This window comes from Cyprinus carpio, chromosome A18, assembly GCF_018340385.1.
Source record: "Cyprinus carpio isolate SPL01 chromosome A18, ASM1834038v1, whole genome shotgun sequence".
NCBI lineage: Eukaryota > Metazoa > Chordata > Actinopteri > Cypriniformes > Cyprinidae > Cyprinus > Cyprinus carpio.
In genome coordinates this window covers 24,151,113-24,383,212 of record NC_056589.1, presented here as the reverse complement: position 1 = coordinate 24,383,212, position 232,100 = coordinate 24,151,113, and the positions used below count along the sequence as shown (strand labels likewise).

At 36.2% G+C, this 232,100-nt stretch overlaps 3 protein-coding genes across 7 annotated transcripts; all 3 read left to right on the top strand.

Moving 5' to 3' along the window:
• The first annotated feature begins 7,906 nt into the window (after nt 1-7,906).
• Nucleotides 7,907-83,241, top strand: LOC109110441 (protein piccolo-like). 5 transcript variants are annotated; one of them, XM_042775565.1, is made up of 39 exons: nt 15,925-16,073; nt 17,991-18,739; nt 19,248-20,117; nt 23,881-24,756; nt 24,843-25,667; nt 25,760-26,659; nt 26,825-27,712; nt 29,532-30,983; nt 31,231-32,040; nt 32,208-32,984; nt 33,162-33,929; nt 34,089-34,910; nt 35,063-35,959; nt 36,144-37,157; nt 37,936-39,012; nt 50,300-50,737; nt 50,965-57,250; nt 57,623-59,352; nt 59,523-59,727; nt 60,337-61,659; nt 63,963-63,989; nt 66,157-66,245; nt 66,602-66,677; nt 66,899-67,024; nt 68,775-68,883; nt 69,226-69,293; nt 69,863-70,071; nt 70,208-70,258; nt 71,024-71,154; nt 72,070-72,096; nt 72,643-72,736; nt 73,779-73,850; nt 74,121-74,400; nt 75,130-75,324; nt 77,013-77,118; nt 78,398-78,465; nt 79,344-79,472; nt 79,600-79,745; nt 80,401-83,241. In XM_042775565.1, the coding sequence occupies exons 2-39, from the start codon at nt 18,110-18,112 to the stop codon at nt 80,542-80,544; spliced, it is 24,735 nt and encodes an 8,244-aa protein (XP_042631499.1). In that variant the 5' UTR covers nt 15,925-16,073; nt 17,991-18,109; the 3' UTR covers nt 80,545-83,241. The 5 variants fall into 5 exon arrangements, with proteins under 5 accessions (XP_042631496.1, XP_042631499.1, XP_042631495.1 ...); XM_042775562.1 differs by lacking the exon at nt 15,925-16,073 and adding an exon at nt 7,907-8,158 and having other exon boundaries at nt 59,523-61,659; XM_042775561.1 differs by having other exon boundaries at nt 59,523-61,659.
• Nucleotides 83,242-88,658: 5,417 nt separating this feature from the next.
• Nucleotides 88,659-180,003, top strand: LOC109109723 (voltage-dependent calcium channel subunit alpha-2/delta-1-like). Its single transcript, XM_042775829.1, has 43 exons — nt 88,659-89,146; nt 96,885-96,966; nt 97,174-97,290; nt 122,073-122,132; nt 124,299-124,334; nt 125,257-125,389; nt 130,139-130,187; nt 131,398-131,456; nt 131,960-132,380; nt 132,522-132,572; nt 133,050-133,149; nt 141,061-141,207; nt 141,727-141,831; nt 142,842-142,920; nt 143,063-143,112; nt 143,239-143,322; nt 143,408-143,485; nt 145,214-145,294; nt 146,858-146,932; nt 151,778-151,837; nt 156,041-156,097; nt 156,983-157,054; nt 157,157-157,218; nt 157,317-157,393; nt 158,540-158,548; nt 164,108-164,116; nt 165,279-165,339; nt 165,635-165,732; nt 166,722-166,803; nt 167,380-167,442; nt 169,945-170,048; nt 170,563-170,649; nt 172,187-172,254; nt 172,443-172,481; nt 172,583-172,654; nt 172,753-172,905; nt 173,111-173,163; nt 173,254-173,309; nt 174,243-174,369; nt 177,106-177,218; nt 178,114-178,196; nt 178,351-178,439; nt 179,880-180,003. Exons 1-42 carry the CDS (start codon nt 89,025-89,027, stop codon nt 178,435-178,437), a joined length of 3,621 nt encoding a protein of 1,206 aa, XP_042631763.1. The 5' UTR covers nt 88,659-89,024; the 3' UTR covers nt 178,438-178,439; nt 179,880-180,003.
• Nucleotides 180,004-196,886: 16,883 nt separating this feature from the next.
• On the top strand, nt 196,887-230,514 carry LOC109081813 (hepatocyte growth factor-like). The gene is made up of 18 exons (XM_042775560.1): nt 196,887-197,151; nt 203,529-203,685; nt 204,217-204,329; nt 206,672-206,786; nt 208,848-208,990; nt 210,384-210,504; nt 213,718-213,836; nt 215,701-215,866; nt 216,574-216,707; nt 219,296-219,389; nt 221,130-221,266; nt 222,877-222,909; nt 223,083-223,188; nt 224,165-224,239; nt 225,254-225,403; nt 225,508-225,614; nt 226,133-226,275; nt 226,978-230,514. Exons 1-18 carry the CDS (start codon nt 197,103-197,105, stop codon nt 227,158-227,160), a joined length of 2,145 nt encoding a protein of 714 aa, XP_042631494.1. The 5' UTR covers nt 196,887-197,102; the 3' UTR covers nt 227,161-230,514.
• The last annotated feature ends 1,586 nt before the right edge of the window (nt 230,515-232,100 follow it).

Below are 232,100 nucleotides of genomic sequence, written 5' to 3'. Positions count from 1 at the left end.
TACATGGTTACTTAAATACATTACCTTCCATTGTAGCTCTTGAGAAGCAATGACGTTTGATGTGACATGTTAAAGGTCAGTAAATGATGACTAATCTTATGTTTGGATGAACTAATCCTTTTAAGATAAAAAGGACACCATCAATGTAAAATATTATTAATGTATGCATCAATCATAAAGAAAAGCAGGCTGCAGTTTTAACTAAATCCAATTACTCTACCATTTTAATAATCCTTCAAACTCAATTTAAAGACCAATAATTATTTGTAATCCTTGCTGACATTCTCTGTCGCTCTCAGACATGCTAAATCCTTTGAAAGGTGTTCACGTGATGATGCTCCGCTGCAGATATCATCACAGAGCACGGCTTAGTCCCACCGCTCTTTATCAAAGTTCATCAGCTCTCAAATAAACACTTGTCTCTGACTTCAGAATGATGCCTGAGGAGGCCAAGCAAATCTATTACCTTCAACAACCATATCCTTTCCATTGCACAAAAGGTTCTCTATCGTTAAAAAAAAAAAGTTTCTTCAGAATATTAAAATGTTCTTTACAAAACAATGGTTCTTTTAAGAATTGTTCTTTGGCATCTGTGGCATCTCTACGAAAATTCCACCTTGGAACCTTTATTTTTAAGAGTGTGGCTGCTGTTGACATCGCTAAGAACAGAGGTCACATAGGATAGCCATCAGTCCCTGCTCTGCAGAGAACAAAACATAAAAAAAAAAAAACACACTCCATGCTCACACACTCAAAGCTTTGCTTTACTCACACTGCCTGGAGCATGGTTATGGAGGAGGACAGCGAGGGAGTGGAAGTAATACCCATAATTCATCAGCCTGTGTGACACTTCACCCACTACAACGCAGCATGAGCACGCAGACACTGACTCAGAGAGAAGAGAGCTACTGGCAGCGATTGAGACAGAAGGGATAGAAAAGAAAAGCAGAGAAGAGGAATATAAATTGATGTGTACATTATTATGGATGCAAGTCATGTACAGGACCACCAGATCTCAGCAGCAAAAAGAATGCTAATGTAATTGCACAACATTAGCAGTTCTCCATAGAGCTAAATATGTTATAAAACTTGTCTCAACTGTGAGTTTTAAAAATTGTTTAAACCTTCAGCTTTCAATTTATGTCAAAATAGGTTGTATATACATGCAAGTCTGTGTGGATAAGAACTCTTTTTTTTTTTTTCTCTCCAGATATATTTCCTTAACTTTGATTTAGATTACAGAAAGCATGTAGCTACATTGTCAAATGTGAATGGAGGAAGTGGTTGCAATTTTAGGTAATCCAACAAGTTATATGGTCATGAAATACCTCGAGCCTGACCATGGAGCTGGGACCAATTTCCTAAAGTTGTGAAGCATGAAACGGCAGGATTGTAGTGAGAGTTGTTCATGCCATGGTTTTTCTATATTCAGAGGGACCTGTGTGACTTTCAGTTGAGGTGAAGAGAGTTTAATCTGAGGAGGTTGTGACTAGGGATGACATGGATTTTTGTCATTCAGGTCAAGATGTTATGAGAGACAGACTGACATCATAGAGATGTCAGGGCAAAAAAAAAGTTAATTTGAGTAAAGAATCACGCTGTCAGCCCATAAAAGAAAAATGAAGCCATGCAGCTGAGAAAACTGAGCAATTTGGTGGAAATAGAGAATATTAAAGGGCTGAATACAGAGTCTTGGGGGACATCCATAAAGAAAGTGTAATGCAATATGATTAGTGTGTCATACAGTGCAGTGATGACAAGTCTGCGGTTTTCCCGCAGAATTGGGCTACTTTTAAATTATGCTGTGGCCTATTTTTTTCTTCTCAAAGCTTAAGCATTTGACAATGATGATGTTGGTTTTTCGAGTCTCAGTTTTTAATTGATGCTGTCTACTTTCATCATCTCTGCTATCTTTTTCTATCTATCAAATTAAATGAAATCTGCAAATGCATGATCTATGGTCTGTTGTATTTGGTTTGGAAGTGGTATATTTTGGTTTTGGGCTAGTTTTGATTTGATTTTAAGATCTTTGTCCTGGAGATCGGGAAACCTAGATGCCATTAGATATCATTGGTGAGAACATATGACATTGAGTGATGAGTCCAGAGCATTTCAGGCCTTTAATTTGAAAGGGATGAACCAGATTTATAGTTTATTTTTGACATCAGAGTGCTCAAAATTGAAATGAGGAAACGGTGGTCTAAAATATAGATCCTAAAATATGATGGGACAAAACCAGTGGTCTTCAAATAGAAGGATAAGCTCTTTTGCCCTTGCAGAATTAAGTGGTGTCCTCTAGAATATCACATTGTGTGCCTCGTTTGTCTACATGACCCTGTTCTGTTACACTCTACAATATGGAAGCTTAACCAAGCCGCTGTCCAGGATGGAATGTGTTTAATCTGAGAGTAATAACCCACCATGTGGATATTCATGTCTCCAGTTCCGCTCTGTAATCTCACATACTTGTGTACGCACATTACATAATCATGACCTTTGCTCTGTAAAAACATAACATCTGTTACTGGGACAGCAAACACATGTTAACATCTCAAAATATACAAGGAGACGCACAATGCAGGAAATATTTATTTTTAAATCAATAGCATTGACTTGTAGATTTGCATGGCTTGTACACCTCCACACATCATGTCATAAATCACAATTACGGATTATTGGATGTTTATTGGATTGGATTGAATTGGATCATTGGATCTCATTCTTTAATAATATTGACAAGTGACAATAGGTAAGCAGAAAAGGTTTCAGCAAACTTTTACAATCGTGTGTGCAGGATTTTCTGGTGTGTGTGTGTATATATATATATATATATATATATATATATATATATATAATATATATATATATATATATATATATATATAAGAAAGTCATGCACACACTTGTAAAAAATAATCTAAAATAAAAGTATATACATTATAACATTTCATTAATCCAAATTAATACATGAACACCAAGCGTGACTTGATTTTGTTCTAAAATTGGTCCTAAATTTAGAAAAAAGTATGTGATGACTCATGATTTTGGCACTGAAATATTTGCACACAGATTTTATGCATGAATATGTTTGTGCTCACAGTGAATGAGACCCACATCGTTTATACGTCATCTCTTATAAACCCACCAGTTGGTCAGCTCAAATGCTAAAGCTCTAATCTGTGAGTGTCGGATATCAAGTGATACAAGTGATGAAAAGTGTTTGGCTGAGATGTGTGCGGCCTGAGGAAAATGAGTTTGCACAGGGACGGAGTGTCTCATTACTTCTGCTTCAATCATCTAACATGAGAGGCTGTATTGTGTAAGAAAATATGCTTCATTGCTGTCTTACATCAAGTCTGCTGACAGTCGAATCATAGAAGTCGCAGTATTCTCATTGTATTCACTCTCTTTCAAACAGGCGACTGAGTTCGAGCCCTTGTCATTTCAGCCCAACAAACATCATTCATACAGACTTAGTCCCACAAAAACCTGCTGAAGTGATGAACATAATATATATATATATTATTGCTGTATTATGTGAGAGCATCAGTGTGGTGATTGACATGCAGGCTCACATTGACCACGGGCCAGTTTGTGTTTGGGCAGTATTAGCAGCAACAGCTGTGTGGCAGTGACGGCCTATAAATATTTGAGAAGAGACTCGATCTCTCAGTGTAGCACTGGAGTACAGTATCCTTCCTAACTTTACACCCCTGTGGGCATGTAGAGTCAGTGAAGGTGATATTGAAGTATAACTTCTCCCCTGGTCATGAAAGTTACACCTGAAAAGTGATGCTATTTTTCTTCTGTGCTCCCTTCCACAACAACCTGGACATGAAACTCAAGGTCATTGAGTTCAGTTGCTTTGAGATGTTACAAGAAGTCCAAAGACTTTCATTGGCAACATAACGTACCTCTACCTATATTTACACAAAACTCCAAAATTGTACACCAGAGGCAGTAAAACGGCAACAGTTTTATTTCTATTCACACACATTGGGGCAACTTATCAATTAAGAAAGACTTCTTTTCGCATGGCTCCTTGCACAATTCTATGCCCTGACCTCAAAATGCTTTAACCATAGCATATTATTTGTAAAGAAATACAATTCAATGTTTGCATCACACAAATAGCTTCATATTTATGGCTGTTCTGACGTAGTAAACTTCCTCAGTAGCTCACGTGGTACAGCATTACACGTGCGATGTGAAGTGTGGTAATGAGTCCTGCAGAGCATGAGTCACAGTAAAAGAGCTCAGGAATGGTTGCTTTAGAAAATGTGTTTTTATCTCACGTTTGTTTTTGTTAACATTATTGGGAAGGTTTGGTGGAGTTGGTACGTTATTTTCAAATGCAATAGAACATTAACCTTTTAACGCCAGTCACAAAGATTTCATTTCCGAATTGTCACGATATATAGTGTAATAAAACGTTGCCATCTTCATGTCACTCTGTTTTGGATAAAAACTAAATCATCTTTTAGTGCCACTCACTGGAAATTTCACTTTGAACTTATCGAGAACCAAAGTAACATCGTTTAGCTAGCCGAAATGTCGTCACAGGCATGTATTTCCAATGAGCCTGGGTTTCTCATCATCAAACAGTCTGATGGTATATTGTTTTAGTCAATGAAAAGAGATTTTTTGGGTTAAAACTGTAGTATTGGTTGAAAAGTTCCAACAGACATTTTATTAGTATTACAGAGAATTCTCAAATTATAGAGAATTACCATATTTGCATCGCAGCTAAAATTACTTACTGGGTTAAATCGCTATGCCATTTTATGGTTAATTAAAGAGAAAAAGCAAGTAAACACAGCAATTGTGATTAATTTTGGCAATGCTGTTCCTTAAAGAGTCACGTGTGTGTATGATTTTTGGAAGTTTAATAACTAACTCTAAATTCAGCTTTCACAAAGGCGATAAGTTCACCCCTTTGTTCTTTGTGATGGCTGCAATTGACTGCCGGCAGTCCTGTCACATAAAAGTGTTCAACAGTGCAGATGTTAACCCGGCACTCCTTATGCTGGGAATAGTGTCATTATGCACCTGCCTTTTTTATTCCAAATCATAGAGAGGGAACAATCATGAACTTCTAAGCGACGTCTCAGTACTGCACCACCAGAAAGTGCTTTGAGATTTTGTTTGAACATAATATGTGCAGTTTGAATTCCCTTAAAATGCGCTAAATAGTGCCTTCAATGTTTAATTTCCCTTTAATTCCAAAAATAGTTTACTGAAACTAAGCTGCAAAACTAATATCAAAGGAATATATACACATAATCACCCATATCTTAGCATTCGGTGCCATTTGAGTCCCCACATAATGTGGTATTTTGTGTAAAAATGGGTGTATACTTGTTTCTAAATTCTCATCTTACATAGTTATTTTCTTATTTATAATATACAGTACCTCACCAAAATATATTTTTTGTTATTTATATTTTTAATGATTAAAGTAAAGTCAATGGCAAAAATAAAGTAAAGTCAATGGCTGACTTTAGCATAAAATATCCCTTCTGTTACTGACATATTGTAACAGTGGATGTTAAAACTAGATAAAGTGTATAAATATGTTTACAGCATGTATTGTTACTTGTAATTAATTAATTTTGCATTTAGTTGTTATATACCTTCAAGAGAGAGTTACATAAATGTTATTATTGTATTTGTCAGGAAATGGCTGCATAAAAGCAGCAACGCTACAGGGCATGGTGTGATGCAGACCCTGAAAGAAGGCAGACATATCTCAATAAAGAGCAGAAGAGGTGAAGAAAGGACATTAAGGAAGGAAGGAAGGAAGAAAATGTTAGAGCTTAGCAAAAGAGAAAAGAGAGCACAGAGGAAAAAAATAGAGAGAAAAGAAAAGAAAGCATTGGGATTGTACCAGAGCCAGGACAGCATCTGACAGTCCCCCAGAGCCAAGAAATGCCCCACAGCCAGGGCCCTTGAGGTTAAATGAAATTTATGATTGAATGCTTTATTGATAGAAACTGTAATTAAATAGTCTTAGATGATTTTGCCATTATAATGTGTGTACAGTATATGTTTCTGTGGTGTTTGTGTGTCTGTGTAGGTGCTGGTATTCGCTATGTTATGGGGTACAAATGTCCCCACAAGTATAGTAAAACCAGGCCGATTTGACCTTGTGGGGACATTGTTTTGGTCCCCTTGAGGAAAACAGCTTATATATCAGACAGAATGAAGTGTTTTGAAAATCTAAAAATGCAGCGTGAGGGATAGGTTTAGAGGTAGGGTTAGGGTAAGGATATAGAAAATACAGTTTGTACAGTAGAAAAACCATTTCACCTATGGAATGAACCTATAATGATAGGAATACCAGTGTGTGTGTGTGTGTGTGTGTGTGTGTGTGTCTGAGAGGGAGAGAGAGAGAGAAATAATATATGTTCTCTAAAACTATAAACTTGTAAAATACAATGATAAACATATTTTGTAGCCCAATAAAGGCATAGTAAAACAAGTGAGATCTTATAATAAAAGGTATAAGAACACTTTAACATTATAATTGGCCTTCTATTCTATAAATTGTTATATACAGAACCATTTATCTGATTATTATTATTATTTATTTTTTTGATGTTAATAAAATAAGTTCAACAAATGTTATGCATATCTTTGTGTTTACTTGTAGGGAAAGAAATGGTAAAGTGAAATAATTTAAAATGGATCCAAAATTCCATTAAAATGTATTTTTATTCTAAAAGAAATGTTGAAATTACACTGTGCCTTATAATGTATTTTTATGAACACTTTGTTAAAATAAAGAAAATGTAAATATTGCAATAACTGTACATTCAAAACACTTATTAATTAATTATTAATAAGATGAGAATGTCCTGTGTTTATAATTTGCAGTACAAGTATCATTTTCAAGGATTCCAATGTTAGGCAAGTTTATTATTATTATATAAAGTTTATAAGTACTTGAACATTTCAGTCTGGCCTTAACAGTTTTGTGGCACATTTCAGGTGATCAGTTTTGTGAAAAAAACTCAGTTTACAAATCACTTGACTTTCATTTTAATTGCACTTCAGGCAAAACAAACAAACAAACAAACAAAAAAACAAAACAATGTAATGCAATCCCAGTAACTTCATTTGTAACAATAAGATGGATCATTCAAATGTCAAGTGCACAATGCAACAGATAGTCTCTGAATGTTTGCTTTCTGCTTGAAGACATACTGGGGTCTGTTTTGACTTTATACAGAATGATATGCCTGAGGTCTGGAGAGAGTGTGAGTCATTAAAACAACATTGACAGTCGAGAGCAAGACTTCTGAGGTAGGTTTTATGCCCATCTTGTTTTACACTTCGTCAATTATACAGTGCTTAGTGTCTAGACCTTGCTATTGCGTTACTCCATCAAGGACGGTGTGTGGCAGGAGGATGCGGCTTGGGTAAGAACCTCACCTCAAAATTCATCAACAAATCACGTCAGTTAAGTCTTCACGGTTTAAACATCCTCTCGCTCAGTGCTCAGTGATCTATCTATCTATCTATCTATCTATCTATCTATCTATCTATCTATCTATCTATCTATCTATCTATCTATCTATCTATCTATCTATCTATCTATCTATCATTTGGAGTTGCAGTTTATAGTGATTCTTGTAACATAAGCTGAACCAGTAATGGTAAAAAGCCATCCACGGCATCCTCAAAGCCATCAAATACTGGACAGGATCTTTTAAGTACATAATCTCCTGCTGATTCTTATCTACGCTTCCTCCATATCTATTATCCGCAGCTGCCTATTTCTCTCTCTCCTCCTCTCTCACTACACATCACTGCTGATTTCCTGGCTGCTTCTGATTGGTCCGTACAAGCAGGAGGAGATTAGGGCAGTCCCTAGTCAGCTGGAAGGGTGTCCAAAGAGCGCGAGGGGAGAGAGAGTGATGCTGTCTCTTTAAGAGTATTTTTAGGCTGATAGTTGATGATGGTCAGTGGTGGGGAAAATCAGAGTTAGTGGCGGCAGTGCAGTGGCAGCCTGTGAACATGGATGACAAGGAGAGACCTTGATGTACTGTGGATCTAACAGCTTTTTAAGGGAATTCACACAGCCTAACGCCATTAAGCACACTGGACTTGGGTTATTTACATGTGTTCAACCTTAATTTGTTAGGACTAGAATTAGGTAAGTGGTTACAATCATGTATTTTTACTATTATTGTTATTTTAAATAAAATATACTTTATTTTATTTACTTATTTTGCTAGAATGAAATTTGGACAGGTTATTGGCTCCAAGATGATATATTCAACAATGTAACCATACACTTTCATACATGCAAGCTTTATATCATGCTTGGCTTGCAGATATGAGATGATGTTATGGAGGATGGGATTATTTTTGACCAGTCTGAACTAGCTGTCGAGCTATTTTTTTATTTATTTTTTTTCTGGCTGGACAACCCTATCTATCTATCTATCTATCTATCTTGTTCCTCTCCAGGGCAGATATTTAAATTTAATGAAACTGGCAAACAGTGTGTGATCAAGTTACAGTATTGATTACAGCCTGACCCTCTGCTGTACTCCACATGCAGAGAAGTTTTTGTGCATGTTTGCCTTTGTGTGTGTGTGTATAAGTAGATTGCAACATCCAATTAATAACATAAGCATGTACGCTTCAAATATACTCATATTACATGAATGAATACTGCTCAGTCAAAGCAAGAATATTCAAGGCCTAATGTGATGAGTGCACGTGTGAATGTGTATTTGTCAGTGTCGGCTTCTGTTTATCTGGACTTGTCCATCTGTTCGTGTCCTCGTGTTTTGGTATGTGTATATTTTTAGCTGTGTTAACGTATGCTTGCATCCATTTCTATATCTATGTTTGTTTATGTGTGAAAAGCTGAGAGACTTAAAGAGACAGAAAAAGAGAAAGTTTGTTTCAGGACAAATGTCAAAAGGTTTAGGCTTGTTTGTTGGAATAACATTTCAGGGCCAACAGAGCTTTCCGAAAGTGAAAATGTGTTCTTACATCCCTAGACATCTCTCAAACACACATGCACACACATGCAATCAAACAAACAGCTGAGCTATACATAGACCTGTGGCAAACTAAAAAAAAAAAAAAATGAAAAAAAAAAAAAAAAAAAAAAAAACAATAAAATGACTAGATTTTGGTTTTCAAACTTTTTAGTGGCAAGGACCTCCTAATGATCATCCTAAAACATCAAGGCAGCTTTATGTGAAAAATATTAAGTGTGATATTATAAAGACATGTCTTCTAAATTAAATGATTGACTTTTATATTGTCATTTTACTGAATATAAAGTAAGCATTTTTCAGATTTTACTTAACTGCTTAAGTTGACTACATATGCGTGCATATATGTATTAGGGCTGGACGATATGGCCAAAATTTATATCACGATATATTTTTCCATTTCGGTCGATACGATATAATTCCGATATCGATATGAACACTATAAAAAGCCTCGTAAAAACTGCCAAGAACGCCCACAACAATGTCAGTGTATATACATTTATGAAAAATGAATTTGCCAAGCCTGACAACCTCATTTAAAACCATTTAATATTTTTGGAAAAAAAAAAAAAAACATTATTTTTTGTATTTAGCCTTCATACAAACAATAAATTTCATTTCAGTCTCACCTAATTAAAATTAATATCTTTAACTTCAAACTGTAGGCTAATATATACTACCAGTCAAAAGCTTTGAACAAGATTTTTAATGTTTTTTAAGAATTCTCTTCTGCTCACCAAGCCTGCATTTATTTGATCCAAAATACATCAAGAAAAGTAACATTTTGAAATATTTTTACTATTTAAAATAACTGGTTTTATATTTGGAAATATTTTAAAATGTAAAATTTATTCCTGTAATTTCAAAGCTATATTTTAGCATCATTACTCTGATTACATGATCCTTCAGAAATCATTCTTATATTCTGAACTCAAAAAAATTTGTTGAAATCAGCTGACTTGATGAATAGAAAGTTTAGAAACATTTATTTGAAATAGGAATATTCAGTTTTATCATCACTTTTGAAATTTAAAGCATCTCTGCTAAATAAAAAATTTCTATAATTTCTTTCCAAAAAAAAGAAAGAAAGAAAGAAATGATGCTGACTTCAAAGCTTTTGAATGGAATAGTGTAATCAAAATCAAATGTAATCAAAATGTAATGTTACAAAAGCTTTGTTTCAGATAAATGCTGATCTTTGGATCTTTCTATTCATCAAAAGAATCCTGAAAAAAAAGTACTCAACTCTCTTAAATATTGATAATCAGCAAATCAGCATAATAGAATGATTTCTGAAGATCATGTCAAGACTGGAGTAATGATGCTAACAATTCAGCTTTGATGACAGGAATAAACTACATTTTAAAAATAAAACAGTTATTTTTAAATAGTAAAAATATTTCAAAATTTAACAGTTTTTGCAGTACTTTGGATATAGATTGAAACAAACGTGCTTTAGTCAGTATAAAGAGTATGAAGAGTGCTCTTGAGTTGCTGCAGGAAAAAAAAAAAGGCATGTTGCTGGAGCCGGGCTTAAATGCAAACTGATTATCTGCCAGCAGGAGGCGCTGTGAGAGTGGTAGACCCAGCGGTTTCTCCAGTAACGGCTATAATCACAGGAGCTCCGCCTATGAACGCTTCTTTATCAGATAAAATGAAAATGCCATCGAAACTTTTCTGAAAACAGTCGGTTCCCTTCAGAGATACATTCATATAAAACACCCGCGACATGTTTTGATTTTGAAACGTGCAGTGCTCATATTTATTCAACGAAGTCAAACGCCACAAATAAATCAATGTATGGGGAACACTGGTATATCGAAATATCGGAAATGTGTTTAAAAAACCATATCACCGTTATTGAATTTTTTTTATCGCGATACATATCGATATTGAATTATTGTCCAGCCCTAATATGTATATACACTACCATTCATAACTTTGGAGTCGGTACAATTTATTTTATTATTATCATTTTTTTAAAGAAATTAATGTTTCATTTCAGAAAGGTGTGCATTAAATTGATCAAAAGTGACCGTAAAGACATTTAGGGTGTTACAAATGATTTCTGTTTAAAACAAATGCTACTCTTTTGAACTTTCTATTCAGTTTTCAAAAATATTAAGCAGCACAACTGTTTTCAACTGATAATAACAATAAGAAATGTTTCTTAAGCACCAAATCAGCATATTAGAATGATTTCTGAAGAATCGTGTGACAGTGAAGACTGGAGTAATGATGCTGAAAATTCAGCTTTGCATCACAGGAATAAACTAAAAAATAATAAAATAGAAAACAGTTATTTAAAATGTTAATAATATTTCACAAAATTACTGGTTTTGCTGTATTTTGATCAAATATATTCAACCTTACATTAATCTTCCTGACTCCAAACATTTGAACATTTTAACAAAATTTGAAGTTTCTTAGAATTCAGTATAAATAATAAGATATGAATATGGAATTTATTCAGAACCATGGTATTATCATCTGGTGCCATTGTGTCTTTAGAGTTTCAGGTGAGAACTCAACAATACTTATAGACAGCTGCAATCAAAAGTAGATTTCAATATAAACACAAATATAGCTCATTCACATTCTTTTTTCTTCCTTCTCTTTACTCTTGATGTGTTAACAATTACCTCATTTACATATATTTTTATTTCTCCCTGACAAATTAGATTTTGTTTTTTTTAATTTGAAATTTGTGCATTTTGAAAAATAAATGAGAAACTATTCAGTCCGCTGAGCTCTGAAAGAGTGATATCTGAGCAATCAAATGGTCTTCTGGGTGAGAATGGTGCTGTAATCGTGTCTAGAGAAATATTCAATCCAATCTGGCCATGTGTACAGACACACACCCCCCCACCCACCCACACACCGACAAATGGTGGGAGAGGAAAAATGATTCCAGCTTCCTAGTGTTTACACTTCCCCACGCATGACGCAACACATAATCAGCACCACACACGCATGCATGCAGCCCTCCCCCAACACATGACGCGCAGGCCGAGTGGGAGAGTGAAGCCATGCACGACTCTCTCACGTCCTCACCGTACACACACTCACTCACAGGAACAGGCTCTGGAGAAACGTGACTCTCTATCTGGCTGTCTTAGTCGCTGTGTGTTTTAATGGCAGAATTCAGTCTGCTCAGTGACGGAATAGAGATATGGGGTGAATTTCTTCTTTATATTAACATTACTGCGTTAGAGCCAACTTTATTTGACAACGCATATGCCACATACCTCATTCAAAACAATTTTATAACATTTTCTAGCATGTTGGTACAATTGATAAAAATACACTATTTCAACACAAACCACAAACCTTATGCTAATGTATGAATTCATATTGGATTGAAGAAATTTGTTAGATAGAAAAAAATAGATAAACATTTCTATCTATCTATCGATCAACCGAACAACCTATTGTTTTATCTATCATTTTGTCCATATAACTATTATTATATCTATCATTTTATTATCTTCATGTTGTTGTATTTCTGGTTCTATCATTATAAATATCATTCTATTGTTATGTCTACCCTTCTATCATTATATCTATCACTCTATCATCATATCTATCTATCATTCTAGCTTTCTGTCTCTCACTCTCTCTATTGTTTTGTCTATCATTATATTTCCTTATTGTTCTATTTGTTGTTTAATCATTATGTTGTTCTGTTATTCTAGCTATCTACTGTTCATACTTCAAAAACTATGAAAAAGCCTTGTTAGAAATTTGTTTAAAAAGACATATATAATATGAAATGAAATTCAAATAAATGTTATTCTACTTCCATATTTACATTTGAATTTCAAATCGGCATCCTGTTTTCTATTACAATTCAAGTTCAAACCAAATTTAATAATTGGATCGTAATTTAAAATGCATTCTCAGTTCAGTTCTGACCTCTAGTTCATAAATCTTGAATTTTGTATCTTCAAATTTGGGCAAACAGGTGAGATTCATTAATGATATAGTTTCAAGACATGCTGACTTTGCTGGAAGAGACATTTTTCCCAATAACATCTGACTCTGCCCATTACAGTGAGGTGATATATGATTATTCCATAGACCAATGCTAGACTATAACTCAGAATGATTGAGGGCTTCTTCTAAAGTGATGAAAATGAATTTGCATTGGAAGGAGTAAATGGCATTTATGGTTTTGGCCTTAATTCCCAGAGAGATGCAATCTCTGGTGTAGCTTGGCAGATTGTTTAGACTGCTCTTGTTCAGCGCATTGCAGGGTGACAGGCTTGGTCTACTGTCTTGAATCAAATGTTTCTTGTGGAAAACTTGCCTGGGCTGTAAGCCAGGTGCTCCTGATTAATGTGACCTCTTTTCAACATGGTTTTCAGTCTGATTTTTGAGTGAGCAAGGCATCACTAGACGTTTTAGAGAAAAGGGAAAATATAGAGAGAGAATATGGAGTCAAAAAAAAAAATAAGATTTGATTTGAACAGGTACAAGTTTGGCTCAGTTCAACAATAGCCCCTCACTGCAGAACACAAGATCCAGGTGGCGTGGTTGGATCCACATCTAGGGGATGGAGATTGGTAGGTTTAGGGGTGGAGATGGGTGGGTTTAGGGATTAGGGGGTGGAGACAGGTAGGTTTAGGTATATGTAAGGTGGGAGGAATTGGATCTGGATCCAACCACGCCCCCTGGATCTTGTGTTCTGCAGTTAGGACCATCTCTAGTTCAAAGCACGAATAAAGATAAAAAATTATCACTTACTGTATAAGGAACGTCTGGCCCTTGACAGTGTGCCTGTTATAAGTGGCCACTCATGCTCTGCAAACATTGAATTTAGTAAAGGCAGTTAACAGGCCTTTTTAAATGTGATGCTTTAAAAAAAACTGCTCAAATGCTGAGTGGATATCATGGGATGAATCACTGTTCAGTAAAGAAGAGATTAAAGGTCCTGTATTTTTGACTGTACCAAAGCATAAACACCATAATAAATTCATAGGTATTTAGGAAACATGCCAAGTTCACATACTTGTTTCTCAGAAAAACAATGCTACAGACAGCTATTCTACTTTGAAAATGTGCATTCCATGCTGGAATGTCTGTTGTGTTTTGGTCCATGTGATTCCACCCACTGCCAGTTTAACCAACAGTAGTTTGAAATCCCTGGGTTGCCAGTTGGTGGAAAACAGCGTATTGAAGCCATTGAAGGAGGCAAATAAACTGGGTCTGAGATCACAGATTCTACCCAACCTAAAAAGCCTCGGCATCCATCTGAAAAGCTCTATGACCATATTAAAACATGGATAAATCAATGCATAAACTTGCAGTGTAAGGTTTGTTGACTTCCATTGTCAGCTGTGTTTGTTCCTGTTGCGTGTTCTCAATCCGGCAACCCGCATGAAGTTTGAGTCGGAGGAGGAGGGGGCGGGGGAAACAATATTTTGAATTTGGACTGCAGTCCCCATTTCAGCCGCTAGCAGTTGTACTTACTGCACATTTAACACTTCATTAGATGTTTATGGTTCTTTGCTTCCTTTGTGGTTTATAAAATATTTTGGAATATTTTGCTTGCATCCCCACCAGTTAGGAACCACTGCTTTAGAGACAGTAGGAAAGTGGAGATCTTATAATGGCCAGCTATTTAAATTTTTGAAGTGTGATGGCTGTTGAGTGCTTCATTCTGGAAGAAGGCAGGGGCAGCAAGACTCAGGTAATGGTGCTGGCATGGCGGCACTGATGGTCTTTTATGGATCCACCATTAGCAGTAGAGTGGAGCACATTACATTCTCTCAGGACCATATCTGATCCTGCCAAGCAAAAAAACCTATAATGCAGACAGAGAAAAAACATGATTCTCTCGCTGCCTGAGAATTGAATGATGCTGCATGTGAGTGAGTATGCACATAATGACAGGCAGCCATAGAGAGAACGTGGAAGAAACAAGTGAGAGAGGGAATTGTTATACCCCATCAATGTTTACTGTGCATTTGAAGGTGAACTGGTTTAAGCCATTGCCACAGGCACAGTCTTTTATACTGACTGCAGTTGACCTTCTAAATTAATAAACATAAACCATATTGCATTTTATAGCATCTTGCATCCAGTGCACAAAGTTCTTAGAAGCAAAGCAATAATAATAATAATTATTTTTATTTATTTATTTATTTATTTATTTATTTATTTATTTATTTATTTTAACCCTCTTTGCACACCATTTCCTCAGAGATTTTTTTTTACATTAAAGCACATAATGCATAAAAGATATTTTGCTTAACATATTTTGCTTTGTAGAATTTCCTTTAAAAATGCACTTATCTAAGGTATTATTGAATTTTTTTAGCGATTAAACTTTATTTTAAAACATTCAAAATCATATATATTGTTTCTTTGTTATGAGGAATTCTTATTTGTTGGTTAGAAGTATATTGTGCATTGAAAGTGGGGTGGATTGCAGTTGTCATGTTTTTTGTTTGTTTTATATTCATTATAAAAGTACCCACCTTTTCCTTATATTATTTATTTTACATTTAGATTAAAGGCAGATAAAACGTTAACTAGGAGACGACAATATCAATTATTATTATCATAATATTAAACATTTTTTTTTTTTAAATAAAAAAAAATAAAAAAAGTATTTTTTTTAAATAAAAAAAAATTATAATAAAACAGTATTGCGATAACACTAATTATAGCCTATGGTGTTTTTGTTTATTTATTTATATTGATGCACCGTCAACATTCTTATTTGCTTTCAATTATAAAATGATTTTTATTTTTTATTTTATTTTTTTGCCCAAACGATATCAAACCCCTAAAAGATGCCCGAACAAACGGAAGCCGATTATTAGCGGACAGTTTGTCAAAGATGAATGATTATGTGGCTTTAAATTCAATTTTCGCGAGGTGATGTATGCTGATCACCTGTCATTGTGCGGCGCATGCGCAGAGGGGCGATTGTGAAAGCGGGTATGCATGCCCTCAGATCCTCGTATCCTCCATCCTAGACGCCGATCAGCAAACAGCACTAGAGACACAGAAATGTGAGAATAATCAGGGATGCTCGCAAGCTGTAAGGTAAGATGATGTTTGTACCACTTTAGCCAGCCGTTATGATGAAAACAATCACGTTTTTCCATGTGATCACAGTGGTAGTTTAGAGGAAGGATGATTATAGTGTATTGTAGTATAGGGCTACTTCTAGTCTGGAAATGCTTTCGGAAGGATGCGGTTTTAGTGATGAGGCTGGGAAATCCTCCGAAAGGGTTTGATCAAGGACGAATGCATCATGATCGGGACAGTGAGGAAACCTCCATTTCTCACCGTTTGCTCTTTTATTTCCCGTTTTAATGCATGTTATGTAGCGAGGTCAGTGTGATTCCTGCAGATCGTGACTATCTGAGATTGATCATCTACCATCTACAACCTCATATCAAATGTAAATTGGAGTAAAAACATATCCTTATTTTGTGACTAAGACTGCCAATCCTAACGAAACATTAAGTGTTCTTTAACATAATGTTGTAAACCCATTTGTGTTTAACACATGCAGCGGAGGTTTTACAACCCGGATATGCCGACGGAGGATTTCTGTAAACGGGCTGTAGATGTTGCTTTTGAAGGAGCAGAAGCAGGGGAAATAATAATAATAATAATAATAATAATAATAATAATAATAATAATAATAATAATAAAAACTTATTCTGTCAATATATGTTTGTAGGATGTTGGAAGAACACATCGTGACTATTTAACGTTGATATCAGGTTAATGATCGCGATGAGAATAAAATTTTGATGGCACGCGGTATACTGAAAAACATTTATACATTTGCGAATAAATACATGCAGAGTACCCACTGACCCTTTAAAGTTCCTCATCATATACGTGTCCGCATAGAATTACGCGATGCATGAGCTGAGTGTAGAGCGCTGTCCAAGGTGCTGAAAGGAAATGCCCAAACGCTCAGTCAATTACAGGGCGAATGCAGTCATGATTTACACGAGATTTCAGCGTTTCATCACTGTTGCATATTCATTCTAGATATTTATATAATCTGTATTTCACATGTTGATAAACAATATGTGTAGTAAAATTGTCTTTGCCAAATTGTCACTTTGTCTCTGTAATGGCAGAATTAAATTCACAATTTGGATTGTAGTTATCAAATAACCTAGACTTAACCTTTTTTTTTTTTAAATTAACTTTTGAGGCGATTAATTATTTTCATAGTATGGTCTATAACAGATATGTTGTCAATATTTTATGTATTCCAGCTCAATGTCATTCAGAACACCAGGTAATATAAGATCATGCAAAATAAATAATAATGAAAAAGTGATCATTAAAATAGTTTTAGATTATATAAAAGGGGAATGCATGGTACTCAGGGCAGTAAGGGAGCCTCTATCCCTCACTGTTAGCTCTTTTATTTACCATATGACTGGATGTTATGTGTCATTGTGTTTACTGCGTGACAGTGCGAGATTGATCATACAGTCCTCTACATGTCAGTGAATGATTATGAAGTTGATAACTGTTTGTTCTTAAATGTTTTTGTTTATTTTATGTACTGCTCTTGCATAAATTAGGTTTTTACCTGCTTTGAAGAAGATGACTAATAGCTAAACAGCAATACTTTTAGTCAAAGTACTATTCTCATTTATCTCATTGTGCCTTATACAGAATATAAAGCATTTCTGAGATATTTACATTGTAACATGGTATTACATCCTTTTGTTTATGGAGTCTGGAACTACTAATATTTTAATATTATCATGTATATGGTATTACTTGATGTTTAATACGTGCACACACACATATATATATATATATATATATATATATATATATATATATATATATATATATATATATATATATATATATGTGTGTGAGTGTGTGTGTGTGTGTGTGTGTGTGTGTGTGTGTGTGTGCATGCATTAAAAACACAAGTTATGTGTGAATTTCATTGTCCATTTTCTATTTCCTAAGGGACACTGGAGGTAGATGTGAGGGATAACTGCATCTGGTGAGAGAATCCCTCTACTGGGCTCCCCCCATCCCAGCCCTCTCCTACACCAGTCTTCAGAGCCCCATTCCCAACAGCCAACATGTTCTCCTCCAACTTTCTGAGTGGGGGGAATCCTCTAAGTGCAGTGTCTTCTGCTGTAAACAAGTTTGGTCGTTTTGGGGATGAGGAGGAAAAGCAACAACAGCAGCCTCCAGGACCCTCAAAGCAGAAGGATCCTCAACACCAGGGGAATGGCCAACCAGCCTCACAGGGGCCTCTGAGGCAAAGTATACAGCAGACACGGAGTGTGGGAAGGGGAGGTCAAGGAGCTGGACGGGATGGATCTCAACCGCAAGGAGCTGGTCGGGGAAGTCCTGTACAGCAAGGAGCTGGGAGAATAGATCTTTCACATCAGGGAGTGGGCAGGGGAGGATTGCAACAAGGAGCAAGTGGGGGTGGATCGCCTAAGCAAGGTGTTGGGAAGGGTGTACCTCAACAACAAGGCCCAAGTGGACCTGGGTCTCATCCAGGAGGCGCAGTTGGCTCAAGCCCTCCTTCAGCAGAGCCTCAGGTGAAAGGTGGAGCTGGAGCTGGGGTGAAATCTCTCTGTCCAGTCTGTAAAAATACAGAACTCAATCTTAAGTTCAAGGATTCGCCCAACCATAACACCTGCACACAATGTAAATCAGTGGTCTGCAACATGTGTGGGTTCAGTCCTCCAGATGCAACCGTGAGTACAAATTCCTAACTCATTTAGTTTTTATCTGTAATAAGCGTGACACATGAAACAGATTTTAAGTATTTTTTGTTCTTTTTCTTATTAAAAAGGAAAAGAAACAAGATCTTTATTTATATAAGTTCCTCAATAGATCTCTCTAGATTTACGTCACTTTTCACTATCAGGTGAAGATCCACCATTATGTATTTCAATCCATTGAAATCCAAGTCCACTATCTCTGAAGCATGTTGTATTGGACTATGATTCCTTGAAGAAGAGCCCCCCCCCCCCCCCAAAGGCTCATATTTTTCACAATTATTTATCACCATTCACTATAGTAGTATATAGGGTTTTTTACCGATTCAACCCTGAATAAGTAATGCTAAGTCCTCAGAAGACATTTTTTCACTGTATAAAATGTCTTTCTGTTGGTAAAAATGCTGAACAACTGATTCATTTGAATTTTTAAGTTAAAAACTAGCAATTGTATAACAGAAATGTATATTCTCCATGTGCACAGGTTAAGGAGTGGCTCTGCCTGAATTGCCAGATGCAGAGAGCTCTGGGAGGGGCAGAGAACAGCGGACCACCTACACTAAAACCCCAGCCACAGCCCAAGGACTCCGTACCATCACAGAACCCTGCAAAGAAAGACACTCTTCATAGTAAGCAGATGCTGCCATCTGCCAGCCAGCCAACCAAACCAACAGAGGGTCAGAAACTGTCAAGTCAGTCCAGCACAAGTGCAACTCATCTGTCGCAGCAAATGTCACAACAAAAACCTCTTCCACAGCAGACAACAAAAGGTGCTCCTTCTGCCAAAACTGAGATACCATCAAAGACTGAGCCCCCTAAAAAAGAAGAAGAGTCCAGTTTCTTTGGTTTCGGTTTCGGTGGTGCTCGATCCCGCTCCCCTTCTCCACAGCCTGGTGCCTCTTCTGTTTCTGGAAAGGTTCTAGGCTTTGGTTCTTCATTCCTTAGCTCAGCATCCAATTTGATTTCAGCTGTCCAGGATGAGCCCTCCACGACCCCACCAACAAAGGGTTCCACTTTTTCCCAAACCTCTGCCAAGAACACCACACCCCCTTCTTCAAGAAAAGGCTCGGAGGCCTCTAAGGGCTCCCCAAGTGTTCCTAAATCACTGACACAGGAGGGAAAAATGCAACAGCAACAAAATAAACCCCAAGACACTCAAAAAACAACGACAACAAAGGAATCTTCAACTGCTCAGGCTACTAAATTAGATCAAAGCCCGAAGCCTCCTCCCAAAGCCTGTCCACTCTGCAAGGCAACCCTGAGAAGAGATCCTCCCAACTATAGTTCCTGCACTGAATGCAAGGCCACTGTGTGTAATCAGTGTGGATTTAATCCTGTGCCTCATCAAACAGAGGTAAGAAACAGATGAATGCATTTTCTTGCAGTAAGTTCACATTATGATTTGTGCAATGAACTGTTGGCAGAAAATGTCAAGAGCAATTTCAAAGGACATGATCTCAGTGATTCTGTTGTAAAAGATGGATGTATTTTCTAGTCTCTTTGGTTTGTGTGGAAACAGTCTTGTGGAAGGCACACAGAAAATGGCTGTGAGAGAGACAAAATGTGCCTTGTTTCTCAATTACCTCAGACTACTCCCTGCCTAAACTTACAAAATAAAGTGCTTTTTTAAGGCAAAAAAAGGAAAGAAAACATCATTGTGCAGTTTCACAGTTTCTTCCCTTTTTAGTAAAGCATTAGAGTGATTCACATACTGTATCCATTAGGGCTTTGGTGATAAATAGATATTATGAATGAATAGACATTCTGTGCTTAGTGACCTGTGTTATGAAGTTTAATGATTGATCTGGGTTAAACATTGCAGTTAGTGGCTTGACACTTTTACCTACAAGCTTTCCACGCAGTCTGTTGCCTTTAACCACTTTCCAGACCCAGCAAAGCCATCAAGAGAGGTTCATTCATGATCTTGTGGGCTTTAGTGTTGTCTGTTTTGATACATGGATATATGATTTTCCTTTCATAACAGAAGTTGTTAGTTCTACTGTTTCATCATAACCATTTTGTTGGTCTTTGTTTTAATGCCTTAGTGTCATTTGTGTATTTTATTTTGAAGTCCTAGTGAATTCATGTCTTATATTTTTAGACTTCTCACCACTGTTGCTGGTTTCCCTTTTCATGTGACCTTATTTTGTTTGTAAGTTAGTTATCAATTATAGATGGTCCTTTTTTCATTTTCTTTCACTGTTTTGTCAAGTCAAGTTTTTATTTGGAATACCATTTTCTCTTGAGGCCATACGCATTTTTACAAAAATCATACAAGTCTATTTTTAGCATGAATTATGTTTGTGTTTGCAACTATAGATTTTCCAAAACACAGACCAACTTTTGTATCTTGGCCATGAGGTGTTACATTTAAGGACCAGTATAGTTGAGGCAAGCAAAGTGTCATGTGCTTATTCTTAGCAGTGAAGCTGCTGTAATAATGTATGTCCCCTGGAGAGCCCTTACCAACTCTATTGTCATCATCTGGAAGCCTTGAGCATGCCCCCTAAATGGCCATTTCATCTTTTAAGATGTGTTGAGCACAAAAGACACTTGACTCTGTAATTAACTATTCAAAGTTTACATGCAGCCTGGCAAGGAGACTCCAAGGCTATTGGGTCACGTGGGCCGACTGTGTGACGAAAACTCGGCAGGCAGAGGATCAGTGGGTAGTCCTCAGAGATAACATCTAAGACTTTTCCAAGAGAGTTCAAAAGCACAGAGATGAGGTGTAGATTACAGTGTCATCTGCTACTCGGTTGTGCTCAGTGTCAAGTGCAGGTTGTTGAAATGAGATAATAGTGGAAAAAATATGTCTCAGATATGAAGGTCACCTTCATTCATGGTCACAACTGTGTGGTTGGTGTTTAATCATGAAATATTCAAACCTGGGAATTGCCTTAAGACTAGAGAATTAGCAAATGTAACACATCTGTGTATATTTTTATCCCATGCTAAAATTATCTAAATGATTTAGTCTGCTTCCTCAGGTCTAAAAAGAGTGCTGATGGCTTTCTCCAGAGATTAAATGTGGATTTCAGGATGAGCTGTGAGCTTGAGAATTGCGCAGGCAGCACAAATATAAATAAAACTTTGAGATACAAAGGGGAATTAATTTAACCCTCAGAGATCAATTGTAGCAAACTTGCAAAAAGCTAACAAAAGATGTTAAAAACAGTTAATACTTATTTAACGCTAGCTCACACTCTGGATTGTATTATAAAAAATGCCAGGAAGGAACATTTGCAGATTTATTTTCCCAGCATGCCAAAGTAACACAGTGCTATAACTGCCTACTGACAACAGTGTAAGCTATTTTTGATCAAATTTTAGAAGCAATCTTTCTGGAATATTTAACTTGTGTGTGTGTGTTTTTTTTTGTTTGTTTTTTTAATGTGTGCACAGTATGGGCCTCATTCTTGAAACTTAGATATATGAGTAAATTCAGAGTAATTTGCGCGTAAAACAGACCTTCCCAAAAATGAAAAAGAAAAATTACTCAGATGCAGAAAGTGCATTCAAAATGCAGCATTTTATTTTTGAGCATGCCTAGTGGAGTATCATGTCCTAAAAAGGGAAGCTTGGCAGCACATTAGATGCTGTTAATGCACATCCATCAATCAACCAACCATCAATCACTCCAAGCAAGTAAGCATGCACTTTAAAAAAAAATCACCTCTTCAGCACACCACCCTTCAAATCAAACAAAGCAATAGTAAAAAAAGCCATAGGAAATGTTTATTGTTTTGCCTTATTCTGGCCATTTTTTTTTATATGTATGTATATATATATATAAACATTTCCGTCATAATTAAGAGACTAATTGGTACATCCATAACAAAAGTAGCTAATTAATTATATGATAAGTGTTAAATTTGCAGATTATATCACTGCTGTTCATAATAATAGTAAAAAGGAAAACACAGTATATTGTGTATAATTACTGTACATTATTTGATCAAAATGCTGCGTGATATGTGATTATGTAATGTAAATAGTTTTATAAACATGCAGCCCCATCAGTGACGTTCAGATGATTTACAACCCATTTATGTGGGGCTGGGAACAGGTGTAATTTTTTTTTTGTTAACCAACTAACATTTCTAAAAATTCTTGTGTTTCATGAATGAGGCCTTATGTGTGTGTGTGTGTGTGTGTGTGTGTGTGTGTGTGTGTGTGTGTGTGTGTGTGTGTGTATATATATATATATATATATATATATATATATATATATATATAAGCTTATGCAAATAAGACAATTTCTCTGAATGTTACACAAATACTACAGTTAGCCTTAGTAATCCACATTTTATGGTCGTACAAAAGAGACCATTGACCCATTGATAAATATTTCAAATGATTTTCAGTGTAGCCTAATGGGACTTAAGGAATCGTCAGAGGACTGCTCTGATATGAAGATATTTGTTTCAGCCTTCTAGCTTACAGGAAAGTTAGAGATACTGCACTGTTGACTCAAAAAAAAAAATGCATTTTCAGGATAATAAAACATTTAAGAGTGTCTTAGGGCTGGTGTGAGATGAACATGCTGAGGTTTCATCCTTCTAGCTTGGAATGTGTTTATAAAAGTAGTCCTGTAGGCCTCTAGCAGAATATGCATTATCAGTATACTTTATAGTTGTCTGGTACGTGTAGGAGTATCCCAGGGTCATGAAACTCTATAGTTGAGAGTTCTATAATTGTAAGGGCTGCTCTGACATGAACAAATTCAAATTTCAGCTTGCTGGGAAGAATTCTCAAGAAAGTATTTACAACATTTTTCTTAGTTGCCAAAACAAAATATAATACACATCATGGTTTTTATCTTTTTTTTGTACTTTTTAAATATTGATATTAAGAATAAATATACATTGTCAGAGTGCAGACCAATTTTCTATTTTTTATCGTAATCAGTCACTAAAAACAAGTCCAAAAAGAGAACATTTCACAAATGCTAGGATCACTGAGGGTTTTAATATATTAGTAGTAATGTAATGCAGCAGGTCCACCAGACCCACGAACACTGGCTGAATAACAAAAATATGAACACCACAGAAGGGTTAATGTTGAAAAAGAAAAATGTGCAGAAGTTACTCATGACAATTGTAATGTTTTTGCAGGCAAAAGAGTGGCTTTGCTTAAACTGCCAGACACAGAGAGCACTGAAAGGAATAGAGCCTGTGGGACAACCCACAATAACATCCCAAACACAGCCCAGCAAGTCTCAAAAGATGAAATCTACACATGGTCCTTTAGAGAAACAGCCCATGGCTCAGCCAACAAAGACTAGTCCTGCCAACCAACCTGCTGCTCAGAAAAATATGCATGAACAACAGACTGGTGCAGCAGGAGCAAAGCAAGCTTTCACCCCTATGTCTTTACAGCAACCGACAGCAAAAAATGCCCCCTCTCCTCCTGTGTCTAAAGCAGCACCACAAATTGATACTGAGCAAGAACAGTCAGGATTTTTTGGCTTTTCAGCCTTTGGTGGAGCCCGTTCACGATCACCATCCCCTCAGCCCACTGTTTCGGCCATGTCTGGTAAGGCTCTAGGATTTGGGTCGTCCTTCCTGAGCTCAGCATCTGATCTCATTTCATCAGTGGTTCAAGATGAACCTTCTACTACACCTTTGGTCTCTCAAACTTTCCTCAAGACTTCTACTCCACCAACGTCTCTCAGAGGGTCTGCAACATTACAAGGGCCTGCCTTATCAGCGTCTACAGGAAAGGCTAATCAATCAGATGGTCAGAAAGAAGAGAATAAGACAGCACTAACTGCTGACCAAAAGAACAAAGGACCAATATCTCAAATTAAAAAAGCCGAACCTTCTTCACAGATGCCAAAAGCAGACAAAGGCCCTCAAACCTTGCCCAAATCCTGCCCACTCTGCAAGGTACAAATCCAAAAGGACCTTGCCAACTACAACACTTGTACCGAGTGCAAAAACACTGTTTGCAATCTCTGTGGATTCAACCCAACACCGCATCATACTGAGGTAATGTAATGTTGGTTTTTAATGCTTTTTACAAGTTTTGAATGATATATGTTAACATGAGTTAACCAGTTTGTCTTACTTTTCAGTTGAAAGAATGGCTTTGTCTAAACTGTCAGACTCAAAGAGCTCTAAGAGGAATGGAGCCACCAGGACCTCCAAAGTTGGAGACCACAGCGCAGCCCAACAAAATCCCTACCACTCAACCACTGGCTTCACCCTCAATTGAAAAGAAAGGTGTTTCTGAATCGGACAAGTTAGGCAAGAAAATGGACCCTCCTCAGAAAGTACAAGAACAACAAATCAAGGCTCCAAATGGTACTCTGCCAATCCAAAAAGCCCAGCAGCAAGAACATGAAGCCAAATCTGAAGTTCCTGCCAAGACAGCCAAGAAAGATTCTGGATTGTTTGGTTTTGGGGGTGCTAGGTCAAGGTCTCCATCTCCTCAGCCTGCTATGTCTGCTGTATCTGGGAAGGTTCTTGGCTTTGGTTCCTCCTTTCTCAGCTCAGCATCTAATTTAATATCCTCAGCTGTGCAAGATGAGACTTCTACAACACCACCGACCTCCCGCAAAGCTTCCACAGTTTCCCAGAGCTCAACACCACCCACATCTCGGAAGAGCTCTGCTGTTCCACAGACCATAAACGCAGGGAATACTAAACAACCTACTGCACAAAAACAAGAAAAAAAGATTTCTGAGTCACCTCAGCTGGCAAGTAAATCTTCTGTGAAAACAAAAACAGACCAAACATTGTCTGCAAAAGTTGACAAAACTCCCCTGCCTCTTCCCAAAATCTGTCCACTTTGCAAGGCAGATATCAGCAGTGATCCTCCCAATTTCAACACCTGCACCGATTGCAAAAACATTGTGTGTAACCATTGTGGATTTAACCCCATGCCTCATCAAATAGAGGTAAGAGAAAGAGTTTATTTTACTCTACTGGTCATAATTGATTTATTGAAAGACAATCATGTTGATTTGTGGTTGTGATTTTGGTCATGCAGGTGAAGGAATGGCTCTGTTTGAATTGCCAGATAAAGAGAGCACCTGAACCTTCAAGTCTAAATCCCCAGCTGCAGACTAATGCTGGCTCACAACAAGACAAAACAGCTCCACATCAGCCTCCTCCAGGAGCCAGTAGAACTGAGGACCAGTCAAAAACAGCACTTGGAAAACCCACTACTAAATCTACACTACAAAATCTCCCAAATGAAAAACCTGCACAGAAAGAAACTATAAAATCTCAAGAGCCAAAAGAGAGCAGTGCACCAGCCAAAACCGAAACAAAAACACAATCAGATTCCTCTAAAAAAGATACAGGTTTGTTTGGCTTTGGTTTTGGTGGTGCTCGATCTCGGTCACCTTCTCCTCAACCTATTGTCTCGGAGAAGGTTCTAGGCTTTGGTTCCTCGTTCCTCAGCTCAGCATCTAATCTCATATCTTCGGTAGTTCAAGATGAATCCTCCACAACACCGCCAACACCTCGTAAAGGTTCAACAGTTTCCCAGACCTCAGTGAAGTCTAAAACACCGCCCACCTCTCGTAAGGGTTCATCAGTTTCACAGACATCTCTCAAAACCACATCAGCTGTAGTAGCATCAGCTACATCCCATAAGGGATCCACAGCATCCCAAGACTCAACAAATATTCATGCTGGGGAAAATAAACCTCTTTCTCAAAAACAATTGGAAGACAAGAAGTCCATGCAGTCTCAGCCTTTCAAATCACCATCTACACCGCCATCAAAGCTTCAATCAGCTAATATGTCCTCTCAGTCTCTCCCTAAAGAATGCCCACTTTGCAAAGTGGAGCTCAAGAAAGATCCTCCTAACTTCAACACCTGCACTGAATGCAAGAGCATTGTGTGTAACCTCTGTGGGTTTCTCATGCCTCATCAAATCAAGGTAAGATAATTCAGTATTTGCAAAGTGAGCTGTGGGCTCTACTTTTATTTACCTTCAGGAAATAATTATTTTGATATTATCATTATTCTGCGGCTAATTCAGCAATATTGCTATGTAGGAAACCATTTTTTCTGGAGTTTCTCAAACTCTCTCATTTGTTGGCAGGCAAAAGAGTGGCTTTGTTTAACCTGTCAAGTGCAGCGAGCATCAGTCCCTTCCCATGCAGAGCCTCAGGGTCAAGCTAAGAAAGTAGCTGCAGTGCCAAAGAAGAAGGAGCAAGATGTTCCAGAAACTGTGCAGAAAAAACAAAATGCAGAGGAAGCCACCAATACTGGTCAGAAAACAGCTGTAGTTGGGGGAAAGGAGCCAACTGATGTGACACCAAAACAGCTCAGTCAAATGAAGACCTCACAGCAGATGAAATCAGACAAGCCTCAAGAAAAACAATCCAAGCCACCAAAGGCTGAGCCTAATCAAGAGGAGTCTGGATTTTTTGGTTTTGGCTTTGGCGGGGCTCGGTCTAGGTCTCCTTCACCTCAGCCTGCAGTTTCTGCTGTGTCTGGCAAAGTTTTAGGCTTTGGTTCCTCCTTCCTTAGCACAGCTTCTAATCTGATGTCTTCAGCTGTTCAGGATGAACCTTCGACAACACCACCAACCTCCCGCAAAGGTTCGTCAGTTTCAGAAACAACACCACCTCCCGGCTCCCGTAAGGGCTCCACAGTATCTCAGTCATTGTTCAACAGCAACACAACATCACCTAGCTCACGAAAAGGTTCTGAAACCACAAAAGGTTCTCAGAAAGCTCAACCTAGTAAAGATACTAAACCACCAACTGAACAGAAACAAGAGGAGAAGACACCATTACTTCAACAGGCTACGGAGCCATCAAATAAAGTGAAACAGGATAAAGAGACAACTGTGTCCAATCCTCTTGCCAAGGTCTGCCCACTCTGCAAGGTGGAGCTCAAGAAAGATCAACACAACAGCTGCACTGAATGCAAAAATATTGTATGTAACTTGTGTGGGTTCAACCCTATGCCCCATCAAAATGAGGTAAGAAAATATCACTGTTGTGTTGAACTATTTATTTGTAATTTTTTTTAAAAGTTTGGTCTAAGTCTGTGTAAAGCAATATTAAATATGTGCTATGAGTTTGTCACACCAAAGAAAAATGTATTAACCACCCAGCCAAATTTGAAAATTTGAATTAAAAAATAAGTAAATAAAATGTTATCAAAATCTTGAAAAAATAAGCAGTATTCTCTACTCTCAAACGCTGGAGGTGTGTCCTGGTCAGCGCTGAAACCATGCCCACTCGTGGGAAAGCTGCCGTCTCTCAACTGTCAAATACTGCTACAACCTGAATGGATGCTCTCTCTTGAAGCTTATTTGGATCTACTGTATACACCCATACATGTATTTACATGATGAAGGGCATAGCTAGCTAGCAAACTGTAGGCGCTAGTAACTAACGCTAATGACTTACTCGCAATCGAGCGGGCAAACCACAGATGCTAATCAACTCTAGTTATTAGTTTTGTTTGACTTCAAGCAGTGCTGCACAGGCAGATTGGTGTATGACATCAAAGTACCGTGAGAAATATTAGAGAGCCGATGACTCTGCATACTTTCAAATCGCTCTCGCTTTACTTTGATGTCATACACCGATCTGCACAGTGCCACTTCAAGCCGAACACACCTCTTATAGTGTTAGGGAGGGGCCATGCTCAGTGGCTCCATTGCGTCATCAAGACATGATTTCAGGCCTGCGGCAAAAAAATCCTGAATACAAAAATGGTGAAAAACTGTTAAACGGTTTAACTCCACAATTTAGTACTACATAGTTCACAGTCTTTGTAACGTGTTTCAGCAGTACATTTCTAACATTAATAATGTGTTTAGAAACAATTCTCTGAATTGCCTTTACACAGACTTTAAAGTCAGCGTGAGTTCTAGACTGTTTGTTCTGCCTTTGGATATATAGTCCAATCATTGTCAGGTCACACTCTGTGGAGTACCGCCCCTTTTTGGGCGATTTCACTCTGGCCGAGAATAGCCCAGTCTGTTCTCATAGATTTCCATACAAATATTATTATTTTTTTTTTTTACGAACTGCAGGCCCTGCAATGCAATCTCTATAACTGTGTCTAAAACCTTGGTTACACTTTATTTTAAGGTATCCTTGTTTCAGTGTAATTATACTTTTAAGTACTGAGTAATATTAATTAACTACATGTACTTTATATTTAGGGTTAGGATTAGGATTTGGTTTAGGGTTACTGGCATGGAATTATGCATAATTAATTGTTATTATAATAGTAAGTACATGTAACGTGTAACAAGGACACCTTAAAATAAAGTGTTACCGAAACTGCTCTATCAAACTTCTATTAAATAAGAAAAAAACATACAAGGAGGGACACCACTGGTTGTTGATTGGATTCTAAAAAGTGAGTGTTGCATAGTAGAATGGAGACAGATCTTAAATGCTGTGTGGTCTTGCATATACTCTCTTCTCTCTGCTGGCATATCACAAGAAAAGTCTGATTTAAAGATTACAAATTCAAAGAAAAAAATCAATGAATTATTTGTTTATAGTAAGACATATGGTATGCATTAGGAGAATAAATAGTTTCAATTTTGTGCTCATGCTGACTTTAATGGAAAACTAATGGAAAAATCATGATGCAATTTGAAAACCAACTTTTTCATGTTGAAAGGAGAGCTAACAATGCTCATCTATTGTTTAATCTAAATTTGGAACATAGTTAATAAGCAGTGTGATTTAGTCCACTTAACTCTGGGATGCTGTATACACAATGTAAATTTCAGTTAAACAATTATTAATTCAATATACTTTACAAAACTACAGGTGAAGTGGCTTTGCTTGGCATGCCAGATGCAGAAAGCACCAGAACCTCTCCCTGCACAGCTTCAGCCAAACGCTAAGGAAGTTGCACCACTTAAAATGGATACTCCCAATCTAGATGTTTCACAGAAGAAGCCACATCTTCCAGCAGATTCAGTTCACACGGATAAGAAACCAGAAGTGGCAGGGAAACAAGTCAATAAGCAAACTTTAGCTGAAATTGAACAATCCACCCAAAGAGGAACAAAACAACATCATATTGCAGAATTTCCAAAGTCAGAATCTCTAAAAACTGATCTGCAAACAGACAAACCTGGATTCTTTGGGTTCGGTTTTGGAGGAGCTAGATCCCGATCACCTTCTCCTCAGCCTGCTGTCTCTGCTGTTTCAGAGAAGGTTCTAGGGTTTGGTTCTTCATTCTTAAGCTCAGCATCTAATCTAATCTCAACAGCTGTTCAAGATGAGACTTCTACAACACCATCTAGTTCTCGCAAGGCTTCAACAGCTTCTCAAATGTCTGATAAGACACCACCAACCTCTCGTAAAGGTTCTGCAGTTTCACAAATCTCCAATAAAGTTAATACCACTCCACCTTCCCCTCGTAAGGGTTCTACAGCTTTTCAGACATCTGTTAGAGCAACTCCTCCAACCTCACAGAAGGATGAAGCTACAGTAAACTCTAAAACCATTGAAAATACAGATGGGGCAAAAACTAAAGTTTCAGAGAAAGGAGAAGAAACCACTAAAGGATCTACCCCACAGCAACAAGATCAAGGAAAGACCCAAGATGGACATGTTACTGTTTCCTCTGAAATCCCCGAAGAGTCTAGAGGTAGATCTCAGTCTCCTTTACTTCCACATGCAGCATCTGCTGTCTCTGGGAAGGTTCTGGGATTTGGTTCCTCCCTCTTTAGCTCAGCAAGTAATCTGATCTCATCAGCTCTAGATGAGCCTTCTCTGCCCACTTCTCTTGAAGGTTCCACATCTTCCCAACTATCTGCTAAGACTACAACTCCACCCTCTTCTCATAAAAGCTCATTGGTTTCCCAGACATCAGACAAGATTACCACTCCACCTTCTTCACGAAAGGGCTCTGGAGTTTCTCTGACATCTTTCAAGTCCAGCACATCCCCTGCTTCCTCAAAAAGATCTGATATCTCTCCTAAAATGCTTCCTTCAGATGACAAAAAAGTGCATGCTGAAAATACACAAGAACTGATAAAAAAAGACAAGACATCCATGGTCAGTCAGGCACAGCCAACAACTGTATCATTTACAAAAGATACAGATCTACCAGAAACAACAAGGACAGAGTCCACTAAATCATTGCCCAAAGCCTGCCCTCTCTGTAAAGTTGATTTGCAGAAGGAGCCACCCAATTATGATAACTGTACGGAGTGCAAAACCACTGTGTGTAATCTATGTGGCTTTAACCCCATGCCCCATGAGACAGAGGTAAGCAGCCTTTTTTAGCTTGAACATAAAACACCTTATTCTCGTTATTATAATTATTATTTAATTAGAACCTTGGTAGTATTTGGGTATATGTCATTATAGGCACCAATATTTATGACCTTCGACTTTTTAAACATGAAAAAAGGCATTAAAATTATATAAAAAAAATTAATTCTATGTTTTATATATGCTTCTTGTAGTACTTTGTGTGCTTAATTTTAAACTGATTATTGGAATGTTGTTTCAGAAAAAGGAGTGGCTATGTCTGAACTGCCAGATGCAGAGAGCTCAAGCTGAGACTGACAAAGTACCTCCACTAGTATCACCACTAAAGAAAGCAACACCAACTTCTGTCCCTCCACAGAAGAAGCCACTCGATTCCACAGATGCTACTGAAAAAGAAAAGACTGCACTATCTGCAGGTTTAACACCAGGGTCTAGGAAGGCAAGTGCTGTTCCACCAACACAAAAGCTACCCCAGCAGCAGGACATCAAAAATCAAGTACAGCCAACACAGAAGGATGATACTGTATCCACAAAATCTAAGGCCCCACCAAAAGAAGAGAGTGGCTTGTTTGGTTTGGGACGCTCTAGATCACCTTCTCCCCTACCTGCTGCTTCCAGTGTTTCTGGAAAGGTCTTTGGATTTGGTTCTTCTATGTTGAGCTCTGCTTCTAATCTTATCTCCACTGCTGTACTAGATGAATCCTCCACCACACTACTTGCAACTCAGGAGGTTTCAGCAGCTTCTCAAATTCCTGTAATGACAAAATTAACATCAACTACTAATCATAAAGGATCAGCTGACGTGTCACCAAAACAGGGAGCAAAATCTGTTGAAGAAGAGCAGAAAGACAAGAAACCTGAAGAGAAAATGACAGAAGTTCAGGAAAAAGCAGTAATAAAAGAGTTTGACCAGAAGTTAGAGCCTCCAAAGGCTTGCCCTCTTTGTAAAGCAGAAATTATGAAGAATCCGCCAAATTACAGCACTTGTACTACTTGTAAGAGCACGGTGTGTAATCTCTGTGGATTCAACCCAATGCCACGTCAAACTGAGGTGAGAAAATTATTAAATATATAGATTGGTCACAATTATTGAAAATATATTTCAGCGAGGTAATTTATTTATTATGAATTTAGAAAAGCAGTATTATCTCAAAATAAAACAAAAGTGGTCTTTATTTCTCACAATATTATGTGGTTTCCTTTTTCAACACCCTACAGGTGAAGGAATGGCTGTGTTTGAACTGCCAGATGCAGAGAGCTCCTGAACCTCCAGTTGTGAAACCAGGAACTCAGACTACTAAATTACCTCCACCTGCATCACCAAAAAAACAAGACACTTGGGGTGTTGTAGCAGAGGATCAGAAACAAGAAGGCAAACCCAATATTGCAGATTCCAAACAAACTACATCAGATGGCCAAATCCAGAAAAATGTCTTACCTGTCAAATCTGATATTCTGCCTAAATCTGAAAATTCTAAACAGGATTCAGATTTTTTCAGCTTTGGTTTTGGTGGTTCTCATTCAAGGTCACCATCTCCTCAGCCCACTGTGTCTGCTGTCTCTGGGAAGGTTCTAAACTTTGGTTCCTCCTTCCTTAGCTCAGCATCCAATATGATCTCCTCTGCTGTCCAGGATGAACCTTCTAAAACTCCACCAACATCTCGCAAAGGGTCTACAGTTTCCCAGACTTTGAATAAGACAACACCAACACCTCCCACTTCTCGAAAAGCATCAGTAGCTCCACAAGACACTAAACTAAATCTTCCTGCAGCAGAATCAAATCCAATCTCTTTACCAACCCAAGAACAGAAAAAGCCACCAGATGCTCAATCATCCAAACCTATACAAGCTCAAGTGAAAGAGGAGCATCCAAAAATTTGCCCACTCTGTAAAGAGACCCTTAGGAAGGACCCACAAAACTATAGCTCTTGCACTTCTTGCAAAAGCATTGTTTGCAATCTCTGTGGATTCAATCCCAATCCACATCAAACTGAAGTAAGTCTGTGTTTTACACTTATTATATCCCTTAATTAAGACTCTCGTTTTGCTACCAGAAATGATTCTGTACAATTTGAAATTTAAATGATAAGATAAGGTTAAGGTTAAGATAAGGTTAAAATTATGGGTAAATAAGTTTGTATGGTCACAGGTGGTAATCTTTCTTATCTACAGGTGAAGGAGTGGCTGTGTTTGACCTGCCAGATGCAGAGAACTTCAGGTCCTCCCCCAGCTCAACCACAGTCTAATAAAGTACTTTCACCAGCATTTCCACAAAAGGAAGATACTCCAGAGAAGAAGCAAAGTGTTATAGCTGAGCAGGAAAAGAAACCTCCTATAGAGACCAAAACACCAACAACACCAAATACTCAAATATCTAAAAGTGACGCTTTTCCTTCCATGTCTGCTCCACTACCTAAAGGTGAACACATTAAAGAAGAGTCAAGTTTCTTTGGCTTTGGTGGTGCCCGATCTCGGTCTCCCTCTCCTCAAACAGCTGTCTCTGATAAGGTATTTGGTTTTGGATCCTCTATCCTCAGCTCAGCATCTAACCTGATATCTTCAGCTGTTCAGGAAGAATCCTCCACTAAAACTCCACCAACATCTCGCAAGGGATCTACAGTTTCACAGACTTTAAATAAGACCACACCAACACCACCCACTTCTCGGAAAGGATCCGTTGCTCCTTGTGATGCTAAACAAAAACCACCTGAAGGCGAGTCAAAGCCAGTTGTTACATCAATGCAAGAACCAAAGCCAGTACAGAAAACCCCAGATCCTAATCTGGCCAGACCTCCACATACTCCAGAGGAGCTTCCAAAAACCTGTCCACTTTGCAAAGAAACCCTCAAGAAGGACCCACGGAACTACAGCTGTTGTAGTTCTTGCCAGAAAATTGTTTGTAATCTCTGTGGATTCAATCCCAATCCACATCAAACCGAGGTACCATATGTCAGTCTTTAACATTTATAATTTTAAAGGCTCTATTAAAAATATAAAAAAGAATTAATTTGTGTAGATTTAGTGTTTGGGTTAGACTTTTTTAAAAGAAAATGTTTAATGATTTAATTTAACTTAATTTTTTTTTTTTATAATCAACAGGTGAGAGAGTGGCTATGCTTGACCTGCCAGGTACAGCGAACCTCAGGACCTCCCCTTGCTCAGCCGCAACCACAATCCAACAAAGTAGCACCAGCATCTCTAGAAAAGAAAGCAACTCAAATTCCACCTTCTCCAGAAAAGAGGGAGAGTGTCCCTGCTGAGCAGTACAAGAAACCTCCAGTAGAGACTAAAAAATCTACAATTACTCCAACACCATATGCTCAAAAGGCTACTGGTGAAGCTTCTACTTCCAAATCTACTCCGTCAAATAAAGTTGAACAGAGTAAGGAAGAGTCTAGTATCTTTGGATTTGGTTTTGGAGCTGCTCGTTCCCGGTCACCTTCTCCTCAATCTGCTGTTTCTGAGAAATTTATGGGTTTTGGGTCATCTTTCCTTAGTTCAGCATCTAATCTGATATCCTCAGCTGTTCAGGATGAGTCATCCACCAAAACCCCACCAAGTTCTCGTAAGGGATCCACTGTGTCCCAAAGTTCTTTTAAGATGACACCAACACCACCTACCTCTCGAAAAAGTTCAGAAGCGTCACAACCCACAGAAAAAATTAAACCACAAGAAGCCAAACTTATTACTGCAAAAAAACAGGGTGAAAAGAAAAAAGAAGGAAATAAACCACATGATGAGATGACCAAAGAACCAGTCACTGATGGGAAAATTAACAGACCAGCCCCGGAGCTTCCAAAAACCTGTCCACTCTGTAAAGTGGACATAAAGAGGGATCCACCAAATTACAACACTTGCACTGAATGCAAGGAAATGATGTGCAATATGTGTGGATTTAATCCCATGCCACATCAAACTGAGGTGAGAGTACCTAATTTTTTTAGGGACATGTATTTATTTGTGTTGTACAAAAATCAGTTATTGCATTAATTCAATCAATTCAATGTAAATTCAGTGTAATTTCAAGAGCTTCTTTTAGTATTTTTATTCTAATTCCAATTATTATCCTACAGGTTAAGGAATGGCTGTGTTTGAACTGCCAGGGAAAGAAAGCTCAAGTGTCTCCCTCTGCCCAACCACAGCCACAGGTTAGCAAAGCATCTCCACCAACAATACCAGGAAACAAGGAGGCTCTTATACATACTCCAATTCCAGTGTCTCCAAAAAATAACCCAGATGTCATTGGGAAGATAAACTCATCAGTTGTTACAGAGAATCAAGAGAACAAACCTATACAAGCTACAACACAACCAGCTGAAATACCAATACGTGATCCTTCTCCTTCAAAATCATCTGTACAACAGAAACTAGAACCATCTAAAGAGGAATCAGGTTTCTTTAGCTTTGGTTTTGGCGGTGTTCGATCTGGATCCCCTCAGCCTTCAGTGGCTGCTGTCTCAGGGAAGGTTCTAGGCTTTGGATCCTCATTTTTGAACTCTGCATCCAATCTAATCTCCTCAGCCGTTCAAGATGAGTCCTCCACAATGCCACCAACTTCTCGTAAGGCTTCCACAGCTTCTGAAACATCTGCAAAGACTACAACACCACCAACATCTCGCAAGGCATCTGTGGTTTCCCAAGCTTCAGTTAAGACTCCACCAACACCACCCTCTTCTAGGAAAGGATCTGTTACTTCTCAAAAAGTTCCACCTACTGACACAAAAGCACCTATAACAGACAAACCAAAGGAGGACAAAACAGATGAGAAGCAGGTGCAACTGGCTTCAGCAGTACCTGAAGCTTCAGTAGTAGCAGTTGCAGCTCCTAAAGCAGAAAACAACGCATGTCCTCTTTGCAAAGTCTATCTCAATGTGGGTTCAAAGGACACTCCTAACTACAATACCTGCACTGAGTGCAAGAACACCGTTTGTAACCTCTGTGGATTCAACCCAACACCCCATCAAACAGAGGTAAGAGAATGCTACTATTCTGTTATAACTGTTGCTAACTCTCTTTGAACACAAAAGATGCATTTACACTTATGTTTTGTAGCATTTTTGTAGTGGTCTCCATGCAAAATCAATATCATGTCAATGTACCATCAATATCATTGAAGAAACCATTCAAGAATTCATTTTTAATCTCTCCTTATAGGTCAATGAATGGCTTTGTTTGAACTGCCAAACACAGCGAGCATTAAATGGAATGGAACCACAAGGACCTCCCAAAAAAGAGACCCATGCACAACCTGAAAATGTCTCCATCTCAGCCCCGCCTCCAAGAACAGAATGTATAACACCAGGGGCACCATCATTAGTGTCAACCATGGTTCCTGATGTTGTTGCTGATAAAACTAAGACTCCTGTTTCAATGGATGTCCAAAAGAATGAATCAGTCTCAGCTTTACCAAAACTACCAGAGACTAACATAAAGGCACAACCTGCATCCTCTCAGATGAAAGAAACATCAGATTCAAAGAAAAATAAAAAATCTGACATACTCTTAAAGGAGTCTGACAAGTCCCCAGAAAAAGCAACTCCACCTTCACAGGCAGAGCCACCAAAACAAGAATCCAGTTTCTTTGGTTTTGGATTTGGTGGTCCTAAGGTACAACCTGCTGCTTCTAAGCCATCTGAGTCAACCACTGGGAAACTCTTTGGCTTTGGCGGCTTGACGGAAACAGCAAGATCTCGATCTCCATCACCACAGTCTGTTTCTGCTGTCTCTGGAAAAGTTCTGGGCTTTGGATCCTCTATATTTAGCTCAGCATCGAATTTAATCAGCTCAGCTGTTCAAGATGAACCTTCCACTACACCCCCAACTTCTCGAAAGGCATCCACAGTGTCCCAGACCTCTGTTAAGACTACTCCTCCCACATCTCGTAAAGGATCTGCAGTGGCAATAGACTCTAGTAAGATAGGGGACACCAAACCACATGCAGGACAAGATGGAGGGAAACCAATAGAGAAGAAACCAGAAATCAAGCAAGTCACAGCACCCAAACCACCTCAGAAACCTACTTCTGAAGAAGTCAAGACTAATTGTCCATTATGCAAAGTGCAACTCAATACTGGTTCCAAGGATGTCAAGAATTTTAACACATGCACAGAATGCAAGACAACAGTGTGCAGCCAATGTGGATTTAATCCAATGCCTCATCAAGCAGAGGTAAGACATTTGACCTCTATTTTTAACACGAATAATACGTGTACCATGTACCAGTCTTGTTGTTTTTTTTTAATCCATTATACAGTAGATATTTACATTAAGCCAAGATAACTTGCATTGTCATCATACTACAGAATAAAACAATGTCACTGGCATTCTGAATAAAAATAAAATAATAATAATTATTTGTTGCACTTTATTAGACATTCCAAAAATAGTCAATAACAGGACATTTCCCCATGCATTTTTAGTCTTCTATCATTAAGCTCTAATTTCACTTATAGTTTTATGTCTATGTTTTCTTTAAATGCTGTTAAGTACAGAACATCTTTGACTTTTTGTCTGCTAATTGCGTATTTGCTTTATTTTGTTTTTAAAAACAATATTTAAGAGTGGCCATTTGTATTCATGTTGTCAGTGTGGCAAGCAATTGCAATTCCCAAGACATATTCTGTAGTAGTGTGTCTTGAAGTTATTTTGTGTAATTATGGAGTATACAAATAAGTTCAACAGCAGTCTTTGACCCTCACCAGCTTTTCATTCATTTCATTTACAGATATGTAAAGTAAGGATAAAAAATAAAAAAATAAAATAAAAATTGTCGCACAGACAATGTTAATGATGTGAATAAGTGGTCATTTAAATTGTGTTATATTATTGTATGAGGAAGCAGTAGTTTTTAGTAGTTATTAGGTTCTCAATGTAGAAACCTACTATAAGAGATTAGAGTAGAAGATATAATATCTTAATGCCAGTAATTTTCTTATAATTATTGCAGGTTGAGGAATGGCTCTGCCTGAATTGCCAGGTACAACGGGCACAGGCAGGGATGAAAACATCTGAACGTCCCACAGTGAAACCTCAGCCAGTTCCTTTAGGGAAAGACAACCAAACTCCATCCAAAGTTGACAAGGTTTCTACAGCACCACTTGAAACGAAACTTGATGAGAAGCCTGCTGCATCTGAAAAGAAAGCTGTCCCTCCTCAAGAAATTAAGAAAGAGATCTTAGTTCCAAGCTCTCAACAAAAGGCAGGTACTGATGCCAAGGCAACTGATAAAATCACTCCAAGAAAAGAGCCTCCTAAGCAAAACGATACTCAACCAAATCCTGCGAAAGCTCCGCAAGAGCCACCCAAAGATACAACCACTCCTGTAAAATCTGCTCTACCTACCGAGCTTGGACCCCCAAAACAGGAATCACATTTTTTTGGTTTTGGATTAGGTGGTCCTAAAGCACAGTCTACATCTTCTAAACCATCTGAGCCAACCACAGGAAAGTTCTTTGGTGGATTTGGTGGCCTGACAGAAACGGCTAGATCTCGATCACCATCCCCACAGTCAGTTTCTGCTGTCTCTGGGAAAGTTCTAGGGTTTGGATCCTCATTATTTAGTTCAGCGTCTAATCTGATCTCCTCAGCTGTTCAAGATGAGCCATCTACAACACCCCCAACTTCACGAAAAGGCTCAACAGTATCTATTGAGTCTGGTAAATCTACCACAGCACCAGCTTCTCGCAAAAGCTCAGTGGCCTATGCCAAGACTACACTGCCAACATCCTGCAAAGGATCTGTTGCAACAGAACCCAACAAGGTACTTCCTGAAAAAGAGAACAAGCCACCTGTTGAAAAGAAACCAGAGCAGTTCAATGAGAGCAAAGTATCAAGGGAACATACTTTAGAAAAAGATAAACCTGAACAACATCTTGAAAGTGTACCTCAACCATTCACCTGCCCACTCTGCAATGTGGATCTTAACATGGGCACAACGGACCCTCCTAATTACAACACCTGCACTGAATGTAAAAGCATTGTATGTCATCTCTGTGGATTCAACCCTATGCCTCACCTTGCTGAGGTGAGTCATTGGCTATTTGATTGTCTTAAGTCTATGTTTCTGAAGGTCTGGTTTTTACAGGAATAGTGTTCATTTCATTATTATTTTTAATATGTGTCTTTAGTAGATAGACATTTATTATGTGTTGATTGCTAGTTTAATTTGATTTCCTCACTAAAGTACTTTAGACTCTCTTTTTTTTTGTGGAGTCACTACCCAAAAGGCTCTTCTGACTGATATCTTTCTTAGTCTTAGCTCTTACATATTGATGACTAATGAGCCAATGTTCTTGGGAGTCACTCTGTGGGTGTCACTGCCCAAAAGGCTCCTCTGACTGATATCTTTTTTAGTCTTAGCTCTTATGTATTGATGATGAATGAGCCAATGTTCTTGGGTGCATGAGTCTGACAGACAGAAAATCTGGAGTGGTGGGTTCTCTAATGTGCAGTTCGTAACCTCTGTTATGCCCACTCATTCTCCAGATGGCTCTTTCCAAATCATTGTAATTTCACTAAAACTCCACAAGGGCTGAGGATGCAGTAGAAGAGCCAATAAATGTATTAGCATTCTGCAGGGAACAATGAGTGATTGGAATTCTTTCAGGTTTGGCCAATAACAGCCAGTGTAGACTGAGTCAACAAAACCCTGCTAAGAAACTAAGTGGCTTGTGACTTCAAAGCATAGAAAATTAAAGTGAGCACTATTGTCTCTTTGGTGATTTAAAACTGCTAATAAATTAAACTGTTTGGGAATTCAAAACATAAAAATTTAAGTGGGCAGTAATGTTGTTGTGATAATTTAACTGCTGTTTGTATGCAAAACAAGACCATTTAAAATTATTTTTAAAATTATGCATGCACTCTGCATTGCAAACTTTTATTTGGTGAGCTGCCCAGGCCTTGAGTGAACACTAAGCTTAGAGAGCAGAGGTGATAATCTGCATGAGTGGTATTTATGAGAGCGTAGCTTCACGCTAATGCTGAAACATGCTGAGTGCTGACTCCGGGGGAAGAATCCCTGTGTTTGGACAAAACGTGTGGTTACATAACAGGGTGATTGAAGAGAGCCACAGCTTGCAGCACACTGTTAAAGTGACTGAAGGTTTGAATATGGAGATGGGTGGTGTGCCTCATGATATCCTAAATGGAGGTGGTGATGGGGGTGGGGGCAGGGTGAGTTGCCAGATGTCTACCTTGTGCTTGTGGACTGATGGACTAAAGCTCCCATGCCATCTGCAGCATGTGCATAGCCACTCCCACAGCATGTCAGCTGTCCATCATTTATGCTTATGTGACTTCCTGTGCTTGTGACCCCAACAAGCTGTTCATTGCTTTCATCAGAGCTGTGATTGCAGAAGTAATTTAATGAGAAAACGGTTTGATTTATGGATTGGTGGATTATTACAGCACACTGAAGGAAATAGTATGAGAATAAGACATGTTACAGTATTTAATATTCTGTAATGTCGTCTGTTCAGTATCCAGCTGCAGTTGTTCTCTCAGTGGTGCACTGCAAATCATATACGAGCAGGGCATCGCTGATGGTTTTTTCTTTTTTTTTTTCTTTTTTTGATTTCAGTTATTTAGAATGTGTAAATGTAATAGGCTACAGTGGGCTAAAGTTTGGAGATTTAAATTTAGAATTAATCAGTAAACACTTGACTGTGTCAGGAAAGCAGTTAACCTGGTAAAATATGCTCCTATGCTGCATTTAGTCTGACAAACTATAGGAGCTCTGTTTTGACAATCAACTTGCACCTCATTTTCTGCCTGCTGTGCATGCTAATGAACAATCTCATGTGATCCACTGTTTCCTGAAATTTTGAAACTGTGCAAATACATTTATGCCACATAATTGTAATCAGTATATTTGCAGCTGTGTGCAGTGTAGAAACAGCTCTAGATGGGTAAATTTAATATAATCAACATTGTTGGGGTTTTCAGTATACCCATGTCCACTGTAGATCCAGTTAAAGGATGATATAATCTGATGTCAATTTATGGAAAAAGTAAGCACCATTTGTGGACATGTTATCAGTTGGTGCATATTTGCAGTGTTTCTATATAGTTTGGAAGTTAGTGCTTTATAAACAGGCTATTTACTGTATTCATTATTCAGTCCTTCTTCCCATGGGTCACACTGTCTAGAACATTTTCTTTCTATGTATATATATAAAAAAAGTATTTGCAGAAGATGGCCCACTTAGAAACAGACAGCCTTGGATTTTTCAGTGCTGAATCATATTCGGCATTGCACTGTCATCCTGCCCTTTTGGATATGACACAGTCAGTCTCTTTTTATATGCCCTTAACATGATCCTTTAACTCTGGCCTCTACAATCCTACACCTTCACACAAGAAAACAGATTATGTGCTTCTGATGTTAATTGAAAAATACAGTGTATGCCCAAACAACCTTTTGAATGACAATTTACATTCACTTATCTGTCATGTGTAAAGCTGTAGGCATAGCTTCACATGCTGATGCGTGATGTTAAGATATTTAGTGATATGCCATGTACGCATCTGGTACACCATTGGCCAAAAATAGGTTTAGATTTAATCTACCTCAGCTAGCATTGTGACAGCAGCTCCAAGAAAGCTGTTGCTGGACCCAAGGGGACTTGTGTATTTTTGTATGCCATCTAACAGCCTATGCTGATGTCTTACTTTTTGCAATTATGAAAAACGAAAAATAAAGACATTTTATATAAGTAGTTTTTTATGAATGATAGAATAATGTTGTTATATTTAGGTCAATTATAATTAACCAAGTTTAGGGTGACAAACCATTCACTTCAATTGTTCAATGTGAATGCTGTATGCTGGAATATGAGCAGTCATTTATTCTGTCATCACCCGGGTGCTTATATCGCATGCACAGGTGAGATCTGAACAGCACACGTTGATATCTGTGTTTAAACTAAACTCATTTAAGCTTTGCCAGTTTTAACATTTAAGTGTGATAAGTATTCTATAGCAGACATAGCTGGCTAAACGTACTGTATCAGTGCACTGGATGAGTGCATTCTCTTAAAGTGACAGTCTTAATATTAATCGAACAGCAACAACAAATAAATCACTCACTGCTCTTGATTGAATAGCATTTGTAACTTTAATAAATCTTTAATGTAATACAGCATTGCATATTTGACTGAATAAATTAGATTACTTTTTTCAATTTCTGTACCTAAAAACTAATGCTAGACCTACCTAAAAAAACAAACAAAAAAGAAACCTGTTTATTTTATTTGTATCTTTACTCTTTTATATTTATTTGTGCTGTTGCTTTTAGTTAGATAGAATATTCTATTTATTTGAAAGTATAGTTTTTCCATAAACATAGTACATAACGAACCATAGCGAAACCGTGACACTAAAACCGTGATACAAACCGAACCATGAAAAAGTTGAACCGTTCCACCCCTAATATATAGTAAACTGATATATATGTGTGTGTGTTTATGTTTATATATATATATATAAATATATATATATATATATATATATATATATAGATCTATATATAATATAGTATATAATATATATATATATATATATATATACATATCAAATAAAATATGTTTTATATTTATATTTAAAATAAATCATTTTTCTTTCAGTTCCTTCCAGCTGTATACTCATTTTTTGATAGTCAAGGTTTAATTTTGATAGTCAAGGTTTCTTTCACCAAAAACATCTGTGTTCATTCATCATTTAGTTTACAGTACCATTTCCACCTTAGTGCTTAATGTCATTCAATAGCACAGCAACTGGCATTAAGATGAATGGGAATGCAAATCAGTTTTCTCCAGGTGTTATGCATCTCCCTTTTTTCTGATGTCAGAAATCCAATTTCCGATTTCTTTACTGCTGCTTCACTGCAATGGATAGTCTGTTTGAACTTGAGATTAAGCTTTCAGTTCCTTCCATTTGTTTACTTAGCTATTGTATATGAAACTCTTTAAAGAACAGAGCATTCTATTTGGTCTTATATGCAGTAATTGACAGAGCAGCAGTGGTTACTGTCTGCTGTGTTTCCTCATTGTTCCTCTGGTGGTAATACACTGGTGCCTTGCTGTGCCCGAGAGAGTTGTGTATGCTCTCGATGGGATTGAGTTTTCTATGTCATGTCATTAACACAGAACAATGCTCTGGTGGTTTACACAACATGGCCATTGTCACTATGTGCACATTTTCTTTATTTCTCTTTTTCTCCTTTTAGTCTTGTGTGTGCGCACATGTGTGGGTGTGTTTTGATGTGTCTGTGTGTTTGTGCCCTGGATGCTTTATGCACAGTAATATGATCATCCCACTGCATGGAAGAGTTCAAGGTGTGCTTGGTAATAAATGATGTTTATTATACTGAGGCTCTGAGAGGCACGTAAAACCTGCTAGACTTATTTAATGCCATTAACTAACTTGTATCATATAACCTGACCTGCATGGGGCTACAGTCAATCTTTTTATGGGGCCAAGCATCAAAGGTGTGTAGGCATATATTATATCTGCATTTTATTGTTCCTCTGCTGCTTTTTCTGCCTTTTAAATCTGTGGCAGCCCCTAGAAATGTACAATAAATCATTGGGACATTTGGCACATTGATTGAAGAGTTGCTATTCCTTATAGCAACATTCTTCCAGTTAATAAGTTTTAGATACACTGTTGGTCAAAAGTTTGGGGTTAGTATGATTTATGGATTATATGGATGGATTAAATTGATTAAAAGTGACTTTCTATTTGACAAAAAAAAAAAAAAAAAAAATCACAACAAACACAAAGTTCAAATGCAGAACAACAGTTTTTAACATGGATAATAATTAGAAATGTTTCTTGAGCACTAATTCATCATATAAGAAAGATTTCTTAAGGGCACTGTGACAATGAGGACATGAGTAATGACTGCTGAATCAAAGGAATAAATAAAATACAGAAGTATACATTTTAAATTATAACTTTTGTCAACAAGTTATGACCAAATGTCATAGTTTATTTTTTTTAATTCTTGTGATGGAATTAAATTCCATCACAAGAACTGGTGAATTCAATTTATTCCCAACCAATATATAGTTTTAATTTTTCAAGCATTTTTTAACCTCAGCTAACAGATTTCATGGGATTCCTACTTATTTGTATGTACAGTATGTATTCATTTATATTGATATACCAAACAATTTGCGTGTACAGTAGTGCAATATATTGGTGATAATAACTTGTTTCAGAAAATGCCTTTTCTGTCAAAGACCAGGGCCTACTATGACTACCAGTTTTACAGGATTAACCATATACTAACAAATTTGAACCAATTAGCATACTTTGTTTATACCACAAACAACATCTGTCCAATCTTCAACATCTTTGCTACAAAGTTAATAGTGAGGATATTGAAACAAAAGATTTCGTATTGAGAAGAAACCTTGTAATTGCAACACTTTGCTTTATGTAAAAAGCAATAATGCAATAATAAATCTGCTTCTAGCCTTTGAACCAGTTGTTTTCAAAACACTAGCTGTCAGCGGTTGTCATGGTTACACAAATCTACTCTGCATTACAATATTTCATTCCACAAGTGTGCTTGGCTCCGTAATTGCTGCTTGCAGCAATGTTTTTAATGCACAGGAACAGAAATAGATAATGAGAAATAAGTCTGTTGCTTTCATTTCTTTCTACCAAAGATATTTGAATGATTTTAGAACAATTCTGCACCAAGCACAATTTTCAGGAATTACACTGCAACAAATCTAATTTAATTCTCCTAATCTTTGACCTACGCATTCTTAATTACATTTATAGGTTGCACACACCCCAGTGCATGAGATTGGCTCTGTCGCAAATGCTGCAGGATTCACAGACAGCTGCAGGAAGAGATATTTCATATTCTCGAATGCAGACGGCAACTGTTGCCGAGTAAAAAAGGAGAGCTGCCCTGGAGGAGACGGTGGGTGTATAAATAGTCTGAGGCGAGACTAGAGAGATGCACCTTACTTTTTTTCCCTTCTCACAAGCTGCTTTATAAACCAATGAGCTCTCTAGATGCTCCTACAGCGTGTCTGTGCATGTTTGACTCTTCAAATGAGAGCAGTCAAAAGAACATCACTAGGACACAAAAAGAGAGCATTTTGAAACACTCAGCATAGTTTGGTCATTTATAAAGAAAATTAGAAATATTTAATTTTTCATCTTCTGTCTTTCAACCTGTACTCAAGATAAATTGCATGTCTTCAATCATACATTTTGCTGATGCACACAATAATAAAACGAGGATATTGTTTTTAAAAAAAAGCCTTCTCTACACCTCTCGCTCTCTGTTTATCTGCTTTCTGTCACACCGGTGGGCAGCACGGTTTGGCTCTGTGCCTTCAGTGCCGAACACTCTGCTTATTACAGATTAGTAGGTCAAGATTCTCTATTATCATGGGGCCTGATTTATTGGGACTGTACCACTGCGGGGGTGGTTGAAAGCTCACTATATTAGCCAGTTACAACCGTTGCCAAAGGCAGCTTCCAGGAATCAATACGGTGTCAGACACAGCTCTGCAATGCTGTGGTCCCGTGGAGGAATAGCACTTCTAATATATAACTTTGGCTATAAATTCATCTTACTTCTCAAATGCAAATCTGTTCCAGCTTTGGAGAACAGACAGGCTGACAAAATACAACAAACTTTATTTCACCTGGAATGTCCTGTGAGATATTTTTGAATATTATGCAAACTTGTGGCATTTTATTACAAAATGCAATTGCAGTATATTTGGGCTCTTTGAAACAGCTGCAGCTTGGAACTCTGTTAGTATGCATTCATTTACAGAACTTTAGGGAGCAAGCTTTTGCAGCAATGAATGTTGAACACAAAGTGTTATTATCCTAATGGCTTTTGGCATTGCAGATTGTGCTATACCCTTAGCAGATGAATGAAAGAGCTATATCTTAAGGAGTTCTTAAGGAAAAATGCAATTGTCTAGATGGCTGGAGAGTAACAGGTTTTAGTGAGTATAGCTTTCAGATATTGAAAAGATCCAACTTGTATAGCTATGCCATTCGCTATTACTTCAAGTCATCCTGGCTGGTTGAAGTTTAACAGATTTAACAGATTAGATTTTGGTAAAAGGTCAGATATCTCCTTCAATGGAGTGCCTTATTGTAGTGTTGTAAGGCTTGATGAGTCTTAATCATCAGAGAGCTGGTGTGTTTTTTTTTTTTTTGTTTTTTTCTGGGGTTAATCGCTGAGAACAAAGGCTCATGTGAGGTCTGTGTCCAAGCCTGCTGGTCCTTGCTGGTTGTCTGTAATTAAAAAGGACTTTGTATGGCATTCAGCCAGGCCTGGCTGGTTCAGAACCAGCTGTGGCGGGCACAGAGATGCATTTGCACAACAGGAAGGACCAACTAATAATACTACTCACTGTCATTGTGCTAGGATGGTAACAACTCAACATAAAATTAGAGTTAAGAACATTGGACATATAATGTAGCAGTAAACTTCAAGTATTTCATACTTAGAGAACCATTGATGTCAGATGTTCAAGTTCTGTTTATTTTTATATCATGTTTGTATTTGTTGTATTTTTTTACTGGATTTTTTGCTTGAACCTTTTTAGAAGCACTATTCTTTATGAAGCCTCTCTTGCACAGTGCCCTTGAGGGCAGGTTTTCCATTGTCCTAGAAAATATGAAAATATGAGAGAATTTAAAGTGTGATTTCTAGGTCTGGAAAAGCCATGCAAATTTAATTGTTTCTTAAAAGGTCAATTAAAATTCATTATTGACAAATTTCTGTAGTCAGTACATTTTTGGTTATAGTCAGTATTTCAAGAAATATTTGTGATTGAGCAATTGTGAGATAGACACACATATTATAAATATAATAAATATTATTAACTAGTCATCACAAACAACTGAAAAATACATGAAAAAATGACAGAAGTTCTGAAAAAGGTTCTTTCAAACATACAAAAGAAACTATTAGTCAGTCAAACAGTACTCAAGTACTGAATTAACTATGAATGTGATGCTGTAGGACAACTACACTTTTAATCTTTTTTTTATTTTTTTTTTTAATTGTAAGATTGAGTTTGTACCAGTGTACTAGTAGTTTTGGCATTTATATTCTATAGTAAATGGCAGGAATGGCAAAACAAGTGCAACCAGCCGTACAAACACTGTTGAAGTGGGAAGCTATGATGTTGGGTAATGTTGCATGATCTTTCACTGCTGTGTAGAATGAAAAAAAGTCATAGTAAAACATAGTGCAGAATTTATTGTTCTCATTTTTATGTTGGATGGATTTTGTTTGCTATGTGCTATAACGTTGGTCAGAATGTGTGAAAAATTAAGGTGTTAATTTTGTGCTTTTCCCCCGTGAAACATTATTTCCTTGTCTATTAGAGACAGATGGTTTCTATTTCTTACCTCTCCTTTTTGCAGTATTTCCATAGTGTCAGATGTGAAACTAACAAATATGCAGTAGAAGCACATTTATCCCAGAGAAGTGTAAATCACCCACAAATTAATAATATATGTATCACAAATGAATCATATCTTCGTTATTCAAGGACGCTGACATTGACATTTCTCCCCAAATGCTTGAGCAGACATAAATGATCTTAGAGAATGATATCTCTCCTTGACTGCTCTTTGTAGAATAAATGTAATCACCATGACATTAGTTAGATTGATCTGAAAAGCATATTTCTGCTGTTGCCCTTTTCTCTACTGCAATACAAAGCAGACAAAGTAAAGTTGAGGAAGCATTTAGATAATGTAGAGGAAGAATTTTATAAATGACTAAAGATACTCTGCAACTTTGGATTCTGAATGTTAGCATATTCATATTCTGACGATATTGGAATCACCGTATTCTGTTAATACAGGTTGCATATCTATTTATTCTGCAAAAATAAAATAAAATCTGGTGTGCTGTTTAGATTTATATGAATTCCAAACAATCCAAATTATTAATTGATTTTTCAAGGCAGATTAATGTAGTTCAGGCAACACACAGACTAATTAATTTAGAAAATATGCAGTTTTGCGCATCCTTGTTTAGCACCTTGATTAAGCACTTTTATATATCTTCCTGATTTTAGTGCCCACAATTCAGTTTTTGTGGTTTTTATTGTGTGCTGTGATCACTCTACATTGCCTGCATACACAGTACTGACAAGCAGCAGTGATGAGGATTCTTTCACAAAGTCGTACATGCTGGAAAAGATGATTGGTTCCTTTTATTGTTCTTTAATCTTCTGATTGGTCTCCCTGCTCTGATGGGCCTGGGCATTCAATTAGGCTTCTCCTGATTTGCATATGGATAAGCCAGTCACGTTTCCATTAGAGGTGATTATTGCACCTTTGACTAAAACCATTGCCAGTGTTGAAATGAGCATGTTCTCATTTCTTTTTGCAACTATGGGCGTTTCTGGTTATCTTATGGCTATGTTTGTGAGTTAATTTATCTTGCTCTAAAAGGAAAATTAGCATATCTAGTTTATGGTAAGATAGTAGTTTTCTAGTATATCATGTTCATATTTGTTGTATTATTTACAGGATTTATTAAGTCTCATGAAGCTTCTCTTGCTCAGAAGTGCCCTTAGGGCTTTTCTCAATAAATAAGCTGCTCTAGGCAATTGCCTCACCAATGTGACTCCATTACTACTAATTATTCACTAATTTGCCCAAATTCACAAGAACTACAAAACTTTTCCAATCAGTAGCTGTCTATTAAGTTTCTTTTGGAACACTTTTTACCCTTAAGATTACCCGTAAGATTTCAGTAGAATTTGTTGCTAAGAGTACAGTTTAACAGCATAAGAATACTTCCACACAATATTGAGCCAACTAGTAAATTATAATAATCATTTTGAATTTGATAGTTTTTTTAATTTATTTTTATAATTAATTCTCCTTATTTATTTATTTATTTATTTATTTATTTATTTTTATAAATTTTGCCTTATGTCTGAAGAATAGTTGCAATTCTTTCAGCCTGCCTAGGCATGCCTAAGATGCTGTCTAGGTAGGCAGCTCACTAGGTTTTGGCACAGAGCTAAAGGCTCAGGACAAACTGTGCTGTTGGGGACATAAATCTTATCTGGTTTCCCAGTCAAACCCTTGTTCTTTAGTCTGGTATTTTATTGTAATTCAGGCGTAATGAAGAGGAAGGCTGTCTTGATCTACCTCATTGACTTATCCTCTTTGTCTGTGATTACATGTGTCTACCATCATCTGGTTATGCCTCAATTTTTCTTTCTAGTACATAATGTTAAAAAGATCCAGAATACATCTTTCAGCTTTCTGTTGCAATCATTAATAATATGTCATTACAGCGAGAGAGATGAAATACAAATGATCTACAAATAAGGAGATTTAGCAGCATTTTTAATAGAATAGCTATGTTGTATAGGAGTTATGGCTTCAGTCTGGAGTTAGTATTGGGATTTGTCTTTCAATTTCTTTCCTTTAGAATGCATTTGCATAGCCCATGCTTTTTAAATTATTTGATTTACAATGCAATTTCTAAGAAAATGTAGTTTCTATAATCACAGCTTTGTGAATAAGCCTTTGAGTATGACAAAAGAGACCGAGGGGGTGTTACATGATAAAGAAGAGTGTTCAAGTCAGACCATGTGCCTACGAATTATGGCTTGTTTGCATCACTGGACATGGGAATAAACCCTAATCTCCTGTTAAGTCACATAACTCTCTCTCTCTCTCTCTCTCTCTCTCTCTCTCTCTCTCTCTCTCTCTCTCTCTCTCTCTCTCTCTCTGTCTCTATTTGAATCATAGCATGTCCTCAGACCTACAATTACAAAAAAAAAAAAAAAAAACCTGTTTCCTTTATTTTTATACCAGTTTTACAAATGAGGACCTTTATGGAGATTTTGTCAGGTTTAGCTCAATTGTGGGTACAAATTTGTCCCCAAAATATGGTTAAGTAGGCACACACACACACATGTCACCTGTAGGAACAGAGACGGGTGTTTTAGTGCTACTCTACCTTGCCAGAATAATGAAAAGAAGAGGGTCTTTGTAAAATTGCTGAGGACAGTAAATTTTTGTCCTTTTTTTTCCCCTTCTAAATGCACTGTCCTTTACCATCTTTAAATAAATTACATGCCCTAAGGTTGTTGGTAATTTATTCAAAAATATTTAATTTGGGTGGAAGGTATGGACCATCAACAATTAGGACCATCAGAGTATTTTGTGACACTAAATTAATAGGATGCCTGTATTTCTGAGATATTTAATTAACATTATTTATATAAATATTGATTTGCAATATATTTATCAAATCTCATTTTATGTCTTTTTTGCAGGCTGAGTGGTTGTGTTTGATTTGTCAAACACAGAGAGCTCTAGCTGGGCAGCTGGGAGACATGGGAAAAATACCAATATCCAGCCCAGTATCCACAAAAGACAAGCCTACAGTTACACCCAAAACACAGCTGTCTGAGACTTCTGCACAGACACCTATTCCGAAATCTGAGCCAAAACCATCACCTGTAAAGCAGGCAGAGGAGGAGAAAACCATCCCTACTACTGTTGCAAAGGCAGTGGTGACCATTCCAGTGTTCCCTGGACCTCTCCCTGTTGTTCCTACCACAGATATGCTGCAGACAGAGATGGCAGCTGCAGAGACTCAGAAAGCCACTTCAAAAGAAACAGGCAAAAACAAAGTCCCATTTGAGACACAAGTAGAGAGAGAACCGATGTCTATGCTTCCAGCAGTGACAACTGAGGCAGATGAAGTAAAGGTATATTATTATATAGACATTATTGAGCAATGCAATAAGTTTTTTTATTATTATTATTATTATTATTATTCTATTATTTAAACATATGTTTTATATTATTTTATTGTATTATTTTAAAACTAATTGTTAGGCATGAATAGGAGGCAGGCATGTTTTAAGACAATACTGGAATTACTACAATAGTAATTTCATGTATTTGCCATTTTTTCTTTCTTCATTTTCCGCAGGTTAAAGAGGATACATACACTCAACCTGCAATAGAAGGACAACAGAAAGATGTTGTGGTACAGATAGATAGTAGTCTTCCAGAAATTTCTAAAGTAGACACCTTAAAAGCCGATATTAAAGAGCAACATAGAAAGGACATCTTGCCAGTATCGGTAGAATCATACAGCTCGGCTGAGGAGGAGCTTAAGGAGATACAGAGAATCAGAGAAATGACCATAAAAGAAACTACTGCAAAACTGTTGCCTGTCAGAACATCGGACAGTGTAAAACAATACCATGAGGACAGCAGTGAGAGTGAACCCTCCCCTCAGATACAGAGAAGAAGAGTGAGGCCTGCTTCCTCCAGCAGTGAGGACTACAATTTAGACAGTTCAAATTCTGGAGATGACGAAGAGTTCATACGAAGACAACTTATGCACATGGGTGAAGAGGAGAACTTACCTTCTGATGAGAAAAAACACAGAGAAGAACAACAAACACAGCAAGAAACCAGAGAAGTTGAAAAATCTGATGATTTCATGAAGCCTAAACGTGCCCTAAAGAAACTTACTGTAGAGCCTGAGGAGATTTCTGATATCGGTCTGTCTTCTAATGACCAAGATGATCAAGTTGCCCAAGCCATCCCTGTCCCAGAAGCATTAAAAGAAATCATAGTGGAAATAGATGTATCAAATGACAATGAAAAGATCATAGCTAATGACACCACAGCCATTACACAAAAAACTCCTGTTAGACAGACCACAGAGGGACATGAGAGTCTGATTGAAGACTCATCCAAGGGTGATGGGTCGTCCAGTGTTCAGGTGTCTAGCATCACACCAGGAACAGCTTCTCCTACTTCTGTATCCTCTATTGATAAAGACAGTGATAGTAGCCCAAGTCATAAAAAGGCAGGAGCGGAAGGTAAACAGCAAAGAAAGGCAAAACATAGACCTCATGGTCAGGCCATTCCCACTATAGAGGACTCGTCTGAGGAGGATGAGTTACGTGAGGAGGGTGAACAGATGGATCAGGAAGATGAAAGAGATGATCAGCAGCAGTTAAGAAAGGCCACAAAAAAATTAAAGGCGGAAAGAGATGATCTGGGCATGCGAAGGAGACGTGATCATTTGGTTAAAACTGATAAATTAAGGAAGGCAGCAGGGATGGAGGAACAGAAGTCCTCCTCCTTCTCTGACATTTCACCTAGTTTTGAATCTGAACCAGAGAATGCAGAGTGCAGAACATTATCATCTGAAACACATGATGCTGCAGAGAAGCCGTTAAAGAGTTCTGAAGAGGTATATGAGGAAATGATGCAGAAAGCACAGGAATACAAACCATCAGAGAAATTCACACCACCCGATATTGAACCATTATATGGAGGCATGTTAATAGAGGACTATGCTTATGAAACTTTAGTTGAAGAACAAGAACAGGCTGCAGCAGCTCTTGGTAAAATCACCCATGAGGAAGATTTGAGAAAGTTGTCTGAACATGAGTCGGTGAGGATACTTATGACACCAGATGAGGCATATGAAGAGATTATGCATAAAAGGAGCAAGATCATGCAAAAAGAGAAGGAGGCTCAGCAAACACATTCAACACAGATTGACACATCCTTGCCATTTGATGTCAGTGACACTTGTTATGTGACTATTTCTGGAAATGATGTACTTACTACAGATAAAAATGCAAAGCCACTTTTGGAAACAGAGGATGCCTATGCAGAGCAATTGAAGACACAAAAAGATGTTTTAACACCAGGAACAAGTCCGACACAATCAACTCCTGTGTCTCCTGCCTCCCCTCTAACTTTGTCTGAGTCATCATATGATTCCCCTGAGGTGATTCTGATCCCTTCAAGTGGGGAAGAAGACAACCTTGCTGAACCTATAGAATGCATTTTGGAGCCTTATATTACAGAGTCTACTCAGGATGTATTTGGGAATAAAGCTTTATATCCAATTCCTGACTTAAAGATCACTCAGTGCTCCTCTGGTGAAGAGGAAGCTGAAGAGGAGTACTGTGTCACACAAGAAAAAATGTCATCTGAGCCAACTGATATCCCTCAAAGTGAAGAGGAACCACAAGCCCCAGAAGAATCATTTGAGACTGTTCCCATTTCTGTAATCTGTGAAGTTCCCTTATCAAAACATTTTGTGGAGACAACAGCAATATCACCACTGTCTCCACCAACATCTTCAGCAGTCTCATCCCCAGATTCAAATATAGAACTAACAACAGCACCATCATCCTCTCCCGTTTCTGACCAGACATCTGAATTAACCACTCCAGCTAGCCCCAGTGTTGCTGAAGTTTCTGCCCCAGTTGTAATTCACATGCCAGACTTGGTGTCTGAGCAAGCCACAACACACCCATCAGCAAGTGCTTCTGTTGCATCTTCCACACAGATTATTGGATTCCCTTCACCGGTCATTCCAGCCTCACCACATGTCTCAGAAAATGCTGGCATTCCGACTCCTTCTGAAATTCTTGTTTCAAAGCCAACACCAGGTCCAAAACCAACTCCTGCACCAAAACCAACAGTTATACCAAAACCTAAACAGGAAATAGTCCCTACTCCAGATAGCCTTTCATCCTTTACACTGGATTCAGCTCAAGATCAAGATTTAGTTCAGAAACCTTTGGCCGGTGCAATACATGCATCACTTTCAGCTGCTAAATCAGCCTCTATAGACAAACAAGCTGTTGCACAAATAATTGCTCCAAAAGTAGACTATGTAAAAACTCATACTACTACTGTTGTTACACCCATTGTTCAGTCTCAAAAAGGACCTTTAACACAAACTTCTGTTGTTGTTCAAATGCCCGATCTTGTGTCCCCTGCATTAGGCCATCCAGTTCTAGAACAAACTCCAGTTTCAGCGCCTAACCTGCCATCCACTGCACTCAGGAATCAGATTCCTACAACTACCACCATTGTTGCTCAAATGCCAGAACTGGTTACATCTCCATCTCAATCAATCTCTGTGACTTTTCCAGTACCTTCTCTATCCTATGCCCCACTTCCAGCTACAGTTTCAGCAGTGGACCAACCACCTATTTCTGTTCCAACAATGGTATCAGCCTCAATACCAGCAAAGGTTCTCTCTACAGACCAGACCAGACAAGTGGCCACACCATCATCTGCTCAATCCAGTATTCCTGCTTCAGCAAAAGAGACTCAGCCACCAAACAGTGTTTCTATTCAAATTCCTATTCAGAGGCCAGAAGAAACCATATCACACATGGCACCCCAGTTAGGCCAGCCAGCCACTATTTCTCCTCTAGCAGGTCATAGAGAGCATATTGCTGCAAAGACAGTCTCTGTTGTTTCTCCCACTGTTACTACAACTGTTGCTTTTGGAACTTCACCCTCCCAACCAGTTCAATCAATGCTGACCAATATTCAGCCAAGAATGGTGGAAATGCAGAAGGAAAATGTACCAGATGATGGAATTTCTCCACAACAGTCAGTTTCACAAATCATTTCTCCTGTTGTACAGACAGAGCAAGGTCAAGTTGTTGTCAGATTGCCAAATCTTGAAAATGTGGCATTTAAAACAACTATTGAAGATGGGAGAGGCCACCCCCTTTTTGTTAATGTTTCTCCTTTTGCTTATCCAGCCACAATGTCAAGTTTCATCACTGATTCAACAGTTCCACATTGTGTGACATCTGCAAAACCCCATGTTTCTCAAGAAAGAACAGATAAACCAGTGATTTCATTTCCACCACCTCCTCAAGCTTCACCACCAGAATTGCCATATAGTGCAGTACCCAAGGCTGATTTTAACCAGCAAAAGACTATTCCAACTCCCTCATCAGGTACACCAACTCTACCCGAACCCCCACCAAATGTGGCCAGTGTAAATATAAAACCAGCTGTGACCCCAACATACAAATCACCACCCCCTGTTCCCCCCAAACCTGTATGTATTCCACCAGGACTGGTATTTAGTCACAGATCAAGAGAGAGCGTTAAGCCACCAGTTAGTCCCGAGCCAGTAGTTGTTCAAGCAGTTCGTGCTGCAACTTTGCCAAGAACAAGGGAACCTCCAAATGCATTGTCACTAAGTTTGACTGCCCCTGTAGAGACCAAGCACAGTGCTTTATCACCAAAATCACCTTTGTCACCCAGATTTGCTAGAACTCTTGAAACATATGTGGTGATAACATTGCCCTCAGAACCAGGATCACCTGTCGAGGGCATTACAACTCAAGCACCAATGAGAAGATCATCATTGCCGACTCCCAAACAGCAGGTTCCATCTGATGCTCCAAGAGTGTTTGCTCCAGCTTCAGTGGATGCACCTGTGTCATTAATTTCAGCACAAATTGTAGCAGCCCCACCAAAGCCTACCACAGCTTTAAATACAGCTGTGCCCCTTGAAGTGATGGCACCTGACTTTGCTTCAGTCACAACAGAGACTCATCATTTCACACTAGCTGAAGTTTCAAAACAAAGTATTACGGAACCTTGTGTAACAATCCCAGATTTGCCAGTTGCTTCTGTACAAACATTTGTTTCAGAACCTCTTGTAGTGCCATCATCAGGAGTAGCACAGTATATGGCTGTTGTTCCTCATGTCACAATGGAGAATACAATGTATTCCCCATCTGCAATTATAACACCAAATGATACAGCATCAGTTGTAGTGATTTCTGCAGCACCTGTTGCAGATGCACCACCAACGCCCATTGCTATGGAACCAACAGCATATCCAGCAATGGTGTACCCCACACCTTCCTTGATTTCTCCTCTTCTCTTAGCTCCACTGTCAGGAGTTTCTGCTGATTTTGTTCCTCACAATACAGTGAGTGGTGTGCAACAAGAACTTGAAATGCTACAAATGCAAACAACATATTCTGCTCCAATAACAATAACCCAGATTCCAATCCCAGCTCAAAATGAAGACATTCCTGGTTTGGATATGGAAGAAGTACTAATAGTCTCAGCTTCCGAAGAGGTCTTAACTGAACTGGGTCCATCACCAGTACCAATAACACAGCTTCAAGACCACCAAGCAGTTTATGAGCAAAAAAAAGAAATCCCAGCAATGACCTCTGCAACAACTGTGCCACCAGTACCAGTCACATTTACACAATTTGCTAAATCTATTGAGAGTCAAGAAATTTGTGGAAAAGATAAAGTTATATCAAGCATGAGCCAAGTCTACTCTGCAATCTCAACAACTGAGCAGCATCCTGATGCATTGCCTAATCTTGTAACCCAAGTTGTCACGACTGAAGTACAAAGAACTACAACAGTGTCAGTTGTCCAGGAGAGGATTCCTGTCGAACCCATACATGAACCTGTGGGTGCTACAATCACAATACAGCCAGAAGTCCATCCAAAACCTAAACAAAATGGAATAATACACTACCCTAGTGACGTTATAGATCTTACCACATTTAAAGTTAATGTTACAATGACTGACCAAGGAATGGATCTGTCAGCCCCAGATTTAAGTAGGTCTTCCTTGTCAAGTGAATCAAGTGGGCGACAGACCACTGCTGTACAGCCTGAAATTGTGAATCTTAGTGCTGAAATAATCCCCACTACAACACTCTCTGTTGTAACTGACAGCATAACAATTGTCACTTGCACAGCTACAATTGCCTACAACAACAACACAGTTGACAAGCCTCTGGACCTAGGAAATGCTACTTCAGTGCCTCTTCCACTTACCACATATAATCCATTTGAGCCACTTGCACAGATAGTGTACAGACCTGTAAAATCGCAACCTAAGCCTATAACCAGTGCAGAGATTCCTGTTAACCTTTCATACAGAGCTGTTGCAACCACAACTCCTACTCTCATGCCTGTAACTATAGCCCCAGTGAGCTTCACAAATGGCACTAGTGGTATACCAATACATATAGAGCCATCGGCAGTTGGACCTGTAGACCTCACCACGTCTAAGCCAATGAAAACCATGGTTGCTTTGTCCTCATCCTCTGGAGTGGTCACAACTGTTTTGGAAGATGACGGTACACCAGTTGATCTAACATCTGGAAGACGGACTGCTTGCTGCGATGTAATTTACAGGATTCCTTTCACAGGGAGCTGCAGAACACAACCTCCTGTGACCACACAGCCAGACAATCAAATTGGCTATCAAATTGATATTGCCACCACACCTGTCATTGAAGATCTCAGTACCACGAAGGCTTCGATATCCGACAGTGATTTCAAAGAGGCTGGACTCTTTGGTTATGAAAGAAAGAATGGATTCACATATCAGAATGGGGCATCTGAGGGGGCTATTGATTTGACATCAGCTAAAATGTCGACAGGTCAGTATGACTGTGCACATGTACCCTTAATTTACTTGTTTTTTTATTTGTATGTTAATGTTGAGAAATGTATAATTTATTGATTATGTCTCTTATTTTTGTCATGTTCGCACTGAATGTCTTGATTTTCATTCTTGTCTTTTTCTGTTCTTTTTTTTTTAAACACAGATGCATGCATCTGCCTCCGTGTTGTCCCTCAGTGTTTTGGCTTTGCATCCTGCTAAACTGATGACACTGACAAGATCTTTGCATGCTCTTTGGCTTCCATTTCATTTTCAGTATTTAATGTTGCATGAAACAGAGCTTCTGAATTCATGAAGTGTTCATTTAGATGCTGATGATGCTGCTATTTTTGTTTTCCTAACATAACAGAAGAAGCCTTGGACTACTCAAAGAAAGGCACTTTGGCATTTCCTGGGATCACCACTACTCCATATTCTCAAGGAACGTCATTTGGCATTAATAGTTTACTAAGATCGACAAATGGCATTGTTTACTCATCTGTTGCTGCACCTGTTCCCTCCACATATGCAATTACCACCCAACCAGGTTCAATATTCAGCACAACATACAATAGTCTCACAAATTCTACAGAGCCATTTTCAGCACTTCAAAATCAGCCTGCTCCATATGGCTTTGTAGAAACCACAGCCACAGACCAATCAATATTCCCACAGCCTGATATATCAAAGGATATCCTACCTTCTGCATTAGCCAATCTCCTTCCCTCCCTGACAGCCTTCCCTGAGCTCTACTCAGATGCTACTCTTGAGGTAATAGCAGCCTCACTGGACATGCTGGTAACCCCAAATTTCCCTGATTTAGATGACAGCAAGAGCCAACAGTACAAGGCTGAACATGAGTTCTTACAATTAGAGAAATTGAAACAGCTGTGTCTAGCCGAAGAACTTGAATGGGAGAGGCAAGAGATACAGCGTTACCGTGAGCAAGAGCAGATCATTGTTCAGAAGGAGCTGGAGGAGCTTCAAAACATGAAGCAGCAACTTCTAATGCAGCAAGAAGAGGAACGCAAAACCCATCTGATTCTTCAGCAAGAAACCTTTGCACAGCAGCAACTTCAGTTAGAGCAAATCCATCGATTACAGCAGCAACTCCAGCAACAACTAGAAGAGCAAAAGATATACCCATATGGGTTCAGGCCAAGTAAGGGTATGTCCCCACCCTTGAGCTCAGACATCATACTTGACTCAAAATACTCTGGGGGAGATAATGGCCAGTACTGGCCAGTGAAGGATGACAATTCAGCGTCATCTGCAGTGTCCACCTATGACTCCACATCAGGGCAAAACTGGCTAATAACTTCTGGGGCTTTTACACAGTATAGTTCAAGCATTCCTGTATCAGTGAGTGCACTGACAAAGGATCAAATGCTGTTGTCCACAAACCTGCCAGATACAGCCAAGCAAGAGCAAAGTGGGGGGTTAAGTGGAAAGAAATTGGTTGAGAGTGGTGTTCAAACAGATGATGAAGATGGGGTTGAAAAGATTCCTTCTGGTAGAAGGAGAAGAAGTAGGAGAAGTGTAGATAGCTGTGTGCAAACTGATGATGAGGATCAGGATGAATGGGACATCCCCGTCCGGAGCAGACGCAGGTCTCGTCCCAGTAGATATGTTGATGGAGAGAAGGGAAAAAGCTCCAAGGTAGCAAGTATTGCAATTCAGACTGTAGCAGAGATTTCAGTTCAGACAGAGCATTCAGGGACAATTGGGAGATCTCCTGTGCGGGCTCAGGTGGACACAAAAGTAGATTTACACAGAGGGGGCCAAACAGAAAGTGATTCAGAAATCATGTCAGACAGAGATAAAAGATGTCCAGCTCCTTCTGAGATAAGTGTTAGCACACACCTTACAGCTGATGATGTTGGGACATTGTTAGTTACCAAAACTCCAAAAGTGTTATGCTCCCCAGTTTCACCAGTGTCCCCTGGAAAAAGCTCACAGAAGATGCTTACTGCTGATTCATCAAGGCATCTCAGTAGTCCAAGATCACTAAGGGCCTCACAACGATCTCTGTCTGACCCCAAGTCACTCAGTCCAACAACTGAGGACAGAATGATGTACCAATACTCAGACACCTACTCAGTAAGTACTGCACTTTAAAATGGACTCACACTTGTCTTGTTATCTAAAGGACAAATTTGTTCCATTTTGTCCTCTTCTAATAATTGCATTGCATATCAAGTGTCCATGCTGAATATATTGCTTGCTTGTTATTCTTTTTATTTCTGTTTTATTTATTTTTTAATCAACAGAGCAAAGGTTCTCAGAGCAGCACACCAGTTAGCACTCAGAAGAAAGTAAAACGTACACTACCTCATCCACCACCGGAAGAAGATACCCTCATTGGCCTCTCTGGGTACACCACTGCTTCTGCCAGAAGACGAATGTGCAGGAACACCACTATGGCGCGGGCCAAAATCCTCCAAGACATAGACAAAGAGCTGGATTTAGTTGAACGTGAGTCCTCAAAACTCCGTAAGATACAGGCAGAACTTGATGAAGAAGAGAAAGAGATAGATGCTAAATTGAGATATCTGGAGATGGGTATAAATCGAAGAAAAGAGGCTTTACTGAAAGAGAGAGAGAAGAGGGAGAGAGCCTATTTACAGGGAGTGGCAGAAGAGCGAGACTACATGTCAGATAGCGAGGTCAGCAACATCAGAGAGGCACGAGGTAATGGTCATGGACTAGAACGGCCACGGACTGCTCCTCAGTCAGAGTTTAACCAGTTCATTCCACCACAGACTGAGTCTGAGTCCCAGTATGCACAGCTTATGAGTCCATACTCCCATTATCAGTATGCATCCCAAACAAGTCAGTATCCTCAGCAGACATTGTACCAGCAGCAGACTCTTTACGATCAGCAGGTGTCCCCCTACCAATCCATCTACTCATCAGTGCCCTCACTCAATCAGCAGTCCCAGCAGACTGGCTATGACCATTCCTCACTCCTCCTGATGCATCAGAAACCCTGTCAGACTACTTTGTCTGACTTAGAACCAAAGATTACGACAAACTATGAGGTTGTACGCAACCAGCCCCTCCTAATTGTCCCTACATCCACAGAGAGTGCCTACGGAGTTTCTCATCTTGGTGGTAAATACAGTAGCCTTGATCTGAGGATGGGCCTGGAAGAGAGGGCCAGCATGGCCAGCAGTCCCATGTCCAGCATATCAGCTGAGTCCTTCTATGCAGACCTTGACCACCACAATGCCAGGAACTATGTCTTGATTGATGACATCGGCGAACTCACAAAGAGCTCTACAGGCCTTGGTTCAAGCTTTAGTATCGCTGATAAGGATATCAGCAAAGCTGACCGACTTCTCCGAGTGGCTGATGTTCGACGGACAGCAGATGTGGCAGACTTTCTTGGACCTCTTCAGGCTGCTTCTCGATTGCATTCATATGGTAAAGCAGACGACGATTCCATGGAAGAGCCATATGAATTGAAGATGTTGAAACAGCAAATTAAGCAGGAGTTTCGACGTGGTACGGATAGTCTCGAACAGCTTACAGGCCTGCCTCACTACCTTCACTCTGACGCTAGTTTTAGGCATTTCCCCAAAGCTGATAAATATAGCATTGGGAGACTAACTTTAGAGAAGCAAGCTGCCAAGCAACTTCCGTCCTCAGTTCTTTACCAGAAACAGCTAAAGAATAAAAAAGCATTAATTGACCCCAAAATTACAAAGTTTTCACCCATCCAAGAGAGCAGGGACCTCGAGCTAGATTACAGCTCCTATTTATCCTCTGCCAGCTCATCAGTTGGTGGACTGTCTGCCAGGGCAAGGCTCCTGCAGGATGAGATCACATTTGGTCTTAGGAAGAACTTAGCGGAGCAACATAAATATTTGGGTTCAGCTCTTGGAGCTAACCTGGCTCAGTCACTCAACTATGGCCAATCTCTCAACCTAGGGCCTACCATAAGGTCTTCCCTTCAAGATGATGGCACCTACCCCAGTGGCTCTCGGTCAAGACCTTCCTCTAGGCCTTCCTCTGTATATGGACTAGATCTGTCTATCAAAAGAGACTTGTCAAACTCCTCACTGCGCCTGAAAACAGAGGGTGAGGGCATGGATTCCCCGTTTGTATCTAGGGCTAAACCAACAAGTCTGCCAATTAGTCAGAGCAGGGGTCGAATTCCCATTGTTGCACAAAACTCTGAAGAGGAGAGTCCACTGAGCCCTGTAGGTCAGCCCATGGGCATGGCCAGGGCATCTGCAGGCCCACTCCCACCCATCTCAGCAGACTCACGGGACCAGTTTGGCTCCAGTCACTCTCTTCCAGAAGTCCAACAGCACATGAGAGAGGAGTCCAGGACAAGTGGCTATAAACGGGACATTGCCTTTATAAAGGATGACCTTCAGGGGGCCATGTCAGATAGTGAAGGTAAAATTATGAGATCTGTTATCTTCAACCCCAGCTTCTGTTGATATGCATCTTTTGAATGGCTCTAAATGCATTACTTAAATCTGTGTGTAAATTCAGCTGTTACATTTTCCTTTTCTTTTTTCATCCTTTGTCTCGGAATTTTGGTTTACACTTTGCAGTCTGTCACATTTGTATAATGTCATCCTCTTAAATTTACATTTTCATCTACACACACACACACACACACACACATATATATATATATATATATATATATATATATATATATATATATATATATATATAGTAAATAACAGATATTTATGTATAAAAGTGTTTCTCAATGAATTTGCTTGCTACTAACATGCAAAAGGAAACTGCTTGTTTCTTATACCATTATTGTTATTTCTCATAAATATAAGAAGAGAAGTGATTAAGGAGCTCTTCATAACTATTCATTCAGCTATTTTAATTCATTATACACTCCGTGCCTGTGCTATTTATCACAGCTGACGAGGAGACTGTTCTGCCTTCAATCCGTGAAGTTACAACATCCTATAATTTTGTCAGAATCATTTAGTGACTGGTTATCTTAGGAAGGCAGTAGACTGTTTATGAAATATATAAATGGAATTGTGATCATTTTGTTTTGTGCTGTATTTGGGGGAAAAACAGTTATGCAGTTGATCGGTAGAATATAAATTCACCTACAAGCTGCCAGTATCTTTCACTATCATTCCAGTAGCTATGGGACACTAAGCCATTTATTTAAATCAGAATTAAACTCTGTCTTCTTGTGAAGACATTCTCAAATGTTATATTCATGCAAGTACCTGGTTCTGTTTGTCTTGTTTTCATTAATCCAGAATATTTCATATTTAAAAAATGCAAGCATGTCATCACATTGATTGGACAAAAGTAATTTAGTGAATTTATGTTTTCATCTTTTCTGTCCTTGTGGACAATAAAATAGACAAATCTGTGCTTTTGACAAGCGATGATAAAAAGTTGTAAATCGGTTTAGATCGGTTTAGTCAAAGTTTCAGGAAGTTTATCTGATTATAACATGCATTCACTGGAAATTAAATTTCCATTACCTCCAAATCTACTACTTTTAACTCACTTGTTTAACAGTTTTCTTCATGTGATGTTAATGTCTGTAATGGATGTTTCCAAATTTCATCCTCAATAAATTCTTGCTATTTCTTTTTTTTTTTTTTTTTTTTTTTTTTTTGCATGGCTTATGAATGGGAATTTAAAAACACCTTGCATGTTACATGAAGATTTTTTTTCAGTGAATATTGTATTTATTCTCTTTCTGTACATTTTATAAATTTTGAACTATATCATATATTTTGTTCTTTTTAAAGTAGTGAACAATTCGCAAGTATTACCATTTAAAATCAGGTATTAAAGTGTTTTGAAGGCCAGTCTTATAGGTATAATGTGAGATCATTACACAAATTATTTGTCTAATGAATATAATGCTTCATTCAAATTTATTGTAAAACATATTTTTAATCTTTATGCTTTCATGGTGCTCTTAATGGCATTAAGACAACAGCATTGAGAAACATTTTAAAATCCTCTCTAGAATGTAATATTGTGTTGAACATAAATCTGTTTGAGAAGCCAGGTGTAAAGATGGTATAAACAAACAGAGTGCATAGTGTGAATATATGTTGGTTTACAACATGAAATGCTCTGCTGGGTTTGCACAGATGTGACCCCAGCCTCTGTCTTGAGAATATCAGAAACAATTTGTGTTTCTGAAGCAACATATATAGCTTTGCTTATGTTTACAGTCAAAGAAACATCCAAGGTTCAAAAAGCTCTTTCAGCAGTCTCAGTTTGTATAAACAAGCAGAAGTAATAAATCACGGCTGTTTTACATTTTACTTTAAAACATACTTTATGTGGTTTCAGCAAATATGCCTGTCAATAGAGCTTAGTTCGTTTTGAACCTTGGGAATTTATTTAAGATCACTAATGCCGGTATTGCTAAACAAATAATTGCCTGCATAGCTTTGTGTAAACTTTTTTGCACATCTTATAAATATTATTATGTAGAATTATCAATAATTTTATTGGGATACCTTACAGAATGTAGAATTTATTTAAAAGACTCTATAGAGTAAAATAATGACTACAATGTTGTGCTTTAAGTATTTTAGAAAATGCATGATTTAGATGTTTGCAAAAGTACATCATTCACTTGCACTGCAAATATAACTGTGTGTGTGTGTTTATTGGCAAAATATAGCTCTGTTTTAAGGCTAATTTTACTATGAATTTTCTGAAATACAATGTTTGCACTACAGCTGGAGGTCCTAGCTGGAATGTGAAAGGTGAGAACTGCTGTTCAACAACCTTCAAAATATCACTAAGCATAAACCTACTTTCATGCGTGCCATAGTCTTGAGTGACGGGCATTTCTCAGTGGTACACCTCAGACCCATCCTGGTGTTCATTATCACTGCACTTCCTCAAGGTCTCTCTGACATGGCCTGATCATATCAACCAGGGCACATACATGTCTACATACATGAGTGCATATGTGTGCATACTGTAGCAGAAGTTTCCTAGAACAAGCTAATGTCATTAGAAAATGTCATTCTAGCAACTTATCTTGCCCCGCCAAAATCTGACTAATGTAATGGATTACATTAGTAATCCATTACATTCGAACATTAGTAATCCAATCCGAAACTAGTTGACATTTAAAATACAGAACAAAGGTGCTGCTTTGGTGGTGCAGGATAAAAGTTATTAGAGTGAAATATCCTTCTGGTAATGTGTTGGCCAGAATGCCAGTTTTCCATAGGTCATATGTTTGCCATGGTCAGTGCATCCTCTAACTTCGGTAATAAAGTGAAAGCATTGTTGATTTAAGGTGACATTTCCTTGCAGAAGGACAGCATGTCAAGCTCTTTATTGCAAAACTCCTGCAGACAGATCATGTTGTCAGTTTTCTTCTCACTATTAGGAGTTAAATGATGATTTGTGGCATATTGTAGTGCTGCCTCATGAATAAAAAATGCTTCGCTTACACAGTATTGTGATCAAGGCATCTGCAGGTTGTGCAAACTACAGAGTAAACAAAAGAGATGATATTGCTTGCCTGACCTATTTTAGGTATGTGCTGACATGTCTGCCCTAGCTTGAGTTATGAATTATTCTAGGAATTCCCAATGTCTTTGAAGAAATTGCTAGACTACTTAAAATAGAAGCTGGAAAACGGCAGCAGGCATATGTACAGTCTTGAAGGATGCAAATCTAACATATTAGCATTGCAACTCTGTAGGCGAGAACAAGTACACAGCAAAAATCCTTGTCTTAATTGGTATTTTTGTTGTTTTTACAATTATAATATCTAAACATTCTTAAGACAAAACAAGATTAGTTTACTTGAGAGACAAAATTGGCTATTTTAGAATTATGTTTAGAAAAAAACATTATTTTTTCTTGCACTTTTAAAAATGAAGGTTCTTTACTGGCATTGAAGGTTCCATAAAGAACCTTTAACATCCATGGAACCTTTCCATTGTACAAGAGGTTCATAATATTAAAAAAATCATCACAACAATAAGAAAAAAAAAAAAAGTTTAATAAAAGAATCGCTCTCTTGAAAGGTTCTTTACGAAACCAAAAATGGGTCTTCTATGGCATCTCTACAAACCCCTCTTCTTGGAACCTTTATTTTAAGAGCATACCCATTATTTTAAGCATGAATCTAACAACATTTAATGAAATTTGTGCTTAAAATGATTTAGTTTTAGATTTGTTACACAATTTTGTGTCTCAACTAAATTTATCTTTAAGAATGTTTAAATTGTTTTCCTGAAAAACAAGGTGAAAACACTAATTAAGAAAATGTTCTGGCGTGCAGATTGCAGTTTGAAATAAGATAATTGTTTTAGCATCATGAAAGTCTGGTTTTATAGAACAAAAGCTGTGGTTTTGTTTGAGTAGTGTTTTACTTAGTGTACTAACAGAAAACGTACTAATCATTAGACATTTGGTAAGGCATCTCATCATCACACTGTTGTATGATGGTGTGTGTATGTGCGTGTTTCTGCTGTGGTTCGTTCCCACAGCAGTTCTCGATGCATGACATGTAGCCCTGTCTGGAAGAGACACAGCATGCATGTTCATGTGTGCATGTCTAGACACACGTCTCAGATTCCTGCTTTTTCTGCCCTCACCATCCTCTGTCACTGCTTCCCCTGGGGTCAGGGTACTTAGCACATTTAGCATTTATCTAAACAAACTCTCTTGGTTTGAAGCTTTGCGAAATGGAGGTTAGTGTCCAAACCCTTTTGAAACATAAATATAGTTCTTGGAAGCCCTGACCCAAATCCATCAAGCTATCAGTTCAAACACTCTAGCAAAGGAGCTTCCCCAACTGGGGGTGGTGAAGGGATGGTTGTCTGGGAGAAATGTGGTGGAGTGGGACACATGGCCCAGTTTTTTCACTTGTGATGGTACAGTGGATCCTTTCTTCCTGTCTTTTAGCATATCACCTTCAGCATGAAGAGACAGACTGGTTTGACAAACCCCGCCAGGGACGTGGTGGACCAGAAGCTGGGGCAGAGAGAAGACAGGTAAAGTGGTTTCACCAAGTAGAATGTGTTGCTGGAAATTTTTGTTGATCCTGGAATAACGTACCCACAAAAAAAAAAAAAAAAAAAACATTATTTGAAAAGTAGAGTAGTAGAGTTATAGGTCAATAGTTGATGTTTAAGCCACAACCCATACTCTGTAAGGGTAACCCTACAATCCGAATGTTATTCCAGGGACATGTTCTACTTAAACCACAGTCACTATGCAAATGCATGAATATACTGCACCTATCTTTGAAAGAACACCAAACTACATCTGCATACATGTAGATATTGCAAAAGTGCTGTTAGAACTTCAGCTACTGTTCATTCATTTGAACTGTTTTGCGTTGTTACAGATGAAAGGTGGCCATTACCCCTTCCCACACTCTCGCATCAAACTGCAACGGGACCCTAAGGACCACACCGTCTCAGGTATGTTTTCATAGCAATTACTCAACAAGATACAAATAGTGAAATGTAGCCAATTAGGCCTGCAAGTTAAATTAATGGAAGGAAAAGCAAAACAACAATTGTGATCTATCTCATGGAAGTCATATTGATGAAGAGATTGTGTTTAAAATGATATGAAATGCTCTGACTAGGATCCAATTACTCAGTCATTCATCAGCTAAACTGAACTTATCTGAATTCAGGGAATGGGCTGGGAATCAGAGTTGTGGGTGGAAAAGAGATTCCAGGGACCAACGGAGAGATCGGAGCCTACATTGCCAAGGTTTCAGCAGGGGGATGTGCTGAGCATACGGGAAAAGTTGTTGAAGGTAAGAACTTCTGTATTGGTCAATCTGATAACATTAGCAAGTTAAATTCTCTTAAAGACAGTAAGGGGTTTATGAAGCGAAAGAGATGCAATAAATAAGCAAATGTGGTTTAAAAAATCAATTCTTAAAGGTCATGTTATAAAGTGTTTTAAAAAAGCAAGCATCAGCAAAAGCATTCATTTAAAGTATTCAGTATTATTTCAAAGGGAAAAGTACCTCATTTAAAAAGCCATTTCTCATTTTACCCAGAATGCTATTGTTGTGGTATGATTGCTCTCCTTGTTGACGAATGCTGGCTCAGCATGCTCTGTCAATCTAGATTTAGATTTAGACTAGACTAGATTTAGCCCCTTTGAGAAAAGCTCAGCTTCCTGAACATGTTTTTGCTAGTTTGATTTTTATTCTTTCGTAACTCATGTTTTTAGCAAAGACTTGTGATATTAAAATGTTTCCTTTATAGTGCCAAATCTTTTGTCTACTTTTTTGTTTCATCCATGAAATATGCAAGCACCAATCTTCTGGCAAATTACACAAGCATCTGTTCTCTATCATAAGTATGCCGTTCTCTTGATACAGTATTAGTATTTACTGCTGTCACAGTGGAAAATGTGCTAGAGAGCAGATTTAATATCTGATAGCTGTAGCGATATTATTATTTGGGCCAAGAGTTGAATGAATGCACAACTGCACAAAACATACTTATATGCAAATGCTTCAACTTAGAAACACAAAGTATGCATGCATGTCTTGAATACAGCAGGGACCTTCAATATTTAGCCAGTGAATCGGTAACACATTGACTAAATAAGGGTTAATGTTTTATCATTTTGACCATAATTATCTATATGTTGGTACAGTAAATGAGGCAAACATTTCATTAATAAAAATGTAAAATATTACATCATTTCTAACATTAAAGCCTTTTGAAGTTGCTCCCTTTTATAGCACACAGTATTTTCAACAAATTAACTGAATCCAATCCCAATTATACATAAATCATTCAGATACTAATTTCAAAGCTGAAATAATGATTTTGGCCTAGTGGTAATCTTGCAGAGTAATATGAATGATATGACAGACATACGTGCTGAACATTTGAGAGGTTTTTTGAGTGGAAACTAAAGGCATTGAATGTGTAGAGATGAACAGACATTTGAATGATGTCCTGTTGTTATCAGCCGCTGAAGCACTCCGAATGCAAAAGACCAAACTGAAGACTCGCTTTCATTTGTGTAAGTGCTCGGGGTTTGGCCTGAAGTGGGCTTGAGTTTGCAGTGATGCTTTTAAATTGTTTTTTTTCTCTCTCTGTTTTCTGCACTTGTTTTCGGTCTCTGAAGCTCCAGGACCGTTTCCTTGTAGTGAGAGAAGTGCTCAGGGAAGCATGCTATTGAAAAAATGTCTGTGTTATTTATGTGTGTGGTTAATTTAGTGATTGTTTTTCACAAATTTACCCTCTGGAATCACAATAGCACATCTATCTTTCTATCTGTGTGTGAATCTATCATCATTTTTGATGTCTCCCTAATATAGAGTGCACAGAATCCAAACTTTGGCTCTAGATTTGAGGGTTTTTAAAAATAATCATACAGTTGGTGACTTTTATAAACAATACCTCTTTTTAATACTTTCCATAACAATCTGCAGACAAATAATGTTTTGGCTAAGGTGCACTGTGAGTATCTGTTTTTACTATTCTAACCTAATAAATGTTTTTCACTCACTGTTTCTGATGACGTGTTGTGTTCCTCAGGAATGCAGGTTCTGGAGTGGAATGGAATCTCTCTGCTGGGAAAGACATATGAAGAAGTGCAAAGCATTGTGGGTCAGCAGTATGGAGAGGCAGAAATATGTTTGCGCCTGTATGTTTCAATAACGTATTCAATGTTTGAGACTTAATCTAGTCCACCATGATAATATGCTGATTTGGTGCTCAAGAAACATTTGTTTTTATCAATTTATGAATATGGTATATTTAAGGACCATGGTTTACCAACAGATAGCCTCACCGTACCATGGTAGTTCAGTGCATTTTTGTAAGAACATATAATTTCACACAATTAGACTTGAAATAACTTTTCAGATTCTAGACTGTGTCTTATTTAATGCTGAATGGTGAGACATCGATTTAACTGTCAAATATGGTCAAATTGTGGTCTTTAAGCCAATATGCTAATACAGTTGTTATCTTGACTGCTGTTTAGAGACCTAAACATGCTCTCCGGCACAGAACACCCTCAGCAAATGGAGCTCCATACTCAGCTGAAAGCTGGTGAGTGTCTCCAACATTTTCTGGTCTTCCCGTCATACTATACTTACATGTCCTGATCCCTTTAATAAGTTTTACAGACACACACACACACACACACACACACACACACACACACACACATACACACACACACACATACACACAAACACACAAAAGTCAATTTAGGTAAAGCCGGTCCACTCTGCAGCCATCTTGGCCATGTGCACTCTAAAATATTTAAATTGGGAAAGACCACCCCCCACCCCCCCCAAAAAAAAAAAACCTGACTAAGCTTATGTTTCAATTAAATTTTTCATTTGGTATCATAATTTAGCTGCTTAAGAAAAAAAGACAATATCCAGGTCCAGCTAATATGACATAAGACAAGTTAATCTGTCATTTTAACTGGAAGTTGTGACTTCCTTTCCTACAGCTTTCTGATTTTAACCCCAGGTCATGATTCTGTGTGTTAGAATGGTTTTTGTTCATCAAAATTCTTGTACTCCTGACTGTGGCAAAGGTGTCTTTATTGATCAGTAGGCTGAAAAGGGTTTATTTTGTGATATAGTTGTGATGTGTGTGTGTTGTAGGTGAGCGTCAGCGTTCTCCAGGTGTTGACCCAAAGCAGCTGGCTGCAGAGCTGCAGAAGGTATCGCAGCAGCAGACTCCTGCTTCCGTCCTGTCTGCTCTGGAGAGAGCGGGACACTTGCACTCTGGCACCGGATCTGCCGCTTCAAGTGGGGTCCCCAGCCCTGGGCAACCCGGGTCACCTTCCATCAACAAGAAGCGTAGTAGCAAGGTACTGTATGTGTAAAAGTGTGCAGGAAGATGCCAAATAATGTATATAGAGCATACATCAAATGTGTCTAAATTTTGGAACTGCAAACTAGATTTAAAGCAGACAGGGATTTATTTTCAATTATTTTGTTTTTCAGTCAGCAGAGGTTCTGAAGCCACAACCGCATCCAATCACTGGTGAAATACAAGTGAGTATGTGCACCAGTTTCACAATGAATAAATTTATACAAATAAGTATATTATAAAATTAATTTGAATTATATGATTGTGTTTTGGCTGTGTTCATTATTCCCATTTCTACATATCTGAATAAGGCAGCTAAATATATTAATCACAATTATGTAAACATCATGTAAATGACTTTGGAATATCTATTGTAACAGAATAATTATTTTTTTATTTAATTAATTAATTAATTTTCTTATTTATTTTTTAATGTCCAGGCAAAAGTAATTGTGCAGGATGAAAAGTTGCAGAAGTGTGCAGTGTAAAAGTTAAAGAAAAATCTGATTCTGTTTATGAATATGAATTAATTTAAATAAATGAAAAATGCACTAAAAAAAAAAAACAATTTAAAACAAAAACAACACAGCAGTGAGTAGTGAACAAACACAAACACACCATGAAGTTGGGGGTTCGGTGCCTTGCTCAAGGGTCTCACCTCAGTCATGTTATTCAAGGTGGAAGAAAGTGCTGTACATTCACAACCCCCACCTACAATTCCTGCCCTTAACAGGATTCAAACGACCTCTTACAAAACAAAACTGCCCCCAAAACTTTTTCTATTGCATTTTAAGTAGAAAATCATGATCTATCAGCCTTACTGACTCACTCCAGTATTGACTGCTTTATTGAATTTAAATTGCAGCTTTCCAGTGCTTATTTTAGAGTGAAATTAAATTTGAATAGACTGCCTGTAGTATTATGTATCTCATAATATATCTTTTCCTCAGCTTCAAATCAACTATGACAGGAATATGGGCAATCTGATTGTTCACGTGCTACAAGCAAGAAACCTCGCTCCTAGAGAAAACAACGGATACACAGACCCTTTCGTTAAGGTCTATCTCTTGCCAGGGAGAGGGTGAGTATCCCTGTGTACACAGCTCTCTGTGTGTATGTATGTATGTGTGCAAGTGTTAAAGTGATAGTAAGAGTGAAGATTTAAAAATTTAGACAATCTCTACAGTACGTATATTTATTTATGTGTGTCCTTGTCCGCATATATAAATGTTGTAATTGTGGTAAATTTATTGTCTGATTTTATTTTTATTTTTTTTAGTGACTCAAATCTTTTTTTTTTTTTTTTTGGAATAGCTCCTGTTGTTGTTTTTGTCTTGGTCTTCCAAAAATCACTTTTTTCTTCATTATCAAGATTCTACAAAATAAAATCTAGTGTGCCTTTAGCTCCGTTGTACCCTCTACAAATTGTTCCATAATAATTACAATGGAATGAAAGTGTGAAAAAATGTTTAATAATTAACTGAATCGCTGGATGCCGGAACAAAAAAAGTTACCAGTAATAACTGGCATATCCGGTGGGCTAAAAGGTCTCCCTTCCTGGGTTGAAGTCCTCACCGCTTTAGTACAGAAATGACTTATTGGAAGACTAAAGTGGAAGAGATCTTCCGTAGAGAAGTCAATTTTTATTAGCTTAGCCTTCCTCTCTTAACATGCTACCTAGTAATCAAGCTCAGTGTCTCGGACTGCGGAGACAGCGCAATCGATATGGCTTCCACCAGTATGGGGTGTGTAATGCTATATCTGCCATCTCCTAATGGCCATATCTGCAGTGTTTATGAGATTAGTTCCTATTACCTGCACAAATGATTATTTTGTCTGGCGCTAAAAGCCTGACAGACACGACCCCCCCCCCCCCCCCCGACCTCAACTTTTTTTGAGGGGTTTCTGTCTCCCCTTTCCTTGGATTCTCTGACTGTTGTCTGTTTGTCTGTCTACTTTTACTTTGCATTCCATACAAATCTCCGGATTGGTTCAGCCAAGTCATGGTTGTCCAGAACGCAAGGTAGCGTGGTGTTTCTTTTTCTTTTCATTTTGCTTTTTCATTGGTGTGTGCGTGTGTGCGTGTGTTTGGATTTCCTTTCTTTAATTATCTAGCTGTCATTCATGTGGTGAAGCCTACTGCGTCATCTGTGAAGTGTCTCAGATCTACCTCAAAGCAACCTCTACCTCTGAAGTTTTTGATCTGAAGTCAATAAATTCTTGAAACGATTCCCTCAAAGCCAGTAAATATTAAGTACAGTTGTGCAAATCTACCATTGTGCAAATTCACGTCAGCTCATTGTAAGAGTCTAGTGCTATTGTATGCTTGCATAGATCGCCCATATACTCATGTAGAAGTTGGATTTTTTTCCACATTTTACACTGTGATCCGATAATGTCATTATCATCATTGGTGGCATGGACCGTAGCTGCATCGGTGTTGCCTCTTGTGAGGTCATCTCAACTCCACTAGCCTCAAGTGGCTAAAAATAGGCTACGTAAACATTTGAAGTGCATCATCTAACTTTTATTGCTCCTTGTATCCTGTCTCAACATGATAACCTTTCAGTGCTGAGAACAAGAGAAGGATTAAATATGTCCAGAAGACTCAGAATCCAGAGTGGAACCAGACCGTCATTTATAAAAACATCCATCTGGAGCAGGTAAGTAAGACATATTATTGTATATGTATTTTTTATTATTAGATATATTTTTAATTTGATATTTTTGTTATATCATAAACGTAATTATTTATCAAATATTTTATGAATGTAGTTATTATTATATTTATATTATTATATATGTATTATATTTATGTACATATATTTAAATACATACTACTGTTCAAAAGTTTGGGGTCAGTAAGTTTATTATTTTTTAAAGAAATTAATACTTTCTGATACATTCAAGTAAAGACATTTATAATGTTACAAAAGATTTCTATTTCCTGAAAATGTGGTTGTTTTGAATTATATTAAACTACGCTTTATATTTTTATTTATTTATAATTCTTAATTTTATGTTTAGATTTATTACTGTAAATGCTGATCTATAGCTGTTCTGTGACTTTGCATTTACTTAGAAATGTTCAGATTTTATATAGTTATTTCCTATTTGGAGACCATAAATTTCAGTTCAAACAAATTGTTTCAAAACTAGCCAGTTCTGCATATCTCTTCTAAAAGATCATATCTATATGAAAAATTGAGCTTTCCCTGTGTGTGTGCTTTTCTCTCTATTTGTCGCTCTTTTTACTCTATATTAGAATTCGTCTTTCTTCCCTCTCTACCTATATAAGGTAATAGCCTATTTAGTCCAAGGAATATGCACAGATCTTTACCATGTAATTAAAGTAGTCAAAAACACAAGGGAAGTTACATCACACTCCCATCCCCCATATGTCCCATTTTTTCCATCCAAACTTGGCATTCCATGCTTAAAAACTCTGAAAGTTGATCCAGTTTCGCTGTCATTGCTATACTGTTTACTGAGTCACAGATTTCATGTTCAAAGATGTTTATACCTTGATGAATTGTCTTTTTTTTCCTGCATCTGACTGAAAATGTGTGTGTGTGTGTGTGTGTGTGTGTGTGTGTGTGTGTGTGTGTGTGTGTGTGTGTGTGTGTGCGTGCGTCCGTCCGTGTGCGTGCGTGCGTGCGTGCGTGTGTGTGTGTGTGTGTGTGTGTGTATGTGTGTTCACCTCAGCTGAAGAAGAAGACTCTGGAGGTTACTGTGTGGGATTATGACAGATATTCCTCAAATGATTTCCTGGGAGAAGTGAGTGTTACAAGATAAAAGTGTCATACCGTGCACCAAAAAAATAACAGAGATAAACATAATTTGCATAATTCCTTAGAAGTGATGTAAAGTATGCTAGCATTTTGTCTTCTGCACCAGGGTTTCCTATGAAATTTGTTGTCATTATTCTTTCGGTATCTATTTACATTATTATCCACCAAAGAACAGTTTATAGAAAACAGAAATTTCTATGAAGTCAGATGAGTAAATAGCACATTATTAATAATTATATTTAATGATTTTTTATAGGTGCTCATTGAGCTCTCAAACACGGCTCAGCTGGATAACACGCCTCGCTGGCACCCCCTAAAGGAGCAAAGTGAGAGTATTCACCATGGAAGAACCCAACCTCCGCAGGGGCCCGGCGGCTCTGGGGGACTCGGAGGTCAGGGCGGCCCTGGCAGTCAGGGGGACCCTGGAGGGCCAGGAGGTTCTGGGGGTCAAGGAGGGCAACCGGGGAACCAGCAGTCCCCTAAAACCTCTGTCATCAAGAGCCGAAGTCACAGCATTTTCCCTGATCCTGCTAAAGGTAGGTCATGCATACTAAAAAAAAAAAAAATACACACAGGAATCACACAGGTGGGAATTAGTGCAACTTGTTTTAGAATACCATTAAAAAAGTTTGGAGCCAGTAATTTTTTTTTACTTACAGTCTCTTACAGTCACCAAGCCTGCATTTATTTGACCAAAACAGTTAGAACAGTAAAATTGTGAAATATTATTGCAATTTAAAACAACAGCTTTCTATTTTGATAGAATTTTAAATTCTATAAAAAGAAACTGAATTCTATTCACAGAATTCGAAAAGTAATTTATTCCTGTTATGCCAAAGCTGAATTTCCAGCATCATTACTCCTTCAGTGTCACATGATCCTTCAGAAATCACTCTAATATGTTGATTTGCTGCTCGAGAAAAAATTCTGACTTTATCAATGCTGAAACCAGTTGTGCTGCTTAATATCGTTGTGAAAAACCATGATAGTTTTTTTTTTCCCTTCTCAGGATTATTAGACAGATAGAAAGTCCAAAAGAACTTTGCTTATTTTAAATAGAAATCTTTTGTAATATTATGTCTTTATTGTCACTTTTGAATGTAATGCATCCTTGCTGAATTCAAAAAACAAAAAAAAACAAAAAGAAAAAAAACTACCACTGACTTGAAACCTCTAAACAGTATTGTATGACGAACAGGAGATGGACGGTTTAATATTTGGGATATGTGCTGGATTAATGGAGGGCATGTACTGTATGTTCACAGATACACAGGTCCTTACAATAGAAAAATCCCACAGTAGTCCCGGCAGCTCCAAATCTTCCTCTGAGGGTCACTTGCGCTCTCACGGCCCCTCACGCAGCCAGAGCAAAGGCAGCGTCACACAGGCCCACCTGGAAGAAGCCGGGAACGCCATCGCTGCAGCTGAGGCTGCGGTGCAGCAGGCCCGACTCCAGCCAAGTAACACTTACTACTTCACATGAGCTCACAGCCTATCTGTTCTCTGTCTTTCTTTCTGTCTGTTCTCGCACTCTTCCGCTATTTCTTTTCCATTCCCTCTCGTCCTCACCTTTCTGACACACAGTTTCGTTTTTGTTTTTGTTTTCATCATTTTGTTAATAAATTGAAGCCTTCACTTAAAATCACAAAATGAAAACATTTAATTTAATAATCCACAAAATAGAAAGTATCTTATTGACTATTAAAGCAATAGTTCACCCAAAAACTGAAAATGTACTCACCTCAGGCAATCTAAGATATAGATGAGTTTCCTTATCAGAACAGATTTGGAGAAATTACATTACATTACATCACATCACTTTTCACGCTTCACAAATTAAATGATGGCCTGGGGTTGTGTGGATTACCATGATGTTTTTATCAGGTGTTTGGACTCTCATTCTGACGGCACCCATTCACTGCTGAAGAAACTTTGATGAGCAAGTCATGTAATGCTAAATTTATCCAAATCTGTTCTGATGAAAAAACAAACTCATCTACATCTTGGATGGCTTAATTTTTTAATTTTTGGGTGAACTATTTCTTTAAGAAAAGTGAAAAATTAGATTGTCCTAAAGCACTTTTTAAACTTGCTTTTATATACTGATATTTGCATTCTGAGTGGCAAAACAGAAATGATCTCATTATAAAGATCTTATTTTTTTAATAAAGCCTATAAAACCCTAAATATTTTAAACAACCAATCTCTGTTAAACTCCCATCCGTAAATCGAATATCACAAACCTGCCTTCAGCTGTCGTAAAACTTGGGTCAGCAGTTTAAGATTTTATTTCCCAGATAAAATTTCATGCCAGACATTCAGGCTTAGTGTTTCTTTGCAATACAGCAAGTTTTGTAGTAGCAGAGGAGGCATTTGTTGCATTAAAAAAAAAAATCCCTCGAAGTACAGCACAAACCTTTCCTGCGGTCATAGGGAGGCTAAATGTAAGCTAAACCTGAGTGTATATGGAAAACACTTCACACTGACATCCAGAGCATGATGAACCCCTCTGTTACCTCATTCCCCCTCTGCAAGTAAAATCCCAGGCACTTATCCCCAATTCAAACCCATATCTATGTCCGCATGACTGTGGTGTGTAAAAATCATGAGCTGGTTTCATGTGAGGGTGGCCATGCAATCTCTGGATGAGTCCGTGTAGAGACTGCCCCATCTAAAGGCAGAACTGGCCCCATACTGATCACACAACATCTTCCAGCCAATGAGAGCAAAGTATCGAGTCAGATGACCGTCATGGAGGGATCTCTGCTAGAGGAGGTGAGAGACATGTGACTTCTCCCTCTCTCTAAATAAGAATAAAATCAGCACAAACCACGCCTCCTTTATAGCAGCAAAACACGAAAATGTTTAAATCTAAAATCAAGGCAGCCATTAACTTTGCATGAAAGTCTGTTGTGTTTTTAAACCGATGTTTAACATTATTTTAAAAAGAGTGCGTTACTTTTCATTTCACTGTGGTCTCTCTTTTTTAGTTCTCTTATCTTTTCTGTCCATATGTAACTTTGTGTGCAAAGTGCATTTCCATTCTTTTTGCATAAATTGTGTTTAAGTTAGTAGTGTAAATAACGAGTCCCTTGCTTAATATGGCTCATGTCTAATTGTCTGTTTGTGTATGTGTGTATTTCTACAGATAAAACAAACCACAAAATAATCGATGGGGATGCATACACTCTGGACAGTGAAGATACTTTGGGCACTAACGCTGTGGACAGTGCCATATTTCAGGTCCCTCAGCTGTAAGTATGCCTGTTCCCTCCTGTAATTGTAATTAATCTGTATTAGATGGATTTCAGTGTATCCAGTGGACTGATAGATTGATACGTTGGATGATACTTGGCTATTTGAGTGTTAGTGCTTCCTTATGTCAGTTCTAAACTCTAAACATTTAATAATGTATAGTGCACATTTTGTGTTTGTTTGTTTTCAGTTATTTTTGAATTAATTATGAGTATTTTGTGTGAAATACATTTTTTTTTTTATTTTTTTTATTTTATTTTACATTTTAAGTATATCTCTTTTGCTTTTAATTTAAATGAAACAGTAGGGTCCAAAATTATTGAGACAGCTAGTAAAAATGTTCTATTTTAAATAAGTAATTACATATTTTATTTAAAATTATCATTATATTTATATTAAATTAAATAAAACACTATCTTTTAAAAAATGGTCAGTAATGTTAATGTTATAGGTTAATGCATAAAATGCATAAATATATAAAAAAAAATATTTTTGTGAAATACTGTATTGCAGTTTTGTATTTTATATTCTAGTTTAAAATTGAAAAGAAAATCAGAAATTATTCTAATATGCTGATTTGGTGCTTAAAATATTTCTTATTATTATCAGTTGTATGTTAAAAGTTGTGTGTTTAATATTTTTTTCAGGATTCTTTAATCAATAGAAAGTTCAAAAGAACAGTATTTATTTGAAATAGAAATTGTAACATTACAAATTTCTTTACTGTCACTTTTGATCAGTCTTTGCTGAATAAATTAATATAAAATTAAAAAAAAAATCTTACTGATCCCAAACTTTTGAATGGTTGTGTATGCTATCAACCTATTTGGAGTGAAAATTAAATCTTTTTTTTTTTTTTTTTTTTAATCTGCAGAGATATTTCCTAGTCATTTTATGTATTTTTTATTTTATTTAAATATATATACAGTGTGTGCTGGGAAATGATTAATCGCTTTTAATACCATCCAAAAAAGTTTTTGTTTACATAATATATGTTTGTGCACTGTGTATATATATATATATATATATATATATATATTATATATATATATATACACACACACACATACACACACACACACACACACACACACCACACACACACATACAGTATATATTTTGAAAATATTTATGTTTTTCCATGTATATATTTATATTCACATAATTTATATTATATTTAATATATAAACATAATATATATTTCTTAAATATATACATGCATGTGTGTATTTATATATACACAAAAAATATACACCTTTTTATCTGATTCTCCATCAGGAAAAACATTCCAAATGGGACAGATAAAGGCAGAGGAATTGAATCTTTGAACCTTTCTGATTCAGAAGGTAACAATCTGTTTTGTATTCCAGTTTCATTTGAGGTTTCAGTTCACACACAGTCTACTTTTAGTCGTTTCCATGCTCATAGCAGTGAACCTCATGAGAACTAAATAAAATTGGCAAACTGTGAGTCATAATAAAGTTTTAAACCGTGTTCCACAGGTCAGGTTTACCCCTGAGGTTGAATTAGAACTTGTCTGAAACCTGTTGAGGAGACTAAGAACCTGTTAGACAGAGGAAAACAACAGTCATCCCCTTCTGTTCTATTCTAGACGTGCCACTGTCACTGCCATGCACTGCTGAATAATTCATCACAGCAGAGGGTGTGTGTTTTTGTTGCTGTCAAAGGAGACAGACGTCGGCACAACAAAACATGGACTCTAAGTGTGTCACGAGCATGGCAAAGTGTCAAAAGTGCATTACTGAACAGTTTTGTTCATCTTTGTACAACCTAATGAACATTACACAAAACATTGTTTTGTATTAAGTTACCACCGATGTCTTGTTCCGTAGTCTATTTCGGTATACTGCTCCATGTTTTATATATATATATATATATATATATATATATATATATATATATATATTATATATATATATTGTATTAACAGTTTAATGAAGGATTACTGGCTTTTCCATTCCGCTCAGTGCAAAATTGTAATTTCATGCGTGTACACTAGAGGTCGCCATTGCTCACCATTTATATAAGCTTTTATTGAACAAATGACAACATACAGAAACATTCCAGCCTCCCAACAGGAGAGAAATCACATTCAGAAATTGATTAGAGACAACAAATATATGAAATATATGATGTTATAATACATTTACAAATATTTAATTTATCTATCTTTATCTGTCTGTCTGTCTGTCTGTGGCTGTAGGTAAGATGATGGGTGAGATCAAGGTTGCTTTAAAGAAAGAAATGAAGACTGAAGGAGAGCAGCTGGTTCTTGAGATCCTGCAGTGCAGAAACATCACCTACAAGTTCAAATCTCCAGACCACCTACCTGGTAATGAAACATTCCTCAAACACATCCTCAGAAATGGCACTGATATACAAATATTGTAGAAAGAGAAAGATAAGAAAGATGTTGATAGAGTACTGAAGAATCTGTAATATTTCAACTGTCTTCCTAGACTTGTATGTAAAGCTTTATGTGGTGAATGTGGCAACTCAAAAGAAGATCATAAAGAAGAAGACCAGAGTGTGTCGCCACGACAGAGAGCCATCATTCAATGAGACATTTCGTCTGAACCTGAATCCTGTTGGCCACTCTATTCAGGTGAGAGAGATTATAAACTGAGACAAATTCAAAATGACAGACAGTGAATATGGCTGAACAACGAGTATCATTTTATACCCAACAGGAAAATACATAAGATGTATTTTCTGCGCATTAAGGCTGCATTTATTTGATTAAAAAAAAATAATAATAATAAATACAGTAAAAACATGAATATTGTGAAATATTATTACAATTTAAAATAACTTTATTTCCTTTTTAATACATATTTTTTAATGTACTTATTTAATTTATATATATATATATATATATATATATATATATATATATATATATATTATACATATATATATATATATATATATATATCAAAAATACAGTAAAAATAGTACAGACCAAAAGTTTGGAACCATTACTATTTTTAGTGTTTTTGAAATAAGTTTCTTCTGCTCATCAAGCCTGCATTTATTTGATCAAAAATACAGAAAAAAACAGTAATATTGTGAAATATATTTAAAATATAAATCTTTTTTGTACCAATGTGAAAATCTTTACTGTCACTACATAAAAATATTTGTAATATATATTAATATAAATAATCTTACTGACCCAATGCTTTTGTATGTATGTATGTATTATATTATTTAATTTACTTCCTCTCACTCTTTGTCTTTTATCCCCTTCCTCTTAACAGCTGTTCCTGGTGTCAAATGGAGGGAAGTTTATGAAGAAGACCCTGATTGGCGAGGCCTACATCTGGCTGGACAATGTGGACATGCGTAAGCGGGCCGTCAGCTGGCACAAGCTAGTGGCCACAACCAGTCAAACTCAGCCGTAATCACATGCCATCCATCTCCCATCGGTACTCTCCAAAAAAAAGAGAAATAAAACAGGAAAAGGTGGGTTTGTGAGTCTGGAATGACTAATAGATCATGGAAAGAGAAAACTGAGGTTGCATTAAATACTGTGACGATGAGTTTGAGTCCATTCACCAGGACAGATACATTTATTTCCACTCCCAGAGCACTGTTGTTGTCTGCTATCGCGTAAGTCATTTCTGCAACTACATTCTACATCTAAAATATCTTAGGCATGGGCCAAATTATTACTACCATCTATTACATTTCAATGTCATTTCAGTTTTTATCACACATCCGAAATCATATATATTTCTTGCAAAAACATTGTTTGTAAGAAGATAGATGTAGCATATAGTTGACACAATCATATGATATACATATAATGACCATATCAGACTCTGTTATGCACTGTATGAAGGTTATACTGTAAGGAAGAAAGACAATCGTAAATATAATGGATTCTATTTATTGAATGCAACATCCAATCACACAGTTCAATATTTCTCTGTTTATAATGTCTTGAGTGTCGTCTTTAATGTTTAGGGAACGTTGAAACTTTAGGTTGTGACTGACATCATCTACTGGACATGGATCCTTCAATGAGGTCGAGATGATCTGGGTTTCACGCATTCCTCTTGATCATTTCAAGAATGGCTGTTTGCTGGATGCTAAATGAAGGCGTGCTTTGTTTTTAGCGTCTCAAGCCCTCAAATTCAATTCTCTGAGGTTAAAAGGCATCTGTTTTCTGTCCAGAAGTATGATTGTACGTGTCCACGATGTGTGTTTGTTTTATGAACAGCATCTTGAAGTAAATGTCATGTTAGTGGTCAGATGTTGTCTCTGTTTTGTGACCAAGTTGTATGTGGAATCCAAATATGCAAAGAGTAATAATAATAATGATAATGATTAACGTACATTTGAGTCCTCCTTGGAGTTTATATAAGGATTCTGGCTCAATTGGCTTTATTGAAATCCTGATGTGGTGTCTGTTCTGCGTCACGTGTCTCTGTTCCATGGTGGTGCACTTTTGATATTGTTTTTTTGCTGTTCATTCAAGTTCATCTGTTCATGTCAGATTAGTTCTTTTTCGTTATGATCTCTGCCTCTTTAACCTGCGCCATATCAGTGTGTAACGACACTAGTATGTGCCATCAATGGATAAAGGCACACGTGTTTTGTCTGTCTAGGATCTTAACACCAGACAGTAATTTTCTAACAGTGTTTCCATTATCAATATCAGTGGACATATTTCACACATGGAAACAGACTGTTACCTAACCTGGCTAATAAAATGTACACTAACGTTTCCATATGATTTAATCTGCATCTTGCACAAGTGGTGCACAGATGTACCTGAATATAAGGTTGCTGTCATAGTAAGATGAACTATCGTGTGCCAACCTGATGTTTTAACCAAATCCACTGGTTCTGTTTGGGTAAATCTATGCAACATGGATTATGTTCGTAGAATGCATAAATCTTAACATGCGACATCAAGCGAGTGTCTGAATATATGTATATCTGTTAAAGAAAAAAAAAAGAAATTATATGAATATTGTATAGTGTTTATTTTTATTTATTTATTTTTTACTTCTACTTTATGGCACAGTACATTTTAATCATATGCACTTTACATTATTGTTTTCATAGGTTTCATAATTTCATCGTAAATAAATATGCTGACCAGAAAATTTTGATTCTTTTTGTTTGTTTTGTAAAGGGGAAAAAAATTAATCTGTGCAGATTTGAAATGTAAAAATGCATATTTCATGTTGTGCATAATTATGATGGCCAATTAAAACCTGTAAAAATGTCATCAGTTTTATTTAGATCATCACACCTTTCAAAGTGTGATTTATTTTTTTCTTTTCCCAGTTGTTCCCTTTAAACAAGCACATACATTTCAACTGTTTAACTACTAAATATAAACTTTTATTCTAATATTACCCCATTCCTTTTCAAATCATGATGCGTTTGATGAATCCAGTTGCCGTAAACCATGTGAATGTGATTTGGTTATTTTTATTTTTATTTTTTTGATTTTGTAAATACATAGGATATTTTCTACGAGAAGAGGTCTGAATATTTATTTGGCCTGACGTTGAGCATGTGATTGTGATCAAGGTCAAACTCTGTATGTACATATTGTATTTGTCTAACTGTGTAAGAAAGTAATATCTGGATCATTTAAAAATTATGTGTTCGATCAATCCATTCCAACCTGTTTGACAAAATCAACAACATCTCTCAGAATGAAAACGAGATGGTTCAAAAAACAAAAAAAGTAAAAAAAAGCAGACACAAAATTTCCTGTCAAATTGAATGGTTGTCAAAGAGTTTCTATGTTTTTACATAGATGTTGCATGTTTTGTTAGATGTCTGTTGATATATTTTGCCTCCGGATTGGTTTAAAAAGAAAGACAAATTGAACACATCATCTGAAGTTGTATGCGGACTGTAAAAATGCTTGTAAAATGAGTCTTGTTTTTCACATAGTGTAGAAAAAAAAATTGTAGAAAAAAAAATCTAATGTTATGGTTTTGTGGTTGTCCACATGATGTCATGAAATTATGCAAATTGTGCAGTAGAGAAAAAAAAAAGAAGAAAAATAAGAAATAAAAACTTTCTCCCTGCGTCTAAATAATAAATAATAGATTCTATTTCAAATGTGAAAATGCATTTTGTTTGTTTTGATTTTTTGATGCTTGTATCTTGTCAACTGTTACGTGTGAAATGTTATATTTTCCGATCTTATTCGAATGGTTGGTGGTTAAATTAATTGATATGTTGCAGAGTGCTGTCTCAGCCCTATTTTAGGGCCAAAGAACATAGTCAGGTTAAATGCCATATTTAATCTAATGCGGGTGAAAAGAGGCTATGAGGGATCAACTTAGTCTTTACAATGGCATTCACTATATACTGTAAAGGTTCTAGATCACTCAATTTGTAATTTTCAACTCACAACTTTCAGAACTGTTTTATGGAGTTTTTGTCTACTGATTTTTTTCTCTCTCCGTGTGTTTTTCGTTATGTGTGTAAGTGAATGAAATTGTTTTGCTGATCCACTGTTTTGTATTTACATTGTTTGGCCAGCAGAGGGAGATCTAAGAATTCTAATAATTGCACCGGAAGCACCTCAGAGACTAGCCATATACATGAGTATTCAAAATAGTTCAACAACTTGATTATCTCAGCTGTTCGATTCTGTTTGTTGTTTCTGTTTATGAAACGAAATAATCAGTGTTTTGAAATGGCCTACATGGATTGGGCTGACCTTCTAAATGAGCAATGTTTGAATTGCAACAAACTTGCACTTATTTGATAAGTAAGAGGAATTGAGGGAGAAAGAGGGAGTTTGACTAATACGTGCCTCATTATCCTCTCTGTCAGGGATAAATTAATTAAAGAGCACGAGGCAGCATTACCAGAACGATAAATCCTGCCACCACGCAAAGAAACCACCACTCACCAGTGTAGCCTCAGATTTGTTTCAAAGCAGGAGCAACAAGAACCATAGACTCAAAATAAGAGTGCTTGTGAGCATCCATTCTCTCTCTGGGTAACGTGAGGCAGGGCATGTTGCCATGGAGACGAGGGTACAGGGGTAGGAGGACCCAGGGGAGCGATGTAGCTTGGATAGCAGGATGTGCTAGTGAGTGTGTGATACTCATCATCCTCAGTTCAGCAGACCGTGGTAAATTCTAGGTTTCGATCTGTCTAATCAGCCAGCATTACTCGTTAATACTGAGCAAATGAGAACACTTTCCCTGAAAATTGAGCAAACGCCGCTCACGATTTTTAGCTCGATAGCCGTAGCAGGACTGCTTTGACAAACATCTAATATCTGAAGTTAATTAGCTTCCTCAAAACTCTCCCAAGAGGCAATGCTGTGTTTGTTTCAGGCCTAATCAACGCGTAGTTAGAGTTACCGAAACCAGGCTGTTATAAATAGGCTACATAAATGCACAAAATATAACTTAATGCCGCGGATCACATTATCATTCTCATGTGAAGGCCCCCCATCCTATAATTTAAAAGGCAATTATGTTTTCATGTAAAGACCCAGTTTATACTGTGAAAAAATGTAATAATACAAATGTGTAAGATATTATATATATAATTTATACAGTGCACTGTACTGTAAGATGTATTCATTTAAATTACATTTTATTTTTTATCAATTTAATTATTTAAATTTTTATTTATTTTAATTTTATCTCAAATTTTATTTTTATTTGTATTATTTATTTTATTATTATTTACATTGTGTATTTAAATCAAAATAATTTTATATTTAAATCTATTAAATCCATAATATATTTAAGTCTATTTATTTTTAAATTATTAATCTTTATTTTTTTCTTTTCTTAAAACTTCAGCGACCTAGCACCAAGGTTATTAGTTAACTGAAATTAAAACCATAAAAATGTTGTTACGTCAATGTTATAAAATAATTAAATTAAAAAAAGCTCAAACCTATTTTATTTCAGCTATTGATGGACACTGTTTTTGTTTTATCCAGCTCTATTTACTCAGTGCAACTTATATCATCCAAGTGAAAGACAACACCAACATGTCAGAAAAAAAGAAAAGAAAAAAAAAACAGAATCACTGAGTTGGAAAAGGATCACTCCCCTCCTAAAATGAATTGCAAACTCAATCAGTGGTAGCTAATCATCTCAATGGCACAAAAAATCCATGTGACTTTCAACTGTGATCTGCTGTGGTCATTTTGATTAGCTCAGCATGAAAAGAGCTTTCCTGGAGCATTTCAGTCCTTGGTCTTGCAACTGAAGCATAGAGTCAATTGTGGGTGACAAGGCACTATCAAAAGATGTCCAGGATAAAGTTGTGTGGACAGGCACAAGTCAGGAGATGGATACAAAAAAATTACAAAGGCATTATCAATTCCTAGAAGCACAGTTAAGTTTATTATTATGAAGTGGAAGGTATTTGGTACAACACAGTCCCTCAGTGAATCAGGACGTCGCTCCAAACTGGATGAAAGAGCCAGAAGGAAACTGGTCAGAGAGGCGACCAAGAGGCCTACAGCAACTCTGAAGCAGCTGCAGGAATTATGACAAAGGCTGGTCATTGTGTGCATGTGACCACAATATCACAAATTCTCCACAAATGTGGCTTGTATGGGAGGGTTGCAAGAAAAAAGCCTCATGCAGTCATGACTGAGCTTTGTCAAAATGCACCTTGAAGACTCTGAGGCAGATGAGACGAAACGAAATGATATGTCTGGCGGAAATCCAATACAGCTCACTACCAAATAACAGCATTCCTACAGTAAAGTATGGAGGCGGTGATATCCTGGGTGTTTCTCTGCAGAAGGGACTGGAGCACTTGTCAGGATAGAAGGAAAAATGGATGGGGCAAAACACGGTTGCCGTGATTTTACCCGGTAAGACATGTTCCTGGATCAACATCTTTTGATGATCCTGGATGAACATTATTGTCCAAAAATATAGACCTAACCCAATCCCTACCCCTAACCCTACCCAAAATTTATTCCTAAAATCAGTGGGAAATTATAGCTGATTAACAAGGGTTTTGAAGCACCTTACCCTCATTGTCTAAAACAGATATTTCCTGAAAGTTATATCTCAATTCTGATTGGTTGATTGGGATGTTGATCCAGGAATGTTGTACTTAGTGAAATCACACTCACTGGCAAAATACCATCAAATTATCGATGAAAATATGCTGCCCTCTGCCAGAAAGTTGTCATTCTGAAGAATGTTTGCCTTCCAACATGACAACGACCCAAAGCACACAGCAAAACTGACCAAAGAGTGGTTGATGGAGAAAAAGCATGCCTTGTATGGCATAAGCAGAGCCCAGACTTAAACACCATTGAAAATCTGTAGAATGACTTGAAAAGTGCAGTCCACAAATAGTCACCATCAAATTTAACTGAACTTGAGCAGTTCTGCAAAGAAGAGAGGGCAAGTATTGCAAAGTTAGTTGAGACATATCCCAACAGACTAAAGGCTGTAAATGAAGCAAAAGGTGGTTTAACAAAATACTGACACAAGGGGCTGATCCTTTTTCCAACTCGGTGATTCTGTTTTTAATTTGTTTTTTTGTTTTTGTTTTTTTGCCTGACATGTTGGTGTTATATATTTCACTTGGATGTTATAAGTTGCACTAAATACAGATGGATAAAACAAAAACTATGTCTGTCTTTATTTGCAAAGCAACAAAATGTGATTATTTTAAAGGGGGTGATTCTTTTCTCTACCCACTGTATAGAATCTTCTGTCAACAACAAGCTTGGTAATTAGCTTTTACTGAACAGCCCACAGTCAAGCCACAGGCGCACTCACAAACACACCAACACTCAGCCGGCATAAAAAGTTTCATCCACAAATGCACCTGGAAGATCTTCGGAAATGCTTTTAATGCACATCGATGTCTAATACACTTCACTGCCAGAGCCTATTGTGTGCAGGCCCGACCCCATAAACACAGACCTGTCTGAAGAGAGTTGGGTGAACACATTAAACTGGTTGCAAGCAAAGTGCACATGCACTCTGGTTCCCAGCATCCTTTAATCATAGACTAGGCCGTGCATAAGAGGAAAGAGGTCACAACAGTGCTGTCTGTTTAAGACCTATTGGGAATTTTAATGAGAAAGTTTGTTTTTGATAATGGGATGGCATCTTTTCATATAGCCAAGTGCAGGCCCACTGCTTTTATCCTGGTTTGTTATGTAGTTGGCTACTCTCTCTACTTGAAGCTACCGCAGGGTCACACTGTATCTCTTCTCTGCTGTGGTACATCAGTACAAAACCTCCTCTAGGCCCTATTGGATCCGCGGTTCGATGGGTGCTAATGGACCTGCATACAGACCAGGCAACAAAAGCACAAGGCCTCTCCTATTATAGAGCTCGCGCTTTCTCGCAGTCTTGCGCCCTGTTGCACGCGCCTCGCCTTGACACTCATCGTTGCCGCGGAGAGCGCGGTTGCTAGGCAACGGGTGAAAGCCGAAATCCCTGGGTAACTCGCCGCTTACTGCCCCGACCTGCCTCCTATCCCTGCTCGCTGGCTTATTAACTTTATTTCATTTGGGAGAGAAAAAAAAAGAGAGTATCTCATTTAAACGAGCATTATAGCTATATAATTCGGCTGCGATATATAGCATTGCATTACATATTAAAAAAGAGGATGTTGTGCATGCAAGATAGTGGACGCATGTGTTTATGAAGGAGATGCATCATTCAGTGACGCCCTAAATGAATAATGCACGAATGTATGTGGAAAACAAGCTACTGAGCGCCTTCGATATTGATCAGATGCAAATAATGCATAATAATGCAGTGTGTTTAAGGCAATAATTGCTTAAATAGCTCACTGCATTTGCAATTACGTTGGTTTTTAGTTTTATAATTTTATAATAACAATAATAATAATTGATGTTGTTATTACAATATAACAAATCATTTTATATTAATATATGTATAAATATAAGAAATATTTTACATATATAATAAAGATGGCGTTTTAATTTTTATAATAATGATGATGATAATTTGTATTATATAAAATGTGTATAATTTACATTTATATTAAAATATGTATAAATATAATAAATATAACATTTTTCATCTAGAATATAGAAGGCGTTGTTTTAATTTTCATAATAATTATAATAAATATAATAATACAATTATAGTTATAATAATTATATTAATATTAGTTATTTGTAGTTGTAGTAGTAGCACAGATTTTATAAATATTTATATAATTTGTATTAAAATAAATATTCTACCAAATAATTGGCTAATCGTTTTTATTTTTGTTTGCATGCAGCTGGCGGGTACATAAATTAATATAAGTATTTATCTAGCCTACGTTGTGTAACCACAAGTATTATGTAAAATAACTATAGAATATAAATATTTTGAACAAATATATGCAGTTTATTTTTATGTGCCAAACACTTTCTCGCGTAAAAATGTAAATGCAAAAACCTTTTTTGGCTTTCAGGGGGTATCACGGCACGTTTGTGCGCATTCTTAATTGATTTCAGGAGGGTGTTACTTATGTGTTGAGGAAGCATAAGAGAGTGAGGAGGAGGAGGAGGAGGAGAGGGACTGGAGAGGGTTGCATTGCATGAAGATCCGATGAAAGATAGCAGGATATTGCAATAAGAGGGCAAGAGAGAGGGGTGGGGGCTGAATGACGCTGAGTCGGGGCTATTGATCTCTCCCTCCCCTCTGTATGGGGTCAGTAGTTTGATCAGAGCGCGCGCAGGATCACACAGAAGAGCCACACACGCGCTTTTGTAAAATGAAGCGGTGCGTATAGAGCCATCCAACAGGACACTCGTCACCAATCCGATCCCGTCTGTTTCTAACCTGATGACAGGAAATAATAAGATTATCCAGCAGGACAGGAGAGCGACACGTTATATCTCGGGAGAAAAGTAACTGGTGTGGATTGAAAGATGATGGTGCGCTCGAGATCAACGGATCTGACCATGAATCCGTTCAGAATCTCCGTGCTGATGATGTTCCTCTTCGCATCTGTTCATATCTCGTGCCCATCGCAGTTCCCCAGTCCGCTCATGTAAGTACATTAACGTTGCTGTCTGTGCAGAAGAGCGTCACCGCGTTTCAACTGTTGATTAAAATGCATTTTTTTTCTTTCTTTCATTCAGCCTCTGTGTATCTGTTCGGATGTGCGTAAGTGTAATTGTAAGTTTTTGTGAGTGTGTAAATCGTGCTGGATGCACAATACACAAACTGTTTATTTACTGGTGAACAGTTTAACTTAAATTTAACCCACCGTGTGCAATATGTATACTTTATTTAGTTTAGTTTTTAATAGTATTTTTATAAACAATATTTGTCGACGCCTGCATGCCCAAATAATGGTCAATAACGTCTAAACGCTGAAACGCAAATGTAAACTTATAGAAAATACATACATTTTGTTGGTTGTTGTGTTAACAGGTAATGTTGTTTAATATACATCAGACAAATTCACAATGGATATTATGATTTATGTTGACTGACTGGGGGGAGGAGTTATCAAGTCATGGAATAATCCACTCGAAAATGGCAATTCTGCCATTATTCACTCGCCTTCAGGTTGCTCCAAGCCTGTGTGACCTGTGGAAAAAAAAATGTTCCACGTAAGTCTCTTGCATACAATGAGTGCTGATAATCACAACTGTTAATATTTAAACAAAAGAACCAAAAACACCATAAAAGTGTTCCATGTGACTCCTGAGCTATATCCCAAGTCTTCTGATTATGATATTTTCCTCTAGTGTTCTTGAGAACCTGTGTGACTGAATCAGTAAGTCGGAGTTGAACTATGATTCGTAAAAGAATCAGTACAATCTGTGAACTGGTTTAACCGCTTGAAAAGAACAGGCTCAAAACGAGTGATTCGTTCACTGCTCCAGTTCTTGAAATCGAATCACTGACTCAGTGATCTGTTCCCAGTGGTTCTCCAGCTAACCGCTCTCTTTTAGATAATTGGTGAATAATGATATGATCTGTTAATCTCGTTAATGTATTGTGTAAATGTGTTTAACTTTGTATTGGCACTAATCCTAAAGGTTAAAGCTTTTACATCATGTGGTTTCCATTTCACTTTCACCTTATGTAATCTTTTCCCATGATTTAAGATGTTTCACTTTACAAATATCATTTAGCACTTGATATTAAACTGAGTCGTTATTACCTTGCTAAAGATCTCCAGAATATTTGCCCCAGTGTTACTTGAAGCTCAGTATTGCTTCAGATAATGTAATATTCAACAGAAGTGCATTGTTACCATGCATGGCAAACAAATGATTGTGTTTGTGAGAGACAGTTGTGACCTGACAGATGGTTAAGCACTTTTCTGTTTTGAGCTGGAAAGTCTTTTGTTAACCTGATAGTCTGACTAGCAGACATGTATCTTGTGAGAAAAGTAAGTTTAAAACTGTTGTGGATCAGTAAACGTTTGTGAATTCACACAGAAGGTCCATTCTTCAGCTTAGTATGTTGATGTATTCCTGTTATTGTCTGCACTGCTGCTTAAACCTATACGTGATGGTTTCACCAGGTGGTTGTGACAGCAGAACAAGAGAATTGTCAGTATGTTCCATGCTATACAGTCTTAACATGCCACATATTTTTACATGCTTTTATAAATCTATAAACCGTCATTTCTGAATGCAGTAATAGACAGAATTTGTGTATTTTTATGTTGTGACTGTGGTCTTGCATTGTGTTTTATTGCATGGTGTGAAGAGCATTAATGCAATGCTCTAATATACCGATTTACAAGCAAAGAAGCTGGACCTGATTTGACCACCTGTTTGTTCTGCATTAGAACATACATTCAGGATAAAGAAACCTCTTGGGTGGCCTGAACTGATGTAGATCGGTACATTTGTAATGGCCGTAAAAACCAGGGTGTAATTGTTCTGCATAACAAGTGGTTTTGTTAAATGGGCTCTTCCGGTAGATTTCTGAGAATTTACGTCAATAATACATTGCTTTAAAATAATGAAAAAGAATTACACGCCTTTGTGTTATTTTCAGGTCTTGAAAAGGTTACAGCGGAATAGTACAGTGTGAATTAAAATACAGGGGAAAAACTAAAAGGAACAGTTCATCTAATAAAAAATGTAAAAAAAAAAAAAAAAACACTTAAATTTTACTCACTCTCAGGCCAACCAATATGTAGATAAGTTTGTTTCTTCATCAGAAAAGATTTGGAGAAATGTAGCATTACATCACTTGCTCACCCACGGATCCTCTGCAGTGAATGGGTGCCGTCAGAATGAGAATCCAAACAGCTGATAAAAACATCACAACAATCCAGAAGTAATCCACATGACTCCAGTCCATCAATTAACATCTTGTGAAGTCAAAAGCAATTATTGTTTCTGGCTAAAATGTGAGTCCTCTATCCATAATATTGCTTTCTCCAGTAAATAGTCATCTTGTCTGAATCAGGAGAGAAGTTTGCAGAAATCAAGCACCGCTTACAAGTAAAAATAGTCCAAAACAGCACTAAACAAATATGTCAGTGGATTTTGATGTGAGAGGACAACAGTTAAAACATCCTAATGATGGATTTGTTTACTACAAACGTGCCTTTTTACTTCACAAGATGTTAATTGATGGACTGGAGTGGTGTGGATTACTTGTTGATGATTGTGATGTTTTCATCAGCTGTTTAGACTCATTCTGATGGCACCCATTCACTGCAGAGGTGAGCAAGTGATGTAAAACTAAATTTCCCCAAATCTGTTCTGAAGAAACCAACTCATGTACATCTTGGATGGCCTGAGGGTGAAATCTATTTGTATATGCATATATTTACAAAAACGTTTTGTGTTTTTGGATTAATTCTTTAATACTTTTAGATTAATACTTTTTCATTGTTTACAGCTCAGTGCATTTTTGCATGCTACAATTATTTTTTTCTGTCTGTTCTTGAATGTACAGCAGTCCATTACTGTATGAGAGGGAAAAAAGGTACATCAAGACAAAAGAAAAAACAAACAAACAAATAAAACACTTTTGGCTTCCCTTCCCATCTGTGCTTCAGACTTGTAAAGGAAGTGAGAGTACTCAATAACTAATCCACTCAGTTTGGAGTGACATAAGCCACACTGCTCCTCTGGATTCTTTCAATTGCTAGTATTAGTGCAGAAACAGGCTTTTTCGAGAGGGAACTGAGGGAGAATTCCCACAGAGAGATGACGCAGGTGATCACTGTTACTGTGTCCTCCTGACAGCCAGAGACACCTGTCCCTCGGCCCCACACTGGTCCACTTACTGACACAGGGACGCCACTCTCCTGTGGAGAGGACAAAATATATGTTATGCTGTAATAAGCAGTATATTTAGAAGCACACAAATGCATATGTTATAAAAGACATACGGCATCTTAAGGAATAGTTTGTCCAAAAAGGAACATTCTATTATTTACTCAGCCTCATTTCATTAGTTGTGAAATGTTTTTATTTTATTTGTTTTTATTTTTAGTAGTATTTATAATAGAAGCTTTGCAGACAAGCAGGTCAAAATCGGCATATTAGAATAATTTCTGAAGTCTGTGACTTTGAATATTTGAGTATTCATCACAGGAATAAATTACATTTTAAAATATATTAAATAGAAAACAGCTTTTTAAATTTTAAATAGTCATAATATTTCACAATATTGCTGTTTTGTTGTATTTTTGATCAAATAATTGCAGCCTTAAGTGAGCATAAGATACTTCTTTCAAAATTTCTTATTGACCTGAAACTTTTGAATATGTTACATTTAAGATATATATTTTTAGTTAATATATTCCCTGAGAACTAAATAAGAAGGATAACAGGATATGTCAAAGCGTTCAAGTTTAGCGGCATTAGAGCTTTGTTTTATGTGCCCTAACTGACCCAAGTCTGACTGGTACTGGTGCCCTCTTAAAAAATAGGTGCGTGGTTCACTGGTCTAGAATCTTTCATTGTTCCTAGCAGCAACTGTATAGTGTAAGTTTAGACATAAGTTCTTTAAAAATAAAAAAGCTTAGAGTCACAGTTCTGTTCCCCTGTCAGATGAGCGCTAATCCTCAGCCTGTAAAGGGATTAAATAGCTTATTATAGAGGAGCGCAGGGAAATCTCTGAATGGACCTTAGAAATGGAAGTGAATGCAAGCACACATTCGCTAAAATAAACTCATTATGATCACAGACAAATTACCTTTTCAGCAGAATTCATATAAAGAACTGTGGCTGTTTCCTTTGACTAGACATTTTATCTAACCTACTGTTCTAGATCGATATATCGTTTAATTCAAGATAATGCTGTTAGATGTTCCTTGAAAGATACATGAACAATTAGATAACACTTTACTTGAGGCCGTTATGTGTAATACATTATAAAAGTATTCTTATTGCATTAATGCCTTAAAATGCACCACTGTGTGTTCTCACGAATAACTGCAACATCATGGCTATACCTTTAAAGAGACAAACAACCAATTTTATGCATAGCAAGAAACATGCAAGTACTCTAATATAATTGAACTGAAATTATAATTAAGCTTAAAAATACCTAAAGCATTTAGCTTTAGTATAGATACTTCTCTTAGTATAGATACTTCTATTATGCATTTTACATCAGGTTTCAAGTTAAAGGAATAGTTACTCAAAAATAAAAATTTACTCCATCCAAAATATAGCTAAGTTTGTTTCCTTGTTGAAACAGATTTGGATAAATGTAGCATTACATCACTTGCTCAACAATGGATCATCTGCAGTGAATGGGTGCCGTCAGAATGAGAGTCCAAACAGCTGATAAAAACATCACAGTAATCCACAAGTAATCCAGACCCCTCCAGACCATCAATTAACATCTTGTAAAGCAGAAAGTTGTTTGTTTGTAAAAGACAAATCCATCATTAAGATGTTTTTAACATGCATACTGATAAAATTAGAGTTCTCTTACCATAATATTGCTTTCTCCAATGAAAACTCCAATGACATCTAGTCTGAATCGGGAGAGAAATAAGCACAGATCAAGCACACTTTACAAGTGAAAACAGTCCAAAACAGTTCTAAAGAAATATGTTGTGGATTTTGAAGTGAAAGGACAACATAGGGATGGACTTTCTCACTTCAAGAAAGTGTTATTATAGATTATGGATATATTTTGACCAGAAGTGACAGTTTAAAGTTAAAGCTCTGTAATGATGGATTTGCTTTTTACAGCTTCAGAAGACATTAGCTGATGGAGATTACTTGTACATTAGCTGATGGAGATAGTCGTGTAGATTACTTGTGGATTATTGCGATGTTTTTATCAGCTGTTTGGACTCTCATACTCCCATGACGGCACCCATTCACTGCAGAGGATCCATTGGTGAGCAAATAATGCAATGCTAAATTTATCCTAAACGTTTCCGATGAACATGCAAACTTATCTACATCTTGGCTGGCCTTAGGGTGAGTACATTTTCAGCAAAATTACATTTTTGTGTGAAATATTCCCTATGTTAGACATTTAGACTTGGGTGAATTAGTGAAGCATGGCGCTTGTGAGAAATTTGCATTTCTTCTGCTATAAAAACTGGCAACATGTGGTTGTAAGTTTACTAGGTAGTGTGCAACATCCTGTGAGCCAGCCAAAGCTGTGAGTGAAGGAGGTCTGACTGGTAATGGCTTATTTACAGGGTGTTTTAAAGAGTGTGGGACTTTACATTGCTGGAGGCAACTTCTTGCAAACAGGATATTTTGACTTGGCAGACTTAGTTTAAAAAAGTGCTGCTGTAACCATATCTGTCCATAGCCGCTGCTCCTTAGAAAGCACCTCATCCAGCAGATTGTCTCATTGCAGCCTACATCTGTGCTTCTGTTTTTCCATCCCCTGAGGAAAAAGGTCCATGACAGAACAATAGAATAAGCGCTAGAGGAGAGGAATGGAGGAGCCTATATTAAATTCAGAATTCTTTGCAGCCTATCTATCTTTTTTCACTTCCCTTTTCAAATTCGGTTCTGACCCCGATACAGAGAGCACCGGAGGGTTCTATTATACTAGTACTGACGGTTTGGGTTCACGAATTAAACTTGGATGGCTGCTGTGGATATGTGTGCTTTTGTTCTTCTGGGAAAGAGAGTAAGACCTTGGCCTCCTCTGGTACCACAAAACCACTGAACATTTGCTAGTCAGCTTCTTTTATGCAGACAGCAGTCTTTTGTTCCCTCACAAAAATAATACACGAGAGGGCAGAATGCTTTACAGAATATTTCTTTGCAGCATAAGTGAGTGAGAGTGACTGAGAATGTTTAATAAGTAAAGATAAAAAATGATTTAATATACACTGCATAATGTTTTTCTGAAAAAGGCTGACTAAGGCTGCAGTTATTCTGTCAAAAATACAGAAAAAACAGTAATGCACTTGAAATATTATTACAATTTAAAATAACTGTATTCTATTTAAATATATATATATATATATATATATATATATATATATATATATATATATATATATATATATATATATATATATAATTAACTTTTAAAATGTCCTCAAAAATACAAATAAAATTTAATTAAATTAAACAAATAAATACATAAATCTTGCTCACCACATACTTTTGAATATTTTATATTACGTTAAAATATAAAATGAATATTAAATAAAAACAATTTAGTGTTTCAAATAGGATTGTAATTCATAAATACATTTCTTCAAGAGATGATACTTGTAGTTCTCTGATGGACTTCACACTTCACAAACACCTCCTGAATTTCTCATCATGGTTTGGGTAATTTTAGATCTGTGATCACAGAGGCCATGAAAGACATGTGACTTCATCCTGATGTCCATGAATTCACTCTCTATCTTGCAGTGTATATAGGCACATCATGGAACATAATAAAGAAAGAGAGTTTCCATTCAAATGTGTTTGTACAGTAGTATTAATTATTCATGTTAACTGGATGTTATATAACCATGCGGAGCAGTCACTGGAACCAGTAACTGCCCAAAAGTTTTATGTAGAGCAGATACACAACCATTTACAGTTTACAAGACTAACAGTTGTCAAGAGGAATTGTAGGTTGAAATATAAATATAAGTACTTACAGATTTAAGGGAATGCAGGTTTTGCAGTATGCATTTTTTTGTACCCTTTTTGCTTTTATTTTGAAGTTCTTGCAAAATGTTCTCATTTTGCATATGTTTTCTGATTGTTTCCATTTTCATATTTTCCTCGTGTTTTCCTGTCCTCCATCTGCTATGTTTGATATGTCCAAGTTTATTGAGCATTTCTCTGCTTTGACTTGCTTGATCAATTTTAGTATCACGTCTTGGAATCTTGATCAAATAAATGAGCGATTTGTGTAGTTTAAACAATCAGGTAAGGTCACACAATCTTCACAGTAAGCATAACACTTATAAAACCACAACAAGTGATCCCTAAAGCCATTTCTGATGGAAACTCATTTTTAAGCGTTTTGTGTTTGCTCTGAAGGACAGGTTTTTTGTACATTCACCAGGTTATTCATCTTGAGTAGGCTACTTGTTTGCAGTGTGCTAACTGACTATTTAGTTGTTTGTAACTGCTTCGTGCTATTTTTAAAACGTACATTTGAAAAGCACCTGTCATGAGATCACATTTGCTGTAACTTTTCCATACTGCAAATTGCTTTCAATGTGACTCACGTATGTAGCTCTCTTCAGTACTGTGGTTTAGTTACTTCATAAAGACTTGTATTATTTTCCCATCACATTTTCTGACTCCTCTAGGTATACACTTAGATTGCAACTGTATATTTAATATGAATGTTTGTGTTTGCAGGATAAAAGAATGGGTAGATCAGCTGCAGCAGGAGCTGGTTTCTCTAGCAGACACAGCCAGCGCTGGGAATAATCTAAGACAGGTCAGATGTCCAATAGCCTTCACACTTTACCACACACTCTCCTATACATCTTGATGTATGTGTATTTTAATGTCTATTCACCCCAACAAATCATGAGTGAGAGTAATGCCTGCTTAATTATCAAAACAGTCATTACCGGTGAACCATCATCTCGTTACTTCATTACCAGAGCCCCTAATGAGTATCTTTTTCTCTCCGTTATGGCAGATCTTTATGGATAATCAGAATTATTTCACTGTGAAAACAAATAATGCGGCACAGCTTGTGGAAACAGCGGCACGGAATATAGAAAATTTTTTGAAGAAGCGAGCCACAGCTCTAGAGGTAAAACCATCCTGCTTTATTTATTTATTGTTGCATAAGCACCAAATGATATACAGAACACATGTAAATGTGTTAACATATAGAACATTTAAAAAGTGTATCATATAATGCATACTATGATTCATAATACACAACAGAATATAAAATATTCATCTCTCTCAAACACACATACACATATATAAAATGTAATAATAATTTATGATTGAATAGGATTAATAGTTTGTGTATTTATGGGTAAAAGATGAGATGTCCCATTTTGGTGTCCATATGAAATTACATATATAAAAGTGATTTTATATCAATACAAAGCATATTGAATGCAAGTGAAGAGTCTTCTTTAATGTTTCAGATTCAGCATAATATTTACTTAAAATACTTATTGAAATAAATAAAATAAAAAGTGATCACAATAAATTATTATTGCGAATGATTGAAAATATGTTCTAAATATAAATATAATTTTTTTCTGTATTTTGTTATGTGAACTATAACTGCATTGACATTTTATTTTTTTTAATTTTTTTTTTAATGGTAAAAATGAATGATCATTATTTTATGCTCAGAAAAAATAAAATTAAACAACACATATTCTAATGTATGAAATTTTTTTTTTTTTAAAGCCGTAATAAAGTTTGTTTTGTTGCTGAATTGTTTATATATATATATATATATATATATATATATATATATATATATATATATATATATATATTATATACCCATATGTAAAATACTGAATTTTTTATATATATTCAAACAGATAGTTTGCTGTAATTTGTAAACCATGATGCAATCAAGAGCCAGTGGTCGCAGGTGTAATTTTAGGAAGCTTGTTGAGTTTCAAAATAAAATTGCATCTACCCTCATGTGTGTTCGTACTGACCTGCATCAGATCTAAGCATCATGTGTGTCTGTGCACACGCCAGCTGGCATATCCTTTGGACGCCGCAGCCACAGAAAGATGCATGCCAGCAGGTTATAATTGTTATCAGCCTTTGAAAGATTCTGGGTGTCTGCGCCGGCTGCAGATGTTGTCGGGCTTTCCCTGGTTCACTGATGCCAGTCTGCAGACCTGGAGGGGGTTTGGCATGGCTGCTGTGTTTATGTGTGTGGGGTTTGTCTATCCTTTGGTCCATTAGCATGCAGAGGAAGTCTCAGTAGTGGTCAAGGCTGTCGGGCGATGATTGTATTAGTTTGTGTGAATAATGTTGTTGTCTTTGCAGAGAGGCTGGAGAGGGAGAGGGATGTCTGGACTGGTCCTTCTCAGCCCATTACTCAGGTGTTCTCTCGTCTTTTAGTGACAGACAGACAGGCCTTTGGGAATTTCCTCACTCTTTTACTCACATCTGTCTCAATAAGACACTTGTGCTCTTGTTTTTCATCCCCCGGCTCTCGGCCTCCCCAGAACATTGACTTAAATGTTTCACTAGGATAGATTTAATCTTTTTTTACCTTACAATTTGTCACACTATTGCCTTGTGTATACGGACAGGAAGATTAGAGCAGGCGGATGGAGTGATGGTTTCATTTGAAGTTTTGCAAGACTGGATATTGATTCTTTTTCTTGGAAATGCCATAAGGAAGTCATTTACTAAGACACTAATGAGGAGATGTTTTGCTACTGTATTAAGCTGCGTATGAGGGCTGTTGGTGTAAACAGTATTGATTGCTTTTATTTATATTTTTACTTCTTTTTTGTGGTGTCATTAAGGCAAAGGGTGAGTATTAAACTTTGGCATGTAACTCACCCTGTGTTGTTCGTGTTTCGGAAATGAAAAAAAAAACCTTATAGAACAGTGTTATTTTACTATTATTTGGATTATACTTTTATTAATATTCTGAATTAGCTTTTTATTTTTCAGTTTTAATTTGAATGTCATTTATTAATTTTATGTGCTTTAAAAAATACTACTTAGGTATAATCAATTATTTTTTTTTAGTTCAGTTTTAGTTACTTATTGCCAGTTTGTAATTTTAGTGATTCAGCTTAAACCTATATTAGCTCAAAACAACTTCTAATTTGATTTAGTTTAGTTTAAAGGGGTCATATGATGCGATTTCATGTTTTCCTTTGCTGTTTATGCATACAGAAGATCCGTAAAGTTGCAAAGATTAAAGACTCAAACCCAAAGAGATATTCCTTATAAAAGTGAACGCTCATCCACAGCCTTCTAAAACGCCTCGTTCAAATGCCCCCACATATCTACACAACTGTAACTTTGATTCTCGCTGTAGTATTGTTGCCGCGGCCGCCATATCGTGGAGATGCTGTGTGTTTCTCTACGAAAGCCAAACTCATTTGTTTGGCCTTCCAAACGAGGACACAACTAGAAATCAGTGGTTAAGATTTATTTACAAAACTGTTCCAGAACAGTATAACCCAAATATTCGATTGAATATTTTATGGAGGAAAGTTTCCTGAACCTGGTAAGTGGCGTAACGTTTCCATCATACGCTTGAAGTATTCAGCCAATCACAAAGCACTAGATAGCTGGCCAATCAGCGCACACTGTGCTTTTCAGAAAAATTATGAGCTTTGTAAAAATCGACGCGTTTCAGAAAGGCGGGGCATAGAGGAGCAACAATAATGTACGGCAATTTGGAAAAGAATGTGTTTTCATGTATAAACACATTGCATTACACCAAATATACAAAATAATGTTGTTTTCTTAGCAACATCATATGACCTCTTTAATTTAGTTTTTTAATCTAATATTTTTATTTTATTTCAGATTGATTTAATTTAACAAGAAAATACTTTTTATTAGTTTTATTAGTTTTATTAGTTAACTATAATAACCATACCATAGGTTTACACTAAAAGAGGGTTCGGAGATAAGAAATCTTGTTTTTTTTTTTTTTTCTCCCCTTGACTGTAGAATGTTTTGCATTGGAAATGTAACTGACAGTGATGACTTTATTATATTTTGCGTACTGAATTGTGATAAGTCTTTTGCATTCATTTGCATAGATGCAATTTTTTTCTTTTGCATCTATTTAACCTTCTACTCGCCCTTACACTACGAAGATGGTGTTAGGCTCTGTGCTGATTCTCATGCACAGCTGACAAGATTTTGAGCTCTGATTAGGCTTTTCGTTAACAGAACTAAAGCTTAGAATCTAATCTTGGCTAAAACTTTAACACCATTCATTCTCTTCTTCCCAGCCACTGCTATTTCTTTTAAATGCAAATCAATTTTTTTCACACATTCCTTTCCCGTTTGTTTTTGTGATTGAAAATTTTAATCGCAGGCATAGCTTCCTCCCGTCAGCTGACTAAATAAAGGACTACTTTAGCATCTGTCTTTCAGTTTTTCTCAGCCCCTGCACCATTCTGAAAACACACACAAACCCTCAGCCTTCTCAGCTTCAACTTCTGTGATCTGCTTTGATAATGCAGATGAAACACTGCGCGGCTTGGTTTCAAGCTTGGGAACGGATGTTTGTGTGTCACATGTGGTCTATGGCTCTTTTCCTCATTATGGTGTGTTTTTAATCAACACAGGTCAACAGCCACTAGAGCTAGTTGTGCAGCTCGTAAATAAGCCGCAGCCTCTCACATGTGTTGTGTTGTGTTGTGTTGAGTGTATTTGTTAGGTATGTGACTGTTTACCAGGAGCGAGCTTTGGCTTTTCCTGGTGTGTGGAGAGGTGGAAATCATAGCTGTAGTTAATATCTGTGCATTTGTCTTTTTCATAACAATAATAACAACAACAACAAATTATTATTAGTAAGACGTTGTATTATTTTTGAATTTATAATAATTTAAAAAGATTTATGATTATTATTTAATTTTAAATTATTCTATATCAAAAGTAATACAATGTTGATTAATCTAATACAAAATGTATTATTCTTATTATTCTTATTATTTGTTATATTAATGCAAATTATTTTGAATGTATATTAATATTATTATTAAAAAAACACTACAAAATTACAACAATAATAATACATTCATATGATTAATATTCTTCTTCTTATTATTATTATTATCATTTTTAATTATTCAGAATTTATATTAATATTATTATTAAACATACACTATTAATTTTCATTTAGAACTATTTAAAATGCCATAATAATAATAATAATAATAATAATAATAATAATACATTATTATTATTATTATTATTATTATTATTATTATTAACAAATAATAATATACTCAGCTTTGAAATACTGTGTTAATTTTCATTTAGAATAATTTAAAATTACAATAACAATAATAATAACACTAACAACATTTTTTTTCACAAATAATTTTTCACTATAGATAAAACATAATATAATGCAAAAAAACAACAACATTGTTTTAAATTAGAAAATTGCAAAAATGAATCATTTTCACTAGTGGTGTCACATATTTGAAATCCTAAGACAGGGATCAAAGCCAGGTTACAACCATCATCATTTTCAGCTGTGACTGTATTTGTATGTGTGCGTGCAGGGGGGTAAGTTGATCGATCCCGAGGCTTGGTTGTCTGAGACATGTCCGGTCTCAGCCCTGTGTTTGATCCTGTCTGCTTTGACATGCATTATTAAACAGCCCTCTCCTCCCCTTGATCAGCACCATATCTGAGATAACCAGCCTCCAGCCGGCTACACTCATCCTGGGACATGTTGGTGCTCAGCAGGTCGCACTCTTAAGTGGCCGTACTGAGCCGCAGGGTCCTGTCGCATGCTGGGCTCAGGAAGGGTCCTCTCCACCTTCTGTACATCCCATAATTCCCATGACTTCAAATTATTTCGGATGCATTACTGAGACCAGACGCCCCATCATATGTTATTGTTTGCCACTCGCGCCCACAGTTCAACTTTTCCCAGCTACTGAAATGTTTACTGCCTAATTAAAAGGCATTTCTTCCATCTGTGGGATGACGTTTTTTTGGTTGCTTAATTATCTTCTCTAGACTGTACATATTTGTCTGTTCGGTCCAGCTAAGTAGATAGTGAAATGTTTACCGCCTAATTGACTTACATTTCCCAAATCTGTAGTGGGGGCTGTTCCGATTTTCACAGTTCTGTCCATATTTTCCTGTTAACAGATCTCAGAGGAGACAATGCTGAATATCATACTGAGACCAAGCAGAATTACTGCGGAAATTATTGCTTCTAGGCATGGCACTCCAGTAAATATGCGTTTTGTTATGCAGTGGAAGTTGTAATTTTTCACCTAATTGTTATCTACAGAAAATCATAGTGAATAATTCACCCCCCTTCATATTCCTATTAATAATAGATGTGAGCCGTTTGTTTGAGAATAGATCATTGTTATCCCTGTGCAATAGGAGAGGTTTGTGAGAGGGAGATGGATAGCTAGATCAGAGAATTATCTCATAGAATCATTCAGTGTTCAGCTGTTTTATAATGATTTGTTTGAAGTTTAATTCCACCCTTTTACTAGTAGAAGGAGCATGATGTTGTAAGAAAAAGTAACAGGCTGAAACGGGAGCTGATATGTGGATGCATCTCTTAAAAACAATTATTTCACCCTAAATTAAAAAGAAGGCTCCCCCTCCAAAAGGAAAAACGTGTAAATATGTTTATATGTATACAGTACATACATGTATAATGCACAATCAAAAGCAAAAGTTAAATATATCTATACATAATAAAAAAGATTAGTATATTCAGTATATATATATATATATATATATATATATATATATATATATGATATATATATATATATATATATATAAAATATCATATTTTGTTGTAGTGCGAAATACCAATATTTAATAATTTTTGCAAATGACAATAATAAGAATGACTTTTTGTTGTATTACGGCAATATCAATGGTGGTATGTTATTCTTTTTTTCCACAAAATATCATAGAAAATCTTGATAGATGGCATTTTCCCAGACAAAATATCTTTCTTTTTTGGTGAAATATGACCCCGGTTAATGAATCATACTCAGTTCTTGACCCGTTTAATCTTATTGAGATTATTACAGTGCCAGCGGTGACATCTAAGCTATACTGCCTTTGTCCTCCAGTTATTGTGTTGGTGTTTATTAAGTCTGGCTGTGTTATTTCTTTTTGATAATGAGTGCTGGGTGTGGATCTTCTCAAAAACTGAATTATTAATGTATTTTTGTGTGTGACTGTTTGAGCCATGTGAAAAGTAATAAAGAACTGAATTATTTATATTAAGTCAACATCATATGTGTATGTGGGAGAGAGTTGTACACGTAGGATTGAAGAGAGTAATTAGTCATGTTTGGCTTTGGGCAAAGCTATTGTCTCTTTACATTCTATCTTCCTTCCTTACGGTCTTCGTTTGACACTTGAAATGATTTCTCTGTCCCGTGTGCATACATCCCAGACTGCCTGTTCTCTGTCAGATCATTAAACACAGCTAAAGTGTGATCCTTCTGACACCATCTCAAATTGGGATCCCTCACCTCCGGGCGAAATATGTCCTTTTATATAGACAAATGGCATGAAGTCCACCCAAGAGGAGACTTTTATTGCTCAAAGGTTGCTCTTTCTGCTCGGAAGTTTTAACGTCAGCATGAAATCAAAACTGAAGTTTTTTTTTTTTTTTTGCTTTCTTGATACATGTTCCTGGTGCATAATTCAACAGGGTGCATTCTAAATGAACAAAAATATTGTTTTTTGTGATCTTTATCAAAGTAATATTTTGCTCTGCCCCTGTTCAGCTGACATAACCTACTGGATAATGTTAACGCAAGAACACTAGAAACTTTGCTATTGGAATACTCCCATATTCAGTGAGAAAAACAAAAGTAGGGAAAAACTTGCTTTTGAAGTTGATAGGATGGTGAAAATTGGAAGTGACATGGGTTGCAAATGCTATTTCATGTTGATCATTCTCGAATACACTACCGTTCAAATGTTTGGGGTCAGTAAGTTTTTTATGTGACGGCTGGTAAAAGAGGAGGAAGCAATTGCAGGCAATCAGAAGAAGTTATTGATATCAGAGTCCAGAATGTAGGCAATGGAAACGAAGGTCTACGGTGGCGTGAGAAGAGCTGGATGGTGAAGTCGCAGGTGAAGGTGAAGACGGTCAATGGATGAAACCAGGAACAGACCGGAACACTGACACGAAGACGACAACACGAATATAATCCAGCACACGAACACGGAAGACGGTAAACCAACTAAGCAGTGGAAACATGAATGAGGATCTGACAACAGACAGAGAGATGGGTGAGTATATGTAGCTGAGTGGAGATGAGGAACAGCTGGAGCGAGACAATCAACACACAGGTGACAACAATCAACCAAACGAGCACATGGAGACTACGTGAGTACAACAACAAACACAAAACATGACACGGAGGAAACAATGGATTTCCTACCGTGACAGTACCCCCTCCCCTAGGACGTCACCTGACGTTCCCAGCCTGCTTTACCTGTAGATTGTAATCATCAATAAGGCGGTGATCCAGTATGTCCCGAGCAGGAACCCACCTTCTCTCCTCCGGACCGTAACCTTCCCAATCCACCAAGTACTGAAATCCGCGTCCCCTCCGTCTAGAGTCCAGAATACGATTAACCAAATATGTGGTTTCCCCATTAACGATACGAGGCGGGGGGGGAACCGGGGCAGGCGGGTTAAGACGGGAAAAAAATCACCGGTTTAATTTTGGACACATGGAACACGGGATGAACCCTCCTGTACGCCGGAGGAAGGCTAAGACGCACTGTTACCGGATTAATGATTTTGGTAACAGAAAACGGGCCAATAAATTTGGGAGCAAGCTTATTCGAAACGGAACGCATCTGAATATTCTGGGTTGAAAGCCACACTCTTTGACCGACGACGTAACGGGGAGGCTTCGACCGGTGGCGATCGGCCTTAGCCTTGGTGCGCGACCTAGCCTGGAGCAGAGCTCTGCGAGCTCTGGTCCAGGTGCGGTGACACCTCTGGACTAGTGCGTGTGCGGAGGGGACCGAAACCTCGGATTCCGTACTGACAAAATTAGGTGGTTGGTACCCTAAACTACACTTAAATGGAGACATGCCCGTAGATGACACTGGTAAAGAATTGTGTGCGTACTCCACAATTGAGAGTTGCTGACACCAGGACGAAGGATTATTGGAAGCCAAACATCGCAAAACCCTTTCGACATCCTGATTGGCTCGCTCGCTTTGACCATTGCTCTGGGGATGGAACCCGGAAGAAAGACTAACAGTCGCTCCTAACAACTTACAAAATTCTCGCCAAAATTTGGACACAAATTGGGGACCCCTGTCAGAAACCACGTCTGTCGGAAGGCCATGTATACGGAAGACGTGGTCAATGACAGCTACCGCTGTTTCCTTGGCTGATGGTAATTTGGGCAAGGGAATAAAATGAGTCGCCTTCGAGAACCGGTCCACTACGGTTAAAATCACCGTATTGCCCTTAGAGGGCGGGATGGCGGTAATGAAATCTAGCGAAATGTGGGACCAGGGTCTCGAAGGGACAGACAGCGGTAAGAGTAACCCATCTGGAGGTCGATTGGAAGTCTTACCAATAGCGCAAAACTGAACAAGCCAAGACGAAGTCGTGGACGTCACGAGCCATACCAGGCCACCAAAATCGTTGCTTGATTAGAAACCTAGTTCTACTAACCCCTGGGTGACAAGCAACACTGGAACAATGACCCCACTGGAGAACGTCTGACCGTAACCCCTCCGGCACAAACAATCGGTTCGGTTGGGGGCAACGAGCCGGGGGCGTTACCCCTTCTAAGGCAGTCAACACCTTCGATTCGACCTCCCATCTGAGCGCGGAGATAATGATGGTCCCCGGTAAAATGGGCTCGGGAGTAGCAGTACGATCGGAACGCTCAAAAAGACGGGATAAAGCATCGGGTTTGATGTTTTTGGAACCCGGCCGGTAAGAAAGTGTAAAATCGAAATGACCGAAAAAACAATGCCCACCGAGCCTGCCTGGAGTTAAGTCTTTTGGCGGTTCTAATGTATTCGAGATTCTTATGGTCCGTCCATACAATGAAAGGTACACCCGACCCTTCAAGCCAGTGACGCCATTCTTCCAGTGCAAGTTTGACTGCCAACAACTCTCGATTGCCAATGTCATAATTAACCTCTGCAGGAGATAAACGGTGAGAATAATACGCGCACGGATGCACCTTTCCGTCTGAGGATGCGCGTTGGGACAACACTGCTCCTACCCCCACCTCTGACGCGTCGACCTCCACTATGAATTGACGTGAGCGATCCGGGGTGACGAGAATGGGAGCTGAAACAAAGCAGCTTTTCAGTTTGGCAAACGCAGCCTCGGCTGCGTTTGACCACCTGAACGTCAAACTAGGGGAGGTCAAGGCGGTCAGAGGAGCGGCTAGTTGGCTGAAATTGCGAATGAAACGCCGGTAAAAATTGGCGAACCCCAGAAATCTCGGCAGGGCCTTGCGAGACTCTGGGGATGGCCAATTTACCACAGCCAGCTAACCTTCTCAGGATCCATGCGAACACCCTCAGTCGAAATGATGTGTCCTAGAAAAGAAACAGACTGTGCATGAAAAACGCATTTCTCCGCCTTGACAAACAATCCATTCTCTAGCAACCGCAGAAGCACTCGTCGTACGTGTTGCACGTGTTCCTGGAGAGACGAAGAAAAAATCAATATGTCATCCAGGTAAACATATATGAACAGATCGACCATGTCTCGCAACACGTCATTAACGAGTGCTTGGAAGACTGCCGGCGAGTTCGTTAGCCCGAAAGGCATCACGCAGTACTCAAAATGGCCTCTAGGGGTGTTAAAGGCAGTCTTCCACTCATCCCCCTCCCTGATGCGGACCAAATGATAAGCATTACGTAAGTCCAATTTAGTGAAAACGGACGCTCCCTGCAACCTCTCAAAAGCTGAAGACATAAGCGGCAAAGGATAGGTATTCTTTACCGTTATGTTGTTCAGCCCTCGGTAGTCAATGCAAGGTCGCAAGGATCCGTCCTTCTTTCCCACAAAAAAGAACCCCGCCCCCGCTGGAGAAGAAGAAGGGCGGATGAACCCCGTTTGCTAGAGAAACTGGATATATATTTCTCCATGGCCGCCGTCTCTGGAATAGACAAAGAATATAACTTGCCCTTAGGCGGAGAAGTTCCTGGCAATAACTCTATCGCACAGTCATAGGGACGATGAGGAGGAAGAGAATCAGCCCGAGACTTACTGAACACCTCCTTCAGGTCGTGGTACTCCGCGGGCACGTTAGCCAAATCCACTGCTTCCCCCTGAAACACAGACTCAGAAACATTAACACCAGCAGACAAAAGACAAGACAAATGACACTCCTCGCTCCAGCTAACCACAGATCCGAGGCGCCAATTGATCCTGGGGTTGTGTTTCTGGAGCCAGGTGTGACCTAGAACAATGGGGGATTGAGGTGAGTCCGTGATGTAAAATGAAATCTCCTCCGTATGGTTGCCAGATGTGATGAGAGAAACCGGTACAGTGGTCTGTGTGATGACTGGCAGTCTGTGTCCGTTGAGTGCAAAAGGTGCAATGGGGTGTTTGAGGGAGGTGAGAGGAATGTTGAGTTTAGTAGCCAACTTACAGTCCATGAAACTACCCTCTGCCCAGAATCCAACAAAGCGTCATGATCGAGTGCGTGGGTGGACCACCGTAGACTCACCGGAAGGAGTGTCGATGTAGATGAGGTCTTCCTGGCAGAGATGCCCACCCGATAGTAGCCTCCGTTTTACTATCGGGCTTGGTCTTTTACCGGACAGCGCTGAATGTGATGTTCTTGGCTGCCGCAGTATAAACATAGTCCCAGGGATCTCCGCCTGATCCTCTCCTCCCGGGAGAGCCGAGCTCGCCCCACCTGCATGGGTTCAAGATCTCCCGGTGGGCTGACCGCAACCTCTGAGCGCTGACGCTGAGCCTCCGGTCTGGTCGCGAGAACTGCTCTCCCCCTCCGTCTGGCGGCTTGGTCGAGTCGGTTGTCTACTCTGATGGTGAGGTCGATCAGGCCATTGAGAGAAGTGGGGACCTCGACGGCGCGGATCTCCTGTTGGATGCGGTCAGCCAACCCATGCAGGAAGTGATCCCACTGCGCCTCTTCGTTCCACTTACACTCCGCCGCCAGGGTGCGGAACTCAATAGAATAGTCGGCTACGGACCTGTCTCCCTGACGTAGGTCCGTGAGAAGTCTAGCCGCCTCCCTCCCGGCGACGGAGCGGTCGAAGACCCGTCTCATCTCCTCCGAAAGGGCGTGGAACGAGGCACAGCAGCTGTCTTGGTTCTCCCACACCGCCGTCCCCCAGAGGGCAGCCCTCCCCGTCAGTAGTGACAAGACGAATGCCACCTTCATTTCCTCGGTGTGAAACGTGCGGGGCTGCAGGGCGAAGTGCAGAGAACAATGAGACAGAAAAGATCGACAAAACTTTGGCTCACCCCGCATATTTCTCAGGGATGGGGAGGCGTGGTTCGGACTGGGAAATCCCTCCGGAGACGATCGGCGGTGTGGGTGGTGTGGGAGGCGCAGCGGGTGGCGGTTGTTGTTGTCGTTGAGCCTGGAGAGCGAGCTCGGACACCTTCGTCACCATTGCTTGGAAAGCTCGACCCATCTCATCTATCGCCTTGTCTTGGCGATCCATGCGATCAACGGCTCTCTGCAAAAACTCCTCTAGATGAGATGGGGAGCGATCGCCTGCTGCTTCCATGATGGTCAGATCCTACTGTGACGGCTGGTAAAAGAGGAGGAAGCAATTGCAGGCAATCAGAAGAAGTTTATTGATATCAGAGTCCAGAATGTAGGCAATGGAAACGAAGGTCTACGGTGGCGTGAGAAGAGCTGGATGGTGAAGTCGCAGGTGAAGGTGAAGACGGTCAATGGATGAAACCAGGAACAGACCGGAACACTGACACGAAGACGACAACACGAATATAATCCAGCACACGAACACGGAAGACGGTAAACCAACTAAGCAGTGGAAACATGAATGAGGATCTGACAACAGACAGAGAGATGGGTGAGTATATGTAGCTGAGTGGAGATGAGGAACAGCTGGAGCGAGACAATCAACACACAGGTGACAACAATCAACCAAACGAGCACATGGAGACTACGTGAGCAAAACAACAAACACAAAACAACCTTATTATAACAAAATTATTATTAAAATATAAAAATTTTATGTTTTTTAAAACTAGAGTCTTATGTTTTCTACAACTGCAAAATACAGAAATATTATTACAATTTAAAATAACTGTTTTCTATTTTAATATATTTTAAAATGTGATTTTGTTCCTGTGATGGCAAAGCTGAATTTCCAGCATCGTTACTCCAGTCTTCAGTATCACATGATCCTTCAGAAATCATTCTATTATGCTGACTTCCTGCTCAAGAAACATTCAATTTTATTATTCTTTGAATAATAGCATTTATTTAAAATCTTTTGTAATTCTAAATGTTATAATGTTAAATTTATAATGCTTAGTTAAATGTTTACAATCAAATTTGCAATCAATTTAATGAATAAAAATATAAATGGTATTTTCTATTCCAGTAACTTTTTCTTTTAATGTTTCTTCTAAAATTTCTTTTAATAGACAGAACATGACATATTTGAGGGTATGTAAAAATAATGTTGGTATTAATAATTTCTGGATATTTGGATAATTGTTCTAGAAAAGTTCAAATTGAAATATTCAATATGACTTTTGATTGTTTACTTTTTAAATTGTGGATAAATTTGTTTGTGACATTGAAATATCCTCTCTGACATTTATTATTATTATTATTATTATTATTATTATTTTGTAGACTCAATTTGATCTAGTCTAATTGATGTTAGTCTAATTGGTTTCAAGAAGAAACAATAGAGTTATGAGATCTGATTTTTCTTGCTTAGGAGAGCTCAAGATGAGAAAATAACCATCGAACACTGCATATGTGTGCTCTCCAACATAAATCTGGATGTTTTCACACATATCTGCCAGACTGTGATATCGGTTATGTAATCTAACGTCTGTCAGACACCACTTATCTGGTGTCGTTGGCTCTATTTTCAGTGGCGTTATATACAGAAGTCGTATCGAGTCTCGTTTATTCGTGTTTCATCTTGTTATGTATGTGTGTGCGAGTGTGTGTGGGACATCAGCTTGCATCCTTGTGTGTGTGTGTTTGTGGCTTGTAATAAGTGTGCTTGATTACTGAATCTGTGTGTCTGGAGCAGATGCTGCCTTTCGTCCTCCTGTGAATATCCTCACATCAAACGGCAGCAGCCCAGAGGAACTTTCACTCGCATTACACACATGTAATCAACCGTCGGAGCCACACAACAGTTCTTTTCGAAGCACAGGCTGACATAGAACGTAGTCTTGAACAGCACAGGATGATATACTCAGCATAGTGTGACTTAAGGTGGCACAGCTCCGTGAAATGTAGAGGCAGATGGGGTTGTCTTGAAACGATCACGTTCTGATGTCTGTGCAAGAGACCAGCAGTTTCATATCAAAGCACGCTGTGTATCGAGGATTTTTAATAAGCCCAGACGGCTCAGTGACATCTGCGTTATATTTTGTTGGTTATTTTTCTTCATTCTCTAATGGAGTTGTTAATTCACAGCTCAGATTCCCATTTAATTGACATGTTATGAGGCTTGGAATGCTTATTTATGCTGTTTATGGAAGGAATGATGCCTGTATAAAGGATTTCAAACTGCTATCAATATGCAAACAGTGATTTAAAGATGGTGTGTGTGTGTGTGTGTGTGTGTGTGTGTTCCTATCCAATCTTAAAGGAACAGTTCATGCAAAAATTTATAATCATTTACTAACTCTCATGTTAAAAAAAGGAAACTGATAAGCCATGCTTTATAATGGGAGTGGATAGCTACCATAAACTCCAATTATAAGCATGGGTTATCCTGGATATTATTTCATATAACTCTGATTGTATTCGTCTGAAAGAAGAATGTCATATACAGCACACTTGGCTTGAGGGTGAGTAAATCATGGGGTAATTTTCATTTTTGGGTGAACTATAAAAACAAACTTACAAGAACTATACATTTGAAAAAATATATATAATTTTACTATATTTTTGATCAAATAAATGCAGTCTTGGTGAGACCTTAAAACATTAAACAAATCTTTGCCAACTTGATCTTTTGAACAGTTGCACATTGAGAATCAATTATGCAAATTAATGCAATTGAACTAAGACCAGTTGGAAGCTGGCAAGCACATAATGTCATTGTTGGGTAGATTCTAATTGTCTTTATGACAAAATGACTGTAAATATCCATTGTTTACTCTTTTCAGGCAGGTTAACCTATAGTATAAAATTACTTGCAGTAGTTGTCGCAGCACATAATATCAGGATGGGAGAAATTATATCGCAATTTATTTCTTAGTAAAAATCACACACTTCACTTTTAATGCTTGCTATTCAATTATTTAAATGATCCCACAGTAGCGATCATTGAATGGACTGTGTTATGCTGTATTGGGGTCACTTTGTCATGATTTGTCTGAGCTGTAATTATAGTGTTGTGTCTGAGTGAGAGTGAGAGTGTGTGTGTGTGGGTGGTCGTGTGTGTGGTGATTTGCAATCATGAGATAAATGAGTACACACTCACGTCACAGAGTAATAACCATCGGTGGTGGCTCATCTTTATTGTGCCCAGCAGTGTGTGCTGGCCTTTGTGAAAGGCCACTGGAAAGAGGGAATCTATCCCTAGAGCTCAGTTAGGCCACAGACAGCCCCATAAATCCTCTACTCTAATACTCCCAGATTCGCTTCTATTGGCCAATGCACCAAATTGGATGCTTTGCATTCTCGGCCTGCTTCACTTGAGACACATGCTGTCTGAGGTCTGAACCACCGACACTCGTTCTGTCTTTCTTTCTGTGATTCTTAGTCATTTGACATCTCAGCCCCTTCTGTTCATGTCTTGATGCATGGTTGGATGCACTCATAGATACTCAAGAAGAAATGATATCATAAAACTATAGAAAAGTTAAAAAAGAGAGAAAAAATCGACCATTGTTAATAGATAGCAAGAGTATGGTTTTATAAAATGAATGTGGCATAGCTCTATAATGATAATTGTTTATATTAAAATGTCTGACTTTTGCAGACTGACTTTTTTTTGGCAGGTGGTGTTTTTCTCAGGGGGCAAATTTTCTAGATTTAATTTCAGGAAAAAACATCAAGATATTAAAGAGATCTCATTTGTTATTTTTATTCACTATACTCATTCCTATTTTATTTGTCTGCTTCACTGATTTTTTCATCAGTATTTTAGACTTATTTTCTGGTAAAATATCTTAATATCCTTAAAGCATAATTAAATGTATTTAATAAAGTAAAGCCAAATAAGGACTTGTTTTAAATTTAAAGAGGTTTATGCTTTCAACAAAAAATAAAAACAATTTGCCAATGGGGCATGATAAAAATAAAGTATTATAAATGTAAAATAAAATTAAAGTATTATACAGTCTTGCTCCTCAAAGAAATGTCTATATTAAGGGTATATATACTTATATATAAGTGTGTGTGTGTGTGTGTATATATGTTTGTTTGATTGAGTATTTATTTGATTATTTAATTATTTGATTATTATTAATTTATTTGATAATTTTTTTATTTGATTTTTTTTTTTAATTATTTATTTATTTATTTTTTTGATGTTGTTTATGTATTTTATAGGTGTAAGTTGTTTAGACTAAAATACTGATTAAGAACAAATACATTTATTTATTGGTCAAAGTTTTACATGGCTTAATATCCCTGGTTGTAAATTGGTGTGTGGTGTCACAGGATGCAGCCTGTTGTAAATGGCTCATTGATTTTCAGGCGAGTTGGACTCGAGGGACATATCTGTCTCTTTGCTCTAGCCTATGGGCTTCTTCATTAGTGAGGGGCTGTCGATAACGGCATGTTTGTGAAGGTAGCTGGAGGCCCACTGATGAGGGCAGGGCAAGAGCGATGGATGCTCGGCACACTCTGTTTGCTACAGAGTCACAGCTGTCTGAACGCCTCTACATCCATATGCATCAAACACTTCTCACCGAACAGATACGATTACGCTGCATGGCATTGAGAGCGTGGGAAATGAACTGTGCACTGTATAGCTCCCGGGAAACTTTTCATAAAATGAAAAGTATGGAGCGTGTGTCCTCGAAACAGTGTTTTTTTTTTTTTTTTGTTTTTTTTTTTTTTGTGAACTTTTAGTGTTAATTGTGGCATGCAGCCCCAATACAGTAGAACTGGTGTTTTACCTATAATATACAATTTAACATTACTTGAACATTAAAGACAACATTTAGCAGCATTTAAAACACACTGAACATCCATAATATGGCAAGTAATGCAAGGCAGGACTGGTATCCATCACGATTTGATTGAATTGTAAAATTTGGGCTATGATGTCTTTGGTTTAAAATAATGGTGACACTTTACAATAAGGTTCAATCTGTTAATGTAAATCAACTTCTAGAAAAAACAGTTTTTTATAGCATTATAGTATTTTATATACCTTTTTAGTATAACTGTGCTTCTAAATATACCCATGTTCATTGGGAAATCATGTTTGTTCTACTTGAATTAATGGTAATTTATAAAACAATTTAAACAACATTTATACAAGTGTTAAAAAAATTATATTATTATTATTATTATTGAATGCTGTTAATAAATTATTAATTAATGCTGTAAAAGTGGAAAAGTGGAAAACGTAAATCTTGTAAACCATAATTGACAACTTCAAAGAATTAATTTTTATTTTATTTATTTTTTTGTATGTATTAACAAATTGAACCTTATTGTACATTAAACACACATTATTTTAAAGAAAAAAATATATGTATTTTAGGGTAATGTTTTGGTAATGTACCTGAAGCCAAGGAAAATAATAGGTAGATAAAATATCAACCGTAAAATTGCATGATAGTAGGATAGGACCTGTTAGCCATGCACTTTAAAAAGTGAATAAACTTGAAAATAAAGAAGGTGGTTCGGTCAAAATGTACTGAGCTTTCTGACCCAAATTGCACGTTTGCCGTGTCCATGTTATTATTGGCCAAGGGATTTCTCCAATCAGGCATCACACTAAACCATCTGCCTAATGTTGGCTGCCGTGTTTAACGATTATGCCCCTTAAATAATGGAACCAGATGTAATGTCTTGGAGGTAATTGGATCGTTCCTCTCACCTCCTCTGGGGAAAAGGAAAAGCACTGTTTCGATCCAGTCATGAATGCAACATTATTGTCAGCCTGAGTATCCCCAGGGAGAATCGGCATTATTAAAGACACCTTTCTACCGACTTCCATCACCATAATCAACCGCCATCTCTGGATTGCCAGGTTATTTGAATATCCCATTTGCAATTGTTAAAGAATCTTTTGTTGACAGTAGTGGATAATCCTATTGTAACACTTTTTCTCGTGCTGTTTTCACCCAATTCATTGTTAATCCGGCATGCACACAGAATCCTCATTAGACTTCAAAAACCTGTCTTATTAAATTAACATGATAAAATGACATGGAAAAGGTACTCAGACTGTGATGCACTGATATTGTGCTGTTTGTGTGGTTGCCAGGGTGTTGCTATGAAGTGTTCTGAGAAAGGTTTACTGTTTTTTTTTAACTGTTTTGCTTTTCACTTTCAATTTATTTTTTGTTAGTTTAAATAACAATATATATATTATTTTTAGACTAATTAAATTCAGACTTTGAAGATGAATTACTAAATCTAGCATTGATTAAAAATATACAAGCTAAATAAGTTCATGTACTATATTTATTTATTTATTGGCATAGTATTGGTTTAGTTTTTTTTATAAAAATAATTTTATTAAACAAATTTTATTAAAAATAATGCGTATTTTGTAGCAAGAATAATAATAATAATAGCATATTATTATTATTATTATTATTTTAAAATACAAATATTATATGTTGTGTTATTTATGAGTTTTTCTTTTTCCATCACCTTACTAATTTTAAAACCTTGTTTTATTTTTGCAAATAATTACAACTGAATGTCAGTCCCTAAACATCTGCCCGGGCATGGCAGCGCTCCATATTAGTGTGGGGGTTTGACGCTGCAGTCCATCCCCACAGGGCAGAGGACATCTTCATCTGTGAATAGACGTGCACATCAGATCTTGAATCATTTATGAAGCTCACCACTGCCCAGGAGAGCAGCACCAAACAGGATTTATGACCAACTGCTGTAACTCAATGAAGAGGCTCAGCCAAAGTTTCCCATTAGAAAGCAATATACCTTCGGCCTTGCTTAGTTTATAGTCACTTCGCAGTCTGTCTGGGTCTTTGTCTTGGAATAATGGAGCAACTGTACTGTAAGGTCACTGGAGTGCATTCAGGTGACAGGAAGGTGAATTTTAGATTGTTTTTCTGATCTTCTTATCGGGATGAGCTGAGGAGAAAGCAAGGTGCTTGTTGCTGGTTTTCGGGATACATGCAGAATAAATGAGGCTGTCAGTTGTGCAGAGTGTTTGTGCAGCAGGTAGCTTTGCTTTCTGGAAGCAAATGAGAGGCTTAATGCGAATCACGAAAAAGAGGAATGCACCCATGTGATCTCAGGCCTTTGAGTGTCATTTGTTCTTTTGTCATGCGTTTTCATGGCTAGAATAATCCAGGATTGATGGGAGTGATATTATAGCAGCGGTGAGTTCCCTCCCCCCCCCTCTCTCTCTCTCTCTCTCTCTCTCTCTCTCTCTCTCTCTCTCTCTCTCTCTCTCTCTCTCTCTCTCTCGGCACTCATTCAGAGATGTATTTGTTTCACCTTTATACGATGCTGTGGTTTACAGTCCCGTCAAAATCCCTTTATTCCAAATGGACAGGACCTGAGCCGTCTCTGGTTTAGCATGAGGAAAGATCAGCCTAAAACTCAAAGGGCAAACTAGTTTGAAAGGCATGTTTGACTTGTTTATTCCCTTGTTGTTCGCTTCGCGTCGGGGTCCTGATCACCCTGTCGGGGTTTATTCTGCGAGAACAACCGGCTGGATGTACATTATCCTGCTTATTACACGGCTACTTGCCACATAATTAGACACGAAATATTGATTAGAGTTGAAATATTTGAATGCAAAGCTTCCGTGAAGACAGCACTTGCGAGCAAGCAGCAAATTCAAACTAAACGGACATTTAAGGGAAACGGTGCAGTCAAACAAAGTATTACACAACATTTCACCACAAAATAATTATGGCAATAAAATAATTAAGACCTTACCAGTTTGTTAGTTCTCTTATAATCCATTACAGCTTACAAAACATTCGTAGCAAAATGACAGCAGCTGGGTTTGTATGAAATAAGAGCGAGTCTGCGATACCAGGATGACATAATTAAACAATTGTACACCATTTTGAATTGAGTTTTAATATTTTATTAGCTCAACAAATGGAAAGCTTCCACCAAGAACAAAAATAGTTCAAGCAAGAGTACAGCACCGACTGCTGTTACCCGGATGAGCCTGTGTTATTAGCTTTTACAGGTTGTTATCCAGGGACAACATACCTCGGAATGTCGCGACTGACCAATCAGAATCCAGTATTCCACAGAGCCGTGTAATAAAGTGTTTTAAAGCACCACTGTACTAAAATAACATTCTTATTTTGATTCTTTTCCTACTTTCAATTTTTTTTGCATGTAATTCACCATTTAATGTACTTGAACTCTGGTACTCTGGTCAGGATAATCTTTGTGACAACTTAAATTATTTTACTGTTTTCAGTGCTTATTTTTGTTTTAGTTTATTAGCAACTTTTTATTAATTTATTAATAAATTTATTAATTTAGCAACTTTAGTACTTCAGCTTATTTTATGTATTTGCAAAGGCAACATTTCTTTCTTTCTTTCTTTCTTTCTTTCTTTCTTTCTTTCTTTCTTTCTTTCTTTCTTTCTTTTTTTAAAGCTTAATTGTATCTGATATTTAGATTTTATTGAATTTAAGATTTATTTCAAATAATGTAAAAGATTTGTAATAGTTTTAACTTCAGTTAACATAACAACACTGTCCTATAAATTGATGTTTTTGGCAGTTTTTGAAATCATCTTCTACCCTGCTATCGAGATATTGGTATTAGCACTGGTAATAAACTGGTAACCAAAATACATTTTGGTTGAAATCTGAAAGTTTGTACATTTCTGATTGACACTTTCAGAATGTCATTTCAGGTTAATTCCTGGTGATATTTGCATACTGCAATATATATTTATAAAAGATTTTTTTTTTTTTCACCCAAGTACTGTATATTACCAACTACTACCAATCTTTCTTTCTTCCTCTTCCATCTATATTTGCATTTACTTTAAAGTTTTGAACTATGACCAAATAGTTACCTTATTGATTTTCTGCACTGTAAGCACTGATGTTTTCTTCTTGAAATGCATGTCTAGTTTTTCTATGTGACCATTTTTAAAAGACTTCAAAGACACAGGAAACCAAACAGTCCAAAAAAAAAAGGAATTTTAATTAAATTCTTCAGAAGAAAACTGTGAACAAAGCTTGCTGCTTTCAGAGGTGATTTGAGGGTGGTTGCTAAGGTGCTCTGAGTAGTTGTTAGTGTGTTGCTATGCTGTTGCTAGGGTGTTCATGGTGGTTACTTACTGGCTCCAGTTAAAAGAGTCTACCCTCAAGTCTTTGATATTCTGGTCTCTAGATATGGCTCAGGTCCCTCCTTCAATGCAAGTCAGACTGATTTACACCTCTTTTATCATCTTCCAGTTGGAAACCATAAGCAGTCTAATATCACAACTCTGCTTAAAGTGACAGTTCACCCAAAAATGAATTCTGTCATTATTTACTCACTCTCAAGTGAATTTCATTCTTCTGCTAATCATCAAATAATATATTTTGAAGAATGTGGGTAACCAAACCGTTTCCGGTCCCCATTCACTTCCATAGTATTTTCTTTCATACTATGAAAGTCAGTGGGGACCAGCAACTGTTTAATTACTCACATTCTTCAAAATAACCCCTTTTTTGAAGAAGAATGAAACTCATGCAGGTTTGAACAGGTTTGGGTGAACTATCCCTTAAATAAGCAAACATGATTTGAGGTATCATTCATATCTATAGCACAAATTTTCCGGGTTTGTTCAAATCCCTAAGAGTGAATTTTATAACAGAGTTTTACCTCATCAGGACATTATATGCATGCAGTGTTTCACATGAGATTCGCAAGATATTCCAGTGAGCACTTTTTGACACTCACTCTATAATTAAATGATTTTTTCTTTCACTCCACCCCCCACACGCTCTTTCCGGTATTGATGGACCTCCTTTGAAGGTATTGACTTGCTCCACTGTGGTTACTGTAATCAGCCTGATGAATTGGAGGGGAGTGAAGTAGCAGGGATGGCTGTAGTTTATTACTGGGACTGTCAGTTCTACACACCTACACACAAAGGTCATGATTTACTGAACGCATTAGTTCTTATAACACTTTGCCTTCATGCCACTAGAGCCATTTTCATTAACAATTTGGTCCTCCCTTTTGAATCGAGTCCACCTAGCAATCTAAAGCAGTTCCAATTAGCTGAACCACTTGTAATGGGTGCTCCATTCACTGCTTGGTTAGAAATCTAACAATTTTGTTGCATGATGTATGTCGACTGGAGATGAAAGACAAAACGAACCATTTGTGGAGAAAGTTTGGGGCCAGTACGGTTTTTGTTTTGATAGAAATTACTTTTATTCAGGAAGGGCTCAGTAACTGATCAAAAGTGAAAGTAAAGACATTTTAATGTTACAGAAGATTTATATTTTAAGTAAAGGCTGTTCAGTATCATGATTTCCACAAAAATATTAAACGGCACAAAAATATTTACAAAAATATTAATCAGGACTGTTGTTAATAATACGAAATATTTAGCAGCAAATCACCATATTAGAATGATTTGGATCAAGTGACATTGAAGACTGTTCTTTTCTTTTCTCCCCCCTTCTTTTATTGATGTTAGCTGTAAATAGCATTTGTGTGTTACCTGCAGTAATGGATGTCTCCTGTGGTTTTTTACTCATTACATTGCCTAGTTGTCATCTGAAGATGATGTCTTCTTGCTGAGTGGCTGCAGAAATTACAGTTCATATCAGTTCAACTCTCAACCTTTGCCTACCTTTACTTTTTGCCAGGAAACACCTGAATGAATGGAACTCTCACCCTCCGTCTTTCATTATCTCTATTGTACGTAATTGATTATTCTCTATAATGAGCAGCAGAAATACTTCACTGTTAGTTTCCATTATGAACCCCATGAACCTTTACTCCTTGAGGACCTGTAATGACTGCAGGCCACTAATGAGTCTCTTCTGGAAACGGTTGTTATGGCACCAGCATGCTGTCGATACCGCGTAGATATAAATCGACTTGTTGCCGCGCTGACAGTGTGTTATAATTGTAGTGCGTTTGCACGGGGACGAGTGACTTGCTGTTTTACATTTCTCTGATTTTGTTGCCGTATTTTAAGAGTAAGTTTAGACTGAATGCAGTCTTACATATCCTGCATAACAAGCGCTGGGCGCATGTGTAAATGTGTACGTGCTGGAGTGTGAAACAGTGTATTTTTAGTTTCTCCCAGACTGTGCAGAGGAGGTGCAGAGACTGCTGGATCTCAGCCCAGACTTCCAGCTCTAGAGTGTCTAATAATGTGTGTGAGTGTCCATCTGTTTATGAGAACAGAATCCATAGTGTCTGGATAGAAAGGTTGATGTGCTTTTTTTTTCCCCCTCGACGGTGGGTGTCATTGTTGTAAAAGTTTTTGACAAAACTGTGAGAGGTGTTGCAGACTGGAGCAGGCTGAATCTGAAATGCAATCGTTAGCTCCCACCTTACAAGCTCACAAAATTACACAACTTTTTGGGGTTCAAAGTGGGGCACTGCACAATTATACAAAGTTCTAGAGGAAGTGTTGGATTTCAGAGCAGTGATGGCTTTATTGAGAGAGTATCTGATGATCTCAGGTATCTGTGTAGGTTGGCAGGTTTTGAGGTTTGATGGACCTGTTTATTTAAGGCAAATGCTGGGTTGGGAAGCTCACGTTACTAAACATCAGCTTTAGCTAAGCTCTAAACCAGGAGACCTTTAAAGCTAATAAGGCTCATATGATTCCATCTTCTTGTCATATCATTTTCTTTGCTCTTTTGAAATAAGAGTTTGATGTATTATGTAGACAGGCTCTTTAAAGTTCACAAGCTGAAACTTCTTCCCTTGTCTAACCAGACCATTTATTGAATCTAAGTTGCAGAAACATCTGGTTAACAAATTGTAATATAACAACCACAAGCGTATTAGCACATGACTGTCTGTGTTTACATGTTGACACTTGCTCACTACCAGGTAAAAAATAATAATAATAATAAAAAAAATAATAATAATAATATAATAATATTTACAGTAATTTATTATTTTATTTTATTTAAATCAATGGTTTTATATAATAATAATAATATATTACAAATAAATTTTTATATTTTTGTGTTAATTGATTATTTTGCCCTGACTTGGCCTGTTTACTTCTAAGGGTGAAAGAAAGTTTTAAAAAAAAAATTATAAACTAATTTATCTATTTTGCCCTGACTTGGCCTGTTTACTTCTAAGGGTGAAAGAAGGGGTGAAAATGGTAATGTTAAACTAAATTACAGGAAGGAAAGAGTTTTCTACAAAAATGTAGGATGTGGCTGTTTTAACAGATTTTGCTGAATGGGCCGAATCTGGGTCAAAGTCAGTGAAACCGTACAAGCTGCTCATATTTAAAATGGCTAAAAACTTACTACTAAAAGCAATGAACTCAGATATGTTTACACCAAATACAACATTGATAACTGCTTATTTAAATAATTGAATAAATAATGAATGAATATGTTAATAGTTAGTAGCTAGTGGGGCTGCAGTGTAATATTAAACACTATTGTAAGTGATGATGTCACACTACATTGCAACTTAGAAAAATGTGTTTGTTGCTGCTGAAGAATGTAGTCATTTAGATCTTCTCAAAAACTCTGTATATTTTGCACAGCATTGAGAGTGATATTTTTTTCTCTTGAGTTATACATTTGCTGATTTAGGTTAACCATGTACAGTATGTAACTGACAGAAGCACCAGAATTCTTTCTGTTGTGTCCAATTTGTAAAAATCCCAGCATATATTTGGAAATATAGTATGTATGAAAGAGTGAGAACTCGTGAATCCTCGTCCTTGTTCTCGAAATGTCACATCATGTTAAAGTACCATTTCCTTCTGGGAAGACTCTCAGACTGCGTGTGTTGCGGGGGTTGGGCTGCTGAGAGCTCCGGGTGACAGAACAAAGACCTGAATGTTCGTTCTATTCTGCTCTGTTCTGCCCTTTTCTTAAACAGAGCCCACCGTCCTGTCAAAGCTCTTGCCCACATGTTTTGTTTGGTGTCACCTTTTGGGCCAGAACCAAGGCTGCTAGAACAGAATTGTCTTGTTTCTTCAGTATGAGAATGTAGAGATGATGCATGGTGAAACAATGCACACAGCTGTTCTGTATTAGTTTCTATGTTATATGATTAGTATCTGTCTCCATTTGCAGTTTATTTGTTCTTTGCAGTTGTTTGGATGATTAAGGTGTGCGTTTAGTCACATAGTTAGTCCTGTAAAATGTTATTCATTGAGTCTTTTTTTATTGTGATGGAAAAAAACTGAACTATACATATCCAGTAGGGCCAGATAATACAGCTTTACAGGAAACATTTAATTTCTCATTATCAGAGTTGCTTTGATCCTCATCACAGATATTTTGATGCAGTGCTTAACTAATTTAAATTATTTATTTTCTCTGTGTTCTCTTTATAGACTTTGGCAAAGGCAGCAGAGAATTTCCAAATGGAGCATCAATGGAAAGATGAATTTGAAGTAAGTGTTTCTATACTGAACATTTACAAGGTGCATATTCAGTTATTCTCTGTGATTTAACGTTTCAAATCAATTCAGTCCAGTTTCATTTGTATTGCCCTTTTACAAGACATAAAGCGGCTTTACAAGAAGAGATGTTAAAGGGATAATAGAATTTCTGTCATGATTTACTCACCCTCGTGTTGTTTCAAACCAACACAAAAGAAGAATTTTTGAAGAACCCACTGACTTCTATTTAGACAAAAATTACAGACATTTTTCAGATTATCATCTTATGTGCTGCATAGAAGAAAAAAGGCATACAGATTTGGAATGACTTGAGGGCCACCATGAGTAACCAAATACTATAATATACTGTACAAATAAATTAAAATCAAAATCTGCCATGCATCCCATATTTCTTGGGTACTGTTTACATAAGGCACATTCTTGCTCTCAAAAATAGATAGATCGAATAGAAAGCAAGGATTTCAAGACTATTTTTAAACTGATATGCTCAAAAACAGCACAAGATGCAATGCAAAGGCCAAAGATGTCTGTCTTAGTGCATCTAGTGGTGCTTTAAAGGCCATGAATTTAAAGACTTTTCTTGTGGAGAATTTTACAGTGCAACTGTGTAACAGCACACTGTCAGCATGCTCATTAAAACACTGCTGCCAAAAATATCGACAATAACTGCCCAACCTCCCTAATTGACTAGCTGGCTGCTGGATGACTAGTCAACCATCTCTACTCATAAGTGACTTGTTATCATGCAACTATGGTGGTCTAAGTAACACGCATAACAGCATGGTTCTGTGACCTTTCAACCAATCAGATCGCATATCCTGACTTAAAGGAATAGTTCACACAAAAAATGAAAAGTTTATATTTAAATCACCATTTCTCACCATTATTCACTTACCCTTATATTGTTCCAAACATGTATGAATGTTTTGACTTCTATAGAACATAAAAGATATTTTGAGAAATGTCTCAGGTTTTTTTTTTTTTTTTTTTTTTTTTTTTGCCTACAATATTATATATCTTCTCTATTTTTATTCTAGGAATGACATGAGGGTGAGTAAATGATGACAGATTTTACATTATTCAGGCGACTATCCCTTTAACAGTTGTATTCATTTTTTTAAAAAAGTATCAGTTTACATCCTGCACATTAATGTTTATTTTAGGCAGCAGAAGATACCTTAGATGACTTACTTGATCACACGAATAAATTCTGAAGTGTTATGCAGATTTTTATTTAGATCATTCCAAATGAAGACCTCTGGCAGGAGATGCTATTGAAATTGATAATACCTCCGCTCGGTTTCACTGCTAAATACTTTGGTGTGTTAGACCTCTTTATTTAGTTAAATGAAATCAAGGGTCTTTCAGTTAAATGCAAACAAGTGAATAAATTGATGAATAAATAATCTGATTGTACCAATGGAAAGAGTGTTTTTCCTCTGTGTGTATGTGAGTTTGTGTTTAAGTGGGGGAATGTGTTGCAGCTTAATGGATTAAATTTCACTTCCTACACTCCCTGCAGATGTCTGAAGATTTGATTTCACTGAATACACATTCTGCATTTCTCCCGCGGATTTATTTTTACTGTAGACACACACATGCACGCACAAACACCCCCACCATATGCTGTGAATGCTGAAAAATGCCTGACCCTGACAACACTGATGGCCCAGAGCGGTTTAACATCAGCTGGTCATCATGACCACTTGCTGCAAAACCTGGCATGACCAGGCTTTCTTTAGCTGGCCTTAATATATTTTCCACTTGCTACAAAGCTAATGTATGAAAGTTCAGATCTGTGGAACACATGCTGTATGCATACTTGGCTTAGTACAGTGATACTGCCACTGTATGATTTGCATGATGGGTAGGTTTTGTGAGGACACATCACAGGCATACTATACGGGTTTTAAGATCTGGGCTGGTAACCAAAAGGTTGCAGGTTTGAACGCTATAATAGAAAATAGGTTGTGTATAAACTAGAAAAAATTGTACCTCTGAGAACCCCCCCCCCACCCCCTCTCACTATCTCTCCATATATACATTTTTGCAGTGATTAAGGACCACTTATCTTAATGGTGCTTTTATATCCTGTATGAAACCTGAAAAATGGTTGTTGTTTTTTTTTAATTATCATATTTTTCTCTTTCTCTGCAGGAGGACGATATAGTTTACTATAATGCGAAGGATAATGTGAGTATACAATTCAAGACTCTTTAGCACACAGACACCCTCTGTGTTTTTCTTCTTCTTTTTTTTCAAGTGCAGATGCAATATCAAACATACCATGAGCTCTTCTGTCCAGTTATGATCATGCATTAGTGAGCTTATGTGTGAGTTATTTCAGGCAGTCAAGATATGATGAGAATATATCTTCTCGGCTGATGCAGACTTGGCTGGCAGATACACACTCGCTGTGTGCCATACATCCCAACTGCCAATTAGGATGAGTCTGTGTAAAACACATGGAGGGAGCATGTTCACTAGTGTGTAAAAATACAGGATGGAAAGTAAGGCAGGGGGAACATGAGAGAAAATGAGTTTTTATTTATTTTTTTTAATTTATTTTTTTAATCAATGTGCAAGGCTCTAGTTTGGAACAGATACAATACCAGCAGTGCAAAGCTTAATAAGATGATTATATTAATAGATGAATTGGCTAGACATTTATTTTGATATTTGATATACACTTTCAAATTTTGTTTATTCATTTGAATATACGGTATAAGATATTGTTGGGCTTTGATTAGTGACCAAGTGATCTATCAGACAGGTCAGACTGATTTTTCTGTACATATACCATTCAAAATTTGAAAAAAAGTCACTTATGCTCATCACGGTTGCATTTATTTGATCAAAAATAAATTAAAAACAGTAATTTTGTGAAACATTATTTACTACAATTTATATATACACTGTGTGCAGAATTATTATTATATATATATATCTATATATATATATATATATATATATATGAACAGAAATAAATTTTAAAATACAATTTATTCCTGTGATGATAAAGCTATTTTATATATATGAACAGAAAGTTCCAAATACATTGATTTAATTGATATGTGTACCATACCAGAGTTGATTGTTGTTGTTTCTCTTCCAGCTTGAAGCCAATGAAACAGAAGGAAGGAAAAACCGGATCAGACCTGAATTTAAAGAAGACCCATCATTCAAAAACCGTCTCACCTCTTATAACCATACAGCTGTGCATATCCCCACTGACATATATGACGGCTGTAAGTAACTCCCCACCCCCCACAGACATGCTTCCATAGCGCTCTGCCTTCTCCGCCGTAACATATTATCTACTGCTGGGAATCTGATGAGACACTCTGCTGCTGATTGCTTTGGATGTCAGTTATAAAACGGAGTATAAGTGTGTCTTTGTAAGAACTTTTGCAGGAGAATTATAGAATCTATTTGATAGCAAAGACTCTCTGGGGAAGCTTTTGTCAGAATAAGTGCAGGTGCGCTTGTTTGGATAAGCCCACAGCATGCGTGTGCATCTATTTAAACTGTATTTCACAAAGGTTTTTAAGCAGGGATAGTAGGCTGGCCAAGCCATAGAGTTAGATGGTTCTTCCCTATTGACCTTGTCATACATATACATGCACGCAAAATGGAAGACAAATAAACTCAGGTAATTACTTTGGCCATTGTGCCCTTTGGTAAACAGAGTATTTGATCAGGTCAGACAGATGTGCCCTGCGGTAAGCATAATGTTATATGGAGGATGAGTTTGCTTTATTTTGAAATAAAGAATACCAAATCAGTTCAGAGATCAAGTGATGCTTCAGTCTCTAAGCAATGAGTTAGTCTTTCCAACACATGCTGACAGAGGTGGCTGCCCCTGTAATTTAAGAAGGGAGTTTCCTTGTCACTTGTCTTGTAATTGTATACCATTTTATGCAATTATCTGTGAGTCATTTCCTAATGTTATATTGCTATTTCTAATTTAATGTGTGAGCCATTTAGGCTTTTTGGGTAGGGTTTTTTCATCTGGTTATCTGTTGGTTATTAAAGTCTGTTCATTTTGTGATTTAAAGCAAGTGTTATTGGCATATAAAGATCAAGGGATTCCCCCACTCATACTCAGTAACTAATATTGTTATACACTGGCATGGGATTCTTTCATACTTATACACTAGTATTTTCCGAACTGAGAAGTATGGCCTGCTTAACCTGTTTTATATTCATTTATTTCATGCATGGATACTGTTGATTCCGACAGCACTTCACAAATTAGCATCGCCATGTAGTGCCTGTGTGCGGGACACTCTTAGCATCTCAGACAGTCTCCAAAATGAACCAAGCATCACGTATGTAAAAATGTTGTGCCAGTTAGATGGTAACCTTTTTATGAATTCTAACAATACATGATGCATAAGTTAGAATGCGATATGGCTTATTGCAACTAACAAATTGGAAGCACTGCAATTTAATCACACAAATATATAGTCTGATGTGCTGCATGTTTCAGAGTGATGCGCAGCACTGTATTTTTTTTTTACATGCTAGCAGGTCATGATTCGGTGATTTCAGTGTCTCAGTTTAATTTACTCAGTTTAATTTACTTTAATTTAATTTAACAATATTAATAATAATTGTTATTACTAATTTAAATAAATATTATTATTTTGCTAATACATTATTATTATTATTATTATTATTATTATTATTATTATAGCAAAGATAAAAAAATGATTATTGTGTAGTCAAAAAAAAGAGATGGAAATTGAATGAAAAAAAAAGGTTTTCCTTTTTTTTGTCATTTTGTCACATACCTGTATATTAAAAATAAATCAAAATATAAAAGGAGATGTCTGTTTTGTCAGTGAGATTTTGAGGCATATTTAAATGTGCAAATGTAAATGAGATTTTTAAGCTATAGCAGATGGAACGATTTGCAGATAATAATGAATTAAGTTTGATCTGGCCCTAAAACAAAGCGATTGTATGTCAAAGCTTTGCAGATGTCATATGGACTATTTTTGCAAGTTGCTTAGATACTTTTTCATTATTTTTGGATCTTGCCAGGTCTCTTAACCATTCATGTTCATTGTATGGATGAGATGGGTATGCAGTATGCAAAATAGCTTAGGAAATTATGGCAGAATTAAATCTTTTGTGTGAGCTTTTCCTTTAAACTTATATTTTATTGCAGGCAAGGGGGAAAATAACCAAGTGACAGAAAGAGACATAGATGGAAGGCGAGAAGGGTAGAGCTATAATTGCTGTGGTCTTGGGTCTGACCCGACCTTGCGCCAGAAGGAAACATAGTACGTGTATAGAATCGAGCTGGTGACAGGCCCTCTCATACTCTGTGCTGAAACACAGTTGTGTGTGAGGAATGTCCAATATTACTGGAGTGTCTAAATGTCCATTAATTCCAGAGGTTGTTGACTCTATGTAAGGCAATGAGAATCTAGTGGCTTTTCTCTAGCGACTCTAAAAGAAGTTTGCACACATCAGCCTCTATCAAACACTCAGAGACCACAAATAGCCTGGAACCACCAGCACACACAGACACACACACATAGACACACAGAAATAACATAGATCTGCTGCTCCCGCCAGGGAGAAAATTGGATTTTCGTGGATAAAGCAGTACATCGTTTAGGGTTTCCTAGAGGAGGGTGGGTGAGCCCCCTCTGCCACAGTCAGCTTACACCAAGAACAACTTAACCATGATTAAGACAGACAACTCACAGTGGGTGCTGGCAAATTTCCCCTCCTTCACATCTAAAAGGATGGATGTAATATAAGTAGAGCTTGATGAAATAATCAATACTTTGGAGCGTTGAGATGTTACTTCACAATACTGTACTGAAAAAAAAAGAAGTTGTTGTTTTCACATTTTATGTTAGAAAAAAATAATATTGACCACCAAATCGTGCAAAGCTGTCAAAAGGCAAAATGTACTGTGGCCAGAGCATACTAGTGGTGTGAATTTGATTTCAGTTTGTATTCAGTTGAAGCAAAGTGCATTTTTTTTTTTTTTTAATGGTTGTGCTCATGTTTTATCCCTCAATTAAAAAGGGCTAATGGGCTCATTTTTGTGTATAAAAAGCTTTAAACCTGTGTAGAAGTATTATAGAGGCCAAAAGATGTCCAGCAAATTAATATCTTTGCCCCTTTATTCAAATATTAAAAACTGATTATTGTAGTCAAAGTATACTGTATTTTTTTGTGAGCTTTTTATTTTCTGTTTTCTTTTTTGCGTGATAAAACAAAGATGCATAGATAATATAGATGGGTAAATAGACTGATAGATGTATAGACAGGTGGACAAATAGACAGGCACCCTAGCATTGGCTGTCACAGTGAGTTTTGCACTGGCAAGCACAGCTCATATTTTTTTCTTCAGAAAAAGTGTAAATCTGATTATGTCAGTATTACTATTATATGTGCAATTCAGTTCAAACATAACCTGATTTAATGCGCAGGCTGCAGTTCCTCTCTAGTCATTGATCAGTCTTTTGTCTTTTTAGACAAAAGGCTGAAGAAAATGTGCCTCTCGTGCTTCATTTCCTCATTTGCTTCCTCTTTCTTTTTCTCAACCCTGCCCTCCTGCCTCTGCTGCGTGCTAACTAATAAAACTGAAGTTATGATTGTTATAACACTGAATATTTCATGCCTTATTACAATAATTGTTGACACGCAGGGAGTTTTCTCACCTGATTAGCATATCTCTACTGGCAATTCTGACTGCCTATCAGCGCACAGCCTTTTTCAGAAGCAAAAGGTTTGATAGGATGATTATAGGTTTCCATGGTTCCTTCAGTGATGATGTAATAAAGTCAATCAGCTTGTTTGCGGCTTTGGAGATGAAGAGCCCTCAGTGCATAGCACAGAATTATTCTGTTAACAGCGATTGAGATGAGAGTAAATTACGCCTCTCTTTGTCTCTCTCCTCCTCCTCTCACTTCATTTCCTCTCTCTGGACTGTGCAAGTCAATATAAGCACCAAGACCTCTATAAATAGATTAAAGTATTCAAATATTTTATGACGCTATTTGTTAGGTGATGCATAAATAAATAATAAATAATTTATAAGAATTCATTTTGCATTCAATTTGATAAATAAATATATAATTTGCTTGTTTGTACATACAGTTCTGGTCAAAAGTTGGAATTAGCAAGGATTATGTATGTGACACTGAAGACTGGAGTAATGGCTGCTGAATATTCAGCTTTACTATAACAGAAATAAATAACGTTTAAATTATAATATATAATATAATAGAAAACAGTTAATTTAAATTGTAATAATATTTAACGATATTACTGTTTTACTGTTTTTCATTGCGATATTGTTAGGTTTTATCATTGTTTTGAATCAGTTTTTATTGTATGTCTATATAGTTTTTATTCATTTTCAGTTTTAGTTATTTAAGTATTTCAAGTTAAACTTTATTAAAATGAGACATTGCCTTGGCAACTGGCTGAATTAATAATAAAAGTTAGTTTAGTTTAGTTTAGTTAAAATTTGTTTTATTTCAGTTAACATTTATTTTATTCAGAGTAATGATTTTTTTTTTTTTATGGTTTTCATTTTAGTTAACTACAGTAACCGTGATTGTTCATCTAATAAATGTAGCCTTGATGAGCATACAAGACAGACAGAAAAAAAAGAAGAAGAAGAAAAAGAAAACTATTTATTGCGAACTTTTGACTGGTAGTGCATATACCACTATTACAAATGAATTTACCTAATTATCTGTTCAGATATATGTAAGCTAGATAAGCTATGATGTGCTATGGTGCATTTAAGAATAAGAATTGACCATAGAAAAAAACATTTGTTGACCACTAATCAAAGTATTGGAATTAAAATCTTTTGTTACATCTATAGACTCCAGATTTATAACAAACAATCAATGAAATACTACACTTCAATGAACACAACTATTGCCTGTATTCCAACCATACTTATGAGTTGAACTGTACTGAAGCGTTGGATTGCCTTTAAGAAATTCGAGAAGCTACCATCGTGTTAAATGAGCTGAACTGGATTGAGCAGCGTTTACCCAGGTATGTCTTTAAGAAAACATCAAAACTTTATTAAGAACACAGGATCCAACAAAAGACACAACAATAGCTACTACACACACAAGGACCAAAATCCACAATATCACATGTTCGGCAGTGTACTAAAATGGATGATCACACACACACACACACACACCCACACACACACACACACACACACACACAGTATTATTCTGAACTCACACATTTCAGTGCACGTTACAATCAGAATCACACACACACACACACACACACACACACACACACACACACACACACACACACACACACACACACACACACACACACACACAAACACAAACACAGAGAGATACTCATCCTCCCCCTCCCTTTGCAAGACTCTGCTGTCTCTAATTGGTAAACATAGCATGCAGTCCCAGCTCAGATTACTCCAAATTTTCATAACAAATTATAATATAAAATATCTCAGCTGCTCAGCAGAGAGCTTATTGTATTCTTCTGATATTTAATGATGACAGAGGAGAAAAGTAATTAGGTGCTCAATTCATTTTCATTACTTTCAGATTTGTAATTGGTAAGGCTTTACTAAAAAACGTTGCATATAAATAGTGTATTAGCCACCGCTGAACCTCTGTCCCCTAAGAGTTTGCATTTCTGAAATGAATATGTGTTGTTTGTAAAGGAATAATTCTCCAGTAATTCTGTCACCCTCATGTTTTTGCTAAACCTGTATGACTTTTGTTTCTTCTGCAGGATGCAAAAGCTAAATTTTGGGAGAATATAGTTATTCTTAACAATATAATTAAAGAGACTAAAAAAACAATCAGCTAAAAAAAATTAAAAAAAACCGAACCACATACAAACACTAAGCCATACAAACACATCAAAATAAGAACACTAACAAAATTATTCACTGATAGTCTCCCACTCCACTGGGCTATAAACAGTTAAAGCTGGATCATTGAATAATTAGACTGGAGAAAACCAGATCATTGAACGAATCATTCAGACTGGATGTATGAACCAGACTGACTCAAAAGAATGATTCATTCACAAATGTTTTTTTCTCATAATGTTTTTGAATGCAGCATGAAGAGCAAAAGGCAATATTTTCAGTGAATGTTACAAAAAAACCCTACTTAAACTTGCATCATCACAATTTTTTTTTCTTTTAATTATTATTTATTTATTTTTAATGTATGCAACATTTCTGTTAATGGACCTTCCTTAGGATGATGGTAGAGCAGAGTGCTGGGTTTATATTGGACTTTTATTTGACATGTGATTCAGGTATGTAATGCACTATATTTTCTATTTCAATACTTTCATTGAAAAAAATACTTGCATATTTGTCTGTTCCTCTATTTCAGACTCTGAATATAGTGTACAAGTTATATGGACCTTTTTCATTATTTTTTTATGATTAATTTTATTTATAATTTATTAATTTATTTTTTTCATTATGGTGCTTAAAGGCCTCAGTCCTCATTCACTTCTATTATATTGAGAGGAAAGTCTGGTTTAGTCTTCAGAAATTCATCATTTGTATTCCATGGAAGAAAAAAGTCATATGGGTTTGTAACGATGTTTGATTTCTCATTTTTGGGTGAACTATTCCTTTAAGACTGTAATATAATAAGATGTGGGCTCCCAACTATTGATTGTCTCCTTATAGATACATATGCGCCTATAAAATATTGATGTTCTTGTAAACTTCAATTAATTATAGCTGGCAGAACACTGGTCGATTACTTTGATAAGGCCAAATCGCAGTGTCTCAGACTATCTGTAAGCATTTACAGCTGCAATCCACTCACTAAATGTCAGAACGTGGGATGCCATTTATGAAGAAACACGTCTTGTTAGATGTTCAGCTGCGATAGTCACCAATGAACATCCTCATTTGCACCAGGTTATTTTCTCCATTAAAGAGAAAAATCAAAGCGAAATTCTACTGGGGCCACCAAAGCCCTTTTTCCCCCACATGTCGGCTCACTGCAGTCAATATGAACCACAAACCACCCCCCCACTGGACACAGAAACAGGTTTCTCGCTGATGTGCTCACGACAGAGATGTGACAAATCAAATGGATTTTGGGATCAGGGGTCACTCATATTTCCATATCCTGTCTCTGTCCATTCAGCTTCCCCTTGGATGGATGCCAGGAAAACACCCAGTAAAATCGACCTGTATGATGTGCGCCGGCGACCTTGGTACTAATATGTGTTTCTGTGTGTGTGCGCTCTGAATTCTTTTCATTTGTTCCCTTCTATCCTTGAACCTTCTATTCTTTGTTCTCTCAGTTTAAAATTCTTCTTGAAAGAGATCCAGAATATTTCTTTCTTTGTATCCAGGTATGTTCAAGGTGCCGCTTCGCCCAAGGACATGCTGATTCTTGTTGATGCGTGAGTATTATGTGTATGTGCTTTTTAAATTATATTATAAATCTTTTTTTTTTTTTTGCATCAATTTGCATTTAGTCTTACATGCTTTATCTATCTATCTATCTATCTATCTATCTATCTATCTATCTATCTATCTGATAGATATCTATCTATCTATCTATCTATCTATCTGATAGATATCTATCTATCTATCTATCTATCTATCTATCTATCTATCTATCTATCATCCATCCATCCATCCATCCATCCATCCATCCATCCAGCCCATCCATCCATCCAGCCATCCATCCATCCATCCATCCCTCCATCCATCCATCTATCTATCTATCCATCCATTCATCCGTCCATCCACAGATGATTTAAAAAAAAAAAAAAATTCTGTCATCATTTTACTCACCCTCATGTTGTTAAATGATGACAAGAGTTTTCATTTTTGTGTGAACTTTCTTTTTAACTGTTTGTATTGTTGTGTTGCAGGAGTGGAAGTGTGTCTGGACTGACCCTTAAATTGATCCGAACCTCTGTCAGTGAAATGCTGGAGACACTTTCTGATGATGATTATGTCAATGTTGTCCATGTAAGTAAAATCACATGGCATGTGTGCACACTGTTTACAAAGTAACATTGTAACTAGTAACATTGCATTTTCTCATTCTGTTTTTCACATTTCCATATTTTTCCAAGCAATTCTGGAACACTGTTTTGCAGGAGTACGTTTTTTCTAAAATTTGTCGGTTTTGTTGTAACATTCCTAATTTGTAATTCACTTAGGATAGCGCCCAATTAGCATCTGCTAACTGAGTAGCCTACATGTGAATAGCGATAATGGTAGCAACATTTTGGAGTCTCGTTGAACAAGCAGAGTTCTGTTGACAAAGGTGTTGTTTTCTTTATAGTTGTTAAAGGAATAGTTCACTCAAAAATAAAATGTACTCAGTCTTAGGTCATCCAAGATGTAGATGAGTTTGTTTCTTTATCAGAACAGATTTGGAGAAATTTAACATTACATCACTTGATCAGCAATGGATCCTCTGCAGTGAATGGGTGCCGTCAGAATGTCCAAAAAAGCTGATAAAAACATCACAATAATCCACAAGCAATCCACAAACTCCAGTCCATCAATTAACATCTTGTGAAGTGAAAAGCTGTGTGTTTGTATTAAATAAATCTGTCATTATGATGTTTTTATTTTTAAACTGTTGCTTTCGGTTAAAATTTGAGTTCACTGTCCATAATAATGCTTTCTCCAGTGAAAAGTTGACTCATCTGAATCAGGAGAGAAATATGCACAAATCAACCATACACACGACATTAACTGATGGACTGGAGACGTGGTTTACTTGTGGATTATTGTGATGTTTTTATCAGCTGTTTGTACTCTAATTTTGACGGCATCCCTTCAGTGCAAGTGATATAATGCAAATTTTACCCAAATCTGTTCCAATGAAGTAACAAACTCATCTACATCATGGATAGTCTGAGGGTAAGTACATTTGCAGAAAATTTCATTTTTTGGTGCACTATCATTTGCTCACCCTCATGTCATTCAAAACCTATGTGAAGTTTGTTCTTCCAAGAAATATGCATTTCAGTTGATCTGTTAGTATCCAAAAAGTGTAGCTTCACTGCATTAGCCACTTTGTGAATCTAATAAAAGTTGTTTTTCATTACTTGAAGTTTGGATAACTAAATTCGGTTGCCGAAAGTGCTTGTCACTTTCATTAAAAAGAAAAAAATGTGTGTGTAAATAACAAACTGTGTGTGAACAGAATGGGATTAATCGCTCAGAAGAGTGTGACAAGTGTATTTAACTGCAGCTGTACAGTAAAAATGGAACAAGACATTGTTACTCGGAATTCAATTTAAAGTGAGGAGTTTCTAGAGTTTGTGGGTTGCAGGTTGCTGTGTGATGCAACAAGAGTATGTGTGTGTAAGACAGAGAAAGAGAGAGAGAGAGAGAGACAGAGGAGTTGTAATGAAATATGGATCTGGCTGCAGCTTGCCACTTGAAAACAGGCGCTTAATGAAAAGGCTGCTTCTTGGCTCTGTGTGCTGAATTGAAAATGGCTGGACAAAGTGAGAGGAAGAGATCAGGCTGAGTGAGAAAGAGAAGGCCAGAGAAAGAGGGAGGAAATTGCTGTATATCATTCGTCTTGGAAGGAGCCTCCAATCCATCTTGGCTAGCTGATCTTTTACTTGGGTGCTGCCAGCTTTGTTCTCAACTTTTCCTCAGGCCAATGGAGCTCACAGTATGCTCGTGTCTGAACCTGTCATGAGTGTAGTAGGGTGCATTATTTCATTATTCATTTTATTACAGCCAAAAATGAAGATTGTATCATTATTTATTTACACCCATGATGTTCCAAACCTTAATTACTTTTTTCCTTCATGCCCATTCGAATTAAAATAAACATGTAGCTTTCAAGCTTGAAAAATAAAGCAAAACAAACCATACATTGTTATAAAAATGGTACATATGCTGTGTTCCAAGTGTTCTTGAAATATGAGAAATGTAAGTTGTAAATCTTTACATCAAGCCTAGCTGATGAATGATTCATTTGAGTCAGATCAGAGTCAGTCAAATGACTCTGATTCTTTCACATAATCAGATTTATTTATTAAGTTTCTCTGACAGCTCACTTGAGGAGAAAATTATTGTGAATAATGACTTAAAATATGCTTGTTGCTCACACTTTGTATGAATTCAAAGGACTTGGAATATAGTGCACAAGCCGTATGGACCACTTTTAAGATGCTTTTATGTTGCTTTTGTGGCCTTAAGCTGGAAAGCTTTAGTCCCTGTTATTGTAACTGCATGGAAAAGAGCATAAAAAGAAAGTGAAACAGGTTTGAAATGAAAAATCTTCAGGGTTATATTACCCCAAAAATCATGCTTGGTATCCCACATGTTTTAATCTTCAGTGAATAAAGTTTGATTTATTTATTGTTTTCACTTCTCAGGGGATTTTGAGGCTTTCTTGCATTGGGGAATCACTGTTCCGATAAAGGATTAGCTCTGTGAGATCTGTCAACAGGATTCGCTTCAGGGAGCGTATGCCAATCAGAGTGTAGCATTTGGTTATGTGTGTGAATGGTTTGTGTGTATTTGAGCGAGAATGCATCAGTTGGATACCCGAAGATCAAATCTGGAGTGTGTGTTTTTACAGATCAGCAGTTTGAGAGCATCTGTGGTAGTTTTAAATAAAAGGGCTTTGTGGGCATTGTGTTTGGTTGAATTTATAAATCTATAATATGGTAGTGATTTTATAGACTATTGATCACCACCAGTGTAAACAACAAGTGCAATAAATATGGTAGCTGTTTAGTTTTTATTATGATTGATATACAGTTTTATGACTTTAGCAATGCAAGAGAAATAAAATATCTAATAATTTAAATTAACAATTTTAATTAAGCTTCCCTCATGAACATTTATATGTTTTGCTTGATAAACAAAGCCAAGCCCTTCTTTTGCAGTGATGAACAAGACTTAGAATAAAAATATATTGCAATACAGGCTGCGTTTGGAATTTAATACTAGTGTGCTGCTTACTGCATACAGCAGAGTACATATGTATACATAATATATGCCTGTTATTGGTGTGTGTGTGTGTGTGTGTGTGTGTGTGTGTGTGTGTGTGTGTGTGTGTGTGTGTGTGTGTGTGTGTGTGTGTGTGTGTGAGAGAGAGAGTGCAGCACGGGGGCTCTTGACTGTCTCCTACAAACTAATGTTGCTCATTTTAACAAGGGTTTGTAATATGATGCCACATACACAGTTACCAAGGCTCTCATAACAATAGCCTAAGGATTTCATAAATCTTCATACATTTTTGAAAAGCCAACTGAAGGAAATGTTGAGATTTGGTCATTTGATCGTACAGTTTTTGTGTGCAAATGATGCAGGTGGTTACACATAAGATCATAAAAATGGGTTTGGGTTATGCTTTTGAGTGTAAAATACATCATGTATAAATGAAAACAATTCATGTGAACAATGTGTTGATTATACAATTTAATAATCATTTTACAATAATATTCAAGCATTATGCATAGTTTTTATTTTTTTTTTTTCATATCCAAAACAGAATTTCTCATCTATTTTCAGTTAACTATGGAGGTACCAAAAAAATAAAATAAAATGTGATTAAAATGGACTAAATTTCACACATTTCATTGCATATTTAATCAAACCATTTTAACCAAACCATGATCAAAGCAAAAATTGACACTGTTAATTATGCTGCATAAGCCATAATTAATTAAATTTATAATATAATTTAAATATTTTTAAGGCTGAGTCAAAGCAGTTGAAACAAATGCATGCTTGCTTCTTTCATAGATAACACTCCATTCAGCCTTGTCTTAACATAAGAGCTTTAATCATTATAGATGCATATCCATGCAAATGTGACATTTATAGGAAGGCGAGACAAAAGAAAATTTGCCATATTATGATAAACCATTCTTCCTCTATGCTGGTCAGCTAAAGTGTCTCAAATTTTAGTTATTGTCCGAGTTAATATTTGATTAGTTATTTATGAAGACAAATATTGAATCAAGGTTATTGATGCTCATTAGGGCTCTACTGTGGCAACCACCACTGTATTGTTTAAGGACATTACCTGATTCATCATTTATATTGACTCATCAGTGGGGCGGAATTTTTGTAGGAAATGATTGACTAGTGCAATTGACCTGCAGCATGACAAATAATTTGAATGGTGAACATAAGATTACAGCTTTAAATTGGTCCCTTCTGGTTACTATGGTTTTAAGAGGTGGATTTATTGCAGGAAACATGTCCCTTTCTCTGGTTGGAGATGAAGAATTGAATAAGATTCTCAGTTTATGAACCCCCCCCCACACTCTAGTTTTCACCCTCTTTAAAAAGAAAAAATTGCAAATGTGACCTTAATATCTACCATCAAATTTATGCTTTCAGAATCTCTTTAATATCTTAATTGTTTCTTCTATATAGCAGTGAGACTAAATAGTGAGACTTTTTCTTCTTCTTCTCAGAGTTTTCTTTTTAGAAAAAGGACTCACATTTGTCTCTTCTAACATTTCAAAAGTGATTTTAACCATGTATCAAACTGTCTTTACATTTTCCAGCATATCAAGTCAGTTCATTTAATAGCTGTTATTTGCACTGTGGTCTACACTACTTGATTCTGGTTTATTAAAAAAAGTGGTTGCCTGTTTATTTTTGCATTTATTTTTGTATAATAATTTGTATCACTCCATGCTCTCTTTCTTCTCACATATTATACTAATTTAAACTTAAATACAAAATAAAAGCAATATTTTATTTTCACTTACCATTTAATTGTCAATTATTCTAATACGTGAGAAGAAAGAGAGTGTGGAATGTATCACCTGCCATGATTGTGGCCTTTTCTACAATAAATAAAAAAAAAAAAAAATAATAAATAATAATAATAATAAAAAAAATAATATAAATATAAATGTCAAATATTTTAACTCTGGATTATGCAGCTTAATTAAAGGCATAAATATTTGCTCTGAAAATAATTTGATTAAATTCCAGTTATATAATAAACAATGCAATGCATCATGAAATGTGAAATTTTGTGAATTTATTATGCTTATTAAATGGCTACTCAATAAATTAAAATAAATTATTGATTTAAATATTTAAATATCCAAGTAACAATTAAATATTCAACAAAACCCAAAAACAAAAAATTAAAATAATCTAATAAAATAATAAAATAGTATCTAAAATATCAAATATCTATAAGTCATAAAACAAAAACCATATAATAAAACAACAAATATGAAAAAGTATTTTAACACAAAACAACAAAAAACCAAATTCAATAAACAAACTCCATCACAGCACAAAGGTTAAGGCAGGTGACACACTCCATACTCTCTTTCTTCTCACATATTACAATTTAAATGAAAAAAAATAAAAATAAAAAATAAAATGAAAACTAAAAACTGGATTAAGTAACCACGCTGTAAGTGGGACAATACAGTCATCTGGTCATTATGACCCCTTTGAGAAGATACAAGAACCTTCTGCTCCATATTGGGGTCCTGATTCTTTTTTTTTTTTTCTCCATAGGACTTTTCAAAGAATCAACTGAGGAAATTTTAATACTTAACTTAAAGCATAATTGAAAACTCCTTTAATTCCCCTGAGCTGTGAACGAGCAACGCGCGAGAAATAAAACGTTCCTCTGGGGAGAGACGTGACACAACGGAACTAGAGCGTTCTTGTTATATTCCACGAAGCTGTCTACACCGCGAGTGTGCACAGTCTGGTGTGTGTAGGGGTCTGTGTATCATCAGTGTATCCTATTCCTCTATTTATAACCCACCGTATGCTGAGAGCAGTGAGTCATGGGCCTCTGTGGCGATAATTCCGAGCGTTAATTAAATATTCAGGCAACGCTAGAGCGACTAATCGAACTGTGACTCTTTGGTTCATTCAGCAGACACTGTGACATCAAGCTCATTCAACAGAGCAAAGACACCTGATCCCACAGTTACATCAATGGCTGGTGCATGTGTCCTAATGAAGCAAACGTCTCTCTCTGTCCGGCCAGAAATTCAAAGTCGGGAAGCCTTTTGAGTTGACATCAATGAAAAATAAGCACTGGATCATTAAAAATAGATGAAAAACTGCACTACGGTAAACATGGGGGGTTTTGGAGGTGTATGCTGCTTGCATTTGCTAAAGAAAGGGCATCATGTGCCTTTTCATATCCTCGGGGAGAGCTGGAGATATAGTAATCATTTAAATTTTTGCATGAGCTTGCACATACCTCCTCATTAGCTGTAATGGTGTCATAATTGACTTGCACCTGTTAATCATTCTGACTTTTCCCATTGTTGGGGTTATAGGAGGCGCCATCCCTTGATAAGGTACAAATTGGTGTCCAATTAAGCATCAGGATCTTTTTATTTATTTATTTATTTATTGTAGTGAAAACTATTTGATAAATTAAATTAACTATTAACTTAAAATTAACATAGAATTAAATGTAGCTAGTTTTAAACACAGGCAGTGTCTTTTTCTCCCCTTTAAAATGGTGATTTTTCCCTAACTCTCTTCTAGTTTTAATTGCCAAAAAATTACCTTTTAATATTTTAGGTTTTTTTTTTTTTTATTATTTTACTCTCACTAACCACCTTTTATTTCCTTTATTAGAAAATAAATACTAGCTGACTGACTAAATCTCTCCACAGAGGTCTTCAGATTCTTGAATATATCCGTAAACTTAAAATAGTGTCATAATTTTGACATAACATTTAGATTTAATATTGAATTATATTTTAGTAAAAACTTTTAAAATTATTTTTAAAATCTTTTATTTGACAAAAACATTCACTCTCAATAATTTATTAGAAATATGTTTATCAATAACTATGCTAAATAAAAATGGTGATTTTGGCCTACCTCTTCTCAGAGATTTTGAGCTTCTTGAATATATTCATCAGTATATTCAATATATTCATATTAAAGTGGGTTCTTGATTTCAATTCAATTTCAAGTAAAAAAAAAAGAAAAAGAATATATATATATGTGTGTGTGTGTGTGTGTGTGTGTGTGTGTGTGTGTGGTGTGTGTGTGTGTGTGTGGTGTGTGTGTGTGTGTGTGTGTATGGATATATATATATATATATATATATATATATATATATATAATATATATATAGTCTGAATGTGTTAATTGCCAAATAATTTTTTTATTATTACTTTATTGTTTTATTAATTCGCTCTCAAATTTTATTTATTTATTTATTTACTTATTTATTTATATTTTTATAGGACATATGTTTATTAATAACTAAAATACATAACCTTTGATCCTTAAATACCTCAAACATTTTATTTTATTTTATTTTACTTATTTTATTAATCACTTTAGGGTACATCTATTACATCTATAGCTATTTAAATTTGATTCTTTTCATGCTCATTATAATAAATATAAAATAAAACTGTTCATTTAATATTGATTTTAACATCATGAGGTTGAAACCATAAAAAGTGACTTTTTAGGATATTTTTTTTTTTTTTACATTATTTGAGGACTATTAGAGCCTACAGTAAACCATGTACCGTTTTCCCTTCTTTTTTCCTCCCGCATTCATTCTTCCTCTTTTTTTCCTCTGCTTCCTTCCTCTACCCAAGTTTATTTTCTTGTTCTCAATCTCTCAAGCTTTGAAGTAGCAGGTTCACAGGGGTCAGCCGCAATAAGTGACAGAACACAGAGAGCCCTATCTGAACAGAAAATTAGAAACTTGTAAGGGTATCCAGCTTGTCAGCTCAAATTATTTTCATCACTGTACCCAGCGCATGCGCATACTCACAAACACCTGCAGAGATTCTGACCACAGTATATAGATCTTTTAAATCACACAAACTTTTGTTGTGATTCTCTTGCTGTGAATAAACAATGAGAAGACCAATGATTTTCCACTTACTGTATGCCTCTCTCTCTCTTCTTTTTCAGTTTAACACAAAAGTGAATAACACAGCATGTTTCGACCACCTGGTTCAAGCTAACGTTCGCAATAAGAAGATCTTAAAAGATGCAACACACAACATCACAACCAACTATACCAAAGGCTTCGAATTTGCCTTCAATCAGCTGTCAAATGTATGAGATTTTGCATTATATTTTGATTTTTTTTATAATTTAAAAATTTAAAAAATATAAAAAAAAATATAAAAACTGAACATGTATTCAGTCTTTCTTCTCAATCCCTCTAAAAGTTCTCAACTCAGTGGTCAGCAGTCTTAAAATCTGCACTTTGTGTGATTTCCTTTCAGGTTGGCTGAAAAGAATGTCTATAATAATATAAAAGTTTAAAAAAAATGCACTCTGCCTACTCTTTTTTTTACCTGATGTTAAAATACTGTACAGTTTGAGTATAGTTTAAATATTATTTTTCCCCCCAGTCACTGATGGATTCAATCATAAGCTGACTTAAGGCAATAAATATTATACTAAGCCACAAGGCGAAGGCTGAAATCCTGGAATCACCTCTGCATAGTAATAGTTGTTAACTCAAAGGGTTCTGATTAACCCTTGTGAAGTTTTAGTAGAAGTATTGTTGTGTTCTGCTGACTTCTGCTGGTCGTTCTGTGTAACTGCATATGATTGTGCTTATTTCAGCAAAACATCACCAGAGCAAACTGCAACAAGATCATAATGTTGTTTACTGATGGAGGCGAGGAGAGGGCAGAGGAGATCTTTAGCAGATACAACATTGACAAAAAGGTGTGTGTGAAGCTGGAGATTACACGGTTTGTAATGAAACATTTCTAACTAACGTGTAAAATGTTGAAATAATAAACTTAATTTCAAACTAAATTTTTTGAACAATTTAGTTTGAAATGAAGTTTATTTCTGTTGTGAAGATTGATTTATTGTTTGACTGACGGACATATTCTTTGGGGAAATTAAGCTCACATTCCCCTTAAATTCTCATAATCTTTATAAACCTTTCCAAAGTCTTGTTTTCTTTCTTTACATTATTCTCAATGATTGTTCTCATTAATTTATTACAGATTTTTCCACTGCACAAAACAAATGATGAACATATAACTATAGTGCACTGATTTGCTTTGAATTATAAAGTCGGTACATTAAAAACTACAATGATGTGCCAATACTTATTTTACACAAACACATGCATATATATATTTTACAAATGTTATATAGTAGGTCCTAAAACAGGTTTCATCCATAATAAAACATGCTTTATGTATTATATATGCAGCAAAATCCAAAATCATTGGCACCCTACATGAAAATCTTGATGAATGTCAAAATGATTTTAAACATGAAGCTTTAAATGTCACTCCTCCTTCCAAGATGCACTTTTCTTGATGTCAATTTATTCTTTAGGGGTACCAATAATTTTGGCCCAAATGTTTTTTAAAAGAATATACTATTCTTATAATGAAACAACACTTTTGTTGGAATGATTGGTTCTAAATAAATAAGCAATTTGAATTATTATATGTAGTGTTTATTTTATATAATATAATATAATATAATATAATATAATATAATATAATATAATATAATATAATATATTTACACACATTATTTTCTAATTATTTACACACATTTTATAACACATTATAGTACATCTTTTGAGGTGTGCCAATAATTTTGGAGTAATATTTATTTATTTTTCAGCTAAATATGACCCAGACGTGATCTTTTTTGGCATAATACAATAACGGTGCTCTGAATTAATATACTAAGCTTTTTGATTGCAGGTACGTGTGTTCACATTCTCTGTGGGTCAACACAACTATGACACTGGGCCAATAAAGTGGATGGCCTGCGCTAATAAAGGTAAGTATTGCTCAGTCTGTGTTCGCCCCCTAGTGGCAGAAGCACAAAAATCATTCTAACGTCTCACAGTCTCCTTAGCAGGTTCAGCACTGGATTGCTAAAAACAAATATATTAATTGACTCCATATGATATGTTTTCTAGGATATTTCTACGAAATCCCTTCCATTGGAGCCATTCGCATAAACACACAGGTCTGTGTATTGCCAAAGCATTTCAAATGTGACTCATTTGTTTTGATAGATGCTCTTGTTTAGATGTATGTGAAGGTCCAAGGATGACCGGCCATTGATTGCTTTGTGTTGTTCACTGTTGCTTAGGAGTATCTAGATGTTATGGGCAGGCCGATGGTCCTTGCAGATGCCAAAGAGGTGCAGTGGACCAACGTGTACCTGGATGCTCTGGTACAGCCTTTTTTTAATGAACATAATAGAAACTGCATGAATGTATTGTGTTTGACTGTTTTTTGTGTTCTCTTCATGGCTTCAGGAGTTGGGCCTCGTCGTCACTGGCACCCTACCTGTGTTCAACAAGACCAAATCCAGGGAGGGCGGATCTCGAAACCAGGTCAGTCCATTGTTGATCTTGATTTTCCAGTTTATTTCAAAAGTATGGAAGTACTCACTAATTCTTTATTAGTATTACTTTGTATAATTTTGGATGAAAGTGACATAATTAAGACTGTGGAATGAAACAAATAGAACTATGGGAGTTATGTAATAACAAAAAAATCAAAACGAATCTATTTGAGCTTCTTCAGGGTAAATCGGGTGACCAAACAAGACAAAATTGTAAAAAATCTGGAATATCAGTTATACATAAATGATAGATTTATTAAATCCACATATACAGTACCATTTAAGTATTTAAGGTTGGTGAAATTTGTTTTTATGTTTTTGAAAGAAGTCTATTATGCTGCCCAAGGCTGCATTTATTTGATTACAAATAAAATAAAAACATTAATATTGTGAAATATTATTACAGTTTAAAATAACTGTCTTCTATTGTGGTATATTTTAAAATGTAATATGTTACTGTGATTGCAAAGCTGAATTTTCAGCATCATTAGTCCAGTCTTGTGTGTCACATGATCCTTCTGCAATCATTAAAATATGATGATTTGGTGCTCAATAAATATTATCATCGCGCACACACACACACACACACACAAACACACACACACGCGCGCACACGCACACACACACACACACACACACACACACACACACACACACATATTTATATATATATATATATATATATATATATATATATATATATATATATATATATATATATATATATATATGTGTGTGTGTGTGTGTGTGTATGTATATATAATTTATTATTTTTTATTAATTCCGATTCCTTTTTGCTGAATAAGAATTAATTTCTTACAAAAAAAAAATCTTACTGACCCCAGATTTATCAGTGGTAGTGTATATAGTCCTTGTTATATGGCCAATTTTGTATATAACAATGAAAACCTGAAAAAGTATTTGTCAATTGATTCTATATATGTATTGTGAAAGGTTTACATTCTCTGTACATTAACAGCAGCCTATATAGAAAATGCAAAGATTACTTCTGATATATTAATGTGTGTTGTTACATTAAAAAAATAAACAGTGTATATATAGATTTAAATGCACACAGTTCCTTAACTGCACAAACAAGAACAACGTTTCAAACTGAGCCCCAAAAGCGGGAATAAAACTTTTGAATGAACACAGACCAGAACACCAGATGTGTCATTAACACGCACAATGCTCTAATAATAGCCCAATTCTTGGAATAAACTGCTATTTTTGTCACATTTAAAGGGGATAAAGCCATTGACGCAAACATGTAAACCTCATTATCTCCTGAATGTATTAACCATGTGGACAGTGACCTTCTCAGGAACACTACGAAAGTAACAGATATGGAAAAGTAACAGTATCTTATCCTAAACTTTCCCAGTTGGGGGTCAAAGGATCCGCACGTTGTTTGTCTAGTAAACCGCTTGACCCTTTGAAAGTTGCCGTTATTTTCCACTCGCCAACTGCGTCACTGGCTTCTTTGATAAGGTTAATATTCATTTCCAGTATGGATGACGAGCATTGAGGCCGTTTAGAAGTGATGCTCTGCACCTTCACATAATTTCATGGCGGTTATTTTTAAACAGTTTGTGTTGTTGTGAAATCTGTGAAAGGTTTTATGCTTTTCAGGCATAGTTTTGTCTCATATGTGTTTATAAATGTCACTCCACTGCATGTCAGAATGGAAATTTTGTGTTTCTGATCTCTCTTTTAGCATCAGAACCAGTTGATTTTAGGAGTGATGGGGGTGGATGTGTCTCTCGATGATATCAAAAGACTGACGCCCCGCTTCACAGTGAGTACCACAAACACATGCTGTTTCAACTCAAATACATTGAGCATTTGTCTTCCAGTCTAATAAAATATACAAAATAAATGAAAGTGAAAAGGATAGTTGACCTAAAATGTATATTACATCATTATTTAATCAAACACAAAATGTCCAAATCCACTTTTCTTCTGTGAAACAACAAAGATGATGTTATGATGAATGTTTTTGTAATACTAATGTGAATTAGGCCTTGAAGACAAGCTCCAAACCAACAAAAAAGCACCATAAAATAATCATACAAAACTGAATGGAAATTTCAGTCTTCATTTACATATAATCTTCATGTATACTATTTGTTCAAAAGTTTGAGCTCTGATTTTTTTTTTTTATTCAAGAAGAATGCATTAAGTTGATCAAATGTAACAAAGACATTTATAATGTTACAAAATATGTCTATTTTAAATAAATGTTGTTCGGCTGAATATTCTATTCATTAAAGAATCCTGAAGAAAAAAAAACAAAATAATTTTTATCATTTTCACAGTAAGAAATGTTTCTTGAGCACCAAATCAGCATATAAGAATGATTTCTGAAGGATCATGTGACACTGAAGACTGTAGTAATGATACTGAAAATTCAGCTTTACCATCACAGGAATAAATTACTTTTTTGAGATGTATTAAATTTAAAACAGTCATTTTAAATTGTAATAATATTTCACAGTATTTACTATGTTTTTGATCAAATAAATGCAGCCTTGGTGAACATAAGAGACTTTGAAAAACATTTAAAAAAAATCGTACCAACCACAAACCTTTGAACAGTAGTGTAGAATAAAATATGAAGTGTCAGTGGTGTCACACCAGTTTGATGTCAAAGACGAGAATTAAATGGCTTCAAAAGACATAGTATATAGCGCTTGAATCAAATGTACTAATTTAATGGTGCTTCAATGGTACTTTCTTCTTAGATTTGGTGCTTGACAGCCCTATTCACTTTCATTGCACTGAAAAAAAAAAACCCTTTAGAAGAAAGCAAATCTGGTTTTGGGACGATGTGAGGGCACGTAAACGGCAACAAGTTTTCATTTAGGGTGAACTATTCCTTGAATGCTACATAATTCAATTTATAAGAGAACAAAGCTAAGCTCATGTGTTAGATGTTTTCTTTGCGGACTCTTTGAGTCCCTTTAATAAGAATAACACGGCATGCATAAGATAAATGCGCTATTGTTCTGCGGTCTTCCTCCTTACAGTAAGATCGCTCTTAAGAGGACGTAAGCCCTTGTACATTACATCTGTTTGTACTTACATTTGATTTGTAAATGGTTGTGATTTTCTGTTAAGCTCAGAGGAATGTTTCCAGATGAACCGACACATTTGATTAACGCTAAGTGCTCAGGGGTGATTGACAGCTCGGGCCGGCGTTCTCCGGGGATATTAGACAGTACCCCGCTAGTGAGGTATTAACCACCGCATCTCTGAGGAACCAGGCCCATTTGGTCCAAGCAGGGACTTGGGTTTGATGGTGGTCTTCTTTTATGAGGTGTCCTCACTGTTCTCCTCTTTCCATTTTGTTGCATTTCAGATTGGTCCTAATGGATATTATTTCGCAATTGATCCTAACGGTTACGTGCTGCTCCATCCAAACCTGCAACCAAAGGTACCGAAGCATTTTCTCCACCCAAATACCTCAAATATGACATCACAGCACATTTATGACACAGGAAGATGTTTTAAAGCTGCTTGTGTTGTGGAAAATATGTTTGTTTCTTGTTTGACATTGGTGTTATTTAACATCTATAGTCCTTGTATCTCTCTCTCTTTATCTCTATATCCTCTTCCCTTTTTTGTCTGTGTATATGTGCTGCATAATTATGTACATTCTCACCTACACACACTTATGTGTGTGCTTTTGAATGGCATGTAAAAATAAGTCTGTGTGTTTATCTGCACATTTATATCAAGCATATGCTCAAGTTTACAGAGGACCAAATTTAAGTTACAAATCTAGGGTTGAAGTCCCAAATTGATGAACACTATTCTGAACAATTTCCCTTTCAATATAGATGCTATATTAGCTTTGGCATCGATGAACAGGTTTTGAACAATGGTCACATGACAATACAACATAGCGGGCCTTAAATATTTTTTGGGAGAAATTACACTATGTTTTTTTTAGTAAGATTTTTTTTTTTTATAAAAAAATACTAATATTAAAAGAATAAACTTTCTATTCAAAAAGGATCCATTAAACAGATGAAAAGTTACTGGGGAAAAAAGGCTAACATTTTACTTTTAAACAATTTATATTCATCCTGAAAGAAGTATCACAGTTTCCACAAAAATATAAAGCAGCAAAACAATTTTCAACATAATAATAATATTAATAATAATAAATATTTTTTTAGCACCAAATCAGCATATTAGAATGGTTTCTGAGGGATGATGTGACACTGAAGACTGGAGTAATGATGCTGAAATTCAGTTTTGCCATCACAGGAATAAATTGAAATATATTATAATAGAAAATCTTTTGTAATAATATTGTACTAATATTTCACAATATTACTGTTTCATTGTAATTTTGATCAAATAAATGCAGCACTGGTGAGCACAAGCGACCAAAAACTTACCGACCTCAAACTATAAACATATATTAATGTATAAACATATATTAATGTAATACAATTAATTTTCTCTCAGTATTGCATTCACACTTCAAGTCATTGTGTTAGTATTCATTTCATCTCCCACAGGTTAATTAAAAAAAAAAAACATTTTTTTGTAATCCCATTTCCACCACAAAAAAAAAAAAATAAAAAATAAAAAATAAATAATTATATCAAAATAATGATCAATAATTATATGATAATAAATACACATAAATAATAAAAAATAAAAAATAATATATACAAAATCATAATTATGAGATATAAAGCCTTAATTATAAGATAAATGTCATAATTATGATTTGTGGCATTTTTTTTATGTGATTGTATTACTTTTTATGCCAGAAAAATTACCATATTATGTCATTAAGTTTTGTATGTCATAATTATGATTTGTGGCATTTTTTTTTATGTGCCATTTCGTGCAGTTTCAATTTTCTGATTGCAATACATTGAACTTTGACATATTGCAATACCCAGCCCTAATATCATCCTTTTTCATATATTTCATATCCATTCATGTATTTTTATTAGTGCTGTCAAACGATTAATTGCGATTAATTGCATCCAAAATAAAAGTTTGTGTTTACATAATATATGTGTGTGTACAGTGTATATTTATTATGTATACATAAATGCACAAACATACATGTATTATTTAAAAAAATTTACATGTGTGTGTGTGTGTATATATATATATATATATATATATATATATATATATATATATATATATATATATATATATATATATATATATTCATATATTCATATATCATTTATAATATATATAAATATAATATAATTTATATATAAACAAAGCATATTTTTCTTAAATATATACATGCATGTGTGTGTATTTATATATACATAATACATTACACACACATATATTATGTAAACAAAATTTTTTATTTTAAATGCAATTAATCTATATTTTTATAGATAATATCACATTACATTTATCTTTCCCGTGACACAAACAGGAAGATCAAGCATCTGCGAGTGATTCAGCTCATATCATTATTGACAAGTGCCTCTGACCTCATATGTAAAGCTGTTGATTTAGAATGTATGAACATGCATTTGCGGTGTGTAAACAGGCGCTCATATAGCTTTTTCCTTTGGATCAGAGCACACAGCCTCTTTGCTGGGTGAGCTTTGCACATAACCTTTGCAAATCGCCCAAAGTAATACACCGTGCTTCTGGCAGCAAACCAGCATACATGTTTCTCAATGCAGCTCCACTAAACTTTTTACATACCAGCTTGCTTGCAGGTTCCTTTGATTCTGGTATCCCACCACACACATAGGCCAGTCTGTATTTCATCTTTTAAACAAAGAATGTGAAATAGAAAAGTGATCATGTGTGTGCGTTCAGGGTCATGGCTTATCCTTGGTCTGGATGGTAAAAGCACCTTCCATCATGCAGTCTCAGACAATCCCAGCCCACCATGACAATCTCACAAGTTAAAGAGGTGAAATGCATTAAATATATTACGTCTGATTGGCTGTAGATCGAAAATCGTTTAGACATTCTCTGATTTAAGCTCAAAATGCAATCGCAAAGAGTTAAACGTGTGGATAAACAATAAGGATGATTCTGGGCCCGTGTGAGATCTAACATTCATCACAAACATTTGGTTTTGGGTCATGTATTTATGCTATGTGATTATGCTAATTAAAGTATGTAAGCAAGGTAACATTATCTAGGCTGCTAATGTAGTTTTGTTGAAACTGTGACTTGTGACAGTAATAGAAGTGTCAAACAAATCAGTAACATTTGGCACCATATTCCATTGCTTTCCAAAGAGTTTGAATTCATAGTTATAGATACTTTATTTTTTATATATAGTCATAGTGATATGATGATTTTTATATAGTTTTAGTTATATGATGTTTTTTAAGCATATGGTATGTACATTTTCTATATACGTTTTGCTGTTGTTATTATTGCTAATTAAAACCCTAAAGAATGTTTTATTTTGATAAATAAATAAATAAAATAAAATAAATTTAAAAAAATATAGTAGTATTTAAAAAAAAAATTAGAATTCATATTATATACATTACCATATAAGTCTAGGGTTAGTAAGATTGAATTTATTTATTATTATTATTATTTTTTTTAAAAGAAATTAATACTTTATTCAGCAGGTGTGCATTAATTGATCAGTGATTACTTTAATATTTTTTATTTTTTATTTTAGACTGTTTCGAAAAATGTTTTATAAACTTTCTTTTCTTCAACAAATTCCTAAAAAAGGTATAATGGTTTGTAGAAAAATATTAAGTGGGACAAAAAAATCATGAAAAAAAGTTTAATGGTTTCTACAAAAATATTAAGCAGGAAAACCATTTTCAGAATTGGTAATGATAAAGAAATATATTAAAATAGAAAATGGCTACTTTAAATTATATTTAAAACTAATTAAAACTATTAAAAACCCTACAGACACCAAACTTTTAAACTGTAGTGTATGTAGCGTTATATATTTCTGTCTTGTGTATGCATCAGACAGAATTTTATTTATTTATTTTAATTTTATTTGGCTCAACTAAACATTTTGACAGTGTAGGTAAAAATATGAAACAGACCCAAACCGAACCAGCAGAAAAAAATCTTTATTGATTCCGCCGCTCTTTCAGCTATCTGTGCTCGAGGACACCTGGCATGTGAATTGGGGCAAGTGCTGAAACATATCAGTGTTATTGCTTAAATGTTGGGTCAGAGAAGTATGATGTTTGCTGTTAAATCTACATTAAAATAACAAAGCTCCAGGTCTTATATATGGAGAAGATTAACTTCAGTCCACAAGCCAGTCAAATCAAACATATAGAACACATTTCCGTCCTTGGCGTCAGTAAGAACAAATGTTATGACATTCTTCCATCTTGCCTCAAAGTTCCATCCTACTGCTTTTGGATTAAACGAAACGACAAAGACTTGGAGATTTCTTCCACTCCCTGTCTTTCATATGGGAGAGCCTTTGAAAAGATTTCACCGAAACGAACTCGTAACATAACTTGCAAACAATGCTTTTTTTATATGCTCATATATATCATTAAAGGCATAAAAACGAGCGAAATGCATGTGCCATGACAAACATAAACACCAGCCTTATTGCTCCCAGTGGACTCCATGTGTGGAACAGGCTTGTGATCCGCTCGGTTTTACTTTAGTTTAGCGAGCCGAATCTGATCACATCTGAAGGCTTGATCTCTCAAGGACAGATGTTGAGATGCGATCTGGTGCGGCCGCGGGTCGGCAGGCTGATTAAGAGAGACACGTAGGCATGGATTGAATCTCTGAACTGTGGATGCCGTACTTAACCCCGAGCAGCGCTGATATGCAAACACAAGCCCCTAACCCATGGGGTGCCAGATCTACTGGAAACAGTTCAAAGTGCTCCACCAGTATCCAGCGGTGCAAAACACATGACTGAATTTGTCAGCTAAAGTTAAGAGAAAGCGTCTACTTTGAACGAACTTTGGAAAGTCTTTCAAGGAGGCTTTGAACACTGCAGGAAGGGCTAATTTGATTTTGACAGTGTAGAAATTGAGCAAACCCTCATAGTATGTCAGCCATATGTTATCTGCTCACCAGAGATCGAAATAATTGTGTTCAAACAGTAGGAAGGCCTACACGATGGGAATCGATTTACAGCATGGACTTTTATTTCTTTCAAACGTTCTCATCTATGATGGATTATCGTGTTTTACAATGACAGCATTGTTAACAAGTGTGGTCTCTTTCAAAGCTTAAGTCAGTATTTGGCACCAATAAATAACCCTCTTTCTGTTTCCACTGAAATGCTCTCCATATTTCTCATTAGAACAGGATTCAGAGCCGTCGCCGCAGGCTAAGTAAAAAGCTTGCTCTTACGTTCCCTGAGGTGAGACCATGCAAACTGTGGTAGATCCATTCCATTCTGTCATAGAAATAGAGTGACTTTGTGCTAATGTTGTAGTATGATATCTAGAATTCCTTCCTAACCATAATCTTAGAGGCATTGTACTGTAGTGTATATATTACCAAAAAAAAAAAAAAAAAAAACCTTACTGAGCTTACTATAGTTTCTGAACCCCTATGCTACATATAGCCACTTGGTACACAACACATATGTTTTCAGCAAGAGGAAGAATAAATAAATCCAATCAATTTCGTTCAGCCTTAATTTGTTATATATACTCACACAAATCACAATTCAAACTTATTTTTCTTACAATTCCAAGGTTACTTCTCGCCATTTCTTTCTGCCCCAGAATAAAACATAAAAAATATAATTGGAACTTGTTTCAGACTTTTTTCTCGCAATTTTGACTGTTCAACTCACAACTCAAAAATGCAAGAAAAGAAGTCTGACTCTTTTACTCGCATTTCCAAGGTTACATCTCACAATTCTGACTCTGTTTCTGTTTAAATTCTGAGCTTACATCTCACAAATCAATTATTTCCCACCCCGGAATAATAACAATAAAAAAAAAGGTAACTGTGATTTTTTTATCTCTCAATTCTGACTTTTTTCTCACAGTTTTGACTGTATAACTTAAATCACAGAAATGCAAGAAAAGAAGTCTAGATTGTGAGACATAAACAGAATTCTGACTCTTTTTCTGGGATTTCCTGACTTTTTTTCTCTCTAAATTCTGAGCTACATCTCGCAATTCTGTTTTTTTTTCCCCCCGCCCCGGAATAAAAAATAAAAAAGGTAATTGTGACTTTTAATCTCTCAGTTCTGACTTTTTTTCTCAAAGTTTTGACTTTACATCTCACAACTCTGAACTGTGAGGGGCAAAAGTCTCAATAGTGAGATAAACGTAATCTTTTTAATTTTATTTATTTTTATAAAGAACGATACCTAAACTATAAAATAGTAATGATTTCCACTCTTATTTGCTGAATAAATTAGTATTCATTTCTTTTCTTTCTTTCTTTTTTATATCTTGCTGACCCCAAACTTTTAAATGGTAGTATGTTCCAGTCCAACCCTGCTAGTTAAGCTAGGTTAGCTAGTTTTACTGTCTAGTAGGGACGCCAACACAACATCACAGCATCCAAAACACAGCATGTGCTTATGATCAGTCATGCTGGTGTTTTCAGCAGGAATATGACTTCAGTAAGTGTGTGTAATGGTTGTCAGGAGTGCAAGCATGCCATCTGATGTTTGTTTGCGTCTACAGAGTAAGAGTTCATCGAGATATTTCCTGTCTGGCGGATCAGAAAGATAATGGTTTTTATTTGTTCCAACCATTACCAGATATACCAGAGAGTTCAGCCTACCATAGCACGTTCAGCACTCGCATCCAATGTGTATCTCAAGCAGTTGCTATTCATGTCATGCGCTTGTAATCTTGAAGGATCCAGTAATGATTTTTTCATACAGCAGATCTGTGTTCTCACTTGACCTCCATTTGTAATGCGAACAACAAAAATATGATTTACTGTCCAAGTGAAAACACACAAGTGAAAATGAGAAGGAGAAAAGGGAAAGGAAAAATGTTTGCTGAGACGGTACATTGCCTGTCCCACAGTGGCGATATGGGGGAATTGACTGCCTGACATGTTTCACAAATTCTGCTGCTTTTTTTCTGGCTCCTGATTGGCTCTAAAAAATTTTTTTTTTTTTTCGACTTGGAGTAAAAAAGGATTTCCTTTCTAATATTAGTTTGTATTAATGTAATACTTGTTTTGCATAACATAGATCCAATTCAAGAGATAATATGATAGGCTATCTGTTTTTTGTAATCATCATACATCTGTTTTGTGTCATGTGTAAAATTGGTGTGTTTCAAGTTGAGGGAGTGATTTGGGCGGGACACTCAAACTTGTATAAATCTAGCTTTCCTGTTTATAAAAATTGCTGCTGCTTGGTCAACATATTCTGCATGAAATTTATTTGGACTGGCTAAAGATGGTAACTCGGTAGATTTTTTGACAGCGTTTTAGAATCATACTTTGTTTTTGTAAAATAAAGTAGCCTCAGGAAGTACTGTATGCGCATACTTAAAAATGCTTGAATGTCATTGCATAAGATACAGTATCAAACCAAGTGTCATTTATTAAAAATAATAATAATAGTAATAAAATAGAAAGACAAATAATTTTACAAAAAGAAGTTTAAGGGGCTTTAAATAAAACAATAAATATACTGTTTAAAAACCTTTGTGACACTTAGTAGATCACTTTAGGGGAACTGACCTCTACTAAAACAACCTTCCAAAACAGTAATCCAAAACGTGAAATAGGTTCTGAGAAATGTATTTGTTTATTTATTTAAATTTTATTTATTTAAATGTAACTTTTTAAAAGTATTGACCTTTTTAAAACAACAGCCAAATAAAACAAATAGACACAAAATTATCAATACATGAATGTATGTATGTAAATATGTATGTATGTATTTATTTATTTATTTATTTATTTATTTATTTATGTTTTTATTTATGTTACTTTTCTCAAAGTCTGATGTAATAATATTAAAGCAGTTTTTAAGTATGGTGTAAATTTCCAAATACTTTTAGGGGACATTTATTATTAAGACATTAATTATTTCAGTTTTGTGTTATTATCTCAGCAAGTAAAGAACAAGTGGGTATTTTAAGCCCGGTGCCACTATATGCTCTGTGCTTCAGATCAGTAGTTGTGTGCATGAGATTGTTTTTAATGAGGCCTTTTTCTGCCTTGATTTCTGTATCCTTCTCTTGAACACTGTAATTAGTGTGATAATGAGGTTAGTCACCGTGATTCTCAGCGGTGTGCTATTATTATCACGATCAACATAAACAGTGACGCCCACATCATGCAGCTGTGACATGACATGTTTATGCCTGACGTTGGGAATTCCGGCCCTATTCATGCACAGAATATCTTCGCACATGGTAGAAAAGAAATAGTTTACATATTTCCACAGCTTATATAAGAAGTGCCAGACATAGTTCTCATCAGTCTCTCTCATGCTCTGCTAGATTGACACATGAAGCCGACACATGCCAGTCATATCTGGGCGATGTGGGGGTCCCTGGGGGGCCAGTAGCAGAGCAGAGGGTGACCCCGACACATTGAAATCCTTCCTCAGTGTTGTCTGTTTCTCATAATGCTCCTGCTTTCATATTCAGTGCTTTCCTTTGATTTTTCTCATTTATATTTCCCTCTTCGTTCAATTGTTCATTTCTTTCTTTCTTTCTGTAATGGGAATGTTTTGTCTCATGTCTTTCATTGTCTCTGTTTTTGATTCTGTCCTCCTCATCCTCTCCTCTGAATGCATTCATGCTTGATCCGCATTTTGCATGTAAGAGTCAGATTGCCTCATTTCACCTTATAACATTTCTCACATTATAGATCTGATGTAGGTGTCAGTGCTGTTAATGTGTACATGAGCAATATGACTTGCGATGCATACAGATGAACAAAATCATTCTTTTCCAAGAGCAAACATTCTTTCTTGGACAGAAAATATTTATTACCTCATAAAATGGAGCGAGGCAAAGTTTTTTAAGCAATCTGTATTTTAATATTTATATGGTTCTTGCTCAAAAATATGAATCATAATTTGACAGCCAAATGTAATGAAACAGGTTTGCAAACATAAAAATGTTTTTAAACTGTCTAAATGTTATGTTTTATGATATAATACATTTTGATTTAGTCTGGTTAAATCTGAATGTTGAGTTATTTTATTTTAAAACTTAGTTAAATACAGACATATTCACTTTTCAGAGTATTCTGTTCACAGAAACACAATCTTCTACTCACATTCTCTGCATGTCTATGTTATTTTAAAAATGTGAATGTTTATGAAAAGGAGACACAAAGGAGATTAAATGTAAATAAAATACTGTTTTTCGCCCCATGAAAGGACTGAGCTGAATTAATTTTTTTCCTTCTCTGTGTAGAAGAACATATTAATCAGATTTATGCCTGCATAAATTAACTTTTTAAACACTGTATATTTCTCTAGCTCAACAGAAACTTTCACTGTGATGTATTGTAGACCTGGAGTACATTAACACTCAACCTAGAAAAAAAAAAAGCTAAAACTAGAGAGAGAGAGAGAGATTAACATAATTTGGTTCCTCTTTAGAACCCCAAATTCCAGGAGCCTGTTACATTGGATTTTCTGGATGCAGAGCTGGAAAATGATATTAAAGTCCAGGTATGGCACAACATACACATACAAACACAAAACAGCATAATCTCACCAGTATTATTTTATTGCTATATTGATGAAACACCTGAGAGGTTTCATTTCATGTGCAAACACTTGCAGTATGGTGTTTCAATACTTACAAATGCTTACATTTAGGTTACAAAACATGTGCTGAAAACACCCTTTTACTCAAGAGATGCATAGTTAGCTTAGATAGTAGTGATTTATAATAGAAGTTGACAATGCCTGACCACACAAGTCACTGAGGCTTTTTTTTTTTTTTTGCACAAAATGAAATGTGTTTGTGGATAAAAACTTTTTTAGGAGCAGTGTTGGGTGCAATGCATTACTAAGTAATTAATTACTGTAATTTAATTACTTTCTCTTGAAAATGTAAAGGATTATACTTTTCTGTAATTTAATTAATTACTTCTGATGTAATTGCATTAAATTCTGTGTAGACTATAGGAAAAATTCTATAAAAAACAATAGTGGATTTAACATCAAAATTTAATCTAATGTTAAAATGTATGTTTTTAATGTAACTTTCTCCCTTTAAATAATTTGGTCAGTTCAGGAATAATTTTAATATCATTTATTTGAAAGAATTAAAAGAGCAGTATCATGTCTATCCTTGTATTGTTCAACTGGTCCAGGTTGATATGGAATTTAGAAAGTAATTTGTTATAACTAATGCAATACTTTTTATAGAGAGTAATTAGTACAGTAATCTAATTACACTGTTGAAGATAATTAGTAGCTATGTAATTAATTACTTTTTTAGAGTAACTTACCCAACACTGTAGTATGAGTGTAAAAGTCAAAGTACCATGTTGTCGCAGTCATTACTATAGTCAACACTGATTATTCTGATCTCTCTCGCTCTCTCAGATACGGACTCAGATGATTGACAGAAACACTGGGAATAAAACAGTAGAAACGCTTGTTAAATCTCAAGATGAGGTTTGTACTGTAGATCTTCTATAGTTCTTCTTCTGCACCATATTTTTTCCATGTTTGCTTCACTTATACTTACACTTATCACTTATTTACTCACAATATCAGAGATACATTGATCGAGGAATCAGGACGTACACCTGGGCACCGGTTAACGGGACAGACTACAGGTTTGTTGGCTTTACCTATCCAAAATGTTTCATAACTCTCTTAAGTACTTGTGTATAAAACACGTTGTCTTTTTCCTCTGTGTGTGGGTGTTCTGCAGCCTGGCCTTGGTTTTGCCTGAATACAGTCTGCATTACATCGAGGCAAACCTGGGGGACACTATAAAACAAGCCATGTGTGAGTACCGTATGCTCACCCAGAACACACAAACCAGCTCCCCACGTTAAGCAAACACACTATCATTTACTAAAGATCAGATAGAGCCTTCGGCATGCAAAGCTATTGTTTTATGAAATAGCTGAGACTGCTTGCAGATATTTTTCGTCGGCTCACAAGAGAGGTCTGCCTGTTTGTGTGTGTGTGACCTCGATTGTCAGGGCTGCTCTCTGTATTAAACTGAGGTCCAGCTGGTCTCCACCCATCCTGAGCAGTGTAGCCAGGCGTTTGATCTGACTCTCCCCAGCACACAGGGGCCCCGGCTGGAAAGAGAGACTGCGAACGCTCCCTCCCCTCTGGACATTTGCTTCTGAGCTCCAGATCTGCACACATACACAGACGCTCAGCTCATTTGGAGGAATATTCCAGGTTGAGCTCTATCGATGGCATGTGGCTTGCTGTCAGTTTAGCAAACTGAATCAAAAATGATTTAGAATCCTATCTAATTGCCCCATAGACTTCTATTTCCGGGATAATTGACAGATGCTGTCGATAGAGCTTTACTTGTACTTAAGCCAGAAAATTCCTTAAAGGAATAGTTCACCCAGAAATGAAAATCGCTGTTATTTACTCGTTCCAAAACCTGTATACTGTTATTTTTCTGGAAATTTTGTATTGCTCCTTTCATACAGTATAATGATTGTTTTTAGTACCTAAAACATCACTATAGAATTATATGTAGTCTAAATGGCTCCTGTAGTATACAGAAGCTTTATGAACAAGCCAAATTCATTATAGGCATTCGAATCATTGAGATGAATTCGAGAACCAAATCAGACTGATTTTTAAACCGGTTCCTGAAATGAACCGTATCAAAAGAATGATTCTTTCCGGAATCAGAACATGTGTTCATCAAAAATGTCAGAATGGTGAGTAACTAATGACTATATTTCTCTCTCTCTCTCTCTCTCTCTCTCTGTTTTTTTTTTTTTTTTTTTGTGGTTGAACTGTTCCTTAAACCAACGAAGATACTGTACATTACCAGACAAACCTGCACACATGCACATTTATTTATAAATAAATGCATGTGTGCAAAAGACTAAGTTTTTCTCTGATCTATCTTTCTATGATCCATCCTTTCTAACCTTTCATCTTTAAATGGCACAGCACAATGGGGCAAGTACTATCTCAATGTCTTTTACAGTTCCTCACTGTCTATTCTCCTGATTTTAGCCATTTTCATTGACATTATTTACATTTGTATTTATTTGCATATATTTGTGCATGATTTTAAGTTACATTTTCTATGCTTAACTTGGTGCTTTAATTGAGTAGCCTATATTTTTTTAATGCATGGTCTGTGTAACACCAGTCGATTATTAAATAGTGCTTGGTGCTTGTCTAAACATGCATGCACATATATGTATGGTGGCTGAGAGAGCTCAACTCGCTGCAAATAAAAAAAAAAAAAAAACACCAGCAAATTAAGAAAACATCTTCATCAATTTGACAAGACACGCGCTGCATATTCTCACAACACAACCAAATACAGAAACGCGCTGCAAATTCTCACAACACAAACAAAGATTTGGTTTGGTTATTTGGTTGTGTTGTGAGGATTTGCAGCGTTTTTCTGTATTTGCAGCACATTTGTGTATTTGGTTGGTTGGACACCACCAATAAGTCTCAATTATATTCTGGTCCCTAGATATGACACAGGTTCACTCTTTCAATGATGTTTATGAGATAATCATAAGCCTAATTGCTTAGAAAGTAATAGACACCTCTCCACAACAAGCCATTTGTTGTATTATTCCGACCCGTAGCGTGAAGGATTATGAGATGAATTCTGAGTTTTATTCTTGCAACACTGCACAGGGGCTATATACTGTATGCAAAAGGATCATCCAAGCCAGAAGCTATTTCCCCCTTCTCACTGCTCATCAGCATAACTATTTTAGCATAACAGTGCTTTGTAAGATCACATAGCTTTAACTTGAGTCATTACAAGTAAGAAAGCCAACAAAGGAAATTTAAGCTTGTGAAACAATGAGTAAAGCAGGTTTTGAAGACTGGAAGGAGCCACAGAAGGTCATATTGTGGCTTGTAAGCAGTAACAATCAGCTACTTGTTCAAACTCTCACCACACAAGCGGTCACATGAATTTGATGTTTTGTATGCCAGTTATAACTGTGCATCTAATTTATTATGTGCAAGCATGTGTGTTAATGTGCTAAAAACTGATGTTTCTGTATCCTGGCGTATGCTACTGCAGATATGTGTGAGATGTGGTATCTGTTTCTCGCTTTTCCTCTTCTTATTCCCTCTCTCTCCATTTAAAGGATTCTGGCAAAGGTTTACAGGCTCGTAAAGAGGCAGGTCCATATGGTTATTGAGAAAGGGGAAAGAGGCAGCGGTGCAGGGGTCAGGTTTTGCAGTGGTCTTCAGAGTGCTCCTAGAGACCTTAGGTGCCCGACTCTGCACTCTCGAAGCTCCACAGGGCTTGTATGACCAAAGGAGAAAGCCGAATTTAAACTTCAGAAAGGCAGAACCAGATAAGTGTGGCTTTTGGGAGCCATGTAGAGCAAATAATGAGAAGAACAGGTGAATGTGGAGTTCTCTCGAGGGACGTGTCCTTATGGCTGGTTGTAACTGAAAACTGTGATGATGGACTCGGGTGCTTGGACCTGGCAGACCCTGGAGTTGACTGGATCTTACAAGTTGTGGATGTTTCTGCATGATTAGCCTCACATGTGTGTGTCACCAAGTACTCAACACTGCAAAAAACGATTTTCTTAAGGCATGTTCACACCAAGGAAGATAACTATAATGATAACGAAAGATATTGTTTTAAAAATCATTTTAAATGTAGAAGAATAGCAGAGTTAACACCATAACTATAAACACAGAGGAGTGATATAGGAATCACTTTCACAAGGTTTTTTTTCCCCCCATCTGATGAATGATAAAAACATTAAAAAAAATTAACAATACATCCATCTTTAAAGAGTGCAAGCATTTAAAGTGACAGACTACATAGCAGCATGTGCTTATAATAAACAGAACATTATCATCCGTTGGTTTCAGTGGTGGAGCCAGAGGGGTGTCCAGGGTGGCACTTGACATCCCTGACATCTGATTGGCCACCCTGGGTGCCACCCCAAAATTTAATATACTACAGTACTACTTAATTTTCTTTGTTTAATCATACTGAAAGTAGCAGTTATTTTAGCCTTGAACCCAATATTGGACGCATCTTGTGTGCCGCATCGTGCTTCAGCTCATCCGGTGTACCTTCCAGTCTCAGCTAACTCTAACGTACACACTTTCACGCCACTCGTTCAATTTTTTTTATGGAGTGAAAAACACTGCAAGCATAGAGGACACAGACAACATGCTGACAGACAAGACGGAGCAGGTTACTTTTGATAATAGGAAATAAAGTCTCAGTATTCACATTCTGTTAGGAGTTTCAAATGATAAATACAGTTTCGGTGCTCTTTAGTGGCGTGACCGTTCACGTGCACTTCCGCTTTGCCTCAGTTCATGCGAAGCAGGAGTGCATTCTAATTGGCATGAAATAAACATGAATGAATATCCGAGAGCATGTTGTAATCATGTTATCATTCAATGAGTGTTTCAGCCACAGAAAGAGCAGCTTGAAAACATTGTCACATAACCTCAGAAAATCCATTCAGTGTCCAAAAACTAGCGAGAAAAATGAACACTAGAGAGGATTATTTTGCAAAAATTACATTTATTATATTTTTACTCTATATATTAATGCTTATAATAATAATTATTAATATTATTTTCAAATTTATTTAATAAATAAAAAGTATAGGCTAGATATGATGTTAAAATGGTTTAATATGAATTAGATCTTTTGCTCCAACCACTGGTAAACTGGTGGTTCCAACAGACTAACATTTGAAGTTATTGTAGGAATGTATAGCTAATGGGGTAGCCTAATATGAAGTGATCAGCAATCATAGGATTTATTCATGCTTTCTTATGCCAGGTTGGAGTTATACACTGATTTTCTGTCATGGTCCATGGACTCCCTGAATTAGCCATGGCCACCCTATGTATAAAAATCTAGCTTGATGTTTGTACTGGAAAACAACACAAAGGAACTAAGAAAAGAATTTGTTGCAGTGGAAAGTTTTTGTTGAAGATCAGAGATGCTGAGAGCATTGGTTTGAGAAGAAAAGAATTCGACATGGTGCTAATTATATTGATGGCAAATTCGGAGCAGATGTGTGGCCATTAACTCATTGACATTTGACAGAAGCTTCAAACACCCATTTCCACACAAACAAAGGTCTAATACCACCCTGTTTTGACATGCACAGACACACAGACCTTATCACGCCGGCCTCCATGTCTTTTATCAGCTAGTGATGGCTGTGTCATGGTTTTTCTGATCAGAAGCTCTGCTAATGGCAATAACGAGAGCAGAGCTAATGAGGAACTGTGTATAGACACAGACAACAAAGCATCTCTTACACTTGATTGTATTTGCAATCCCTGATGCTGCTAGTAAGATCCATTGGATGATGACCAGTGTTATTTTAGTATTATTTATATTGTTATAGTATTTATTAATATTTTCAAAAAGCCAAAAAAAAATTTCCGATTTTTTAAATTTTTAGTAATTTTATGTCATTCCCCTTCTCATTTGGATTATTTTTGTCAAATATTTCTATATAGCTTTAATTTATTTTCATTTTATATATTATATTAAATTAAACTCAAAATAAAAACAAAAAAAAAAAATAAATTTATAATTAATTAAAATTTAATACAATAATAATTCATTTCAACAAATTCAAATTTTATAAAGTATGTTTTTTTTTTTTTTTTTTTTAGTTTTAGTTAACAATAACAACATTAATTCTGTGCTACAGCTTCCAGGTTTAGGACGTCTATATTTAATTGAACCATGGTCCCTATTTAAAAGAATGGATTTTGCATCTTTTTAAGAAGTGATGAATGATGCTTGTCCATGCTAATCTTGCAACCATGATGCATTTTTATGCAGTTTCTAAGATCTGAGTGGTTTTAAATGCATATCTATGAAGTTGCAAGGGTGTTGTAGGTGATTATTATTGCTAGGTGGTTTATAGAGTATTCTGAGTGGTTGCTTAGTAGGCCAAGTCAAGATCTTACCTACCATCAAGGGTCTATGATATTCTGGTTTCTAGATGGCTGTGGTCCCTCTTTCTGACAGTGAAATTGTTTTGCCCTTTTTGTCATGTGCCAAGTGAAGATATTTAGTCATATTACTTAATATGGTTAAAAAAGAAAAGAAAAGAAATGTAATACCACCAAAGTTTAATACTTGAAACTCCTAAGCATAGCCTTCAAGTGCATCACTTAAAAATATAAAACAGGCTTCTTCAAATCTGGCCCTGGAGAGTTTAGCTCTGATCAACATCACCTGCCTATAATAACTTCTTGTAATCCTGAAAATCTTGATTTGCTTGCTCTGGTGTGTTTAATTAGGGTTGAACATAAACTCTACAGCAGTGGTTCCCAACCACTGTCCTGGAGGCCCCCTAACACTGCAGGTTTTCCATGTCTTTTTAATCAAACACACCTGATTCAGATCATTTGCTCATTAGCAGAGACTCCAAGACCTGAAATGGGTGTATCAGAAAAGGAGAGATGCAAAATATGCAGTGTTGGGGGGCCTCCAGGAGCGAGGTTGGGAACCACTGTTCTACAGGTCAATGGTCCTCTGGGGCCAGATTTGATGAACGCTGAAAAAATAAAACATGACTATTTCTGGCTCTAAAATCCAATCCGATGAGCTACATTCAAAGCTGTTTTAAATTAGCCAATAAATGCACACATTTACCCAGTAAATTTACTAATGCATGGCATCTCATGGCTCTAGTGAAAGTATGTAATCTTGATCTAGCACTACTTTATTCTGTTTGACCCTCTAGTGATTTATCTTTATATTAGATTCTGCAGCTTTTTTAAAGTAATTGCCTCAAACAGCATACATGAACAAAATGTTGTGTATGCACAGCAAGCCATCAGTTCTCAAGAATATATTACGACCAACTGTTTTGAGTTGTTTTGTCTAGCTCTTTTGTTTATAGTGATTTTATTATGATCACAGTCCATTTTCATTGTTCTAACATAAAACATTAGGGTAAAGTCTTTGTTTGGCTTGGTGAAAGTGCAGTCCGGAAGTTTCCAGGCAAAGCAACTTCTCCTGTATGCTGAGATGGTCTGGTTCTGTTTTGGCCTGTGAGATGATCTACTGGCTCACATCAATGACTGATTGCGTGTGCACCTTTGATGTACAAAAAGAGTCTGATGTGACTTCACCAAACACTGGCAGACCTTTTTTTGCTGATCGTGAATACCACATGCCAATTTGTTCTACCATCATGTCATTTGATGTTTTCATCAAGCGTCAGAATTATTTTACTATGCCTGCCAAACTCTCCGCTCGCTCCTCTCGTAACTCTCTGTGTTGAATGGAAAGGACTGTGTGCATCCATTTCTTCACGTCTGTAATCTCAGACTCACGTCTTTGTTGTGTGTCCAGGCTTTCGCTTAATTTGAAACCGCCATCATCCCTCATGAGCATGTTTTATATGAAATGCTTTTTTCAGAGTATCCGGTTTACAATGTTGGATGTTTTTTGGGACTGTGAGGGACTGTGGTAACTTTGTCTTTCTCTTTGTCTTCTGATTGGTTGGATTTTCACCACAGGGAACAAGGGCAAGTACTGCACCCTTCTCTTCTCTGACCTTCATGTTTTATTTCATTCATCAGTTGCTGTGTCATTTATTTTCAGTGTTATTAGCATGCATCTGCTTATATACTTTTTTTCCAGAGTATTCATGTCCCATCACCGTTCGTGTGTTTAATTAAAATAATCTGTCACTTCTAATGAGTGCATTTCATATCACACACACACACACACACACACACACACACACACACACACACACACACACACACACACACACACACACACACACACACACACACACACACACACACACACACACACACACACATATATATTAAATCTTTAAACACTGCAATCATTCTGCATGCTGTTAATTACTGCTTTTGTGTGTTTAACATGCCAGCTTCTCCTGTAAAGCATGTTGGGTCAAATCAGCTGATTGGGGTTTTTCAATGGACAATGCCGATAACTAGACATTAGCATGGCGGCCACAATACAATCCTTAAACCAGCTTAAAGTGTTTGATGGTCTCCTGTGCCGGTCTGTTGACTGGTTTTAGGTCTTTTATTTTCACCCTTCAATGCCAGCTTGATAAGATGAAGATCAACGGCTGCAAGACCATCTTAAACCAGTTTAGGCTGGTTTTATGCATGTTTTTTTTTTTTTTAGCATGTCAGTTTCTGTTGGGTTTTCAGTGGCTAAAGCTGATACAGATAACTAAAAATTGTCATGGCGGCTACAGTGCTGAAATATGTGATATCTCTGTTGAAAAAAATAATTTTAAATGGTTTGATGGTCTTAGTTAGTCTTCCATGCTGACTATTGACTGGTTTTAGAGGGTTTGGGGCTGTTGAAACCAGCTAGACCAACCGAAGACCAGCTTGGCAAGGCTGCAAGACCATCTTAAACTAGTTTAAACTGGTTTTATGCATGTTTTAACAGCAGGGAAAGACTAGTACAATTTAATTAAAGCACTTGTCATATTCACATACAATGAAATGAAATGAACATTTTGTTATGCCATATTTTGTTATGCCATATCAATCTATACCAGTCTAATCAGTAATATTTTCAATATGCTCTGTCTAAATGACATCTTTAAATCTCTCTCTCTCTCTCTCTCTCTCTTTCTCTCTCTCTCTCTCTCTCTCTCTCTCTCTCTCTCTCTCTCTTAATTTCTCTCTGTAGCCTTTGAAACCATTCAGCAGGAGAAATTTGAGGAATATGGGTACACCTTTATTGCACCCAGGTAACACACACACACACACACACACACACACACACACACACACACTCACAGAGCAGAAACCGCAGACCTCCCACAAGGTTTAGTCGTGACAGGTTTATATGGACTCACTGTATCTAGACCACATTAGTCTTTCAAGGCCTATAAATTCACACCTTCAGACCCACATTTCACTCCCTTTAAAAATGGATCCCACAGACACAGCAGCAGCAAATATGTTTGGTTAAAACGTCACACTTCTTGAATACACAGGTCTCACTGTGGTCATCCGACAGATTGTGTTCCTTTTTTTTTTCAGGGAATACTGCAAGGACCTCAAAGTCTTATCCAACAACACCCAATTTTTGGTGGACTTCAATGAGTACATTGACAGGAAAACTCCAAATGGTCCTCTGTGTGAGTGCAAACCTCAACACATTCATCCATCTGAGAGTATGAGAGTATGGCTCACAATGCAATAACCTCAACTTGACCTTCCTTTTCCTGTGTGATGAATATAAGCTGTGCTTGCTTGCTTATTTATTTATTTTCCCCTTCTTGATTTTTATTTGAAAAAGAATGTTTTCTGAGTCATTTTTGCAGTGATATTAAACCAGCTGTAATAAAACCAGCTGGACATCAAAGTTTCAAATACTTTTCAGCCCCTTGTATAGCATTATCTTTTACAAAAACAAACCACTGTGGTTATTTCTGAATACATGATGTAGTGATATCTTTAAGTGGCTGAGTCAGGTTGATTCCCGCTCAAATGATGTCAGTGAGTGTGTGGCGGTCCTGCCGTCTGAGAAGGTGACCCCTGTCAGCGCTCGGTTTAATCACACTGTAATTGATTAGTCTGCTCTGTAATGACTCCAGCACTGTCATCCTAATGTTCTTACCCATCGTGACTCACTCTTTTCTGTAAAGAGATGCTATCACTACAGCGCTCACACACGAACACAAACAAAGATCTTTGCTTAATAGGCATTATTTTTCTCCTGAGAAGTATGGAAGGTTTCTGTCACCAAGTTGATGCTTTTAAATTTAAAGGACCATCTTTATTTATTATTTTATTTGAATAATTTCCTTTTTCCATGCAATGCTGCTGTTATATAAGATAAGATATGTATATATTTTAATGTTAATGTGTAATTATTATTAGCAACAGACCAAAATATATTTATATACACCAAACTGAGAAACAGTTTCTGTTTTCAGTTTTCTAGTTTCATGTGTTTCATTTCAACAATTGTGTAAATGAAGATTTCTGCAGTTTTGCAGTTGGTTTCCAAATTTCTGGGTCAACAGGGAGTGGAGTTCGAACATGGGAAAATCCTGTTTTCCATGACATAATCCAAAACTATCGACTATAAAGACTTTCCTTTCTCTTTGTCTGTATTGTTCAGGTAATCTCACTCTTGTAAACCGGTTGCTGCTGGATGCCGGTCTCACAGCAGACCTCGTCAAAGTCTGGAAGGATCAGAATGTGTAAGATTAGAGCAAAACACACACATGGAACAACATAAAACAATCATCTTCATCTGTGTGAAATGTCTTGAGTTTTCAAGTACAAAGATCTCTGCAGGCCAGAGAGACGCCTTCATATAATTGCTGAACACAAAGCTCCATTTAAAGTCCTGACATGAATAAGACTGCTGTCTTATTGTCAAAAGCAAACTGTTAGAGTCTAGCAATTACAGCCAGGATTAAAGAACCCGACCATGTGGGAGTCCAAAAACAATACACAGTGCATATGACACATTTCATAACTGTTTCCAATTAAACAATTGGTGTTTCAATTAAATTTTTACATTGAAGAATGACCCAAATATTCCATTAGCCCTATGTTTTTTAATTTATTTATATTTTTATTTGGAGGATGAATGTGTTAATGGTTACTCTGAACATTCTTGAAGTAACTGAATTTAAAGTACAAGGCTAGAATACCTAAACAAAACAATCACAGGTGTAAAGCTAGTCAAAGTTGCTTGGTTTCTGTTTGTGGTCTTTGGGAAATTTCTAAACTACATGCTAAACATACTGATGACTTTTTTATTTCATTAGAGATGGAGTTTTGGCCCGGTTTGTGGCTACAGATGGAGGCATTACACGTGTGTATCCTAAAAGGTAAGTTCCTTTCACAGTTACGTGAAATATGTGCACTTCTCCACCCCCATGTGTGCATGTGAGATGCTAAATTCTTTACAATCTTTCCTCTGTCGGCAAGCCCCGCAGGAGTCTGTGGTTGAGACTGAAAGAAAGAGTGAGAGGGGATGTTTCAGAGGATGTTTCTGGTACAGAGTGACTCTTTTGAGATTTCTTATGGGAGCCATGTGCAGCTCTTGCTCTCTTTCGCCTGTCTTTAATAGCTTAAATCTATAACAGTGAGTGCTTGAGTTCATAAACTTGCTCTGGTGGTGTTAAACAGCAGGATAGTGTTTAAGAAGCTACAATGGTGCACTTATTCACAGTTCATATTTACTCACCTCGGTTCGAAAAACAAAACACCTTTTTGGAGCTTCTTGGCACCAGCTACTATTTGCTTGCATTTTTTGGCATTGGTCAGCATGTATATACTGCCAGTCATCGGCATACTGAATCAAATGATACCCAGTTTTCCTCTGTCAGTCAATTTGAGCATGGACCATTTCGAATTTTGTAGTAAAGTGCTGTATTTTGCTAAACGCTTTAGTGTATTGTTATGAATCTTATAGAACTGTTTGCAGGAAGGTTATGAAATTTTTCACACGGATAGAGGACAGTCTTATCATCAACCACAGCAATTTGGAGTCTGTAACTCAAGCTCTCTAGCACCACCAACAGGCCAAATTTGCATGCATGTTTCTGCTAAAACCATAAGGTCTAAAAGCAAAATTCTTTTTTCCTCTGATTCCTTGGCTCAAACCGAGTTGAACACATACCGAATTAGAATTTTCTATGGGTCAAGAATTTTCGCAATTTTTAATTTTCAGAAAAATCTACCTTTTCAAACTCGTCCTAGATGGTGTATCCAATTTTCACTGGAATTGGTTCAGATCATCTTCAGAGCATTTTGGCAAAAAGTTACAAAAGTTTTTTGATTTACCAAGCCGTTTTTGAAAAGTGCGTTAACAAATTTGACAAAGTTTGTGCAAAAATAGACTTGAGGCTATATCTCTGCAACGTTTTAGCAGATTCTGACCAAACTTGGTATGTGTTATAACAATCATGACCTGAGGGCAAATGAGTAGTTTCGGCACAGCACCACCTACTAGTCAAAAGATATTTAAAAAAAATAAGAATAGAATAGTTCTGAATAGTTTGGCCAAAAATCATAAGATTCGGAACGTCATATCGAATCAAACGATACCTAATTTTCCTATGTCGGTCTTTTTAGGCGTCAGCTATTTTGAGTTTTGTAGTAAAATGCTGTATCAACAAATGTCTTTAACAGGGGTCTCCAACCCTGCACCTCAAAATCCACCATAATGTAGAGTCCATAATCAACCCAAATCAAACACACCTGAACCAGCTAAGGTGTTTAGGGCTACTTAATTACAGACAGATGTGTTGAAGCAGGGTTGAACTTCAGGCCCCGTCCACACGGAGACACGTTTAGCTGTGTACGCATAAATTTTGTATCATATCGGCATTTCGTCAACACGGATCCGGTGTTTTTGGAGAGTGAAACCGATATTTTTTGAAACCGGGTCCCAGAGTAGATATATCTGAAAATACTGCCCTTGCGTTTTCGTGTGGACCGTGAATCTGTATATTTTCTGAAATGATGACATCATCAGCCCACGTCTCACCCCTAGTCAGACACCACTACGTCACGTAATAGAAACATAAACATGAACAAACACTGAACAATTGTCTTTTTATTAACTAACATTAACAGATTAATAAATGTACTGTTCCATGTTCATTTGTATACCGCGCACAAGGTTTATGCGCATAGTCCAAGTCTTCTTCTCTGTTTTTAGTGTATCTCTGTGGCAAAATTACAGCACCACATACTGGTCTGGCATGTATACTACATCGTTTTGTGTTGGTTTTGTGGTTTCATGTGGATGTAGATATTTCTTGAGAAGAGAGAAAAAAAAAAGATGGGATAGGAAAAGCTCTGGCTTCGTGTGGAAATAGCCTTAGTCTGCAGGAAATTAGCTCTCCGGAAGCAGGGTTGGAGAACCCTGGTATTTACTGAGTAATTAAAGAAAGCTCTTCAGCTCTTAATTTTACTTCTGTTGTGTTTGGCCCCTTAATTGCTGCTTGCAGTTCTATTTATTATTTTATTTTATTTTATTTATTTTTATTTCTTATATGTGAGCCTTAGTAACTTAATTTACACAGTTATATTTAAATTTAATTTCATGTTAATTTCTTCTATGGTATATGTACATGAAAAGTGAACAAACACATTCAAGTAAACATTTGTGTATTCATTCTTAAATGATTTCATTACACTGTCTATAAAAATAAAAACTTGGTGCCTTTTTCTAATGAAAACCATACATTTGCCATTTGATTCCTTTTAGGATTTTTGATTCATGCATTCTTGAGAATTATTAATATTGCTATTTTCCATTCTTTTGTTTGAAATGCCTTTTAATTTGAGTCTTTCTCTCGCTTTTCTCTAATCTTTTTCAGTGCTGGGGAAGAATGGGGTGAAAACTCTGAGACCTATGACTCAAGTTTTTACAAAAGGAATTTGGACAATGACGTATACATCTTCACCGCCCCATACATCAACAGTAAGAAACATACACTCTTACAATACACATCCCCTCTATAACATTTGGATGGACGTGTGCTCACTTTGGCTTTACTAAGACAGCTGTTGATCTACTTGAAATGCATACCTACAGATCTCCTGCCAAGGCCGCGTAAGCTTATATTATTGGGGGATTACCATTCAATGAGACTACGTCACATTCATGCACGTGTGGTCTGCAGGACTAATACACCGATGGACTAGAAGCACCCATGTGCCAAAATGCAACCCCAGGGGAACGCCTGGTCCTTGTGTTTATGGGAGGTTTTACCATTTAAGCTAATGGTGAAAGCAGACTGAAACCCTTATAGATCTCTCAAACAGTTTGATATCATATGTAACATTTCTACCTTGGCAGGTGTTACAAGAAGAATTGCATTTGGATACTAAAACCATGCCTGTTTGGATTAGTTAAAAATAAAGCAAAGAGGGCCAATCTGACCTTAAATGCATTTTATTGTTCTGCATTTGTGCTGTCTTTTCCCTTGAAACAGAGAGCAGAGAGTCTGGTTATGAGTCCGGTATCCTTGTCAGTAAAGCAGTGGACTTGGACATTAATGGAGCAAAACTCAAACCTGCTGGTGAGGTCTTAAAAAGTTCAGCTACATCACTATTCAAAAGTTTGGGGTCAGTATGATATATATATATATATATATATATATATATATATATATATATATATATATATATATATATATATAAAGGGGATTACTCCATCCCAAAATAAAAATTTTGACATTAGTCCATCCCAAAATACCCCCATGTTACCCCATGTTGTTCAAACCCTTAAAAGCTTTGTTCGTCTTCATAACACAATTTAAGATATTTTGGATGAAAACCGGGAGGCTTGAGACTGTCCCATAGACTGCCAAATAAATAACAGTGTCAAGGTCCAGGAAAGTATGAAAACATTGTCAGAATAGTCCATCTGCCATCAGTGATTCAACTGTAACTTTATGAAGCGATGAGAATACTTTTTGTACACAAAGAAAACAAAAATAACAACTTTATTCAACAATTCCTCTCCTCTGTGTCTCTCCAAATCAGCATAGCGCCATTTTGCCAATTCTGAGCTGTACGCAGATGGCGTACGCTCTTCTGTGTCAGCCGCGCCACAAAGATACGTCTCAAGCCTCCCTGTTTTCCTCCAAAATATCTTAAATTGTTTTCCGAAGACAAACAAAGCGTTTATGGGTTTGGACGACATGGGGGTAAGTGAATAATGACAAAATTTTCATTTTGGGATGGAGTATCCCTTTAATACTTTCATTCATCAAGGATGCATTAAATTGGTCACACGTGACAGTAAAAGTATTTTATAATGTTACAAAATATTTCTATTTCAAATAAAAGTTCTACTTTTGAACTTCTATTGTTCAAAAAAAAAAAAAATCAGTTTCCACAAATCACAGTTTTAAACGCTGATAATAAGTTTCTTGAGCCCCAAATCAGCATATTAGAATGATTTCTGAAAGATCTTGTGACACACTGAAGACTAATAGGAATAAATAAAATTTTATGATATATTCAATTAGAAATACATATTTAAAATTTTAATAAAATTCACAATATTACTGTTTGATTTTTGATTTTTGACTAATTAAATGCAGCCTTGGTGAGCATAAGGGGAAAAAAATGTACAGACCCTGTACTTTGAACTGTTTTGTTTAAATAGACCTGTTTATAGTGAATTATCAAGGATTTCCAACCAGTAGTAATTTCTCTGTGGTTAAGTAAAACAGTTTATCTTTAGAAAAGAAAAGAAAAGAAAAGAAAAGAAAAGAAAAGAAAAGAAAAGAAAAGAAAAGAAAAGAAAAGAAAAGAAAACAACCCTGTAATGTCAATGGTATTATTTTTTTTTTTTAACAAAATAGGTTTGTTTTTGCACAAGTAATTTTGTTTGTGTTTTAATGATTCATCACTGATGACTAACAATGTTTATGATTCATTATTTGGTCATTCTCTACATGAATTAATTTCAGAGCTTTGTGCACATCAGGGTCTGACCCTGACATTAATTTCTCTCATCATCTGAATATTTTATTATGATATTTTTTTGTCCTCACACGAGTACGATTTCAACACCGGTGACAGTGTGTGTTTTATGTTATCATACAGTGGTGGGAGTCAAACTCAACGTATCGGCCTGGATGAACAGCTTCATAAATGCTACCACCAAGAAAAATGTAAGCGGAAATGACCCCCATTTCCTTATCGGCACATGTGGAAGCTGTTTAGTCACAAACTCAGCCTCTCTAGATGGGCCGATAATGCCGTCTGAGAGCGGAGATGAATTGACTCGCTCTAATAAATGTTGTAGATGGCTTGTTTCATGAATTCTCACTTCTCTCCTCACATAATTTCCTCTCCGCAGTGCAAGGATGAGATCTGCGGGTGCCTCAGAAATGATAAGGTAGGGTGCTGACTGCTTCATGCTGCTCTGACCTCTGTAGCCACTTATCTAAAGCTGCTTTCACTCTCGGTTTCTGATGAATGGCTGGTTTTACTCCTCAGCAAGTGGACTGCGTGATTCTGGATGATGGCGGCTTTCTGCTCATGTCCAATCAGGATGATTATATCACACAGGTAGAATATATTTACAAGGCTAATGCCAAGTCCAGCAATACTGTGTGCTGACAGTCACACAAAGATATAGTTTTTATCTTTTCACTCTGATGTTTCAGATAGGTCAGTTCTTTGGTGAAGTGGACCCTGTTCTGATGATCACTCTGGTCAACAGCTCACTGTTCTCCTTTAATAAAACCTACGACTACCAATCCGTCTGCGACCCGGAGAGAGAAACTAAAGCTGCTGCCGGACCCCGTTCTATATACGTGGTAAAGTTGGATTGGTCCTACTAAAAATAAAGGGTTTTAAGATCCATAGGAGAACCTTCAACAAGAACTTTTTATTGTCAGCTTCTTCAGCAAACCATCAATGTACTGCAGGGTTTGTGGTGGATTTCTGAAATGAGGAAACAAAGTCAAAATTTTGAATTGAGTGTCTTAATACATCTATATTTGTGTGTTTGTTTTTTGACAGCCAACAATCGCAGATATGCTGACTGTAGGCTGGTGGGCCTCCACTGCGGTCTGGTGAGAAAAAATGGACACTACTCACTGAGAAATAAACGAGTGAACGATTGCACTATGAGGTGGATGTTCTCATTTTTTTCTCCCTTGTAGGTCAGTTCTGCAGCAGCTACTTCTCAGTCTGACCCTCCCAAATGTAGTGGGAACAGGTGTGTTTCAGAAACAAAACCCAGGAATTCTGGCTCTTCTATTTGCATTCAAGAAATTTTGGATTTTCTAAACCCTGTCAACCAAAAAAAAAAAAAAAAAAAAAAACAACAACAACTGAACAATTTTATTCTAGTGTTCTAATGTAATGTTTATTAAATTATTATAACAATTAATATATCTATATATATATATATATATATATCTATATATATATATATATATAATTGTTTATATAAATTTAATATTAATATATATATAATTATTTATAATAAATGTATATTTATATAATATAATATATATATATATATTTATATATATATATATCTAGATATACATATATATAATATATATATATACAATTATTTAGAAATTATTATATATTATTAGATTTAAATTTATTTTTATTTTTACATATCCTTTTAGATATTAATTTATGTAATATTCCATTTATCATAATATAATACATCATTTTTGTCCTAAACGTGAAAGTGACATGACATACAGCCAAGTATGGTGACCCATACTCAGAATTTGTGCTCTGCATTTAACCCATCCAAAGTGCACACACACAGCAGTGAACACACACCCAGAGCAGTGGGTGCAGCCACTTTTATGCTGCGGCGCCCGGGGAGCAGTTGGGGGTTCGGTGCCTTGCTCAAGGGTACCTTAGTCGTGGTATTGCAGGCGCGAGACTCAAACCCACAACCCTAGGGTTAGGAGTCAAACTCTCTAACCACTAGGCTACGACTTCCCCCAGTATATAACTGTATATAAAACATATAAAACAGTATATAAACAAACTTGTGTCAAAGTGAACTTTATTTTTTAAATAAAGCAAATGTAAATTGATTTCATGCAATGCTGTTAAGCTGTGATTTGCGTCTGTGTTTTGACATATACAGTGTGTTGCTGGTGTGTTTGTGTGTTTTTAGTGTACTCTGAGGATGACCTCTCGGATGCATTCTCCAAAGAGAGCTGTATCACCGAACAGACTCAGTATTTCTTTGAGAACGAGAACAAATCTTTCTCTGGAGCTATGGACTGTGGAAACTGCTCCAGGTGAGGACTGTTTTTATGTTTGTATGCGCATAAATCCATCCGCATTCCCTCCGTCCGTGTGTGTGGGAGTGCGTGTGAGCATGTGCAGATGATGTCAGCACTGTCTTTCTGTCTCTTCCTGGATAATTGCTCATCCTGGTAAGACATCTCTCCAAGGATTGAGCAGCTCAGCTTTCCTTCTCTTTTTCTTTCCGTCCCCTCTGCCCGCTCCCTCGTTCCCCAGATCCGTCCGACGTCCAGCCGGCCATAAATCCCACCGGCCGTGCTGTTTAATGTAACACCGCTAAAGCGAAACGTGTTGGGGTGGGTGGGGGCGCTCGGCCCGACAGAAACTCTATGCCTCTTTTACGAGCCCCACGTGTGACTCTGCGTATGATAGTTTTTCTTCCATGTTAACTACTTTAGACATGTAAAGTTTAACAAGAGCCATAAAATGAAATCCATTTGTGAGATCTCAGGAGCTCGAGACCTGATCTTCAGCATATGTAATTCAATCTTGCTCTCTGAGACATCAACACCAGCTCAGGCTAAAGGAACGCATGTACTGATGAGAGGACTGCAGGAATTGCCAGAGAAAGGATGGCTTAAACAGAACATCAAGGAGACTACGGCAAATTAGACTTCATATTTCTTTCGATTTTTGCATTGGTTATCTAAGGTCTGCTTGTCTTCTTTCAGCCCTGCAGATATAAAGATTTTTTTTTCAACACTCTCACCTCAGAGGTTATATAATGCCTCTGTTTTGAAACCTAGTGAGCTGCCTTGCTGTCTACTGCCTACATTCACTAGGGCTGAATCAATACTGAAATTTTGGCTTCAGTACAGTACCATCCTCTGGTCCCATGGTATTGATACTGAATTAAGACCTTAGGCAAAAAATAAACAGCCTCAGCCGACTGATAAACTGCAAGAAGTGTCAATAGATTCATTAATTCGATGTCAATAATTCATGATTCCTTTTTAAAGAAAGAAAATACGTTTTAAGTTCATTCATTGGATTGACAATTAGAATAATATGTGTATCATATTATCAAATATAAAATCATATTTGCAATCATATGAATTAATATTAATATGTTGCTATATTTAATTTTGTTGTGCTTCAATTATAATGATATTTCACCATATAAAGAGTACAATGTATTTTATTAATTTTTATTATTATTATTATTATTATTTACATATGCTACCGTTTGAAAGTTTAGGGTTGTTAAGGTTTTTTTTTTTTTTTCTCTCTCTCTCCGTTCTCTCTCTCTCTCTCTCTCTCTCTCTCTCTCTCTCTCTCTTTCAAGTCACCATGTCTACATTTCTTTGATCAAAAATACAGTAAAAATGGGAATATTTTAAAAATATTATTACAATTTAAAATAAATATTTAAATATATTTAAAATAACTATTTTTTTTTAGTTTAATTAACTACAATATTTTAATATATTTAAAAGTGAAAAGCATTTATTTGCAATATAACCATTTGTGACATTATAAATGTTTTGTCACTGTTCAAAGTGCATCCTTGTTGAATAAAAGTATTAAAAAAAACACTTTTGAATGGTGTATATTCTGGATTTAATTAATAGATAAGTTACAGAATGAAACAATTATGATGTCAAATTCAGTAAATGTGTTAAACATATTTTATAAATCCACCAACAACTCATTGCAACCTTTATGCTGCAGTCACAAAGCTGCTATTTCCGGGTCAGAAAATTGCTTGCTCTGCTATAATTATTTAGTGAAACACAAAAGAAGATATTTTGAACAAGGTCTTTTCTGTCCATACAATAATAGTCAGTGAGGTCCAGTGTTGTAATACACATTTGGAGTGACATGAGTTTGAGTAAATGATGACGAAATGTTAATTTTTGTGTGAACTAGCCCTTTAAAATGATGTCTAAGTATGCAGCTCACTAGGTTTTGGAACATCACTATAGTTCTCACAGGATGTTTTTCATGGAGACCACATAAACCCACCTGAAGCACTCTTCTGTGCTCTTATAACCTCTCCTGCTCTCATGAATAAAGCATTCCTCAGAGGGCGGACAGATGTGAGCCACTGAACTTTAGGAGCTTCTTTGTGATCATCAAGCCCTCCGTGTGTGTGTGCATATGTGTTTGTGTGAGTGTGACACTGATGGCATCTGAGGCTCGTTATGCACCGCCGAGCATGGTGGGTAGCGGTAAACAGCCTGTGATTACCGAGAGAGCAGGTGATGTGTAACAAAGAACTTTTACGCACACATCCCCATATATACGATGCACACAGGCCGCTGCTAAAACCCTGTGTCACTCTGTTTTAAAGAGAGGGAGGAGAGCTGTAAAAGAGAACAAGAGAACGCTATAAAGAAAACTCATGGCTGAAACTCGTTTGGCGATGACAGTACATAACAAGCTGCCAACCGACGCAGATTTCCAATATAATATACTCATCTCCTGTTACACTTACTAAAGACTTCCACACATGTTGGGACGGTTTTGGATATGTAAGACGTGTATAATTGATTCCTGACAAAGAGCTTATGCTGACTTACACATAATGTTTTGAGTAGGCACCCGTTTATACTTATTTATGTTTACTGCTTCTTCCTTAAAATGTCATACATGGGTGGTCTCGCTGAAGCTTTTGTCTGTTTAGTTTAGAGTTGCATAAACCATGATACCTGTCTTATGATATAAGCTGTTCCTGTGAGAACTGTGTTGGTCATAATGACTTTGCTGTGTTTTTTTTTTTTTTTTCAAATGTACCGGGCGGAGAAGCTCCCAAACACGAATTTGGTATTTTTGATCTCTGATGCAAAGAGTTCCTGCCTCTCCTGCGATCCCAAACCACTGAGACAAGCCGAACAGCCCTGTATCCTTCAAATGATTCACTTGTTGTGTCTTACAGTGTCATCGTGTAATGTTAAAACAGAAGAACATGGTGCTAGAAACAACATAGTCATCGGTTTGATTCTTAAAGGGATAGTTCACCCAAAAATTAAAATTACCTCATGATTTACTCACCCTCAATCCATCCTGGGTGTATATGACTTTATTCTTTCAGACGAATACAATCTGAGTTATATTAAAAAATCCCTGGGCTCTTCCAAGTTTTATAATGGCAGTGAATGGGGGTCGAGATTTTGAAGCCCAAAAAAAGTTCATCCATCCATCATAAAAGTACTCTAAATGGCCTTCTGAAGCAAAATGATGCATTTGTGTAAGAAAAATATCCCTATTAAAACTTCAAACCGTAATCTCTAGCTTGATGGTGAGTAAATCATTTTTTTTTTGATTGATTGATTCTTTCTATATTTCTGTCTGTCTGTCTTTCATTTTAAATCAATAAATAAATCCAAACTATTGAAATGTAGTGTAAGTTGCTTTGGATAAAGGCATTAAATGCATAAAGAATTACACTTTATCTTCTTCTTATCACTTTTTTGAATGCTTTATTTTAAGGTTTTCAGATTTAGACAACACAAAACAAAAAGCATAGGCTCAGACTATAAACAAACAATAATTTATCAGCATACAATAATAAATAACTCCCAGTTCACTAAAGTCCATAGAAGTGCTTCATATTTTAGGTCCCAGAAGAGACATTAGAGGTTGACTGAGTGGTTACTATGTCTAAGTACCCAAGAAATTGGTCCCAAACAGAGGAATTTTTTTTTTCCGAATGAATTAGTCCTCAAGAATCTATGTGTGTCCAGGTGTTTTTTTTTTTTTAAGTTTTGGCTATTTTCCTTATTGATTTCTTTCAGCTACTGGTCCTGATCCATGTGTGCTGGCCCAGAACCCTCGGTACAGGAAAGGACCAGAAGTCTGCTTTGACAACAATGCAGATGTAAGTAATAACCAAAATGGGCAATGCTCAGAATGCATCTTCATCATTCAATGCTTGTTTTTCTTCTTCTTTTTCTTTTTTAATCTAACATTAATTTCCTTTCTGTTTGCACGTTGAATGCTCATTGGTTGCTCATCATGCCTGTCACTGCTAGGATGAGTCTTTGTGTCCAATCAGTGGCTCTTCTTCTTTGACCTATTACCTGTCCTTCATTTTGCTGCTGTTTCTGCTTTGTGTTTGATGGTCAGTTTCATCTTATTGTTTTGCTGCTATTTATATTTCAAACTATTTCTTTATATTGTTTACAACTCCAACTGAGAGTTAATTGTAGCCTGCTGGACTTTCAGTAATATCTGGTTATCATATCATAAAAGGGGCTAGACCTAGGTTAAAATGGCCTATATTGTTTACTCAGTGCCTCAGTATGGACCTAGAGGCAGGACGCCACTTCTTTCCTCCTGCTGTGAAAGTAGGAAGTGCATTTTCAGCTAGTTCCCTGAGAGATTTTCTGTGGAATAAACATAGGAAACTCCAGATGTGTTTCCGTCCTTTTGACAGCAACATTAATGATACGCCCCATGCCTCTCAAACCAGGGGCATCCCAGGACTTTCATTGGCAAACCCTCCAACACACATACTCTAGCACGCAAGTCATGTTTCAGAAGACCAGAACATAGACCATCAGTCATTATCGGTCATGCATTATTTCTACAGCAAGAGTTTATGCATGCATGCCATTGATTTGATTCATTCCTTTTCAGTTCAGCCAAAACATGTATTGATATTCATTTTTCATTACACATAATGAAGAAGTATATCAGACTGTCTATTGATTGAGTTGCATCCTTTATGGATCTTCATTCTGCTGGAAAATCCAACTATCCAACTAAAAATCCAATTAGTTTAACTTGATGTACTAAATAACTAAAACTTATATATATATATATATATATATATATATATATATATATATATATATTATATATATATATATATATATATATTTATATATATTAAGAAATGACAGAAAGACAACAAAATTGCTAACTTTAAGTTTTTAACAAAAAAAATAATATAGACCTTTAATAATTTCTAATAAGTTTTTTTTTTTTTTTTACTTGCTTAGGCAACTAACTCTATTAGTTTAAGTCAAAGAAATAAAATGTGAGAACTAAAACTGATACAAAAATAAATTGAATAAATAAACTGAGCTAAACAGAAAACTTAAAATATTAAAAAAACAAATCAAATAATAATAATAAGATGACAAAGAAGAAGACTCATGAAAAAAGCACAGAACAAAATTACTAAAATGACAAAATTAAAATGAAAGCTGAAATATAAAAATAAAAGGTAATTAATAAATACTATAATGGTATACAATAATACTAACATAACACATACTCATGACCAGGTTGGACCAGTGTTATCATTGAGATTTGTTAGAGGGTTTTCTTCTAGTATTTATATTTTATTTTATTTCAGCCTTATTTCAATTTTAGTTTTAGTTAACAATACAACACTGGTTAAAGCAGATAGACCACCTTGAACCAGAAACAAACCAGGTGTGATGTTTAAAAAATTTGTTGGAAACCTGCTTTGTCTAAACTGAAATGACCTGACTACTGTATATTTTGTGTTTATGTGAGGTGGAAGTCACTAACGTCTCTGTATTGACCACAGGAGGACGCGACTGACTGTGGTGGTGGCTGCAGTTTGAGTCCGTCTCTCTGGCCGATGTTGGGTCTTCAGCTCCTTCTACTCTGGCTGCTTACTGGAACCAGAACCTATTTGTCCTGACCAGAGCAAATCTCCAGACTAGAAACAACAACTACTGACTGAACTGCTTATTATACAGACCACAACATAACCACACTTCGACTATATGACCTAAGATTGTTTGTTAGTCAACACAAAACAATACAACTAATGCAGTTACAAACTCTACTGTAAAATTGACACGACGACTCAACTCACTGCCAAATACTGCCCTCTCAGACCAACCTGAAACAGCAACACAGCCAGACACGAGAGACGTATATACTGTATACTTATTTTTTGACTTTGGAACACAGAACCACATTATGACCACAGAAATGGTTCATGCAAAATGTTTAGTGCCATAAACAGGCTAATATAATCTGTCGACTATGTGGTCAGAGACGGCTCACAGCAACAGCCTGGATATGAAGCAGGGTCTAATGGGACAGGAAAGACTGTTCAGCATTGTATTCTGAATTTCTCATTATGAATTCTGCTCAAAATCAGCTTTGCACCAGTAGTAGGTCAGTGATGTCACACCCGAGCCCTTTAGGCCCTTCGTAGGCCTGTTTTTCATGTTTTATGTTTTTTGATTTCTCTGGTATGTGCAGTAGGGGAAATCTCATAAAGAAATCTGAAGGCCACATTTCACCTCAGAATGAATATATATATTTAAATATATATATAAATTTTAATTTTTATATCTATACACACACACAAACACACACAATGCCATTCAAAAGTTTGGGGTTGATAGAAATTTTGAAATGCTTTTGAAAGAAGTCTTTTATGCTCACCAAGGCTAATAATGTTTAAGTGTAATTTAATTTAAATGTTAAAATAATTTTTGTGACATTGTAAAAGTGTTTACTGTCATGTTTGATTAATGCGTTCTTGCTAAATAATATTTTAATATAATAAAATACTTTAAATAATATAGTAATATAAATAATATAATATTTATTACATTTAAAAATAATATAAAAAAATTAAATCTTACCGACCACAAAGTTTTGAACAGTGGTGTGGTGTGTGTGAACACTTTAAAAACTGTTCTTTACCATTTAAATAATGTCATTATGTATTATAATAAATAAACATACATAAAAAAATATTATTCATCACACAACACAAAAAAAACGGTTTTGGGAGAAAATAAAGTGACATAAAAGCTTAGGTTTAGTATAAATGTTCTTCATACAGAAAATCTTTTTATTTATTTATTTTTTATTTTTTTTATTTTTTGAGGTGACAAATGACCTGGACATTTCTTTGCTGTTTTTGTGAGATTCACCCAGTATGCATTTTAATTTATGCAAATGTTATCATTATTTTTTCTAGGTCTTTGGGCTTAGTGTTCTTTTGTTGCTGATTATAAACCTCGATCATTTGAGGTAACTGTAAGCATCTGATATAAACGTTAGAAAAAAGTGCCATGTTGAATGTCATGATTCGCTAAGGAAAATTTCATATGCGATCAAACTATATATGAGTGCATCATCTGATGAGAAGTGCAGATGACTCTAAAGACTGAACAGGCTCCAATTAGTATAGCGGAGACTTTTTTTGTTGTGTCAGAAGTCACACGCTTGCGTCTAAGTGTCCAGAGCATGCTGAATGTGCTTTGTACTCTCCCCATCCTGTCTGCAGGGCCCCTGCTATCAGACGATTGCGTGTTTTACTGTATGTCGTCCAGATACTTCATCTGTCAGATTTTGTTCCAGCACTACAGACATGATATCACAACCGTGTCAGCTATTACATCCACATGTTGAACCACTATGCGAAAACATAGCACATGACAGGTTATAAAAATGCTCAACCCTGGAGAATTGTGCATTTATGATGGATGAATGTATGTGTGTTTGTTTGTTTTATTTATTTATTTGATAGAAGGTCCGTGCCTGAGATTAGATGATATCAATCAAAGCTATTGCCAATGGGGGAACATTTCCGTGTTCCTTTGAATGTTCTGGAAGAAGAACAAAAACCAATGGCAATGCCAAGAGCTATGAAAAATGAAATATTTATCAATCACTAGCCAAAGGCCAAGTATCCAGGAATAAAACAACATGCTTCTCTCTCCGTTTCAGAGAAGTTTTAAAATTTGATGGCTTAAAAGCTTTGTCTATTCTAAAATATAAACTTACAATCGGTGTTGAGTACTATGGCTTTTCATTCATACAAAAAATAAATTATGATGGCTTTATTACACACTTTGGAGCTTTATAGATTTCTTTAAAGCCTTTTTGATGAAGAGGCTGTTAAAGTGACGCAATTACAGTGATAATATTAAGTGCAACTGATTTTAAAGGCGGAAGTTTTAAAGTCATAGTGATTGCCAAATGACAATGACATGTAAAGAAATGCTCAAGGTAGATTTAATATAAGTGTGTGTTTAGTTTACTGGATATCCGTGAATATCGCTCGCACCTGTTTGTCCACGTCAGACTTTTCCCTCGGAATGAGATGAATTTTTCTTTCTGTCTTCACTGATGTAGCATTGAGTTACAGACCTAAATATGCAGTGCATTTATGAATCATTACAGACGTTTTTGGACTCCTCAGAGGCCTTCGGGGTCTGGATTTCTCATCTCAGGCCTGGGGTGGAGGACATAGGATGTAACATTTAAATACCTTACTAAACGACAACGTGAGATGTGATTTGATCCAAGAGAGCTGAACTAACTCCCCTCTTTACTAAATATACCAGGTTTAAAATGCCAGCGAAATGTATACAAACCCCGCAGAGGCCGCTTCACCGTTTGAATGGAAATTGATCCCATGCCATGTCCGACAAAGAACGTCCGCAAAACATGAAACAGGTTAATGACATGATTATGCTAAAACTAAAAACTTGAAATCTGGCAGTGCCTACACGGTTAGTCAAGAATAGCGAATTACCTATAAGTAGCATTCAGCTGGGGATTTTATTGGCCCGCTTCAAAACAAAGTGTTTTCATAATTAATGAAACATAAAAATATAAAATAAAATAATAATATATCTAAAAATAACAAAAACAAATGTGTGTGTGTGTGTGTGTGCATATTGAGTGTGTGTGTGTGTGTGTGTGTGTGTGTGTGTGTGTGTGTGTGTGTGTGTGTGTGTGTGTGTGTGTGTGTGTGTGTGTGTGTAAAATGCCATGTTTTTAAAAATGAAGATTTAAAAGAGTAGAATAAAACCATAGGATAAAAACGTTTTGGATCCCCAGAGAACCAAACTGAATATTTCACCCAAAAATGAAAATTTGCTGAAAATTTACTTACCCTTAGGCCATTCAAGATGTACTGTAGATGAGTTTGGATCCAGTTGATCCTCTGCAATGAATGGGTGCCGTCAGAATGATAGTCCAAACATCTGATAAAAACATCCCAATAATCCACCAGTAATCCACACGACTCCAGTCCATCAGTTAATGTCTTGTGAAGTTAAAAGCTGTGTGTTTGTAAGTAACAAATCCATCAAGGCATTTTAACTTTAAACCATTGCTTCTGTCAATAATCCATGATAACGCTTCCTCCACTTTTGTCCTTTCACATCAAATTCAAAGAACATATTTGTTTTTAGCCCTGCCCACTACTAAAGATTTTTCACTTGTAAACAGTGTTTGATCTGTGCATATTTCTCTCCTGACTCAGACGGGACAACTTTTTCACTGGAGCAGGCAATGTTATGCATAGAGGATTCAGTTAAAAATGTCTTGATGGATTTTTGTATTACAAATGCAGCTTTTTGCTTCACAAGATGTTAATTGATAGATTGAAGTTGTAACTTGTGGATTATTGTGATGTTTTGAACTCTTATTCTGACGGCACCCATTCACTGCAGAGGATCTATTGGTCTATTGGTGGTTCAGATGAAGAGACAAACTCAGTAACTTTTGAGTAACTTTTAGGCAAATTTTTGTTAATGGATGAACTATTCCTTTAAAAGAACCCCTTTTTTAGTGTAAAGAATATTTTAACCTTTTTCAAACTCTAAATTATGACTCCAAAAATTTCAAATCAAAATCTGTTTCGTAAAAAGCATTATACTTTACATAAGAGGGGACAGACATCTTTAAATGTGTTCAGGTTTGCACGGTGCTCCTGCGATGCTCTTTCACATTTCAACCCTCGCATTAAAGGTTAGACGTGTACAGACATGCCCCCCTCATGTAATGAGGAATTGGAATGCGTGTATTTATTATATGTTTTCTGAAGGCTACTCTCAGCTGCTGTGCTGTCTCATAGGGCTGCCGTGTGTCTGTATTTACTGGTGTTGGTGCTCGGTGTGCCGGAAAGTTTTCTCTGAGGTTACGCTTCTTCTCCTGAGTGTGTATCGAAGTCACTCTTTGATTTCTGTGTGTTCATTGGTGGGGAGGACAAGGGGCGTGGTATGTGCCTCAAGGCCCCACCCACCTCATTTGGTTGTGCTTACAACTACATATATATATATATATATATATATATATATATATATATATATATATATATATATTCTTTTGGTGGAACTTGACATGCCTGAAATGATTTTGTATACATTTGTATAATAATGTTGTTCAAGAAAATAAAACAAAAAAGTTTGTAAAGTTTACAAATGTGTAATTCTTGTGCAAATACAATATATTCACAATAAAATTTTATCATTACTACCTCGGGTTTATTATTGTATTTTGTTTTCTATCTATCTATCTATCTATCTATCTATCTATCTATCTATCTATCTATCTATCTATCTATCTATCTATCTATCTATCTATCTATCTATCATTCTATCTGATCTATCTATTATTCTGTCTATTGTTTTATATATCTATCATTCCATTTATCGTCCTATGTATCTATCATTCTATCTATAGTTTTTTTTGAAAGAAATTAATACTTTTTATTCAAAGATGTACTGATTCAAAAGTGGTGGTAAGACTTTTGCATTGTTACACAAATATATATATTTCAAATAAAAGCTGTTCTTTTAAACTGTTAAACTTTTAATATATATATAAAGCACCACAACTGTTTTCAGTATTGATAAGAAGAAGAAGATTGGAATAAACACTGCAAAAAAAAAAAAAAAACCTCCCTTCACAGGAATAAACAACTCTAAAATAACTTCTAAAAATTTAGTCCGGATTACATATCCAATTTCATTCAGGAGGTCTTTAACTTTTTCAGTAAAATCCTTTTAAGCAAATATATTTACTATTCAAATTTTGTTCTGTTTTCATAAAATATGTTTTCTGTTTTTGTGTCAGTTGCTAAAGGAATGCCCACCCCAGGAGTGTGGCCTTTTAAAAGTTAGCGCAACCATGAAACAGTAATTTCCTGTTGACTCTCCCCATCTTATGAACAGACGGAGTCAGAAGACACACCCCACCCGGCCACTAAGAGGACATCCCCGTCTGCAGATGAAACAACCTTTGATTGAGGGTGACAGAGCGTGGACATTAGTCCAGATTTTGGTAGAGCGAATCTTCTGGAGCTCTTTCCTGACTTCTTGATGGCTTTTAACAGGCTATCTATGACGACAGGCCCGGGCTGTTATTTCCGACCCATTGAGCAGAAGAGGTCCAGATGCATGTGTGTCTGTGTGTGCGCCACACTCTGGCTTTTAAGAGACTATAGTTTAATTTCTTCAGTGGTGTTTGGAGAGCGGATTACTGGATGTGCAGGATGCTTTTTAGGGCCGGCGGAAGGGTTTGAGATGGTTATCTGGGGCGTGGGGTCACCGTAATCAGATATCCCTTGTCGTCGATGCACAGCTTGTGACCCGGGGCACAGTTACCATCTCAAAACAAGCATGTCATGGACCAATAACAAACATGGTGTGATATGAGAGACACTCTATCAATTTGCTCCCCGATAGATATGACCTCATGACTCCTTGATATCTCATGATATCCTTTGCAAAACCTGAGCATAGATAATCAAAGTCTAAATAATAATAGTATTCCTTACACTTCAAGGATACTGGGAGGTTGTAGAAACTGTCAGAGGGTTGAACACAGATCCATGTATTGTTTAGGTTATCCATTGGGATTTTGGAAAAAAATTACATACTGTTTATATTTAGATTAAAAACCCTGCCTTTTGTTACACAATGGCTGGACAGGCGTGATTTGTTTCTTATAAAATTATCAGTCATGTGGTTTGAGGTGTGCTATTGCTTTTCTAAGCAATCAAACTTGCAATATTCTCTTGGCTGGCAAACGATCCCTTAGAATTAGATTGCAAAGGCATCAGAGGGATCAGATTAACATTGGGCCCTTTAATGTGAGCCAGTACTGAGGTCTTGTGTGGGGCCACAGAGGCCTCTGGGGCCCTGACTATAGTCTCAGCAACAAATTATAGGGCTTGTGGCAGTGTACAAAGGCCTTCCCAGTGGCAGGTTTTGCAGCGGTCACATTTGTAGGTCAGAAAATTTGCCTATCTATAGTGGTTTTTTTTGTTTGTTTTTTGGGTTTTTTTTTTAACTATTATTTGTGGGGAAAAGTATAGATATTTTTGGAAATAGTGCCAGTAAATTAACTTTATTTTCCTAAACCAAATCAATATGCTGTGTGATCCTCCATTGCATTTCAAACTGCTTTTACAGATACTAGAATGATTTCTGAAGGATGATGTGATACTGAAGACTGGAGTAATGATGCTTTAAATTTAGCTTTGCCATTACAGGAATAAATTCTATTTTAAAATATATTAAATTTAAATTGTAATAATATTTCACATTACGGTTTTAACTGCATTTTTTGACCAATTAAATGTTGCCTTGATGAACATAAGAGACTTCTTTTAAAACATTAAAAACTGTACTGACCCCAAATTTTTGAACAGTATAGTGTCCAGTTTTTAAAGTAGTTTGCTGGTAAGTTGTCACAATTCTATGAATTTAATTGTAATCCAGTATAAGTACCCAATTTTTTCCCTTCATTTAACATGACTTGATCAGATTATAGCTGCTCTATTATTTTAATGTTGTTTTTAGTAATATTTGATGCAGGAGGTCTACTAGCTACCAGTAAAGAAGGTTATACAACCACAGTGCCAGACATACTCTCTGAATTCACCCCTGACCTCTGTGCACTGAATCCTAATTGGTCAGTGCTGTTTGTTTCTGTAAGGAGTGTGAGGGTCACGGATTAGTTCCTGTCCCTTAATAAAGTACAGATTGTGCTTTGAGAGAGTAACAAGCTCGACCTAGGACACAAGGAATGGTGTGTTCACCTCTAGGTAGGCAATTCAAAACAATTCTTGGACATCTTGACAGTGTTTTGCATCCATTTTGTAAAATAAAAGTTAACATTCTTGCGTTAAGACTACATAAAACCAGTTTTGCTGGTGTTAACAAAGCAATCACTGAAACTGGTTTTCCAGTTTCCAGCATGCTTTGTATCGAGTTGGATTAGCAGAGCGAGTTCAAGTGAAGTGTTGTGTTTTTAATTTTTTTAAGAAAAAAAAAAGGAGACTTAATGCCATTGTGGTGGAGAATGTATGCTGTGTCAAGTATGAAGAATATATTGCTTTACCAAATAAGTAAGTTGTACACACAAACATTTATTCATTTATTTATTTATGTTTAGATTACCCTTGTCTTGAATAGTGACCACTGCCAGACACACCTGTAAGCAATAAACGCAAGAATACATGAAACTAGCTGAAAGTCTTCAGTGTCTTAATAGTACAGCTTTAACTAAATTAAACAATACAACATGGCCCAATCTTTGTCCTTAGGTAATTTTCATGCCTCAGTGGCTAATTGTAAAGATCTGCGCCACCACTCAAATTGAACAGCCTTCTTGCACAGAGAGAGGAGAATTAGTTTTAATTTAGGTGTAATGAAATATTGATGAGTATATATTGTATTCTGTGTGCTGTGTTAAAGCAAGAGCAAGCATTCATGACTGCCAGACCTTTCAGATCATTAGGAGCAACATGTTATTCTCATTACTGAGCTGTATGGTAATTAGACAGCAACGTAGAACCAGTCAAATAAACATGCACTCTTAATGTGCCAGCAGCCCCTCTTTTCTAGATCTAGTAGATGTGCAATAAGCATAACTTTAGTTGGCAGTTGCCAGGGCATGCACTCATGTGTAAAATCGATCGGAGAACAGAAACATAAACATGAAAACCTAATCCCCAACCCCAACCACATTTACATTTCAACATCTCATTCTCTTTGACTCGTTAAATTACCAAGACCCAAATAAACCATAGGACGGATTTGTAGCCATAACATCTAAATCACAAATTTCAAAGTTCTCCTTTATTATGCTTCTTGTTGCCATCAAGATGAATGACATTCCACCTTGGCAATCAGGAAAGGGAAACCAGGGCCACCCTACATGCCATCTTGGGGAATATTTGATAGAATGATACACAATTTAAAACAACAGATTGCAATTTGGCTTTAAAATGCAGAAGTTCAGAGAGGTGCTTGCCAACAAGATGATGCTCAGATGTTGTTGATGATTGCCAAGGTGGTTGCTTAGGTTGACTTCTGTATTAGCTTCTGTGAGCTGAGTGCATTCCAAGTTCAACATTTGGGATGTATTTTCCACATTGTTAGTTTGCAACTGTTTTAACCTTTTTTTTTTTTTTTTACGGGTTATTTAACCAAGAGATAAATATTTATATTGGACGTCTGTATAAAATAAATTTTATAAAATATTTGCATTTGTGTTCCAGAGCTGAAAGAAACTCTGTTTTGAGGGTGAGTAATAGTTACAGGATTATAAATTATTATTATTGGATTATAAATAAAAGTCCAAATTTGCTTATGTTCTAACAGTCCAAAAATGCTTATTTATTATTCAGACTACAAATGCTAATTTGTTTTCAGTTAGATTTGCCTAAAAATATTTATTCTGTCAGTATTTTTCAATGTTAAAACAGCCTATCAAAAGAAAAAAAAAATGGCCCAGCATTAACCACAATGAGCAAAACAATACCGCTGGCTAATTTATTATGCCCTTCAGAAACACTACAAGACCTCCGGTGCTGCCTTCAATATGACCACTTGATGGATGATGCTCTGTCAGCAACTACTAGTTCCACTGGTTTCCTGGTACCAAAACCATGACTATGTGACATTAACCGAAACCTCCCACCCACATTCAACACACCCAGACACAAATTCAAAGTCGTACACATAAGAAAACACGTAGAACATTACAGAATAACACACATGTGCTAATGACTCATCTGTTGGTCATTTAGCATCAGTGGTAATTATTATACCAGGCTAGCAGGGCCATAAGCACACAAACCTCCCTGACGTTTGTTTTAAGCACCTCTATCGTGCTTATTTCAGACCTAATCGGGCTGAAAAGAGAGCGAGTGTGTGTGTGCGCGTAAGCTAAAACATTTACAGATGGTGTTATTACTGCCTCATCAAGAGCTAATCACGCAAACATGGGGCCATTGTAGATATGGTTCCCAAAAGCCCAAGAGTGCCGTGTGTATTTATGCCAACAGATGTGTGTCTGTACACTGCATGTGCCTTGAAGTGTGTGTTTGTGTGCGTACAGTAGGTGTCAACAGGACCACATGGAATATGAGCCAGCAGAACTCCACTAAACCCTATACAGATTTGGAATGACAGTCATCCACGAAGTTCACAGCATCTGCATTCCCTTGCATGTTTGTTTATTAAAGATACACTATAAATATATATATATATATATATATATACTTGCATAGGAATTATTTAATTAATTTTTTTTTTCACTAATACTTTGTTAAAAGCTGTAAGAGTATACAGTTTTTTTTCACTAATACTTTTATACACACACACACATACATAATATACACATATAATTTATTAAAAATATATTTAATTATCTACATGCAATTTTTTTTTATATTTAAAAAATAAAAACATTCTATCATTTAATGGTTGTTAATTTCATTGTGGATATATATGTGTGTGTGTGTGTGTGTGTGTGAATACACCTGGCATTCTAGTTTTCCTCATCTACTTTGTACTTTGTGATCAACAAACAAACGTATGACTGCACGATAAATCGCACGTGATTGTCATGTGCATCTTGTCATTAAAGCTTCTGTGGTTCTGTGATAAATCTCCATCGCCATCACTGACACAACAAATTATGCAATATCACGTTCATAATCTCAGATGAGTCGCATTCCATTATGAACGCGATATTGCGTAGCTTGTCAGTGTAAGTGTTTTTATTAATGCCATTAATGTTTTTGTTTATACAGCGTATAGCACTAGTCAACTAAATGAATGTAACGTGGCAAAGATGAATGCACTTTTTGAAGTTGAATGTAAGGGAAATGTCATTTTGGAATTTGGAATCTGTGGTTTAATGTGATGTTGTTCGTGTATGTTCATGATGAAATATTATTTTATTGTTGTAGGCCTAATTAATTTATAGCATTAACAAGATGACCCGTGCATTTTGGGAGTGATGACTAAGTTCAGAGCCTGTCATATGTGGATCAACTTACTATGTTCTGTATTTTCTACAGTTTCAATATGAAAAATAACTTTTATACTGATTCAATGAAAAAAAAAGAAAAAGAAAAGAAAAGAAATAAAACCGTCATGGATTTATTGCATCTTGGGGAAAAAATAATACAATTTTATAATACAATTTTTGAAAAATCAAAATCTGGATGATATGTGAAAGTTTGAAACAGAAAATAGTGGTTTTCATCTTGCCACTTTCTTGGTAAAGAAAACACATTTTTACTCTTATTAATCTAAATTAATCTAAATGGATTTATTGCGTTTTGGAATCAAACTCATCATATGTTTCAAAGGTTTTCCCCCAAAATCTATGCAGTAAAAAAAAATTCTGCACATTCCGTTTGAGGCTAGTCAGTGGTGTGAGTTGGCATTCTCCATTTCTTTTAGTCTGTCAGAGCCCAGCTGTGCGCACAGGTCCCAGTGCAGAAGTTCACTGGTGTTCCCCTCAGGCTGGCTCCTTTATTCAAGTCAGCCAGGACCTTGTGACTTGCGTGCAGCTGCCTGTAATGGACCCTCCAAATCTGGCTACTATCAAAGGACTAATTATGGGGATGCATATTGACAGGTGCTTAGGGGGTTGAGAGAGACTGGTGTGTGTGTGTTTATTGTGTGTTCGGGTGCAAGTTGAGGTGGCCGGGGTTTTGTTTCTTTGTTTCTTAGTTGATTTTTTTGTCATTTGAAATGTACCCCAGACTGTCCCCAAATAGAATGCATTCAAACATTTGCAGTCGCCATGTGAAAGATACAAGCTTTACAACCGCCTCATTAGTGTTTGCATTTACCCAGGCTCCTTTGGATCGCCTTAAGTGATTGAAACACTTTACTCTAATAGGTCTATTATAGACAAAGTAAAGAAAGAACAACATGTTTGTATACTGCACATACACGAGCTAGCTCACTTTGTCCTTCTCACAAAGTTTGTCATTCTAAGCCAATGTCAATATTATTTTGTACTTTCACATGTATGGTATTCAGTGTGGCCGTACAATAAATCAATCACAATAAAACGTTTAAATGTTTTGTGATCTGTGAAACAAATAACCTTAGTCCTCTGTTCTCACACTTTAAAACATTTTTTCCCCAAATAGAATTTCCCATTTTATTATTTACTTCTTTTATTTAATTTAATAAAGTCAATCTATGAGATTTGCTCACCTGTTTCACTTTTTTTTTAATCTACCACAAGAAAGTCATAAGTTGTTTTTTTTTTCTTCTTTTTTTTATGGTATTTTGCTGGAAATTGCTTTCCATGATAATTTTTGTATGAAAGGTTATTAAGGTTATTCCTTCATGAAGCTTTCTGATCATTCAGGAACAACAAAGGTAAATTGCATTACTTCATTGATTTTGTTTGATCTTTTTTGAAAGTGAAAAAAGTGAAAGTGACGGACGTACATCCAAGTTTGGTGACCCATACTCAGAATTCGTGCTCTGCATTTAACCCATCCAAAGCACACACACACACACACAGCAGTGAACACACACACACACCGTGAACACACACCCAGAGCAGTGGGCAGCCATTTATGCTGCGGCGCCCGGGGAGCAGTTGGGGGTTCGGTGCCTTGCTCAAGGGCACCTCAGTCATGGTATTGCCAGGCCGAGACAGTCGAACCCACAACCTTAGGGTTAAACTCTCTAACCACTAGGCCACGACTTCCCCTAAGTTGTGTGGTGTATTAAAGTTCTTGGGATGTTTGCTAGGTCATGTGATGTGAAAGGTCTATGGTAAAGGATGCCACGTCCAAACACTTCTTGACACAGACACAATGGCTTTGTCATAAGACTGTTCTGTCGACTCTCCATACAATGCATTATGGCTTTGGTGTGGTAACACCCATAAATATTTGACATGACGTACACATTTTTGCCAAGTGAAGTAAATGTACGTGACTTTGAGAAAGTTCTGGAGACTTCTCTTCCAAAGGAAAGCACAATGCTGTTTATAAAGGAAAACAAAAAACATCCTAAACTTTGCTTTGGTGAAACTACTTCAAAATGATCAAATTCATTGTAACTGAAACAAACTCACTGTTCACTGTTCAGAATGTTTTTAAATGTTGATTATTATTGAATTTCCTCTAATAGACTGATTCCTATATCCATTTCAAAACATTATGATTAAAAAGAGAGAGAGAGAATTTGAACTGTTACTTACTGAGAAATGTGTTTTTTTATTATTTATTTTTTTATGTGAAATAAACCCATTTCACCCCGGTTTCACAGACAAGATTTAAGTCTTGCCCCAGACTAAAATGCACGTTGCCAGGGGTTGCCAGGATATTGTGTGTACTTGGAGGTCAGAAACAGGTTCAGGTAATTTGCAGCAGCTGAAGCTAAAACGTGCATCAGATCTGAATGACAAATCTCGACAAAGCTGCAGGAAATCTATTACCACCCTTAGGAACTATCCTCCTATGCTTTTTTATGTTTGAAAATTGCTTTCTCTGTCTCTCTCCATGTGTGTTATAATTTCCATCTCCCCATTCCATACTTTTATCAGATTCTCTCCTTTTTCCACCTGGGCACCTTTTCTTGTAATGCCATCATCATTCTGTCTGCAAAAAACTGTCTGTCTTTCTGACCTTTCACAGACCATCTGAAAAATGTTGCAAGCATAAAATACAGTATATCCACAAACAGCCAGCTTAAATCTTATTGGCTAACATTATGTAATTTCCAGAAGTCATAATGCAGGTTTATATCAGCCATGTTTCAAATTACTAAACTGGTACACTGGATTTGAAAGGTTTATGTAACCTGATTTTAAAATATATTTCAGAGGTCTGTGCACCACCCAGAACTGAACTGAAAATGTCTTTGAATTTCCAATTCAATTTCTTAGTTTGAATTTAGTTTCAATTGAGGTGGCAAAAAGGATGCAGGCTAAGATTTTAGATTGGAAAACACTATTCACTATTAACTAGTTGCTTATTAGCATGCATATTACTAACATGTTGGTTGTTTATTAGTACTTATAAAGACCATAACAACAAAAAACAAACATAAACAAAAATGTATAGATGGAAGAAAGAAAGATAAGAAAAAGGATTAAATAGATAATGGATGGATGGATGGATGGATGGATGGATGGATGGATGGATAGATAGATAGATAGATAGATAGATAGATAGATAGATAGATAGATAGATAGATAGATAGATAGATAGATAGATAGATAGATAGATAGATAGATAGATGCTTAAGTGTGCTTGTAAATATGTGTATGGTTGTGTTTGTAAGCACAGCAGCAATAACAAATCCTTTGATGACTGAAAGGTAAATTAGTCTGTCTTCTTTAGCTCTGCACATCTTTACCACATCAGCACCACACTGAATTACTTGTGTGTGTGTGTGTGTTCACTGCACATGGTCTTCATTAGACACCAGACGCACACCAGAGTGAATTAGTCTGTTGTTTTGTTTATTTGTGGGAATAAGGGCTAAACACATAGACCAAACCACATGTGGTAAAATTGATGTTTGTGTTCCGATCCAGATATTGCAACTTCAGCCGATTCTGAATATGATTCATGCGATTCACTTTCACAAAGTAGCATGTTTTGTGGGAATCACAGCTGTACCTTTGTGCTGTCATTATAAAGTAACAGATTCCACATGCACAATTTATGAATGTTCCCTTTAATTAAGGAACATTTTCAAAACTTCTCCCTTGAAGACTGAAAGTGACCTTTAGATGTGTGGTTCTGACCACCCTGAACACATCATATCATTCACTGCACTTATTCACTGATGTGGCTGTGAATTAAATTCCATGTTAAATTCCGAAGCTGATCAATGTCTTTTCTCATACATATAAATGTCTTTTAATGAATGCTTCTTAATTTATTGTCTATCTCCACATATGTGTTGTGCATGATTTTTGCAAACTTAGATGCAACTTAGAGGCCTGGTTGACCACAGATATCGTAATTCTGACTTCAACGGTGGGATTCTTCAGATGTAAACTTGTGCAATCTGCATGCATCTGCTCTTAGTTATGGTGGTTTGAAGCCTCTTTACACAGACCAAGGGCTCCTGACATGTTGATCCATGTTGCTACACTGTTTTTGTGTTGTAGAGAGTCACTCAGATGTTGGCAGAGAAGGAGATAGACAGCACTTCAGGAAGAGTAGAGGAGTGAAGGAACATTCACATTGACAGTGATTTCTCATTGCTTAGTTTTTATCATTGTTTTAAACAGATGCAGATTGAGTTTAAAGATAAAATGTACTGTATAGCATGTGAAGGTCTTTATTGTCACTTTTGATCAATTCAATGCATCTATATGTCTATATGTAATTATATTGCATTATTTTAAATGACAGTAAATAAAATAAATACAATAAAAAACAACCAACAAAAACCAAACAATAAAAATAGACCACACAAAATAAAATAAATATAAATAATAATAACAATAAAAAAAATAATAAATGTTAATAATAATAATAATAATAATAATAATAATAATAATAATAATAATAATAATAATAAAATAAAAAGTCTTGATGAACCTAAAATAGCCTTCATTGTCATTGTTTTTTTTTTTTTTTTTTTTTTTTTTTTTTTTTTTTATGGGTGAAATGTGATCTAGACATGTTGTGAGATTCACCCAGAGTTGTGGAGAGATGAGAGGACAGGGTGTGGAATACACTGCTGGAAACAGTGTTAGAGACACGCACACATTGACTGATTACTCCCAAGAGGCCGTCAGGCATGTTGTTTGGCATTTGTGGTTTGTACCTCCATCATCAGAGGAAGGAGAAGCAATACGATCACAGAGTCACGGAGGACATTCACATAAACACTACTCTTATTAACTAAACTAATGCAAACACAGTGCGGTTAACAACCAGCCATACACAAACATGCCAAACTGAGTGAAAAATTTCTATCCAAACAAAAAGAAGCTCAAATGCATCCAAAAGCAAAACAGCCTGGAATACCTATTTGAAAACGAACATACTACAAATAAACAGATGGAGTGTATTTCCATCACAGAGCACAATAGAAGAGCGCTTTCTGTTCCAAGAGAAGAGGAGAGCATCTTGAGTGTAGTGCTGTTTAATAAACAACTCGTGCTTCCAACCTGCTCTCATCCCTCCATCTGAAATGCGTGGCACAGGACGATGAGTTCCGTTCATCGTGACATCAATACTGTAAGCTTCTGATTACAATGAGTAGATGAGCTCTCCCAACAGAAAGTAGTTGCTAATTTAAAGCTTCATCTTGTGTAGTTCTGTGAATTTTCACAGATGCAGGACTTTAATGTGCTGCCTGTTGGGATGAATCCATAAATCAAATTACAAGAATAACAGCTGAATGTTTGTGAATGATAAAGCGAAAGGATAATATAAACAGAGAGATTACTTAATACTTTATTTAGTTAGTTGTTTCATAAGTTAGTCATTTAATTTACTGATTAATTTAGTTTGCAGTACATTTGCAGTGTCTGACTATTCATTCACACACACACACACACACACAATAATATGTCCCGTATATTATGTCCCACAAACAGAGCGGTATGATTTATGCAGAACATTTAATGTTTTTATTTCTTTTGATTCTTTTTATTTATTTTGATTTCATTTGATGTATATTTATTTGGCAAACAATCAATTTTATGTGGAAACTATAACTGTTTTATTTATGATGTTTTGGCAGAAACTATGGTTGCCATGGTAGATTTTTGAAAGGAAGTGAAATGATAGCATGATTGTGAATGATAAAGCGAATGGATTATATAAACAGAGAGATTACTTACTACTATATTTAGTTAGTTGCTTGGTTAGTTAGTCCATTAATTAACTGATTAATTTAATAGTTTACAGTAGATCTGCAGTATCTATTCATTCATTCATTCAATAAATGATGCCCTATAAACAGAGCAGTATGATTTATGTAGAACATTTTATGTTTTTATTGTTTATTTTGAATCTTTTTATTTCTTTTGATTTCATTTGATTTGGCCAATAATCAATTTTATGTGGAAACTACAGGCTAACTGTTGTATATACGATATTTTGGCAGAAACTATGGTTGCCATGGTAGATTTTTGAAAGGCAGTGAAATGATAGCATGTTTGTGAATAATAAATTGAACGTGATTAATAATTTCTTAGTTCATGACTAAGAGGGTTGCCGATAATCAAATGTAAAATAAGCCATCTCGTCTTACAAACTAAAACAACGTGAGTGGCCCAGAGTTTATCAATTCACAACTTTCCTCCCAAACACCCTTAGGGAGGTTAGTCAGCATCACACAGCTGTGTTGACATCTCCTCAACACTTTCCATCCGCTCCAATAAATTAGACAGGCAACAAATATAAACAATTTCCATTTATTTTACTTCCCGGATCGGTTCAACAGCCTCGGTGTCTATCAGGAAATGCGATAATATTATGATGTGGAATGGACAGTGGCAGGGCGACTTTAAATGGGCTGAGGGAAATGGGAGGGAGCGCGTGAGGTATAGTCTCTCAGTCTGCACTCATCCTCAGTCAGTCCATCGCGCGCTTGCTCACTGTCCGCTCGAGCACCGCTACAGCAGCGCTGCTGTCACACTTGAGTCTTACAAGTAGTCTTATTCAAAGCAGGAATACGCCAAGACTTCAGACGTCTCATTTGTATTTTCGGGGTCAAGTTAAACTATCCAAAGCGACATGTGGATTTACAAAATTTTGCTCTGTGTGGCCGTTTTGGTTTATTCAGGTAAGTTTTTTCTTATTTTTTTTCCTCAGTAGCTTCTTATTTGATATCATGTACCGTGTTTTACTGTAATAACTGTTTCATGTTTTACAGTTATAGCAATAACTGTAGTAAATGTGTTTTAAATGTCTAATAAACTGTAGTTACCATGGCTAAGTTTTTATAACAGTGTTCTGGAGATGCCCTCTATCTCTGCGCGAGTTTACATGATGCTATTTATGGGTCATTCCTATTGGTGCCTTCTGGGATTTGAAAAATTAACTCATACGTATCTTTGTTTCATGAAAGTAACATATTAAAGTGTATTATTATTATTATTATTATTATTATTATTATTAATTTTTATTTATTATTATTATTATTATTATTATTTGTTTGTTTGTTTACTTATATTTACATATAGAAACATTTCACAAATTAGGGCTGAGTCTGACACAAATGTCCACCTTGTAATGGACAAATAAACAACAGCCTAATATACTATTTATATAATCTTCTGTCTAATTTGTGGGTGTATCAGTAGGTTTTTAATGCAACATTGTTATTATTCAAATGTGTTATTTCAAGTGTTTACTTCTTAAAAATCACATTACTTTTAAGCCACAGATGAATTATTTACAAATGATCTCATAATTGTGGATAATATTACTCTAAGTATGTAAATATTTATGCAAATATGTAATTTTTACTGCATTATCATTGTGAATGCACAATGTATTTATAGGATCGTTAAAGTCTGTTTACATTGTCAGTGCACATTACTAGTTTTGTGGTGAACAATTAATCTGTGCAATTTAATAATAATAAAAAAAAGTCTTCGGAAATTTTAGTCAAAATCTGAAATTTTCTTCACCTTTGAAACTGAAGAGACCTACTGAAAATGAGAACCTGAACAATTGGGCTGAACATCCTTAACAACTTATTTCCAATCTTCAGTCTGTTGTGACCTAGAGACGGGGAGGAGGTGTGCTAAAATAAAGCCCCACCCTCTTTTTTATTATTCCATTTTTTATTTTTTTGCAGGTTCACACAGACTTTAATGTTTCTTTATGTTTCTGATAAAAAATGTCCTGTTGTTTTGCCTTGTTTTTCACCAATAAAAGTAACTTTAAAGAACCCAAATCACACACTCTGATCTGGAACCCTGCAAACACAGACAAGCAGAGTGATGCAAACTGTAAATGTGTTGCTGGACTGTAATGTATATCAGCACTATTGGAACGTCCCTCAGCCAATCCAATTTGAAGACCAGTGCTAACTATATTGTAAAGGATTGTTCTACATACAATTCTTATTATTCTTATTATTTTTTATCTATTTTAAAACTATTGAAATGCATTGGGCATGCCAACAAATTGCAGTTCATGACTCAAATTACACATGTATCAAAAGCGTCACAGTTCCCAAACATTGTATTAAGTTTCACTACGGAAAACTTCACAGATGTTGACATTCATGGTGAGTGGGCTATTTCTTCGCAAAACATCTGGATGAATGAGTCACGACAGTGTGCATGGAGCTGAAGGGAGAGATGAAGTGTTGGCGTGTGGCACTCTGAAACTCTTCTTTTGAAATCAGAACCGCTTTATTGCGCAGAGCGTATTAATTATTCTGTGTTTAGTCGTTTTGTTTCTAATCTGGAGTACATCTGTTACATTAAAGGATCAATGTGGCCTGTTGCTTGCGCAAAGTTTAGATCAGTTTAGTTTTTATTGATTTTAGAGTAATATATTCTGTATAATGGGGCGTAAAAAACCTTTGTTCAGACACACAGAGTCATGTAGATGATCAGATAACCTTGCTAAATGTGCATTTTGCATACATTAGGATATAAAGGCCTATATCATGTGAGTTGTAAAGCTTTACTATTGGACTACTGCAATTTTGACATTTGTATAAATTAATTCATGCTACATTCTTTTTTCTTTTTCCTAATTTTGTATTATGAGATGACACTCAACCGGCCATACTGATGTTTGTTCTGCTCAGACTTACTTTTTAATAATATTCAGAGCTAATCAAGAGCAGGAGACTTTTCAAAGAGCATGACTGTTAGCTTTGGGTCAGTTTTCAAATTCAGATGGGGTCTAATGCTCCTTGGTTGGTCTACTATCAGAATTTAGAGCTTGTTTCACACACAAAATCATGAAATTGGTGCTTTCTATCCATGTGCTTGACAAATAACTCAGTTCTCATTACATGACATGGATGTGCTCAGGTAGTGAATTGAGAAGGTTTGGTGCTGCACACCAGGATCAGAGCCAAATTTATTTTCCTTCAAGTATTCTACCCAACCCATAACTACTAGTAGTAGGTTTTTGGAGTGGTGGAAAGAGTACTAAAAAATTTTTGTACTTTAAGTACAAGTCCTGTTACATTGCTAAAATAATACTCAATTACAAGTAAAAGTACTGGTGTCAAAAAAGTACTTAAGTAAAAGTACAAAGTACTCCTCTCAAAAATTACTCAGAGTACTAATTACTAGTTACTTTTTTAGACAGTGATATTGAATTACCAAAAAATATTCATATCAAAGATGTATGTGGATAATCGCTACTTTGAACAAAACCCACTTTTATCTTATTGTCAAAGAACATGAATTAGTGGTCATGATGCAGGAATTTCTAACTTCAGTACCTTGGTTGGATAGGAGTGGTTAAAAGGGGTCCTATCATGCTCTTTTATAAACTCTTGATTTCATTTTGGCAGATGTACTAGAACATGCTCTCATGTTTGGTGGTTCGAAAAATGCATTATTTTTCACATAATTTACATTATTACAATACCTTTCTCCCCATCCTGGCACAAACAGCTTGATTAGTTCCCGGGTTTGGTGAAGGCCAACCTTCCAAAAAACGAAACGTGTTGTAATTGGTTAGCTGTCCCAGCGCGTAGTAATTGGCGAACAGCTCAGACGGTGTTTCAGTACTGCCCCGCCCCTTGCCAAAGCAGCAAGTTCTGTCTGCTCCAGTATAGTTATGATGGCATCAATATTGTCATATCAATTTGAGCCGGATTCAGACCCTGAGAATATTAAACAAGAGGATCACACAGAACCTTTGCACACACGGATATTGCAGGACATATTAGAGTGGTAACATTATTGTTATTTTTTTGGCTAAATCACGTTTTAGATAGGATGTCAAAAAACTGCTTAAAAACAATTGCATTTACTATGTACAGATAAACCAGCACTGTAATGTCTCATGACTCCCCTAAAAACTTGACACTACAGCAGCACTTCTTTGTCGTCGTCTTGTCTGATCCACTCAGCCAAGCGTTCGAACCATGACCTCACCCGCTCCCCACCAACCAACCATTTCCGTAGGCGGGATTTATTTTAATGATATTCTAATGGGCTGATTTGTGACATCACAAACCCCGGAAAACAACACTGTAGTTCAAACTAGCCATTTTTTGTAGTTCTTGAAAAGGGATTTTTTTTTTTTTTTATCTCCCTTTGGAGTCAACTTTGAGATTTATAACTTTGCAGATCTTTTTTTTATGCCCAAACATACACACTACACACTGACTAAAAAAAAAAAAAAATAATAAAAAAGCATAATAGGACCCCTTTAAGAATATCTGCTTGTTACGTCTGCCATCTTGCTTCACCGCTTCTGGGTCCTAACACTCTGCCAGACGCCCCCTCAGAAAACAACAAACTGTGTGCATATACACACTCATGATGTCATGTAATACTGAAAAATTATAACCCTAACCTTTTTCTCCATACTGAAATCTCAGATGGCCTGACAGTGATTCAGCTAAAATATTAGTGTCTAAGACACTGTGAGTACGGAGACTGTAGTGTGCACACCGAAGTTTTAAACGCTTAGCTTAAATATGTAATATTAATTAAAAAGTGCTCATAAATGCTGCTGAGATAGTATTCTCAAGTGAAATGAGTAGAGGCTTGGAACCGGAAACAGCAGTCCTAACATCATGACTTAACAAGAGGATTCTCCCAAGCCATCAAACTTGACTTCACCAGAGCAAGAATGCCATTCCAGAGTCGGAAGCGATGGCAGACTATTTTTTCTCAGTGTATTGGCTTGCATGGTTCAATTGTTCGCCACAAGACTAGTACTGTGCACTAAAAAAAGCAAGTAGGGGTTATTTTTGATTTCATAATGTACAATCATTTTCAATACCATTGGCAAAACTATCACATACTGTATATTGCCATATAGACATTTTAATGTTTTTGTCCATCCATTTTTTTCAAGGCACTCATTATTTCAAGATTTGAAATTGGTTTAATCCAAGTCCAAGTATTTTTGGATCAATTACCATTACAAAAATCTCAATCTTAAACATTTGCTCATTCTGTGTGTTTGTGTCTTTAAAATAGGGTAACTTACAGCACAAGGAAGCTTGATTGCAAACTGAATTGACAAAAAAAAAAAAAAAAAAAAAAAAAAAACAAGTAGGCCTACACAGTCCAGTAATAAAAATATTAAACAAATGACCTCAATTCAGTTGAGGTATTCAAAATATGACAACACTGAATTTTGATAAGCAGTGATTTAAGAGCCATATACAGTAGGCCTATGTTAGGGCCTATTTTTGTAGATAAATGGAACATCAGATGGCTTTGACCTGTAATGACTGTACAATGAAGTGATGCAGTTAGGCAGACTAGGATATTAATATGTAGCCTACAAATCAGACAAATATCCTATTCAAACACATTTCTAGCACAAATGTACGTGGTAAAGAAATTAAAGTTTCATCTTTGTTTAAAGACTTTCTGGTGCATTCCACTTACAACCAATAACATTTCTAGAAGGATATTCATCAGTCAGGTGTGGATCTATTCTGAATGTTTGATAACTTTTGACAAAGTTTAATCCAGGAGCACAGAGAAATAATTTCTACTTTAAAAGCACAGAGAGATCGCGACTGCACACAGTCTGCGCACAAGCAGTTCATTTGTATAAGTTAGTCCTATTTTGAGATATCGTATCCAGTTTTCTGCGATTACATGACAGCGTTCTCATGTTACAAAAAGCGCTCGCCACATTTGCGCGGGAATTATTAAAATTATGCGGAATACCTGCAATCCCGCGCAGATATTCAGACTGTAATTGACAGGAGACGGATGACCGTCAAACTCACTCGGAGAGGAGAGAGAGACGCAGATTGTATCTGTGTATATTCAGATACTGTGGAAAATGAGTAATGGAACCGTGTCAGATATTTCAGTATCGGTATCAAAATATAGATATTTATGATGACACTACCATGTAGTTTGTTTTCTCCAAGCTCTGAGTCCCATAAATGACGCTGAGCTCCGTCACTGTCTGATCAGCTCTTCACCTGACACCTGCCGCAGCAGCGCTATTCCAGGTTCAGATATCAGCGCTTTTATTGGTCCCTTTACGATCGAATATCTTTATTGGCTGCTGAAGTGCCTTCAAAAGTTTGAATATCAATTCAAATTGTGGGCGTACTCAGTAACGAACTGTGATTTAAAAGTAATGAAGTAGATTATTTTGCTTAATTTGTACTTTAAGTACAAGTAAAAGTACAGCTTTAAAAATATACTCAAAAAAGTACAAGTACCCGAATAAACTACTTAATTACAACAACATAAATATATTTAATAAGATACATCCACCATAGTTCATGACCTTACTAGTAATAGGTTTTTGGGCAACTAGGATCTTTGTAAGTGTGATATTTTTAGCTGTGTTGCATTTAAAGAAAGATATAGTTTAAAATAACTGAGAGTTTTAGCATGTTAACAGTCAACAGTCTGGTAAAACTGACTAAAGGTTTAGTATGACCAGGGCCTTGTGGACTTGATTCCACCTAATGAAGGTTTCCTTAAAGGGATAGTTCACCCAAAAATCGTCATCATTTACTCACCCTCATGTCTTTCCAAATGTCTATGATGTTCTTTCTTCTACAGTATGTAACTCAAAAGAGGATATTTGGAAAATATGTGTTTATTTTTTGTCTACACAAGGAAAGTCATGAAACGTTCTTGAAAATATCTCCTGTGATCAGGAGAAGAAAGAAATGCATACAACTTTAAAACAACATGAGAATGATTAAATGATAAAATTATAAAATATTCATTTTTTTAACATAGGCTAGTTATTTAGGCATCCAGCTGTCAAGTTCATTATGAAATTGTGTAGTTTTGCACATCCTCATTGTGATCTAAGCAGGTTGTTGAAATACAAATTTCATCATCTTAGTTCCTTTTTTTGCTCCATATTTAATATTCTGTTTTATATAATCTCCTATGAGGCTTATAATCAGCCTTTACTGATTAAGAGAAAGAAAATCACGTGCCATCTGTCATGAAACACATGTTTGGATTCGACTAGTGATTCTCCCCATCCTAACACATTTGTTCTATGTGGCAGAAACTAAGAGGCATGCCCTGCAAGACTACCAGAAAACTGATGCCGTGCGCTTGGTCACACCACCTGATGTGTCCTACATGTCCAAAGCCCGCAAAATGAGTGTGGGAAAGTGCGCACGTCGCTGTAGCCGCAGCAGGAAGCTCCATTTCACCTGCAGGTACAGAGGTCTACAAAGGTTAAAGCACAAAGACACTCCACCTTACACGTAATCATAAACAGCCAGAAGTGTGTCTAAATAAAAGAAGCACACTCCCAGTTTGCTCTTGGAAACTGGCTGATTTGAAATAGAATTGGATTAGCGAATTGTGTATAACACAGGGTGAGAGGAAGCAGCTGGAATCTGTTTCACCAGTGGAAATCGAAAATCAGCAGTCCAAGTATTTCCTATTTTGATGTTTCAGGTCGATGACCTCTGGTTACTTCTGCATAGAAAGAAAATGCAGCTCCTAGTAGATAGAAATTGCATGAGGTTGCATGACATTTGATCCCTAGCTCTTGCAGTGTTTTTTTTTTTCTTTTCTTTTTTTTTCTTTTTTTAGAGGCATCACCTGACTTCAAAATACAAAAATCTGACAACAATAATTTATGCTTTGCTTTACTTGAGAAGACTATCTACTGATGACATTAAATCATGACATTAAGTAATTTTTGTCATAAAAGGATTAACATGTGCCATATATCTTTACAGTGCATTCAACTTTGATCAGAAAACTACAAAGTGTCATTTAATCTCCTACAACAGCCTCACCATTGGTGTCCGCATGGAGAATGACGTGAACTTCGACCTATATGAGAAGAAAGGTACAAAAATACTGTTTTATTGCCACACGTTTTGACTTCCTTTAGGCCAGAGAGCATATCTTATAGGGATGCATAATACATAATTGACCATATCGTGTTTTAAACAGTCAACTACTTAATTCTTATTAAAGGGGTCATATGACGTTGCTAAAAAGAACATTATGTTGTGTATTTGGTGTAATGAAATGTGTTTATGCGGTTAACAAACTATGATGCAGTCTCCCAGCACAACGAGACAAAACCAATAAAACCCAATAAAAAATAATAATTACTTACACCCACTTTTTCAAAAATTACTTATCATAAAAAATAAAACATAAACATAAAACAATTTCCGCATCTTATCGGGCCGTATAAACATAAAACTATGTCTGCATTTGTGATCGGAGAAACAACAAACAACAAGCGCTACTCTACACTGCTTAAAACCCACATTTGAATCATCAGTGGCAAATTCTTTAAATATAAAAATTGTACTTACAGGCTGTGAGTCAGAAGCACTAGACTGTCCTTGCAAAGGTGTAACTGCCCCAATTAATAGAACAACCTTTGAGCCCAGACCCATTGTAGGCTGCTCTGCAGGTTCAGGAAAAAGTCCTCCATAAAATGCATCACACAGCGTTACATTCTGTGGGCTCGAGTGAGGGATTTGACGAAAGAGTGTCCGTTGGGCTTGCGGCAACCATCCACGGTGAAAGCCAATCTGGCGATCCACAGTGCGAAATTGATATATTTCCTCAGTGACCAGCACGAATCTGCTCTAGGCATGACGAATCGGATATCATCCTCTTTTGGAAGGCCAAACAAAGTAGTTTCGCTTTCACAACAAAACACACAGCGTCTCCACAACATGGAGGCGGCGGTAACAACAGTATTACAGCGAGAATAAAAGTTCCGTATATATATATATATATATATATATATATATATATATATATATATATATATATATATAAAATACTATTTTTTATATTAGATAGATAGATAGACAGCAAGATAGATAGATAGATAGATAGATAGACAGACAGACAGACAGACAGACAGATAGATAGATAGATAGATAGATAGATAGATAGATAGATAGATAGATCTAGAGTTAAAGCTTATGCACTTATGCTGGCATGATCTGCCACTGATGGGTTTCATAATATGAAGATCTGTTCTCAGACCTTAGCCAAGAATTGGACTCTTAAGGATTAATTAAGTTTCAGTGTGAATAAATGTGAGATCAGTGTCCATGTGATGATGACACACTCATGCAAACACGCACATACTCATTCTATCTATCCACCAAAATGATGAGGATGACACAGCAAAATGAGTTACACAAGTCACTGGAAGTAAATACCCCAATGTTTGTTCCTTCTATTTCTAAAAGTACTGCAGATTTTCTGAAAATACTTTTTTTCTAAAACACTTGACATTCTTAAGGCTTGACATTTATCAAATGTTTATGCAGCACTTGACCCAAAAACACAAAGATCAGGCTCAGATTTCTGTTGACTTGTCTATATGTATTACTGCTGCCAACAAAAAGTGAACAGTGACATTTATAGACTTTTAGCGACCTTGGTTCTAAACTTTGGGATTAGTATGATTTTTTTTTATTCTTTTATTCATCAAGTGCACATTAAATTGATCAAAAGTGGCAGTAAAGCCATTTATAATATTACAAAAACTTTCTATTTAAAAAAAAAATGCTTTGGAATTTTTTATTCACCAAAGAATCCTGAAAAAAATGCATCATGGTTTCCACAAAAAAAAAAAAAAAAAAATATCAAGCAACTGTGATAATAATAAGAAGAAATGTGTCTTAAGCACTAAATCAGCATAAAAGAAACAATATCTAATAAAAAATCAACACTGAAAACACAAGAAAAAGCTCCTGAAAATTCAGTTTTGCCATCACAGGAATAAATTATAATTTAAAATATATTAAAACAGAAAATAGTTATTTTAAATTGTAATAAAATTTCACTATATGACTGTTTTTACTGTAATTTAGATTAAATAAATGCAGCTTTGGTGAGCATAAAAGACTGTCAAAAGCATTAAAAAATCTTACAGGCCCCAAACTTTTGAATGGTTAAGTATTTCAAAATATTCAGATGTATACGAATAGTTTGAGAAGACAGGCCCAATTACGTCTTCTCATCCAAAATTAAGTTTTAAAATGACTATAGAAATTACAGAAGGTATAGGAGTGCATGGTTTGTCTTGAAAGGTTAATATACTGTAGATTAATAAAAATCTATTTGGTGAGATTTTTGGTTTCAGAAAACGATTGTTGCACTTAAAGATTACATTACTTAAGGTGTTTCTATATGTTTATTGTCCTTCAGACTTCATGAGAGAATGCATCATTGGCAATGGACTCAATTACAAAGGAAAGAGATCGGTGACCAAGAGTGGAGTCCAGTGCCAACTCTGGAATTCCAAAACGCCGCATGAACACAAGTAAGTGTGTGTATGCTTACTCATCCTCTTTACCTCCCATTCTTGGTTTTGTCTCTCTCTACAGGCAATTAAACTCAATTACCCTCTATGTGCATTTCTGTGGCTATCAAAAGTATTGTGGAGTGTAGATAGACGTTAACATCTCTTTGGTATGTTTCAGTATATTTATTTATGGACATATTACGCTATTAAAACAGACTACATGAGTCGTAAAAATCTCCATTAGTTTCTAATGATGATGAATGCACAGTTTAAAGCATGCTTTCTCACTGGCTTTAATTCGTTAGAGGGTTCTCGCTCTACAGTAAATGTGACAGTAAGTGCAACTCGACGATTCTCAGAAGTGGAGTGCCTACGGAGACAATTAGGTGAATGGCAGGAACGCCAATAAGCGACCAGTACGTTTTCAAACAATTGCTTCCATTCTTGCATCAACAAAAATAGACCTTTGTTTACAATTATGCCTATGCATAACAAATTAAGTGCAGGTTTACCCAAAATATACATTTTTGTATACCCTAACATCTAAAAATAAATATCAAGAAGCCATATGTAGCCTGGAGCAAATGCCATGTTTAGAGGATTTGAAGGTTTGTGCATAAGTGGGAGTTTGACAGAAAGCAGCACAAAGCTAAGATAAGATTCCTAATGGAGAACTCGTCTTTGAGTTCATTACGGCTACGGGAATTCATTAGGGACACCACATGGTGCTTTCGATTTACTACAAGTCATTACGATAGATCTGCCCTATCTGGCCTATTTTTAAGCCTTTTACTAAATTTTTATGCACTTTTTTTAAATCCTGAAAATGTGATTACCTTTCAGAGACCTTGAACCCTTAATACCAACTTTCGCTCTCTAGATATTTCCCAGTCTCTCTCTCCTTACTCTTTTCCTTTCAACTCTTTTTATCTCTCTAAAAGACATCAGTACAGATTTAAAGCCAGCTTTTGATATGCTTGCCTCTGAAACATCACAGGCATGTTTTATCGGCTCAAAAAACTAATGGACCTGAACGTTTTGAAATACCACACAGGCCTGTAGGTCAGCTAATTTGTCACAGATTGCATTTTTATTTGTATTCATCAATCTTCATGAACTTGGTTGATTTGTGTTGTGAATGCCAGAGGCAATTACACAAAAGATAATTACCGTTTGGCTTAAGGCAATGATTAATTATACAAATACAAACATTTTCATGGTAAAATAAAAATAGAAACTTTTTTATTTATTTTAAAAAAATAAAAAAAATTCAAAAACATATTACAACATATAACATGTATAAAATATAAAATTAATTTTAAAAGCTTCGGGTTTCAGAATAAATGGTTTATTGGATGAAAGAACAATGTAGTTCTGCAATGGCATTGGGAGCCAGAAACATTTGTTTTTGTGTGATGCTGCTTTTATAACGTTTAAATAGCCAAAGTAAAATGCTATTAAAGCAACAATGCTCATAATGAGTGTAGTCTAATTCAATGACTGTGTAGTTTTTGACCTTCTCTGAACAAAGGCTTTACACTACCCCGTTCGCTTGCCAACATCATTATTTACCTACATTCATTTGTGGTTTTAAGATTTGACCTTTGTACTTTTTCCTTAAGTAAAAAGAAAAAAATGAAGACGCAACAATTCCCCCAGAGCCAAATGCATGTTAAACTCTTGCATCACAATGAAATGTAGAATAGCAGCTGCATTCTGATTTTAAAGATGTTGTTAATCATGCCACTCTTTTTAATATAAATAGAAATGATTGAGATCTCCTGTTGTACTTGGCTGGAAGTCAAAACTGTGTGATGTGACATCCAGTAAAATTCTTTGTAAGTGATTCTTAGTTCAGTTGTAGTATTGGATGCTACTGTAGTAAAACGGACAAAAATCTAATAATTGCAAAGGATTTTTAACGTCAATAAAAGAGCATTAACCCTCAATCTGCAGCTAAAAATGTCAAGTAATGTGTCAAAGAGTAATAGTATGTTGTTCCAGAAATTTGGAGCAATTTTGTTTGGTTATGATTCACAAACATCCCCTCTATTTCATGTTTTCTTCTCATTCCATTAGTTTCTTACCCCAGAGGCACAAGCACAGAGATCTAAGGGAGAATTTATGTCGTAATCCAGACAACACCACAACAGGTCCTTGGTGCTTTACCACAGACCCCAAAATACGCCACCAGGACTGCAGCATCCCACAATGCTCAGAGGGTGAGTTCAAAGCTAGCAACTTTTTGTATTTTATTGTTCAGAATTATCATTATTCAGCTTTCAGTTATGTTTTTTTTTTTTTTGTATTAACTTTGTTAGATATTTGTACCAAACCAAACTGTTAGCATGTAAGAATATAGAACTAAATGAATGTGAATATTATCAAGATCATTTATTCTTTATGAAAAGAATTACTGAAATTTGTAAATCATTGAAAATTCCATACTTAAATCTCTGACATTTAATAGTAAACAGTTTTTATTTATTTATTTATTTATTTATTTATTTATTGCAAAACTGAGAACGTTTATTAATGATAAAAATCTGTGTATCAGGAGATTTCAAAAGTCTCCATTTGTTTTCAATTGACTGTTTTGGAGAAACAATTGTGATGTTAAAACAATCTCCCTTGTGATATCTCTTTTCTATTGTTTAGCAGTTTAAACTGAGGAATGAAAAATATGAGCACTAAAGTTTGCGTTGATTTTCAGCCTTTTAAAACACCTTTTTCATGTCAATTGTTAATTTATCAGATTCAAGGCTTTATCTATTTAAGAAGAATGAAAGCGCTTGATTGTTGGGGTGACTGGGGATTTTCGTTAATAGGAGATCACATCGAGTCTCATGCATAAAAAGGGGTTTTCTGCAGAGATAGCAATCAGGCCAACAGAGAGAGCCTCTTGTATATTCTAAAAGTTGCATGGCTGGGAGGATTTGCTAATAAATTAGTTTCCCATAATCAAAAACACGCACAAACACAAGGAAGTAAAATCATGCTTTCATGAGAGTGGCTGACATTAACATCTGTTTCTACAACAGAAATCTGCTCTTTATACTCTGTGTACTGTACAACTAATAACAGTATTTAGAGAGACGACTCTAGCTGAGGTGACCTCCATCTGCCGTGATATTTGGTTTGGTCCTACAGTGACTAAGCTCTTTACTAAGTAGTGTACTGTAATGATTAATTACATGTTGCTTTAACCTTTGATCGTATGAAATCTGTTAGGAGCTGCAACGTACATTTGGGGTTAAAAGTAAGGCCTAATGGGTGGTACGTCTGCCTAGTAAGTTGAAGTGGAAGATGATTTATTTTTAGAATATGTAAGGGTCACTTGTGGTTCTGTAATTGCTTGTCTTCTTGATAAATGCGATTACAATCCCTGCAGTCATTAATCGTTAGTGATTAGCCTATGCGTATCAAATATGTGCACTAATTTACTACCAGCATTCTGCCACAGTTACAATCTTCTAACTGTTTAACATGACAACCAAGGTTGAACCCTCTGACTCTGTTAAGTCATCCTCTACATGCATGCTAATGTTGCTCAGCTGGACTCTTTTGGGCCTCATCCTGGTTAACATTCTTACCAGGCATGTTCCTTATCCATAGTGGAATGCATGACGTGTAATGGAGAGAGTTACCGTGGACCAATGGACCACACTGAGAGTGGTCGGGAATGCCAGCGCTGGGACCTTGAGGAACCACATAAACACCTTTTTCATCCTAAAAGGTATGAGACCCACCAGAAAATGCAAACAGCAAGGGACAACATCAAAATGTCAGAAAAACTTCAAGTCAGGATTTTCAATTTGGCATACTTACAAAATTGCAAATCTCTTGTTCACCTGTTGGGTACTATTGATGATATCTCAGATCATGTGGCTTGTTACAAAAAGGTGTGCAGTTATGTGATGAAACTTCGATGAACTTCGATGACTTCATGATGAAAGTTATGATTTTGCACCTGGGAGACATAAAACAGGTGAAAAATCTATAGATTCAAATTAAATGGATAGTTCACCTGAAAATGAAAATTGTACCAGCATTTACTCACCCTCAAGTTGTTCAATACAAACCTGCATGGATTTATTTCTTCTTCTGAACACAAAAGAAGATATTTTGAAGAACGTTGGTCACCAAACTGTTTCTGGTCCCCATTAACTTTCATAGTATTTTCTCACATTCTTCAAAGCATCTTTGTGTGTGTGTGTGTGTGTGTGTGTGTGTGTACGTGTGAGTGTGTGTGTGTGTGTGTGTTCACCAGAAGACTATCCTTTTAAAGAGGGACCTGAAATATATCTAAAATACTATGGATACTTGAGGGGTGGTCTGATTTTAGTTGAGACCCAGAAACCTTCTAGAACTCTATAGCAATTATATTGAAACAAACAAAATAACTAACAACCACTAAGAACTCTTTGGCCACCCCATAGCAATGCCCTGGAAACCACTCAAAACACTTTAGTGAGTTTTGCACGGCAGTCAACAATTAGATTTGCTTCAGAAAATTTAATGGTAGTTGATGTTAATAAGATTAAGTTTTAAAGAAAGTATCAGATATCAGTTGAAAAACTAGTCAGTGATTCGATAATGTTATGCTGAAAAAAGCTGGGGTCATGAGTGGATCATTGGCCTCATGTCATTTAACCTTTTCAGTGGTGAGTTTAAAATATTCTAGCGGTCCTCCCAGCCCAGAGTGAGTTTTTTTAAGACGACCGTTATTTTAGAACGTTCCCCTTACTGTTTCCATGGCGACGCGTCAGGCTTGTCACGTGACACACCGCGTTCTACAATAACACTGTATGACAGATGGATCGCTTTTATTTCGTTTTTTTCCTTTTTAATTTCAAATATTCACAAACTTGCATACCATGTCATGACAATCCGATATATTCCGATTCATAAATTGTGCAAATGAGTGTGTTTGGTCGTTTAGTAAAAAAAACCTTTCTAAATGATCTTGATCGTGATCTGTAATGTGAGACGGGCGCCGCCATGTTTGTTCGCGCTGCAGTTCAGAGAGTCCTGTCTGTCGGATTTACAGCCGTTAATTCATCAATTTCTCCCGAAATACAGGTAATAAGTGGCCGTGAACTGGTGAAGAATAGAGTGAACTTTATAGTTACTTACACTATGTGTATCTGATATGAATAAAAACATCTGCAAATTAAATTTGAATGGATTATTATTTGTTGCTTCCATAGACATATGCGTGTATTGTTTCAAACTCTAAATGTATTGTTTTACTAGAATTATGTGTATTTAAATGTCTGAAAACCTAAAATATGAATTATGTGGTTAAGAACACTACATAGTTGTGATAATATGACAAAAGCAGTGCACGTCTCTCTGGCTCAGCGCCAGCCAACGCGCGAAAAACGCAGTTTGAATTTGGCAGTTATGCGACGTCACCGAACATTCTAAATCCCATATGTGGGACCATACACCCAGGGGCACGGAAATTAGAATCCCATATGTGGGACCGTACCGCTCAAAAGGTTAATGTTAATTGTGGAAAACAACTCAGATATGCTTTAATCTGTCTGAAATCCCAATGTGAGCAGGCATCTTAAAGTAATGGCCAACAACAGTCATGAAAAATTATACTTTGTTTTGGAAAACTATCATCTGTTTGGACCATGTTCATATTGGACAAAAAAAAAGTTCTAAATTTCCTTGCACATCTTTACTCAATTAAACACCTATGTTGTGGAGAATAGCAACTGAAATAGTTGCCCACATTGTTACCTGATGTAGATGCACTTTCCATTCAGTAAATGGCATTTTCATTTTGCATGACATTCCCAGTGACCCAGTTACATCTTTACTAGTTCTGGGAAACAGCAATATCATCAATCTTAAATTCAATGTCGGTTTGTTTGAATACTCTCCCTTAAGAGTCTCTAAATACACAAAGTATTTTTTTTTTTTTAAATGTCAGATTACATACATGGTAAATGATCTTGCATTTGGCCTAATCCGGGATGGCATTTGTAAGCAACTTTTAAAAATATTTGAAAAATCAATAATTTTTTTTCCACTTGACCTCATGGGAAATGTGTCATGCCCCCGTTTGATATAAATCACTAAATCAAATGAATGCTTTGTGTGAACCCAGTCTTTTTTTTTCCCAGAAGTGCAAGCAACCATAAAAACCCATTGAACATTACAAGACAGAAGCTCTTTACCCTTTACATGACAAGTCTGCCACAAAAAGTCACATATGGTAGTGTAAATACAACATAAAAATTTTAATCAATCAGATATTTATTTCAAATTGACTTTAAGTTATATAAAAAAAAATAATAAATATAAAAATATAGGAAATGCATAATTAAATATTGAGTATCAGCCAATATACACTACTGTTTAAAAGTTGGATTATTTAATAATGATTATTTAATGTAAAGAAGTCTTTTACCAAGGCTGCATTTATTTTTTGTGATATTATGAAATATTTTTACAAAAAAATAACTGTTTTCTGTTTTAATACATTTAAGTGTAATATACAGTATCCCTGTGATGGCAAAGCTGAATTTTCAGCAGTCACTCCAGTCTTCAGTGTCACATGATCTTTCAGAAATCATTCTAATATGCTGATTTAGTGCTCTTGATTTTTTTGGTGAACAGAAAGTTCAAAAGGACAGCATTTACTGAAATATAAATCTTGTGTAACATGATAAATGTACAATACATACTGCCACTTTTGATCAATTTAATGCATCCCTGTATAACTTTGAGACTTTGTATGTGTGCAGAGCAATGGGCTTCTGTTTTGTGCACCATGCCTAAAAGGTCTTGTTGTACCAGTAGCGGAAATCATGTAATGTGTTTTCTGGAGGTTATTAGAATTTTATCCTGCCTATAAATCAAAGCTACCGAAGAACTGGGATAGTTGATATGTGGTGTGTTAAGCATGTTCATTTTGCCCCTCCTATGACAGGTGGCCAGATAAAGGTCTAAAGGACAACTACTGCAGGAACCCAGACGGGCGCCAGAGACCCTGGTGTTTCACCATTGATCCAAGCACTCCATGGGAATACTGTAACATCAAACAGTGTGGTGAGTGTGCACGTCTGTGTCTTATATGTAAGATGAAGAGACAGAGAGAAGAACAAAAAAGAAGCCAGAGAGAAATCGAATGAAAAGAGGCAGAGTTTGCCAAATTTACAACTTCCTCTTCCTGTAGCCCTGGCTTCCCTCTCATTTGGGACCCTCACAGGAATGTTGTTTGTAACCAGGAGAAGAGAAAGAGGAGGGTCCACCTATAAAACTCTCTCTCCTCTCTTTCTCTTTCCTCAGCTCTTGCCCCGTCTTTTCGGTAACGTGCCTCCGTGTTTATTTTTCCTCATCAGCGCAGTAGAGCATTGGCTTATCTGCACGAGAGAAATGTGTTTGAGTTTCAAGTGCTATGTAAACCTTCCATACTAAAGACAAAACATGTGTGTGGATTAACTCACTCATACACACAAGCTCACAAGCGCCCAAAAACCTATTATTATAATGACTCCCCCCTCCCCCGCCTTGCGCTGCCTTAGTTTATTTTCATTAGTGAGGCGACAGCATGTTGGTTCAATTGGGAAGCGAAGTATAAACTCAGGCGTCCGACACTCACACTCTTCACTATTCTAGACCGAGCCGCGGGGGTCGCATTTGTTTTTCAGAGCTATTTGGCAAGTCTATGTCGTAACTCTGAGCAAAACCCTGGGACGGATTCTCAAAGATCACCATAATGGGAAGAACTTTTCACCACGCTCTTTCCTGTTTGGCAGAATGCAGCTTCTTTTCAAACACCTCGGCATCTCTATGTATCTATGTCTCTTGCCTTCCACCTGTGGAAACCATCATAGGTGCATCTGCTTTTACAAGACATGGCTTTCGTCCACTTGCAGAAGGAATGTCATCCTTAACAAGACTATTTGATCCTCCATAAATCTAAACACGCTCTTAAAAGATACAATGCTGCTCTGCAGTAAACACAACAAGACAAAATGCCTCATTGTTTCCAATTGCTTGACCTTTGCATTTATCTAAATGATGTTATGCTCCACTGCCTTAACGCCGCAAAAAAATGCTTACCAAACATTGTACGAATATAGTCCTAGCTAAAAGAGAATGTTGTCTGAACTTTGGCTAATGTTCTGGTAAGTTTCTCTCAAAGTTATGAATAAATGTTTTTCTAGTAATGTTAATAGAATGTGCGTTCATAGCTGAATGTTCTCAAAATGTTGGCACAAAAACATTGTTTATACATCCTTCATGAAAACATTTCATTCATTTTGAAAAATGTATTCAAATTAACAATGTTGTAAAACTTTTTGAAAATTAGATGTTCATCCAGAAATAAAGTTTCCATAAATTAATTGGAACATTATCAAAATGTTCTTAGAACATCTTTTTGTTAGCTAGGATAGCATCACATATACTGGGATCCACTGTACATCTATTCATATTATCAGTGTATTGGATGCATTTGAGAGTTTGACTTTGGGTTTTATTAGCAGGACTTGGCCTAAATACCCATACTGCTAGCCTCATTATTAGCACACTGAAGCACTATCAGTTTATTGGAGGTAAACATAATAACTCTGTCTCCAATGAGCGTAATTTATTGCAATGAGATGCATGGGCAAAAACAATATATATCTGTTGTGCACTCATAAAACGCTTACGTTTTACCCTAAAAAAGCTCTGTAGGCTACTGTTTCAGCATTTGTCACAGACTTAGTGACTGCTTTGACTCATTCAGGAAGCATTTCTCTCTGTTAAGCAGGATAAAGCTGTTGTTATTCCTCCCTCAGGCAGTGCGGTCTTACAGTTAATGGTGAATCTATGATTCAGCGTTCATCATGCCTAAGGAGTGATATTATGCTTCATTCTCTCACTCCCTTTGTCTTTCTGTTTATGTTTTTCACTATTTACTCAGATTCAGACAACAGCGGTGACATTGACAACACAACAACTTGTTTCCGTGGACGTGGAGAGGGTTATCGTGGAACAGTTGGCATCACCCCCGAGGGAGTGACCTGTCAGAGATGGGATGCCCAGTTTCCCCATCGACACCCTTATACTCCACAGAATTACCGTTGCAAGTAAGAAAATGCTCCAAAAACATCTGCATTAAGTATTCATGCACATGTACAGCCAAACTTTGATGTTCTTTTTATTGAAAGTGGTTGACCTTCATCAGTACATCAGCATTTCCTTCTGTTAGAATATTAGAATTTGGGTTGATTGTGGAAAGCGGATGTATCTTTTTAAATTATGAAAAAAAAAAAAAAAAAAAAAAAGCCTGATATTAAACACAATTTAAACACAATTGATACAGTTTATACCATTTTGTTTAAATATATAATAGAGAGAAAAAAAAAAGAAAAAAAAACATAAACATACATTTAATTGAGGGACCTGACCCATGTCAAAGGAACAGAGTATAATAGCGAGTTTTGCATGGTTAATCACACTCAAAAAATAAAATATTAATTTTAAGATGAACATGCAAAATAAAATATCCAATATAGACCAATACATATCCATTACCAACGTAAATACAAATACAATTCAGAAATTGTTTTATATGTGCATATTTAACCACTTCTGATATATTGTGAAAAAAATACATATGTTCACCATGTATGCTGGTTCTGTTCTGTCATCACTAGAAAAATCTAACCTGAATGTTACCTGTCATCAGACCTGTAGGTTTTAAAATCAATCTCAGTCTGTTCAGGATTAGCTCTGTAACACTAACATGTGTGATGTGTGTATATATGATTAAATGTAAGCATCTACACTGCAGGGATCTCCGGGAGAACTACTGTAGGAATCCTGATGGTAGTCAACTCCCATGGTGCTTCACGACTGACCCCAGTGTACCTGTGGCATTCTGCACCAACATCCCTCGCTGTGGCGTTACACCACCTGAACATGAGGGTAAGAGTCATTCATAGTGTATTTGTCTGATATTTATTATATTAAGTTTGTTGTTACTGTTGCATGGTACTAGCTTTATATTTTCGGTTCTCATGCACACACATGAAATGTATACCTTAAGAAATGTTTGAACCATTTAGACTTCATTGCTCTCCATAACAACTCAAATATATTAGCGCTTTATTGTGTATTGCTGTACACACAAAGCACTTAACAATCATGTGGGGGGGTGGGTCTCCTCAACCACCACCAGTGTGCAGCATCCACTTGGATGATGTGGTGGCAGCCACATGACAACGGCGTATTTTGGATGTAATACTAGCTAACAAAAATATGTTCTAAGGACATTTTGATAACATTCCAATAATGATGGAATGGCATTACTTTATTGGGTAGCTAATGTTCAAGAGTGTCACATGTTCTTCTCAACCATAATTGTCATGCAGAAGATCACATTGTTGTACATTTATTCAGGCCATGAATTCTTACAGACTAAGCCTAGCTCAGGGACATTGATATACAGATCATTCTACAGTATGTAAAATATCAGCATCCTTGATTATCAGAAAATCCAGGGAGAAATATACGGACACCAATATTTTTATATCTATCTATCTATCTATATATATATATATATATATATATTAATCATCTTGAAAAAGCACTGTGGCAGCAGTAGCTTATTATTATATATATCATATATATATATATATATATTATATATTAATCATCTTGAAAAATAACTATCTAACTATATATATATATATATATATATATTAATCATCTTGAAAAAGCACTGTGGCAGCAGTAGCTTATTGGTTGAGTTTTTCAAGCCAGTCATTCTCACCATGCCCTTAACCGGAGACATTTAACCCATGAATTGCTCCTGAAGTACTATGACATGTCTGACCCTGGCTTTGCCTCCTCTCTGTCTAAATGTGTATTTCTGTCCTGTGAGTTATGCAAGAGCAAAAATTCCACTACGGAAGGTTAGTTTACAGACAGTGACCATAAACACTTATTTGCTTTTCAGAAACATGTTTATAATCTACTGGCTTGATCTTGTTTTCCATGATGTTATGGCTGGCGTTCTTCCAATTGTTTCTCTGGCTGGGTAAAAAAAAGAAGCCTACAACTTTTGAAGTACTGCCTTCTTTGCATATCAAAACGACCCTCAAAAAACTTCCTTGTCTTTATTCTTATTAATCCTCCCCAGCAAGACATAATATCGATATAATTTCTTTTCATGATGCTCAAGAATGTCGTAGCACTTTCTCCCTCCCTTTCTTTCTCTTTCATTTGCTCTTTCTTGGCTGTCTTGGCATCGGTATATGGTGGTCCCTGTAGTTCGATCTCTACGGCCACTAATGGGGGCTGTTTGAAACATGTGCAAGGAGCAGGAGTCTCGGTGTGGGAATGAGACAGCATGAGTCAAGCATTAATCACTGCTGACAGCTTCATGTGACTGGCAGGGCCCAGGAGACGCTTCATAGAAGGACTCGCACAAGCGCTGATGTTAAGATCGATTTAGCCGGTGTTCCAATTGAGGCCGTTGGGATTATCATTCGACTATTGTTGTCCGCTGGGAGCCCTGCTGTGTTTCCATAAGCAGTGTGTTTCAACAAACCTGCTGTGTTTCTTTAAACACTTTGACTTGCAGAGTTTGATAATAATTTTGAGGCATTTAGGTTAACAGCATTGATTAAAAGCAAAGCTCTCACTGGTATCATTAAAACATCTATATTTAATCATGTTGCATTGCATTTATCTTTTACTTTGTGCATATCATGCATATATTCAGAGGTTAACAAGCATATTAGTGGGCTTAGTAGGTTTAGAAAACTTGATATTAAACTTTGGCACAAGAATTGATATCAAAATTGCACCTAAAAAGCCTTGTATGCTGTAGGTTTTATTTTTCTGTATGTAATTGGTTTATCATATTTGTTTATTACTTGTTCCATTTTAAATATGTACATAAAAAAAAAAATTTGTTGTTGTTCTTTCCTTGAAAATAGCCTTCTGCCTTGGCATAAAACAACAGAATAAATACACTTTGGCGTGTTACTCATAAAAATAAAATAAAATAAAGTAAAATTAAAAAAATATATAAGATTAAGAATTTAAAAACCTTAAATGAAATTTAGACATGATGCCTTGGCAGCTAACTGAAATAAATAGGTTGAAGTTGAAGTATTATATTACTAAAACTAAATTTTTTTATAAAAATCTATTAAAACTAAATAGAAATCTTAATAATCATAATAACAATAGTAATAGCGACAGAAGAACATAACAAAATTACTATAACTAAAATTCAAAAGGAAACTGAAGATAGATAGATAGATAGCTAGATAGATAGATAGATAGATAGATAGATAGATAGATAGATAGATAGATAGATAGGTAGATAGATAGATAGATGGGGACACCCACTTATGTATTCATTTATTTGGGATAGATAGATAGATAGATAGATAGATAGATAGATAGATAGATAAAAATCTAATTCAAACACTGTTATTGCACACCCGCTTTATAATATAATTTGAAAATGTAATGCTTTTTGTTTGGCTGTGTTGTTTCAGAGTGTTATACGGGCATTGGTGACACATACAATGGAAAACGGGCTAAAACACGTTCTGGCATCCCTTGTGCTCCATGGAATGATCACAGTAAAAGGTGAGAGCTGGCCATCCATGTCTAGACTTCAAAATAAATGTCTCTGCATATTATTATTTTTTGTTATTATCATTATTGTTATTTTTAAATCACTTCAGCTTTAAACTGAATAAATAACATGCTCATATTTAGAGATAAGAAATTGATTGTTCATAGTCCTTCAGTATGGGCACACACATAGTTTTCTCTATGAATTTTCCATAGTCTAGTATTAAGCAGATTCATCATTTATAGTGGTACAGCACATAGATTCAGTCATGGACATTCACTCAGTTTCCATGGAAACCAAACTAGGTCTATATCTTGCTATGCAGGATCCCAAGGACAATCCCATGATGCCTTTGTGCTGCTTTGCAAGGTTAGGTTCAATGGTCAAGCACAGAATGTCCTCAATAAACAATAGAAAGAAATGAAAAGAAAGACATACTTTGTTAGATACCTTAACAAACAATAGAATGAAATTATTAAAAAGACCTACATAGATAGATAGCTATATATATATATATATATATATATATATATATATATATATATATATATATATATATATATATATATATATATATATATGTTTATATGTAAGCATATGGAGCTATCAAATATGCATTCACAGTTTTACTTACAGCCATACTGGAAAGTTAAATAGCTAAGGTTTATATTTGTTCCTACCAGGTAAGGTCTGTTTCATTTAATGCAGTTATGGTTTTGCCTGCGTTTAATGTACATTGGCACATTATCAATGAGCACATGTGTAAGTCTCAGAGGAGTCAAACAATTGTTTCCGCAAAAGGTCTGTGTTGTTTCTGCCATCCACATTCACCCTAAGATGTGTGACATTAAATAACTTCCCTGTTTTATGAACAAGTTCCAGGTCAAAGGTCGACCTTTCCAGAACCTTGCCAGCTCATTGATGCAAAGCTCAGGGATTGTCAGGTCGAGTTTTTCTTTGTTGAGAAAATAAGACCCTTGTGGTTTTCTGAGGAAGAAAAACACTTTTTAGTGCAGGACCCCCTTTCTGAAGAGCTTTAACTAATGGTAAACATGGAGCAGTTGGAGTGACTCAGTTCCTTAAAAATTACAGGCAGGCCAACCCAGCTGGAACAGGATTCTTAAGAGCCACCTTCTGACCCTTTTTCTCGCCCTAACCCTTCTCCATGAACACATCAAAGCCAATCAGCTCCTTTACAGCCTGTGAGCCACCATGGCCGGGTTGCAAAGGTCACTGTCAGACAGGCATTAGGAATAGATTGTTTACATTGTATGAACCCTAGAGTAGCGCTGCAAAAAAATCATTGGTGTCATGCATGTGCTCTTCATTGCAGCACTTTTGGTCTCTGGTGAACCTTTAGAGAATCATAGCATCTCTACATCTGTGAATCTTCCTGAATCTGAGTGATAATGTGGAAAAGCTTGGGGAAACATGTCATGAGTAATGCACAAGCTAAATACTTCACCTTGCCTCCTGAGAGGAGCTCCACACATCTGGGTCTTAAGATGAACTTATGAGAAGAAGCTGTTTCTTTGGATTCTTTTCTTAAATGGATTTAGATTTATGGATTTATTATTTTGTTACAAACACTGGATAAACTGTTTGATTAGTGTTAAACGACCCTGGATTTGCCTGAATGATACACCTGTTTTGAATGTTTATATTAGTATGTTAATTTTCATTCATAGCATTCTGCTATTAAAGCTGCACATTTTTTGTGTTGTAATGATGAGATTTGTTTTTGTTCTCAGTAACGAAAGAGATGTGGACTTGCTGATGGCTGAACAGCCGGGGAACTTCTGCAGAAACCCGGACAAGGACAAACACGGCCCATGGTGTTATACCAACAGCTCATCCATCCCCTGGGATTACTGCTCTCTCAAACCCTGTGAGTGGGCAGCATGCTGTCTGTGCTAACATTACAACCTGATTGAGACCTTTGGGTTCACTAAAAATGCTACTTGAAACATGAAGAGTCTAACACAAGCTGAGGAATATGGGTGTAAAGTAAACTACTGAACCAAAACAGTTAACTGCTAAAAAGATAGTGCCTAAAATAGACTAAAATTCAGTATTTTATTAATTTAGAATGAACTGCCACCATACAATAACCAGAAGTGTCTAGTTAGAGCAGAACATAAAAGTATAAAAAAGTAACTCTAAAAAGTGTAAAAGTCTACTTTACTATGTTTTGAAAATCAAATTTATATATTTTTAATTAAAAACTTTTGCAAGACACTTTTATTTGTGACTACAAACCATTGCAAATATGCAAATAAGTGGCTTTATTATGGTAATATTTGTTTAAACTGGTTACTTGAATTAAATTAGTTGAACCGGTTTGTGTCTAAAATGCAGCTGAACAATTAATTTAGAACAATTGTGAATTAAAATCACAAATGTCTCAATCAGTCAGACAACTAATTCAACTTATTTTCAACAATTCAACATTTATATATATATATATATATATATATATATATATATATATATATATATATATATATATATATATATATATATATATATATATATATATATATTAAAATACAGTTTATTCCTGTGGTGGAAAAGCTGCATTTTCTGCAGCCATTACTCCAGTCTTCAGTGTCTTCAGAAATCATTCTAATATGCTGATTTGATGCTTAAGAAACATTTCTTATCATTATTAATGTTGATGTGCTGATCAGTATCAATACAGACTTCCTAATAAATACATAAATAATTCATTAATAAATAATTTTTTTTTTTTTTTTTTTTTTTAATTATAAATGTATTTACTGTCACTTTTGATCTGTTTGTGTCCTAGCTGATAAATGTTTTTATGTATTTAAAAAAATTTACCCCAAATTTCTAAACAGTATTCAGAAGTTCTTCTGGAGTTAAGAACTCAGTCAATCAATTGTTCGTAGCATTTAAAAAATCTCACACATTTGTGTCAGAAGGTTTATACTTGAGTACAAGCAATGTCTCTAACTTTCATTTGAGTCCATCTGTCTTTACTCACATTAAAGTATGACTGTTGATTTCTTTATACAGTACAGACAATAACCATATTTTTGACCATTATGTACCACATATGTTTTCCTGTTGACTTAAACTCACATCATTGACACCGCAGACTTGTGTTCAGCATGTAGGCCATGTGTTACGAATCTACATACGCACATCAATCACTCACACACACATGCGCACACTTTCCACAGAGGTTTCAGTTTAATTAAAGAGTGTAAAGTCCAGGTGGCTCAGACTGTCAGCACTCCCTCTGTCTCTGTCACACACACACTCGCATGTATAAGTTAAGCTTCAGTGCTGTGCGGGTATAACTGGTCCCACATGCTGGACCAAGACTAGTCCTATGCTAAAGACCTCACACACACTTTCACTCATATTATACTCTAAACAGCCATCACTGGTGACAACATCTTTTCTCATTTCTCATGCCTATTCATTGCTTAGAACAAAAATAAGCTTCCTTTCTTTTTCCTTCCTTTTTAGGTGAGCCCTCACATAACAATCTGCCACAAAAAGGTAATCATGTCTTCCAAGGGTTGTTAAACTGTGCAGTTTTCCAGCTGAGATTCTTTTGCTTCAGATTACCTTAGAAAGATTATTTCAAAAACATGTTGCATTTGTGTGTTTTTCTGTATTCTGATAAACTTGTGTGTAACCCCTCATTTTGTCTTTTTTCAATCTCTTTACAGATGAGGGTACAAAGACCTCATGTTTTGTTCACAAGCAGGTGAGAATCGTCGGTGGTGGGCCTGTCCGGATTGAAGAAGGCAGCTGGATGGTCAGCATACAGAGAGGGTAAGCCATTTGCAAAATATGTAGGTAACATTGATAAATAATATCATTATTAACAAACATTATTTGTAGTGCACTAAGAATTAGTACCTCAAGATTTACCCATGTGTAATTATTGAAAGATAAAGAAAAAAGAATGGTGACGAACTACCAGTATGTCATTTTTGTAAGACTTCATTGACTATAATGCATATTTATATGGAATGTCCTGCTTTAAATGATATTTGTCAACAGTTTTAGAACAGAAATTTCATTAATGGGCAGTTTTTAAAAGATTTTTATTATTATTATTATTATTACTTTTCATTATTTACTATTTATTTATTAAACATTTTAGTAAGTTTTTAGTAAATATATCAAACCAAAAGGGCTTGTTTTGTATTGTTTTAAGAAAAATATTGTTAAATTATTCTATATAATTGTCTTTATTTATTGAAGTTTTACTGATTATTTTAACATCTCTTGAAATTGCCATGTAAATAGCATTTGCTGCTGATATGGCATTATTAAAAAACAACCAAACAAATATATAAATAAAAATAGTGCACTTATAAGCATCACTATTACTGTTTCTTTGTTACAAACCTCTAACCTCTTAAGTATTAAATGTTAGTATGCAACTCATCGTCCACCAAACTACTTACAGGTATCTGTTAGCATTATATATTTACTGACTTAAGTAGGTGATACTATTAAGTGTTGCCAATGTACTGTATTTACAGTAAGTTACAGTAATTTTACAGAGTGTTTGCATTTCCCAAATACTGTCTTTATATCAAGCAAGAAGTATACAGAAAATCTGTTTTCCTAAAAATTCCATCGCAGGGAGATTGTCTGTAAAATTCCCTCCAAATAAAGTGCAGTTGTCCATGAAGTTGGGACAGCTCCTCAGAAGTAAAGCCCTGCGCTGTCATGTTTTATAAAGTGAGAGAGTCATGTTGAAGATGCGTCACTGTCTCATTTCTCTCTGTCTCTTCAGGAGCACTCACTGGTGCGGAGGTTCTCTGGTCAGGGAGGAGTGGGTGCTGACAGACAGACAGTGCTTCTCATCATGGTAATTATCTCCAGCCTTGCTGCACAGTCACCGTCGTGCCCTGGCTGTGACCTCTGGATTCTCAAGGTCACAGGGTCAATGATCTGCGAGCTTTCATGATTTGTCCTGTGCATGTAACCCAACAAATCAAAGCTTTTATCAAAATCAAAGTTTTAAGAACATGATGCATCTTATAACATGAAACATCCATATATCTATATATCCAAAAAAATAATTTATATTATAGAGGTCATATTGTGAGGAATATCAAATTTAGCTTGAACTTTTGAGATAAGAAGATTCATTTTACTACAAAAACATACAGTAACATCCTTCCTACTCTAAAAAAATATATATATATTTTTTAGACCATTTATAAAATCAATGCTGCAAAAATTGCCTACTCTGAGCTTTTTAATTGCAAAGAGGCTGAAAACCCATTTTGGACTTGCAAACTTGCAGTTTGCTAGTAAATTTGATGCACCTCATTGTAAAAGGCTGTTGGCAGGAGAGTTTTTAAGGCAACAGCAAAAAATGTCTTGTTTAATTTTAAGGATCAGAGAAAGAGTAGAAGATGGTCATTAAAAAAAAATTAAAAAAAATACTGACACGAAAAAGAAAAAGGAATTCAAGTATATTTATGCCCAGTATCTGAAACCATACTTTTATGATATACTGTAAGATATGCTGTATGATATAATTTTCTCATTTAATAAAATTGTATTGTTTTTATGATTATTTTATTTTCTACTACTCTGAGTTTGCCATGTAAATAGCGTTTTCTGCTGATATGGCATTAAAATCTAAATTGAATAAAGTTGATGCAATACAGTATGCTATATCTCATTGCACATTCGTAAAGGCTGTTGACATGAGAGTTAAGGCACAGTAGAGAAGGAGTACAAAAAGAGAAGACAATGGTCATAAAAAACTAAATTATTGGGCTAAATAAATAAATTAATACATTTATACATTATGTAATATTTATGTCCAAAACTTGAAACCATATTTTTATTATATGCTTTTTCCCCGCAGTGTGCCTGACCTATCAGAATACAGAGTTTGGCTTGGTATATCCCATTTGAATGAGTCGAGTGAGAATGACTTCCACAGACAGGAGAGGAGAATCTCGCACGTGATCTGTGGCCCGGAAGGCTCAAGTCTCGCTCTTCTCCGACTGACTCAGTAAGACCTGCCGATAAATAATATGTATATTATTAATTTATTCCATGTCTGATCTTATTCCTTTGTTGTTGATGAAATGACCTCCCTGTTACTCTTTCTCACAGACCTGCGCTCCCAAGAGAGCATGTCAGAGTCATTCAGCTGCCTGTGGCAGACTGCAGCATTCAGGAGAACACCATATGCTCTGTGTACGGCTGGGGTGAGACCCAAGGTGGGTTCAACTTAAGAGCCAGTCATCAGAGACTCCCCAACACCTGACAGCTTTACAGGCACACAACATTGCTGTCTTGCTTCCAGTCTAACACAACAACCTCCCAGTGGCTTCAACTGACCGTAAAGTTTGGGTTGTCTTATAAAGTAAATCCATTACCCAATTCTGGGTGCGCACCAAGGAACAGCACTTGAATATATTTTATAAATGGGGGCATGGTAGGAAATTAACCAGGGTTTAGGGGGAAAAAAAGTTACCAAAAGCGACAAAAATGCTACAAATATTTAAAATGTGAGTGCAAAAAAAGTTAAAATTTTGCTGTGAGGCAACATTTATAAACAGCTTCCAAAATAATTCATGTTGGTGATGAAAGTATTTTGGAAGCTTTTTGCGGTTTGGAATTACATAGCGTAACAGTGTGAAAGCAGGAGGGAAGGCACACAAATTTGAGTTCACATTCACATTCAAGCAAATGTGCCAAATATAATTTCTAAAACAGTGTTTTATGGCTTTCTCAGGCACTGGACATGAGGGAACGTTGAAATGGGTTCCTCTGCCCATAGTAAGCAATGAACGATGCCAGCAGCTTCACAAAGGTACTATTCCCATCACCAGTTCAAAACTGTGTGCTGGTGGCAGAAAGGATGAAGGAGTGTGTGAGGTGAGTTTATTCACTAGATTTACTCTCTGCAGAATTAGTTACCATTCAAAAGTTTGGGGTCAGTAAGAGTTTTTTTTTTTTTTTTTTGGTCAGAAATAAATAATTTTAATGCAATCATGCATTTCATTGCCAGAAGAGCCTTCTACATTGTTAAAATCTATTTAAAATAAACATGGTTCTTCTGAATGTTCTATTAATTAAACAACCCTGAAAAAAAAGTATATTGGTTTTAGACAAAAATAATAGGCAGCAAAACTGTTAGAAACATCAGTTATAACAAGAAATGTTTCTTGAGCAGCAAATCAGCCTACTAGAATGATTTCTGAAGAAACGTGACACTGAAGACTGGAGTGATGATACAAAAAATTCAGCTTTCTCATTACAGAAATATTTTTTTCTATATTAAATTTTAAAATATTTTCAAATAAAAAACATTTTTGATCAAATAAATACAGCTTTGATGAGATTTTTTGAAAAAATATTTTTAAAAATCATACAGACATCAAACTTTTGAATGGTTCTGTATATCAGCGGCTACTTATTTAAATCGCGGACATATTGAAGACAAATTAAATCTTATTTTTTGTTTAACTGAATCAAATTATAAAGGTTTTGTTTGTGCTTTTTCTTTTGTTAAACTTTAGATGTATTTCTAAATATAAATTTTTGTTCTTTTTGTTTTTGTATTTTTCACACTCACAGAAAGACTATGGCGGCCCTCTAGTATGCCAAGAGAGTAACAGTAGAGTCATTGTTGGCGTGAGCATAAACGGCAGAGGATGTGCCCGACACAACCGACCAGCCATTTTTGTGAACGTGGCCTTCTATACTGGATGGATTCATAAAGTATACAAACATTATCCAAACTCAGAAATAAACAACTGATGGAAAAATATCAGGATTGAACATACGATCTGAGATATAAGAACAAAAATACAGAATCTCCATAAATCTGACAGTTAATTTCTTGATTTTGGGTTCATCTGAACAGCTCTTGTTAAAAAAGTTATTGGGAACTTTCCCATCTTGGCCGTGAAACATATATTCAGAAACTACTCACAGAGCTTCAACTGCGGCTGAAACTGTTGCTCTGTATTAAAGCAATTTGTTCACCTAATAATGCCAGAACTGCAGAGCAAGGCGCTGGGAGACAGAGTCTCTAAAGGCTAAATTCACAACTAGCCATACGGAAAGATAAAGATTACTGGACTGAAGTGCGGACGGGCAGCCAGAATATGTTTCAAGAATCAATAGCAATTCCTGGCCACCAACCAAAAACCTCAAGTCCTCGAAGAGAAATCTTGCTGCAGTGCGTTACAAAGCATTCGTATGTACATTCAACCCACACATTACCCATCAAACTAACAATCTGGACTTCAGTTGGGATATTGGATTCAGAGACTGAATCCAAGTTTGAGTCTGGATTCAGACCAGTATATATGGATACAAACTCTTGTTGTTCCTGTCTTTAAAAGTGCTCAAATGTCAAACCGACGTACATATTTCAGCCACTCCTCATTGAGAAAGAGGGTGTTATTATTATAAGTACTTGTTGATATAAAACGCTCATTAACAGTGTCATTCAAAATGCCCCTCGATAAAGTATTAGCTGTTAGCTGTTAGCATACCTAAATATAGAAAATCTTATGGGTAAAAGTATACACAGAAGGCTTTTTTTTGCGTTTATGCTCCTGATAATACTTGAAAACACACATGATAGAGGTCACTGTGTCCCTCAGTAACACCTCCTCGTGTCGCCATTACAGATTGTCGATTCATCAGCGTAGGTGTTTATATATTCAAAGGTGTTCCATCCATTTACAGTGTTGATATTTTGTCTGCAAGCCTGAACGGAAATGACATGACCTGCTTGTAGTGACATACAGCAAAAAATCATAGTTGTCATAACATATCAGCATCTGAGGTTCCCATACACTATGTTTGGTTAAGAGCGGAATTGAGAGGAGAATTTGGAAATGTGTGTTGTAAATACTGTGGTCGTGGGAGTGGGCTACTCACTCCCAGTTCTTTCGTAGGTCTCATAGACCTTTATAAGAGGTTGGCCTCCTTCATTCCAGTGTCCTCATTGGGTGGGTTTATATATTTGTAAATATATCTGTATTAATTCCAAATGCACATTTTGTCAGTGTACGCTAAGTGTTGTGAAAATCAAGAACGAGTGTGATATTTTATGTTCACTGAATCGTGCGTGTGTGTATGTGAGTGTGCAATGCTGCAAAGATGCATTGAAGCCGAAATGTGCATCTCTGCAGGACAGAGAGCAAAGTGAGCGCACATCTTGTGTTCTTGTAGACATCGGAATAAAGGGCAGTTTGGGAAATTTGCAGATTAATTTAGCTGATTTTCAGATCAGAGCCGTTGTAAGATAAATCCGAGTGATTTTCTCTCTTGTGTGGTCTTGGATCACTCATTCCACGAGCGCCTCATTCTCTCGTGCTGGCCTGCCTCCAAAAACAATCAGCTTGGGAAATTACCTCCAAAAATCATGTCGGCTTAAACAAATAGCTCTCTGAGTGATGACTCGTAAGTGTTTGTATTCCATCCACTCCCGATGCTAATTATGTTGGTAAAAATGAAGGATGAGTTTAATTTGTAAGAGTCCTGAGGCACAAGTCGTTATGTAAGGATGTTGTTGAACACAGTGAGATTAGTGTTACTAAAGCACAAGACAAGGCAAAAGAGCCCTTCAGTAGTACCTCATTTGGCTTTAACATTTATCAAAACAAATGTTTTCGTGTAGTAGTGTTTTTTTTTTTTTTCTACTTTGGAACAACATGAAACCTGTGTTTGAGGGAACCTAGAAGATGCTGGATGATGAAGCGGCTTGTTTTGAACTTTTTTCTAAGATACATTAAGGGGCAAATTCATTTGCAGTATTTCGGTGCAAAATCTGCATCACATTTCTTAACCACCTGCAATCCTGTTTAACCAGGCAATAAAGTCATTGTCATTATTTTCAGTGCCAAATACCTCCTGTATGCATATGCAAATTAGGCTCATTATGGAGTGTGAATTATTCACACAACCCACCAATATTTGACTGCCGCAATTAACACCCCAGTACTGCAGTTAAATGGAATTTAATTTTCATTATAAGAGATGTTTGTGTACATCTTCTGTTAAACATGGCAGTACAGATTTAGTTTGCACTGTTATTTCATTTATGTTATTCCTTTTTGAATCTGGAGCTAAAACTTATGGGGGGGGGGTGCTTTTGTAAATCATAATAATCACATAAAAGACATATTTATAATAAAAAGTTCAAATGACAATTCATAATTATGAGATAAATTAAGTGATTAATAGGTCATTAATGAAATAATAAATCATAATTATGAGATAAAATTTGGACAAAAAGTAAAAAATATGACAAAAGTCTTGTAAGTCTTGAAAAAAGATGTACTTATGACATAAAAAGTCATAATTAGGAGATGTTTAGGTCATATTTGAGATACTCTGAAATAAAATGTAAATTATGAAAAAAAGTTGAATTTATGACAGTCAAAATTATGAGATAAATCATTACGGCAAAAATTCATAATTGTGAGATATAGTCATAATCATGACAGAAAGTCATACTTGAGATTCATAGTCATATTTTAGATCAAAATTTGAAATTGGCAAAAAAAGTTGGAATTATGACAGTCAAAATTATGACATATTAAGTCATAATAATGAGAAAAAAAATCAAAAATATGACAAAGTTTTGTCCTAATTATAGCTTTTATTTTGTCAGTGTCATTTAGTTAGTTATAACTTTTTTTTTTTATATATCTCATATTGACTTTTATATTAGAATTTTGACTTTTTAGGTCATAATTTTGACATTTCCTCTCATAACTTAATATTTTCCTTTTTAAATAATAAGTATGATTCACCAAAGCACCTTACACCTCATGTGGTGGAAATGAGCTTCACATTTGACAGTTCATGCAACAATGCAACAACAAAAACAGGTGCACTTCAACTCTGAATTCCCTCCCTTGTGTCTAAAAACGCCTGAGGTCCATCAGAGTTCATGTGTGTTTGCTCCTCTCTCTGATGTTTGTATGTGAGAAAGACGGCAGGTGAATGTATAGTGAGCTGCTACGGACAATGTAAAGTTGTAAAATGTTGTCTTTGTACAGTGTGTTTATTGTCTCACCTATTCATGTACAGTAATATTCATACTCAATGTATTATTCACCTCTTATTCCAACAACAGTATTTATCAACTTAGCCTGTGTTTGTCTTTATTAATATATATATATATATATATATATATATATATATATATATATATATATATATATATATATATATATATATATATATATATATATCTGTGTGTGTGTGTGTGTGCCTTTACTTCAGTATACCCTGCAAGTATCTCTCAAATAGCAACAATAAAGATGAAGAAAGCCAGAAAAGAATAATAATAATAATAAATAAAAAGTTTGCCCATACATCACTGAAAGTGGAAGGATTTTGCTGACTTGATAGACGGAGATGTTTGTGTCTGTCCCCCAAGTGCTTTAGATATGATATTTTGTTCATCATTTAGCAGATACCCTGTCATCAAAACCATTTTACAGTATACTGAATCCACAGATGGTCCAGAACAGCCTGGGGTAAAATACACCAAACTGAGATTTGTTTTAATGTTTCGTTTTTTGGGTCCCCTTTTACATCACGCAAATGCAAAGGTTTAAATCCTTTGTTACAGAAAAGTATTTTAAGAGTCTGTGTTGACTGTTGACCCTCTGACTTTGTCCATTTACAATAACTTCAACATGAAATTCTGCTGCCCTCTTCTGGAGTGTTATCTTCAACAGGATGAGTTGGACTTTTTTTTTTTTTTTTTTTTTTTTTTTTTTTTAATTCTGCATGGTCAAAAATGATTTACAAACATCTGTTTACATTAATAGCCCAGCAGGCATCTTGATATCAGTTTGACTTCAATATTAGTCAAGACTTGATCAAAATGATGTAACATCATTTTAATGTCATGTCTAGTGGTAATTGGGTCAACAGGAAGTTAATCCAACACTGAAATCGGTTTAATGTATACATAGGCCAGTATGTTTGACATTCAGTTTACATCAAATCAATGTCATGTCAAGTATCTGAGGTCAGTTTGATTTCGACCTGTTTCATTTTTGATGTCAATTTGATGTCTTTTCAGTGTCAATTCACTTCATGATGTGTACATAGTACATAATTTATCCCGCATCACACGAAAAGAAATACAGACTTGTTGATGAACTAAATGATAGACTTATATTGAGTGGATCCAAGGCATAAGGACCAGAATATCACAGAGACTCTCTTTTGACTTGGACATGTAGACAACCACTCAGAAAACCATATAAACTACATAGCAATGCCCTAGTAACCATTTAGAATACTTAAGCAACCACATAGGTTAGCAATGCCCTAGCAACCACATCTTGGGTATAAGTTCTGCATGCATTATTCACTTTAAGAAAATGTAAAAATCTAGTTTATGCTGTACTTAAACTGTAAAACTTTTTTGCAGCTCAATATTTTTCCAGCCAGCAGGGAACAGTGTTGTTTGACACCCTGAGATCCTTACTAATGGGAAAACTTTATTATCATTGGACTTTAGTTTAAGAACAGTCAAGACATTTTTATTTATTTATTTTACATTATTTTCATTTTTGTATCCACTTATACCGAAACAGACTATTGCGTTTCTATATATAAATAATAATAATAATAATAAAGCCTCCTTTACTTGAGCATCCTTTTCTGGTCTGAAGCCAAAATGATTGTTTCAGTATAAAACACATTTAAAAATGAAA

What these genes read in the sequence shown, in the direction of transcription:
- LOC109110441 (XM_042775562.1), top strand. Translation starts at nt 18,110, where the DNA reads ATGTTCTCCTCCAACTTTCTGAGTGGGGGGAATCCTCTAAGTGCAGTG. An exon ending in ATCAGCTAAAATGTCGACAG is followed by an intron (nt 57,251 to 57,622) that starts GTCAGTATGACT and finishes CTAACATAACAG; the next exon opens with AAGAAGCCTTGGACTACTCA. An exon ending in ATGGTTGTCCAGAACGCAAG is followed by an intron (nt 72,097 to 72,642) that starts GTAGCGTGGTGT and finishes ATAACCTTTCAG; the next exon opens with TGCTGAGAACAAGAGAAGGA.
- LOC109109723 (XM_042775829.1), top strand. Translation starts at nt 89,025, where the DNA reads ATGATGGTGCGCTCGAGATCAACGGATCTGACCATGAATCCGTTCAGA. An exon ending in AGCGAGCCACAGCTCTAGAG is followed by an intron (nt 97,291 to 122,072) that starts GTAAAACCATCC and finishes TTCTCTTTATAG; the next exon opens with ACTTTGGCAAAGGCAGCAGA. An exon ending in GTCTGGAAGGATCAGAATGT is followed by an intron (nt 166,804 to 167,379) that starts GTAAGATTAGAG and finishes TTATTTCATTAG; the next exon opens with AGATGGAGTTTTGGCCCGGT.
- LOC109081813 (XM_042775560.1), top strand. Translation starts at nt 197,103, where the DNA reads ATGTGGATTTACAAAATTTTGCTCTGTGTGGCCGTTTTGGTTTATTCA. An exon ending in CACCTTTTTCATCCTAAAAG is followed by an intron (nt 210,505 to 213,717) that starts GTATGAGACCCA and finishes CTCCTATGACAG; the next exon opens with GTGGCCAGATAAAGGTCTAA. An exon ending in AGACAGTGCTTCTCATCATG is followed by an intron (nt 224,240 to 225,253) that starts GTAATTATCTCC and finishes TTTTCCCCGCAG; the next exon opens with TGTGCCTGACCTATCAGAAT.